At 42.4% G+C, this 279,430-nt stretch overlaps 4 protein-coding genes across 10 annotated transcripts; 3 read left to right on the top strand and 1 right to left on the bottom strand.

Moving 5' to 3' along the window:
• Window positions 1–61,716: 61,716 nt before the first annotated feature.
• On the bottom strand, window positions 61,717–103,808 carry LOC115165941 (GRIP1-associated protein 1). Of its 4 annotated transcripts, none has more exons than XM_029719476.1 (28): window positions 103,667–103,808; window positions 102,679–102,745; window positions 102,367–102,428; window positions 102,180–102,206; window positions 101,328–101,435; window positions 100,959–101,115; window positions 100,649–100,821; window positions 99,577–99,625; window positions 98,876–99,045; window positions 98,495–98,542; window positions 98,355–98,386; window positions 96,674–96,721; window positions 96,416–96,515; window positions 96,098–96,175; window positions 95,246–95,338; window positions 94,696–94,830; window positions 94,350–94,445; window positions 93,712–93,924; window positions 93,491–93,604; window positions 92,996–93,073; window positions 91,161–91,256; window positions 90,925–90,981; window positions 90,294–90,393; window positions 84,952–85,085; window positions 84,036–84,152; window positions 81,119–81,212; window positions 66,103–66,278; window positions 61,717–63,997 (listed from the first exon to the last, which is right to left on the bottom strand). In XM_029719476.1, exons 1-28 carry the CDS (start codon window positions 103,706–103,708, stop codon window positions 63,920–63,922), a joined length of 2,742 nt encoding a protein of 913 aa, XP_029575336.1. In that variant the 5' UTR covers window positions 103,709–103,808; the 3' UTR covers window positions 61,717–63,919. The 4 variants fall into 4 exon arrangements, with proteins under 4 accessions (XP_029575336.1, XP_029575337.1, XP_029575339.1 ...); XM_029719477.1 differs by having other exon boundaries at window positions 98,876–99,042; XM_029719479.1 differs by having other exon boundaries at window positions 98,876–98,946; window positions 103,667–103,806.
• A 5,158-nt stretch (window positions 103,809–108,966) lies between these two features.
• LOC115165939 (tyrosine-protein phosphatase non-receptor type 18-like) lies at window positions 108,967–121,846 on the top strand. 3 transcript variants are annotated; one of them, XM_029719473.1, is made up of 12 exons: window positions 108,967–109,385; window positions 112,766–112,874; window positions 112,989–113,065; window positions 113,778–113,873; window positions 114,047–114,085; window positions 114,229–114,297; window positions 117,677–117,739; window positions 120,290–120,432; window positions 120,799–120,865; window positions 121,026–121,103; window positions 121,227–121,316; window positions 121,808–121,846. In XM_029719473.1, exons 1-12 carry the CDS (start codon window positions 109,302–109,304, stop codon window positions 121,820–121,822), a joined length of 930 nt encoding a protein of 309 aa, XP_029575333.1. In that variant the 5' UTR covers window positions 108,967–109,301; the 3' UTR covers window positions 121,823–121,846. The 3 variants fall into 3 exon arrangements, with proteins under 3 accessions (XP_029575333.1, XP_029575332.1, XP_029575334.1); XM_029719472.1 differs by lacking the exon at window positions 121,808–121,846 and having other exon boundaries at window positions 121,227–121,467; XM_029719474.1 differs by lacking the exons at window positions 114,047–114,085; window positions 121,808–121,846 and having other exon boundaries at window positions 121,227–121,467.
• A 2,819-nt stretch (window positions 121,847–124,665) lies between these two features.
• LOC115165940 (tyrosine-protein phosphatase non-receptor type 18) lies at window positions 124,666–127,933 on the top strand. Its single transcript, XM_029719475.1, has 4 exons — window positions 124,666–124,889; window positions 126,593–126,915; window positions 127,123–127,212; window positions 127,422–127,933. The coding sequence occupies exons 2-4, from the start codon at window positions 126,639–126,641 to the stop codon at window positions 127,493–127,495; spliced, it is 441 nt and encodes a 146-aa protein (XP_029575335.1). The 5' UTR covers window positions 124,666–124,889; window positions 126,593–126,638; the 3' UTR covers window positions 127,496–127,933.
• Window positions 127,934–139,503: 11,570 nt separating this feature from the next.
• On the top strand, window positions 139,504–265,496 carry LOC115165938 (plexin A3). Of its 2 annotated transcripts, none has more exons than XM_029719471.1 (32): window positions 139,504–139,680; window positions 147,956–149,227; window positions 158,314–158,496; window positions 201,691–201,831; window positions 205,462–205,562; window positions 211,227–211,350; window positions 211,583–211,739; window positions 212,567–212,666; window positions 218,950–219,064; window positions 234,118–234,318; window positions 243,199–243,295; window positions 244,144–244,334; window positions 244,484–244,632; window positions 244,790–244,910; window positions 246,702–246,838; window positions 247,060–247,230; window positions 247,782–247,875; window positions 251,987–252,226; window positions 252,550–252,693; window positions 254,034–254,268; window positions 254,713–254,855; window positions 255,435–255,691; window positions 255,823–255,889; window positions 257,976–258,122; window positions 262,666–262,825; window positions 263,228–263,331; window positions 263,462–263,558; window positions 263,666–263,856; window positions 263,977–264,146; window positions 264,784–264,996; window positions 265,096–265,246; window positions 265,381–265,496. In XM_029719471.1, the coding sequence occupies exons 2-32, from the start codon at window positions 148,043–148,045 to the stop codon at window positions 265,474–265,476; spliced, it is 5,682 nt and encodes a 1,893-aa protein (XP_029575331.1). In that variant the 5' UTR covers window positions 139,504–139,680; window positions 147,956–148,042; the 3' UTR covers window positions 265,477–265,496. The 2 variants fall into 2 exon arrangements, with proteins under 2 accessions (XP_029575331.1, XP_029575330.1); XM_029719470.1 differs by having other exon boundaries at window positions 254,713–254,861.
• The last annotated feature ends 13,934 nt before the right edge of the window (window positions 265,497–279,430 follow it).

Here is a 279,430-nt window from a genome sequence, read left to right as displayed (position 1 = left end):
CCAGACTACTGTTTTTGCATGCACCATGGCTTAAATCTGACTAAGCAGTTTTACTGGGGGAATACACTTCACATTTTGTACTCAGTCTCAACCCGTTCATAGAGATTCTTTGCGTACCTGTTTTCCTACAGTTTTTATAGGGCAGCTTGATTAGGAAGTAGGGGTGGTATTTCAGGCAGTGTTTAAGCTTCAATTACCTAGCCAAAAAAGAAAACAACACAGGCCTGCTATTCCCAAAAGCACTTAATTAAGTAGTGTCACATTTGCCGTTCCACTTAGGATAACAAAATTAACGTTCAAATAGTTCTCAATACATCCTACCTGGATACCGTGCCTGGACTACATTTTTAAAAAGACAAATGAACGGCTGAGGAGAGAAGCTTGTGATGATGACAGACACAGCCTGAGGAGGAACATAGGATAAACAGCACCTCAAGAAGAGCATAAAGAAACAGTATACAAACACAAGCTGTGGTGAATCTATTCCCTCGCTTGAATTATTCATGTGGGCAAAAGCTGCATTCAGCACTCTGACGTTCATTCAACCTACCATTTATAACCAGCCAAATGGCCATTGACCGAAACAAACATACAGCACAAACCCACGTTTGTGAATGGGATAAACAGTTCATGCAACTGCACTGAAATACTGGTTCATTCTGTATGTATGGGTCTAGATTGTGTCGGCCTCCATAAAATAAATATACAGCATGATATACAGTATGATGCACATCGCATGGAAAATAATGTATTGTATCAAAGAAACCTAAACTGAAAAATCTTGTGAAAGAACTGCACTGAACTGTACAGCTATCAGATATTGATCTGTTTGCCTTTGAAACCTTCGATGCAAAGGATCTGGAGCTACATTCATCATTTTGTGGATCACGTGCTTTGTTTTTAATGCCCACTTGTTTATTTTCAATGAAACCATAGCCATCACAGTGCACATGTGACTCTCTGGCTCTAATTTCATGGTGAAAACCTGGAAATGTGTGCCTTGAGGCACTAAGTTATTGTGACTGATACTAAACAAATGGCCCTAAGACACACAACATGGATTCTTCACTGGCTTAAGCATTGATTTTTATATGGTGTTGGCATTCCTGCATTCAATAGTGAATAAAAACACAGCAGATACATTTAACTGCAGTGAAGGGGAAAGCAAGGCAGAGGCGCTTCGTCAAAGGAAGATGGCTGAATTGCATTGAGGGGAATGACTTGATAGTGATAGAGGCTGCATCAAGACTCACTGCTCAAACTAATGTTAATGGTAATCATGGGCATGGCAGTTACTTAAAGGTACAGTTTCTCTCTTCCAATTGGTGAAGTAGTGATATGGTATCCAATGGGAGGGCTTTTCGCCAATCAAAGTCAACTTTGATTGGCTGCTTCTGCAGTATGTATTATCTTATTAATAATTCACCAATCTCAGTGCGGTCATGTGCAGAGTGGAAGCAATGGGATGGAGAAACATTTCAAGAGTGAATGAATAAATACAATACGAGGAATGATGATGGGAAAATGAGAAGCTCAATGGTTAGTCTACTTGCCCCTGCAGCTGTCTGATGTGTGTGTTTGTGCTCCTCTTTAACAGTAACTGTATGACCTTTTTACTTATTCCATGACTTGCTCTGGTTCGATTCGCCTTGTATGGGAGAGTGGGGTAAATTGAGCAATTTTTTTTACATTCAAAGATATCTACATATATTTCAGGATGGTGTGTATCCCTGAAGAAAATATAAATATCTCACGTACACATTACAGTTTTGAAAACATAGCTCTTGGCACAACTTACCCCTGGTATTGGGTAGGTTGAGCCGCGGGACAGGGTAAGCTAAGCCGCCGACACATTTCTGTACTGAATGAAATATTACCAATACCTTTGAAAAACCATGTCTATGTTTATTTCCCAAACACAATTCATCACAATCACCTTTTTTTTAAATCAATTTATGCATCTTTCAACACAGGCTTAACACCTAACTCATATCCTAGCGATAATGCTTTACATTACGCCTGGGATGAAAACACTTACATTTGCTCAACTTGCTATTGGCTCAACTTACCCCAAGGCAAACATTTTGACTATATTATCCCACACAGCTACAAGGACGCACTTTCATGCTAGGTTTATGACCTCATATTGAAGGTTAAAGAGACCCTAACTGATGTATAGAACAATCTTACAATTATCTACTTTGGTTTAGATACAAGCATCATGAAACCTCTAACACAATACATTCTTTTGACACATTTCTTTGGACCTAAACTTGCTCACCACTTTTTCCATGTGTTTTTTTCCATAAAATTATGACCTCTTCCTAACTACGCTATTTTGTCAAATGATTAATTTTGTATGGTTTTGTAGAAACAAGGCTGGTTCAACTTACCCCTTTAGCTCAACTTACCCCACTCTCCCATATGGTTCACTGAGTTATTTTCACCTCCTGTTCTCCAGGTACATTTGGTGGCTTAACGTTCCTCTTAATTCAGTTAAGAGCCGTCAGCTCTTATCACATCCAACAACACAATTCCACAAAGCTGATTCGAGAGCTTTACAGTATGCTACACTAGACTTCAAGAGAACTGCTTTACGTTTACATTTTACATTTTAGTCATTTAGCAGACACTCTTATCCAGAGTGACTTACAGTAGTGAATGCATACATTTCATCCATTTTTTTTTTCTCCCCATATTGGTCCCCCGTGGGAATCGAACCCACAACCCTGGCGTTGCAAACACCACGTTCTACCAACTGCAAACATCATCACTGCCACGGTGTCACCATCAAACTTCACGTGATTAGTAACACATCTACTACAGTTAAAATAGCTACCTACCTCAAATGCACTGATGATATCATCTATACTGAACAAAAATATAAACAACAATTTCAAACATTTGACTGACTTAGAGTGCACATAAGCAAATCAGTCAATTGAAAAATTCATTAGGCCCTAATCTACGGATTTCACATTATTGGGAATACAGATACGCATCTGTTGGTCACAGATACCGAGAAAAAAAAGGTAGGGGCTTGGATCAGAAAACCAGTCAGTATCTGGTTTGACCACCATTTGCTTCATGCAGCGCAACACATCTCCTTTGCATAGAGTTGATCAGGCTGTTGATTGTGGCCTGTGGAATGTTGTCCCACTCCTCTTTAATTGCTGTGTGAAGTTGCTGGATATTGGCGGGACCTGGAACACGCTGTCGTATGCGTTGATCCAGAGCATGCCAAAACAGCTCAATGGGTGACATGTCTGGTGAGTATGCAGGCCATGGAAGAACTGGGACATTTTCAGCTTCCAGGAATTGTGTACAGATCCTTGTGACATGGGGCTGTGCATTATCCTGTTGAAACATGAGGTGAAGGCAGAGGATGAATGGCACCACAATGGGCCTCAGGATCTTGTTACGGTATCTCTGTGCATTCAAATTACCATCGATAAAATGCAATTATGTTCATTGTCCGTAGCTTATGCCTGCCCATACCATAACCCCAACACCATCATGGGGCATTCTGTTCACAACGTTGACATCAGTAAACCGCTCGCCCACACGACGCCATACACGTGGTCTGCGGTTGTGAGGACCGTTGGACGTACTGCCAAATTCTCTAAAACTACGTTGGATGCGGCTTATGGTAGAGAAATGACAATTCAATTCTCTGGCAACAGCTCTGGTGGACATTCCTGTAGTCAGCATGCCAAATGCATGCTTCCTCAAAACTTGAGATATCTGTGGCATTGTGCTGTGTGACAAAACTGCACATTTGAGAGTGGCCTTTTATTGTCCCCAGTACAAGGTGCACCTGTGTAATGATCATGCAGTTTAATCAGTTTATTGATATGCCACACCTGTCAGGTGGATGGATTATCTTGGCAAAGGAGAAAGGCTCACTAACAGGGATGTAAAATTTGTGCACAAAATTTGAGAGAAAGAAGCATTTTGTGCAGATAGAACATTTCTGGGAACTTTTATTTCAGCTCATGAAACATGGGCCCAACACTTTACATTTATATTTTTATATTTTTGTTCAGTGTAGATTACACTTCATTTATCAACACCCAAGTGGGCAATAACAAAAGCCACATAAATCAGAAATCATATATGGACATCAATTGGTGATTTAAACATTCCAAAGTTACCATAATAACTGTATTCCACATTTGGTGAGTTCCTTCCTTCCTACAAGCTTAGAAAATAATATGATATCTAGAACCTAAAAGGGTTCTTCGGCTGTCTCCAAAGGAGAACACTTTGAAGAACCCTGTTTGGTTCCAGGTAGAAACCTTTTGGTTCCATGTAGAACCCTTTCCACAGAGAGTTCTACATGGAACTCAAAAGGGTTCTACCTGGAACCAAAAAGGGTTTTCCTATGGGGACAGCCAAAGAACCCTTATGGAACCCTTTTTTGTAAGTGCACTCCTGATACTCTGAAATGTTAACACACTGGCTCACATGACCAGAGTCGGGAGAGCAACATCCTACAACCCATTACTGTAATGTGTAGCAACCTGGTTAGAAATATGAGACTTTACACTTTTACATTTTCCATCCAGTGAAACTTTATGTCCACAATTTGACCCTTAGAGCACTACTACGGTACATGAAGAAGAATCATAATACCTACTTGCCATCTGAGCTCCTTGCATGTTGGCCTGTACTATATCTGAGGGCAGTATTTGTTTTGTTTAAATTATCGCTACCTTTCTATGAATGATTACAGAGATGTGTAAAAAGCCATCCCGTGGCTAACACTTCATTCCAACACTTCAGACGCTCTCACAGTTTCATCTGACTGCAGGCCAATGCTTGACTTGTCATTTCTCATAGACCCCTTTCCAATACACGACACACTGACGTCACGCATAAATGCGTGCGACTCTTGGCAGCAGTAAGAAAGCCATCACCATCTGCACCCATTCAACATAGCCTGGATTTATGTTATTATTACTTCTAAACCAAATAACTTGTTGGGGTTCTCAATGACGTTTTGATTCTTGCTTGAACAGCCGTTAAGATTATATTTGGTTGTGATCTTTTTGAAATAACTATTTTGGATGTAGCAGCTCATTGATTTAGGCTGTAGCAAAAGCCAAAGAGCCATTTTACTGGTTGAAGTGTAAGTGTTTTTTTAAGTATAATGCAGTTGATATGCGATGATGATGCACATATTATATTGAGCCTTAAAATCCCAAAGTACTGTGAAATGCATTCATAAGCAACATGTAAATAGAGGCTTTTTTTGCTGGCGTTCTATAAGAACTCCCCCCTTGTTCTGCCACCAACTTGCACGCATTGCTCTCGTATGGCAAGGTTTGCAAATACAGAAAGGGGTCTATTGTGCTCATGCTAACCTCTACACCAGGGATGGGCAACTGGCGGCTCTCTGAACAATTCCCCCCAACACACACATTTATTTGTTATACTATTGTGAGTTGCAATAGTAGAATACACAAGGTGCAATTTTGAATTTTGGTTGTGCATCAGCAGTTCTTCTCTTGTATGTCAGTCACTCAATTAGCCCATGTCAGCTAACATTTTCAGATTGGTAAGTTAGTCTAGCAGCCAGCTACAGTTCCTTCAGAAAGTATTCATACCCCTTGACTAATTCCACATTTTGTTGTGTTACAGCCTGAATTCAAAATGGATTAAATATATTTCCTCTCTCACCCATCTACATGCAATACCCCATAATGACAGTGAAAACATGTTTTTAGAAATGTTTGCAAATTGATTGAAAATGAAATACAGAAATATCTAATTTACATAAGTATTCACACCCCTGAGTCAATACATGTTCGAATCACCTTTGGCAGTTATCACATCTGAGAGTCTTTCTGGATAAGTCTTTAAGAGCTTTGCACACCTGGATTGTATAATATTTTCAGCTCTGTCAAGTTGGTTGTTGATCATTGCTAGACAGCTATTTTTAAGTCTTTCCATAGATTTTCATGCCGATTTAAGTCAAAACTGTAACTAGGCCATTCAGGAATATTCAATGTCATCTTGGTAAGCAAATCCAGTGTATATTTGGCTTTGTGTTTTAGGTTTTTGTCCTGCTGAAAGGTGAATTTGTCTCCCAGTGCGTGTTGGAAAGCAGACTGAACCAGGTTTTCCTCTAGGTTTTCCTCCCGTGTTGCTCAGTCGGTAGAGCATGATGCTTGCAACACCAAGGTTGTGGGTTTGATTCCCACTGGGACCAATACAAAGAAAAGTTGTAAAAATGATGCACTCATTACTGTAAGTTGTTCTGGATAAGATCTTCTGCTAAATGACAAAAATGTTAAATGTGTTGTATTTCTTTTTATCTCCCACCACCATGCTTGAAAATAATGAAGAGTGGTATTCAGTGATGTGTTGTGTTGGATGTGTCCCAAACATAACACTTTGTATTCAGGACATCAAGTTAATTACTTTGCCATATTTTTTGTAGTATTACTTTAGTGCCTTATTGCAATCAGGATGAATGTTTTGGAATATTTTTATTATGTACAGGCTTCCTTCTTTTCACTTTGTCATTTATGTTAGTATTGTGGAGTAACTACAGTGTTGTTAATCCACCCTCAGTTTTCTCCTATCACAGCCATTAAACTCTGTAACTATTTTAAAGTCACCATTGGCCTCATGGTGAAATCCCTGAGTGGTTTCCTTCATCTCCGGCAACTGAGTTAGGAAGGACACCTGTATCTTTGTAGTGACTGGGTGTATTAAAACACTATCCAAAGAGTAATTAATAACTTCTCCATACTTAAAGAGATATTCAGTGTCTGTTTTTTTTTTTTTTTTTACCCATCTACCAATATCTGCCCTTCAAAGCGAGGCAATGAAAAACCTCTCTGGTCTTTGTGGTTGAATCTGTGTTTGAAATTCGCTGCTCAACTGAGGGACCTTACAGATAATTGTATGTTTGGGGCACAGAGATGAGGTAGTCATTCAAAAATCATGTTAAACACTATTACTGCACACAGAGTCCATGCAACTTATTATGTGACAGGTTAAACAAAGTTTAACTCCTGAACATATTTAGGCTTGCCATAACAAAAGGGTTGAATACTTATTGACTCAAGACATCCCAGCTTTTCATTTTTAATTCATTTGTAAAAATTCCACTTTGACATTATGTGTGTATAGGCCCAACTCTATTGCATTCTAAACTCAGCAAAAAAAGAAACGTCCCTTTATCAGGACCCTGTCTTTTAAAGTGACACATGTCAATTTAACCCATTAAAATTCAGGCTGTAACACAACAAAATGTGGAAAAGGTCAAGGGGTGTGAATACTTTCTGAAGGCATTGTATCTATAAATGTAGTAATCATGGTCAAATTACCGGCCCGGTGATCCCACATTGATTTTGTTAGTCAGTCTCACTCAGACATCATATTAAAAACTGCAAAAATGTGTAACGTGTACGCTGGGAGTCGGGAAGCAAGTACAGGGAGTGAATACTTTAATAAATAAACGAACATGGAACAAAACAAGTAACAGACATGAAACACGAACTGAGTCAATAACGCCTAAGAAAAGAACCAAAGGGAGTGACAGTTACAGGGAAGGAAATCAGGAAGGTGATGGAGTCCAGGTGAGTCTGATGAGGCACTGGTGCGTGTAACGATGGTGACAGGTGTACGTAATAATAAGCAGACTGGCGACCTCGAGCGCCGGAGAGTATACGTGACAAAATGTCTCTACATCCCATGGCAAAATGTGTAGAATTGCAGCAAACTTGCTTTTTATTTTTCTCACCCCATGGGGATTTTTTTGTGGGCCTCACCCCCATCAAAGTTGCCCATCCCTGCTCTACACATCCACATTACACTGTATGGCCCGCTATCCAAGAAAGACACAATACTGAAATATATGCACACTTGCTTTTCGACCATACAGTTAAATATCCTTCACTATCAATCATAGCATTTCCAATTGTTCATAAGTAGGTAGTACAATATGATTTACTATCAAATGAGATTGGCACTTTCCCTTTTATAGCCCCAACTCTATTGCATACTAAACTCAGCAAAAAAAGAAACGTCCCTTTATCAGGACCCTGTCTTTCAAAGATAATTCGTAACAATCCAAATAACTTCACAGATCTTCATTGTAAAGGGTTTAAACACTGTTTACCATAAACAATTAATGAACATGCACCAATGGAATTAAGACACTAACAGCTTACAGACGGTAGGCAATGAAGGTCACACTTATGAAAACTCAGGACAGTTAAGACACCTTTCTACTGACTATGAAAAACACCAAAAGAAAGATGCCCAGGGTCCCTGCTCATCTGCGTGAACGTGCCTTAGGCATGCTGCAAGGAGGCATGAGTACTGCAGATATGGCCAGGGCAATAAATTGCAATGTCCATACTGTGAGACGCCTAAGACAGCGCTACAGGGAGACAGGACGGACAGCTGATCGTCCTCGTAGTGGCAGACCATGTGTAACAACACCTGTACAGGATCGGTACAGTGAGGGAAAAAAGTATTTGATCCCCTGCTGATTTTGTACGTTTGCCCACTGACAAAGAAATTATCAGTCTACAATTTTAATGGTAGGTTTATTTGAACAGTGAGAGACAGAATAACAAAAAAGAAAAACGCATGTCAAAAATGTTATAAAATGATTTGCATTTTAATGAGGGTAATAAGTATTTGACCCCTCTGCAAAACATGACTTAGTACTTGGTGGCAAAACCATTATTGGCAATCACAGAGGTCAGACGTTTCTTGTAGTTGGCCACCAGGTTTGCACACACCTCAGGAGGGATTTTGTCACACTCCTCTTTGCAGATCTTCTCCAAGTCATTAAGGTTTCGAGGCTGACGTTTGGCAACTCGAACCTTCAGCTCCCTACACATATTTTCTATGGGATTAAAGTCTGGAGACTGGCTAGGCCACTCCAGGACCTTAATGTGCTTCTTCTTGAGCCACTCCTTTGTTGCCTTGGCTGTGTGTTTTGGGTCATTGTCATGCTGGAATACCCATCCACGACCCATTTTCAATGCCCTGGCTGAGGGAAGGAGGTTCTCACCCAAGATTTGACGGTACATGGCCCCATCCATCGTCCCTTTGATGTGGTGAAGTTGTTCGTTCCCCTTAGCAGAAAAACACCCCCAAAGCATGTTTCCACCTCCATGTTTGACGGTGGGGATGGTGTTCTTGGGGTCATAGGCAGCATTCCTCCTCCTCCAAACACTGCGAGTTGAGTTGATGCCAAAGAGCTCCATTTTGGTCTCATCTGACCACAACACTTTCACCCAGTTGTCCTCTGAATCATTCAGATGTTCATTGGCAAACTTCAGACGGGCATGTATATGTGCTTTCTTGAGCAGGGGGACCTTGCGGGCGCTGCAGGATTTCAGTCCTTCACGGCGTAGTGTGTTACCAATTGATTTCTTGGTGACTATGGTCCCAGCTGCCTTGAGATCATTGACAGGATCCTCCCGTGTAGTTCTGGGCTGATTCCTCACCGTTCTCATGATCATTGCAACTCCACGAGGTGAGATCTTGCATGGAGCCCCAGGCTGAGGGAGATTGATAGTTATTTTGTGTTTCTTCCATTTGCGAATAATCGCACCAACTGTTGTCACCTTCTCACGAAGCTGCTTGGCGATGGTCTTGTTGCCCATTCCAGCCTTGTGTAGGTCTACAATCTTGTCCCTGACATCCTTGGAGAGCTCTTTGGTCTTGGCCATGGTGGAGAGTTTGGAATCTGACTGATTGATTGCTTCTGTGGACAGATGTCTTTTATACAGGTAACAAACTGAGATTAGGAGCACTCCCTTTAAGAGTGTGCTCCTAATCTCAGCTCGTTACCTGTATAAAAGACACCTGGGAGCCAGAAATCTTTCTGATTGAGAGGGGGTCAAATACTTATTTCCCTCATTAAAATGCAAATCAATTTATAACATTTTTGACATGTTTTTCTTAATGTTTTTGTTGTTATTCTGTCTCTCACTGTTCAAATAAACCTACAATTAAAATTAAAGACTGATCATTTCTTTGTCAGTGGGCAAATGTACAAAATCAGCAGGGGATCAAATACTTTTTTCCCTCACTGTACATCCGAACATCACACCTGCGGGACAGGTACAGGATGGCAACAACAACTGCCCGAGTTACACCAGGAACGCACAATCCCTCCATCAGTGCTCAGACTGCCTGCAATATGCTGAGAGAGGCTGGACTGAGGGCTTGTAGGCCTGTTGTAAGGCAGGTCCTCACTAGACATCACCGGCAACAACATCGCCTATGGGCACAAACCCACCATCGCTGGGCCAGACAGGACTGGCAAAAAGTGCTCTTCTCTGACGAGTCGCAGTTTTGTCTCACCAGAGGTGATGGTCAGATTCGTGTTTATGATTGAATGAATGAGCATTACACCGAGGCCTGTACTCTGGAGAGGGATCGATTTGGAGGTGGAGGGTCCATCATGGTCTGTGGCGGTGTGTCACAACATCATCGAACTGAGCTTGTTGTCATTGCAGGCAATCTCAATGCTGTGTGTTACAGGGAAGACATCCTCCTCCCTCATGTGGTACCCTTCCTGCAGGCTCATCCTGTCATTTTTACATTTTACATTTTAGTCATTTAGCAGACGCTCTTATCCAGAGCGACTTACAGTAGTGAATGCATACATTCCATACATTTTTTTTTCTTCGTACTTGGCCCCCCGTGGGAATCGAACCCACAACCCTGGTGTTGCAAACACCATGCTCTACCAACTGAGCTACGGGGAACATACATGACCCTCCAGCATGACAATGCCACCAGCCATACTGCTCGTTCTGTGCGTGATTTCCTGCAGGACAGGAATGTCAGTGTTCTGCCATGGCCAGCGAAGAGCCAAGATCTCAATTCCATTGAGCACGTCTGGGACCTGTTGGATCGGAGGGTGAGGGCTAGGGCCTTTCCCCCCAGAAATGTCAGAGAACTTGCAGGTGCCTTGGTGGAGGAGTGGGGTAACATCTCACAGCAAGAACTGGCAAATCTGGTGCAGTCCATGAGGAGGAGATGCACTGCAGTACTTAATGCAGCTGGTGGCCATACCAGATACTGACTGTTACTTTTGATTTTGACCCCCCCTTTGTTCAGGGACACATTATTCCATTTATGTTAGTCACGTCTGTGGAACTTGTTCAGTTTATGTCTCAGTTGTTGAATCTTGTTATGTTCATACAAATATTTACACATGTTAAGTTTGCTGATAATAAACACAGTTATTTGACATTGAGAGGACGTTTCTTTTTTTGCTGAGTTTAGTTCAAATCACCCAGAATACACAAGGACTAATATTGCATTAGCCACCTGTAATACTAAAACAATGACAGGATGTGTGATGCATACAATGGCAAAGTCAAGGCCTTCGAGCATAACTGTTTTTCCCAGAACATGTTAGTCTAGGTGAAATAGGGACCCATTAATAAAATATGAGGAGGAACTCACATGGAATGGGTTTAATTCAGACACAAAGATTTGAGTTAAAAGCTATGGAATGGTAATGTGGCTGAAATTGCATTTGACAGCACTCTCCAAAATCCTGAGTGCGACCTCCCAAATTTACTCATCCCTTTTGAGGACATCCAGTGGAACAAAAACATACCATTATTCATACCGAATGGCAGCCTTCTTTTCCTCTGCATTACCTCAGCACAGATCATACCTTACAAAGCATACAGTATCCTCCAATACAATAACACTATTTTAATTTTGCCTCAGGATTGGTACCACAGAGGTACCAGAGCGACCAGAATAGATAGTGATTTGATCATCAAGATAAGTTAGTAATACAGTTATGCAGTGACTTCTCCATCAAGCCTAACATATCACTTTGATAAGACCAAATCAAATAAGAATGCCTATAATGCTTCCAGAGAAGGCAGGCATCTTAACCACACACAAACCATGGTGCAGTATTGTGTGCACTTTCCATATGAAAATAGTATTCTAATGGGACACTGTAGTATTCATTCGAGTTGAATGTTTACCTAACAGGTGGAAGAATTTTTATTAAACCTTTATTTAACCAGGCAAGTCTATTAATAACAAATTCTTATTTATAATGACGGACTGGCAAGAGGCAAAAGGCCTCCTGTGGGGACAGGGTCTGATAAAAAAGAAAAAGAAAACAATGTAAGACAAAACGGACGACACGGATATAAGACTTTGGCAACAGCACAAATACAACAGAAAACAAACAGTGGATGTGTGTCCCCGTTCTATAGAACGTTCTTCCAAGGTAGTAATTACCATGCATTTTGTTTTAGAGGAATTCAGAACAAACTTCAAATCATACAGATTCTGTTAAATGATGTTAAAAGCTTTTTCAAAAGCCAAAGTCAAACTGCTGCTGCCACTTGAATAGAGAACAGTGTCATCCGCATAAAAACGTACATCAGCTATCTTAATATGTCTCCCAACGTTGTTGATATAGATAATAAACAGCAGGGGACCTAAAATTGATCATTGAGGCAGAACTCAGCATAACTCTACGGTGTCCGACTTACAACCATCTGTCTTAACACTAGGGGTGGAACGGTTCACTAAACTCACAGTTCGGTACGTACTGCGGTTTTGGGGTCACGGTTCAGTTCGGTTTCGGTACAGCAGGAAAATTAAATGCCATTCACAATGTTCAGCATTCACAATGTTCCTAGCATTGTCTGTTGTGAGAGGATTGTTGGGGCTCTCAAGTTTCCACTCTGATGCTGCTTTTGTAACCATGTGGGAGGTGGGAATTTACCAGTCGTAAATACCAGTTGGATACATTCATGAGATTTGAACTTGTTTAGAAATGCTGATTGGGGGCCTCATGAGTGGCGCAGTGTTCTAAGGCACTTCATTGCAGTGCTTGAGGTGTCACTACAGACCTGGGTTCGATCCCAGGCTGTGTCACATCCGGCCATGACCGAGAGTCCCATATGACGGCGCAAAATTGGCCCAGCGTCATCCGGGTTAGGGGAGGGTTTAGCCTGGAGGGCTTTACTTTGCTCATCATGCTCTAGTGACTCCTTGTGGCGGGCCGGATGCCTGCAGGCTGACATAGGTCATCAGTTGAACAATGTTTCCTCTGACACATTGGTGCAGCTAGGTTCTGGGTTAAGCGGGCAGGTGTTAAGAAAAGCGGTTTGGCGGAGGATGCATGACTTGACCTTTGCCTCTCCCGAGCCCGTTGTGGAGTTGCAGCGATGAGACAAAATCGTAATTGAAATTGGGAGAAAAAAATCAAAAAATATAAAATATTGCTGATTGGCTAATGGCCAACAAGCTGCATCAACCATAAACTAAAAGTACAGCTATCATGCTTGTAAAAAAACTTATTGAGCTAAAAAAACACAATAATATATTGCTTTTTATAAATAATGCTGTAATAGAGGCCATTTCCTTAGTAGGTGACGTCAGAGGTCACCACGTGGGAGAAGTGGGTGCTCAGGATGATGGACGATTTTCCCACTAGTAATTACCAGTTGGAGGTCCACTCAAGGTGATTTTTCCCAGTCTTATGTGGTAAATTCCCGCATCCCATTTGGTTAGGAATGCAACATGACACTGCCTCCTTCAGTGCCAGACGCTCACTTGTGATTCTCATAAAGGGGGCTTGTCTGTAGCACGGTACATCTCCCACTCTGGGGTAATGTGATGGGCTGTCACTTAAGTAAACACAGAGTGTTGACCGATTAATAAAAAAACGTCTACTTTGACTTGGGGAGTTTACAATTAATTAAAAACTTCTGCTTTGACTGAGGTAGCGGGTACTACCTGTTTGCTGATATGGGTGCAAGAGGGACGTTGTAAACAATGATGGAGGATCCTCCAATTCTGGTTTATCGACCCCACCACCATGATCATACAGAACTAGTTCCCGGCTGCTCCTCACAAAAGGGCAGTTTGAAATGTGTCAGGCTCAAATTTACTAAGAGGCATTGGCCTACAACGCAGCGTAGGCAAAGCCTACAGATGTAGGATCTTCATATGATCTGTCTTTTGTTGATGTCAATTTAACTGCACAGCAGGAAATGCAAACTTGTAGTGTATTCAAGGTTTAAAACCTTTTACAGCATTGGACTAAATCAGGGTCACAGTGGAATTCTTGGTAGTCAAACAAATCGACTTTGAAACAAAAGTATACACGTCACAAACATGGTTATAGAAGACACCTGCACTATGTAAGACATACAGTGCCTTCGGAAAGTATTCAGACCCCTTGACTTTTTCGACATCAGCCCTTACAAACAATGTCCATTAATTATAATCCACATAATAATTAACATTTCCTGTTGCTTCAGGATTACTTTCCTGCTGTAGCAAACTGGCTCAAATTAAGATCATACATCTGTATAGGCCTAGTGCTTTTATTTTGTAAAAAAAAAATTGTATTCATTCGGGTTCACAGTGTGGACCAAACCGAGGTCCCTGTACCGAACGGTTCGGTATGAATACGTGTACCGTTACACCCCTTAACACAACGGTTTCGATTTGACAGGTAGTTCACAAACCACTCCAGAGCATGACCAGTAATCGCAATACACTTCAATCTCTGCACCAAGACAGTATGGTCCACAGTGTTTAACGTGTTTGCCAAGCCTATGAATACAGATACACAATGCAGCTTCTTATCCAGGGCACAGTGAATATAATTCAAAACCCTCAAAGTTGCTGTGAAACCTGAAACCTGATTGCATACAACTCAATATATTGTTTTCCTGGAGGTATGCCTTAAGCTGCTTATTGACTAGGGACTCCATTTTTTTTTGCCAGAACAGACCATTTAGATATGGGCTGATAGTTATTGAACTCCTTTCAAAAGAGGTAGTTTCTCTCACACCCTCCCTTAGCACCCAAGTCTTTGCAATCGCAAAAAATCTCTCCTCACATCTGCCCTCAGCACTTTGACGCGCGAGTCTGGATGTTTATATGCTGACCTCACGCCTCAACAAGCTTCTGATTGGTCATTGCCTATACTCCTGGCCACCATTGATTGGCAGACCTGTGAAGCAAATGCACGTGCCAACAGAACAGTTTTTAGAGGTCGAGGGAAGTTGTGAGAGAAACACCCGCTCGAGCTCAGCCATCCACATAAAGAGAGTGCAATTACTGAACTGGGAACATTTTCACGCTGGGAGAAATGTTACAGCATGACGTCACAATCAGAACTCAATCAGAACAATTGGGAGCTATTTCATGCTGGGAAAATATTTACATGACAGCCGGCAGTGGGAGAAGAGAGATGGATTTTGGCCAACATTCTGCACATTTCTCTTCAATTAAATATTTCATCTCAATACAATGTTCTGTTCCCAAAACTAGAATCCGTTATGAACAGAGTGGAAAAAGTTTTGTAGAGTTTACCCTTTGTAAAAGTACAAAAAATAGCGTTGTTTAGAAGGAGTGCAAAGGGAAATTGAATTATTGCATACGCGCACTTCACAGAGTAGGCGTTACCTAACGGGAATATGCAGATGCATGCTAGAACACGCCAATAGGATCTCGTTAACTCATGCTTGGCTCTGCCCACCACCTTTCTAGTTCTGCCCACTATGACTCATTTGTTCCCATTGGAAACGACAGGCTGTGGTCTATCTTGGTTTAGTTATAAAAATCTATGATCCTGTATTATTTCAAACAGCAACTATCAGAAAATAACACGGATCACATTTTACCACACATTTACAGTGTTAGTTTCATCAACTGTTGTACAAATATGATAGAAAACACAGAATTGTTTTTATTTTGAGTGCACAGGGCTTTTAAAAGTTGCTAAGGCAGAAACGTTCCATCAACTAATTGAATTGTTTCACATTTAACATTTAACATTTTAGTAATTTACCAGACGCTCTTATCCAGAGCGACTTACAGTTAGTGCGTTCATCTAAGTTCATACCCGCTGACACTAATGTCTTGTCTCATGCATGGTTTCATTGACTAAACATTGATGTAGCTTTGTTTAAGGGTCGGAACCAATATTATTTTACAATCATTTAGTTCTGAAAAAAAACAAGAATAATTTTTTCCATTCCACTGTTCTGACCAGCAAAAATAAAGTCCTGACCAAAACGAAGTAATGGATTATATCATTCCTTTCTGTTCTTTTTCAACGTCTGATAATTGAAACATTTTAACATTTAGCTCAACATTAAATTACTTCACCAAGCAGTGCAGATGGAGCAGCTTGCTATGGAGAGGGCAATACACATTTATAAAAAAATCTAAAACTGAAATATATCATTTACATAAGTATTCAGACCCTTTACTCAGTACTTTGTTGAAGCACCTTTGGCAGCGATTACAGCCTCAAGTCTTCGGTATGACGCTACAAGCTTGGCACACCTGTATTTGGGGAGTTTCTCCCATTCTTCTCTGCAGATCCTCTGTCAGGTCTGTCAGGTTGGATGGGGAGCATTGCTGTTCATCGCACAGACAGGAATAAGAATATAAAAATATATGGATGAGCAATGTCAGAGCAGCATAGAATAAGATACAGTAGAATAGTATAGGACACAGTATATACACACAGTTGAAGTCGGAAGTTTACATACACTTAGGTTGGAGTCATTAAAATTCGTTTTTCAACCACTCCACAAATTTCTTGTTAACAAACTATAGCTTTGGCAAGTCGGTTAGGACATCTACTTTGTGCATGACACAATAACTTTTTCCAACAATTGTTTACAGACAATTTATTTCACTTATAATTCACTGTATCACAATTCCAGTGGGTCAGAAGTTTACATACACTAAGTTGACTGTGCCTTTAAACAGCTTGCAAAATTCCAGAAAATGATATCATGGTTTTAGAAGCTTCTGATAGGCTAATTTACATCATTTGAGTCAATTGGAGGTGTACCTGTGGATGTATTTCAAGGCCTACCTTCAAACTCAGTGCCTCTTTGCTTGACATCATGGGAAAATCAAAATAAATAAAATAAATTGGTGATCCTAATTGACCTAAGACAGGGAATTTTTGATAAACACCATGTGCAGAGTGGCACCAGTTCCCTGAACCGGTTCCAACCCCTGGTAGTAGCTGATACACAGCCTCATGTCTCCTCTCTCTGATGAATGATTGATAGAGCGGTGAGACTGAACTCTAGGTACTCGTCACTCTGTCCTTAATCAGCTCTAGCACGGCAACAAAGTCTCCTGATGAAGAGGTCATTTCAGCGTTTTAGGAGGAGTATCAGAGGTGATGTCATCTGACTTGTCAATGATCCCCAGGAGCATGGTTAGACCCAGTATGCTCTCCCTTGGCTAAAGTGTGTAGAGAGCTAAGAGATAGTCTATGAGATTAATATGTGCACTGACAAGGCTATGCTTTAGCAGGATGAGCACCAACTGTGCTGAGGGGAAAGATTACATTAAACAGTGTCATGAGATGAGAACTTAATACTAGACCGCACTGACGTGACTTCACTTTTATCATTCATCTGAAGACTGTTATTTATCTAATCAACTAACTATGTTTAATTGTTACCCGATTAAATTAATCATGTAACAATTAACTCATTAGGATCTGGGGCACCACGAGAGCGTTTCCAAATTAAACTCTAAAGGTCTTTACCTATCACATCTATAAACATTCTACTTATTAATCATAACCTCGTATCATATCATCATTCTGAACAGTCGTAACCTCCATGCATCTGCAAAAACCCGGGCCGTACTTATGATTCAGTACTACACGAATTGGTTTAATTATTTATTTACTAGCTAACTAAATGGTAACACAGGATAAACATACACACTTAATACATTGAAAACAGTTCCCTAGTGGACTGACAACAATATGGCTGCTTGTTACAAAATTCATGGAGAGGGCAAGAGAGAGAGAGAGGGACAAGGGCACATAACGATTTGGGCCTTTTAGCGGCACACTTCTAAGGCTCTGATTGTCCGAAATGGTTCAGACAAGTCTTCTACTGTTGTCATTTTCTGTAGTTGTCCGGTATCTAGTGACTTGTCATGTAGTTCTGAACAGAGCTACAGAGTTGATTCTCCTTCCATTCGCTCTGGAAGATGCCTCTTTGAAGATAGTCTAGCCAGCCATGTCGATGGTTCCTAGTGGGGTGATGAGATGGTTTGAGCAGAGTAATAGAATGGTCCCACTTAAATTCACTTTTCTAGATACTTTACTTAGGACAGCTAATCAGCTGTACCTGTGATTGGTCGGGAGGTGAGTTAATCGTCTCAACCTCGTTTTGAGATTCAGAATTCAAACCACTTTAAATGTGAGCTGAAGCTCTACGTCTCTCTGGTCTGATATGTTCATTCTTAACCCATCATTTTATACAGTTTGTTAGGAAGGGGCGATTCCATCAGGCTGACACGCTCTCTGACCTCACTCAAGGGTGTGACTTGCCAGTTTTACAAATTTATGTAAAACTATTATCTCTTATGGCTCCTAAAATCATGTCCCTCTCTTAACAAAAACACTTTCCTAATGTTTCATATTTCATTCACCACGCATAGGATGGACACTTCACACACGTAGTGGGTATACTTTCCAAGTTACAGTATGTCCTTTATAACATTTTTAATGACAACCCGAAAATAACGCACAATATGACATTAGTGTTCTATAGATCGCCTCTGACCGTTCCCCACATTCTATGTTAGCAATATTGTTCCAGTATTCGCTTTAGAACGTGTTAAAGTTTCGGCGGGAAAAGTCTGTGAAACAAAGGCAACATTCCTCTGGTGAACATTGGAGAGGGAGACCTGAATCTTCTCTCCTTGATTTACAACAGGGTGTGAGGTGTTATCCCCCACCAGTTCCCTCATCCCCCCTCTGCAGGTGAGAGGGAGTCTGGTTGAAGTTATTTATTGCAAAGCTGATCTGGCCTATTTGGATCCTCACAGGACAGTCATGACAGCACATTGCAGATATTGTTTCAGGGAGTCAAAATAGCCTACATTACCTGTAACAATCCAGGTACCCAAATTTAGAAGAGGCCAAGGAAAATAAATCACTTCATTTTAAGGACTGCATTCCCCAGGTTGGGTCCGTAAAGTCGCAGCGATGAGATACATTAGACCCAGTGTGTCATAATGACACAGTAGGATATCAACACCACTGCAGGGATAACTGGTGCTGATAGGACAGGAAACAATTCTATACATTGAAAGTCACTTACTGACTCATGTAGCTTACTGAAAGCTCTACACTCTGAGGTCTTTCCACTGAGGTAGATTAGTGTTGTGAATGACGATCATCTCATAACAATCAGTGTGCTAAAGTTCTAAAGCTTCATATCTCCCTTCCATGCGGACTTGATAAATGATAGTGTGACATGCGTCCAGTTAGTGGGGCGGGTTTTGCATTTAAATGACCAGTGTTTCCTTGCGTCCAGCAGATCTCTTTTACGCGTGTACAGGTTGGCGTGCCCTGGGAGGACTAGAGCGGGGACAGTGCGGCATAGTCCAAATTCAGTGGAACCGAATCGTGTAAGTGTGCATGCAGTGTGAGTGCCCATCTCCCTCCAGATCAGCTCTCCTTCTCCCAGGGAACTCCCTCCTTGAATTCTTTGCACTTACTGTAGAAAAACTGCTCTAAACTATTTCAAAACTATTTCTATATATTTTTATGCATAGCCTGATGTATGCGCATTAGTGCTGAAGATGATGTTTGAGATGTGTGGAGCGCTCTGATTATTTATCGATGATTGAATGTGATCACATTGCTTTTTATTTACTGCAGCAACGAGAAGCAGCTATCTGTCTTATCATTTCAATGGTCCACCCCTGATGTTTAGAAACTGTATTTTGTTAATGTTTAGTTGTATTTAGTTATTTATCAGAGGACCTTAACTCTATAAAAGGTGGCGCATCGGTGACAACCTTCTCATCACAAAAGGAACTTGTGGGGGGCTATGGATGTAATGCGTCTGTGTGTAGCTGGTGTAGAAGAGTCAGGCGCAGGACAGCAGATAAAAGTAAAGTCGCAATTTTACTCAATATTAATACAATACACGTCAATAATACCAAGGTCACAAATACGGACCGCAATAAAATAAACAATCACTCACAAACAAACATGGGGGAACAGAGGGTTAAATAGTGAACAAGTAATTGGGGGAGTGAAACCAGGTGTGTAAGACAAGGACAAAACAAATGGAAAATGAAAAGTGGATCGGCGATGGCTAGAAGGCCGGTGACGTCGACCGCCGAATGCCGCCCGAACAAGGAGAGGGACCGACTTCGGCGGAAGTCGTGACAGTACCCCCCCTGACGCGCGGCTCCAGCAGTGCACCGACACCGACCTCGGGGACGACCCGGAGGACGAGGTGCAGGGGGATCAGGATGGAGACGGTGGAACTCCCGCAGCAACGAAGGGTCCAAGACGTCCTCCACCGGCACCCAGCATCTCTCCTCCGGACCGTACCCCTCCCACTCCACGAGGTACTGAAGGCCCCTCGCCCGACGCCTCGAGTCCAGGATGGCTCGAACAGCATACGCCAGGGAACCTCCCGCACCTCAGACTCCTGGAGTGGACCAGCCACCACCGGCCTGAGGGGAGACACATGGAACGAGGAATTAATACGGTAATCTGGGGGAAGCTGTAACCTGTAGCATACCTCGTTCGGTCTCCTCAGGACTTTGAATGGCCCCACAAACCACAGGCCCAGCTTCCGGCAGGGCAGGCGGAGGGGCAGGTTTCAGGTCGAGAGCCAGACCCGGTCCCCCGGTGCGAACACCGGGGCCTCGCTGCGGTGGCGGTCGGCGCTCGCCTTCTGCTGCCTCACGGCCTGTTGCAGGTGCACATGGGCGGTGTCCCAGGTCTCCTCCGAGCGCTTAAACCATTCGTCCACCGCAGGAGCCTCGATCTGGCTCTGATGCCAAGGTGTCAGAACCGGCTGATACACCAGTAAGCACTGGAAGGGGGAGAGGTTAGTAGCTGAGTGGCGGAGTGAGTTTTGGGCCATCTCTGCCCAGGGGATGAACGCCGCCCACTCCCCCGGCCGGTCCTGGCAATATGACCGCAGAAACCTACCCACATCCTGGTTTACTCTCTCCACCTGCCCTTTACTCTCGGGGTAAAAACCTGAGGTGAGGCTGACCGAGACCCCCAGACGTTCCATGAATGCCCTCCAGACCCTGGACGTGAACTGGGGATCCCAATCAGAGACTATGTTCTCAGGCACCCCGTAGTGCCGGAAGACGTGAGTGAACAGGGCCTCCGCAGTCTGTAGGGCCGTAGGGAGACCGGGCAAAGGGAGGAGACGGCAGGACTTAGAAAACCGATCCACAACAACCAGGATCGTGGTGTTGTCCTGTGAGGGAGGACGATCCATCAGGAAGTCCACCGACAGGTGCGACCACAGCCGTTGTGGAACGGGTAGGGGTTGTAACTTCCCTCTGGGCAGGTGCCTGGGAGCCTTTCACTGGGCGCACATCGAGCAGGAGGAAACATAAACCCTCACGTCCTTGGCCAAGGTGGACCACCAGTACTTCCCACTAAGGCAACGCACCGTCCGACCGTTGCCAGGGTGACCAGAGGAGGGTGACGTGTGGGCCCAAAAGATCAAACGGTCGCGGACAGCAAACGGAACGTACAGACGCCCAGCTGGACACTGGGGGGGAGTTGGCTCTGTGCGTAACGCCTGCTCAATGTCTGTGTCCAGCTCCCACACCACCGGTGCCACCAGGCAAGAAGCCGGAAGAATGGGAGTGTGATCATGGACCGCTCCTCTGTGTCATACATCCGGGACAGTGAGTCTGCCTTAGCGTTCTGGGAACCTGGTCTGTAGGTCAGAGTGAAAACAAAACGGGTAAAGAACATGGCCCACCTTCCCTGGCGAGGGTTCAGTCACCTCGCCGCCCGGATGAACTCCAGATTGCGGTGGTCAGTCCAGATGAGAAAAGGGTGTTTAGCCCCCTCAAGCAAATGTCTCCACACCTTCAGAGCCTTGACAACAGCCAACAGCTCCCGGTCCCCCACATCATAGTTTCGCTCCGCCGGGCTGTGCTTCTTCGAAAAGAAAGCACAGGGGCAGAGCTTTGGTGGTGTACCCGAGCGCTGAGAGAGCACGGCTCCTATCCCAGCCTCGGACGCGTCCACCTCCACTATGAACGCCAAAGAGGGATCCGGATGATCCAGCACGGGAGCCGAGGTAAACAGAGCCTTCAGGTGACCAAAAGACCTGTCCGCCTCAGCCGACCACTGCAGTCGCACCGGTCCCCCCTTCAGCAGTGAGGTAATGGGAGCCGCTACCTGACCAAAACCCAGGATAAACCTCCAGTAGTAGTTGGCAAACCCTAGAAACCGCTGCACTTCCTTTACCATGGTGGGAGTCGGCCAATTACGCACGGCTGAATGCAAATAGTCTGGGTAGCCATTTGACTAAACAAAAAAACACAATTGGCTGGGGGCACGTAAAACGTCTGCCTTCTTCTCCGGCGCCATCTTACAATATTAATCAATATCAATCCCTGCTAGAGCAACATGGGAAACATACAAAAACAAATATGTATTGCACTGTACATGCTCTTGTGAGATGTCTAAAACCATTTCAATCTACCTATTACAGAGACATTACACAGACTCATTTACCCATTACAATCTGTCATTCAATGTATTAAGTCTAAACTACAAATCACAATGAACTTCTAACATCTCATCATAATGTAATTACTGAAATATCACTTGGAGCGGATATTATGATAACATATGATTAACTGTCCCAGCCACAGTGATGACTTGAGAAACAGAGATTTCCGGAATGTTGTGGGAATCAGCGACAGTAATCTTAAAAGCCTGGAAAAATACTGCATTATCCATCAATCTTATCTTACTATCATTATAGTACATTCCAGATCTCTCTTGAAATACAGATTTTTACCTCAATGAGACTAACCTGGTTAAATAAAGTTGAAATAAATAACAATGCCTCTCCACTGCACTGTGTGTAAGCTTCTTAATGAAATAGGATGCAAGGACCCTTGGAAAGCAAAGCCAATAAAGAAATGTGACAAGTGTGTGTTTGGTTTTTAATGTGTGTCCTTCACACAGTTGTGGTGCTCTCAGTCAGAGTGCAAATCGTCATTTACCCAGTCTGCTCTTCTTCAAGAATCTCCCTCCCTCCAGCCATCCAGGATTACACGTCTCCCCAGCTTGCCTCATTGACTCCATTAGATTTCAATTAGGTCTCCCTTTTCCCCCCTTCTCTTGTAAATTCAGGGAAGTGGAAGAAGAGAAAATATGCTGTGTGGGGCATTAATAGAGGACGTGGTGAGAGAGAGTAATGTAAAAAGATTGGTGGAGATACAGGGGCAGAAGGAAAGAGGACACATTATTTATTCATGATGCCTCTGTAATGATTTCTATTACCAGATAGATTGCCTTCTGTTAATGGGCACTCTCTTTTATTTCTGTCTATATTTCTTTGGAGTCAGTTTTATGCTCTGGAGTGGAACATCAATGCAGGGCAATGGGGGATCCAAGGCTGTTCTATGTCCTCTGGAGTGGGATCAGCGTGTGAAAAAGGCTGGATTGTGAGTGTCATCTGTGGTTGTACTCTCCCTCACCTCCTGCTTCTAAAGCCAATCTCTTTGTCCCCTGGGTCACATTGTTAGTATTGATGATTGGTGTCCTCTCATAAGCTGTTTCTCTTGACAAAAATAAATAGTTTCACTCCTTCCCATTCATTTTTAATGATCAATGAAACTAGATCATGTGTCCCAATAGAGCTACAGGTAACTGGCAAAATAAAGGAAACACTTGAGTAAATGAGGGATACAAAGTATATTGAAAGCAGGTGCTTCCACACAGGTGTGGTTCCTGAGTTAATTAAGCAATTAACATCCCATGCTTAGGGTCATGTATAAAATGCCCAGTTACCCATTATTTGCCAGCATGTTCCACCACCATCAACAAAACACCAAATGATGGGATTTCTCATGGAAGAATGGTGTCGCACCCCTCCAATAGAGCTCCAGACACTTGTAGAATCTATGCCAAGGCACACCGAAGGTGTTCTGGTGGTTTGTGGTGGCCCAACGCCCTATTATATCGAATCAAATTGTATTTGTCAGATGTGCCGAATACAACAGGTACCTTACCGTGAAATGCTTACTTACAAGCCCTTAACCAACAATGCAGTTCAAGAAATAGTTACGAAAATATTTACTAAATAAATTAAAGTAAAAAATTAAAAGTAACACAATAAAATAACTATAATGAGAATATATACAGGGGCTGCCGGTACCGAGGTAATTTGTACATGTAGGTAGTTGGGGTAAAGTGACTATTCGTAGATAATAAACATCAAGTAATTGTTCAGCAGTCTTATGGCTTGGGGGTAGAAGCTGTTAAGCAGCCTTTTGGACCTAGACTTGGTGCTCCGGTACCGCTTGCCGTGCGGTAGCAGAGAGAACAATCTATGACTTGGGTGACTGGAGTCTTTGACAATTTTATGGGTATTCCTCTGACACCACCTAGTATATAGGTCCTGGATGGCAGGAAGCTTGGCCCCAGTGATGTACTGGGCTGTACGCACTACCTTCTGTAGCGCCTTACGGTCTGATGCCGAGCAGTTGCCATACCAGGCGGTGATGCAACCGGTCAGGACGCTCTCAATGGTGCAGCTGTAGAACTTTATAAGGATCTGGGGAACCATGCCAAATCTATTCAGTCTCCTGAGGGGGAAAAAGTGTTGTCGTACCATTTTCACGACTGTCTTGGTGTGTTTGGACCATGATAGTTTGTTGGTGATGTTGACACCAAGGAACTTGAAACTCTCGACCTGCTCCTCTACAGCCCCATCGATGTTAACGGGGGCCTGTTCAGCCCTCCTTTTCCTGTAATCTTGCTCACATTGAAGGAGAGGTTGTTGTCCTGGCACCACACTGCCAGGTCTCTGACCTCCTCCCTATAGGCTGTCTCATCGTTGTCGGGGATCAGGCCTACAACTGTTGTGTCATCGGCAAATTTAATGATGGTGTTGGAGTCGTGCCTGGCCGTGCAGTCATGAGTGAACAAGGAGTACAGGAGGGGCCTGAGCACGCACCCCTGAGGGGCCCCAGTGTTGAGGATCAGCGTGGCGGATGTGTTGTTACCTACCCTTACCACCTGGGGGTGGCCCGTCAGGAAGTCCAGGATCCAGTTGCAAAGGGAGGTGTTTAGTCCCAGGGTCCTTAGCTTATTGATGAGCTTTGAGGGCACTATGGTGTTGAACACTAAGCTGTAGTCAATGAATAGCATTCTCACATAGGTGTTCCTTTTGTCCAGGTGGGAAAGGGCAGCGTGGAGTGCAATAGAGATTGCATCATCTGCGGATCTGTTGGGGTGGTATGCGAATTGGAGTAGGTCTAGGGTTTCCGGGATGATGGTGAGTGCTACAGGCGGTAGTCATTTAGGCAGGTTACCTTTGCTTTCTTGGGCACAGGGACTGTGGTGGTCTGCTTGAAACATGTAGGTATTACAGACTCGGTCAGGGAGACAGCGAAGACACTTGCCAGTTGGTCCGCGCATGCTCTGAGTACACGTCCTGGTAATCCGTCTGGCCCCGCGGCCTTGTGAATGTTGACCTGTTTAATAGTCTTGCTCACATCGGCTACGGAGAGCGTGATCACACAGTCGTCCAGAACAGCTGGTGCTTTATGCATGCTACAGTGTTGCTTGCCTCAAAGGCAAGCATAGAAGTAGTTTAGCTCCTCTGGTAGGCTCGCGTCACTGAACAGCTCGCAGCTGGGTTTCCCTTTGTAGTCTGTAATAGTTTGCAAGCCCTGCCACATCTGACGAGCGTCAGAGCCGGTGTAGTAGGATTCAATCTTAGTCCTGTATTGACAGTTTGCCTGTTTGCCTGTCAATTAAGACACTATGTTGGGGTTTCCTTTATTTTGTAGTTACCTGTACTGCACATTCATTTATGGCATATACATTTGAGCATTTTGTCCTATTTATTTTAAGAACAGTTTTAATTTCTTACATTTCTTTGATTCAAACTCAATTCAGAGATCACCAAATTTAATTGAATAGATTGTTTTCCCCAGTTCATTTGTCAATAATAATAATGTATATTATACACTACATGACCAAAAGTATGTGGACACCTGCTCGTCAAATATCTCATTCCAAAATGAATGTGGAGTTGGTCACCCCTTTGCTGTTATAACAGCCTCCACTCTTATGGGAAGGCTTTCCACTAGATGTAGGAACAGTATTCCTCCTCCACCAAACTTTACAGTTGGCACTATGCAGTCGGGCAGGTAGCGTTCTCCTGGCATCCGCCAAACCAAGATTCGTCCGTCGGACTGCGAGACGGTGAAGCGTGATTCATCACTCCAGAGAACACGTTTCCACTGCTCCAGAGTCCAATGGCAACGAGCTATACACCACTTCAGCCGACATTTGGCATTGTGCATGGTGATCTAAGGCTTGTGCACGGCTGCTCCGCCATGGAAACACATTTCATGAAGCTCTCAACGAACAGTTATTGTGCTGATGTTGCGTCCAGAGGCAGTTTGGAACTCAGTAGTGAGTGCTGCAACCAAGGACAGACGATTTGTACGCTCTACGCGCTTCAGCACTCGGCGGTCCCATTCTATGAGCTTGTGTGGTCTACTACTTTGGAGCTGAGCCGTTGTTGCTCCTAGAAGTTTCCACTTCACAAAAACAGCAGTTATAGTTGACAGGGGCAGCTCTAGCAGGGCAGAAATTTGATGAACTGACTTGTTGAAAAGGTGGCATCCTATGACGGTGCCACGTTGAAAGTCACTGAGCTCTTCAGTAAGGCCATTCTACTGCCAATGTTTGTCTATGGAGATTCCATGACTGTGTGCTCTATTTTATACACCTTTCAGCAACAGGTGTGGCTGAAATAGCTGAATCCACTAATTTGAAGGGGTGCACACATACTTTTGTATACATGGTGTAGATTGTTTTGTGCAGGAGAGTAAGTATACTATTCTATCTCTCTAAATGCAAGACAGATAAGGGGCACCAGTCAGTAAAGGGGAAACCTACTTAGTTCATGTATCATTCGCCTATATCTGTGAGCTCTAGAACTCAGACCAATTGCCCTGCTTTAATTGGACCATACTGTATGACATCATGCAGCAGATACTTTTAGGGCCAACTGTGACAACTGTTTACAAAATGCCACAGTTGTTTACAAAACGTTCTGTTTAAACCTATAAATAGATTTGTGCAAGTTTCAAACAGGACAATCCACTTCAAGTTAGCATACCCTAGTTATCATTCTCCTTTTCTGTGTAGTTCTACAGTATTGTAGAGTAGTCAGGACATTACTAGAAGGCAATATGATCATGTGCCATTATGCTTCACTGAAATCAATTAGATCAAATTGCACCAATATTACAGTCAGTCAGGGACAAAGCTAGCTGTGTATCGTTTTCATGACCATGTCTGGCTGTGGCATGTCAATGTTCCTTAAGCATCAGGTAGTCTATGGATAATATATTGATCAGCGCACAGGAACCTGGCTGGCACTGAGGCTATGGAACCAAATCTGTTGGAACCAGCAGCTGATACAGCAGACAGGTCTGGTGTTCATTCAGTCCAAATGTCCCTGTTGTATTGTCACACAGGTGCACAGTCAGTCCAACCATTATCTCAACAAACAGTGTGTGACGCTGGAGGCCCAAGCCCACAAAGGTAGCCAGGCAGGTATTATAGGTTATCGTGATCTGTTAGCTTCAAACCATAGCTAATGGTGAGAAGCTTCTGATCGACTGCCAGATAAAGATATCATGACAAGGCAGAGTAAAACACCTCTCCTTTGGTGCTTAAACCACCAGAGAATGACATCCACCTTTCAATCTTCCTGTCCTCTATAACTGATTTATATCAATCACCCTGACTATTGGCAAGAGACCCTCCTATTATAGATATACTCCTGATGGTCAATTTAATGGACTGTTCCTACCAATATAATCCTGTCTCCAGTGCATCATAATGCCCCAGTTCACAAGTATGGCCGACTAATTAAATGGACAGTTTGGAAAAGCCATCAATGGACACAGACAGGGAATGTTGGCCCAGAGAAATTGACTATCCACATAATTAACTGTGCCTAGAGAATATAAAACAACGGGCATTACCAATAGCTCTTGCTAACTGGGTTCATCTTAAAAATCCATACACATCTTGAAAATCCATCCTCTTATTTGTCAATAAGGGCTATTGGATCCTAAGAGGTCAAGAACACAAGGGGAAACATTTGATGTAACATTTTGGTTGAGGATAGTCTAGTTTATTGTCCCATTTAGCATATGACTGTTCTGTATATGTTGTATATTCCTCACTGGCCAAGGAGTTCTGTATTTTGGTAAGTAAAGGAGGGTTAATTATTTTACTTGACTCTAGGCACAAATGAATCACATGAATCATGGGGACTGACACGGGCTGTTCGGTCAGGTCAGACGTGAGCTAAACAAAATATGAAAAATGCTTTACACTCATAGGCGTGGGACGTCGGGGTGCTGGAGGTGCTGCAGCACCCTCTGATAAATTGCAATACATTTGACAAAATGATATAATTATATAATAAACAGATTAAATGATTTAGTAAAAGAAATGTATGCAGGATGATACAGTGTTGAATTCCATTGCTCCATCGTTTGACCAAGCCTTTTCACATTTGAAGTCTGATATTCAAGTACTGCAGAGGTCACTATTGGATCTAAAGTTAGTGCTCAATGCAAACAAACCAAAATGCGTGCTTTTTCTCTAGGTCCCATAACCCAGATTTAAATGAGTTTGTAATTGCTAGTTTGAACGGTAGACAAATTGAGTGAGTTACTTCCTACAAAAATCTTGGTATTTGGCTTGATGACAAACTGTCATTTAACAAACACGTCACTGAGTTGGTGAAGATGTTAAAGTTTGAGGTTGATTTATTTTACAGAAACAAAGCATGTCTGACATTTGTTAATAGGAAGGAAATTGTCCAGGCCACTTTTATGTCTATTGTAGATTCTGGGAATATTATCTATATGCCTGCAGCAGCATCTACACTTAAACCACTAGATGTCGTTTTCCATTGCACCCTTAGGTTTATTACTGGTGATGGTTCTAGAACTCACCATTGTGTTCTGTATCAGTGGGTTGGGCCTCTTGTAGGTAAGGAGAGAGCAGCATTTTCTTGGGTTTATTTACAAAGCACTCATGTAGAAACTTCCTATGTATCATCATCATTAATTCAATTTAGACTTCCAAATGACCAAACCTGGTCTCAGGATTGGATAAAGCTTTGGTCTTCACAGAGTTGGGTAAAGCTGATTTTAGTTTTGTTGCGCCGTTTATGTGGAACAACTTCCAGAGCTCTCTGAAATGAGATGTTCATGTCAACCGTGGTCAGTTCAGAGTCATGATCGGAGACCTATATGTTGATAAATGGGTCTGTTTTTCTTAATATGTTTGGTAAATTGTATATTGTATGTTTAATGTATTTCTGCAGGCCTCATCTGTAAAAGAGACCCTAGCCTCAGCATGAATTCCCTGTCAAAATAAAGGTTATATACAATTCTAAATACTACACCAGAGAGACGCAATTTGGGCAGCACCCGCGCAAAATATAAAATAGCTTGTTGAGTTGTGGCCATAGAAATATAATCCATAGAAGGGTATTGGAACCTCTAACCTCGGCAATTTGACTGGTAAACTCATGGGTGCAATGGCTGCCAGGACTGACTTGAATGGGCATGTCCGTTCTATGGTTTGTATTTCTATGGTTGTGGCTGTCAGTGAAGATCAGCTACAACAGGCCTTTAGCAAATGTCTAAATACAATTGTGGGAAAAGCACAGTTTGGAAAGCAAATGCCTACTGCTAAAAAAATAAAACACATCTGTCTATAGAAGCTACCAAAATCTTTCTCAACAACTCCCAATATTGAGCCAACTTAACTGTTTCAAAGTAGCCTATCTTGAAAGGTTATTGGCACAAGTGCATTGGCCATCACTGGTCAGTAGCCTACACATATCTTTATCATTGGGTGAGTCAGTGCCACTGGAAAGTTGATTTAGTAGCCTATACTGTAGCCCATAATAGCCTATAATATACAGTATATACCTTGGTCAGGTCAGAGTAATGATCGGAAACAGGTTGGTGCCATTTAAGATGAAGGAGGATGATAAAGAAAAGAAATGATGAGCATAGCCTTGTTTCTATTACAGCATATTGGATGACTGTCACTCGTTTCCATTCACCCAGCAAAATGTAAATGCTCAAATAGGTTTAGGCTACTACATGATACTCAAATGTTCCCTGTACCCATCATGAGGTTGCTACAACCTAGCCTATGAATGAAAGTTTACAGCGTAGGTGCACAGGTCGAGAGAATTTTGAGTAATCAAGGTGACAGACAGTGACACATTCAATATCATCTTGTACACTCTTGCCTGCATCAAGCTGATCTAGTTTGTAATCATTAGTCCAACAGTTGCAAATTAGACTTTGTATTGGACAAATTCAGGTATGTTTATCCCCGTTTCGTTCCGTTTGCTTCCATTTAAGAACGTTTTCAACAGAATCGGTGCAATGAATACACCCCTGATCACACGCAAACACAGTTCACTTTCATAGCAGCCACATACAAACAGCTCGTTGTCTGTATATATAATTCCTTCTCGCATCTATCTCTCACCTTTTCCCTTCGCTTGTAGACTTCATGGCATAACGCATCAGCTGTCTGTGACCAGGAGAAAAAAAAACGTTCCAAGCCAAACCTTCATATCATGATCGCTAACCGCTACACACAGCCTACATCGTTGTCACAATATTATCTAACCTTATAGTCAACATAGCTTCTAGAACTAACGCATTAGTAAACCTGCTACAATCATGGAGTACAGTGTGTACAGTCAGTGGCAAGCAGTTTGGCAGATGCAGCGGCGGCCCCAGTGGAAATACATTTATAAAAACAAAAGCTTACCTTGACTTGGAAGAGTTCTAGTGTTGGATAGCAATAGTCAACTAGCATTCCTCTCTGTTTGAGCCAGGTGTTTGAGTAGGCTAAACTAGCTAGCAGCATTCGATGCTAGCTAAGCAAGTGAAAGAAATATAGCACGAAGTCTCTCTCTCTCCCTCAATTTTGGAAGACATTAATTTGTTCAAAACTGTTCAACTATTGTCTTTCTCTTTAAGTAAACTACTCACCACATTTTATGCACTGTCATGTTAGCTAGCTGTAGCTTATGCTTTCAGTACTAGATTCATTTTCTGATCCTTTGATTGGGTGGACAACATGTCAGTTCATGCTGCAAAAGCTCTGATAGGTTGTCATAAATACTCTATAAGTCTATGGAAGGGGGTGAGAACCTAAGCCTCCTAGGTCAATGTACCCAGAGGAGGACAGATGCGGACCTCCGGCTACACCAAGGTGCTACCCTACAGAGTGCTGCTGAAGCTACTGTAGACCTTCATTGCAAAACAGTGTGTTTTAATAAATTATTTAGTGACATGTGAATATATTTTGTATAGTTTTATCTAGAAAAGATAACTTTAATGTTAAATGAAATTCACTGAGGAGGATGGTCCTCCCCTTCCTCCTGTGAGGAGCCTCCACTGATACAGTAAATTTCCTCCTAATATTGTACAATGTGTGTGTCTACCCTCTTTTCATTGGCCTGGGCTATTCTTTGCATTCACAATGTTGTTTTTATTGTTTGACAGTGTCAGAGTACCCACTCATTTCAGTCATTTGAGTGGTATTAAAAAAGATTCTGCTAATGTCTCCAGTCATGTTAATGACATAAAATAACAGGAAATGCATTTATAAAAAGGCAAATCCTACAAACACCTATACTCAACTGTATGCAACTACATAAATGCAATGATAGAGGCATGCAATGCTTTATTATAAAGGGGATTTTTTTTTACCCACCACTCAAAACATCTTCCCTCTGCTATGTTTACACATGTTTTTGGTTTGTACAGCATGAAAAAGACATGTCCTACCTATATAGTTCTCAACCATGACCTTTAAGACATGAGTTATTTTAAGCCTTACATTTTTTTTAATACTCCTGATTATTCCATGGGCTTACTGTACAAAGTAGGGGGAAAACCTCCTTCATATCTATTGGGAATTGATAAAGCAATGGATAAAACTCCAGGGAGGGCATTTTTTATTATATCAAGGCAATTACTGGATGGATAAAACAGCAAAGAGATATTTGGCAAAGGATCATTTGACTCTTGTTTTCCCCCCGATGGTTTCTTCAAGATTTAAACCTGAAGCCTTTTTATTCTCAATTAGGAGACTCCCACAAACTCTCGGACAGCCTCCCACACTGCATGGCCCTGTGCGTGCACTGCCACAATGACACACTGCACACCCACTCTGGATGCAAAAAAAGCCCAGGCAGATTCCATTACACAGACACTTAGAACAAGAGAATCAATACAACCTTCGCAAAATGTTAGTTACAGTGCTTTTCAAAACATCTCACATTGAAGGGCAGGAGATTATCGTCTGCTGGTTGTAAAAGAGGGCCCTAATGGTTTCCCCTCACTGGCTGGTGTTGAAGGAAGCTGTGAGGTCTACAGGGATGATGGGAGAGGAACATGAAAGGAAATTAAAGAACTGAAAGAGGATTCCATTCAACATGGTATAGAATTATTATTACTAAATTAGTTGCAAGGTGTTCCTAATGTTTTGTACACTCAGTGTATATTACTAGTGATAGCCATGAAACCCTGGATTGCTGATGCTGTGTATTGGCCAATGAGAGGCTTTAAGGCCACCGGTTGGACATATCGGCACTCCTCAGAAGAAGCAGTCCTCCATAGGAATTCATGGAATTCTACATTATTTAAATTAAATGTTTCAAGGACAAAATGACATTAATAAATAAAAAAGAACACTCTTTAAAAATCAGGCTGATCTGTGAGAGTTCTGAAAGACGCAGGACTGACACACAGCACTGATGCACCAGAATGAACATGCAGTCCTTCTCACAGACATCATGAGAGGGAGGGAGGTTTTTTATTATTATTTTCATCTCATAAAAAAAGGAAGATCAAGTAATTCTGAACGTTTTTACAGTAGCCTTGAGAAGGCCTTGTTTGAGGTGAGGGATTTCGACTAGCAAGGAGAGATTATGAAGTAAGACAAAATAATATATGGTCAGGTGAGAATGGATAGATTGCAGGCAGAGACAGGGAGACAGACTGTGCTCTCGTCTTGGTGGCCCATGTTGTTAGGATAGTTTGCTTCTGCAAAGCTTAGAAAAGCTATTTATAGACAGCCGTGAAGAGGAAAATGAAAACTGCTACATTTTTTAACTCTGTAACTCAAGATTCCTTCCCCAAACCCTGTCTCTTTGCTGGCTGGCCAGGGAAATGCCCTAGTGACTTTACGGATTCCCAGGTTTAAAATAGAACAAGGTTATGTCATAGCCAGATGAAAAAGTAACATCACCCCCTTTAAAGTTGAGAAAAATGTTCTAATGTTATAGCAGACATTGTACCTTTTTTGTTGTTGGTCAAAATACTTCTATATGGATGCATTGGACTATATAATGTAATGTTACCAATGGGATAAACAGTATAGATATGAAAGTTTCAAAATATGTATTAACTTGCATTAAGGCACATCAATGACACAACCTGCCAGACAAACCAACTTCCAACATGCTCAGGTTGTCAGTTTGTTGTGACCTGACCTGAATGACTTGATAGGAAAAAACTAGCTAAGTGACCTGATATTCCAGAAGCGTCTGGGACAGAAACTCAACATCAATCAAAAGCTGCTGGTAACTGAGTAGTGTGTGTGTGTAACTGGATAAGTATATTAGAGTACAATCAACTTCACAAAGAAATATGTTTTTGTGTTACTAAGTAGTAGCTAGGCTATGCCTCTCAGTCTGCCAAGATTATGCCCTGGTCGGTTGGTTGGTTGCCATGCACAATTAAGGTTACATCTATAACTTACGAGTCGTACCCACTGTGTGGAAACATTTGATGTGATGCAACGGGACACACGAGAACACGGCAGTAATGTACCAGTGTGTTTCTTACCTCGGATACAGTTGCTGGCTCCTGGAACCCTAGAGTGTATACGGATGGGGCTGACAGGGGCACGCACAACAACACCGCTAACTTCTAATATTACAAGTTTGGGGGAATGTCAAGATAGGGCACATACAACAACACTGCTAAGGATGTTTAAATGGCCAAGCTTAGGCGATTGTTTGCACCACAGATCAGTTTCTCACAACACTGATACTAAGCCAAGAGGATCCACCAGTCTGTACGTAGCTAGCACATCAGCCGTATACAGTTGAAGTCGGAAGTTTACATACACCTTAGTCAAATACATTTAAACTCAGTTTTTCACAACTCCTGACATTTAATCCTAGTAAACATTCCCCGTCTTAAGTCAGTTAGGATCCCCACTTTATTTTAAGAATGTGAAATGTCAGAATAATAGTAGAGAGGGTGATTTATTTCAGCTTTTATTTCTTTCATCACATTCCCAGTGGGTCAGAAGTTTACATACACTCAATTAGTATTTGGTAGCATTGTCTTTAAATTGTTTAACTTGGGTCAAACATTTCAGGTAGCCTTCCACAAGCTTCCCACAATAAGTTGGGTGACTTTTGGCCCATTCCTCCTGACAGAGCTAGTGTAACTGAGTCAGGTTTGTAGGCCTCCTTGCTCACACACACTTTTTCAGTTCTGCCCACAAATGTTATATAGGATTGAGGTCAGGGCTTTGTGATGACCACTCCAATACCTTGACTTTGTTGTCCTTAAGCCATTTTGACACAACTTTGGAAGTATGTTTGGGGTCATTGTCCATTTGGAAGACACATTTGCGACCAAGCTTTAACTTCCTGACTGATGTCTTGAGATGTTGCATTGTCGGGTTCACCTAGCGGTCATGAAAAGGGCTGTACAAATGTTTGATGTATTAGAATAATTGATTATGCTTATGTTTTATTGAGAGAAGGGGAGGGGATAAGACCTCTCCCTCCTTACATTTATAGGGTCCTAGACTACAGATTAACAATATATATTAATTGTAGAGGTTTAGAATTCCACAATTGTTTTTTAGTTCTCTCTCTCTCTTTCTTATAAAAAGGCCTCTCTGAGAATGTGTGACTGAGACAGAACTCTGCAGGGGAGTGGACGAGATAAGACTAGTCAAACATTCCACAATAAATCAACTTTGGGGAGTGGACATTTACTGCTAAGTTTTAGATAACACTAAAAGTCATTGTTTATTTAGCTTGGTAGGCAGGGTTTGGTCTCAGGAGTAAAAAGGTAATGACGTAGGTAGTGACATAACCAGGATAGACTGAGGGTGTAACAAAACTACTTGAGACTTTTTGTTTGAGGCAGAACTTACTCGGAAACATGCGTGCTATGTTCCTGATTGTCAACTTCTGTCTGCAATTGCATTAATAAAGGTTTTTTAATTATTTAATTAAATATATTGTCATAATGCTAATTTCACCAATGAGCTAATGATGATTGACAAGGACGAAAGGAAAGAACCCTAACAGCTTCAATATATCCACATCATTTTCCTTCCTCATGAAGCCATCTATTTTGTGACGTGCACCAGTCCCTCCTGCAGCAAAGCACGCCCACGACATGATGCTGCCACCCCCGTGCTTCACGGTTGGGATGGTGTTCTTCAGCTTGCAAGCCTCCCCCTTTTTCCTCCAAACATAACGATATTCATTATGGCCAAACAGTTCAATTTTTGCTTCCTCAGACCAGAGGACATTTCTCCAAAAGGTACGATCTTTGTCCCCATGTGCAGTTGCAAACCGTAGCCTGGCTTTTTTAATGGCGGTTTTGGAGCAGTGGCTTCTTCCTTGCTGAGCGGCCTTTCAGGTTATGTCGAAATATAGCTCTCGTTTTACTAAGGATATATATACTTTTGGACCTGTTTCCTCCAGCATCTTCACAAGGTCCTTTGCTGTTGTTCCGAGATTGATTTGCACTTTTCGCACCAAAGTACATTCATTTCTAGGAGACAGAACGCATCTCCATCCTATGCGGAATGACGGCTGCGTGGACCCATGGTGTTTATACTTGCGTACTATTGTTTGTACAGATGAACGTGGTACCTTCAGGCATTTGGAAATTGCTCCCAATGATGAACCAGACTTGTGGAGGTCTACAATTTCTTTTCTGAGGTCTTGGCTGATTTCTTTTGATTTTCCCATGATGTCAAGCAAAGAGGCACTGAGTTTGAAGGTAGGCCTTGAAATACTTCCACAGGTACACCTCCAATTGACTCAAATGATGTCAATTATCCTATCAGAAGCTTCTAAAGCCATGACATAATTTTCTGGAATTGTTCCAAGCTGTTTAAAGGTCCAGACAACTTAGTGTATGTAAACTTCTGACCCACTGGAATAGTGATACAGTGAATTATAAGTGAAATAATCTGTCTGTAAACAATTGTTGGAAAAGTGACTTGTGTCATGCACAAAGTAGATGTCCTAACTGACTTGCCAAAACTATAGTTTGTTAACAAGAAATTTGTGGAGTGGTTGAAAAACTAGTTTTAATGTCTCCAACCTATGTGTATGTAAACTTCCGACTTCAACTGTAGGTGTAAGAGAGCCATGCTGTCACGTCACTAGTCCTCCCTCCAAAAAGGGGTATTCCTGGGTAACGTCAGGCATCATCTCAATGTCACGTTTATGATTTAATAATTCAGTCAACTATAATGTTTCCTAAAACTAAGGTTTAGTCTAAGTCCATGTCTTTTAGGAACTCCTTCCTCATGATCCCCAAGGGATGGACATCCATTTCATAGCTGCTTGATTTGGTCCATTTGGTCCACATACACATAAATTACAGCAATACATATTCAGTATGGAAGTAATCAATATAGAAATGACTGCCTCCCTGCTACAACCTGCATAAAATAATCTGACAAACATTACATATTAAGCAGTGAGTGGTAGCCACCACCAATGCAGAGCTCGACGGTTGCACTAAAGTGGATTCCTCATGACATATAGCAAGTACAGGGAGAGAGAGACATCACCTTACTCCCGTCCTGTCAGAGGATAAATGTTCATGGCAGCTTCAAAGACAAAGATGTGCAACCCGCTCAAGGTAGCACAGTCACTTCATTCTGTCTTCTGTCACCTGTCCTCACTTTCACTTTCAATTGTGTTGTCATATTGAAGATTTTTTTTTTAACCCCACCGTCCATTAACCAAACAATTGTCATTGGTTGCACTAATTGCACTGTTTGTCGACATAACCTGGTTCAGCATTCATCACATTACTCTGAAGGCATAGTAATGCAGAAACGTTGGTGTTTTTTTTACCCAATAAGTTACTGGGGGGTTATACATATGGAGTGTGCGACTCTTTGTTTTTATAGCTTACAGTTTATTCATCGTTAGTCAGCACCTCTACACTAAATCATTTTCTTTGAGTGTGTGCCAGCTCATGCTTTTTATTAACAGCATCCCGGATTCGCCTCTTCACTGTTGACGTTGAGACTGATGTTTTGCGGGTACTATTTAATGAAGCTGCCAGTTGAGGAGTTGTAATGTGTCTGTTTCTCAAACTAGACACTAATGTACTTGTCCTCTTGCTCAGTTGTGCACCGGGGCCACCCACTCCTCTTTCGATTCTGGTTAGAGCCACTTTGCGCTGTTCTGTGCAGGGAGTAGTACACAGCTCTGTATGAGATCTTCAGTTTCTTGGTAATTTCTCACATGGAATAGCCTTCATTTCTCAGAACAAGAATAGACTGAGTTTCAGAAGAAAGTTATTTGTTTCTGGACATTTTGAGCCTGTAATCGAACCCACAAATGCTGATGCTCCAGATACTCAACTAGTCTAAAGAAGGTCAGTTTTATTGCTTCTTTAATCAGTACAACAGTTTTCAGCTGTGCTAACATAATTGCAAAAGGGTTTTCTAATGATCCATTTTTTTAAATGATAAACTTGGATTAGCTAACACAACGTGCCATTGGAACACAGGAGTGATGGTTGCTGATAATGGGCCTCTGTACGCCTATGTAGATATTCCGTAAAAAATCTGCCATTAACAATGTCTACACTGTATTTCTGATCAATTTGATGTTACTTTAATGGACAAAAAATGCTTTTCTTTCAAAAACAAGGACATTTCTAAGTGACCCCAAACTTTTGAACGGGAGTGTACATACATTTCAACAAACATTAATGACATTTGCTCAGAACCACATGCTCCCACCGTATTCATACCCATCCGGTCCTTCCCACAATAATATCCCTTACTAATTATCATCTTGTGGATCTCTCCAGTGCTTGTAACACTTTATGCCATATGGGTTCAAATTGCACTATTTTGTTTCTCTCTGTTGCCCATGTTTTTTCAATACTTAAATAATAATGCATTTGATTCGTCCACTGTCACTAGAACCACAAACGGTCAATCTGTCCGTTTTCAATTTCTTAATTTCAATAAAAACCTTGAACCCACCTGTCCCTGACTTTTCCTGAATACAGTATGTGTATTTTACACTCTAGCAGTACTTTCAGACAAATATCATAAAAGACAAAAACTTACTGAGCATTATCCTCCTAAAAGCGCCATGACGGTCAAAATGACCGTATGCATATTCAACAGTAGAATAGCCAGGCCTCGAGGAGAACCAATAGTCAAAGGTGTAATAAATATACTGCTCAAAAAATAAAGGGAACACTTAAACAACACATCCTAGATCTGAATGAAAGAAATAATCTTATTAAATACTTTTTTCTTTACATAGTTGAATGTGCTGACAACAAAATCACACAAAAATAATCAACGGAAATCCAATTTATCAACCCATGGAGGTCTGGATTTGGAGTCACACTCAAAATGAAAGTGGAAAACCACACTACAGGCTGATCCAACTTTGATGTAATGTCCTTAAAACAAGTCAAAATGAGGCTCAGTAGTGTGTGTGGCCTCCACGTGCCTGTATGACCTCCCGACCATGCCTGGGCATGCTCCTGATGAGGTGGCGGATGGTCTCCTGAGGGATCTCCTCCCAGACCTGGACTAAAGCATCCGCCAACTCCTGGACAGTCTGTGGTGCAACGTGGCGTTGGTGGATGGAGCGAGACATGATGTCCCAGATGTGCTCAATTGGATTCAGGTCTGGGGAACGGGCGGGCCAGTCCATAGCATCAATGCCTTCCTCTTGCAGGAACTGCTGACACACTCCAGCCACATGAGGTCTAGCATTGTCTTGCATTAGGAGGAACCCAGGGCCAACCGCACCAGCATATGGTCTCACAAGGGGTCTGAGGATCTCATCTCGGTACCTAATGGCAGTCAGGCTACCTCTGGCGAGCACATGGAGGGCTGTGCGGCCCCCCAAAGAAATGCCACCCCACACCATGACTGACCCACCGCCAAACCGGTCATACTGGAGGATGTTGCAGGCAGCAGAACGTTCTCCACGGCGTCTCCAGACTCTGTCACGTCTGTCACGTGCTCAGTGTGAACCTGCTTTCATCTGTGAAGAGCACAGGGCGCCAGTGGCGAATTTGCCAATCTTGGTGTTCTCTGGCAAATGCCAAACGTCCTGCACGGTGTTGGGCTGTAAGCACAATCCCCACCTGTGGACGTCGGGCCCTCATACCACCCTCATGGAGTCTGTTTCTGACCGTTTGAGCAGACACATGCACATTTGTGGCCTGCTGGAGGTCATTTTGCAGGGCTCTGGCAGTGCTTCTCCTGCTCCTCCTTGCACAAAGGCGGAGGTAGCGGTCCTGCTGCTGGGTTGTTGCCCTCCTACGGCCTCCTCCACGTCTCCTGATGTACTGGCCTGTCTCCTGCTCTGGACACTACGCTGACAGACACAGCAAACCTTGCCACAGCTCGCATTGATGTGCCATCCTGGATGAGCTGCACTACCTGAGCCACTTGTGTGGGTTGTAGACTCCGTCTCATGCTACCACTAGAGTGAAAGCACCGCCAGCATTCAAAAGTGACCAAAAAAATAGCCAGGAAGCATAGGAACTGAGAAGTGGTCTGTGGTCCCCACCTGCAGAACCACTCCTTTATTGGGGGTGTCTTGCTAATTGCCTATAATTTCCACCTGTTGTCTATTCCATTTGCACAACAGCATGTGAAATTTATTGTCAATCAGTGTTGCTTCCTAAGTGGACAGTTTGATTTCACAGAAGTGTGATTGACTTGGAGTTACATTGTGTTGTTTAAGTGTTCCCTTTATTTGTTTGAGCAGTGTACATTTAACTAGAATGCCTGACCTCATTCTGCCCCCCGCCCCTTCATGCCAATGTTATGTGGTTGTACAGTGGGGGAAAAAACTATTTAGTCAGCCACCAATTGTGCAAGTTCTCCCACTTAAAAAGATGAGAGGCCTGTAATTTTCCTCATAGGTACACGTCAACAATGACAGACCAAATGAGAAAAAAAATCCAGAAAATCACATTGTAGGATTTTTTATGAATTTATTTGCAAATTATGGTGGAAAATAACAAAAGTTTCTCAATACTTTGTTATATACCCTTTGTTGGCAATGACACAGGTCAAATGTTTTCTGTAAGTCTTCACAAGGTTTTCACACACTGTTGCTGGTATTTTGGCCCATTCCTCCATGCAGATCTCCTCTAGAGCAGTGATGTTTTGGGGCTGTCGCTGGGCAACACGGACTTTCAACTCCCTCCATGGGGTTGAGATCTGGAGACTGGCTAGGCCACTCCAGGACCTTGAAATGCTTCTTACGAAGCCACTCCTTCGTTGCCCGGGCGGTATGTTTGGGATCATTGTCATGCGGAAAGACCCAGCCACGTTTCATCTTCAATGCCCTTGCTGATGGAAGGAGGTTTTCACTCAAAATCTTACGATACATGGCCCCATTCATTCTTTCCTTTACACGGATCAGTCGTCCTGGTCCCTTTGCAGAAAAACAGCCACAAAGCATGATGTTTCCACCCCCATGCTTCACAGTAGGTATGGTGTTCTTTGGATGCAACTCAGCATTCTTTGTCCTCCAAACACGACGAGTTGAGTTTTTACCAAAAAGTTATATTTTGGTTTCATCTGACCATATGACATTCTCCCAATCCTCTTCTGGATCATCCAAATGCTCTCTAGCAAACTTCAGACGGGCCTGGACATGTACTGGCTTAAGCAGGGGACACGTCTGGCACTGCAGGATTTGAGTCCCTGGCGGCGTAGTGTGTTACTGATGGTAGGCTTTGTTACTTTGGTCCCAGCTCTCTGCAGGTCATTCACTAGGTCCCCCCGTGTGGTTCTGGGATTTTTGCTCACCGTTCTTGTGATCATTTTGACCCCACGGGGTGAGATCTTGCGTGGAGCCCCAGATCGAGGGAGATAATCAGTGGTCTTGTATGTCTTCCATTTCCTAATAATTGCTCCCACAGTTGATTTCTTCAAACCAAGCTGCTTACCTATTGCAGATTCAGTCTTCCCAGCCTGCTGCAGGTCTACAATTTTGTTTCTGGTGTCCTTTGACAGCTCTTTGGTCTTGGCCATAGTGGAGTTTGGAGTGTGACTGTTTGAGGTTGTGGACAGGTGTCTTTTATACTGATAACAAGTTCAAACAGGTGCCATTAATACAGGTAATGAGTGGAGGACAGAGGAGCCTCTTAAAGAAGAAGTTACAGGTCTGTGAGAGCCAGAAATCTTGCTTGTTTGTAGGTAACCAAATACTTATTTTCCACCATAATTTGCAAATAAATTCATAAAAAATCCTACAATGTGATTTTCTGGAATTTGTCTGTCATTGTTGACGTGTACCTATGATGAAAATTACAGGCCTCTCTCATCTTTTTAAGTGGGAGAACTTGCACAATTGGTGGCTGACTAAATACTTTTCCCCCCACTGTATTTAAGGTGTTAGGTAACAGAATACAACATTTTTATATTTTAAAGAACTTAACATTTCCATTAGTTTGTTACTGTAGGCTATTATGTAAAAAAAAAAAAAAAAAAAAAAAAAAATTAAAGAATTTCTAATTTTAAATCTATTTTATTTGTGGATTGCCTTTGTTACAACTAGAAAACAAAAACATGCGTGTTGAAACACAGTAGAAGCTTATTTTTATAAGGGCAAAACAAATAAAAATACCCAAACTTCAAGACACCTGGTCAATTAAGAAAATAGAGAATCATTGTACCATCTAAACCACTGTGAAATAACATGGACGTGTACAAACAGACCAGCTACAAACTCCGTAAGGCAATCAAAAAGGGAAAATGATAGTATAGGGACAAAGTGGAGTCACAATTCAATGGTTCAGACATGAGACGGATTATAAGGGTAAGCCAGCCACGTCGCGGACACCAACGCCTCGTTCCTGGACGAGCGAAACACCTTCGACCACTTCGAGGAAAACAACATCAAGCCACCGATGCGGGCCCCCAACGGTTACGAGGACTGTGTGATCTCGTTCTCCGCACTCAATGTGAGTAAGTCATGTAAGCATGTTAACCCTCACAAGGCTGCCGGCCAAGACGTCACCCAAGCCGCATCCTCCGAGCATGTGCAGAATAGCTCCAGACAGCGTGGTGAAGAAGGCACAACAGCATCTTTCAACCTCAGGCTAAAGAAATGTGGCTTGGCCCCTAAGACCCTGACAAACTTCTACAGATGCACCATTGAGAGAATCCTGTCGGGCTGTATCATCGCCTCGTAAGACAATTGCACCGTCCACAACCGCAGGGTTCTCCAAAGGGTGGTGCAGTCAGCCCAACGCATCACTGGGGGAACACTGCCTGCCCTCCAGGACATTTACAGCACCCGGTGTCACAGGTAGGCCAAGAAGATCCTTAGCCACGGCCTGTTCAACCCACTACCATCAAGAAAGCAGAGACAGTACAGGTGCATCAACGCTGGGACAGAGAGACTGAGAAACAGATTCTATCTCCAGGCCATCAGACTGTTAAACAGTCACCATTAGCCTTAGTCACTGTTCTAGCCAGCTCCCACTACCATGCACCTTAAAGGCTGCTGCCCTATGTACATAGTCACTGAACACTGGTCACTTCAATAAATGTTACATAATAAACAACCCCTTATATGTATATATATATATATATATATTAAATACAGTGCCTTCAGGAAGTATTCAGACCTTATTCTAAAATGTATTAAATACATTTAAAAAAATCCTCAATCTACACACAATACCCCATAATGACAAAGTGAAAACAGGTTTTTAGACATTTTTGCAAATATACTCAAAATAAAAACAGAAATACCTTATTTACATAAGTATTCAGACCCTTTGCTATGAGAATCATAATTGAGCTCAGGTGTATCCTCTTTCCATTGATCATCCTTAAGATGTTTCTACAACTTGATTGGAGTCCAAGTGTGGTATATTCAATTGATTGGAGATAATGTAAAAAAACGCACAAACCTGTCTTTATAAGGCCCCACAGTTCACAGTGCATGTCAGAGCAAAACCCAAGCTATGAGGTTGAAGGAATTGTCCGTAGAGCTCCGAGACAGGATTGTGTTGAGGCACAGATCTGGAGAAGGGTACCAAAAAATGTCTGCAACATTGAAGGTCCCCAAGAACACAGCCGCCTCCATGATTCTTAAATGGAAGAAGTTTGGAACCACCAAGACACTTCCTAGAGCTGGCCGCCCGGCCAAACTGAGCAATCGGGTGAGACGGGCCTTGGTCAGGGAGGTGACCAAGAATCCGATGGTCACTCTGACAGAGCTCCAAAGTTCCTCTGTGGAAATGGGAGAACCACTAATCAGGCTTTTATGGTAGAGTGGCCAGATGAAAGCCACTCCTCAGTAAAAGGCACATGACAGCCCACTAGGAGTTTGCCAAAGGGAACCTAAAGACTCCCAGACCATGAGAAACAAGATTCCCTGGTCTGATGAAACCAAATTGAAATTATTTGGCCTGAATGCCAAGCTTCACGTCTGTAGGAAACCTGGCACCATCCCTATGGTGAAACATGGTGGTGGCAGCATCATGCTGTGGGAATGTTTTTCAGCGGCAGGGACTGGGAGACTAGTCAGGATCCAGGGAAAGATGAACGGAGCGAAGTACAAAGAGATCCTTGATGAAAACCTGCTCCAGAGCGCTCAGGACCTCAGACTGGGGCAAAGGTTCACCTTCCAACAGGACAACAACCCTAAGCACACAGCCAAGACAACGCAGGTGTGGCTTCCGAACAAGTCTCTGAATGTCCTTGAGTGGCCCAGAGCCCGGACTTGAACCTGATCAAACATCTCTGGAGAGACCTGAAAATAGTTGTGCAGCGACACTCCCCATCCAACCTGACATAGCTTGAGAGGATCTGCAGAGAACAATGGGAGAAACTCCCCAAATACAGGTGTGTGTAGCGTCATATGCAAGAAGACTCAAGGCTGTAATCGCTGCCAAAGGTGCTTCAACAAAGTACTGAGTAAACGGTCTGAGTACTTATATAAATGTGAGGTTAATGTATTTTAATTTTTATAAATTTGGCAGAATTTCTAAAAACCTGGTTTTGCTTTGTCATTATTGGGTAGTGTGTGTAGATTGATGAGTGGGGAAAAAAACGATTTAATCTATTTTAGAATAAGGCTGTAACGTAACAAAATGTGGAAAAAGTGAAGAGGTGATAGTAATTGATTTAGTTTAAGTAGCAACATGTGTTGCAATACTTACACGTGTGTGGCATGTCTTAATGCTTGCAATTTCTCAGATTTTGTTGATTAGCTGGAATAACCTGCTTTAATTTTTTATGGGTTGTGGGCTGGAGGGTAGGGTCAGCTGTTTCTGCTGAGAGGCTGTTCACAACATGACTGCTCATTTACAGTTGGCAACTACAGCACTCTCTCTTTTGCCAGTTAAATGTGCTTAGATGACAGGAGGACAGAGTCTGTCCAATTCATTTTTCTGATCTCCATCTTTTTTTTGCCATCTTGTTTTATATTACATATCTTTTCAAGAAGGAGACAGACTCTTGAGAGGCAGTGAGGAAGGGGGAGAAGTGAACAACTTACAAATAGTGTACTATCACACAAAACAACAATGTACGAGGCGTGTGTTAGCTGGCCCTACTTTAAATCTTAAACACATTGTTCGATCCACTGGGTGGAATAAAAAAATACAGTAGGTATCAAATTCAAAAACAGTAACACCAGTTGGTGCCATACAAAACCAGGACAAAAAAAGACCATTGGGAATTTTCACAATTTAATCGACAGAATGGTCCTTTGGTGGAAGGATTGTTGACATTTGTATCTGAAAGCATAATTGAGAAATAATTAATCAATTTTGGCATATTTATTACATTTTGCATTTATCCAGTCCTCCTTTTACTGTGCTTCATCTGTAGGTGTAACAAAGCAAAAATTGGTGTCATATGAAGCTTTACCACTTGCTCTCTAATATGAATTGTATTTTGATTTCCAAAAAACATTTATTACAGTCATTTAAACAAGAATATTGGGGAAAAAAGTGGCACATTTTCTATATTGTTGACGGAGCAGGATCTCTGCAAGTTTTAGAGTTATGATCCAATTTGTAAGCATTACTAACAGAATGTTAAAATTGATTCAAAATGGTCATCCTTTGCTGGTGGTTTGAAGGATGTGTAAAAGGAAGGTTGTCTACTGTGCCAATGTATCTGTATAAAATGGGCCATAACTTTAAAACTAGCAGAGATCTGGAACTTTGATATGTCCGTAGAGTATATTATGGAATCACTCTAAAGCGATCTACTCATTACCATTTCATGGAATTATTCACTATTGGGTGAATAGAGAACACATCTCAGAGACTGGTTCAGAAGCACCCCTGAGGTAAACATAAATGTATTAACTGAAAAATTCCAAACTCAGGAGGAACACTTAATTCTACTGTTGAACCACCACTGTATGCCCACATCATTCCAATTATGAGAGACGAGCGAGACACCTCAGTGAATTGTGTTTAATTAAAAACAGATTGGAAAGGTTGGTACCATGACACTACAATTAACCTTAAACCACCAAATTTGTCGATATCTTTTTCTAAATTAACGCAATAAAACTTGTCTTCACCTTTCGATACTTCATTTCCCAGTGGGAAAGGAAATACAAGAAAAGCAATTAGCGTAACAAAACATATGCACTTCAGAGAATATGACATCAATAAAACAATTTTAGAACGAATGTACACCTAGGCTATATTACACATTCTAAAAAAAATACATCTAGTTCCTACAAGCAGCAACACAACACATCAACTTTCAATGTGTTTATTCTCAGTCTCACTTCCCATTAAGTTGTCGCTCAGTTCGTAATCCCACATTGCAAGGTGGGAAAAGGTTGAGTTGCCCCACAAGCCCATCTGTCAATCATCACTAAATCCAGTGCACCTGCTTAACAAATCAGGCACACTGCTAACACAGACACACAATTTCTTCTAACTCATAAGGCTTAACGACTGAATGATTGAAGGGATGGAGGGCTACATGTGTGTTCACAGGCCAGATGTCTACTTTAGCTATAAGCGGTTCTATGATTTATCCATGGTCTAGAGATTTGTTTAGAGGTCAGTGAAGAACCCAAATCGCATGCACTTCCTGGTGCCATTTTGGATTAGCAGATGTTTTGGTGCAGTGCTTTAACCTGTTTTAAGTCCAAACAGCTCTCTTACAAGTACAACATCCATCATGTCACCTGGGTATGCAATGCCACTATTTTTATGAGATTGGTACAACTACCCATGTTTTTTTATTCTTCATGAATAATGCACTCTGTTCACCTCTATATGTTAATCTTTAATGGCCTGTCCTACTTTAGTGCTGCTATTGTTCTGTGTCCAATGTGCACACCATAAGATTGATCTCAACCTCAGACCCACAGAAGTGGCTTAAATTGCATGATGCACCCATGAGTACATTTGCCAAAAGTTAGCCTCTAAAGGTTGGTAATGGCTCACATCAACACCATTATCCCAGAAACCCTAGACCCACCCTAATTTGCATACCGCCAAAACAGATCCACAGATGATGCAATCTCTATTGCACTCCACACTGCCCTTTCCCACCTGGACAAAAGGAACACTTATGTGAGAATGCTATTCATTGACTACAGTTCAGCGTTCAACACCATAGTGCCCTCAAAGCTCATCACTAAGCTAAGGATCCTAGGACTAAACACCTCCCTCTGCAACTGGATACTGGACTTCCTGACGGGCCGCCCCCAGGTGGTGAGGGTAGGTAGCAACACATCTGCCACGCTGATCCTCAACACTGGAGCTCCCCAGGGGTGCGTGCTCAGTCCCCTCCTGTACTCCCTGTTCACCCACGACTGCATGGCCAGGCACGACTCCAACACAATCATTAAGTTTGCAGACGATACAACAGTGGTAGGCCTGATCACCAACGATGACTAGACAAACTACAGGGAGGAGGTCAGAGACCTGGCCGGGTGATGCCAGAATAACAATCTATCCCTCAACGTAACCAAGACTAAGGAGATGATTGTGGACTACAGGAAAAGGAGGACCGAGCACGCCCCCATTCTCATCGACGGGGCTGTAGTGGAGCAGGTTGAGAGCTTCAAGTTCCTTGGTGTCCACATCAACAACAAACTAGAATGGTCCAAACACACCAAGACAATGAAGAGGGCACGACAAAGCCTATTCCCCCTCAGGAAACTAAAAAGATTTGGCATGGGTCCTAAGATCCTCGAAAGGTTCTACAGCTGCAACATCGAGAGCATCCTGACTGGTTGCATCACTGCATGGTACGGCAATTGCTCGGCCTCTGACCGCAAGGCACTACAGAGGGTAGTGCGTACGGCCCAGTACATTACTGGGGTTAAGCTGCCTGCCATCCAGGACCTCTACATCAGGCGGTGTCAGAGGAAGGCCCTAAAAATTGTCAAAGACCCCAGTCATAGACTGTTCTCTCTACTACCGCATGGCAAGCGGTACAGGAGTGCCAAGTCTAGGACAAAAAGGCTGCTCAATAGTTTTTACCCCCAAGCCATAAGACTGAACAGGTAATCAAATGGCTACCTGGACTATTTGCATTGTATGCTCCCCCCAACCCCTCTTTTTACACTGCTGCTACTCTCTGTTTATCATATATGCATAGTCACTTTAACTATACATCCATGTACATACTACCTCAATTGGGCCGACCAAGCAGTGCTCCAGCACATTGGCTAACCGGGCTATCTGCATTGTGTCCCGCCACCCCCTCTTTTACGCTACTGCTACTCTCTGTTCATCATATATGCATAGTCACTTTAACCATCTCTACATGTACATACTACCTCAAATCAGCCTGACTAACCGGTGTGTGTATTTAGCCTCGCTACTTTTATAGCCTCGCTACTGTATATAGCCTGTCTTTTTACTGTTGTTTTATTTCTTTACTTACCTATTGTTCACCTAATACCTTTTTTGCACTATTGGTTAGAGCCTGTAAGTAAGCATTTCACTGTAAGGTCTACACCTGTTGTATTCAGCGCACGTGACAAACTTTGAATTGATTTGATTCTAATGAACTTATCCTCTGCAGCAGAGGTAACTCTGGGTCTTCCATTTCTGTGGTGGTCCTCATGAGAGCCAATTTCATATCGCTTGATGGTTTTTGCGACTGCACTTGAAGAAACTTTCAAAGTTCTTGAAATGTTTTGTATTGACTGACCTTCATGTCTTACAGTAATGATGGACTGTCATTTCTCTTTGCTTATTTGAGCTGTTCTTGCCATAATACGGACTTGGTCTTTTACCAAATACGGCTATCTTCTGTATACCCCCCCTACCTTGTCACAACACAACAGATTGGCTCAAACGCATTAAGAAGGAAAGAAATTCCACAAATTAACTTTTAAGAAGGCACACCTGTTAATTGAAATGCATTCCAGGTGACTACCTCATGAAGCTGGTTGAGAGAATGCCAAGAGTGTGCAAAGCTGTCATCAAGGCAAAGGGTTGTTATTTGATGAAAATAAATGTATTTTGATTTGTTTAACACTTTTTTGGTTACTACAGGATTCCATGTGTTATTTCATAGTTTTGATGTCTTCACTAATATTATACATTGTAGAAAATAGTAAAAATAAAGAAAAATCCTTGAATGAGTAGGTGTTCTAAAACTTTTGACGAGTAGTGTATATTGATAAAAATCACCTTGTCCTAGAGAGATTTAAACGGTTATCAAAATGTCATGCCAGGGTAAGCCTACACGAAACACAGCCCTTATTTTATGTGTTTCTAAAATCCCCTATGGGAAAAATGAATGGTGGAAAAACAATTGGAACCATTTCCCTGTTGACCACTAGGTTGTATGGGTAATATGACTCATACTGTGGTACTCTATCAGAATGTGACAAGTGTCGCTGGTCAAAACTACATTTAACTTACACTCTGGTGGAATGTCTGTAGACCGTCAGTTTTCTTGTTGCACAGACATGAAAAAAGTTAAATGTCTCTGCGACTGTCACAATGTCTGTTGTGGTTACTGGGCTGCTACAGCAACAAGACCAAACCATCTATGACAAGATAGAACTCCTGCACTAAAATTATCTTATAGAATTACCTACTTTTATTTCACAACCATCAGCTATTTTACCTTGTAAATAATTGTTATTGTGGTGGGTTTATTTTCCTGTAATAATGAATAAAAGTAGCTAAAGCTAAGCCATTGTCAGCTATAATCTAGCAACAAACCAAAACATTGTTTAGAAAGTTTTAGTTGCCTGGCTTGCTAGGTTGACATTTACAAAATGTGTTTTTAAACGTATGGGTTTACTGGTTTTAAAATACAGCAAATATGCCATTTGGAACACTGGGCTTATGTCATGCAGAGGCTGTCGTTTTGTGTTTATACTTTTTCATACAGTTTGATGTCAGACGACAATAGCATGTTTATGATGTCACCGTGACAGCTGTCTACAGACCAACTGTAAACCAGCCAGCCTTAAGGCTGCATTTACACAGGCAGCCCAATTAAGATCTTTTGCCATATATTTAGGCATATCTGATACCCATCTCATCTCCTCCCTAATGTGAAAACAGCAACAAAAAAACACATGGGATCACTTTTGGTCTGATTTAGATTACATCCCATATGTGGATCTCATTCCTGACACAATTCTGATGCTCCATTTGCAACCTGTCTGGACAATGAATACTAGAATGGACATGAACTATCTTGACAGTACAAAAGGTGAAAGTAGTAGCAAAAAGTAGTAGTAAAAATACACTTTATCTAGTCCATGGGCCTATATCCTAATCTGACTTTGGTGCAGGTCATGTTGTTCTTCACATTACCGTCTCTGGTAAACACACACTACAGTGCCTTCGGAAAGTATTCAGACCCCTTCACCTTTTAAACATTTTGTTATGTTACAGCCTTATTCTAAAATTGATTTTTCTCATCAATCTACACACAATACCCCATAATGACAAAGCAAAACCAGGTTCAGAATTTTTTGCTAATTTATTTTCAAATAAAAACTGAAATATAACATTTTTATAAGTATTCAGACCCTTTACTCAGTACTTTGTTGAAGCCCCTTTGGCAGTGATTACAGCCTTGATTCTTCTTGGGTATGACACTACAAGCTTGGCACACCTGTATTTGGGGAGTTTCTCCCATTCTCTGCAGATCCTCTCAAGTTCTGTCAGGTTGGATCGGGAGCGTTGCTGCACAGCTATTTACAGTTCTCTCCAGAGGTGTTCGATCGGGTTTAAGTCCGGGCTCTTGCTGGGCCACTCAAGGACATTCAGAGACTTGTCCCAAAGCCACTACTGCATTGTCTTGGCTGTGTGCTTAGGGTTGTTGTCCTGTTGGAAGGTGAACCTCCGCCCCAGTCTGAAGAGCTCATCTTCAAGTTTCTCTCTATGCTTTGCTCCGTTCATCTTTCCCTCAACCCTGACTAGTCTCCCAGTCTCTGCCGCTGAAAAACATCTCCACAGCATGATGCTGCCACAACCATGCTTCACCGTAGGGATGGTGCCAGGTTTCCTCCAGACGTGACGCTTAGCATTCAGGACAAAGAGTTTAATCTTGGATTTCATGAGACCAGAGAATCTTGTCTCTCATGGTCGGAGAGTCTTTTGGTGCATTTTGGCAAATTCCAAGCAGGCTGTCACGTGCCTTTTACTGAAGAATCGCTTCCGTCTGGCCACTTTACCATAAGGCCTGATTTGGTGGAGTGCTACAGAGATGGTTGTCCTTCTGGAAGGTTCTCCCATCTCCACATCTCCACAGAGAAACTCTGGAGCTCTGTCAGAGTGACCATCGAGTTCTTGGTCACCTCCCTGACCAAGGCCCTTCTCCCCCGATTGCTCAGTTTGGCTGGGCAGCTAGCTCTAGGAAGAGTCTTGGTGGTTCCAAACTTCTTCCATTTAAGAATGGAGGCCACTGTGTTCTTGGGGACCTTCAATGCTGCAGACATTTTTTGGTACCCTTCTCCAGATCTGTGCCTCGACACAATCCTGTCTCGGAGCTCTACGGACAATTCCTTCAACTTCATGGCTTGGTTTTTGCTCTGACATGCACTGTCAACTGTGGGACCATGTGTGCGTTTATAAATCATGTCCAATCAATTGAATTTACAGGTGGACTCCAATCAAGTTGTAGAAACATCTCAAGGATGATCAATGGAAACAGGATGCACCGGAACTCAACTTCGAGTCTCGTAACAAAGGGTCTGAATACTTATGTAAAGAACGTATCAGTTTTTGTATTTTTAATAAAGTTACGTTTCTAACAACTTGTTTTTGCTTTGTCATTATGTGGTAGTGTGTGTAGATTGCTGAGGATTTTGTTTTATTTCATCAATTTTAGAATGTAATGTAACAAAATGTGGAAAAGTCAAGGGGTCTGAATAATTTCAGAAGGCAATGTATATCAAATAAAATCAATGCATATTTGTCACATGCACAGTGTAAACGGTACAGTGAAGTGGCTACTTGCATAGTGGAGTCTTTAGACATGTGGTTAGCTAGCTAAACAATGAACCATAATCCCAACTCATATTACAATGCATGAATGCAGGTAGCTAAACTAACCAAAAAGGTTCAATGTTAGCTAGCCATCTAACATTAGGCTATAACTACCAATGCAAATGGGTTTCTGAGATACAAATAATATTACTACACAGATCATACACGTAAAGTTAGCGAGCCAGCCAGCTAACGTTAGCTTTCTAGCTAACAGTACGCTTTAACTTGCAATGAAAACGACTGACAAAATTAGAAACATATCATATCTGAAAATGTAGTAAGACTTAACCGTATACAGTGCATTCAGAAAGTATTCAGACCCCTGGACTTTTTCAACATTTTGTTACATTACAGCCTTATTCTAAAAACAAAATCCAATCAATCTACACACAATACCCCATAATGACAAATCGATAACAGGTTTAGAAATGTTTGCACATTTATAACAAATAAAAAACAGAAATACCTTATTTACCTAAGTATTCAGACTATTTGCTATGAGAATCGAAATTGAGCTCAGGTGCATCCTGTTTACAATGTTCATCCTCTAGGTCCCAAGAAACAAGAGATCTTCTGTCAGATCTGACAATGAATCTTGATAGTTGTACAGTCGTCTGCAATAATCTGTGAAGGACCTCTGTGTTACTCTGGACCCTGATCTCTTTTGACGAACAGATCAAAAAGATTAAGAGCAGCCTTTTTCCATCTTCGTAACATTGAAAAAAATCTGAAAATGTTTGTCCAAAAAGAATGCAGAAAAGCTAATCCATGCTTTTGTCACTTCAAGATTAGACTACAGCAATACTCTACTATCCGGCTACGGCTGCTAGAATCTTGACTAGAACCAAAAGATTTGATCATGTTACTCCAGTGCTGGCTTCCCGTTAAGGCTAGAGCTGATTTCAAGGTTTTACTGCTAACCTACAAAGCATTACATGGAGTTGCTCCTACCCATCTCAACAATTTGGTCCTGCCGTACACTACGCTACAGTCAAAAGACGCAGGCCTCACTGTTCCTAAAACAGCTGGAGGCAGGGCTTTCTCCTATAGAGCATTTTTATGGAATGGTCTGCCAATCTTTGTGAGAGAGACAGACTCGGTCTCAAGCTTTAAGTCATCACTGAAGACTCATCTCTTCAGTAGGTTCTACGATTGAGTGTAGTCTGGCCCAGGGGTGTGAAGGTGAATGGCAAGGCACTGGAGTGACGAACCACCCTTCCTGCCTCTGCCTTGCCGGCTCCCCTCTCTCCACTGGGATTCTCTGCCTCAGACCCAATTACGGGGGCTGAGTAACTGGCTTGCTCACACTCTCCCATGCCGTCCCTATGTGTGCATCACGTCGTGCCAGGCTTTTTCCGCTATACTCAACCTGAGTAGGTCGAGTCACTGACGTGATCTTCCTTCCTGTACTCGGGATTGTGCGGTGGGGGAGATCTTCGTGGGCTATGCTCGTCCTTGTCTCAGGGTAGGACGTTAGTCGTCTGTTGATATCCCTTTGGTGGTGTGGGGGCTGTGCTTTGGCAATGTGGGTGGGGTTATATCCTGCCTTATTGGCCCTGTCATGACGTTGGCCTGTGGGTAAGGTTTATGACCCCCCCCATAAATACCCTTCTCCCTTCCCTCTCTCTCTGACTCTACTGAAGGACTCTTGAATAGCCTTTGTTAAACATAGAGAGTCTGGGAACATCAAACAAGTGAGGGGAAGGAACCATATTTCGGTAATAGAACCAGTTGAAAATATGCGTTGGTACTTAGCGCCCTCAAGCCATAAGAAGTTAGTTTCACGTCCGGATGAAAAGTGTGCCCAAAGTATACTCCCTGCTATTCAGGCTCAGAAGGTAGGATATGCATATAATTAGTAGATTTGGATAGAAAACACTCTGAAGTTTCTAAAACTGTTTGAATGATGTCTGTGAGTATAACAGAACTTATTTGGCAGGCGAAACCCCGAGGACAAACCATCCAGGATTTTTATTTTTGAGGTCACTCTCTCTTCCATGGGATTTCATTGAGAATCTAGAATTCTAAGCGAGTTGCTTGCAGTTCCTATCGCTTCCACTGGATGTCAACAGTCTTTAGAAATTGGTTGATGTTTTCCCTTTGTGTAATGAAGAAGTAAAGCCGTTCAGAACGAGGTTCGAGCGAAGTGTACTTTTTGATAGAGGCGAGCGACCAGAAAGCACGTTCCACTTTGTTTTCCTCCGGTATTGAACGCAGTTTATCCCGTGTTAAAAATTTGAGCGATTATTTAGATTAAAAAAATACCTAAAGTTGTATTAGGAAAGTTGTTTGACAATTTTCAGCAAAGAGTACTGGTAACTTATGAGAGATTTTGTAGTCATGTTGCGCAAGTTGGAACTGGCGCCAAATAAATGGACATTTTGGATATATAACGACGGAATTAATCGAACAAAAGGACCATTTGTGATGTTTATGGGACATATCGGAGTGCCAACAGAAGAAGCTCGTCAAAGGTAAGGCATGAATTATATGTTATTTCAGAGTTTTGTGTCGCGCCTGGCGGGATGAAATATACTGCTCAAAAAAATAAAGGGAACACTTAAACAACACATCCTAGATCTGAATGAAAGAAATAATCTTACTAAATACTTTTTTCTTTACATAGTTGAATGTGCTGACAACAAAATCGCACAAAAATAATCAATGGAAATCCAATTTATCAACCCATGGAGGTCTGGATTTGGAGTCACACTCAAAATTAAAGTGGAAAACCACACTACAGGCTGATCCAACGTTGATGTAATGTCCTTAAAACAAGTCAAAATGAGGCTCAGTAGTATGTGTGGCCTTCACGTGCCTGTATGACCTCCCTACAACGCCTGGGCATGCTCCTGATGAGGTGGCGGATGGTCTCCTGAGGGATCTCCTTCCAGACCTGGACTAAAGCATCCGCCAACTCCTGGACAGTCTGTGGTGCAACGTGGCGTTGGTGGATGGAGTGAGACATGATGTCCCAGATGTGCTCAATTGGATTCAGGTCTGGGGAACGGGCGGGCCACTCCATAGCATCAATGCCTTCCTCTTGCAGGAACTGCTGACACACTCCAGCCACATGAGGTCTAGCATTGTCTTGCATTAGGAGGAACCCAGGGCCAACCGCACCAGCATATGGTCTCACAAGGGGTCTGAGGATCTCATCTCGGTACCTAATGGCAGTCAGGCTACCTCTGGCGAGCACACGGAGGGCTGTGCGGCCCCCCAAATAAATGCCACCCCACACCACGACTGACCCACCGCCAAACCGGTCATACTGGAGGATGTTGCAGGCAGCAGAACGTTCTCCACGGCGTCTCCAGACTCTGTCACATCTGTCACGTGCTCAGTGTGAACTTGCTTTCATCTGTGAAGAGCACAGGGCGCCAGTGGCGAATTTGCCAATCTTGGTGTTCTCTGGCAAATGCCAAACGTCCTGCACGTGTTGGGCTGTAAGCACAACCCCCACCTGTGGACGTCGGGCCCTCATACCACCCTCATGGAGTCTGTTTCTGACCGTTTGAGCAGACACATGCACATTTGTGGCCTGCTGGAGGTCATTTTGCAGGGCTCTGGCAGTGCTTCTCCTGCTCCTCCTTGCACAAAGGCCGAGGTAGCGGTCCTGCTGCTGGGTTGTTGCCCTCCTACGGCCTCCTCCACGTCTCCTGATGTACTGGCCTGTCTCCTGGTAGCGCCTCCATGCTCTGGACACTACGCTGACAGACACAGCAAACCTTCTTGCCACAGCTCGCATTGATGTGCCATATGTGTGGGTTGTAGACTCCGTCTCATGCTACCACTAGAGTGAAAGCACCGCCAGCATTCAAAAGTGACCAAAACATCAGGCAGGAAGCATAGGAACTGAGAAGTGGTCTGTGGTCCCCATCTGCAGAACCACACCTTTATTGGGGGTGTCTTGCTAATTGCCTATAATTTCCACCTGTTGTCTATTCCATTTGCACAACAGCATGTGAAATTTATTGTCAATCAGTGTTGCTTCCTAAGTGGACAGTTTGATTTCACAGAAGTGTGATTGACTTGGAGTTACATTGTGTTGTTTAAGTGTTCCCTTTATTTTTTTGAGCAGTGTATGATTGTCAGTGTTTGTTTGCTGGGGGACTATCCTCAGATTATAGTGTAATTTGTTTTCGCCGTAAAGCCTTGTTGAAAACTGACATGGTGGCTAGAAATACAAGAAGTTCAGCTTCAATTTGGTGTATTACACTTGTGAATGTATGAAAGTTAAATATTTGTAATAATTTTTGAATTTGGCTCTCTGCCATTAAACTGGATCCCGATCCCGTTAACGGGATTTCAGCCATAAGAAGTTAATGAATATGATGTCAGTTTGGTTGTCATCTGAGACATTATGACAGGACGACAAACTGTATCTGGGAAAGTCTACACATTCTAGTTATCAGATTCACATGGAATTGTTGTGCAATTTAAATGTTTGAATATGAAACTATTTTTGAAAAGATTAAATGTAATTTTAGCTTCCAAATTAGAGAATTGGGTTTTCATAAGGTTAGAGCCCTGCTCAAATCAGTGGCCCGCCCCTGTGAAGAGACATAGGTTATAACCTATGAACCACACCCTTCTCTCCCTCCACTATATAAGCCCTTGACGAAAATGTAACCTTCTGTTCCGAGGATGATAGGATGACGGTCCATACGTTAAAAAGGACGAACATGTCAACTACAGAACTAAGCAAACCTCAGCGTGAGCTTTGGTTGTGAATGGTATGAACTTTGAACTCTTATTCACTAAAGACGTGAGATATCCTAACCGTTGAGTTAGCAACAGCAGCTATAAATGTGGGCTAGGAAAGAACGGACGGCGTATCCAGTCTAACACACAACGAAGATACTACAACGTATCAATTTACCACCAGAGACAACAAGATCTCTGTTGGGCAACACGACCAGCATCTAGGACCTACCTACCGAAGCGCAGCTCAGAGAAAATATTTATTGCATTTCCCTTTTCCAAATGGGCGGTAATTTAGAATGCATAAGATACTGTATTTACGAAAGCTTAGCTTCTCCCTTTGTTCCTCAGTCTTCCCGCTCTTTCATTCAAGCCCAACCCCCTCTCTTTGTGTAACCAGCCGTCATACAGGTTCTGTCCACCACGGACAATTTCTGTATGACAGAATTTGCATTCTGTGTATATGTAATTCTGTGTGATTAGTTAGGTATTTAGTAAATAAATAATTAAACCCAATTTTGTATTGCTGATTCAACTTGTTAGCCAGGGTTTGTGAAGATAACCAAGAATTTACAACTTTCAGATGAGACTGAAATAAGGTGACGATTAATATTGACTGCTATTGACGTAAAATATTACTAGGTCTTTAAGAGTTTATTCGGAAGATAACAGCTCTATAAACATTATTTCGTGGTGCCCCGACTTTCAAGTTAATAACATTTACATGATTAGCTTAATCAGGTAATATTAATTAGAGAAAGGATTTTATAGAATAGCAAGTCATATCACTTAATCCGGCATAGCCAAAGACACGACAGCCCTGTCCGAGGGTTACTTTGGACAGGGCCACAGTGTCCCACAACCCCGTCTCAGTCTCCAGTATGTATGCTGCAATAGTCTTTGTGCCAGGGTCAGTCTGTCATATCTGGTGTAATACTCCTGTCTTATCTGGTGTCCTGTGTGATCTTAGGTATGCTCCCTCTAATTCTCCCATTTCCCTCCAGGAGGACCTGAGCCCTAGGATAATGCAAAGGACTACCTGGACTGATGACTCCTGGCTGTCCCCATTGCCAGTCCACTTGTTCATGCTGCGGATCCAGTTTCTGCTGATCTGCCTGCAGCTATGAAACCCTGACCTGTTCACCGGATGTGCTACCTTGTCGTGCTGCAGTCTCTCTCGTCTCTGAAAAGCCAACTGACATTTACTCCTGAGGTGTTGATCGGTTGCACCCGCTATAACCACTGATTATTATTTGACCCTGCTGGGCATCTATAAACATTTAAACATCTTACAGAACGATATGGCCATGTACTTTAATCTAAACCCGGCACACCCAGAAGAGGACTGGCCAGCCACCTCTCAAAGCCTGGTTCCTCTCTAGGTTTCTTCCTAGGTCCAGCCTTTTTAGGGAGTTTTTCCCTAGCCACCATGCTTCTACATCTGCATTGCTTGAACTCTTGAGGTTTTAGGCTCGGTTTCTGTAGAAGCACTTTGTGACAAGTGCTGTTGTAAAAAGAGCTTTACAAATATATTTGATTGATTGATTGGGTGTGTATTTTAATAAATCTATTGAATATACACCATCACAAAGAAATCAATTATGGATTTGTTTAGGCATGTCTTAAGAAACATTTTAAAACCATGTATTTTCAAAAAATAGCATATGAGTTTAAATTATGCTACTGGTCTGGGTAGCCTATAGGCTACATGGCTGTGCCATGCAACTTAAATTGTTATTTTGTTCATTAAAAGAGACATTCCCCTGCACTTATCACAGTCAACACACATACACAGTATTTTATAGTAAGAATATAATGGAATATAAATAAAACATTTCAGACAACTTGAGATCCTATATAAAAAAAAAAGGTTATATTTTGACAGAGCCCATGCCCTCACTTCTGAGAGTTTGTAGGTGCTTGTATGTTCTTTAGAAACATTAGAATCTTTCCGATCACGTAAACACATAAAACCTGGATGAACCCTACCCTCACTCCACTTTGTTAGATATCATGCACATTGATAGCGTTCCAGCAAGCATCCTTGCCAACTGATTTTATCATATTAGTAGCAAAATGTCATCTAAATAGAACTAATCACAGCAAAACACGCTCATCATAAATGTCCAACAACATATTGTACTCTACAGTATTGCTTTCTGACTCCAGGAGAAGAGGACTAGCGGAGCGGCTTTTGTAATGGCACATGGGCTCGCCTGGAAAAAGAGAGGCGATGTGTAGCTGTAGAAGCTAATTGACATTAACCCATCATTTGTTGGCTAAAATATTAGGCCTAATACTGCAGTAAATTTATTATCACCAGCCAATGTGATCACACCATCGCGCACTCTCTCATTTCAAAACTCCCCATTAATTATTTTGGCCGAAGAGAGAAACTACAAAATCGCTAGCAGGCCAAGTTAGAAACGTATGCATATTAACCCATCGTTTATTATCAAAATAAAAAATAACCTTTAATATTTACCTGTCAAATAAATACATGAAATGGAATGCACCGTGTGCGTTCCACCAGGCTAAATGACAAAGCATTTCTGAGACAACAGACAAGAACAGCTGAAGGAAAGAACTACATACAGTACATTTAAAATAGAGAGATGCATTAAAAGCATTTCTGTGAAGCTTTGCGATTGACAAGGACAAGTTTGATGTCAGACAACAATCGAACGTTCATGATTTAATGCATGCCAAAGCCAGTGAGATGAAAGGCGATGATTTATACTGAGGCGTTGGCGGGACTTCTAAAAATAATACCGCAATCATGACTACCTCGGTAGGCGGAAATAAAAGTACAGGCTTTGTTACCGGCAATACGTTTACAGATACAGTGCATTTGGAAAGTATTCAGACCACTTTACTTTTTCCACATTTTGTTACAGCCTTATTCTAAAATTGATTAAACTAATTTGATTCCTCAATCTACACACAATACCCCATAAAGACAAAGCAAAAACAGGTTTAGAATGACAATTTATTAAAAATAGAAAACAGAAATACTATAAGTATTCAGACCCTTTGCTATGAGACTCAAAATTGAGCTCAGGTGCATCCTGTTTCCATTGATCCTCCTTGAGCTGTTTCGACAACTTGATTGGAGTCCAACTGTGGTAAATTCAATTGATTGGACAGGATTTGGAAAGACACACGCCTCTCTATATAAAGATCCAACAGTTGACAGTGCATGTCAGAGCAAAAACCAAGCCATGAAGTTCAAGGAATTGGAATTGCCTGCAATTGTCCACAGGATCGTGTCAAGGCACAGATCTGGGGAAGGGTACCAAGAAATGTCTGCAGCATTGAAGTTCCCCAAGAACACAGTGGCCTCCATCATTCTTAAATGACAGAAGTTTGGAACCACCAAGACTCTTCCTAGAGCTGGCCGCCCAGCCAAACTGAGCAATCGGGGGAAAAGGGCCTTGGTCAGAGAGGGGACCAATAACTCGATGGTCACTCTGACAGAGCTCCAGAGTTCTTCTGCAGCACTCCACCAAATCAGGCCTTTATGGTAGTGGCCAGACGGAAGCCACTCCTCAGTAAAAGGCACATGATAGCCCGCTTGGAGTTTGCCAAAAGGCACCAAAAGACTCAGACCATGAGAAACAAGATTCTCTGGTCTGATGAAACCAAGATTGAATTATTTGGCCTGAATGCCAAGCGTCACGTTTGGAGGAAACCTGGCACCATCTCTACATTGAAGCATGGTTGGTAGAATCATACTGTGGTGATGTTTTTCAGTGGCGGAGACTAGTAAGTATCTAGGAAAAGATTAACAGAGCAAAGTACAGAGAGATCCTTAATGAAAACCTGCTTCAGAGTGCTCAGGACCTCAGACTGGGGCGAAGGTTCACCTTCCAACAGGACACGACCCTAAGCAGCACTGGTCTCTTAATGTCCTTGAGTGGCCCAGCCAGAGCCCGGACTTGAACCCGATTGAACATCTCTGGAGAAACCTAAAAATAGCTGTGCAGCTACGCTCCCCATTCAACCGAAGCGCTTGAGAGGATCTGCAGATAAGAAATGGGAGAAACTCCCCAAATACAGGTGTGCCAAGCTTGTAGTGCCATACCCAAGACTCGAGGCTGTAATCGCTGCCAAAGGTGCTTCAAGAAAGTACTGGTTAAAGGGTCTGAATACGTATGTAAATGTGACGTTTCATTTTAGAAATAAATTTGCAGACATTTCTAAAAAACAGTTTTTGCTTTGTCATTATGGAGTAGTGTGTGTAGATTGATGAAGGGGGAAAAAAAACATTTTAATCAATTTTAGAATAAGGCTGTAACGTAACAAAATGTGGAAAAAGTCAAGGCGTCTAAATACTTTCCGAAAGCACTGTACAAAGAAAAAGGTTGTAAAATGTTGTCAGCATGCTAAAGTTGGCGGGTTTTTTGACTAGGAATGAACGGGATATGAGTATGGACAATCAGAATAAAATCTGAACTGGGTTCTTAAGAGTGGCTGTGTAAACAGTACAAAAAAAATTGCATGAAATGAAATGTATGTATTCACTACTGTAAGTCGCTCTGGATAAGAGCGTCTGCTAAATGACTAAAATGTAAACAGCCTAAAGCAGTGGTTCTCCCCCGGCGGTGCTAGTACCCCTGGGGGTACTTGGCCAATCCACAGGGGGTACTTGAGATGACTCAGGAGACCATAGGGCTTACTGGTAAAATGCACAAGTAGTGTACTCCGTACAGAGCAAAAGGCACTTGGTGGTACAGAAAACAAAAAAGGTTGAGAATCACCGCTCTAAACAAGGACAGAATTATCAATGCTCAAAGAATACACAAATAATAGTTGCTGTTTTCTAACTGCAGGCATAGGAGAGAACATTTGGAGTGGTGCAGCAACCGGTCATCAACAACTATAAAGAACACAATCACACAAAATGTTTCAGCTAGTGAAACAGTCAAGTGGTTTGTCTCACATGTCCTTGTTTCAGCATATAAGTCTACACACAATATGAACTCAGCAGGTGTTAGAACAGAGACAACTGCAGAAACATGAGCGCAAATATAACTTCAGATCCACCTTCTATTCTCTACAAGTTAGGAAAACAAATTGCTCTTGCTTTCCGAAATGACAAATCACCAAAAGAGATTAGACGTGGAATACATTTTACAGCCATTTTTATTGACACTGCATGAATATCATTTAGCTGGAGAAACAGTTGACAAATACATACATCTGAAGGAAAGGAATAGTCCACTGGGGAAGCAGTCGAGTGCTGGGTTGTATATTTGACCTTTAAATAAAACCCTGAATGATTATATCTTTTAGTATTTATGAGGACTTTGCTGCAGCCGAGTTTGGCAATTCAAACATTTAAAGGCAAATAAAAGGGGACAGGATTATTTAAATAAAAGCACACCATCTTTAATGTATTGGAAAAAGTGCAGAGTGTACTTATCTACAGTATCACTTATTATACCCAATATACTCATCTGAATCAAAGTCCATTTTGTCTCAAATGGGTGTTCAAAGAACGTTCCGGAACACATCCGCCAAACATGCCTTTGGTAGGAGTACATTACTGTATAAACTTAGCATTACACAGATTACTGCTATAAAAAAAATTATCATAATTTTAAAATGTTAAAGATAAAAGTAATGTTAAATGACATTAACTAGTGACGTACATTTATATACTTCTTGATTTCAGGCAGATATGTAGACAGGAGATAAGACTCTGGGGGGGGGGGGGCTTCCAATGAACCAATCGGTTTGTTCCTAAAGTTTTCACTGTGGTCTGAAGTGAAAACATCCTCAAATAAGGGAAACGTGTCTCAAAGTGTGAAAGGCTAACAGCAGTACACACGTTCAAGTCCACTTAAACGATCACAGATTTAATCTGCCAAGCTACTGTTGATCAGTCACATTGAGAAATCATTTAAAATAATACATTTGCTAAATTAGTCAAAGGCAAACTAAGAGACCAACTTTACATGATCCAAGCTTCCCTCATCTGGACCGTCACTCCAGTGCACTGGGCCAGTTCTTCTTATAAAAACTGGTAATGGCCGGGTAACGACGCCAGATAATTATTTGTGATGAGTTCAGTCCATGTGAAACTCAGAGACCATTCTGATGAGCTGGGCCAGAGTGAATGGAAGAGTTTCACTCAGACTACCAACACTGCTGTTAGACCTTAGGCAGGGGGAGATTAGTTCTCAAACAAATTAATCCTCTCAAAGAGAATCCTCTGTTTCTTAGTGCATCTATAATCTAATATCTTAACAACATATCAAAGTGGAGTCAAGCCGGAATTACAATTACATCCACAAATCTAACCACGGGGGGGGTGGGAGGGGGGGTTAATTGGGGATAGAGAAAGCAGCCAAAGTGACATTTGAAAGCGGGGCACAAAGCAGGCATCAAGCCAGTTCCTGGACAGCCTATTCAAGTTGACAGCAGATGCTCAGCAGCTAAGGCCTCATCCGTGCCTCTGCTGCAGTCACAGCCCTGGTGCTGGGTGCAAACTAAAAGAGCACAGAGCTCTAACCCAGTGAGTCGAGACACCGGTGGTTTGGTCCAGTCCGCAATGCTAGTCAGATGATAGGCTATGCAATCTATTGAGGTTTTTGTCTAATTACTGTACTACTGGCTTTAGGATACCTGCTATTTTCCCCAGACATATTCAACTGGACACAGCATCTATAATCTATGCCGGATGTAATTTTGCTTCATATGCAATAGTTCTAACTCCGAGACCGATAAATTACTACAGTTGATTTTTCATTTTCATATATACAGGATTCATACAACAAAAAAAAAAACAAGAGTTGCAGAGTTTGAAGTTTAGCGAAATGAATACGAGTACAGGCAAAACAACAGCTTAAGCCTCTCTGTACGAGTAAGCAGAATGTCTCGTTATTCACAACATTAAACAATCTCTTGAAGATGTGAACCAGTAATGCACTGTCCTAGAGATTTCCTGGCATCCTGGTTCCTGCCAGCGTTGCATTCTTCAGAGCACACCAGAGTGTGTGTGTGTGTGTGTGTGTGTGTGTGTGTGTTGTGGGGTGGGGGGCAGAGAGAGCAGACAGAGCAGCCTGTCATAGAAGTCAGGCCCCAATATGCTATTTTTCTCAAGAGTTACAGAAAGAACCAAGATGTGTTACAATAAGTACATTCAGTTGTAAAGCAGTTGCAAAATCACTAACCCCCCCTTCCCCGCTCGCCATTTATCTGCGTTCCCGGCCAGAGGTTCAGTCAGTCAGCATGGATGAATGTGTAGTGTCCTCTTACTAGCCACAGAAACAGGTGATGAGAGAGTGAAGGAGAAGTGCTGGTCGGCGGGACTGGGTCCAGTCTTTTAGCCCGTGGCTGAGCCAGCTCCATAACTTGAGTCTTTACTTAAACGGACAATCTCCTGAGACAGAACTTCAAGATCCTAAAAAAAGACAAAAACATACATTGCTATTTTTAAACCACAAAGCTGGGTACAAAAAACAACCTCTGCTAATTTCTGGCAGCTTCATATCTAACTGCAAGACATCTCTTTCATCATGCATCCTCTTCCATTCTGATGTACTTCAGCTACGGACTACTGAACTTCAGAGAGTTGATTCAAGGTGTTGGGAAAGAACTGTAACAGTGACAATTATAGCGTGGAGGGTGCGGGGGAGCCATTAGACAGACGGACTCGGGTTCAGCTGCAATCTCCTCCCAGAAAAAGCCAACGTTCTATCCTCTGTGTGCTCACTATATTAACAGGCCTGTTTGTTTCTGGGCTGGCGGCCCCAACAGGCACTAAATATTCATGAGCTCGCTGCCCGCCGCTGCCCCTGGAATCCAGAGAGAAGATGGGAGTAACCAGGAGCCTGCCTGCCCATCTGCAGGTTCACCAGTAGCGAACACAACCGTCTTGCACTTTTGCCACGGCGCCCTGTCATTCTGCTCTGGTGGGCTGTGACACTGCTTCATCATGTTCTAGTGCATGATTAGGAGCCCATGCCTGAAGGGCTGCTTAGTAGCAGGAGGGAGGGAAGGGGGTGGGTGGAGAGGCATTAGCGGAGGAAGAGGACAGGGATGGGGGCAGTTACACATGGTTGCTCTCCCCTTCAGCACCCTCTTAAGTGTTTAATCAGATCAAGATTTTTCTCATTTAAATTGGGATAAAAGCGAACCGTTATGTTGCTGTTAACAAGTATGGTACAACTTGCCACCAGCATTGGGATGCTCATGTAAAAGCCTGCAGCCGCTTCTTCCAGCTGCCATGTAAAGGCTTTGTGACTGAATGACAATTCTCCATGTCTCATTCTTGGATGGGTAATTTTTAATATAGTCTATCCCTTGGCATATTTTTGGCCACTGTAATTGAGCTCCTATCTGCATAAAACCAATGCATGAAGTTCTCAGAAAATGTATCATGCATAAATGATTATATTTTACGATGACAACGTCAAAGAGGATCATCGGCTCGGCTGTCTATAAATAAAAAAAAAAAGGTGTATATTTCTTCATTTTGGATATCGAAGAGGACTACAACAGAATTTCAGGCTAGCTTTATTTTTTTACGCAGAGCCGGAGTGCCTGCAAGTCCTATCCTAGATTTCTCGGGTGTCTTCCAAGCCAAGGTTTAAGCCGGGTGTTTGTGTAACCTACAACTCCCCATGGGCACGCAGCACTCCTACACACCACACAGCCAAGGATCCAGACTGTCTCCAAGACCGACTACAGCACTACACCCCCTCACTGTAGCTAACTAGCTTACACACACACACACACACACACACACACACACACACACACACACAAAATATTAAACACAGACGTCTCACAGCATCACTGATGCAACACTAAACAGAGCAGGGTCAGTTACCACTCAGTATAGACAGTGGAAAGAGCCCTCCACCCCCATTACTTCACCACAGTTCATCAAAAGGCCAGGAGACATTTGATAGGTTCGTGTTCTGAGGTAAAAATCTGCATGAAGACAGAAACGCCACACTGTAATCCAATCAAACACACGAGACTGCGCCAACATGCTTTGCTTGGAGGAGACCCATTTCTATTTCTGCATAGAAAACCATTTGAACATTAAGGAGCGCCCACGCCTTGGCCTGTGATGAATACTCCCCCCATGGTGTGCTAGTCTCAGAGCTGGACAACAGCAGCACACAGGCAGGCATGTCACCCACACACACACAGTCACACTGACTACACACACACCACCCAGTCAGTGGTCATTGGTATGGATCCCCACACTTTAACTTCAGGCCCCAGGGATGTCCACAGGTTCTGAACCACTTAAAAACACATCCAATGTGTTTACGGAACACAAACCATTGAGTTCACCAGCATGACCACCACCCTCAACAGCAACGGTTTCCCCGCCTACCTTCCGTAGTGTACAGCAGCCTACAGGTGCCTACCTTCCCTAGTGTACAGCAGCCTACCTTCTTCTAATGTACAGCAGCCTACCTTCTCTAGTGTACAGCAGCCTACCTTCTCTAGTGTACAGCAGCCTACCTTCTCTAGTGTACAGCAGCCTACCTTCTGTAGATGCATGTTCTTTGTCAGCTGTTCCTCCAACATGTTCTGCAGCTTCTTGTTCATCTCCCGCAGGTTCTCGTCCCCAGGCTTCACCAGGTCCCGGAGCACAGAGCCCAGACCATGTCCGTGGCCCCCCACCTGGCCCCCGTGATTGGCCACCGCCACGGCACCATGTGCTGCAGGGGAGAGGGGGAACAAATCAATTAAAAGGATACCAATCTCCGGCATGCTTCATTGAACTAGAGTGTTTGACAAACCCAGGGAAAAACCTAGGGCCCTAGTTATAACTGGCCCATGAATTATATCTAATGAACATCGTTATTTGTAACAAGACACATGCAATTCTTTCAATGTGAATCATTGTTGTATCAATGTTCAATGGGTTACAGGAATTGAGCAGGACTTCTCTCTATTCCACGTTATTTTATGAAATGGTATGTCTTTAGTAAAAATATAATTGTTTGCTGTACAGTGCCTTCATAAAAAAGTATTCATACCCCGACTTTCTCCACATTTTGTTGTGTTACAGCCTGAATTCAAAACCGATTAAATATGTTGTTTTCTCACCCATCGACACACAATACCCCATAATGACAAAGTGAAAACATGATTTTTTATATTTTTTGTATTGAAAATGAAATACAGAAATATCTAATTTACGTAAGTATTAATTCCCCTCAGTCAATGCATGTTAGAATCACATTTGGCAGCGATTACAGCTGTGAGTATTTCTGGGCAAGTCTAAGAGCTTTGCACACCTGGATTGTACAATATTTCCCAATTATTCTTTTAACTATCCATGCTCTGTCAAATTGGTGTTGATCATTGCTAAACAACCATTTAAGTCTTGCCATAGATTTAAGCCGATTTAAGTCCAAACTAACGCGACCACTCAGGAACATTCACTGTCTTCTTGGTAAGCAACTCCAGTGTAGATTTGGCCTTGTGTTTTAGGTTATTGTCCTGCTGAAAGGTGAATTAATCTCCCAGTGTCTGGTGGAAAGCAGACTGAACTAGGTTTTCCTCTAGGATTTTGCCTGTGCTTAGCCCCATTCCGTTTCTTTTTATCCTGAAAAACTCCCAAGTCCATAACAATTACAAGCATACCCATAACATGATGCAACCACCCCTATGCTTGAAAATATGGGTGGTGGTAATCTGTAATGTGTTGTATTGGATTTGCTCCAAACATAACACTGTTGTATTCAGGACAAAAAGTTAACTACTTTGCCACATTTTTTTCAGTATTACTTCAGTGCCTTGTTGCAAACAGGATGCATGTGAATATTGCATTGGAATATTTTTTATTCTGTACAGGCTTCCTTTTCACCATGTCAACTAGGTTAGTATTGTGGACTAACTACAATGTTGATCCATCCTCAGTTTATTGGCTGTGGTGGGGGAGAACTAACTGTTTTAAATTCACTAACTGTTTTAAAGTCACTAAATTCCTGAGCGGTTTCCTTCCTCTCCGGCAACGGATCTAGGAAGGAAGCCTGTATCTTTGTAGTGACTGGGTGTATTGATACACCATCCAAAGTGTAATTAATAACTTCACCATGCTCAAAGGGATATTCAATGTCTGCTTTGTCTACCAATAGGTGCCCTTCTTTGCAAGGCATTGGAAAACCTCCTTGGTCTTTGTGGTTAAATCTGTGTTTGCAGTGAGGGACTGCTCGACTGAGGGGCCTTACAGATTATTGTATGTGTGGGGCACAGAGATGAGGCAGTCATTAAAGAAAATTATGTTAAACACTATTATTGCACACAGAGTGAGTCCATGCAACTTGAGGCATATTTTTACTCCTGAACTTATTTAGGCTCGTCATAAAGGGGTTGAATACTTTAACTCGACATTTTCTCTTTTAATTCTGTATTATTTGTCAAAAAAAAAAAACTTCCACTTTGACATGGGGTATATTGTGTCTGGGCCAGTGCCCAAAAATCTCAATGTAAAAAGAAATATAAAAAAAATAATAATATTTGGCCTATAACACAACAAAATGTGGATAAAGTCAAGGCTTTGGAATACTTTAAGTTTTTAAAATGTATTTAACTAGGCAAGGTACTGGATCTGTGTTGAGTTGTGGTGCATCCAAGACTCCGATGCCGGACCATACCGGTTAAAACAAAGGTGGTGGCAGTGCTACGCTTCTCTGCTCAATGCAGTACTTGTCCCACCTCTCGGGTGGTCTGCAAGCTCAATTACACTGGTTACAATGTTGTACATGTTCATGATCAATGTTTTAAACGCAGCAGTATCATCCATCTATTAGCCTACATCAATCACTTGAGAATCTCCTGCCTTGATAACATTATGTCAGCTGCTCCATTATATATGGATTGTAGTCAGTCTGTTCTGGGTGGGGTATAGCCAGCTGTAGATCCCTGGTTAGGGACCATCAAACCACTCAACAATTTACTAGAGGCCTTGGATCAATGATCTGTCTGACTGATGAGAAGCTGTTCCTCACGTCTGATAGCGTTTCAAACGACAACGCTGCAGTTGCTCTACAAGACAGGTAGCCAAACAATGACAGTCGAGATAAAATACTGAACCTCACGTGTGATAATGAGTTTAGGTCTTCTAGCGTACCCATAGTGCAGTTCAAGACTTAAAGCATTTATAACATTTTCAGGTTTATTATAAATAGGGCATACCCATTTCTAAAGTGTTGCAGGTTCAAACAAAGTGTTCCCATTACCAAAGCTTCTGGAAGTTTAAGTTAAAGGATTGAAATTGAGTTATGTAATGAAACATGAGAGTTGAGCAACAGTCACCCTAAACGCAGTTGGCTTTACCTAAAGATCATGGCAGCAGTCATTGGCGTGATATTGTAACTGTACAAGCTTATGGTATGATTAATTAAGAACATTTTCTATTGGGGGAGTTGGTGACATTGTCAGCTCCTTGTAGACACAAGGGCCACCTCTTGAAAGTTGCACAGTGCTCCTCTGGCCATGAATAGTCAGGTGGGTCCCTGCTGAACTGTCGCCCTGTTAAGTAGGGTTTTCCACAGGACGAGAGCAGTGATCGTCTGAACTGCCTCGGCTGCCAACGTTGTAAAGGACACTATTTGTCACTCAGTATACACTTTGTGGGGCAGGCACAGCCACTTTTCACAATGTGACACTAAAAATAAGCCCATATTGAGCAGACGTTAGACTAACTTTCTCTGAATCTCTGCGGCTTATGTACGGGCGCCCAATTCATACGGGACACTTCGGAAATGTGTCTTTACATTTTTTGGGTTTTCCGTGACAAATGAATATTGTGTTTTAGTACTGTAGCTGATAAAGGAACAGCGGTCTTATCAAGAAAAAGCTGCAAGCTCGGCAGAAGAAGTGACAACACATTGTCAATGTCACCATTAGTTTCAACCCTTAAGGATTAGCTGATCTTGTGGGCTTGCCTTGATTTTATTGTTCCATGCTATGCTTGGCATTTCACTCACCCGTGCAGACAGACAGTAAACACCACAAATTAGACAGCCTTTCTTTCATTGCTATAATACAGTACAGAAATGCTACGGTCCTGACTTTAAAAAAAAGGTCACCGTTATATTCATGTGATTCTTCTAAGAAATTAACTTAATTGACAAATTAAAAGAAAATAAACAAACCTCTAAAGCTATACATGAATATAGCCTAGATGTACTTGTTCTCCAAACCCATCTCTTCTTCTGGGACTAGCGCCGAGTGCACTGAGGGGAGACTCCATGGACTCAGAGCAGAATGACATAACCCAAACTGACATCTGCAACACCGGCTCGCTGATGCTGAAAGCCAGGCTGAGATCACAGATGGAAGATAGACATTCTCAACTCCCTTTAACCAATGATACCTCTAGTCAGGGGCGGCAGGTAGCCTAGCAGTTAAGAGGGTTGGACCAGTAACCGAAAGGAGATGACTAGGTGAAAAATCTGTGTGTCCTTGAGCAAGTCACTTAACCTTAATTACTCCTGTAAGTCGTTCTCGGGTTGAGAGCGTCTGCTAAATGACTAAAATGTAGTCAAACAGTTATACTACTTTGCCCTGGTATGGGAAGAATTCTACAGACATTGAAAAAAACACCAGTCTCCCTAATAGGTGACAATTGCTTTTCTCATCTTGAATCATGGAAACCTTCCAGGTCTTTCTTCCCCTAAGAGCAGTGTGATGCAGAAGTGCACTGATATGCCAACATGGCTGAACAGTAACGCTACTAGTCTAAGTGGTCCTGCTGCTACTGAACTGCTGAAGCAACACACACAGTGAGCCGTGGCTGGCTGCCACCACAGAGCTGCTACTACTGCAGCCCTGCCTGCTGCCACAGAGTCACTACAACTAACTGCAGCCCTGCCTGCTCTCAACTCCCACAGGATCACAGTGTGCTAAGTGGAAACACTGACAGGAAAAATACAGGCTAGATCTATAGAAATGTAGCCCTGCCTGTTTAAAGTGTATGCGTCATTTCTTGTAATCTACCCCCTCGTCCATTACAGGTGTCAAACCCAGTGATGAATCGTTCGTTTGCAAGAGAGTTGCAATGCTCACTTAAAACAACTTCATCATTATAAACGACTTTGTGCGGAGCTCTCCCAAGACAAGTTTTCCATTAACAGGTTCAGAAAATAGAATAACCATCAAGTAATTTCCCAAGTTGATGAAACACCTATTGTTATTAATTACAACCTATAAAACTTGTAGGCTGCTTTATAATGGACTCATATCCTAACATTCTGGAAGGTTGTGATGTTCCTGGAGTTCTCCATGCAGAACAAACCGTGTTGGATGAAAAGGTTAGAGGCTACGTCACAGTGGGAGCAGCCGCGTACAATACTAGGCGAGAGGCAGGGGTTACAGACTGCAGCACTAGGAAACTTACCCAAGCTGACTTCTCCAGCAGGGAAGAGCACTTAGCCAGGAGAGGAAGCTCATCTACAAATAAACTCCCTGTCCTACTCCACACATGACTGCGGCATTGTACCTGACTGCTCGATTAACCAACTCCCACAATCCCTACTACACTCTCCATCCCTCTCTCTCTATCACCAGACTGAAGTCTTACACATAACATCAAGACACTTCCTCCATCACACTAACTGATAGATAGAGATAGAGAAATGAAGTAGAACAGAGTGCCAGTGTGCTCCTCCACAGAAGCCCAATGAACTGATTCAGAGATGGTTCATCAAAATGCTGGTAACGTGTGGAGAGTTTGTGAATCATTATCCATCAAGCTCTTTCATAAGATGTGGAAGATCTCAGTGAACAAAATCCGCTGAGGAAAGCAGGTTGGAATCATTTGAAAAAGGATTAATCAAAGAACTGTCACTGTGTACACCACCAGTTTACAGCAGCACAAGTGTTTACAATACCATTAGCTACAAGAACATGATGTGGTGTCATTTAGTTGCTGGTGGGACTACGTTATGATGCAAGGTGCAGCAGAGCAGACAGACAGCAGTAGGCTGTGTTGACCAGGTAGGCAGTCTGGCAGGCACTGTAACATTACTGTGTGCGCCTCCCATCTCACCAGCAGGGCTGAGGTCTCAGTCGGCTGCTGCATTATTGAATATGTGCTGGGTTCACTCAGGCATGTCTGCACCCTGAATCATTTAAATCCTGCTAATGTCAGCTCTCATCTAGCACCAGGGCTTTCTGAAGGCTAGGCCCTTCTTCATTTTTCCACGGCCTACACAGCCTTCTCTGCGGATCTCTCGGATGCTGTTATTGGGGGGGGGGGGCTTATTTACCAAAGATATTTGCCACTGCTGTCCCACCCGGTCTCCTGTTGTTGAACCAACAAAAAGCTACACTACCATTACACCATATGTCTGGCTGTAAATATGGCCATTGTATGATCATTATAGGGATGCGAAGGCGCATAAAAATGGCGGCCCTCATGTACTTTACACAAATGCCTTGTTTGCTTAAGTTCGCCGTATGGTATACTGAACAAAAATAAAACGTAACAAGCAACAATTCTTTTTTTTTACTGAGTTACAGTTCATAAGGAAAATCAGTCAATTTAAATAAATTCATTAGGCCCTAATCTATGGATTTCACTTAACTGGGAATACAGTAATGCATCTGTTGGTCACAGATACCTTAAAAACCAGTCTGTATCTGGTGTGACCACCATTTGCCTTACACTGCACGACATCTCCTTAGCAGACTGTTGAATGTTGTCCCACTCCTCTTCAATGGCTGTGCGAAGTTGCTGGATATTGGCGGGAACTGGAACACATCGATCCTGAGCATCCCAAACATTGGTGTGGTGAGTATGCAGCACATGGAAGAACTGTGACATTTTCAGTTTCCAGGAATTGTGTACAGATCCTTGCGACATGGGGACGTGCATTATCATGCTGAGACGAGGTGACGGCTGCGGATGAATGGCACAACAATGGGCCTCAGGATCTTGTCATGGTATCTCTGTGCATTCAAACTGACATCGATAAAATACAATTGTGTTCGTTATCCATAGCTTATGCCTGCCCACAACATAACCATGGGACATTCTGTTTATAAAGTTCACGTCGGCAAACTGCTCGCCCGCACGTGGTTTGTGGTTGTGAGGCCGGTTGGAAGTACTGCCAAATTCTCTAAAATGACACTGGTGATGGCTTATGGTAGAGATGTTAACATTAAAATGATCTGTCAACAGCTCTGGTTGACATTCCTGCAGCATTCCAATTGCACACTACCTGAAAACTTGAGACATCTGTGGAATTGTGCTGTGGCAAAACTGCACATTTTAGAATGGCCTTTTATTGCCCCCAGCACAAGGTGTACCTGTGTAATGACAATGCAGTTTAATAAGCTTCCTGACGGGCCACACCTGTCAGGTGGATGGATTATCTTGGAAAAAAGGAGATATGCTCACTGACAGGGATGTAAACAAATTTGTGAACAAAATATGAAAGAAATAAGCTTTTGGTGAGTATGGAACATTTCTGGGATCTTTCATTTCAGCTCATGAAAACTTTACATGTTGCGTTTATATTTCTGTTCAGTGTACATTGCGCTCAGTTTTGTATTGGCATTAACACAGTATAAATTATCCCAGTTCTAGCTCCAAGACAACAGCAATTAGAAAAAATGATTGTGCTGATTTACTGGCCCATTGAACCATGTCGTGCGCCGTAGTTTAAAAATTCTGTCGATAGTTTTAGCACTAAGACGCCATATCTGAATTTCTCCATCTTGGTGCACCTTCGCCATAAACATCAGGTTGAGTGTCTGCTTTCACGTGCGCTCCTTTGACAGACGTGGACATGTTAATATCTAGCAACGCTACAAAGTGTTAATAAGTGTGACAAAACACCCTTATAAAATGCCTCAAAATATATCAAGTCATGTTCACTAGCAACCTTGTAAAATGTTTACACAATGCAGTATTTGAAGACTAAAATACTGCCATCACTCCAGCTAAATGAAAACATGCAACTAGCCAGTAGAAATATGTAAGCAAGAACCCCCTCCCCCCAAAAAACGAAAAAGTTGTGCTAGCTCTCATATCTCACACCTATTTTCCCTTTAAAAATATCAGATAAAGAAATGTTTTTTTCTTCACCCTGCTGTTTATGCAGTCTGACAAGCCCAGACAACTGGAGACCTTCAGCTTTTATAGCACAATATTTACAATTAGAAGAAACGGGCCATAATGGAATCTAGCCTGGCATTAAATGTTAAATCAGTCAGTCATGAAATTAAAACAGGAGGAGAGCACACAGACAGTGGTGGAAGGGAAAGCTCTTCTCTTATAAGCAGGGGATAAGAAGTCTAACCAACTTCCTCTAAATGGGGATGACTGTGTGAGACACAGTAATTACCATCATCTTGTGGTTCTAAACCAAGGTTGTTACAGGGCACAGGAGGTACTACGGATCCTACCTCCACCCCTCTGTAAACTGGCATCAGTAACGTGTGTGTGTGTGTGTGTGTGTGTGTGTGTGTGTGTGTGTGTCCGTCCGAAATAGTGTTGTCACAATACCAGAATTTTTACTTCGATACCAGGTTTAGTATGAAGATACCAAAACAATACCCTGGGGGGGGAGTCAATAGCCTGTCACAGAATGGCACTAGGTACAGACAGATATTGAGTTCAATATAATTACATTACATTTTTGAATGTATGCATTAATGAATCAAATTATACAATCAATTTGACATAGTTTTTTTAAACCAAACTACATTACCATTTATTTGAATGGTAAATCTCTAATGATAAACTGGGCAACTCAATATGTAGCCTATCCTGTTGGGGCCAGGGGGCAGGATCTTATCCCGGTATTGGGATTCATTGTCATGTGACCATGGCGGGGAATTCAAAACTGCAAGAGTCTAATCATTTCAAATACTCAAATAATCAACTATTTTCCTCCATTTGAAAGATACACATCTCCTAAATCTAACCACGTTGTCCGATTTTCAGAGGCTTTACGGAGAATGCATAAAGTTAGGTTATGTTAGGAGAGTACATTGACAATAGCTGTGTGTAATGTTTAGCCAATTCAAAGAAGGGCATCAACACAGACAGAAAACCAGCTAGAATTATGCACTTACCTTTGACAATCTGCATCAGATGACACTCATAGGACATTATGTTATACAAAACATGCATTTTTAGTTCCATCAAGTTCATATTTATATCCAAAAACAGCATTTACAGTCGCGGTGAAATTCAGATTTTTTTCCGGCTCGAATGCTCCCAATGAATCCAGTGTTACAAATCACGGAATTACTATTCGAAAACATTGGTAAATTATAATATTGTCATTCAAAGAATAATATATTATCATCTCGTAATTGCTACCGAATGGCCAGATCTCAAAATAACTTTACTGGGAAATCACATTTTGCAATAAACGGGGTACTATGCTAAGAACAATAGGCTAGGCTATACAGGTTAGCAGCATCTAATATCATAATAACATTGTAAATATCCCCTTACCTTTGATTATCTCCATCAGAAGGCACTGCCAGGAATCCCAGGTCCAGAACAAATGTGGTTTCTTTTGACAAAGTTCATAATTTATGTCCAAATAACACCAAGTAGTTAGCGTTCAGTAGGCTCCCACAAAACGTGGTGGGGGGGTGTAAAATCACGCCGAAAAGCTAAAAAAACCTAGTAAATAATCTATTTACGTTCGTTCAAACATGTCAAACGTTGTTTAGCATCAATCTTTTGGTCCATTTTTAACGTGAAACATCAGTAATATTTTTCACACAACCTATCCTGTGTCTAGAAAAACGATTATGACAAATGCACTCTTCTCAGATTTATGCGCAGGCGTGAAAAAATGAAGTGACGACATGTCAACTTCCCTGCATTCTAATTTGCTCTGTGTTAATCATAGACGCTTCAAACAACTTTATAAAGATCGTTGACATCTAGTGGAAGCCGTAGGAATTGCGAAATGAATCCTTTCTCACTGTGGTATCTATAAAACAATGACACTAAATAGTACAGTCACAAAATTCACATATTTTTTTTTATCTATTTTTCACAGGTTTTTGCTTGCAATGAGTTTTGTTATACTTACAGACACCATTTAAACTGTTTTAGAAAATTCAGAGTGTTTTAATAATATGCATATCCTAGCTTCTGAGTTGGTGTAGGAGGCAGTTAAAAATGGGCACATATTTTTTTCAAAATTTCTCAATACTGCCCCCTAGCCCCAACAGGCTATGCACAATACAGATGAATGTATATTCAATAAGAGTGTGTGCATGCATCAAGTTATTGAGCTTGTTTTGGCTGATTTCATGGGGCTACAGATGAAGAAAAAAAATATGTTTCCCTTCCATTTGAGACTTATTTTACTGTACTGATTAGCATAGAAGAAGCAATCTCTTACATGATAAAAGCGCTGTCAAAGACCCGTGACATTAACACACAGTTCGAGCAAAGACGGTGCAGTATGAAGATAGGCAGTTTCTGCCTCTCCAATAGAAATCCTGAGCACACTTGGAAGAGATGTGATGTCGACATTGGCTAGCTAAGCTCACGCACAGAAACACATTGGGTCTAACGGCTGTCTCGCGTCGAATTGAATCAAACGTTCCCGGAAGTCTTGCGATTTCACCTCTACCTTACACCCTAGACCCACTTCAATTTGCTTACCACCCCAATAGATCCACAGACGATGCAATTGCCATCGCACTGCACACTGGCCTATCCCATCTGGACAAGAGGAATACCCACGTAAGAATGCTGTTCATTGACTATACCTCAGCCTTCAACACCATGGTACCTTCCAAGCTCATCATTAAGCTCGGGACCCTGGGTCTGAACGCCGACTAAGTGAATGAATAAAGTTTTTGGTCACATTCAGCTTTGAAATCAGCAATATTTTGCATATCACAAACAAGGTACTTGGGGTAGTGAACTGATATCAGCTTCAGCAGTAAGCGAGCAAGGAAAGTTAGCCTACAAAGTTGGATGCTACCGGTATCTTCTTGCACTGTCAAGTGTTCTATCCTGTAATGGACATTGTTTTGCGAACAGTAATGAACAGTTTCAACATTTCTACATGCTGTGTTGCATTATTCAAGTGTGTTAACTTATGTGCAGCATAAGTGGTGATTCAGCCCAGACTCCCAGTGAGTGCAGTGGTTCCTCAGGACAGAATAGAGCTAGCAATGACTAAAGTGGAGCAGTCACGGTAAGCTCCAGACTTGATCCTCAAATCAGTAGATAACGTGAGACACATTTTACAGAAATACCAAAAGTAAAAAATAAATAAAAAAAAGTACCAAAGTTTCAGTAAACCATGCAACACTAGTCCAAAAATCTAATCTACTACATCCTAAAACATACTGTAATAACTGTACTACATACTATTTAGAATGTACTGTTTAGTAAAAATGAATGCAGTAAGCCACAAATATCAACATACTAGGCTCATTCATGCCGACAATGCCTTATAACGCCATTCGTTCATTTTTGGTGCAGCCCTTCCCCTTCTTTGAATATCAGCTGTTGTCAAACACACGTGGGTCTGGAAAGACAATTATCTTCCTCAAGTGCAGCAAATTTTACTAGATGAAAAGCCAAAATGGAGTATGACATCCTGGCATTTAAAGAATACTACATTTTTGAAATGTCATACCATAACACTACATTCTTTTACTTTTAGATTTGTGTATTGTTAGATTCTACTGCACTGTTGGAGCTAGGAAGCATTTCGCTACACCCGCAATAACATCTGAGAAATGGTGTGTGGGACCAATACATTTTGATGTTGTCATTTTCGCATACCCAAAATGCCTACTATTTAGAACCCAAGTACGGCTATTAGGACATAACCAGTGTCAAGGAGCGTGTGCCAAGCACTGTGGAAAGAGATTAGGTCCTTTGGAAGAGTATTTCTTTAATAAACCTCCACTCAGCGCTGAGACAGAAGGCACTACGGACCATGGAACTTCTATAGTAGGCCTAATGGAAGTAAACATAGATTGCATTATCTCCAATGAAAAATCTGCTATGACCTAAGCCTGTTCATATTCAAGGCATTCAATTTTATTTCTGCAGTCTTTCCTTTGGCAAAAAAATAAATATTAAAATCCCTATTGAAAGACAAGTTGCTTTGAGAAACTTTTATCTGCTGTGATTGAGCCTTTCTTTTTATGGAGTTTTGAAACACTAGACTACTGCAGTAGAACATCCCTCTCCATTGCCGCTGGTTTAGCTTACTTTTAAGGAATATGAAAGATGCAGTGGCCTCATGCATTCCAACAGCGCACCAGTTCCAAAACAACCAATTCCCCATTTCTCTCGCTCTCTCTGAGATTCCTTTAACTGGGTTATAGGAGGAGGCACGGAAAGGACTCATTAGACAAATAAAAAAATGTATTTCAATATGCGAGCTAAATGTTCAAAGTTATAAGCTTTAAACGTTGTAGTGTTTTAGAACAGTGTGGCGTAAACACATTCCTAGGTTCAGAAAGGCTTTCCCCTTCCAGCCCAAATCTGTATACTCTGTATGCCTTGGCCTATATGAAAGTCTTATTAATTCAATCATTGTAGTAGTTACAGCTAAGGGCACTGCATCGACAAAGAAAACGCTAATGAAAACATTAACGTAGCCTATCGGATAGGACCAATACGACATATGAGGGTTAACGAGCGTTTTATTCGAGAGTGAACTACTTGAAATATATTTTTTTTAATAGTGCTTTCCTAAAAAGGCATACACTTGAGGGTGCCCTTTGAGTGTAGTGCAGCCCTATCCCGAAAGCCTGATGATATCAGTGAGCTTGAGTGCCTGCATGCTCACGAGGAAGGCAGTCAGACAGACACAAGTCTGAGCACTGCAGACAAGTCCAGGTACTGAAACTGGGTCAGTCTCCATTCCAAAGTGTACGGTACATTTCATAGCCCATCTACATCGCTTTAACGTGAAATGTCACTATAGTTGACATTTTGGATCTGCAAAATCTGCTATTTTGATTTGAGTTTCTGAAACTTTGTCTTTACTCGTGTCTAAACACCACCGCTAGCATGCTTATCGTAAATGCATTACTCACAGTGCTAATCCTAAAAAGTAATCATATTTCATTGTAGCTTTTTTTGTAAACTCTGCCAGTTCCATATGGTAATGGTGTTCCAATTATCACCAAACTATAAAATCATGCCTCATGGATTAGCACAGAAGCAGGATAATATGGAAGGGACATTATGTGCTAATCTGGTTGAGGAGAGCAGCAGAACAGGGTGCAGAGGAATCTTAAAAACAAAGCAAGCCGAAACACCCCAATCTTTAAAGAGAAACTCATAAAATGTTAAGCAGAGCCCACAGCTCAGATCATAGAGTTATTAGATTGAACAAAGTGTATCTGAGCACTACAACAGCGGCAAACTTAAAATAGAATTTTTATAAATAGCACCGGTGAAACATTTACGAGTGGATTATAAAAGCAAGACAGTGAAACAGGTTCAAATGTAATAATAGAATAACTTCCCTACTGTAAAAGAGTGGGACAGTGTCTATTTATGCAAGTTGTTAGCATGGGATCTTTTCAGTAAAATACTGTTTCTATACTGAACAAAAATATTTCAACTCTGCAAAATCTGTGTTACAATTCATATAAGGAAATCAATCAAATTAAATAAATTCATTAGGGCCTAACCTATGGATTTCACATGACTGGGCAGGGGCACAGCCATTGGGAAGCCAGGCCCAGCCAATCAGAATTAGTTTTTCCCCCACAAAAGGGCTTTATTACAGACAGAAATACTCCTCACCAGCACCCCAACTCAGACAATTCCGCAGGTGAAGAAGCCGGATGTGGAGGTCCCAGGCTGGCGTGGTTACACGTTGTCTGCGGTTGTGAGGCTGGTTGGATGTACTGCCAAATTCTCAAAAACGACGTTGGAGGTGACTTATGGTGGGAAATTAACATTAAATTATCTGGCAACAGCTCTGGTGGACATCTCTGTAGTCAGCAATTACATGCTCCCTCAATTTGAGACATCTGGGGCCTCCCGAGTAGCGCGGTGGTCTAAGGCACTGCATCGCAGTGCTAGCTATGTCACTAGAGATTATGGGTTCGAGTCCAGGCTCTGTCGCAGCCGGCCGCAACCAGGAGACCCATGGGGCGGCGCACAATTGGCCCAGCGTCATCCGGGATAGGGGAGGGCCTGGCCGGCAGGGATGTCCATGTCCCATCACACAGTAGCGACTCCTGTGGCAGACCGGGCACAGTGCACACTGACACGGTCGCCAAATGTACGGTGTTTCCTCCGACACACTGGCTTCCGGGTTATAACATTTGAGATGTCTTTTACATTGTGTTATGTGACAAAACTGTACATTTTAGAGTGGCCTTTTATTGTCCCCAGCACAAGGTGCACCTGTGTAATGATCATGCTGTTTAATCAGCTTCTTGATGTGCCATATCTGTCAGGTGGATGGATTATCTTGGCAAAAGGAGATATGCTCACTAACAGGGAAGTAAACAAATGTGTGCACCGAACTTGAGAAATAAGCTTTTCGTGCATATGGAACATTTCTGGGATCTTTTATTTCAGCTCATGAAACATGGGACCAACACGTTACATGTTGTGTTTATATTTTTGTTCAGTATAGTTTTACCCTCAAGACATGAAACAAGATGTACTGGAATAATAGAGTCAACTCATCTTGAGCACTCTCTGGTTTTGGTTCAACAGTCAACCTTAAAACCTCTACAGGATTTGTGAGTCCCTCTCGGGACGGTTGAGCTAACGTAGGCTAATGCAATTAGCATGAGGCTGTAAGTAACAAGAACATTTCCCAGGACATAGACATATCTGATATTGGCAGAAAGCTTAAATTCTTGTTAATCTAACTGCACTGTCCAATTTACAGTAGCTATTAGTGAAATAATACCATGCTATTGTTTGAGGAGAGTGCATCATTTTGAACATGAAGTTATTAATAAACCAATTAGGCACATTTGGGCAGTCTTGATACAACATTTTGAACAGAAATGCAATGGTTCATTGGATCAGTTTAAAACTTTGCACATACACTGCTGCCATCTAGTGGCCAAAATCTAAATTGTGCCTGGGCTGGAATAATACATTAAGGCCTTTCTCTTGCATTTCAAAAGATGGTACAAAAAAAACGTTTTTTCTATGTATTATCTTTATCATTTCCACAAACTTCAAAGTGTTTCCTTTCAAATAGTACCAAGAATATGCATATCCTTGCTTCAGATCCTGAGCTACAGGCAGTTAGATTTGGGTATGTCATTTTTGGCGAAAATTGAAAAAAAGGGTCCGATCCTTAAGAGGTTTTAAACTCACGATTCAAAATAAATTGCGCGAACAGCGAAAGAACTCTGAACTCCCTAGGTGGGCTACATTTCAGCAGAGAAAATAATCCCATTTTCAAGTAAATCTTAGATGGCTTTACACTGTACATAACAGTTCAATAGACAAACTATAATGTAGGCATACATATTCCTGTAAGTGAAAAACAAGTATCACATCTAAAGGAGGGGAAACCCAGTTCAACAAGGCAAGGAGACAGATGGTTACCTGTCCTGCTGTCCATGACATAGGTCTCGATGATGGCACTCTTCTTACAGATGTCATCAGCCATGGAGGAGCAGCTGACCTCTAGGTGTTTAACCTGCAGCATATTAGACACACACATTAGATACACCTAAAGAGATCGCCACACAGCTGGTTTACGGAGAAAAGGGGCACCAAATCCAGGGGGCACCAAATGTCAACACAAAGGACCTGTCACAGCTACTAGCATGAACATCAATCATCTCTCACACATAGAGCAGGCAGGCAGCAAGTGTGAATAGATCATATGATCTGGGGAAGAACAGCAAGGCACGAAAACAAGTAATAGCAGCAGATCCCTGTCCAGTGTAGCCATATTTGTGAATTTTATATAAAGTCCCCAGTAAAAGATGGTTTCACAATTTAATTGGAAATCAAATCTATTCTAGTGGTCAAAAAAAGGATTCATTAATGCCACAGACTCATAAATTGCAGTGAAGAACATTAACTTTATCTCACAACTATCCGTCATGTCAGTTTCTCCCCAAATAATATTGACAGTTCAGGCTGATTTAAAAAAAAATAATAATAATGTTTTGTGTTTGGTTTTATTTGATCTTCCATTCATACTACTAACTGTAATTTAGTTGTACAACCATACACTCCCCACCATATTTATTACAATTGGTGAATTTGGCTCTACACTGCAGCATTTTTATTTGATTAAATGTTTCTTATGAAGCAACAGTATAGAAATGTCACCTTTTATTCCAGGGTTTTTTCACACATATCTGATTTACCATTTAGAATTTGCATTTGAAGACTTTTTCCATAAATATTGCCAAGATATTTCTGAACATTTCTACATTCATTTGGATGCTACCATGATTATGGATAATCATGAATAATGATGAGTGAGAAAGAATATCACCCCAAATACTGGACCAAATACTAAACTTTAAGTGGTTTTGTCCAAATACTTAGAGGGGAAAAAACTACTTACAAAAAAAAAATGGTGGGAAGCAGATACATAAAGTGCTTTCATTTCCAAACGGTAATACAAATACATATGAAAATACCCTCAAACTAAAATGGTGACATTCTATACTGTCGCCTCATATGAAATATGTGTTCTCAAATCCAAAATGCTGGAGTATAGAGACAAATGTACACATTTTAGCTTAACTGTGCAAATATATACAGAGGGGAGTGGGAAAGGAAAGGGAAAACCTAGTCAGTTGCACAACAATGCATTCAACATTTAACCCAATGTCGATTAAGCTAGGGGAGCAGTTGTTGTTCGGGGTTAACTGCAATTCTCAAGTGCAGAACGGCAGATTTTTTCCATCTTGCCGGCTCAGGGATTCGAACCAGCGACTTTTCGGTTACAGGCCTCTCTTGGGCAGGTGGGACGAGCGCCTAATTCAAATCAACAAAATGTCATAATTTAAAGTTCTCAAACATACGACTATTTTACACCATTTTAAAAGGTACACTTCTCCTTAACGTAACCACATTGTCCGATTTCAAAAAGGCTTTACGGCGAAAGCATAAAGTTAGATTATGTTAGGACAGGTACAACACAAGAAAAACCACACAGCCATTTTCCACGCAGAAGAGGGGTCACAAATACCAGAAATTCAGCTAAAATTAAGCACTAACCTTTGATGATCTTCATCAGATGACACTCCTAGGACTCAATGTTAGACAATACATGTATGTTTTGTTCGATAAAGTTCATATTTATATCCAAAAACAGCATTTTACATTGGCGCGTGATGTTCAGAAAATATTTTGCCTCCAATACTCCCGTTGAATCAGCACAACAATTTACAAAAATATTCATCATAAAACGTTGATAAAATATTAAACTGTTATTCAAAGAATTGTAGATAACCATCTCCTTTATGCAACCGCTGTGACACATTTCAAAAAAGCTTCACAGGGAAAGCACACTTTGCAATAATCTGAGTACGGCGCTCAGAAAAATACACTAGGCAATACAGATACCCGCCATTTTGGAGTCATCTAAAATCATAAATAGCATTATAAATATTCACTTACCTTTGATGACCTTCATCAGAAGGCACTTCCAGGAATCCCAGGTCCACAATAAATGTTGTTTTGTTCGATAAAGTCCATAATTTATGTCCAAATACCTCCTTGTTGTTTGCGCGTTCAGTAAGCTACTCCAAATGTAGGAAGCGCGCCCACAATTTCACGACGAAAAGTTTAAAAAAAGTTATATTTACGTTCGTTGAAACATGTCAAACGTTGTATAGAATCAATCTTTAGGGCCTTTTTAACATAGAACTTCAAAAATATTTCAACCGGACGATTCCGATGTCTTGAAAAACGTTTTGGAACACAGCTACCTCATCACGTGAATGCGCGCCAATGAACTCATGTCCTTCCCTGAGTCACCAACTTGCCGGCCTTCTTGTTCGCTCTCTGTTCACTGCAAAAGCCTGAAACTAGGTTCTAAAGACTGTTGACATCTAGTGGAAGCCTTAGGAAGTGCAAAATGAACCCTAAGTCACTGTGTGTTGGATAGGCAATGACTTGAAAAGACTACAAGCTCCAGATTTCCCACTTCCTGGTTAGATTTTTCTCAGGTTTTTGCCTGCCGTATGAGTTCTGTTAGACATCATTCAAACAATTTTAGAAACTTCAGAGTGTTTTCTATCCAAATCTACTAATAATATGGGCCCGAGTAGTAGGCCGTTTAATTTGGGTACGTTTTTCATCCGGCTGTGAAAATACCCAAGAGAGGTTAACCGCTAGGCTACCTGCCACCCATGTATAGAATATATATTACACAGTTTATAGTAAATGATAACCAAGTTGAAAACGTAGTAGAACGAAGCATAAGACACATTTCCATTGTTCGCTAGTAACATAGACAATAAAGTTGTATTGTAAGTATGAATTGCATGACTACCTTCTCCTCCAACATCCATTTCTCTTGCTGCACCTCAGCCAGCCTCAGGAAGAGTTCCCCAACCTCATCATCAGACAGGTCAGCAGGGCGCTGGGACTGGGGGCTGCCGCTGGCGGACTTAGAACACAGAGGACCAGACAACTGTTAAACGCCTGTTCCCTACATAACATTCACTCAAAGAGAAGCTATTTTGTGCACTCTGCGTAATATAATTCATTATCTCTGCATCACTGGCTCTGAGCTCGACAGCTCTAATGGTACAGGCTTATCTGTACATTGTACACAAGCTAGGCAAGACGTCTGTTCAGTACAGAACTGGAATACATTATGTTTTAAGTGGAAACAATTGGAGAATTCTAAATTGTATTCTTCAGAGAGTTCTCTGTCTTTCCCACTCCTTTTCCTCAACCATCCACCTCCCTTGCAAAGAAAAACATTCAGGACTTGTGTTTATTGAAAGGGTTATAATAATAGCATCCACGCTATTTATAGGCTATTAACAGCGGCACATAAAAGTGAAACGCATGTGAACTCCCTGTTGAGCTGCCTGTCATAACTGTGGTTGGTGAAAGTTCAGCCTCTCATCTCTGCCTCAGAATGTACAGTTTGTACTCTTGGCAGTTACAAATGCAATGTAAGAGGTGATGTGTTGATGCAGACGACCTCATTGGTTCCTTACATCAAATAATGTATTTTTTCTTCTATGTGGATTATGCTGTTCTGTTGACTACAAAATGTATATTCAACATTCACATTCTGATTCACTACTTTCCAACACCTATCTTGTCAACACTGCATACTATTGCTTTAACAACGATTGTATGTGCTTTGGCCGGTTTCTTGGTGTCCTGTCTTGACTCTAGCTGACTGGTGTAGTGTACCTTGTTGGTGCTCTGTGCTGACTGGTGTAGTGTACCTTGTTGGTGCTCTGTGCAGAGGCGCCCTCCTTCATGATCTCCCCATAGCTGAAGGAGGAGACACTGCTGCTATCTCCCCTCTGCTGCGAACGATTAGGAGAGCTGATCTCTGACAACACCAGCTCCTCCAGGCCTGGAAACACACACACACACACAAAATTGAGCATTCTTGCTAAGGAATTACATCAGAAGTAATTATTCTAAGTGGGGAAAAAAGTCGTTCTAACGTCAAACACCTTTTTGCATTTTCTTGACGTGGTTAATATTCCTTTTCAGGCCATATCAAAGCAAGAGCACACCTTCTCAAACCTCTTAAGTCTGGCAGTATTTCAAACGCAGCATTCCAATCATCCCAACGATAACTACAGAACATTGTCAACTAACAACATCCATTGTGTGTTTGATGGGGAAACACACACTAATTAAGTTAGGACCGATTGCATAGTGCATAGAGGGAAACCTCAGTCCATAAGCACTGATGGATTCCCTATAGTAAACTAAAGGCTAATGTAGGAAGAACTCCCGTCTTTGCAGGGATATAGGTATCTACCTAAGGCCCCCACTGATGTGCACTAACTTTGGACAAAGATAAAAGCTCCCTACTTTAAAATGTCTGATCCTCAACTTTCTGTAAAGCAACCATTAAACATTTAAGGACACCTAGTAAATTATACATGGCCCAAAAGAGGATTTCCCTGGCATCACCAACAACCTACAGCCAGGAAACAAGAGTATGCATTACTCTGTGGCACATTTTAAGAAGGGGCGGGGGGGCACCATAAAATATTAGAGGTCTGCATTTTGTTGACGGTTTGTTTGGGGTGGGGGGGTCCCCACAGGAGTAAATGTTTTCAAGATGCCATACACATTACTGAGAAACATACAGGTACAGCAGTAAGAGGGTTATTTCTCTGTTAGAATCTTTGGTTGCCACATCAAATTTTATTGGTCACATACACATGGTTAGCAGATGTTAATGCGAGTGTAGCGAAATGCTTGCGCTTCTAGTTCCGACCGTGCAGTAATATCTAACAATTTCACAACAGCTACCTTAAACACACACAAGTGTAGAGGAATGAATAAGAATATGTACATATAAATATATGGATGAGCGATGGCCGTGCAGCATAGGCAAGATGCAGTAGATGGTATAGAGCACAGTGTATACATATGAGATGAGTAATGTAGGGTATGTAAACATTATATAAAAGTGCCATTGTTTAAAGTGACTAGTGATACATTTATTACATCCAATTTTTTATTATTAAAGTAGCTAGAGATTTGAGTCAGTATGTTGGCAGTAGCCACTCAATGGCTGTTTAACAGTCTGATAGCCTTGAGATAGAAGCTGTTTTTCAGTCTCTCGGTCCCAGCTTTGATGCACCTGTACTGACCTCGCCTTCTGGATGACAGCGGGGTGAACAGGCAGTAGCTCGGGTGGTTGATGTCCTTGATGATCTGTTTGGCCTTCCTGTGACATCAAGTGAAGTAGGTGTCCTGGAGGGCAGGTAGTTTGCCCCTGGTGATGCTTTGTGCAGACGTCACTACCCTCTGCAGAGCCTTACGGTTGTGGGTGGAGCAGTTGCCGTAACAGGCGGTGATACAGCCCGACAGGATGCTCTCAATTGTGCATCTGTAAAAGTTTGAGTGTTTTCGGTGACAAGCTAAATTTCTTCAGCCTCCTGAGGTTGAAGAGGTGCTGTTGCGCCTTCATCACGCCGTTTGTGTGGGTGGACCATTTCAGTTTGTCCGTGATGTGTACGCCGAGGAACTTAAAACTTCCCACCTTCTCATCGATGTGGATTAGGGGGGTGCTCCCTCTGCTGTTTCCTGAAGTCCACGATCATCTCCTTTGTTTTGTTGAGTGAGAGGTTATTTTCCTGACACCACATTCCGAGGGCCCTCACCTCCTCCCTGTAGGCCGTCTCGTCGTTGTTGGTAATCAAGCCTACCACTGTAGTGTCGTCTGCAAACTTGATGATTGAGTTGGAGGCGTGCATGGCCACGCAGTCATGGGTGAACAGGGAGTACAGGAGAGGGCTGAGAACGCACCCTTGTGGGGCCTCAGTGTTGAGGATCAGCGGGGTAGAGATGTTGTTTCCTACCCTCACACCTGGGGGCGGCCCGTCAGAAAGTCCAGGACCCAGTTGCACAGGGCGGGGTCGAGACCCAGGGTCTCGAGCTTAATGACGAGTTTGGAGGGTACTATGGTGTAAATGCTAATCTTACTCAATGAACAGCATTCTTACATACAGCATTCCTCTTGTCCAGATGGGTTAAGGCAGTGTGATTGCGTCGGACCTATTGGGGCGGTAAGCAAATTGGAGTGGGTCTAGGGTGTCAGGTAGAGTGGAGGTAATATGATCCATGACTGGTCTCTCAAAGCACAAAATAATGACAGAAGTGAGTGCTACGGGGAGATAGTCGTTTAGCTCAGTTACCTTAGATTTCTTGGGAACAGGAACAATGGGATAGGGATTGATTGAATATGTCCGTAAACACACCAGCCAGCTGGTCTGCGCATGCTCTGAGGACGCAGCTAGAGATGCCATCTGGGCCGGCAGCCTTGCGAGGGTTATCATGTTTAAATGTTTTACTCACGTTGGCCGCGTTGAAGGAGAGCCCGCAGGTTTTTGTAGCGGGCCATGTCAGTGGCACTGTATTGTCCTCTAAGCGAGCAAAGAAGTTGTTTAAATTTGTCTGGGAGCAAGACGGTTTCCGCGATGGGGCTGGTTTTCTTTTTGTAATCCGTGATTGACTGTGGACCCTGCCACATACATCTCGTGTCTGAGCCGTTGAATTGCCACTCTACTTTCTCTATACTGACGCTTAGCTTGTTTGATTGCCATGCGGAGGGAATAGCTACACTGTTTGTATTCGGTCATGTTTCCGGTCGCCTTGCCATGATTAAAATACACGGCTGTGATTATAATCAAAGAGAATTCTCTAGGTAGATAATGCGGTCGGCATTTGATTGTAAGGAATTCTAGGTCAGGTGAACAAAAGGACTTGAGTTCCTGTATGTTGTTATGATCACACCACAACTCGTTAATCATAAGGCATACACCCCCGCCCTTCTTCTTACCAGAGAGATGTTTGTTTCTGTCGGCGCAATGCGTGAAGAAACCGGGTGGCTGTACCGACTCTGATAACATATCCCAAGTGAGCCATGTTTCCTTGAAACAGAGAATGTTACAATCTCTGATGTCTCTCTGGAAGGTAACCCTTGCTCGAATTTCATCTACCTTGTTGTCAAGAGACTGGACATTGGCGAGTAGTATACCGATCCATTGTCCTGGGTGGTGGTCCAAACAAAGGATCCGCTTCGGGAAAGTCGTATTCCTGGTCGTAATGTTGGTAAGTTGACGTTGCTCTTATATCCAATAGTTCTTCCCGGCTGTATGTAATAAGACTTAAGATTTCCTGGGGTAACAATGTAAGAAATAATACATAAAAAAAATAAAAAATTAAATACTGTATAGTTTCCTAAGAACGCGAAGCGAGGTGACCATCTCTGTCGGCGCCATCAGATATAGGGATTTGAAAGTAAAGAGCTAAATTCAGAGGACAGAAGCGTGTGGTTCCTAGCCTGGCACAGAGCAAATGAGAGCTGTGACACACTGGTCTGGACAGGAGTCTGTCGTAAATGCAGAAGTTGCGCAGAAATGGTCTGAGCTTTCAATCAATCAAATGTATTTATAAAGCCCTTCTTACATCAGCTGATGTCACAAAGTGCTGTAGAGAAACCCAGCCTAAAACCCCAAACAGCAAGCAATGCAGAAGCACAGTGGCTAGGAAAAACTCCCTAGAAAGGCCAGAACCTAGGAAGAAACCAGGCTATGAGGGGTGGCCAGTCCTCTTCTGTCTGTGCTGGGTGGAGATTATAACAGAACATGGCCAAGATGTTCAAATGTTAATAGATGACCAGCAGGGTCAAATAATAATCACAGCGGTTGTAGCTTTGATTGGTTCTCAAAAGTATTTTTCTTTCCTGGGGGATTGAGACCTCATGTGGTTTAGATTAGAAAATCCACAGTTGTATTGGAAGGGGGCAGCGCCTGAGGACTGTGTGTGGTTGTCCATGTAAGTGCTTGAGTGAGAAAGACACAGAGGAGGACCAATCCGTAAAAAAGCACTGCCCCTTCATTATCGACGCGCATCGTGCCGACAACATCAAGCAGCCTTTCCAGACAGAGCTTGGTGTTTGCCAGACTATGTGGTGCTATCATGGTAATGGGTAGGGTGTGGGATAAACACCTAGCCAGTTGGCAAGTAAATATTTGATCCTTACTAGCTTAGTAAATGAACCATCCTCTCCATATTGATATCACATTTAACTGGTTCAACAATGAGCTGTTCATCCATATACAGTGGGGTCTGAAATTATTGGCACCCCTGATAAAGATAAGCATTAATGACTGAAATAAAATAAATTACTTGTTTAACAAGTAATAATTTCTGTTTTACTCAAAAAGGTAGGGGTTAGTATTTGGTCCCATATTCCTAGCATGCAATGACAACATCAAGCTTGTGATTAAAATGACAAAAAAAAATATTGTAAATATATATAGCAAATAGTCTGAAACATTTTAGTAATTTAGCAGACCTACTTATCCAAAGCGACTTACAGGAGCAATTACAGTTGCATGCCTTGCTCAATGACAGACTTTTCACCTCGAACCAACAACCTTTTGGTTACTGTCCCAACGCTCTTAACCGCTAAGCTGCCTGCCGCACTAAACAAACTGCAAATGCATCCATCAAGTTTGTAGTGATTACCTATTTTTTTGTTGTTGCATAAAATATAGCTCAGTATTAGAATGATTTGTATTATACAGTCATTATTGCTCATCTTTGTCAAGGCTGTCAATCATTTTGGACCCCACTGTATGTATGCCCAGTACTAGAACATAATTGTCTCCAGAAAGCTAACGTACAATCACACCATTGGTCCCAAACAATTACCATAACTAAACATATTTCACTTCTTCAATGTATGATGTTGGTGTACAAAGCATCTCTTTACCTCATTATTTCCTGTCTGTGATGAGTAGAAGTATGTTTCAGATCACATGTAGCAAACCACACTGTGACATGGCAGTTTATCTGCTCTCTTGTTTATATATGTGATCTGCACATTCTGTGCTCAATGTTTCATGTCTGTGATGATGTAGGCTAAACAGACGTTACATCATGGTTCAGTGAACGAGAGGACGTCCTTCAAAACAGTCAACCATCTCCCTCCCTCAAATGCCAATATAGAACATGTACTGGTATATAGACTTTTGCCTGACTACATAAAATGTGTGGAGGTCAACCTGGCTTTCTGATGTCCTCTCACCTGTCCTGGTCTTGGTGTTGGTGAGGATCTCCTGTAGCCGCTCCTGTAGTTTATCAGCTCTCTTCCTCTCCAGCTGTAGCTGCCTCTTCAAGTCTTTCAGCTACAAACAACGTTACAAAGCCATGAGAGGAGAGTACACGACTTCATTTGAAAAATACTGCAGCATACAGGCGGTTTTCTATAGAGACAACAGCGCCAGTCTGACTCAGGGAGAGACAAAGGTAATCTTAGACAGGCATCAGATTAAGACAAAGAAAACAATCCAATAAGATGACCCATCCTCCCCAGAAAACAATTTAGATAGCTGGCTGGAACAAGGAGCTACAAAGCCCTCGCGACCCCTATGCCTCAGGCTAGCCCATATTCTTGCAATTATTTGCAGAGGCAGATTCTTATCATCAAGACAGGCAACGGATAATTGGTTACAAGGGGTCAAACTGGCATATTGAAAAGGCTGCCCCGATTCCACTTCTAAAGAGCAGATTGGGTGCGGCGTCGTGCACTGCCTGCCTACCTGCCACCTGTAAGTAATCATTCAATTTCCTCTCCATAGCAAATGGAAGGGGCCTGACTCAGTTTCCCCTCAGCTCAGCTGTTAGTGGTAAGACAGAAACAGAGGTGTTCCACTTACTGCTGAACTGCCTTTCTTCTCCAGGATCCTCTGGCCATCCACTGTATCTTTAATTTCCTGTATACCACAACGACAGGGAGAGTACATCATGAAAGTCATTAGATGACCACACAGGCTCATTATACTGCTTATACTGTTTTGTGTACATTTATGGAACATTAAACTGTACATTCCTCTGAAAATGTGATGGGGGGGGTTAATAGTAGTTTATGCTAATTGCAAGGGGGTTAGTTTACCTGCTTAAGTTTTCCAATGGTTTCATTGTGCACATCCCTCTCTTTCTCTACCTCTGTCAAATGCAGCTTCACACCATCTATATCAGATTCCTTTCCCTGAATGAGAAACACAAAGAATATGTATTCAGTTCTGTTATTTTCCTATATAAAATCTTAGAATCTGCTGGGTTTAAGAGGTTAGAAGGAAAACCCCATTTTAAATCAGTTTCAACATAATTAGGGTTCTATTTACACCATGCTAATGGCGTCACTTACAGTAATTACAAGATTAACATAACAGTTGGACAATGTTTAACAGTTTGAAATTAACTTCATGACATATGACACCCCTTTGCTGCTATAACAGCCTCCACTCTTCTGGGAAGGCTTTACACTAAATGTTGGAACACTGCTGCAGGGACTTGCTTCCATTCAGCCACAAGAGCAGTAGTGAGGTCGGGCACTGATGTTGGGCAGTTAGGCCTGGCTCGCATTCATCCCAAAGGTGTTTGATGGGGTTGAGGTCAGGGCTCTGTGCAAGCCAGTCAAGTTCTTCCCCACTCATCTCGATAAACAATTTCTTTATGGACCTCGCTTTGTGCACAGGGGCATTGTCAGGCTGAAACAGGAAAGGGCCTTCCCCAAACTGTTGCCACAAAGTTAGAAGCACAGAATCTTCTAGAATGTCATTTTTTTTCTATAGCGTTAAGATTTCCCTTCAGTTGAATTAAGGGGCGTAGCCCAAACCATGAAAAACTGCCCCAGACCATTATTTATCCTCCAAACTATTCTTTTGGCACAATGCATTGGGGCAGGTAGCGTTCTCCTGGCACCCGCCAGACCCAGACTCATCCGTCAGACTGCCAGATGGTGAAGTGTAATTCATCACTCCAGAGAATGTGTTTCAACTGCTCCAGAGTCCAATGGCGGCGAGCTTTACACCACTCCAGCCGAAGCTTGGCCTTGCGCATGGTGATCTTAGGTTCATGTGCAGCTAGCTGCTCAGCCATGGAAACCCATTACATGAAGCTCCCGACAAACAGTTCTTGTGCTGACGTTGCTTCCAGAGGCAGTTTGGAACACGGTAGTGAGTGTTGCAACCAAGGTCAGACGACTTTTACGCGCTTCACAGCACTCGGCGGTCCCGTTCTGTGTGCTTGTGTGGCCTACCACTTCACGGCTGAGCCTTTGTTGCTCCTAGACGTTTCCACTTCACAATACCAGCACTTACAGTTGACCGGGGCAGCTCTAGCAGGGCAGAAACTGACTTGTGGGAAAGACGGCATCCTATGACGATGCCACATTGAAAGTCACTAAGCTCTTCTGTAAGGCCATTCTACTGCCAATGTTTGTCTATGGAGATGTAATGGCTGTGTGCTCGATTTAATAAACCGGTCAGCAACGGGTCTAGCTGAAATAGCCGAATCCACTAATTTGAAGGGATGTCTTTTTGTATATATAGTGTACTTACATGATTTTTATTGAAACAGTGGGGGTTCAATTTGGGGTATGTCACCAAAAACACACACCAGACCACGTCAAACACTATCATATCATCAAACCTATGAGCCCTATTAGCAACCTAAGGGCCACCATATGCTGAGAAATCACAGTTAAATAGATGAAACACTTCATTACTGAAGATGTACAGTTAAACACACATCAGGTACTCAGGCGATGAGAATAGCAATTTGAGTCCTGTTTTCATCTCTCAGGCCATACTGCAGTGAACAAAGCCTAAATACACTAAACATAATACCAGTCAGTACTCCCCTGGGCCCGGATGAAAGTGTCAGAGTGTGTTGCTGTGTACAGCACTCTGCCATGTCTGTCTGGGAAGAGGAAAACGAGTTTACCTCCAGTTGGATAGAATGTTCCTTCTGTAGCTTCTCCATCTGCTCCTGGTGCTCTAGCCTGCTCTCCTCCATGCTCTCCTGAACACAGGAATACAACAGGGACAACGTTGGAACAAGCCATCACCTAATCATCAGCACACGTCTATTCTTAGCATTCTTTCTTATTTTCTTTAAAGGCTAAACTAAATATTTAAGGTCCTTAAATCACGCTACAAAACAATCTGAGCAGAATTAAGAAACAGACTAGTGACACCATGTGGTGAGTGTTAATGTGACAGGGGTTACTCCAGGCAGTGAAGAGCTCCACTCTCAACAAACAATATTGATCACCCATTAACCTTATCTTCAATAGCATCTATTCATGTTAATGTAAAATCTTTAAAGTGTATAGTGGTACAACCCAGCATTACTACAGGGCAGGCAGTATATATATATATATATATACCGTAATATCCCTGTGAATAAATCAACGTGAAACTGAAGTTGGTAATGTACCTCAGCCTCTTTGAGTCTGCGTTCGAACCAGCCCTTAGTTCCCTCCATAGACTGGACCTGGGCCTGCAGCTCCTCTACACTCTGCTGCAGACCCTCCAACTCCTTGTTGCGAGCCTAGGCGGTCATAGGGCAAAGGTCACATTAATACACAAGCAGTGTACCTTCTCATGTTCTCTTCCCTCTCATTGGCCCTTTGGCCCGGACTCGCGCCACCCTCCCACCTTCTCATCTCGGAGCTGTGAGCGGATCTCCTCCTCGGTGCGGTTCTTGTCCTCGTGGAGACCCCTCAACTCTTTCTCGTAGCGCGCCCGCACCCCCAGCACCTCCTTCTCATGCTGCAGACGCACGTCGCTCAGCTCTTCCTTGTGTCGTGACTTCTCTGTGATAATGTCGATGGCAAGCTCGTCCAGCATGGCCTTCCGCTTGTCTGCTGTCTGAAGGGGGAGGGACATGGGAATGGGAGATGATATCTCTGGATGTTACTACACATCTCTGACATTTACTGTGATGATACACGACCAATAACATTCAAATCTCACTTGGCACTTAAACAAACCGTAAGACAAATCAGACTCAAATATAACTCTGTGATATGCTAAGTCTAAGACAGGCACATAAGGTCATTGAAGCTGTGATGTCCATTAACAGTCTGTGATCCTGTGGGCATAACGAGCGGCGCTTTGAGAGGTCAACTCAGCATTCCCACCTTCCCTGGGAGAATGCCAGTAATGAGAGTGCCATGTGTATTACAGAACAATAGTCACTGTGCTCTAATAACCAGTGCTCTTGTGAGTGGGATGAAGCCTCCTGTGTGTGTCTCTGATCACTCCCTTCCCGCATGTGTGTGTGTGTCAGATACCTTTTTAGCCTCCTCCAGCTCTTGCTGTACCCCGTCTTTCTCCTGGCCAACTTCAGTCAGCTGCTCCAACAGTCTGCTGTTGGCACGGTTTGACTCCTACAGATACATTCATCAGAGGAGCACATGAGAAAGTGATGGGTATAAAAATACATTTGCAACGGGAGCTTTTTCCTCCCCGACCTACAAGATAAGCACTATATCATAGTAAAAAAAGTAAGGATTCTGACCTACCAATTAAGAGGACCTAGTCCTGCATTATTTGTCATAGACAGTACTCCACATTTGTTTAAGATAGATAGGTTCTCTAAGTATGCATGTACTAGGACAGTGTGAGGGCCACACAAACCTGTAGCTGAGAGTTAAGGTCATCTCTCTGTGCCAGAAAGCTCTCCTGCTCCGTCCGTTTCTGCTGCAGCTCCACATTCAGAGCCATGTTTTGGTCACGCAAAAGGTTCATCTCCTGAGTCTTCACTGTCTGAATCTAATGACACAACACCCACTAGTCAGGACACACTCACCATCACAATGGATCAACATCTGACGACTTTGTTTAATGAAACATGCTAGTGGATCAAATGGGTCAGTTAGGTAGAAGTTAAAAAAGTGAGAAAAGAAAAGCAGGTGAGCAGAAGTTTGACACACAATGATGATTTAGGATTAAGCTTTGTAGGGCAAAACAACAAACAGTTACTGTAAGTAGTAGCAATTCATGTCTGAACACCATTCGTCACTATGTGAAAAAAAAAATCTCTGTACCTCCCTGACTTTATTCGCATTAGCATGACTTGTCATATTGGTGATGCATCATGGTTAATGGCTGGTGAGTGGTGACGGCAACAGAATGAATATTGAGGAGGTTCCGCGGGGTAGTGGCAGGGCAGTAAGATGAGCTGTACCTGTTCTAGAGCTGCTAGGTTAGTCCTGAGAGCATCATTCTCAGTCAGGATACTCTCCACCTGCTCCTGACTCACAGCACTCTGACAAGCTACCTGGATCACAGACCCACACACAGGGTAACACAGGGGGCACCACCCAGGGAGGGAAGGAGGGGAGAGGGAGGAAAAAGACAATGTGCAAGGTGAAGAGAAGGATTCAAAACGGTGGCGATTGGCAGCTCAAGAATAGGGATAGGAAAGGGGGGGGATTTGATAGGGTGGATGGATCATCATTAAAAGAATGAAGGAAGAAGAGGCAGGGTGAAATGACCAGAAGGGGATCAGTGAGGCAAGAAAGTCAGATGGCAAAGAAATGTGAAAAATAAGTATAAATTAGGCAATGTAAAAGAAACAAAGAACGGTGACAGAAGCCAGATCAGAAACAGAACTTCTGCATGACTAGCCAAAACAGAAAGCTGGACTTGAAATAAAAATTGACTTCCATATTGAAAAGAGAAAATGAAGAGAAGGTAAGAGCAGGTTTCAATGCCTTATCTTGTTGTCGTCTACCCAAAGCGGAGTTCAAGTTAATTAAGACTTACGACATAAGTGCCAGTCGTGCTAGGAGGCCTAATTAAGTGGAAAACAGAATGGTCCCTAATGAAGTGCACTGTGCCCACTTAAGACTGTGGACCACTCTCTTCCAGACAACCTCTTCAGACACAGACTAATCTCCAATTATTTAGGGTGATCCGCACTTTGCCTTTTCATTAACCGTCAATTAAAATGTCTTGACTCTAAGATAATTTGAACATTTTGGAACTTCAGCAGGAAGGGAAGAGAGCATATAGTTCAAGAAAGTTTTGAGTTTACCTGATCTTTAAGTGCGTGTAGAACTAACTCGTGCTCCTTCTGCCGGCTCTGGAGCTGTTCCTTCATCTCACCAACACTCTAGAAAATAAATAAAAACAGGTAGCAAGAGTCAGCTTCAGCTTCCCACTAGATTCTGTCAATCATTTTAGGATATGGGTCCATGGCATACCTACTGCAACCCCGGTACAGATCAGGTTGTGAGGTTAAGAAGGCCTATGTATTGTCATAATACAACAATATGAGTACTCCAGGAACAAAACCAAATCATATATATTTTGGGGGATTGATCTCAGAACAGGCAACATCAGGATGTTTAACCTGGTTGGCTGACAGCAGATCTCCCTGTAGCTTCTGGATGCGGATGTTCATTGACTTCAGCTCCTCCTCCTTCCTCTGTTGAATCTCGTCGATTTTGGTCCTGGTGCAGAAAGAATGTATATTCATCTAATTGTCGTATTCTTCTCCAAATGGCGTCTGGCAGTTTTTTTTGTTACTTTTCTCTAAGTCATAAACAAGTAACACCACCTTCAGAAGCTTGGTTAAAGTGAAATATAAGTTGAATTTTTATACCCTTACCTGCTGTCATTGTAAAGGTCTTCTTTTTCACCTTGCAAATGCAGAAAGCTATAAAACAAATCGCAAAGAGCCAGTGAGAAAACTATTCAACCCTGAAATCACCCAGTAGAGGAGGTATAACAGACAGACTTCTCGAGCGGGAGGCCAGGGCTCTGCCGGTGTGAAATGAGCACATAAGGGGAGCTTTGGGCAGGCGACTTTGCAGACGCAGCAGATGACAGGTTTAGTCTCATTACTCTTGCCTGCCGACTGTACATGGGGCCAGAGCCTAGTGTCACAATGCAGTACTGAGCCAGCTGCCCAATATTGCCAGAGAAATACCACTATAATGGGACAGGGGATAATCATGACTGTCATACGCTCATGTAGTTCATCACAGCTGAGCCAAGATAACTTAAATAAGTTCATCCACAATTCTGCAAGGAAATACAATCAATTTATCATGGAATTGTCTTCCAATGGGAGGGGGGTTAATATATCTTGAAATTAATAGATTAAAGCATAATTTGCCATGTGTGTCACTTCAAAATGATACACATTTTAAGTACAGCAGCTTTGTTTACAAATTGCAGGTCAGATTTCTCTAGGTAAATATGAGGCACATGTTAGTTATAATTTCTCTTGCGCACGTTCCATCTGTTCCTCTGATCCATCCACGATTCACAGCAACATCACAAATATGAAGTGTGTATCCCTCTCATTATAAACAAGAGTTGAGTGATACAGAGTAAGTGTCATTTTTAGCTGACAGATGTGTGTGGTAACGGTTCATATTGGCTCCTGGCTGTCAGTCCCTCTGTCGGTCTGTGCGACAGCTGATCTGATGTACAGCAGCGCATATTTGAAAACACAGGCGGGTCATTTACAAAGTTGCTTTGATGTTGCTTGAGCTTCGGAATGAAACGGGAATTGTGGGCGATTTTGATTCAGCAAGGGAATATTTTCCTAGTGTAATACTTGCTAGTTGGACCGTGTTTTAGACTCCTCCACACAATTAGTGCCAAAATCAATAATCACGAAAGCATACATGTCTACTGGTAAATGAAGACATTTAAGAAGCTAGCTAGCTCACTCGCTAGCCAATTCAGCTGGCTAGCAAACAGCTAATATAGCCACACATGCATTGGTAGCATACCACTGGGTGATTATACAGCCAAATAAACATTTCTGCACTTACTTGCTTACTTTGCTGGAGTTGCTAGCTGGCTAAATGTTTTCCTCTTGGGTGTGGAGTTTACTATCGCAACCTTTTGATGGCTTATTTAATTTATAATTCAACCGTATATGACCGTTTACTTTTCCAGACAAGTATTTGCACTGCAATGGCTCAAGCAGAAAACTGTGCTAACATTGCACCGCAGCAGCCTATTAATGTTGTTCATGTACATTAGAATAACATTTTACTGCTGTAACTTTCATAGCTGACTCGACTTACAAATTGTCATTTTAATACAGTGGCCCGCTTGTTGTATAGGCTACAAGCAAATGAGAATACTACCATCTGTCTTATCAAGAGCGGCTGGTCCAGAGGCCGCTTGGGAACTCTCAGGTTGACCACATTACGACGTCTTCATAAACACAAACAACGTTACTGAAACTTACTGAGACTGGCTTTAAGGTTGACTTTATGTAGGACCAAAGAAATGCATTCGTAACATTTGCAAGCTAAATAGAATATTACCTGTCTTGTTTTTTCTTCAATTTCTCAGAGAGCTAGGGCACACATGAACAAAATCAGTGTTAGATTACATGCAGGGACCTAGATGCTAACATATACTACAGCCTAATTGATACATTGAAGAACACATCTGTTATAGTTACCTTCGCTAGCTCTTCTTGAAGTTTAGTGACGTCTGTCTGTTTGGATGACTGGAGGAGAGAAGAGAAAGATATAAGTACTTAAAATGAAGACTTCGAAATAGCCAAACCAAATTGTTGTCCTTTAATGTGACTTAGGGAAAGTCTGCCCACAGCTCATCATATTTATACATACCAACATGCCCTCAATTAGCATAGTAAATGAGGTAGCTTATTGCGTCACTTTGAGGCACTGGGGCAGGTAACATGAGAACTGACTACAACTTAACTCTTCTTTACCTAAAGTGCAATTATCACTTAGCAGCAAAAACAAATCTAAGACTGTCCATTACTCTCACCCTAGGATGTTGACACCTAGCCCAAGGTTGTGAGATTGGTCGTTACCTCTAGTGCTTGGAGCTGCTCCTTCAGTAGGCGCTTCTCCTCCACCTCAGTGTGCAGCTGCAGTTCCACCTCTGGCCCAAAGCATTGCGTTATTGGATTTGGACACAGTGCTGACCACCTAAGAGCATCCTGTTTCATAACTAGCCCAGTGCTCCTCACTGCAGGTCCTGCTGGGCACGCAGGTAGTCCATCTTAGTCTTAATTACAGTACGGTAAATGCTAAGAGGAATCTTTGGGACATCCAACTCTGACGCCACCCGATTGAAGTTGAAATTAACGGTTCTAGTAAGGGTTAAGGTTAGGTTTAAGCTAGGGTCGTCCCAAGGGTCCAACTTAGCATCTACAATTACAGTACCCCACTCACTGGCTTCAGTCACACGCTCCTGACCGAATTAGTCTGACATGCTGTTAAGAAAACCTAGACACCTGGACCCATGCCCCACAGAGCCTGCATTGAGGAACAGTGAACTGGACTATGTCCTATCAGATTGGAAGGAAACCAGCAGTTAAATTATTGACGCAACATTGGGTGCTGGAAGTCAACATTGTTAACAAAGACTTCAATTAATTAAGTTAATTAATCATGTAAAGTAGCACAACAACCAAATGGGAAAGTTTCCACTGAGATAAATGACTGCTGTACTGAGATTTCCAAACTATTTCTGAAGATATATTCTCCATAAGAAAAAGGCTCAACTCACCGATAAGCTCATTCACTCGCTGTTCCAGTTTGGCACACTTTGCCTCTGCCTGGGGGGAAAAAAATTCAAGTAATTTAAGGACAACTCAACACATTGCCATACACCATGCATAATTCAAAAGTTTTATCTAAATAGGGGTTGATTCATGTCTGCTGTAATATCTCAGTTGGTGTACCATACTGTAACGGTTCAATATGATGTAGAAACATACAGGCACATCATAATGGGCAGAATAAACAGAGCAACCCGAATTAGTGAATGCCTGAAACAGTGAAAGTGCATCTAAGATTTATTTAGAGTTATTACCACTACGCTCTGCTGTTCATTGATTATTGATTGCCATTAACATTTGTATTTCTCCTGCTACTGGTAACCATTACTCCTGTTTACATGTGCAGTGCATTCAGAAAGTATTCAGACCCCTTGTCTTAAAGTAATGAAGGACTGTCGTTTCTCTTTGCGTATTTGAGCAGTTCTTGCCATAATATGGACTTGGTCTTTTACCAAATAGGGATATCTTCTGTATACCATCCCTACCTTGTCACAACTACTGATGGTTACTACATGATTCCATATGTGTTATTTCATAGTGTTGATGTCTTCACTATTATTCTACAATGTAGAAAAGAGTAAAAATAAAGAAAAACCCTGGAATGATTAGGTGTCCAAACCTTTGACTGGTACTGTAGATATATATTTTTTATTATCATTAGTTCGCCTTTTGATATTAATTAGTGCACTGTTGGGTAGAGCTCGCAAGTTAAGCATTTCACTGTACTTGTGCATGTGACAAAACTTGAACTTCAGGATAGTCAAATTGCAGTTCCATAGAACATACTTGATCACGGTGTCACACTTGACATTTTAGTAATTTAGCAGACGCTCTTATCCAGAGCGACGTACAGTTAGTGCATTCATCTTAAGATAGCTAGGTGAGACAACCACATATCACAGTCGTAGTATGTACATTTGTCCTCAAATTAGTTATCCAGCAAAGTCAGTGCTAGTAGCAAAAGAAAAGTGCTAATGTTTTTGATTTTTTTGTCAGTGCCTTGTGTGTTTTTTTTGTCACCTGTTCCAGTCTGTCATTGGTTCCGGCGGCAGCATCCTCCATGTTCTCACTGACGTCAGCATGCAACTGGACACCATTAGTGTCAGCCGGCCCATCCATCTCTGAGGCGTTGGTGTCACTGACATCTACTCCCCTCTGGCTCTTTATCGCACTCTCAGAGCGCTCCTGGAGGGCTGAGGGAAAAACACAGGGATGGAAATAGAAGCCGGAACTTGAAAAACTGATGCGTTGCCATTACTTAGATACATCATATCTAAGAAATGTCTTTGAAAAAGTGGAATTCCTACAATGATAACCAACATAAACATACCCGTGATCTTTTTCTGAAGGGCAGCGTTCTCTGCCTGGAGACGGAGTAGCTCTCCATCCACAGAGCTGGGGGTGGGACTGGAGGATTCTGCCTGAAACACTTTTCCATCGTTTAGGTCTTTGTTTTCATGTTCTAGCTCCTCTATCTGGGTACATAACTAAAAACACAAAACAAGGGAATAATATAAATACATATTTCTGTAATATAATCATGAAACGGGATCAGAAAGGTGGGGCTTTCATCTTACATTAGCTAGACATGTCACATCTTCATTTACAAGAATATTCCCCTCTGCTGTAACAAGGCGCAACTACTCATAACCACAACCCATCACCAGTGGCATGAGTGGGAGCAGGGGAGATATAGTACCTTGGACAGCTCCTGCATCAGGGTGCTGTTTTGCAGTCTGAAGTCGTCCTCCTGGCTGTGCAGTTTCCCTTGCAGCATCTCATTCTCGCTGAGTAAGGCATCCACCTCCTGAGCGCGCGCGCACCCACACACAGTAAATCAACCCATGTGAACACAAATTACACACTCTCCTCACCTTGGGGTTTATGGCACTTTAATAGAAAACCCACTACTTGAAATATTTGATCTGTTGAACTGAAAGCATTTCTAACTAGCACAATAAAAAGGGTAATACAATATTTGAGAATATCCACTGAATAACAATCCAATAAGAAAAACACAGGCTAAGGACTTTATGATACCCCAGATTTCTAGTTTGAATAATCTCACAAAAAACATAACAATATTGTTTGCTGGTGAGACAGGATGGTGAAATTAACCAAAACAAAAAGTTGGAGAGGACTTTGCTGTACTTCCATCTCAAATGTCTATTTCATACTTTGATTCAGACTCAAAATCAGTTTGTCAAATTATCTAAAATACTTTAGGGAAAGGTGGAATATGCATATTGTAACAGCAGATGGCGCAGGTAACTACATTAATACATTATAAACCAGGCCAATATAACATTTGTGATCCTAATGAGTAAATGTATAAAATGAATTTACAGCAGTGTGTTCCTCCTTTCTTTACCTATGCTTGGGCATAAAAATCACCTTGTCTTCATTGAGGAAGTTTCAATCCATTATTGTAATAAACATACAGTATATAACATATATGACAAACTAATGTTCAGACTATCTTTTCAAGATCCTTTTATAGACCGCTTTGATGAGTTTGAGAAGATTAACAGAAATATGACAAGGAACTCACCTGAGCTTTCTTGCTCTTATTCAAAGCCTGCAAATGAAACAAAAAGATAATTAGAAACGAAGTCAAATCCCAAACAAAGTTACCTTTTATTCTTTCTCAAACATGATCATGCCTTTAGTTTCAGTGTATTGAAATCCACAACCCTATTATCAGTTTGTTTAATCAAATGTAGATTAGCTTGCAATACCTTCTGTGCTTTGATGTAATCCTTCTCCAAGGTCACAGACTTCTGACGAACAGCCACTAGCTCTGAAATAGAAACAACCACAAATCTTTATCACCAGTCACTAGTATTTTCTTTTCAGTCACTTGAACTAACCCATTTTGAAGTTGGAAACAATGCATCACACACACCCCCCCTTTAGGAGGGATACTAAATCTGAAGCCCATCCTGGAGTTGCATTGCAATGCTCATTTCATTTCAGCAGTAAATATTGATCCCTGTTCATGGTCACAAATTGGCTTACAGAATGTCTCTATTTTATTAGTTCCTGCTTACCAGCGGTGTTCTTCCGCAGGTCATCAGAAAGTTGGTAGTTCTGTGTCCTCAGCTCTAAAAGATGAGCCTGGAAAAAAGGTTATAGGTGGAGTGGATGACTTTATCGAGGTTCAACTTAAAACGTAAAATAGCTTATTAAACAACACTACTTTGAATGTTAGCTCAGTGTGTTGATGCCACTGCTTTTAGTGTGTTATTAACTGATGTGTCAAATCCACATCACTAACGTGATGACAGTAACACTGACATTTCACATTGTTTTCAACGCTTTGGATGTTAGCTAGATGTGTTGATGACCCCTTAGTAAATGAGAATTGTCTACTACACAAACAACAGTAAAGTTGTTGTGCAATATCTGGTTTGGAAAGCGGGACGCAACCATAATAATAACTTAAGTAACGTTAACTGGTATGCAGTCCTTACACAGGCTGAAAGCTAACACTAGGCTAACGTTATCTGACCAAACCCGTGACCCAGCAAACAACTATAAGACACAGCCATTTGAAATCATTATCTAACATGAATACAATAACAGATTCATTGTTATTAAGATAAAACGAAGACCAGTGTAATTTCAAGATATCTAGCCAGCTGGCTAACTAACTAGCTAGCCATCCACACCGACTAGACAACTCGCAAACCAGCTAGAACACGAAGCCACATTTCCATGTATTTGTATTGAATACTAAAATGACATAGCATAAATGACCAAATATGTTAACTAACGGTTATTGGATTCGAAGAGCAATGAATGCAGCCATTAGCTATTTAGCTAGCAGCTAGCTAGTTAGCCACATTCCTTGGTTGGAGTGTTGCTTTGGCCTAGCTAGGGGAAGCTAGCAAGCTAGCTAGCTAGGTTGTGATGCTTTTGCCATTCAGTAGTTTAGCGCTGGACAGATTGATGGCCAATCCAATTTTCAGGAAATACTCTGAAGATCGCAGCATATTTCAAACAACTGACATTGAAAATGGATAGGTTTCCGCCTACCTGCATTCGATGGAACTCCTCCTCTGATAGTGCCTGCGCCATCTTCACTGAAGAGCTAGGAAGGACTCCGCCGTTAGTAGAGGTTTGATAGGAGTCGGTGTGGAGAAATAGGCTACAATTTCAGGTTTGCGTTTTTCGTCACAAATGTTGTTCTGGAGGCAGCTCTGCAACGCACTAGATGGAACAGCTACAATGTCATACAATCTGATTTTAAACGGATCCACACCGCTAACACTAATGCCTAACCATAAATTAACACCAAAAAGCTAATTTCGTTTTCATATATTTTTACAATATATGCAATTTTAACTTTGCTGCTGGCCCATCAAGCGAAAATCGCAGAGTTCTGCCTCCGGGGCAAAATCCATGCCAATAAACGTCAACATGCACATTTTCATGTCATGCTGCATCCTATGGAAAACGCAGAGTAGTTGTATAGGGAAATGTAATTTTATGGGGTGACTTGGCTATTAAATAAGGGAGGGCCGAACTAACTATTTTCACTAGTCTAAACATTACACCATAGCCAGGTCTTTGCAATAATCACACCTGTCCAGTAGTTTGAGACTAGAACCATAATGCATGAATATGTAACAGCGTTGAGGTGTCTCTATCAGTGAATTACCACCTGATTGTGAACTACGAGCTTACTGGTCCATTTGAATTGATTGTTTGTTTGCTTCGATTGTTTGCAGATATGATGAATGCACCACCACCTGTTACCGACAATCAGAAACGGGAAGAGGAAGCAAGACGTCTCACTCGCTAGTTTTTTCTAGTTCATATAGAGTGCATTCGGAAAGTATTCAGACCCCTTAACTTTTTCCACATTTTGTTACATTACAGCCTTATTCTAAAATGTATTAAATGGGGGGTCTCATCAATCTACACACAGTACCCAATAATTACAAAGCACACACAGGTTTTTAGATTTTTTTGCAAATGTACCACAAATGCAAAAATTAAATATCACATTTACATAAGTGCTCAGACCTTTTACTCAGTACTTTGTTGAAGCACCTTTGGCAGCGATTACAGCCTTGAGTCTTCTTGGGTATGACACTACAAGCTTGGCACACTTTTATTTGGGGAGTTTCACCAATTCTTCTCTGCAGATCCTTTCAAGCTCTGTCAGGTTGGATGGGGAGCGTCGCTGCACAGCTATTTTCAGGTCTCTCCAGAGATGTTCGATTAGGTTCAAGTCCAGACACTGGCTGGCCCACTCAAGGACATTCAGAGACTTGTCCCGAAGCCACTTCTGCGTTGTCTTGGCTGTGTGCTTAGGGTCATTGTCCTGTTGGAAGGTGAACCTTCGCCCCAGTCTGAGGTCCTGAGCATTCTGGAGCAGGTTTTCATCAAGGATCTCTCTGTACGTTGCTCTGTTCATCTTTCCCTCGATCCTGACTAGTCTCCCAGTCCCTGCAACTGAAAAACATCTCCACAGCATGATGCTGTCACCACCATGCTTAATGGTAGGGATGGTGCCAGGTTTCCTCCAGATGTGACGCTTGGCATTCAGGCCAAAGAGTTCAATCTTGGTTTCATCAGACCAGAGAATCTTGTTTCTGGTCTGAGAATCCTTTAGGTGCCTTTTGGCAAACTCCAAGCGAGCTGTCATTTGCCTTTTACTGAGGAGTTACTTCCGTCTGGACACTACCATAAAGGCCTGATTTGTGGACTGCTGCAGAGATGGTTGTCCATCTGGAAGGTTCTCCCATCTCCACAGAGGAACTCTGGAGCTCTGTCAGAGCGGCCACCGGGTTCTTGGTCACCTCCCTGACCAAGGCCCTTCTCCCCTGATTGCTCAGTTTGGCCGGGCGGCCAGCTCTAGGAAAAGTCTCGTGGTTTAAGAATGATGGAGGTCCTTCAATGCTGCAGAAATGTTTTGGTACCCTTCCCCAGATCTGTGCCTCGATACAATCTTGTCTCAGAGCTCTACGGACAATTCCTTCGACCTCATGGCTTGGTTTTTCCTCTGACATGCACTGTCAACTGTGGGACCTTATATAGACAGGTTTGTGCCTTTCCAAATCATGTCATATCAATTGAATTTTCCACAGTTTGACTCAAATCAAGTTGTAGAAACATCTCAAGGATTATCCATGGGATCAGGATGCACCTGAGCTCAATTTTGAGTCTCGTAACAAAGGGTCTGAATACATATGTAAATATGGTATTTCTGTTTTTTATTTGTAATAAATTTGCTAAAATTTATAAAAACCAGTTTTTGCTTTGTCATTATGGGGTATTGTGTGTAGATTGATGAGGATTTTTTATATGCATTTTAGAATAAGACTGTAATGTAACAAAATGTGTAAAAAGTCAAGGGGTCTGAATACTTTCCGAAGGCACTGTAGGCTACAGCAATAGGTCCAGATGGCAAAGTGACGTTTTCCACAAAATTCCCGCAAGCTAGGACAAGTGGGGTACGGAAGCAATCATTCAGCATTGAAAGCAATGCAGCTAAGCCTAATTTCAAACAATAATGACACGCATATAAAAACTCAATTTGTTATAACTGGATAGCTCCTGACCAAATGTCATGAATTATATATTGAGTGCTATATTATAGTGCTATATACATAGAGAACATTCAACTGAACAAGGCTATGTCCATAACAACATTTTGACAAAATTGCAGATAGAACCTTATAGTCCCAAGCTCTCTAAATATGCATGCAATAGTCACCAGTCAACTCCACTACACTCAAAAGTTACTTCAACTTTAACCAGTGAATGCTAGCGATGGCTAGCTATGCTAGCTATTCTACCTGCTACCTGTCTTAATGAGTGTTAGCACGCTAATAGAACACCCTGCACATGAAAATAAATATTTTAAGCAGTAGGGGTAAGCAGTAGCTTGATAACAATATCAATAAAGTATGTTGTATCAGACATTTCAAACAACATTCCCAGCTAATAGCCTTCCCTGTAGCTCAGTTGGTAGAGCATGGTGTTTGTGGGTTCGATTCCCACGGGGGCCAGCACAGAAAAAAATAAGTATGAAACGTATGCATTCACTACTGTAAGTCGCTCTGGATAAGAGCGTCTGCTAAGTGACATAAATGTAATGAGAAAATAGTCATGGTATTTAATTTAGAGAATGAACAAGATTTAACAAGGCAACCTTTGGGCTAATTTGAATGGGCGCCAACAGCAGATTTGAAGGTATTTTTACATCCGTAACCCAGTAAGACCCACGTGATCGCAGTGGAGGACTCCGTGAAGGACTGCTATGAACTAAGCAGTTAAGACCCAACTGCTAATTGGTGCCTATGGGAGAGCCAACCCCTTAAGCAGACCAGGGACCATTTTTTCCAATGGTAAACGGCCTGAGTGGGACGTCTTAATTTATCCGCCATCTTTTCTACAATATGGTGTTGCGTTCCTTGCTATACGGGATCTTTGGGAAGTCCGTACCACCCAGTAGATCCCCACAGTGGAGGTGTCATAATACCCTTAAAACCTAGCGGTCAAACAGGGAAATGGTTCCAATCGTTTTTCCACCATTGATTTTTCCAATGGGGAATTTTAGAAAAAATGTAAATAAGAGCTGTGTTTTGTGTGGGTGACTTTTATCAATATATTATGGCTCATACTGTGGTACTATATTAAATTGACATTTTAAACGTTTAGGGTTAAGGCAGGGTTCACCAACTTCCAGAGGCAGTGGGAAAGGGACATGGCTAGATGGTATACAGTTTATGTCAAACTGACGTCAAAAGTTTTTAGCATTTTAGCTAACCCTAATCCTTTTCCTAACCTTAACCTAACTCTCCTAACCTGCTACGTTAATTATCCTAACCTGCTGCGTAAATTCTGCTACCCTGCTACGAAGTCAATTCAGACCATCTAGTCCCGCACCAGCTTTTGAACCAACATTTCAGTGTCATTCGCTAGGTTTCCATCCAATTGGTGATTTTCATGTGAATATTCTAGAATTCGCTTAATGAAAATATGCCAATTTTCCCGCCAGTGGTGTTTCCACCAAATGGACTTGTTGCAGATAAAAAATAGTGTGTGATGAGGTAGTGCACACAATATACTTTTTCGCTTATGTTTTCATGTACCTAATAAACATCTAAAGTTCAATGTGTTTCCATCGCATTTTCTACTCTCCCGATAGTTTTGTAAAAACAAAACAGTTGAGTTAAATATGTAGCAAATATGCCTACTGTGGTCTTGGCACTTGCTCTCAACAGTTTGCAGATACAGTGCAGATAGGCTATTCTACATGATGAGATTATTATGGATAAGAGCAAGAATATTTATTATTGTCAAATGGCAGTCAAGCATCCATCATCCTGTCACCAGAATCAGACCCTCAATATTTATTGGGAAAGAGCATCAAGATCACCATGCACTTTCACCACCCTGTGAAGTTCAACATGAGTTATTTCATCTGTAGCCTAATAAACTGCATGGTTTCCCTAGTCGTAGTGGGAGGACCACACACCATATCATCGCATGACTCCAAATTTACATCGATATGATGCTTATTACATCAATATTTATCGCATTAATGCGTTTCATCGCCATTTCTCGCATAATTAATTTTATCGACACTGCATTTATAAATTGGACCGAAACTTCCTGTTTCGATCACAGCTGTCACGATTTGTCTTTACTTCAACAGCATAAAAACTGTGGATGGAGACGAGGTTATTTGTGGGAAAATGCGGATTTTAGAATATTCGCATGAAAATCTTTCAACATTCCCAGTTAAGTTGACAATCCTTTTTCCAGTCTGTTAAAATATAAGCAGGCAAGTCAGGTCAATAAGGCCACCAGTTTTGAGTGTAACTGGTGTCTGTGTGAATCTTAAGACAGTTATAGATAGGCTAGCCATTTTTTGTATTATTGCGACGCAAAAAAAGGCATGTGCTGATGATGAGGCATCTTCTGATGCATTGAAGGTACAGTTACAGTAAACCATGCCTCGATATGCCTCCCCTAATAGGAATAGGCAGTAGAACACCCATCTATGCCAGGAATTGTACTATTCCTGTCAGAATACAAAGAGGCTTTGAGTTCATATGGGTTTACTAATCCTCTGTCCAAGGCAATAAACCGCATTTGATATATATTTTTTTAGAACGTGGAAGGATAATCAATCTTTCTGAAAATCTTATCAGGGTGCACGTTTTAGGGTTCCCTTATATTATAGGTCTAAATTAGATGAGTGTACTGATAGCCTGCTTGATAACGTTATGTAATAATAAAACATTCGCCTATATTTAACTGTATAACTAACTTCATGATAAAGCTTTGAAAAAGCTTAAAATAATTTTTACAGATGCTTTAAATATCCTTGTTTGCTAAAATAAATGCTATACATGTTTCCAGCTGTTGTAGTGTATTGGAGTTTATGTGAAAGTTCCTCACCTGTGTTTTGACGCCAATAATTAAGGCAAAGTAGCCTTCAATGCGGAAATTTACATGACTGCCCTATAGTGACAGTGACATGAGGAACGTTCCAAGAGGTAGGCTACACGCGGAACTTAAAGGCTAATCATCGCGGTAGAGACGGGAGCGGCAAGGCGCTCTGCGTTTGTCTCGAATTGTATTGATAGGCTATAGTGGTCAACCACTGCCTGGCATTTAAAAAGTGAAGTTGACATCCATAGTCGCGCAGATGGAGCACCTATCGAGGTTCGTAGGTCAGATGTCCTTGGCAGATGACAGCAGAACGCAGGGCAACATCTCATCTGAGTATATTGTAAGTGGGAATCCTTGGTGTGACCATCTACATAACTCTCTATTGTTAGTTTATAATTCATTCCCATAGATAGACAAATAATACCAGGCAATATTTTCAGTTGTAAAATATATGATTTATGGAATGTGTCTTCATGAATTGATTGCATTTAACTGGTTAAAATAGGTCTAATGATGTTGTGTGATGTGTAACATGTCTATCACTGGTCCAGATGGGGTAAACCTGCGAGGTAGGATAAAGGAAAAGTAGGCTGCTCAAATGTTTCCCCTGTAATAAAGCTGAAAATCATGTTGGCTCTTTGCTTTCTCTAAAGTATAAATAAATGCACAATCTATAATGTAGCCTAATTAACACAAACCTTCTTTCAAATCAGTGGATTATGTCTTTAAGGCACATTTAGAAAGAAGTGTACACAGAAGTAAACCACTTATTCAGTTTTATTTTGACATAACACTTAATAGTGGCATTTGCAGAAGTCAATTTACAGTTGAAGTCGGAAGTTTACATACCCTTAGCCAAATACATTTAAACTCAGTTTCACAATTCCTGACATTTAATCCTAGTAAAAATTCCTTGTCTTAGGTCAGTTAGGATCACCACTTTATTTTAAGAATGTGAAATGTCAGAATAATAGTAGAGAGAATTATTTATTTCAGCTTTTATTTATTTCATCACGTTCCTAGTGGGTCAGAAGTTTACATACACTCAATTAGTATTTGGTAACATTGCCTTTAAATTGTTTAACTTGGTTCAAATGTTTCGGGTAGCCTTCCACAAGCTTCCCACAATAAGTTGGGTGAATTTTGGCCCATTCCTTCTGACAGAGCTAGTGTAACTGAGTCAGGTTTGTAGACCTCCTTGCTCACACACACTTTTTCAGTTCTGCCCACAAATTTTCTGTAAGATTGAGGTCAGGGCTTTGTGATGGCCACTCCAATACCTTGACTTTGTTGTCCTTAAGCTATTTTGCCACAACTTTGAAAGTATGCTTGGGGTCATTGTCCATTTGGAAGACCCATTTGCAACCAAGCTTTAACTTCCTGACTGATGTCTTGAGATGTTGCTTCAATATATCCACATAATTTTCTTTCCTCATGATGCCATCTATTTTATGAAGTGCACCAGTCCCTCCTGCAGCAAAGCACACGCACAACATGATGCTGCCACCCCCGTGCTTCACGGTTGGGACGGTATTCTTTGGCTTGCAAGCCTCCCTCTGTTTCCTCCAAACTCCAGATGGTCATTATGGCCAAACACTTCTATTTTTGTTTCATCAGACCAGAGGACATTTCTCCAAAAAGTACGATCTTTGTCCCCATGTGCAGTTGCAAACAATAGTCTGGCTTTTTTATGGCGGTTTTGGAGCAGTGGCTTCTTCTTTGCTGAGCGGCCTTTCAGGTTATGTCGATATAGGACTCGTTTTACTGTGGATATAGATACTTTTCTACCTGTTTCCTCCAGCATCTTCACAAGGTCCTTTGCTGTTGTTCTGGGATTGATTTGCACTTTTCGCACCAAAGTACGTTCATCTCTAGAAGACAGAATGCTCCTCGTTCCTGAGCGGTATGACAGCTGCGTGGTCCCATGGTGTTAATACTTGCGTACTATTGTTTGTACAAATGAACGTGGTACCTTCAGGCTTTTGGAAATTGCTCCCAAGGATGAACCAGACTTGTGGAGGTCTACAATTATTTTTCTGAGATCTTGGCTGATTTCTTTTTGATTCTCCCATGATGTCAATCAAAGTGGCACTGAATTTGAAGGTAGTCCTTGAAATACATCCACAGGTACACCTCCAATTGACTCAAATGATGTCAATTAGCCTATCAGAAGCTTCTAAAGCCATGACATCATTTTCTGGAATTTTCAAAGCTGTTTAAAGGCACAGTCAACTTAGTGTATGTAAACTTCTGACCCACTGGAATTGTGATACAGTGAATTATAAGTGAAATAATCTGTCTGTAAACAATTGTTGGAAAAATTACTTGTGTCATACACAAAGTAGATGTCCTAACCGACTTGCCAAAACTATAGTTTGTTAACAAGACATTTGTGGAGTGGTTGACTCCAACCTAAGTATGTAAACTTCTGTAGGTTTTTGTTACATCTGAACCTCTGTTTCAAGATAGGTAGGCTAGTCATTTTGTTCCTCATTTAGGTTGCAAAGTGAGTTATCTATTAACACTGAGTCCACTAACATTTCCTTGTTACAGCACTGCCCTTTCAGCCCTACTGGTCCATTGTGAAAGATGTCAGTGTCTTTAGATGCCAGAGCCAGATTTTTTTCAATAAACTTGATTATGTTTGTATGTTGAATTAATGACAACAGTGACGAAAATAATAATACAGGTGAACTCTTTTCTATGTAGCCTAATTCAAGTGACAGAATGCGCAAAGTGAGAAATGGTGGTCATGTAATAATGTAATGATGTCTATTTTAGAAGAGACCTGTGTTATCACATAACTGGCCAGCCTTTCTTTACTGGTTCCACATTACAGTAGCTAAACACAGATATCTGTGGTGAAAAGCAGACACCACAGGTTTTTATGTGTTTATTCTGATATTTCACCACACCCACGAAAACATTTGCAAAATATGTGTAAGCAACCAATAATTTTTTTGTTGTTGACAAAGACAAGTCTATTTCCACTCAGGGGCCTTTCATTTCTCAGATACATGTAAAAAATAAATAGCAAGCCATACTGATACTGTTGCGTGTCATTGACTGACAGCTACATTAGCTCCTGCGTAAATTGGATTGTGAGTTCTTGCACTAAGCTAAGGGCTTCTTATATGTTTCATGTGTAACATCTTAGTTATCACTGTATGCAGTTGTGTAAAGTACTTAAGTAAAAATACTTTAAAGTACTACTTAAGTAGTTTTGATGTATCTGTACTTTACTTTACTCTTTATATTTTTGACAACTTTTACTTTTACTTGACTACATTCCTAAAGAAAATAATGTACTTTTTACTCCATATGTTTTTCCTGACACTCAAAAGTACTCATTACATTTAAAATTCTTAGTAGGACAGGAAAATGTTCCAATTCACACACTCATCAATAGAACATCCCTACTCATCCCTACTGCCTCTTATCTGGCGTACTCACTAAACACAAATGCTTCATAAAAAATAAAAACAATTGTGCCGTCTAGTTTGCCTAATATAAGGAATTTGAAATTATTTTTACTTTTACTTTTGATACTTAAAGATATTTTTGCAATTACATTTACTTTTGATACTTAAGTATAGTTAAAACCAAATACTTTTAGACTTTTACTCAAGTAGTATTTTACTGGGTGACTTTCACTTTTACAATGGACATTTCTCCCAAACTCAGCTTTCATGTGTTATGTTTGTCTCTATTTGTTTGTAGAATATTCGTGCTCAGACTCCTATCGTCAAGAAAGATTTTGGCCTTACGACGATAGCGGGGGCACTGATGGAGAATGTAAAGAAGAACCGTTACAGAGACATTTTACCATGTAAGCACCACAATAGAGGCTTAAAAACTGTTGTTGTTTTTTACTCTAATTGAAAATGAGATTTTTGCTTAATATTAAACCTATCTGAACAAAAACTCGTGTATTTTTATATAGATGACCAAACCCGTGTGCCCCTGACTCTACTGACAAATGAGAATGATTTTGACTATATCAACGCCAGCTTCATTAAGGTACAGTATTGCTCGCATTTAGTAACAGTCCTATTTTGTATCATCATTCAGCTCAATCTGGAAGAGTCACTGAACACACCGATTGGCACCTGTGTTTTTCTGTTGCTTATTAGAAAAATTTGATTTCAGTCTTGGAGGTGTGTTTCTTGACAGATTCCGCGTTTGGTTAATGATGTTTGTCCCCCATGAGACACTGTAGACAGGGAAGCCTATTTTTTTCATCAAAATCCCCAGAATGATTCAAGATTAATCAGTAATTAATTTGGACATTTTTGCCGAGGATGTTTTAGTTGCACAATTTCACATCTAATTAGGTGTTCGGTGCAGTATTTCTCATGTAGAAAAATGTGCGACGGGTTGTCTTATGTAAACAGTCGGAGATGCTGAGCAGGTCTGTCGCACTGCCTATGCTATTGGATAGAGAGCATTCACCTCAGCTGTTCACCCATATGTTTGTGGGCAAATGGACATCGTCAAATCAAAACCCAACCTTAATTTACCTGTTGTGACGCACGGATGTTCCAAACTCCATTTTAGACCAGACTGACTTTATGACCAAAATTATCCTATTTACACTTTGTAGTACATTTTGACACTAGAATAACTGTTTCTGACTCATATCGATGTCACACAGGCCATTTTCAAAGGGATTTGTTGTTTTTAAAAAGCAGTCGCTCTTTAAACTGATTGCTTTATTTAATCTCTCCTCTAGGGTGCAACAAAGACCAAAAAATACATAGCGACCCAAGGGCCTCTGAGACACACTTTGGTGGACTTCTGGCGAATGATTTGGCAGTATGATGTAAAGGTGTGGAAGATCATTTTCAGCTTTATATACATGTAGTGCAGCTTGTACAGTAGCTCTGTTTCCATATAATTTACTCTATTTCTAAATGTATAGGAAAAAATTACACTAAAAGATGAATAATGGGAGAATAGTCTCCATATCTTATGCTGCCATATTTTCTCTCCCTGTTTTAGGTCATAATCATGGCTTGCAGAGAAATTGAAATGGGAAAAGTAAATGCCCTTTTAGTCACCTCTTGTTGAAAGAGGCACAGTAGGAGTGTAAACCTATTAGTGTACTGTAAGATTTATGAACTGTATGATTTTGATGCTTGTGTCCATTTGACTCATACATTTTATTCATTGTCTTTTTGTAGAAAAAGTGTGAGCGCTACTGGACTACTTTCAAAGAAACAACCCATTTTGGTCCCTTTATTGTGTCAAACGTAAGTGTTCGTCAGTATATCTTCATTATATTGTATCTGAAGGATACGTAGATCACAGAGTTTTTAGCACCATTTATGCAACTTTCATTTGATGCAGATGTACACTACTGTTCAAAAGTTTGGGGTCACTTAGAAATGTCCTTGTTTTTGAAAGAAAAGCACATTTTTTGTCTGTTAAAATAACATCAAATTGATCAGAAATACAGTGTAGACATTGTTAATGTTGTAAATCACTATTGTAGCTGGAAACGGCAGATTTTTTATGGAATATCTACGTAGGCGTACAGAGGCCCATTATCAGCAACCATCACTCCTGTGTTCCAATGGCACATTCAAATCAAATCAAATTTATTTATATAGCCCTTCTTACATCAGCTGATATCTCAAAGTGCTGTACAGAAACCCAGCCTAAAACCCCAAACAGCAAGCAATGCAGGTGTAGAAGCACGGTGGCTAGGAAAAACTCCCTAGAAAGGCCAAAACCTAGGAAGAAACCTAGAGAGGAACCAGGCTATGAGGGGTGGCCAGTCCTCTTCTGGCTGTGCCGGGTGGAGATTATAACAGCACATGGCCTAGATGTTCAAATGTTCATAAATGACCAGCAGGGTCAAATAATAATAATCATAGTAGTTGTCGAGGGTGCAACAAGTCAGTAACACAAGAGTAAGTGTCAGTTGGCTTTTTCATAGCCGATCTTTGAGAGTATCTCTACCGCTCCTGCTGTCTCTAGAGTTGAAAACAGCAGGTCTGGGACAGGTAGCACGACCGGTGAATAGGTCAGGGTTCCAGCAGGTCTGGGACAACAGGTCCGGGACAGGTAGCACGTCCGGCGAACAGGTCAGGGTTCCATAGCTGCAGGCAGAACAGTTGGAACTGGAGCAGCAGCACGGCCAGGTGAACTGGGGACAGCAAGGAGTCATCAAGCCAGGTAGTCCTGAGGCATGGTCCTAGGGCTCAGGTCCTCTGAGAGAGAGAAAGAAAGAAAAAGAAAGAAAGAGAGAATTAGAGAGAGCATATTTAAATTCACACAGGACACCGGAAAAGACAAGAGAAATACTCCAGATGTGATAGACTGACCCTCGCCCCCCAACACATAAACTACTGCAGCATAAATACTGGAGGCTGAGACAGGAGGGGTCAGGAGACACTGTGGCCCCATCCGATGAAACCCCCGGACAGGGCTAATCAGGTAGGATTGAACCCCACCCACTTTGCCAAAGCACAGCCTCCAGACCACTGGAGGGATATCTCCAACCACCAACATACCATCCCGGGACAAGGCCGAGTAAAGCCCACAAAGATCTCCGCGTCTCTCACATGGGTAGGTAGACTATTCCATTAAAATGGAGCTCTATAGTAGAAAGCCCTGCCTCCAGCTGTTTGCTTAGAAATTCTAGGAACAATTAGGAGGCCCGCGTCTTGTGACCGTAGCGTACGTGTAGGTATGTACGGCAGGACCAAATCGGAAAGATAGGTAGGAGCAAGCCCATGTAATGCTTTGTAGGTTAGCAGTAAAACCTTGAAATCAGCCCTTGCCTTAACAGGAAGCCAGTGTAGGGAGGCTAGCACTGGAGTAATATGATCACATTTTTTGGTTCTAGTCAGGATTCTAGCAGCCGTATTTAGCACTAATTGAAGTTTATTTAGTGCTTTATCCAGGTAGCCGGAAAGTAGAGCATTGCAGTAGTCCAACCTAGAAGTAACAAAGGCATGGATTAATTTTTCTGCGTCATTTTTGGACAGAAAGTTTCTGATTTTTGCAATGTTACGTAGATGGAAAAAAGCTGTCCTTGAAACAGTCTTGATATGTTCTTCAAAAGAGAGATCAAGGTCCAGAGTAACGCCGAGGTCCTTCACAGTTTTATTTGAGACGACTGTACAATCCAGATTAATTGTCAGATTCAACAGAAGATCTCTTTGTTTCTTGGGACCTAGAACAAGCATCTCTGTTTTGTCCGAGTTTAAGAGTAGAAAGTTTGCAGCCATCCACTTCCTTATGTCTGAGACACAGGCTTCTAGCGAGGGCAATTTTGGGGCTTCACCATGTTTCATTGAAATGTACAGCTGTGTGTCATCCGCATAGCAGTGAAATTTAACATTGTGTTAGCTTTTTAAGTTTATCATTTTAAAAGGCTAATTGATCATTAGAAAACCCTTTTATGTTAGCACAGCTGAAAACTGTTGTACTGATTAAAGAAGCAATAAATCTGTCCTTCTTTAGACTAGTTGAGTATCTGGAGCATCAGCATTTGTGGGTTCGATTACAGGCTCAAAATGGCTAGAAACAAATAACTTTCTTCTGAAACTCGTCAGTCTATTCTTGTTCTGAAAAATGAAAGCTATTCTATTAGTGTCTAGTTTGAGAAACCGATGCCTCACAAGTCCTCAACTGGCAGCTTCATTAAATAGTACCCGCAAAACACCAGTCTCAACGTCAACAGTGAAGAGGTGACTCCGGGATGCTGGCCTCAGTTGTGCACCGGGGCCTCCAACTCCTCTTTCTATTCTGGTTAGAGCCAGTTTGTGCTGTTCTGTGGAGGAAATAATACACAGCGTTGTACGAAATCTTCAGTTTCTTGGCAATTTCTCGCATGGAATAGCCTTCATTTCTCAGAACTAGAATAGACTGACAAGTTCCAGAAAAAAGTTATTTGTTTCTGGCCATTTTGAGCCTGTAATTGAGCCCACAAATGGTGATCCTCCAGATACTCAGCGAGTCTAAAGAAGGCCAGTTTTATTGCTTCTATAATAAGTACAACAGTTTTCAGCTGTGCTAACATAATTGTAAAAGGGTTTTCTAATTATCAATTCGCCTTTTAAAATGATAAACGTGGATTAGCTAACACAACGTGTCATTGGAACATAGGAGTGATGGCTGCTGATAATGGGCCTCCGTACGCCTATGTAAATATACCATAAAAAACTGCCGTTTCCAACTGCAATAGTCATTTACAACATTAACAATGTCTTCACTGTATTTCTGATACATTTTATGTTATTTTAATGGACAAAAAAATGTACTTTTCTTTCAAAAACAAGAACATTTCTAAGTGACCACAAACTTTTGAACGGTAGTGTATGTGCTCAGTTGTATTACTATTCAAGAAATATAGTGTCTCTAGACAGACGGGTTGCCTCCCACACCAATGTTCCAGTGTGCACATAGTGCTGTTGCCCTATAGTCTTCTGCAACTATTCATGAAGAGTTCCATTTTTACCTAACAGCCTGCAGAGATGATTTGTCAGTTCCTGTGAACTAAGTGTACCCTGTTTTGTTATTTCATGGCACTGCACATTGACCCGTATGTTATTGTCTGCATGGAACACAGGGATCTGTTTCAGGAAACACTAGAAAATGTTTAGTGAAATGTCTTTGCAGTTTGAGGAATCCAGCCCAAATGAGGAAGTAGTTTTCCGCACTCTAACAGTGAGATATCATGAGGTAAGTGTCCAACTATGAAAAAGGGGAAATATTGTTTTATTTCTGTGCAGCACTAGTCACACAATTCTTCAGAATGGTTGAATTTAATCAGTTTTTTCCAACAACCGTTATTCACTTTGGATAATCTCACATTGTTTGTAAATTTGAATGAGGGAGCCAGTGAAGTAATCTGCCCGACCAAGCAAATTAGCAGTAATTGCTCATAGAGTGAAACTGAGAAAAATGACTTCAAAGTTGTTTTATTGTTACTATGTTTTATTGTTACTATGAGGTTATTTTTTATTAATATTGACCCTGACCTCTGACATGACCTTTGACCCTAGACGGCAGTTACTGCCTTCTTGCTTGGTACACCCACTGGAATATATATATATATTTTTTACACCAACTTGTGTTAATATATTTATTTGTATGTGGCTGTCAGTGTCATATAGTTTGTATCAGCAAAGAACAATAAATAATACCAAGGTAAACCGTGGACACCAGTCCAAAGCTCAGTGAAACCAAGGTAAAAGGTGTCACACCCTGACCATAGAGAGCCCTTTTATTTCTCTATTTTGGTTAGGTCAGGGTGTGATTTGGGTGGGCATTCTAGATTTTGTATTTCTATGTTCTATTCTATGTTTTCTATTTCTTTGGTTTTGGCCAGTATGGTTCCTAATCAGAGGCAGCTGTCTATCGTTGTCTCTGATTGGGAATCATACTTATGCAGCCCTTTTTCCAAACTTCAGTTGTGGGATCTTGTTTTTGTATAGCTGTTAGAAGCCTGCAAGGCTTTTCGTTCGTTGTGGTGTTTATTGTTTTTTTCTGGTTCACCTTAAATAAAATTATGATGAACCTAACTCAAGCTGCACCTTGGTCTCCTCTCTATGACGTTCGTTACAGAAGATCCCACCAACAATGGACCAAGCAGCGTGATCAGGAGTGGACATGGGAGGAAATACTGGACGGGAAAGGACCCTGGAGTCAGGCCGGGGAGTTTCGCCGTCCAAGGGAGGAGAATGAGGCAGCGAGAGCAGAGTGGTGATATTACGAGGCATTATACCCACCACGAGGCAAGCACGAGAGGCAGCCCCCACATTTTAGTTGGGGGAGGGCACACGGGGAGATTGGCTAAGTCAGGGTTCAGACCTGAGCCAACTCCCTGTGCTTACCGTGGGGAACATAGGACTGGTCAAGCACCGTGTTATGCGTTGATGCACACGGTGTCTCCAGTGCGCAGCCACAGCCCGGTGCAATCAGTGCAAGCTCCTCGCAGTTGCGGTGCTAGAGTTGGCATTCAGCCAGGAAGGATTGTGCCGGCTCAACGTTCCTGGTCTCCGGTGCGTCTCTTCGGCCCAGGTTATCCTGCGCCAGCTCTACGCACGGTAACCTCAGTTCGCCAGCACAACCCAGTGCGGCCTGTTCCAACTCCCCCCACTTGCCAGGCTACGGGGGGGATCCAGCCAGGATGAGTTGTGCCAGCACTGTGCTCTAGACCTCCGGTGTGCCTCCACGGTCCAGTGTGTTCCGCGCTGGCTCTACGCACTATGCCTCCAGTGTGCCTTCATAGCCCAGTGCGTCCCGTGCCAGCTCTCCACACTCACCGAGGTAAAGTGGGCATCCAGCCAGGGCGGGTTGTGTCAGCCCTATGCTCCAGACCTCCAGTGCGTCTCCCCAGTCTGGTGAGACCTGTTCCGGCTCCACATAAGAAGCCTCCAGTGATGATCCATGGTCCGACGCCTCCAGTGATGATCCATGGCACAAAGCCTGTAGTGATGATCCATGGCACGAAGCCTCCAGTGATAATCCATGGCCCGGAACCTCCAGTGATGATCCAGGGCACGAAGTCTCCAGTGACGATCCATGGCGCGGAGCCTGTAGTGATGATTCATGGCAAGGAGCCTCCAGTGACGGTCCCCAGTCCGGAGCCTCCAGCGACGGTCCGGAGCCTCCAGCGACGGTCCCCAGTCCGGAGCCTCCAGCGACGGCCTCCAGCGGCGGTCCGGAGCCTCCAGCAGCGGTCCGCAGTCCAGAACCTCCAGCAGGGGTTCCCAGTTCGGTGCTTCCGGCGACGATCCACGGTCCGGGTCCTCCGGCGACGATCCACGGTCCGGAGCTTTTGGCGACAACCCCCGAAAGAGTCGCCACTGAGGATGGCGGATCCGCGAGTAGAGTGGGGTCTATGTCCCGCACCGGAGCTGCCACCGAGTCTAGATACCCACCCGGACCCTCCCCTATTGAGTCAGGTTTAACGACCGGAGTCCGCACCTTTGGGGGGGTTACTGTAACGCCCTGACCATAGAGAGCCCTTTTATTTCTCTATTTTGGTTAGGTCAGGGTGTGATTTGGGTGGGCATTCTAGATTTTGTATTTCTATGTTCTATTCTATGTTTTCTATTTCTTTGTTTTTGGCCGAGTTTGGTTCCTAATCTGAGGCAGCTGTCTATCGTTGACTCTGATTGGGAATCATACTTAGGAGCCCTTTTTCCCACCTTCAGTTGTGGGATCTTGTTTTTGTATAGCTGTTAGAAGCCTGCAAGACTTAATGCAAACCATGTTTTGTGCTAGGAAACACGGAAAATCTCTCAATTCCAATACACAGCTTGGCCTGATCATGACGTTCCATACACAGTTTCTGGTATTTTAGGAATGATGGATATGGCTCGCAAAGACCAGGAAAACAACGCTAGCCCTGTTCTCATCCACTGCAGGTTTGTTTGTCTCCTACTCTACAGTACATTTCATACAGTACAGCCCAAAATGCCAAGCTGTTATTCCTGTCTGCCTGGTGGGCTTTGTTTTTGTGCTCTGAGATGTAATGATCATGCTCAGACAGATTATGATCCATATGCCCATTAAAATTCATCCATGCATATAATTTAATGTTGTTTATCACGAGGCCACATGTACTCCTTGAGCTCAATGCATTTTAATGACACAATTTAAATGAAGTGAGAAATGTTAAATATTCAGGACCTGATGTGGTCTGTCGACTCATATGACTTATGTCCATGTTGTGGCCTTCTGTGGTTATCAGAGGGATGAATGAAGCATGTATTTTTCTCTTGTATTTTCAGTGCTGGTTGTGGAAGAACAGGGGTGATTTGTGCCCTGGATTATGTTCATGATCTTCTTGTGACAAAGGTACTACTATTTATGTTCAGGACAGTACATTGATGGCATCCTTTAGGGATCTGATTTAACAAAACATTTGTATACTGCATCGATGAATAATAAAACAAGAACAATACAAACTGTAAAAATGATAAGTGAGTGTTTTGGTAAATCCATGTTTCCACACCAGCAAATTAAAGAAGATTTTAGTATCATGAAGATTGTAGTGGAACTAAGGAGACAGAGGCCATCAGCAGTTCAGACAAAGGTATTTTATGATCAGACAGAATTTAATATCAGATCAAAATTGTGTTTATTTACATCTATGTGTTATAGTACATACTGAAATACTCTACTGTGGAAATAATATTTTTCCCATCTCTCCACTCAGGAACAGTATCAGTTTGTGTTTTCTGCCGTGGCTTACATGTTTGAGAAGGCTTTACGGTCAGCTGAGAACAACTCCCAGAATCTCACCAAGGTAAGACAGAAACTGCTACTTTTGTTCAACCATAGTATAATGTTTTTGTAATTGCTATTTCCAACCCCCAGGTGTTAGCCTTTCTACAACACAGTATTCAGCACATGCCTGTCACGTCCTGACCAGTATAGGGTTTATTTGTGATTGTAGTTTGGTCAGGACGTGGCAGAGAGTATTTGTTCTATGTGGTTCGGGGTGGTGGTTTGTTTAGAAGGGTGTTTGATTTATTATTTTCGGGTTTTGGGTTATGTTCTATGTTTTTGTATTTCTATGTTCTTTCTAGTTTAGTATTTTCTATGTTAGGTATTGGGTGTTGGACTCTCAATTGAAGGCAGGTGTTTGTAGTTGCCTTTGATTGAGAGTCCTATATATAGGGATGTGTTTTGTTTGTTAATTGTGGGTAGTTGTCTTTAGCACTGCTGTTATGTGTATAGCCTGCTAAACTGTTTCCTGTCGTCGTTTCGTTGTTTATTGTTTTTCCGTGTTCACAGTCTTTATTTAAATAAATATAATGATGAGCACGCAACCCGCTGCGCCTTGGTCCTCTCTACCCGAAGACAGCCGTTACAGAACTACCCACCAAAAATGGACCAAGCAGCGGAGAAAGAAGCAAAGGGAATTACAGATGGACTATAGGGAGCAACACCTGGAGTGGAGGAAGCAACGCGCTCGGGAGGAGATGGCATCCTGGTCGCTGGAGGTGATGGAGTCAAGAATTGACTGGACATGGGAACAATTATTGGACCACTGTGATAACCTGCCTGGTAGGCAGGTAGAGCACGAGAGGCAGCCCCAATAATTGTTTTGGGGGGGGCCACACGGGTAGTTTGGCTGGGCGAGGATTAAGTCCCAAGCCAAATCCTCGTGTTTTTTCCAAACGACCATTGACTGGACAGGTCCCGTGCTTTGGGGTGATGGGTGTTGTGACGAGGCCGGGTATTTTCAGGCCAGTACACGCAGTACCAGCGCCCCGCATGTGCCAGGGGAAAGTGGGCATCCAGCCAGTAGGGGTGATGCCAATCCTGCGCTCGAGACCGCCAGTGCGCCTCTACGGTCCAGTGTTTCCCGCTACTCGCACTAGCCCTGAGGTGCGTGTCTCCAGGCTGGCAAGTCCAGTACCAGCACCACGCATCAGGCTTCCAGTGCGTCAGCCCACTCTAACTCGGCCGGTTCCTGCTCCCCGCATTAGCCCTGAGTTGCGTGTCTCCAGGCTGGCACGTCCAGTACCAGCACCACGCTTCAAGCTTCCAGTGCGTCAGCCCACTCTAACTCGGCCGGTTCCTGCTCCCCGCATTAGCCCTGAGTTGCGTGTCTCCAGGCTGGCACGTCCAGTACCAGCACCACGCTTCAAGCTTCCAGTGAGTCAGCCCAGTCCAACTCAGCCTGTTCCCGCTCCTCGCACTAGCCCTGAGGTGCGTGTCTCCAGGCTGGTACCTCCACTACCAGCCCCACGCATCAGGCTTCCAGTGCGCAAGACCAGGCCCGAGTATGCGGCAACAGTGCCTCGTCCAGAGTATCCGGCAACAGTGCCTCGTCCAGAGTATCCGGCAACAGTGCCTCGTCCAGAGTATCCGGCAACAGTGCCTCGTCCAGAGTATCCGGAACCAGAGGAGACGGCCCACTGTCCGGAACCAGGGGAGACGGCCCACTGTCCGGAACCAGGGGAGACGGCCCACTGTCCGGAACCAGTGGAGACGGCCCACTGTCCGGAACGGGGTGAGTCTGCCTGCGACCCGGAACTGGGTGAGTCTGCCACCAGTCCGGAGCCGCCAGAGCCGCCCGCCAGTCCAGAGCCGCCCGCCAGTCCAGAGCCGCCCGCCAGTCCGGAGCCGCCAGAGCCGCCCGCCAGTCCGGGGCCGCCCGCTAGTCTGGAGCCGCCAGGGTTGCCCGCCAGCCGGGCGCAGCCAGGGGAGCCACCTAAGGGGGCTAAGCCAAGGGTGGAGCCGGGTCCACGTCCCGCACCTGAGCCACCTCCAGTATAGGTGGGTTGGGGAGGGGGGGTGTAGCACAGGTGCCGTCGTTGACGGCTGCCACCCTCCCTTCCCTCCCTTTAGTTAGGAGTTTATTTAAAAAAATATATATATAGATTTTTTGAGGTGCATCCGGGGTCTGCACCTTTAGGGGGGGGTACTGTCACATCCTGACCAGTATAGGGGTTATTTGTGATTGTAGTTTGGTCAGGACGTGGCAGAGGGTATTTGTTTTATGTGGTTTGGGGTGGTGGTTTGTTTAGAAGGGTGTTTGATTTATAGTTTTCGGGTTTTGGGTTATGTTCTATGTTTTTGTATTTCTATGTTCTTTCTAGTTTAGTATTTTCTATGTTAGGTATTGGGTATTGGACTCTCAATTGAAGGCAGGTGTTTGTAGTTGCCTTTGATTGAGAGTCCTATATATAGGGATGTGTTTTGTTTGTTAATTGTGGGTAGTTGTCTTTAGCACTGCTGTTATGTGTATAGCCTGCTAAACTGTTTCCTGTCATCGTTTCGTTGTTTATTGTTTTTCCGTGTTCAGTCTTTATTTAAATAAATATAATGAGCACGCAACCCGCTGCGCCTTGGTCCTCTCTACCCGAAGACAGCCGTTACAATGCCATACTGGCATTCATGGACAAGCAAGCTTTACTAAAGCAATGACATGAGAGGGCATGCAGTATTATTGTTCGGGTTGGGTAGGTTAATCTAAATGTAATCCATTGCATTTACTAGTTACCTGTCCAAAATTATAATCAGTAATGTAACTTTTGGATTACCCAAACTCAGTAATGTAATCTGATTGCTTTCAGTTACATTTTGATTACTTTCCCCTTAAGAGGCATTAGAAGAAGACAAAAAGGATCCATCAAACTCATTTGCTGTGTTATAGTGGTCTCTGACTTGTGGTCAGACTCGCTCAGGTGGAACAAATTTAAACTTGCAGCTTTTAGCTGAATTGAATGTCATTTAAAAAAACGTGTCATGTTTTTTCACCCCACAAACATCCTTTCTGAATTTAAAAGTAATCCAATAAGTAATCATATAGTTTTTCAAAAGTATCTGTAATCTGATGACAATATTTTTGCCGGTTACGTAACCGACTACAGTTACCGGTTTTTGTAATCAGATTACATGTAATTAGTTACTCCCAAACCCTGATTATGGTAATTTTTGGCATGTCTGTGATTCAGTCAGAAAGCTGCATGAGGACAAAGCTGACACAATTTGAAAATAACTTCAGCTGCCAGTGTGAGTTTTTCTGTGACAAAAACCCATTGTGTCATCCATTTCATCAGATCATACTGTATTACAATTCTCTCTGAGATTTCAATGTGATGAGTTGAGTTCGGGAAAAAAAGAGAAATATTAAGCAGGAAACATCCAGCCTGCATGCTTCCTCTATATGTAGTGCTGGCGCATTGAAATCATTGTTCACCCATTTTCAGATAGTGCAGTGCCTGAACTTGAGGGAGTTCTATAACTCTCTGATGTACTGTTGATTTTGTTCTGAATAGAGTAACCGACCTTTATATGATTGTGTTGCATCTGTGAAGACATCTCCACCGACAACATCAGCCAGCGCTCAGACACTTGCAGAAAGGTAGGAGTTCATGGACACATGAACTTTGAAACAAATTAATTTCTCTTCAGTGGAGGACCATCCTACTCAGTGAATTTTTATTTTTATAGTGAAACAAAGTTGTAATTTTTAGATAAAACTATACTAAATACATCACCAAATATATGTCACCAAATAACTAATTAAAACACATTGTTTTGCAATGAAGGTCTACAGTAGCCTCAACAGCAATCTCTAGGGTAGCACTATTGTGTAGCACTGCAGTGTGGTGAGTAGTTGACTCAAATAGAGAGCAAGACATAGTTTGCAGTTTTAAACAAGGAGTAGAGACACACAAACAGAGAGAGAGAGAGAGAGAGAGACACACACACACACAGAGAGAGAGAGACACACACACAGAGAGAGAGAGACACACACACACAGAGAGAGACACACACACACAGAGAGAGACACACACACACAGAGAGAGAGAGAGAGAGAGAGCAGAGACACACAAACAGAGAGAGACACACACACAGAGAGAGACACACACACACAGAGAGAGACACACACACAGAGACAGAGAGAGAGAGAGAGAGATTTTTTCTTCTTAGTTTACCTTTCACTTACTTAGCTAATTTAGCCTACTCAACAACCTGACTCAAACAGATAGGAATGCTATTTATGTTAGGTAGCTGGCTAAGGCTATCCAACACTGCAGCTCTTCCAAGTAAAGGAAAGCATTTATAAATGTATTGCCACCGGGTCCGCCAGTGTAACTGATAAACTGCTTGCTGTACACTATACTGTATGATTGTATTACAACAACAGTTGTGACTTTAATAAGCAGCCTGAGTTAATGATACCACAGTAAGGTGCTCAATTACAATGGGGGAAGTTGACTGAGGTTGGTAGAGAGATCGAGAATTTCGAGACAAGGGAAGAAAGAATGCTTCCTGTTTTGTTCAAGTGAGTTCACGGTCTTCTATTTTAGTTGGCAGTACAACAGTTTTATGTTTGCGTACTTTACATGCTGGGTGTGTAGGGTATGACGTTTAAGTGTACATAGGCTTATCAACACCAAGTTATGTAGTACTATTTCATAGTAGTTGATTGTTACAATATATACACACCTACCTTGTCTTGACAGTTAAGCAAATTGTTGGCAATATTGAAATATGTACTGTATATTGAAATACTGTGTTGTGGTACACATTGATGATCTTGAATAAAACATGACTTTAATCCAGTTAGCTTTAGATTAACATTTAACAGAACTTTAGGACACAACGTCCTTATGATTAATGAAGCAGAAGGATTTCACCATGCTTGTACTACTAAACATTCATCATGTTGCAGAGGAAGTGACAAACTGGGCTGTTAAACTTCACTTTCACACCCTCTCTCCTCCCTCCCATATGTTAAACTGCTACTGAAAATCCCCAGCTCGCATCACAGGCTCAGAGAAAAATGATCTATTTCTCTGTAAACAATAATATAGTTAGTAGGAAATCATCATGGTAAAGCTGCAATTCCTTATCAATCTTAATTTCTACTATCCTACTAGTAAAGATCCGCTGTAGATGCTCCAAAAGAAAACAGACTTGGTAATGAAAATCCAGTCTCATATATATATATAATAGTCATGACCATCTGGTGTGTAGGGTAGAAACAACAAGTCTATATTTGTACCTTTTTGCTTTTCGCTGTTTGTGGAATTGATATTGATATCTACTCGTCTTTAGAAATTGTAATGTGCAGTACAGAGCGCCTCGGCCTCATCAGCAGAAGATGAATGACGTATATGCCGTGGTCAACAAGTCCAAACAGCTCCCGCCACCAGCCTCTTCCACCGCCCCTCTGGCCGCTCTCCATTACTATGACAACGAAGAGCTGGGTGTCCCAAAATGCCACGTCGGTGCTCTTTACAGCATGGTCAAGAGCAGGTGTCCACCAGCCAAACCGCCACCAGCTGTCGCACCCATTTATGACACAGCCGGACTAGCCAATCACAGGCTAGCTGAGGCCTCGGCAGTGGAGGACCAGAGTGGCTATGAGCTGGTCGCAGGTGAGAGAATTTCAGGGCAGTGTTTGGAGACTAATGTGAGGCCAGCTATGGTTTTGTTTGTCATTAGTGCCCTGCACAAAATATTGCGATCTATATCTAGTGACCAATACTTTCAGGTTTCTTGCCAGTAACAATTCCTTGACAGCCATATTGAACTGTTTATGTGGAAAATGTCTTACTGATTCTTATCGTTTGCTTTTTTTCTAGCTGAGCGTTATTCCTCGACAGAAGATGACTATGAATATGTCTCAAATCCCATCAAATGCATGACCAACAGCTGCACTCCTGGTAGCATGGGTGAATATCTGCTTGTCTTTCTAATAATGTTGTCCATTGTCATATACTGTATCTAAAGCCATTATAGCTACCCAATGTAATGTTCATTTCCTCAGAATCTCATGAGTAAAATGATTGCGACTGGATGTCGAAACAAGACTATGTCATTTGTTAGATGCACTTGCAGGTGTCTTCAAGTATTCCAACCACACTTCTCAACTTTCCCTCAGAGTTCAACTGTCGCATTAAAAAACCCAAAGGGCCTCGGGATCCCCCGGCAGAATGGAGTCGTGTGGAGAGATGACACGGCAGCCATATACCAGGCCTGGCCACATCTTTACTCATTCATGTTTGGCAAGCAATGGGAATGGGCTCTATTTATTTTTACTTGCTGTGAACATCTACTGTATGTGATCACTAAAATACAGTTATCTATCTTTTGTAACCTTTTTGAGTTCGTATATTTTTTAGATCTCGTGATTTATATTACTAATGAAAGAACTATATTAAACAACTTTCAATTCTGAGACAAGTATTGGTTTTGAATACCATTTACCGATTGAAGTGTAATTGTAGTAACCAACAGATGGCACTATAGTAACAGGAGAGAATTCGTTTTTTTCATTATTCACGTTTCAGGTATTGTAAAATGTGTTTTCGCAGGTAGACTCATGATTTATTGCTTTGATGTCTACTAATTGCTGGTAACAAGGACTTACAATAAAGACAACAATTTCTTCAAGTCTTTGTATTAGCCCTGTGTACCACACAATCATTGCAGTGTACGTGTAGATTTTTACATGTAGACATTTGAACATCTTGGTCACGTTCTGTTATAATCCCCACCCGGCACAGCCAGAAGAGGACTGGCCACCCCTCATAGCCTGGTTCCCCTCTAGGTTTCTTCCTAGGTTTTGGCCTTTCTAGGGAGTTTTTCCTAGCCACCGTGCTTCTACACCTGCATTACTTGCTGTTTGGGGTTTTAGGCTGGGTTTCTGTACGGCACTTTGAGATATCAGCTGATGTAAGAAGGGCTATATAAATACATTTGATTTGATAGATACAATAAATGTTCTTGTGATCACAGTAAACTGTGTACTGTACTCAAACAGTTTGTTGAACATTCTGTGCAGCTTTGAAGATTGACCTCTGAACTTTTGGCTGTGCTGCAATGATGTTTCAGTCACAGAAATCAATCGAAAGCCAGCTTCTTATACACTGAAATCAACATTTGTATCTTCCAGATACCAAGCTTATACTCGGTCTGCAGAAAAAAAAACTGGGAGCAGTCTCTAGAGATTAAGTCTGCAATACACTTCAATATCTAACCAATTATAGCCACTAGTTGAAATGTGTGGTCCTATGTCATATTCCTAAAGAAACTTGCCCACAATAACATCTTTTTTTCTACCCCATCCATGGAGACCCAATGCTGGGAGGAGCATCAGAAAGTGAGAGTGTATTGGATTTAGGCAGAAAAAAAAGAGACACTTGAGGGGGTGTTGCTAATGACCACTCCATTTTCTAGTTGGCAGAGCCTGTGGCATGTCAGGGGTTTAAACTCGGCTGGATGGCTAATCCCATTCAGCAGATGCTAATGTGAAATGAGAATCTAATGACCTTCTGCCATGGCTTCTCAACCCAAGCCTCCAGCTATCTCATAGCAACCCCTCACTCAGCTTCACATACACACACACACACACACACACACATTAAAATGCACTAAAGCGGAATGCATATTTAGACCTATTCTGATGTTTATTTGCTGGTGTGTCTGATGTATCGACGGCTGATATCAAATCTCCCCTTAGGGGATCAATAGAATCTCATCCTAACAGAAACTCATAAATAAATCAGAACAAAATGTGCCTCTACATAGTACAGTAACTGTCATACTGAGTGGGACATATTTGCTTTGTGTGCAAATACATCAGAGAAAGAAAAGTAGTTATCTGGATAACATTACGTTAAAATGCCACAAGTTCTATTTGTATCAGTTTATTACTCAGTATGGATGTGGCAGAAGTTGTTCTATTTCGTCTAAGTGGGTCATTCTGTAGTTGATCTCTTAGGATTCTTAATGTTTCCAGTGAGTAAAATGCAGATTAGGTGTAAAACTGCTCTCCTAAGACACGTTTTTCACGTTATTACCAAGCTAAATTTAAATAGTCAACCATAGCCTGTGGCCATTGTGTAAACTACAGACACAGAGAGTGTAGGGTAGGCACTTAGAAATTGATCCTGACTTGTTTAGGCTTTTTTACGTGGAAAAATATTGATTGGTCCATATCTTGCATCTGATCTCATTACCCATCTGTTTTCTTACTTCAATTACTATTTAATACATTCAGAGAAATCAATTTTACAGTAAGACCTTTCCTATCTTTTAGGTCAAATATCAATGAAAATAAATCCATATCCATATGAATGAAGAAAAATAACACGAATCCAATTGCACACAGTGTTGTTCGGTACGAAAATGAGTGTGAGGGAGAGGGAGGGTGAAGGGTGAAGATTACAACATCAACTCTGGCCTTTGTGAATATGTGTGTTGGCATAGAATGAATAGGGGTTTTGGATGTATGTTGCTCTGAGCTGCTGAGGGTTAGAGCCAGAAGGTAAGTAGAGAGATGAAGGGGTGAGAGGGAGTTGGGTTGGACCGGTGTCAAAGTGCTGTAAGACAGAAGGGAGAGAGGGGAAGAGGCTGGTTTCAATTAAATACCTGGCAGGATTGGACGCTCAGTAGTTTGACTCTGGTGAAAAGAGGCAAAAGTTCAATAGCTGTAATGAAATCCACATAATGACATTATGACACTTCCAGACCCACAGAAAGTCCACTGGATTACGTCGTAGCTACAGAATGTGTAGTGAGTGACAGTGCACCTTTAAAGGTCCAATGCAGCCGTTTTTATCTCAATATCAAATCATTTCTGAGTAACAATTAAGTACCTTACTGTGACTGATTTCAATTAAAATGATCCAAAAGAAACAAAAAAAATCTTCATAGCAAAGAGCAATTTCTCCAACAAGATTTTTGCCAGGACTGTCTGGGATTGGTCTGAGTTGGGAGGGGAAAACTGAAAACTATCTGTTATTGGCAGATAGATGTGGAACTAATTTTCTTATTGGTCTATTAACTAGGCAGGGCAAAACTCAATCCCACCAATACAGGCTGACATTTCCGACACTATTTTCGAACAGCTCTTACACTAAAAGGACATTATCAGCATTTTCTAAATATTATTCCAACCTCATAGTGTGAAAATATATATAAAATACAGGAAAATCACATTATTGACTGCACTGGGCCTTTAAGGATTGTCTCATACAGTGTCTGGGCAACATACAATGTTTTCCTGTCTTAGTGCCTTTGTCAGTTCCCCCCTAGACTTCAAACTGTAATGCAAATGTCACCATCACTGGATATGTTTATTGATTAATACATTGATATGGGATTAAGCTACAGGCTAGAGGCGAGCATCAAGCTAACTGAATTCTCTCCAGTTCAGTTTGAGAATGCATATGAGTTGGACTGTCTGGGGAAAAGAGCTGGGGTGTAGGAGGTTTGGGAGTGTACAATGATTACAGCAAAGGATGCTGGTAGTGCAGGCAGGAACTGTGGTTAAAATGAATTATACTACCCCTGAAACTTATACATACTGTGTTCTTTCTCCCTCCCTTTCTCTCTCACTTTCTCTCTCACTTCCTCTCTAACTTTCTCTCTCGCTCGCTTTATCTCTGTATCTCACTCACTCACTCATTCTCTCCAATCCCAAAGTACAGCTCTTTCTGAAATAGCAGAAGTGGGGGGATGGCACAGTGAGTGTGTTGCGTGGCAGTGGCTTTGCTGATGCAGCTCCAAGACTTGGGGTGTTGGCTCAAAGAGTGGAAAGGAGACCACAGGCATGCATGAACTGGAATTCAAGTGGAAAGGCCTGTGTATCAGTGAAAAACAGCTGCTTACCAAATTGCCACTCAACCCATCACTGATACCAGCCATTACCTACTGTCCATCTACTGTGATGCCCTGAGCATAGACCATCTTTATTGCTCATCATACATAAGTATGGCCATACATTTCATACTACTATTATCTCTATATGAACAAGAATTATTTTTTCTCTCTAGCCTATTAGTATTACCACCTACACTAGTATTCACAATATCGCTGTATACTGTAAAATACTGCTGTATTTACTGTAGATTATTTTTGGCATCTCATGTTATGAGTTTTACTCAATATATTGCCACAAGCAATTTCTTGTCAATCAGGTAGAAAAATGCATGGAGAACTTTCCCAGATATCTATGCAGCGTTTAATGCAAACCGAAAAGTTATTTCCCCCCTGGAATATCCCACCGACTGGAATAATGTGAATACTGCTGTTGGGGCACAGCACAAAAAAGTGTTGCTTAGCAACTGTTTCAGCTCCATCTTGAAGTTTACTTAATTTTTTTGCAATAAGATAAAAACAACACAATGGAAATTGTACACTATTGTAAACTGCAGTGATATAATGCACTATGAGAAGCAGCTATATAGTGCTTTTCTGTCTTTTTACTGTGTATCGCCACACTTGATAAGTGTTCTCTCATGTCACATTTTAAGAGTTTGAGATCAGTTGTTTTCCATTACGAACCCAAGCAATCACACATTTGAAAGAAAATTAGCACATAAACCACTGCATGAAAGGCCTAAAAATACATATTTACAATGAAACAGGACTACTGGCTTGATTTTAACGAGAACCTTCATGAGATACAGGCTCAAACAGTCAAATGTAGCAGTTTTCCTTTCCACCTCGCTGTGGTTAAGGGGAAGGAGGGGACTCTTTGTGGTCTGGATCCTCTAAACTACACACATGATTTCACAAACAGCTGCAGTGGCTTATAGGGGCCAGATGTGAGGCTCATGGGACTAAAGCTGCAGTGCTGTGGAAGAAGCAGCCTGGGGACAGGCCTAACCGCCCAGCAGTCAATAGAAAGGGGCATTGTCATGCATGCTGCAACCCTTTTTATGGTGACTTGAGCAAATTAACAGGGAGTAGGCATCAATTTACACGTACATTCCTTCTCCGTAGTAGTAACATTTTCTGTTTGCCAAGTCTCTCTCTCTCTCTCTCTGTAATTAGGTTTAGGGTTAGGGGTTAGGGAAAATAAGATTTTGAATGGGAATAGATTTTTTTGGTCCCCACATGGATAGTAAAACCAACGAGAGTGTGTGTGTGTCATGAACATTTCAAACTTTTACAACCTAAAGCCCCTGATGTGAAGGTGGTTATGCCTCACAACAATTAGAATTGCCTGCTTCTTTACACGGGGCTACTACTGTATTACAAAGATACACATCAGGGGAGCGCTATTTTCAGTTTGATCCTTGGAAATGCAAATGGCCATTAACTTTTTGGGGGGTGTGAAAATAAGATTCTATGATAGGTGAACTCGCAAAAGTAACTACAAGCATGGTTTTCTGGGAAATTAAGAAAGCTTCACATCTTGTGATTTTGACTGAAGACAAATAGTTTTGAAATTGTGATTACTGCGAAAACAGGACAACAACTATTGGGGACAAGAGGGTGTGTTGTGTTAAAATGGAAATATATACTGTAGGTAGTCTTCTGTACCAGCAAAATATTGTAGTACAGCTGAGCGTTTGGCAAAGACTGACTACAGCAGAGCTGGGGATGACATGTTGAGTTGTTTAATTTATTAAATCATCCAAACATATATTCTCTCAGTGCAATAAAATGTTGTTCTCTTACCCTGGAGACATTAGACAACTTGCTATGATTGAATAGAGCCCTATGTGTATCTGCCTACAAAAATAACTAATTTGTTTGATTGTTGCATTCCTGTAGCCACTGGGTGGCAGTGGTGGCTTCCAGGGGGTAGAGTGCACTTCAAGGCAGGCTCAGGCTGACTACAGCACAGAGTAATGTTAAAGCATGTGGAATTAACTTTGTCCGTTAGATGTTTCCAGCCTCTGAAATTGCCAACATCATTTCTTATTTCAAAGGCTGAGTTTAAAGTATTAATGGTTTCTTAAATAATTCATTCATATTGAGGTTAATGAAGTTTAACTGCAGAAATCATAGGTCCCTCAACATAACAATATATCTGTGTAACACTCAAGAAGTGTCTTTCTCTAATACACTCTGGCCCCGCTCCAACCCCACGAGAAGACAGGACCCATAGGGGACTAATGCTTCTGAACTGCACTCTTGCAAAAGTCTGATAATAATGTATGCAATCTAATTAATAAGGATACTTCCAGGGAGAACCTGACATCATCATAAAGGACAGACACCACCTAGACTATTTTATTCTATGAAATGGTAAATGAATGTTACAGAATTGGACTGAGATCATATACAGTACTAAAGAGACCATGTGCCATAGGCCTGTATGTAAAATGCCTCCCAATACCGTTCTGGTTTCCATTTTGTATCTGGCATGTTATCATTGTCCCATGATAACAGAGACCTGCTTTGTAGACTGATATCAGAATATTCTGTACATTTATGAATCAATGCTCATTGAATAAGAAAAATAACTGTAATTAGATTGATAGAATTAGTTACTGTGTGTCCTCAGTGGGAATCTGTTTGCAATGACATCTCCAGACATAACAACCTTTCTGGAGGAATCCATTGAACTTTGCTATGACTGCTGAATAATACTTTTCTTATATTTAGAAACTTCATTGGTGCAGTGTATTTTTGTAGTTCCCAAGACAAAATAAATGTAAACCTAACACATCTGGGAAGAACACCCCACACCAAATATGATTGGAGGGTGGCTCCAGTAAAGATGCTGGGGTTCCTGTGATGAGGGTTGTGTTTTTCAAAGGAAACCACATGGACATTTCATCTGCTCTGGAGGTTCATGGTCCTGCATTTCCCCTGCTCACATCTCCCGGCTTTCAGCAGGGCACCATCCTCCGAAAGCCCAGTGTGGTCGAGGAACTGAGGAGGAAGGGCTGTCTTCCTCAAGTGGCTTCAATTAGAGACAGTCACAATTACAGAGGGAGGGAGTACACGAGGCCAAACCTGCCATGCTCAAACTCCAACTGGATTACAGGGACAGGGAGGCTACCAATGCGAGCCAGGATACCGGTACTTGGTCATTCCTAACCCACCCAACCCAAACCAAGGGTTATTTTAGGAACTTTACGGTTTTTGTATCTGGACTGGTCCAATTCCAATCCAATCAACTCAATGAGTGTGATTCAACCTAGAAAACCAAACTACAGAATGAAATGTTTTGCATTATATGGTTCCACTTCCCAGGCCTCATGAAGGCCCACATACACTGAGTATACAAAGCATTAAGGACATCTGCTCTTTCCATGACATAGACTGACCAGGTGAATCCAGATGAAAGCTATGATCCTTTATTGATGTCACTAGTTAAATCCACTTCAATCAGTGTAGATGAAGGGGAGGAGACAGGTTAAAGAAGGAGACATGGATTGTGTATGTGTGCCATTCAGAGGGTGAATGGGCAAGAAAAAATATTTCAGTGCCTTTGAACGGTGTATGGTAGTAGCTGACACACTCTCTGGTTTGTGTCAAGAACTGCAACGCTACTGGGTTTTTCACGCTCAACAGTTTCCCATGTCTATCAGTAATGGTTCACCACTCAAAGGACATCCAGCCAACTTGACACAACTGTGGGAAGCATTGGAGTCAACATGAACCAGCATCCATCCCTGTGGAACGCTTTCGACACATTGTAGAGTCCATGCCCCGATTAATTGAGACTGTTCTGAGGGCAAAAAGTGGGGGGGGGCAACTCAATATTAGGAAGGTGTTCCTAATGTTTGGTATACTCGGTACATTGACAAATAGAAATGCATCCAATGCTATTAATTTAAACCACAACAAAGAAAAGTTGTTTGTGGAGATACCTAATGTACTTTAGCTGAATTTGTGTTTAGTGCAGTGGGGGATTGCAGGTGTCATTTCTCCTAAACAGGCTATTACTGGCCACATGATTTGAATAAGTGGATTGCTTTGTTGTTGACTGGTGGTTGACATCAAATCTCATCACTGGTGAATGACAGACGACATCATTGATAGGTTATGACTCCCACACATAAGGTGCATATTGCTGAATTAGAATAGCATTGCATTAATAATTTCTTATATATTTACGCTGTTCAGGGCAAATGGTACTCTAAAAGAATTGTACAGTGCATTCAGAAAGTATTCAGACCGCCTGACTTTTTTCACATTTTGCTACGTTACAGCCTTATTCTAAAATGGATTCAATTGTTTTTTTCCCCTCATCAATCTACACACAATACCCCATAATGACAAAGCAAAAACTTGTTGCACATTTATAAAAAAATCTAAAACTGAAATATATAATTTACATAAGTATTCAGACCCTTTACTCAGTACTTTGTTGAAGCACCTCTGGCAGCGATTACAGCCTTGAGTCTTCTTGGGATTGATGCTACAAGCTTGGCACACCTGTACTTGGGGAGTATCTCCTATTCTTCTCTGCAGATCCTCTCAAGCTCTGTCAGGTTGGATGGGGAGCGTTGCTGTTCATCGCACAGACAGGAATAAGAATATATAAATATATAGACGAGCAATGTCAGAGCAGCATAGAATAAGATACAGTAGAATAGTATAGGATACAGTATATACACACAGTTGAAGCTGGAAGTTACACTTAGGTTGGAGTCATTAAAACTCGTTTTTCAACCACTCCACAAACTTCTTGTTAACAAACTATAGTTTTGGCAAGTCGGTTAGGACATCTACTTTGTGTATGACACAATAACTTTTTCCAACAATTGTTTACAAACAGATTATTTCACTTATAATTCACTGTATCACAATTCCAGTGGGTCAGAAGTGTACATACACTAAGTTGACTGTGCCTTTAAACAGCTTGGAAAATTACAGAAAATGATGTCATGGCTTTAGAAGCTTCAGATAGGCTAATTGACATCATTTGAGTCAATTGGAGGTGTACCTGTGGATGTATTTCAAGGCCTACCTTCAAACTCAGTGCCTCTTTGCTTGACATCATGGGAAAATCAAAAGAAATCCGTCAAGACCTCAGAAAAAAAATTGTAGTCCTCCACAAGTCTGGTTCATCCTTGGGAGCAATTTCCAAACGCCTGAAGGTACCACGTTCATCTATACAAACAATAGTGCGCCAGTATAAACACCATGGGACCACACAGCCATCTTACCACTCAGGAAGGAGACGCGTTCTGTCTCCTAGAAATGAATGTACTTTGGTGCGAAAGGTGCAAATCAATCCCAGAACAACAGCAAAGGACCTTGTGAAGATGCTGGAAGGAACAGGTACAAAAGTATCTATATCTACAGTAAAACGAGTCCTATATCGACATAACCTGAAAGGCTGCTCAGCAAGGAAGAACCCACTGCTCCAAAACTGACATACAAAAAAAGCCAGACTACGGTTTGCAACTGCACATGGGGACAAAGTTCGTACTTTTTGGAGAAATGTCCTCTGGTCTGATGAAACAAAAATATACGTTTTTGGCCATAATGACCATCGTTATGTTTGGAGGAAAAAGGGGGAGGCTTGCAAGCCAAAGAACACCATCCCAACCGTGAAGCATGTGGGTGGCAGCATCATGTTGTGGGGGTGCTTTGCTGCAGGAGGGACTGGTGCACTTCACAAAATAGATGGCATCATGAGGCAGGACAATTATGTGAATATATTGAAGCAACATCTCAAGACATCAGTCAGGAAGTTAAAGCTTGGTCGCAAATGGGTCTTCCAAATGGACAATGACCCCAAGCATACTTCCAAAATGGTGGCAAAATCGCTTAAGGACAACAAAGTCAAGGTATTGGAGTGGCCATCACAAAGCCTTGACCTCAATCCCATAGAACATTTGTGGGCAGAACTGAAAAAGCCTGTGTGAGCAAGGAGGCCTACAAACCTGACTCGGTTACACCAGCTCTGTCAGGAGTTATGGGCCAAAATTCACTCAACCTATTGTGGGAAGCTTGTGGAAGGCTACCCGAAACGTTTGACCCAAGTTAAACAATTTAAAGGCAATGCTACCAAATACTAATTGAGTGTATGTAAACTTCTGACCCACTGGGAATGTGATGAAAGAAATAAAAGCTGAAATAAATCATTCTCTCTACTATTATTCTGATTTTTCACATTCTTAAAATAAGGTGGTGATCCTAACTGACCTAAAACAGGGAATTTGTCCTAGGATTAAACGTCAGGAATTGTGAAAAACAAAGTTTAAATGTAGTTGGCTAAGGTGTATGTAAACTTCTGACTTCAACTGTTTGAGATGGGTAATGCAAAATATGTAGACATTATTCACGTGGCTAGTGTTCCATTTATTTAAGTGGCCAATGATTTCAAGTCTGTAGGTAGGCAGCAGCCTCTCTGTGCTAGTGATGGCTGTTTACCAGTCTGATGGCCTTGAGATAGAAGCTGTTTTTCACTCTCTCGGTCCCAGGTTTGATGCACATGTACTGACATCACCTTCTGGATGGTAGCCGGGTGAACAGGCAGTGGCTCGGGTGGTTGTTGTCCTTGATGATCCTTTTGACCTTCCTGTGACATCGGGTGCTGTAGGTGTCCTGGAGGGCAGGTAGTTTGCCCCCGGTGATGCGTTGTGCAGACGTCACCACCCTATGGAGAGCCCTGAGGTTGTGGGCGGTGCAGTTGCCGTACCAGGCAGTGATACATCTCGACAAGATGCTCTCAATTGTGCATCTGTAAAAGTTTGTGAGAGTTTTATGTGACAAGCCACATTTCTTCAGCCTCCTGAGTTTGAAGAGGCTCTGCTGCACCTTCTTCACCACACTGCCTGTGTGGGTGGACCATTTCAGTTTGTCCGTGATGTGTACGCCGAGGAACTTAAAACGTTCCACCTTCTCCACTGCTGTCCACTCGATGTGGATGGGGGGGCTCCCTCTGCTGTTTCCTGAAGTCTATTATCATCTCCTTTGTTTTGTTGACGTTGAGTGAGAGGTTATTTTCCTGAAACCACACTCCGAGAGCCTCGTCGTTGTTGGCAATCAAGCTTACTACTGTTGTGTCGTCTGCAAACTTGATGATTGAGTTGGAGGCGTGCGCGGCCATGCAGTCATGGGTGAACAGGGAGTACAGGAGGGGGCTGAGCACACACCCTTGTGGGGCCCCAGTGTTGAGGATCAGCAAAGTGGAGATGTTGTTTCCTACCTTCACCACCTGGGGGCGGCCCGTCAGGAAGTCCAGGACCCAATTGCACAGGGCAGGGTTGAGACCCAGGGCCTCAAGCTTAATGATGAGCTTGTAGGGTACTATGGTGTTGAATTCTGAGCTGTAGTCAATGGACATCATTCTTACATAGGTATTCCTCTTGTCCAGGTGGGATAGGGCAGTGTGATGGCGATTGCATCACCTGTGGACCTATTGGGGCGGTAAGCAAATTTAAGTGGGTCTAGCGTGACAAGTAAGGTAGAGGTGATATGATCCTTGACTAGTCTAACAAAGCATTCATTGAAGGTTTTAGGTAAACTGTCTGGGAGGTATGAGTATCAGTAGATGAAAGTGCATAATTGGCATACATTAATGTCATAAATAGACAAGGTATTGAGTGTCTTAAACAAAGGTGCAGATGGAGCCAGGTACATAAACATTGGGTTTATGAAATTGTAACCTACTTTTTTCTTCTTCATCTGTAATTTAAACATTTAATATAACAGTTATACATGTTTATAAACAACACATTGTCCAGTTCCAAGAGATCTGTATAAAAATATTGATCGGTTCCTCTGCAGAGTTAAAATGACTGATAATATGAGTTACATTTTCCTTTAATTGAAGCACAGAAAGTCCCTTGAAGTCATAACCTGGAGATAGTCACAGAGCAGGCCTAACAATTATTTCCACCTGAGAGAGTTTAGACAAATTTATCTGCAACATATGTGTCATTCATTCATGTATCTCGTCGTCATATTGTAGCAAACATCTCCATCCGCCTTCGAAATCCAGCCTTCTCCCTAACATCTGGGACTGGGTTTGGTAGGAAAAAACTAAATTATGGGCGAGCCTGTTCCAAATAGGGTACTAGAGCAGATTTAAGCACATGCCAAATGTGATCATATATCATTCTAATACATAGAGACCAAAAGTGAAGAAAAACTGTGTATTGTAATTAAATAGATGTAATAGTTGATTCGTAACTCGGTGTAGCAAGCGAATTTGATCTCATTCTATGGTTTATTGAACAACAGTGAGTTTGAATCCCCTTGTTGAAAGTGGTACATTCCATAAAGGGATTGCTACCCAAGCCTTTCTCCTCCTGAAGAAAGCAAGACCGTTAATGGTTAGAGACTGTCATGCGATTCAAGCAGTGAATTCCCTGCTGGTTTATTTCGAGGATTTTGCATAGAATTAATGAACAAATAATTATAGGCCTATGTGATAACCGCGGGAAAGAGAACTGTACCTGGTTGTGGATGTAACTGTTGCACTTTAAATACAGGTAGGTCCATGAGCCTGTGTTTCATTGCCGATCTCATCTCACGATGCCGATGCTGGTGAGAAAGAGTAACGTTAGCGTTTGATTCCGAAGCATGTTTTTTTTAAAACCATGACGGGGCTTTATATGGCTTTTAGAACACCATGCCGTTTGTATCTTGAATGTGATTATAACATATTCATTAGCAATAGTCAGTAGGACTGCATGTTTTAGTTGCATCATGCCTTTTGAAAGGATGCGTGTGGGCTTTGCCTGGATGTGTACCATAGTGTGTGATACAAGGAGACGCCGCCGTTCCATTCAGAACAAAGGGGGCGTTAAAAACATTATTTATCTGATTGAAAAACAGATCGATTTGCCATATATTTCATTGAAATTAACATGGGAACACCCTGGTCTTCATACATAGTTCATTTTCTTATTTACAAAACGACACATGAATTATTATCCAACATCTGCAAATATCTGATAACATCATGGGTAGGTTATTTTCCTAGAGAGTTGATTAAGCCAAAACACAGTAGACTATTATATAGGTTGAATGTCAACATTAACGTTTAATTTGGCAGATTAATGTTATCAAATTGGGAATCTGCGCTTTTTATGTGACTACAATAGTCTTCCCGAGCAGGACCTGCAAATTGGATTACCTGGCTGCTACACGAACAGGGTGTATTCGTCTACGGGTTGTTTTCACACAGGTTACTACTGTCTGATACATCTGTAACAGTTCCTGTGAAATATTGTCACGTGGCTTCGCATTTGTTATCAGAAAATGTGGACGCGAATTAGAAACACATTCCCTTCTGTGAATAACTATAATCTAATAGGCTACCCATTGCCTCAAATGTCCTTCTCAATTAGTAAGACAATGGATTTCTTCATAATGCAATTTCAAATCACGTAGCCTCTTTCATCGCAATGAAATATTGACGGTTTTCATAAGGGAGGAAACTGCAGACGATACAATGTGTATTTTAACAATTCAAATTATAGCCATTGTTGACGAAAATTATGTTTAAACCATAGGTTATAGGGAGGTTGCAATTAACACAGGGCCAACACAAGGGCCGCCCTGTTCATGTGCCACAAAATATTTGCACAAACAGGCACTTGTCTGATGTCTGGTTGTCTTTTAATGTGAGCACAGCAGAATAATGCCAGTTTTTAGACTAATCCAGATAATATGAGATTATAAGGAAAGAAACTAATGGAGGGACCGGCCTTCACCCTTCTTTCACCTCACTTTACCCTCCCTGTATGAATGAGTTTGAATGAAACTGCTAGTGCTTTAGCCTATTCTTCTAAGCTACAGCTAACACAATTGGTGGTGAAATAAAGGCTATGGAACACCTAATACACTCATTTGCATACCTCAAAACCTATTGTCTATCTATATCAGAGAGCAGATATGGTCAGCCAGATCAGACATGGGATCTTGAAATCACCAAAGCAAGAGTCTATCCTGTATTTGTCATTGTATACAAGGGGCATTAGAGTTTCATTATATCATTGGCTGAGTAAGGTCTAGGCTTAGTTGGCAAGGAGCGTCAGACATTGGTTATAGCTTCTGTCTGCAAGCCGCTTTAAATGAAACACCCTATGTGGTTACAAATGATGGGCAACACGTAGCTCAGAAACACATTGAGCAACCTCCAATAGATTGACCTAATAGTTACCTAATGTGTTATAGCCACTCTCACAATGTGAACACCATGTGCTGAGGCTCATGCTCACAGTAAGCTTTATCTTTGAAATTCTAATGGATAAAGTAATGGTGCTGTCACGTTCTTGGAAATGAGCGGACCAAGGCGCAGCGTGAGTATAGTTCCACATATTTATTTAAGTGAAACTAACAAAATAACAAAACTTACAAAGACCGTGAGGACGTAGTGCCCAAACGCACTAACAATCAATCAATATTCCACAAAACACAGGTGGGGAAATAACTACCTAAATATGATCCCCAATCAGAGGCAACGATAAACAGCTGCCTCTAATTGGGAACCATATTAGCACCAACATAGAAATAAACATACTAGATCACCCCCTAGTCACGCCCTGACCTACTACACCATAGAGAACCAAGGGCTCTCTTTGGTCAGGGCGTGACAGTACCCCCCCAAAGGTGCGGACTCCGGGCTCAAAACCTGAAACCAAATGGGGAGGGTAGGGGGGGTGATTAGTGTCGGTGGCGGCTCCGGTGCAGGTCGTAGCCCCCGCCCACACCCCGGATCCGGCCATCGCGCCGGGCAGAACGCCGTGCCTGGACTGGGCATCGGCCATGGAGCTGGGTTGGACGCAGGGCCTGGATTGGGCACCGGCGCAGAAGAAGGCTCCCGCCATGGAGCGGGACTGGACACCGTCGCTGGACTGGCCACTGGCGCAGAGGAAGGCTCCCGCTCTGGAGCTGGACTGGACGCCGTGCCTGGACTGGGCACTGGCGCAGAAGAAGGCTCCGGCCTTGGAGCTGGACTGGACACCTTGCCTGGAAGCTCCGGATCGTTGACCGTCGCTGGAGGTTCCGGACTGTTGACCGTCGCTGGAGGTTCTAGACCGTTGACCGTCGCTGGAGGTTCCGGACCGTTGACCGTCGCTGGAGGTTCCGGACCGTTGACCGTCGCAGGAGGTTCCGGACCGTTGACCGTGGCAGGAGGTTCCGGACCGTTGACCTTCGCAGGAGGTTCCGGACCGTTGCAGGAGGTTCCGGACTGTGGAAACGTTGCCGGAAGCTCTGGACTGGGAATCGCCACCGGAAGCTCTGGACTGGGAACCGTCGCCGGAAGCTCTGGACTGGGAACCGTCGCCGGAAGCTCTGGACTGTGAATGTGCACTGGAGGCCTAGTGCGTGGAGCCAGTACAGGTGACACTGGACTGGTGACACGCACTTCAGGGCGAGTGCGAGGAGCAGGCACAGGACGTACCGAACTGGGGAGGCGCACTGGAGGACTGATGCGTGGGGCCGGCACAGGTTGCACCGGACTGGTGACACGCTCTTCAGGGCGAGTGCGAGGAGCAGGCACAGGACGAACCGGACTGGGGAGGCGCACTGGAGGCCAGATGCGTGGAGCCGACACAGGTTTCACCAGACTGCTAACCGGATCTTCTGGTCGAATGTTGAGCAGAACACACTTGCACAACATCTCTCTCATCTCTCTCTCTCCCAACTTCTCCATTGCCTCCCTGACAGTCTCTGGCTCTTCCCGCTGCTCAACCACCAGCTCCATGTGCCCCCCCCCCCCCCAAAAAAATCTTGGGGTTTCTGTGGCCGTGGTCTGACGACACGCTCCTCCAGAGTTTGCCATTCGGGCTCTGGCACTCTCCTCGGCTCGACCGGCCACCCCTTGTGCCCCCCCCCCCCCCCACAAATTTTTGTTTTTGTTTTTGGGGGTTGTCGTTGGGCTTTCTGTGGCCGCGAACCCTGGCCTCGTCGCTGTCCTCCATTATTACTTTCCGTTTGCCGCCAAGGAAGGGTTTCGCATCCACCCATCACTTCTTCCCATGTCCGAAAACCCCTTTACCTGGTGAACACGCTGCTTGTTCCTGGTTTGTTGGGATATTCTGTCACGTTCTTGGAAATGAGCGGACCAAGGCGCAGCGTGAGTATAGTTCCACATATTTATTTAAGTGAAACTAACAAAACAAAATAACAAAACCTACAAAGACCGTGAGGACGTAGTGCCCAAACACACTAACAATCAATCAATATTCCACAAAACACAGGTGGGGAAATAACTACCTAAGTATCATCCCCAATCAGAGGCAACGATAAACAGCTGCCTCTAATTGGGAACCATATTAGCACCAACATAGAAATAAACATACTAGATCACCCCCTAGTCATGCCCTGACCTACTACACCATAGAGAACCAATGGTCAGGGCGTGACAGATGCCCATTTCTTAATTGTCTGATGAAAGACCAAAGAGAACATCCTAATGGGAACACACACTGGTTTTCCAGACCACTATCTTGTATGGAATGGCTAATACACTGCATAGGCATGCAGTGTATTAGCCATTCCAAACCCTTGTTGTTCCTTAGTTTAGTTTATGGTACTGTGTAATAACCTGTGCAATAAGTTTGTTTCCTTTATGCAAGTGAGTGGTCTTTGGGGATTGGTTTGGGTTCATAATGAACAACATTGGGCCAGTGTCTCAGCCAGGATTCCTGTTCTCATTTCTGCTGTAATAGAGAGAGAACTACTGACCCTCCAGTCCTACAGGATGATAAACAATACTAAAATAACAGAAAGAGGAAACAATCAGATGACTCTTTGACTTCCTTCGTTTGTCCCCTATGAGCTCCTTTATCCACTGATGTAATGGACTTAAACTCAACAAAACAAGAAGCGTCCCTTTTTCAGGACCCTGTCTTTCAAAGATAATTCGTAAAAATCCAAATAACTTAACAGATCTTCATGGTAAAGGGTTTAAACACTGTTTCTCATGCTTGTTCAATGAACCATAAACAATTAATGAACATGCACCTGTGGAACGGTCGTTAAGACACTAACAGCTTACAGACGGTAGGCAATTAAGGTCACAGTTATGAATCTTAGGACACCAAAAGAAAGATGCCCAGGGTCCCTGCTCATCTGCATGAACGTGCCTTAGGCATGCTGCAAGGAGGCATGAGTACTGCAGATGTGGCCAGGGCAATAAATTGCAATGTCCGTACTGTGAGACGCCTAAGACAGTGCTACAGGGAGACAGGACGGACAGCTGATCGTCCTCGCAGTGGCAGACCACGTGTAACAACACCTACACAGGATCGGTACATCCGAACATCACACCTGCAGGACACGTACAGGATGGCAACAACAACTGCCAGAGTTACACCAGGAAAGCACAATCCCTTCATCAGTGCTCAGACTGTCCGCAGTAGGCTGAGAGAGGCTGGACTGAGTGCTTGCAGGCCTGTTGTAAGGCAGGTCCTCACCAGACATCATCGGCAACAACGTCGCCTATGGGCACAAACCCACCGTCGCTGGACCAGACAGGACTGGCAAAAAAGTGCTCTTCACTGATGAGTCGCGGTTTTGTCTCACCAGGGGTATGGTCGGATTCGCATTTATCGTCGAAGGAATGAGCGTTACACCGAGGCCTGTACTCTGGAGCGGGATCGATTTGGAGGTGGAGGGTCCGTTATGGTCTGGGGCGGTGTGTCACACCATCATCGGACTGAGCTTGTTGTCATTGCAGGCAATCTCAAAATAAATGTATGCTGTATTCATCCCAATACATATACATTTCTATGGCAAAAATATGACTTGATTATAAAAGGAAAGATCTTGGTGGTCCAACTTAATCCGTCATTTAAGTCCTTTAGCAGACACACTTATCCAGAGCAATTAGGGTTAAGCGCCTTGCTCAAGGGCATATTGACAGATTTTTAACCTAGTCGGTTTGGGGAACACTCTTAACCCCGAGGCTACCTGCCACCCTGCAGTAGTTTACTGTACGAAGTAAGAGGCCAACGGACCCATATGTGAACTTCTAAAAGTTGAGTAGGGGTGAGTGCTTTTGAAATGAACCTCTCAAATAGATTCTTGGTATTGGTCATTTGTAGCCATGAGTGTACAGCATCTTTAATTTAGCAAAGAGAGCAAATCTTTCTTTTATCAAGCTCTGTTGACCCTCATTAGAGAAGTACGAGTGAAGAGAGAGTGGTGTTTTCAGTCCTTGATTAAGTGAAATGGTGTTTGCACTGATTGCTTCTTTGAGTTCACGTTTCACAGACACTCGACAGACTCTTTCCATTCCTAACCATTCATCTAAAAACATTGCCCCCTCCAGTCTCCTCCTCTAAAGGATATTGAGTTTGATGGCAGGTAGCAGCAGCCAGTCAGTATTTAAGGATGATTCTGATGTTCTCATCCCCTCCATCCTTCATCTTCTCCAACTACACTAATGGATGGACGTTCAGGTAAATAATGCTATAATGGAGAAAGAGTGGAGTTGGGCTGTCTGAGCCTTGGAATTGCACTACACATAACCTGAACTTGCTTGTTAATTTTTATTGCGTATCAGAATAGTGCAATATTGGGAGCAATCTGTTCTTATAATGTCTTAGATGTCATGACCTGAACAAAGCCATTGGTAGGTATTGAGTAATAGCCTAGTGAATCTATAGCTTATTACATATCGCATCACAAACCCATAGGATATGTTCCACACTAGTAAGTCTTCAACTAAACCTAATCACTGTCAAATGAGCTTACTCTCGGGTGGTTAATAGTTACACACTCGCACACACACACACTCTATCTCTCTCTCTCTGTCTTTCTCTCTCTCTCTCTCTCTGGTCATATTTCCCGCTGAGGTTTCATATGTTATTTACAGTTGTTATTTAAGTCAATCATTGGAGTCTGCTTTTCAATTCAGCCGTAGCACCATCCCTGCTTTAGAATTCTGAGATTCCAGGTCCTGATTTTCTGCTAGGGCATTCAGCCTTAAATGGCACCAGTGTTCCTCTCTCTTCTGTGGTAATGAAATCATTGTGACTGCTGCTCAATAGTATTCCACAAGTCAGAAAATGTACTACAATACAGCATTGTATTACAATGGACAATGATTGGGGTTTTTGCGCTGAATTTAAAGGCAGCAAGTGGCCTCACCTATTCTGTTTCAGAACTTTGTGAGTGCTTTGTTGAGTCACAGACGTGTAAGGGAAGGGTGCATCCGCTATCTTCAGAATTGCTCTTTTCCTATCTATCCCTGAGCATTTTTGCAGCAGATAGATATTTTGTATTCATTGAAACATTCTACCATTTGTTATGAAACTTAAAACACTCTTGGGCAGATTTTTCAAATAGTGGCTGCTAATGAGAACATGTTGCACTGATCTTTGCAGGGGGAATGATTCTATCCATCCTCTGTATTCATGAAGCATGGTCATTGTCATGAGTGGTATGGGTGGATGAAAGAGAAAAAAACCATGGGAAAATCTCACTTTTCACACGAGACTATCACTAGGAGAGGTCTTGCAATGTCATTCTTATCCATGCGTATCCATTTAGACCTGTGAGCACAAATAAATCATTTCTCACAATGAAGGTAATCAGTTTTGATAGAAGTGCTATTTTGGCATGCATCTGTTTGCGAAACAAAGGATTTGATATCCCCAACTGTTGTCGAATGTGGCATAAAATGCATTAAAGGAGAGTAGGTAATGCAAGTAAGACACAATTATTTTCTGGAAAAACACTATTACATGGATGATTGGATTTGTGATGAGTTCCTGTTTTTTCATGCCCTCTCTGTAACTACTTCATGATGACTCATAATCAGTGAGGTCAGAGACATGTCTTCAAAGATGTTTACACTCACAGCAACCTAACAAAGCTACTGTTATCATTGTGAGTTAACGCCAGTACCAAAACTCACCAAACACTGTGGACACACTAAATGAGCTGACGACAGAGTACCGTGCACACCTCACCCGGAGAACAAAGTAACGGTTAGTAAGAGCTAGAGGTTGTCTGTGTGCTGCTAATAACTGAAACCCCAAACTGCTGAAATGTGTCAGATGGCTAAAGGCCCATTCTTCCTGTGTTCTTACTTCCTATCCCAGTCCAACCCCAGGCTGTTGAGCCTCTTTCATACCGGCAGCTCTGATCAATGGAGGGGGGGGGGGGGGGGGCTGAGCAGTGGAGTGATGTTTGAACCACTGAGCACTAGAGCATTATCCTGTGGTCGGCTACTAATATATCGCAGCACAGACATCTTGGTGTAATTTACCCCTGTACATTTGTGTATCTTCTGTTGTCGTCACGTTCTCTTTTCTTAGTAGCGATACTTTCTAATTAACAAATGTGTTCTGGATTAGTGTTGGTGATGGCTGTAAAAGTTTATTAGCAATCCATTGAGTGAAGGGAGCGGGAGTGACAATCCCTGGCACCAGCAGAAGCCCTACGATCAATACACTCCCCCAAACCTCCCACACACACACAGCTGTCTCAGTGGCTGACTCGCACATGTAGTCATTAATACCTCAAAATGGACTACAGTGAGGAGTTCACCAACTCCTTGAATGTGCTTTTTCTCCCACTAATTAATTTTTGGAGTGCATGAAACCCATTAAACTTTGAAGAGCGGACGCTACTTACTTGTGCATACAATCCATTGCCTGTTGTATGTGCTTGTTTTTTTTATTGTTCAGGCCTCATTTGTAAAAGAGACTTTCGTCTCAATATGACTTCCCTGTTGAAATAAAGGTAAATAAATATCCTATCTTATCCTATCCTATCCTAACCAACATCTCTTTTTCATTTCAGACATGAACCACTGAAGCTGAGACGGACAAAGGACTGCAATAAGCTCACGTGACGAGCTCTATTCCCCACCACCAAAAGATCTCAATCATGACACCCAAATGGCTTGTGATATTTTTCCTTTTTCTACAATCTGGGACCGAAAATGCATTCCCCATGGCCCCGACCAAGCTTCCCCCTGAGACAGGCACCTACAGGGTCACAGACACCAGCCTGACTCATCTCACAGTGCACAGCCGGACGGGAGAGGTCTATGTGGGAGCAGTGAACCGGGTCTATAAGCTGTCTGCCAACCTAACAGAGCTGCGATCACACATGACTGGCCCTGTGGATGACAACGCCAAATGTTACCCCCCTCCCAGCGTCCGAGCTTGTGCACATAAACTGGAGTCCTCTGACAACGTCAACAAGTTGCTGCTGGTTGATTACGCTGGCAACCGCCTGGTAGCATGTGGAAGCATCTGGCAGGGTGTGTGTCAGTTCCTGCGGCTGGAGGACCTCTTCAAGCTGGGAGAGCCCCATCACCGCAAGGAGCATTACCTCTCTGGAGCCAGGGAGGCCGACGGCATGGCAGGAGTGGTGGTTGACAGAACAGAAGGGAAGTGGAAGAATGAGAAGAAGGGGGGCAGCCGGCTGTTTATTGGGGCAGCCATCGATGGCAAGTCAGAGTATTTCCCTACCCTGTCGAGCCGTAAACTGGTCGCTGATGAAGAGAGTGTTAACATGTTCAGTCTGGTCTACCAGGACGAGTTTGTGTCCTCACAAATCAAGATACCCTCCGACACTCTGTCCCTCTACCCGGCGTTTGACATCTACTACGTGTATGGATTCTCCAGCCGTACTTACATCTATTTCCTGACGTTGCAGCTGGACACACAGCTCACCCAGATGGATGCCACCGGTGAAAAGTTCTTCACCTCCAAGATAGTGCGGATGTGTTCCAATGACACCGAGTTCTATTCTTATGTGGAGTTCCCCCTGGGCTGCACCAAGGATGGGGTGGAGTACCGGCTTGTCCAGTCTGCCTACAAGCACCGTCCAGGTCGGATGCTGGCCCAGGCCTTGGGGCTCTCTGAGGACGAGGATGTGCTGTTTGTGGTGTTCTCCCAGGGCCAGAAGAACCGGGCCAACCCGCCTCGGGAAACAGTCCTGTGTCTCTTTACCCTGCATCAGATCAACCTGGCCATGAGGGAGAGGATCAAGTCGTGCTACCGTGGGGAAGGCAAGCTGTCCCTGCCCTGGCTGCTCAACAAGGAGCTACCCTGCATCAACACGGTGAGTCATCACCATTTCTTTTTAGTAATTCCACTTCAAATGAAGTACTTCTATCCAGCCTCAGGCCCCAGCCCCGAAGGCAATATTCTGCTGGGTTTACTTGCATATTTCATCCATACCTCATTAACTTAAATAGCCCAAATGCCCTATAAAAATATTGAAACATTTAAAGCCAGGCACCAGAGATTTTTGCATCTACTTATACATTTTGAGATTTTTGGTTGTTTTGGTACTTTAAGATGAGTACTTTCAAAAAGTAAATGTCAAAATGTCAAAAACTTTGTGTAAATGTATATTTTATTTACTAGATCATACTACCGACATTAACATTTCATAAATTTTAAGCACTTTTAAATGGACATACATCCATCATTTCAAGAGCTCTCTACATGAATCACACATAATTGTAAAGGCCATTTAATAGAGAATGTTAGAAACTGGAGTATATACTAACTTACTTTTAAGAGATAGTGATTGGGTCAAAATAGGCGTTTGGCGATTGGTAGGCTAAATTCAGTGTACTTGCCTTTAACGGCCATTTCCCGAAAGTCAGACTCTTCCCGCACGCCAACACATTTTTCTCAGCTTCAGAAGCATCTACATTCACCAAAGTTTGTGTGGTTATCCTTACATATATTCTCCAGTCCTACTCAGAGGGAATTGATAACATTTTCTTGAAACAATTTGCCAAACATGCATTTTACATACATGTCTTTAGTATTTTACAGCTAGAAAGATTTAAAAAATATATATCAATAATTTGGGCTAAGTAAGTCCGGTCCTGGAGATGTCTTAACCAAAATATTAAGGCTGACTTTATCCCGTGTCCCCAAAAATGTATTTGTGTTATATGCAAATATGCTCAAATGTGATGAGATATCACCTCATTTGCAGATTTTATACAATATTTCACAATTGTAATCAGGGGTTGAAACAAAACAAAAAATCCAATCGTTTCATTCTGAACAGAACCATCTTTTCTTTTTTCTTTCCTTTCCAATGTTCCGAGCAACAAAATACATTTTTTAACCAGTTTCGAACCAAAAAAAAGTCACGGTTTGTATCGTTACTTTCTGTTCCTTTTTAAACCTCTGAAATATAAATGTTTTAAAACATTTAGCTCGACATTCAATTATTTCTAGGGATGCACGATATATCGGTGAACATATCGGAATCGGCCGATATCAGCTAAAAATGCCAACATCTAGTCTAGTTTAACGGCGATGTGAAAAACCGATGTCAAAGCTGACGTGCATACCTATATAACGTACATACCTGACTTAATGACGCCACTTACAATTTTGCGCTACACGTGTAACACAGCATTCCTAAGCTAGCCCACAATGTCTGCTGTGTGGCTCGAGCAGTCAACAAGTCGAGCAGTCATTTGAAAGAGTAAGAAAATTTCAGCGAGACATCTCAAAGGTGAAATCCATTAACGCCAAGATAATGGAATTCATTGCCCTTGACAATCAACCGTTCTCTGTCGTGGGTGATGTTGGCTTTCGCGACTGGTCGAGCACTGGTCCACACTAACGTTACCAAGTGCACTATTGTTCAGATGTTGCCCTACCGGAGTTACACAGGAGTGGCGTCACTGCTATTAGCTTTACGACATACTATGGAACGCCGTTTGGGTCTTTGCGTGTCAAAAAAGATACACGTCAAATAACACTATTTGACAATAACACTATTTGACGAGTTAAATAAGCTTTTACTTTGACACGTCAAATAACACAGTTCTATTGTAGAATGTTGTGTGTTCTGAATTTGCACGTGCAAGCCAAGCACCACCACTACTATCAGTAGCACTGTCAAAGCTGTACAAAAAAAGTCTGCAAACAAGCAAACACCGGCCATGAACGATGTGTTTACAATACCGCGTTGGTAATAAAGCATTATTTGATCGACCGCAACTTCTGGGGTAGCTAGCTAGCTTTAGCTTGGTACCTAGATAGCACCAATACAACCAGCCTGAAAACATTTTCACTATTCTTAGCAATGATTTAGGAATCCCTGTGAGTAAGTATTAGCTAGGTAGCCACTTGTTGTTTGCCTATTGAAATTGAACTTCAGTTCATGAAAATAAATAGCTAGCCAGCTACTTAACCCTGTTGCCCAAAGCTAACGTTATAAGCAGCTAGCTAGCTTCATCTGTCTAGTGAAGCTCGACCTGACTGGGTTATGTGTTGTGAAGCTAGCCACAATAAGGATTAGGCACAATAGTGGAATTTGCGGTTTGCCTTCAAAATAAAACTACCTCTTTGAAAGTGATGCAGAAGGTTACAATTGGTGGCATCATGCCATATTTAGACTAGATAATATTAAACAAGGTTGGAATGTGAAGCAATGAAATAGGGCATCAGTCTACTTGGTGACACCCACAGAACACAATTGTGAATAGTTCACGCAAATATGACTGTGAAATCACTTTGACTGTGAAATCACCTCCCCATTCAGCCTATTTTGTGTATTGACATTCATATTGCACTGTACAGCTTTACCTAAGGATTGTGGATCAATGAAATGGGGTAACAGTCTACTCAATACCCAATATATTTTTTCCCAACGTCCTCAGAGTTATCAGACTCCAAAACATCCACACAGTATTGTTTTTCCTCGGGAATAGTGTTGAATACACATAGGTTGACAATAAATGTGGCTCAATTCACAGTTGTTTCAGAGTCCCGCAATAAGAGCTATGATGCAAATTTTCTCAGGGGTCACTGAGTAGACTGATACCCCATGTCATTGATCCACAATCCATAGGTAAGGCTGTACAATGAAATAAGTATGCCCCCAATGCAATTCTAAAGTATAATACATCTAGTGTGATTTCAACAGATTTTTGTCAAATTAACGAATAATTGTCTTTTGTTGATTTTATATAACAACATTTCAACCTCGTTTATCATGATCTATTAAATTATAAATTAATTTATTATAAATTATAAATTATGGCATAATTCTACTATTTGTATTCATTTGCATCACTGTCAATGGCATACTTTTATTTTGAAGGCTAACCCGCAAAGTCCACTATTGTGGCTAATTCTTATTGTGGCTAGCTTCACATAGATGGGTCCGACCACCATTAATCACATAAGAACTATCTTATAAATTAGGGTTATTTTAGATTATTTCTGCTAAATGACTTAAATGTAAATGTAAATGTAGATGATGACACCTAGCTATATAGTTAGCTAGCTAACTATAGCTACTGAAACAGATTATGTAGTTTTGTTATGTTTTTGGGGAAGAACATTGTTTGCATCCATGAGCTAGCTAGATTTGTTTTATGAACAGCATTGTAGGTGAGCAAGGCAACTTTACCAGCATCATAGCATACGTATCGACGAATCATTGTGACATGAAGTACGAGTGATAGTGTAATCAATATGTAATAACTACGTAAAAAATGTATGAACGCATTAAATTATTATGTGACATTGTTAAAATGCCTCCTAGTAGGAGGGTGGGTGTAGGAATCAGGAGCAGAAGAACAAAGAAGTTTCAGTGGCACAAAACGTTTAATAAGGTGGTCCCAAACTCACAGTACAACAAGAGGGAAAAACACGCACCAAATGAAGTCGCCACCCACAAGGAAACTAATTGCACACACGGAGGAGAAACCTCGACTCCTAAACAAAGTCTCGAAAAAACACGGTAACGCTACCGAAACAAATCGAAAACCCCGTGGTGCAGGCACACACCCCTAACATGAAATACATACAAACAATCCTGCACAAAGCCTAGCATGCAGCGGGGTGTAGATAAACCCACCGAAATCAACTAACTGAACACAGGTGTGAAAAAACAGACAGACACAAACGAAAAGGAAAATTGGATCAGTGGCAGCTAGTAGGCCGGCGACGACGACCGCCGACCATCGCCCGAGCAGGGAGAGGAGCCACCTTCGGTGGAAATCGGGACAGACGTGCAGTCATATTCAGGTCCTGATTGGTTAACAAGTTTATTTGACACGTCAAATAGTGTTATTTGACGTGTATCTTTTTTGACACGCAAAGACCCAAACGGTGTTCCATAGAAATCCTGTTTGAGAATGAAACGACTGAACAAATGAACAATGAAACAGCACAGCAAGTAAGTGAACTAAATAAGTTTTGATGATGTTTTACTGGTAATGGGGACATACGTAAATGCCAACAAAATAACTTTTTGGTCAGTGTGGTGTGTGTGTTTGTGTAACCTTTATTTAACTAGGCAAGCCAGTTAAGGGCAAAATGTTATTTAAAATGGCGGGCCGGATGACGCTAGGCCAATTATGGGCAGGCCTATTGGACTCCCAATCATGGCCGGATGTGATACAGCCTGGATTCGAACCAGGGACTGTAGTGACGCCTCTTGCACTGAGATGCAGTGCCTTAGACCGCTGCGTCCATGTTTGTGTGTTAACTATTTAACTGTACTAGAATGCTTAAAAGGCTGCAATTTTTTTATATCGGTTATCAGTATCGTTTCTTTTGGCAAGGAAAATATTGGATATCGCTATCGGCCAAAAATGTCATATCGGTGCATCACTAATTATTTCACCAGTCAGCCTGGCTAGATCAGCTTGCTGTGGACCGGATATGCAATTCAATCTGTATAGGAAAGTCGTGAAAAGCAAATTGTATTTTGCCGTAACAGCATGGTTAATCAGAATGAAAGACAAACACACACCAGTCACAGTGTAGGGCGCAAGATGCAACTGACATTTTGAGGAAAAGGAGAGAGGATGGAGGAAGCTTGCCTTAAAATGCTGGGCATCTTGTTTTGACATGCATTATCTGAAATAGAGGTCGACCGATTATGATTTTTCAACGCCGATACCGATTATTGGGGGCCCGGGAAAAGCCGCTGCCGATTAATCGGGCGATTTTTTTTATTGTTTTATTTGTAATAATGACAATTACAACAATACTGAATGAACACTTATTTTAACTTAGTATAATACATCAATAAAATCTATTTAGCCTCAAATAAATAATGAAACATGTTCAATTTGGTTTAAATAATGCAAAAACAAAGTGTTGGAGAAGAAAGTAAAAGTGCATTATGTGCCATGTAAGAACGCTAACGTTTAAGTTCCTTACTCAGAACATGAGAACATATGAAAGCTGGTGGTTCCTTTTAACATGAGTCTTCAATATTCCCAGGTAAGAAGTTTTAGGTTGTAGTTATTATAGGAATTATAGGACTATTTCTCTCTATACGATTTGTATTTCATATACCTTTGACTATTGGATGTTCTTATAGGCACTTTAGTATTGCCAGTGTAACAGTATAGCTTCCGTCCCTCTCCTCGCTCCTACCTGGGCTCAACCAGGAACACATCGACAACAGCCACCCTCGAAGCATCGTACCCATGCAGAGCAAGGGGAACAACCACTCCCAAGTCTCAGAGCGAGTGACGTTTGAAACGCTATTAGCGCGCACCCGCTAACTAACTAGCCATTTCACATCGGTTACTCCAGCCTAATCTTGGGAGTTGACAGGCTTGAAGTCATAAACAGCGCAATGCATTGCGAAGAGCTGCTGGCAAAACGCACGAAAGTGCTGTTTGAATGAACGCTTACGAGCCTGCTGGTGCCTACCATCGCTCAGTCAGACTGCTCTATCAAATCATAGACTTAATTCTAACATAATAACACACAGAAACACGAGCCTTAGGTCATTAATATGGTCGAATCCAGAAACTATCACGTTTATTCATTCAGTGAAATACGGAACCGTTCTGTATTTTATCTAACGGGTGGCATCCATAAGTCTAAATATTCCTGTTACATTGCACAACCTTCAATGTTATGTCATAATTACGTAAAATTCTGGTAAATTAGTTCGCAACGAGCCAGGCGGCCCAAACTGTTGCATATACCATGACTCTGCGTGCAATGAACGGAAGAGAAGTGACACAATTTCACCTGGTTAATATTGCCTGCTAACCTGGATTTCTTTTAGCTAAATATGCAGGTTTAAAAATATATACTTCTGTGTATTGATTTTCAGAAAGGCATTGATGTTTATGGTTAGGTACAGTCGTGCAACGATTGTGCTTTTTTCGCAAATGCGCTTTTGTTAAATCATTCCCCGTTTGGCGAAGTTGGCTGTCTTTGTTAGGAAGAAATAGTATTCACACAGTTCGCAACGAGCCAGGCGGCCCAAACTGCTGCATATACCCTGACTCTTTTGCAGAGCTGACACATTTTCCCAAGTTAAAAGAAATTCATGTTAGCAGGCAATATTAACTAAATATGCAGGTTTAAAAATATATACTTGTGTATTGATTTTAAGAAGGACATTGATGTTTATGGTTAGGTACACGTTGGAGCAACGACAGTCCTTTTTCGCGAATGCGCACCGCATCGATTATATGCAACGCAGGACAGGCTAGATAAACTAGTAATATCATCAACCATGTGTAGTTAACTAGTGATTATGATTGATTGATTGAGAGTTTTTTATAAGATAAGTTTAATGTTAGCTAGCAACTTACCTTGGCTTCTTACTGCATTCGCGTAACAGGCAGGCTCCTCGTGGAGTGCAATGTAAAGCAGGTGGTTACAGCGTTGGACTAGTTAACCGTAAGGTTGCAAGATTGAATCCCCAAGCTGACAAGTTAAAAATGTCGTTCTGCCGCTGAACAAGGCAGTTAACCCACCGTTCCTAGGCCATCATCAAGTCAGTTGACTTGCCTAGTTAAAAAATATTTATAAAAAATAAAATAAAACAAAAAAATCGGCAAATCGGTGGCCAAAAATACCGATTACCGATTGTTATGAAAACTTGAAATCGGCCCTTATTAATCGGCCATTCCGATTAATTGGTCGACCTCTAATCTGAAATAGGCCTAAAGAATTATACCTACAGAGGAGCAGCTTCTATGGAGGAACTTTTATTGTCTTTAAACTTCCAAGTTGGTTTAACGTTGGACCAGAACATATGTTAGCTAACTAGCTAGCTAGCTAGCTAACAAGATTGTGTGTGTAGAGCAGCACTATAATAAAAAACACATTTTTTACCTTTATTTAACTAGGCAAGTCAGTTAAGAACAAATTCTTATTTTCAATGACGGCCTAGGAACAGTGGGTTAACTGCCTTGTTCAGGGGCAGGATAACAGATTTTTACCTTGTCAGCTCAGGGATTCAATCTTGCAACCTTTCGGTTACTAGTCCAACGCTCTAACCACTAGGCTACCTGCCACTAGGCTAACTTACCTTATTGTAGTTAATAAATCCAATGTAAAACGTGATAACTATAGTATCCTTAACTTACATTGAAAAAGTCAATCCCTTCTTCTCTAATTAAATACCTCCCTAATTTCTGAATTATGGTTGTGACATCATCAGTAGGCTACAGTAACCTATGCTTCAGAGGGGAGGGGAGGGGCAGGTAGCCTACGCACACCCACTGGCAAAGATTTCCAGCTGGAAGGCAGATGCTGGAATATGTTTCTGAGTGACAGAGTTGGGGCTTTGCATAGGCGCTTTGTTGCGATTTCTGTGGGACTGGAAAAAAAGGCCCGAAATGTAAAGGAATGTTATTAACCGGTTCCCATGCTTTTAGTATAACGGTTCTGTTCCGGAACAGTATAGATCACTTTTGTTTTCGGTTCGGGTTCTGTTACTAAAAAATGTTGTTCCCTGAAACAGTTCCAACCCTTGATTGTAATGCTATTTTTGTTGTGTGTGTCTACATTCAACTGGTAAAAGTTGATTGTGATATGATTAAGAGAAGAAAAAATCCCTATTAGGGTTTGGTTTCTGGCCTTAACAGGCTTGTGAACCCGTTCTAGGCCTATGATATCTTAACCACTCTCCACCTTTATGACGCTATGACGACTATTTTGGTATTTTTACCATCCAGATGCTTTTTTGCAGAATGAAAAATCCCTGCTGATCTATACATTGTTTTAAAAATTGAAAAATGTATGTTACAGCAACTTTATCCGGGATAAAAAATTCTGAAAGCGTTTCCTTTAGAAGGTTCTCATATGAAGCTGACTCCAGTCATAACACTGTATTACAGTATAATTTATTTGTCTCCCAGCTTCCTGAGGGATCTCATAAAACATACAGTTAAGTTGTGAACCATTTAAATACAACAGGGTATTTAAAAGAATGCATCTTATTAGGGTACCTGTCTCAGGGATTGAAATCAGGAACAGTTGAAGAGCTGCTCCCATAACTGTACTGTACATTTATAATGTCTGAGGGCACTCCACCCCCACCCAAACCCACCTCGTTAGTTTTTAGGGCAGAGTAAGGCAGATGGAGAGGAGAACAACAAGCATCAGTAGCTGACCTGGATCCCTTTAGGAAGGCGGGGGATGTTTTTATTAGGAGGAACAGGGCTCCCCATAGCTGATGCAAATGGGCTCTTTTTGATAAATTATGGCCTGCTTCATCTGCATTATCAGCCCCTTCTCATGCACAGCGATAGCCCTTGACCTCTTAATGAGAGTGTGCGTGCCAGACTCTGGCACAGGCCTTGTTTGATATACTTATCCTTCATAAAGGCTCATCAGCAACCGTTTGCTCCTCCCACACTGGCATGTTTCAGACTGACATGGTCAGCCTACCCACTGGGCAAAAAATGGTTGAATCAACATGTTTCCATGTTATTTCAACCAAAATATTCAATGTGATGATGTTGAATCAACGTGGAAAACTGATTGGATTTGAAAAAAGTGATTAACGTAAGGGAATTTCATATATTCTTCACCAAATGTTACATTTTTTGGTTGATTTCATGTTGAATTGTCGTTAGTTGACAACCAAATGTAAATCAAAACTAGACGTTGAACAAGTCTGTGCCCAGTGTGTAGTTTTCAGAACAAAATTAATATCTTTATTTAACATGCAGTTTCACCTGTGCTCAGAGGGGTATTTCTTATTACATTTCTTATCTTAATAATTAATTGCATTGTCATTTTCCTTTATGTACCCCTAGAGGTGTGTAGTGAAAGCTCCCAAAACCTATTACCGTTTTGTGTATTCCAGGTCCCAAATTAGTAAATAGGCTACATTTGATCCAATACCTTGATGCATTTTGAAAATTGTCCCCTTCTTGTTTTGTTTTGCAGCCAAAGCAGATTGGAGATGATTTCTGTGGGCTGGTGTTGAACCAGCCTCTGGGGGGTCTACGGGTGATAGAGGGGACCCCTCTGTATGACGACCGCGTAGATGGCATGGGAGCAGTAGCAGCCTACACCTATGGAGACCACTCAGTGGTGTTTGTGGGAACCCGCAGCGGACACCTCAAAAAGGTAAAGAGAGAAATTCTGATTCTTTCTGTTCAGTTGGGCCGATCAATTATTCCCCCGGTAGCTGTGTTAGAATTCTTTACATGAATGCTTAAAAGGTGAAGGCCTGGGGAAGCTCTGGTGTTGGAGGCAGAGATGGGATTTCACCGAACACCAACCGTTTTGTCTGATTTATTTTGGAATGTAATTAAATATTTGTAGCACATTGGTATTTTTTGGGGGTATTTTATTAGGATCTCCATTAGCTGTTGTGATAGCAGCAGTGTAACGATTGGCGTCGGGTGATGAGGAAGCGGACCAAAACGCAGCTGGGAGCGAACACATGTTTATTCTTACACTGAATTAAACACGTACACAAAACCAAGAAAATGCCTGATCATTAACTGCTCAAACAAAAGAGACAACAACCCACCTAGAGCCTACACAAGGCTAAAACGTAAACAAAACAAAAACCAAGGAAAAATACCTAACATGACACACCCTGACCCAACATCCCCGAGTTCACCTGGTCAGGGCGTGACAAGCAGCTACTCTTCCTGGGGTCCACACAAAACATGAAATATGACATAATACAGAACATTAATAGACAAGAACAGCTTAAGGACAGAACTGCATACATGTAAAACACAGAGAGAGAAGAAACGCAGAAAGACCTACTATTCTAGGCCTACATTTATCATGACCATTTATCATTAACATTTTCATATACTGTATTAGATTTACATTCTGTAGCATCTGTCAGTACATACACACAAAATATCTAGTTCAAATAGGGGTGAGGCGTTGTGCTGCGAGGTGTTGCTTTATCTATTTTTTAAAGCCAGGTTGCTGTTCACTTGAATAATATGAGATGGAAGGGAGTTCAATGCAATCATGGCTCTATAATACTGTACGTTTCCTTGAATTGGTTCTGGATTTGCAGACTGTGAAAAGACCCCTGGTGGCATGTTTGGTGGGATAAGTGTGTGTGTCAGTGCTGTGTGCAAGTTGACTATGCAAACAATTTGGAATTTTCAACACATGAATGTTTCTTATAAAAACAAGAAGCGATGCAGTCAGTCTCTCCACAAGAGAGACTGGCATACATAGTATTGATATTATCCCTCTGATTACAGTGAAGAGTAAGACGTTCCACTCTTTTCTTGACCAGCTGGTGTTTTTCTAGGTCCTTCTTTGCAGCACCTGACCATATGCCTGGGCATTGATCAAGATAATATACAACTAGAGCATGTAGGACTTGCTTTGTGGAGTGTGGTGTCAAAAAAGCAGAGCATCTCTTTATCACGGACAGACCTCTCCCCATTTTACATTCATTAAATCAATATGTTTTGACCATGACAGTTTACAATCCAAGGGAACACCAAGTAATGTAGTCTTCTCAACTTGCTCAACAGCCTGGTTATTCATTATAAGATTCAGCTGAGGTCTAGAACTTAAGAAATTATTTGTACCAAATATAATTATTTTAGATTTAGAGATGATCAGGACTAGTTTATTACTGGCCACCCATTCTTAATCTGACTGCAACTCTTTGTTTATGGTTGCAGTGATTTCACCAGCTGTGGCTGCTGACATGTATAATGTTGAATCGAGGACCAAGAGAGCTCCCCTGCGGTACACCACACTTTACATGTTTAACATTAGAGAAGTGTCCATTAAAGAAAACCTTCTCTGTTCTGTTAGATAGATAGCTCTTGAATACACTATATGGCAGAGGTAACACATAAGCCATAACACATACGTTTTTTCAATAACAGCTTATGGTCAATCATATCAAAGGCTGCACTGAAATCTAACAATTCAGCTCCCACAATCATCAGTCATCTTCTTGTTATCGATTTCTTTCAACCAATGATCATTAGTTTGTGTCAGTGCAGTACATGTTGATTGCCTTTCTCTATAAGCATGCTGAACGTCTGTTGTCAATTTGTTTACAGAGAAATAGCATTGTATCTGGTCAAACACAATTTTGTTGCTAAGAGAACCAGTAAAGGGTGCTTTACCATTCTTGGTAGTGGAATTACTTTGGCTTCCTTCCAGGTCTGAGGACAAACATTTTTCTCCAGACTCAGATTCAAGATATGACAAATAGGAGTGGCAATATAGTCCACTACATGCTCAGTAGCTTTCCATCTAATTTGTCAAAACCAGGTGGTTTGTCATTATTGATGGACAAGAATCCTTTTTCCACCTCACCCACACTAACTTTACAAAATTGTAAATTACAATGCTTTCCCTTCATTATTAGGTATTTTATGCATGAATATTATGGTTCACAGTTTGTTGTTGCTTGATGTAGAATGCTTGTTCTGTCAAAAACAGGATTGAATATTCCATTAGTTTAGTGGAAGCCATGGAGGTCTTTTCTCAGTTGACTCTATAAAAGCTTTATGAAAATCAATGATGTTTCTTTAGTTTGGGACTTTGTGTTGTATAGATATGGCCTTTCTGACTTGAGTTGGCGGTAGTATATGCCCAGCCTCCTTCTTCTGCATGGATTTATTTTGGGTTGACACAAGTTATCATCGCTGCTCTATCATTTAAAATAGATGAACATCATCAGCAGTGAGTCCCACTGGGTTTAAATGTAGTTTATATTCAACGCCACGTCAAAAAGTATTAATTTATTTTAGGAAACCTCTGCCTTAGTTGCACTTCATTTCTGAAAAAGAAAAACCTTAGTGGGTCTTAACTAATGACATCAACTCTATAGATAGATAATTATTATTAGTCTATTGAATTCATTGTAGTTCTATGTGTTATGCATTATAGCCTTTTTGATTGATATACACGTACGTATTGCAATTTTTGATCACATCCCCTCATGTGGATCTGTGGTTTGTTATCAGTATGTGAACCTCAGACTGGCAGGGAAACGGAGTGGTAGAAGAGTGCATGGTGATAGTGCTTATAAGCACTAACCAGTGACGTCTAGGATTAATAAAAACATTGGATTTTGTGCTTTCATAACTGTCTAACTGTAAAAATACTTATTGGAATACCATCTAGAATAGTGGTCACCAACCTTTTCTGAGTCAAGATCACTTTTGAAGTCAAAAGGCAAACCGAGATCTACTGCTCAGATGTTTTTTAAACAATACTTAAAAACTGTAACATTAACCTAATAAAAACAGTTCTGTAGAAATGAGGGACAGAATATATTGTTACAGCATGTTGGCTATATGCATGGCCTGCCAATATTGTTCTTCTCAGACTATATTATATTCCAAAACTCGAGCTTTGATAACAAAATAGATCAGTTGGTGTAGCACTTACAAGGCACAGCTGATTTGATAATAATTAGCTTTTTTATTTTACTGGACTGACGATACCTGCATCTGATGGTCATGGTGCTTTCAAGACAAATGGGACCTCGGAAAAAACGAGGTCAAGTCATGACGTCAGTGAACTTCAGGTCGGAGCTCTAGAAAGATGCCTGAGTTTTCAAGTTGGATGACCGTTGAAAATGATTTTCCCCAGTTGGATCTCGTTTTGAATCGTCATCCATCTTGAAAACTCGGGCATCTTTCTAGAGCTCTGACTTTCTGACTTGAAGTTCACTGACGTCATGACTTGACCTTGTTTTTTCCCAGTTGTCTTGAACGCACTAATGTCGGAGATTTCCGAGTTCCCAGTTGTTTTAAACACAGCATTAGTCTCAGCGGGTTGAGGTAGAGAGCAGCAGAGGGTCAGCCTCTCACAGTCCATGCTCTCTCCTTCCTTTCCTTCTGGTGAGACTGACCAGAGAGATGTGACACCATCTTCCACCTGATGGCGAAACTCGAGTTGCACCACATCTGCCTCAAGCACAAATTCATGTTGCTCCTAAAACCAGAGAAAGTGAAATACTTCTCGATATTAAAATAGACACGATGAGCTGCTAATAATAATTTAAAAAACGCAGGAATATCAATAGCATTGGCAGCTTCATTGCAGCTGCAGCGGAAGTAGAGAGAAGTGTGTTTTATGTTTTGTAATAGTGTTGAATAAAAAGTGTTGACAGTGCTGAATAAAACGTAGACTTGAACTTACGCATAAAAACAGCAGCTCTTTGCTGTATTCTTCGACAGTCTATCTCTGTTCATGGTTTTAAAAGTTATAAAATCTTATATAGGCTAGTATCAAACTTTGCTGTGGCCAGGGTCGTGGACGCTGTAGGTAGGCACAGTGATTTGAGCTATCTGATTGGCCAGCGCAGTAGGCATACTCATTTAGCCACAAATCTCCCGGTCCGCAGGGTAGGCGGAGTTTGTCAAATTAAATGGTTCAAAATGGTAACACTTTGCCTACCTGGTGCGTAGGGCTTCTGAATCAAGTGTACCTACCACTAACAAAGCAACATCAAAAAAAGGAGCGCAAGCCTTTATGCCTTCATAGTTGGCTTTTGTACAGAAACGATTGATCGACCGGGTTGGTGACCACTGATTTTGAATTAATTTTGGACTTAATGACATAATGATACCACCACTAAATGTGACAATAATTGGGAGAGTTCCTACTGTATGATGCTATTTCAGTCACCCTCCATTGTTTTTGTGGTCAGGAGAATGTAGTTTTGCACCCTACCAGAGAGAATCAGGGTCTACCCCCACAATGTTAACGTTAAAATAAAAACCACCCCATGACTCACTCTACCCTCTGTGCCCACTGCCTAGAACAATAACAGTATTCCAAATGGTGCTTCTGAGAAATGATCCCCTTACTTTCCTGTCCAGTCAACTCCAATATCTTTCACCCCTCCTCTAGTTTTCCTTTGGGTTAAAACTATCCTTCTATCTTTGAGCGTCAATTCATTTAGTCTGTGCTCTGCATTTGACATAATAGCTTGAGATTGGATGAGAAGAAATCTTTATAGTTCAAACGTAAGATCATGTTTTTTATTGGAATCAATAATCATTCTATTATAAATGCCACAGTCCGTCATCCTTGTTGTGTATGTTAAATGGGAGGTCTGTTGTGTTTATTTTTTACAGGATTCACTTGCAGTTGAGAGTGAGCATCTAATGTTAGACGAGATGTTGGGCAGGATGTAGAGGCTGACTTTGCTACTTTTCACTCGACACAGTAATTATAATGCTTCGTACGGAAAATTAATTACACCCCAGTTCTGTATTCTTGCCATCCTATTCCCAGATGAGAAATTAAACTGTGCTCACATACACACTGAAAAGCACGGGTTTAGTTAGAATCTGTTCTCCTTGGAGAGTAGTCTCGTGTTTTGTTTTCTATTCCAGTTATTTATGAGGTCTCCTGTTGATGCATGTCTCAATATATTCCCTACCTCCATCTGCTTGCTTGTTGCTAAAAGGACTGGGTCACAAGGCTATGCCTACAAACAGAGTTTGCAGTATTTAGCCCATACTGATGACAGTGTCTGTCAAGAGGATTCTGTACCTAATATGTTTATCTGCTTAATGATAATACAGCGAGACAATTATGATCATCTCTCTGCAGATTTTCCCATTTCGCCACTTTAATACACTTGTCTTAAATGCAGATAGATCATCATCATAAATTAATTCGGTGTATTAAAAAACTGTAACTCCATTATTTGCAAACACACAATTTTAGTGGGTCGAGGTTTGAATTTGTGAGTGAATCATGTTTTAGTGGTGCATGACAATGAATTATTGCGAAAGAAAAAGCAGGAGACTGCAGAGGCCAAGCCCGGGCAGGGAAGTAACATTTTCACACAATCTAAAAGGGCTTATTCCCACCAGCCACTGGCTGCTTTGGTGTTAAGCTCACTGTATATTCCTCAAAGAAACCAAATAGATAGGTTTCATCACAGTTCTACTTAAAGGGCAAATCTGCCACTTTTCAACCTCATATTCATTATCTCCAGGACCATACCAGTGTCGACAAATTTGAAAACGGGGCATTTCTATGATCTGTGGTTAAAAAGAGAAGAAGAAATGTCCTAAAAAATGCTTCTCTGTGACATCACAGGGTAGGATTAAAAGTATGAAAAACAGTGATTTCCAAACCTGCAAATAGTTTCTAGCCAGAGGGGAGGGTATTATCTTGCTCCCCAATACACTGCAAATCTCATAGTGTTTTAAAATCACTGTTTTTACGTTCCTTGCTCGCGGGGGAGCAAGAAACTTAACTTTTGATGATGTCATCTTTTAAATTATATATTTTTTCTTCTACAAAATGTAGAAATGCTCCATTTTCACATATGTAGACACTGGTATTGTGCTGGAGATTATGAAAATTATGTTGAAAAGTGGTGGAATTGCCCTGTAGCCCTTTCCTGCAGTCAATTGACCTAATGGCCTTATGGGTGGAATGTTATTAATATTTTTCATAATTAATCAACATTGTATTTTTTTTAAACGCAGAAAATCCAGTGTTTCTATGTTAAACAGTTTTGTTGTATTTCAGTCTTCTGTGATGTATATTAAGTGTAATATCGGGATGTGAACTGAAAATGTAATACATTTCAACTCTATCTGACATGGTACATGTGTCTTATTTTTTTAAGTCCATAACCATGTGTGTGAGGTGTATACTTTTGTTTCAAAGTAGATTTGTTTAAGACTACCAAGAAACACTCTGTGTGACCCTGATTTAGCCCACTGCAGTAAAAGGTTAACAGAAAGTGGATATTGTACGTTTCATCCTGTGGATGTTATGTTTTTTATGCCAGTGAAATGCTGCTTTGAGGGATAGCTTGTTGTACGTCAGTGTGAAGTGTTAGACTACCTGCCATAACCGGGAGCTAGAGAATGAAGGAGGAGGCTGTATAATTGCACCATATCTCCTCTCAGAATGGCTTGTTTGTTTTGGCAAAAGAATAGAGAACACAAGCTGCTTTCTGGAGCCATGTGGAAATCACCCATGAGCCCCAGTACTTCCTGTTCCCTGCTGCCTACCAATGGCTTTCACTGGGATACAATGACATCTGTAGGAATGAGGAACCAACATTAGATCTAGGGTAACTGAGAATAGGCTATTATGAAATATGAAATATTTTAAGTGGCGAGAACCAAACTGAGCACTGCTTTTAACGTATTTGTATTGATTTGTAAGATGATACTTTCAGGCAAGAATTACTGTAAAGTTATAATTAGGAATGAACGATGATTACATCCGATTGATTTGATTTTGCACCTGTACTCTTGTGTAGGTAATGAACAGCTGTGTATTTGTTTGGGATTCTGCTAATTCTATTATACACTATTGGATACTTACACTGTGACACTGAGCAAGATGCATTCAGCTGAAACAACTGTAATGTAATCAACAGTTTGAAAAAAGTATTGAAATGTAGACAGTAGAGTGTCATTAATGCAGCAGTGGTTGGTTGCATCATTTCCTCTCTTGGTCCAAGTACACCTCATATTCCCATCACCACTGTGGAGGAGGCTGCAGTGAGAAATATATTACTGCTGAAATAGGAAAAGGCCTTTCTGGATTACATAGTCTGTGAGTAAGCAACAGGCTGTGTATGAGACCCAGGTTGTCAGGTATATAATATTGCTTGTGTTGGTGTGGTGCCACTGCTGGTGTGTGTGCGTGTGTGAGCGTGTGTACGAGCGCATGCGATCGAGTGTGTGTGTGAATAAACTGGCCTATTTTTCCGAATGCTAGTCATCTTGTCTCGTCTTCCATAGGGAATTAATGCGTCAAGAATCAAGTTTCAACAACAGTTTTCAATATTGAGTACTTTGTTTTCATATTAGATGCCAAGCAATGGTTGTTTTGATGTTGGCGTTTTATGATACTGGAAATATTGAATAGCTGGGACTCAATAAGAAATACTGCCATAAGCTAAGACATTTACTACAGTATATTATAGAGCTTCAACATTTTTCAGCACTGGCAATCCATAGGACATTCAAGCAGAGCCCACCATCCTAAAGATTACTTATAACAGTTTATATCTACAGCAGTAGACGAGTAAAGCAGGTCAGGTGTTAATCTAAATGACATGGTCTGCATCCCAATGTCTCCTGTTCTATTCTCCCTGCATCTGGCGTCAGCCTCAAATTGGTATGGGAGCTAATTCTTCAGTATAAATCAGTGTTGTGTGAATGGGCTGTGGAGCAGGCCAGGGCCTAGATTTACGAGCCTTCCCGGCCCACGACAGGTTTGATCATGGGGAAATCTGTTTGCTGTAAATCCCCCGGTCCAGAACAAGGCTGAGTGATGTTGTGTCTGGAGAGCAGGGGTCCATTGTTCTCCATGTGTTGTTTTAAGGGGAGTGTTGCTGAAGTGTCCACTGCTGAAGTGTCCACTCATGTATCACATGAATGGGAGCGTTCTCAAGCGTTTTTCCTACCACATTTCTGCCTTGTCGTTCTTGTGTGGAAAGGCGTTGTTTTCTGCCAAGCTGTACATTTTCGGTTTTGACGCTTTTCATTCTGTTTGGAAAATGTTCTTATGGTTAAGAAATATTTCCTGCGCTTGTGCTGCTGTTCATTGACCTTGTCAAGGTTGTCGAGCAATTCAAGCATTGTCTCACAAACATATGGTTGGTGATTCATTGACATAGCTAAGCACTCAGCCTTTCCAAGGGATGAGGGATCAAGTGAATCTCTGACAGGTTGTAAGGCTTGCACACATCGCACCGAATATGGATCTAGCGTTTGTCTGCCGTTTGTTCAGAGTGCTGTGTTTTAGGGACCACCCACTCTGACTGCCGACATTTCACCCGATTCTACATGTGAAATCGTTGCGCACTCGGTTTGCAAATTCCGTTCAGAGTTGCTAAGTACTCTATTGGTTTGTCTGAGCCCTTAGATCCTCAGAATCTATTCATGAACTAGAGATTCATCAGATCCTCAGAATCTATTCATGAACTAGAGATTCATCAGATCCTCAGAATATATTCATGAACTAGAGATTCATCAGATCCTCAGCCTTTTTGTAGATGCCTCAGTCCCAGAGTCCATGTCTATACTACATACCTTCATTGTAGACAAGCTCTCTGTTGCCTAAGTGGACTGATTACCCAACACCCGAGTAGCAGACTAGTAGTAGATCACCACACAGCTGTTCCTATCGGCTTTGCCATGCCCAGAGTGAGCTGTTGTTCTGTTTGACGGGAGCATGGGGATAGGGAGAACCAGAGAGGGAGGTCGCTGCTACGGTGGTGAGAATGGGGAGGGGAGAGCTGTTAAACAGTAGAGAGTTTTAGACATGGTGGTGGAAATAGCTTCCAGATGTGTATCCCATTCTCTCTACCGATCTTTCCTTCCGTCTTTAAGACCAGATGTGCCGACAACTTGTTGTGATGAAGCGATGTTGCTGATGGAAGAACAAAGTGGGTGTCACAAAGTGGGCATTTTTTTACGCCATACTTGGAATATGGGAATGTATGCTATGACAAGAATCCATGTACTGTAATTGGAACATAAAAAGGTTAAAGAGTTGAGGACCCCGAACCCCCAAAAATTGTCATGGTGAAAAATAACAATGTCATTCGTTCACTGCCATGACATTGCTCACTACTGTGCGCAGGCTCCTACTACTGCTACTGTATGTGTTTATGGTTGTTGTTTTTATGTGCTTGTCAAGAATAATTGTTTTACCCCTCTGACCTATGTGACACAGGTACAGTAAGTGGTTGTGTGTTGGGATTACGCCCCTTTGGGCAGGCAGCCCGACTCTGTCCCTCTTGGATAAGCCCTCGTCTGGGCATTTTCTTTTTATAATTTAATGGCGTACCACTCATAACTTCATTTAAGGTCAGTGCTGCCACCGTCGTAAATGGAGGGTGTTTAGCACTTAAGCACCTGTGTCTGGCTGTCTGCTATAAAGGCCCAGTGCTCCTGCCTCCCTCCTGGTGATTCAGTAGCTGGCCTCTGTAGCAAGGAAACATTTCACTTCATCTTTACTACTGTGCAGGCTACTCCGTCGGGAACTGGAACAGTTTCTGAAATTTCGATAAGAAAATTCTGTGTCATTTTTCAGTTGGTCAGAATGCAACGTAGCTGCAAAGCCTGGCTTTGTCTGCCTGACACATTTTATCATTCCGCTGCTGTCCTGCTGTCTCTCGTTCTCTGACTGCAGGCTCTAACATCAGGCTGGAACTAACCTTGGGAGTCTGCTGGGAAAATGATCCAGCAGGTTTATCATTCTTCTTCCTCTATGGCCCCACATCAACTCCCTGCTGTTTCTGGACTCCCAAAAAACGATGAAAGGTCATGAGTGAAGATGTATTATGTATTATGTTGACAAAGGAGAAGGCATGCTGTTATTGCATGAATATTTTTGTAGAGGCCCAGACTCTCCTCCTATTATACTGTTTTAATATGTTCATGCTTTTGCAGATTCTCTGTAGTTATGTACAGTGTTTGAGACGGACACCATTATTCATTTGTCATTAACTATTAACAACTCTCCACTACCCATGTTGCTGTTTTCCTGTAAACAAGAATGGTGCCGTTTAAGTTGCAGCATGTGTGTGAAATTCCTTGGCAACCGAGAGTCCTGAATTAAGAGGACAGCACTTCAATGAAGGTACCTTCAATGAACACTGTTTTTATTTTTTGTTTTTATTGAGGGGTCTCTTGAAATTTCCCTGGAAATGTTACCCTCCTCACATGGGATGATTAGAGATGAGTTATTTAATAAAGAGGCCAACAAAGAAGAGCTCTGTGTCTGTGACCTGCATGATACTACTACACACAACAACCCGGTTTTCCCCGTGACCAACACTGACCCTATTCACTCTCACCAGTCCTCAATACAGACCCTATTGTGGATCGTGACAGGGTAGCTCAAACCTTCACATACAGCTCGGGAAAAATTCGGAGACTACTGCAAAATTATCAGTTTCTCTGGTTTTACAATGTATGTGTTTGTGTTTGGGTAAAATTATTATTTTTTGTTTTATTCTATGAACTACTGACAACATTTCTCCCAAATTCCAAATTATAATATTGTCATTTAAGCATTTATTTGCAGAAAATGACAACTGGTCAAAATAACAAAAAAGATGCAATGTTGTCAGCCCTCGACTAATGCAAAGAAAATAAGTTCATATTAATTTGTAAACAACACAATACTAATGTTTTAACTTAGGAAGAGTTCAGAAATCAATATTTGGTGGAATAACCCTGATTTTCATTCACAGCTTTCATGCATCTTGGCATGCCCTCCACCAGTCTTTCACATTGATGTTGGGCTTTGTTTGTTGGCTTGTGACCATCCATCTTCCTCTTGATCACATTCCAGAGTTTTTCAATGGGGTTCAGGTCTGGAGATTTGACTGGCCATGATAGGGTCTTGATCTGTTGGTCCTCCATCCACAACTTGATTGACCTGACTGTGTGGGATGGAGCATTGTCCTGCTGGAAAAACCAATCCTCATTGTCAGAGCAGAAGGAAGCAAGTTTTCTTCCAGGACAACCTTGTACGTGGCTTGATTCATGCGTCCTTCACAATGACAAATCTTCCCGATTCCAGCCTTGCTGAAGCACCCCCAGATCATCCCCGATCCTCCACCAAATGTCACAGTGGGTGTAGACCTGGAGAGGCCTACAAGCCACAGTGTCTCACACCCACTGTGAGACCTGGAGAGGCCTACAAGCCACAGTGTCTCGCACCCACTGGAATTTGGGAGAAATGTTGTCAGTAGTTTATAGAATAAAACAAAAATATTCATTTTACCCAAACACATACCTATAAATAGTAAAACCAAAGAAACTGATCATTTTGCAGTGGTCTCTTCATTTTTTCCAGAGCTGTTCCTGCTTATGCTGTAAATGCATGAACATTCCTCCAGTGAAATGTAGGAAAGGTTTTGAGGGTGAAACTGAATTTACCTTGAAGCCTCTTTGATTCTGTGGACGAGTCAACGTCGTACAGAATGACATGGGCCTGATTCTTGGCCTAGTTACATCTCTGCTGCTGTTGTGGAATGTCCTATTGGTCAGCCATTCCTTGTTGTGACGAGTTGGACATGGCTTCTACCAAGGACAGAATACAGAAAGAGGAGGAATCGTACATTACTAAACAAGCTATCTGTTACATAGTTGGGCCAAAGAGATAACTCTCTCTTTATCAAATCAAATCAAATGTTATTAGTCGCATACACATATTTAGCAGATCTTATTGTGGGTGTAGCGAAATGCTTCTGTTCCTAGCTCCAACAGTGCAGTAATATCTAACCTATTTTAATTTAATTAGGCCTAGCTCCCTATTTCAAGAGAGTGACCCAAGCCTATGGTTAGTCGTGGGTTTATATAATGGGCTCACCACCACATTTTGGCAAGAAACTATCACTGGACTATATATGTTTTGTTTCATGTAATTTCTGTCTTTTTTGCATTTCTAGTTTTTCCGTGAAGGAAGTAAACATAATATTTTGAGACTGACATGGTTTGTCCAAGGTAATTAGCGTTGGTTAACTTCTGGGATCCTGTTGGAGGCAACGAGCTAACTGGAAGAGACAGATGGGGAAAAGCCTCGTCACAAGACACTGGCCCATTTCAACAACAGCCACCTTCAATCCTGCTCTAAATGACCAAGCAGACAGTTCAATTTAAAGCTTATTTGAGCCTGTACACATTGGAGTTAAGTGTCTGTAACACCCCAAACACGTTTGACGGGATGAATATGTAGGCAATACCAGATTGTAGATAACAAATGTTTACATGAATGGATTTATACAGATCCTCCACTTGAATTGAACAGTAGGCTAGCCATTCCAGATTGTGTGTCTTCTCACCCATCCTCCCCTTCCTTTCCCCCGCACGACAAACACAAAACCTATAATGTGTTCTCTTCACGTACTGCTTGGCTGGCTGGTTGACTGGCCTCTCCTTATCTCATGGGAGGCTTGTTCTCCATTTCTCCCTCCATTTTGTTGTTGAGTCAGAATCCTGTTCTAGGTCAGTGTGTGGTGTGTCAGCCGTTTCAGATGTCTAATGTCATTGCTAGTGGATTGTAGGATATGTTTCCAGGGACCTCAGAGGGCAAGGGGTGAAAGTGGATTTTGCTCAGCGACTTTCTAAGCTCGGCACCTGGAACTAGGTCATTTTCCCAGAAGAAAAAAGAAACGAATTGAAGAATGAGGGAGGGAAAGGGAGGGGAGAGGGGTATTTCTCTAGAACACTGATTTGAGCAGTGAAGCGAATGCCACAAAAAGGGGGTGGGGGTGTATTGGAAATGGGGGTGGGGGTGTATTGGGCACCAGAAATTGCATTTAGATATTGTTTATTGACACATATTTATGGGTCTGAACATGGACATGACGACTAGGCCTACATAGGGTCATGTTTGGTGTATTAAACAGTAAATGGGCTAATGATTCTTTCTGCAATCACATCTACCTATTGATATTCTATTTAAAAGTATCAGCTTGAACACCTTTCATTTGTGTTGCGTTCTGAATCCCTGGTTCTCTGAGGAAAAGGACAACCAAAGACTGAATACAATCCTGATGGAATTATTTTTTTTTAAATAAATTGTCGCTAGAAGAATTGTAGGCTAGCTTTTGACGATCTTGAAAAGGGTAGGGATGAAATCTGTCAAATGAATCAGTCTTGTATTTCTGATAATTCTATGATTACTGTTCATTGTGCTCTCCATTGTCTCTGGGGTTGAAGGCAGGAAACGCTCCTCTATGGAGCACAATGACGAGGAAACAAAGGGCTGTCTGTCTGTCTGTCTGATGGGCTTTAATAGTGCCACATACAAAATCTGCTTAATTAAGTCTTCTGCTGCTTCACTGGTGATGTTCTTGATAAGACGCTTCTTACAGTTTGGCTGGATGCTCACATTTGCCTGACAAGGCGGTCTGTATTCTAGTCTCTAAAGGTCTAAATAAGACACATACTGCATGTAGACCAACGGTCAAATCTGATTTATGTTTTTGTTGTTACATAAAGAACAGGAAGGTCATGAGAACACACACATTAAAGGAAAGTTTTGTGCAAATTGCATCCCCCCCGGAAGACAGTGGTTTCAACAAGAAAGTACTCACATCACAATGCTGATCAGGTGCATACACTGTTATTGGCAAGTTTGTTTTGAGCTACATAGAGCCAAGTGACAATTATTTCCTTACAATAATAAGGCCTTCCTCAGCACTGCTTCCCCTGTTCGTTAGCTCGGCAGTGTTTAGTGTTTAGTATGCTGAGCAGCAGGATGTGACGGGTGCCCTCATCATTGTTGCCCGGGATGGATTTGTAAATGAATCATGCCATCTTGAATAGCGTTGCTTTATGGTAGTTTGCACAGTAAATTAGACAGACCCCAGTCCCCTGCGCCCAGATTAGATAGTGCTGCAGCGATTCGTCTCCCTCTGCTAAAGATGCAGCAGCGTTGACCGTGTTTAGATTCTGTAAATGAATTGTCCTGGCTGAGATTCAGTGCTAGGAACATCTGAGGATGGAACATTCTTAATTGTTAATTTACATTGGTTGGAAACAGCTGCTAGTGTACGTGCTCATGCTCTTACTGTTAATTACATTTCCGGCCTTTATACTTCATGCACGGCCGAGGCCTTCAGTCCAGCCCCGTGCTGATGCTTGTTTTCTTAATCAACACCCCAGACAGGGGGAGAGACTGAGGGTCACCGTTTCTCAGTGCAGTTACCAAAAACACCTTGACCTCTGTGTGCGCCTGATGATTTTTGGGCCGTGGTGCTGCTCAGTCTTGTTCTGTCTGGGTTTATCTATGCTGAGCAGATTTGCTATGTGTTCCGCTGTGGGGGAAATGCTTTTGCAGCCATGAGTGAGCCGGTGCCACTGGCCCGGCCCTGTGTTTGCACAGCTCTAATCGTCTATTTGCCCACATGGCCACTTTTAGCGTGTCGTCAACTCATCCACAGCACAGCCTCCAAGTTTTTACTGTTTAGTTTTAGAACCTGAGGTGAATGTGACCTTGGGCTTTTTTAAGTACCTTCGTAGTGATGTGAACATCCTTTTTGAAATGTGTTTTTGTCTTCCCCTCTAATGTTGTAAATCATGTGAAGATGGCAAATTAAGGCGTCTCCCTCCTTTCTATAAATCAATTATTATTTTCCATTTATTTGCTCGATAACTATTGATTACTTCCAGGCACACACAGAGAGGACATGGCAGATGCCGGTGTGAAAGATAGTGTGCCTCAGAAGATTTTTCCGCCTTCACATGAGGTGTAATCATACCCTGCTGGCAGTGTCATATTGGTTGTGTCCCCCTCAACCTCCATTCCCCACCCCCACCCTCCCCGTCAGCCCAGGACTTAATCAACCCTGACTGGCTCTTTCTTAAAGTGCATTGTGGGGTGCACATTCCCTGTGGGAGAGTTGACAGTCCCCCTAAGTAACTACAGTCTCCTCCAGCACCTCTATAGAGTAGCATGCTGCTACACGGCCGCTCCTGTCTACTCAGCCTCCTTTGTCTTTGTCTTCACAGCAACACCATGACAGAGTGCATTGATAAAAGAGACATACCGTCAGTGTGGTGTTATGGGCTGCTAACAGTATGTGTCCAATTCTGTCCCCGATATTGCGTTTAAGGCTCTCACTGCTAATGGCATTGTCAGGCTGAACAGTCGTTTGAACAGGGAGAGGACGTTGATGTCGGTGCAAATCTCACACACTCATGGCAGAGTGGGAAAAAAATCTTCTTAAAGCCCTTTATTTAGCAACCTATTTTCATAACCACCTCTGAAAATTGACAAGGATTAGCAGGAGTGGTGCGGTGAGGTTTATGACAATAGTTTTATTCGTTCAGTTGTGTGAAAACATTCAAAAAAAAAAATCTGTTTCAGATATGAGCTTTTGCCCTAGATTCAGCTTTCCTCGTTCTCTGTGTTTTGAAATGTTTATTTCACCGTACATGAAATACGTGTCTTGTGCTTGGTCTGCTTTGTGTCATTTAATGTTATGACCATTTCTCTGTCCAGATGAGAACTCACTGATGTACAGCAATAAGGGACACAAAGAGAGAGAGGGACGGGTTCTGTTTGCTGTCAGAGCAGAAACCCCTTGATACCATTTTCTTTCATGAGAATCTGAAACCTTTCGGTCTTGATTAAATCACCACTCATCAATAAGACGAGTTACTTGTTGAATTTGTTTCTCATTTAAGATTAGTAAATGACGTAATACTGTAAGTAACATAGCTAAATCATTTTTCCTTTTAAATACAAATGTAGTTTGCTCGAAAGCAGACGACATCTCATTTTATCTTCACAGAAGTTTTATATAATCTCTAGAAAGTGTTGTCTATGTCTTTAGACAATAGAAACCAGTAGCAGATCCAAACCAGGATTTGGAATGCAGCCTAGACATATTTATTTTGCTGCTGCCAGCACAGTATATATCAGTGCCACAGAATGAGAGCAAGAGATAGAGAAAACTCCAACTGATACATTTTGGTTTTGACACGAGATACCACCCAGTTCCCGGTGTTTATCATTAGGGATCCAGTAGGGAACCGGTCCAACACCCCCCTTGAGCCACCAGGCCAGCCAGGCCTCCCCTCACCAGGCTGGCTACCTCATGCTGGAAACATTTACAATCCTCCAGAGCCCCACTGCGCTGCACTTTCTCTTCTCTCTCTCCTCTCTTTGTCTTGATGAAGTCAGGGAAGGAGATGCTGGGTCTGGAATCCACATTGACCCCAACAAAAGGGTAGGGCACCCACATAAAGATGAAAGAAGCTAATGAAAATAAGACAGAAATGTCAAAGGAATATTAAACATGTAATGATTGAATCCGGGCTGCGAGGGAGACAGAGTGAAACGTAGGTAATGTCTCAGCTGAGTTTTTACGTACGTAGGTGGTGAAGTTAGGTCAGGTGACACCGTCCTGCCTTTGCGAGGAACTGTTTTTGGCTCGACCTTGGTCCGCTTCGGTAGGAAGGGGGGTGAATACTCAGAGAATCATAACAAAATGCTTTACAGTAGTACATTTAAGATTGAGACTTTAGAATTACCACTGGAGTGAGAGCACTTTACTTGACAAAGAGCTGAGTCAGCCCCAGTTCTGAGAGCCCTCTGCTCTCCTTCCAATTAGCCTCTGCCTATCTGCCTCGAAACAGAAGCAAGACAACTCAGCCTGCATCCAGACATGATTGAGTCCATTGTTAAATGAATCAAAATTAAGTGTACTGGAGTGAGTAAATGCCTGAATGTGACCATTTTAGACTTTAGCTTATGAATGTATAACGTATGGTATTGTACTATCATCATTGGCCAGATTATTAAAATGTAGATAAAGAGTTTGCTCATCAAATCTGGCTGATGCAGTAAGCCTTATAATAGCATGAATTGATTTAATTATATTTTTACATTTTTATATCTAGTTGTCTAATTAGTATTGTTTAGTGCTTCATCTGTCCCTGAGAGACAGTATGTCCTCATCCAATTATTAAAGAATGGCTTAAAGATATCTTAATCAATTCTATTGATTTGCCAGGGTTTATGACTCCTTTGAGCACCAAGGTGATGCTGTGTATGTCTGCAGCATAGGACAGTGGTGATAGACGAGTAACCATGAAACCAACCTCATCAATACTGGTGCTCAGTTGGTTTCAGCGGTGAGCGTTATGGGTGAAATGAGGTTAATTGTCCATTGTAATTGGTTGGAAAACTAAACATTAGGCAGCTGTTTGAGACATGACACAGATACAGACAAAGTCAAAGAATCTGATAAGGCCATAATTAAAGGTAAATTAATTACTATTTGCTTGCCAGGGAAATAGAGGAATACGCAAATCTGGCATTCCCCAATGATTCCCCTTGTTTTTATTCGTCTCTCTCCCTGCGTCCATATCTCTCTCCTCAAGATGTGATTAAAACTTTTGTGTTGTTGTCTGGGAGAAACCACTGGGATCACTTGAGAATGCTCCTTGGCACATAGCTGTGGATTAGGCCGTAAAGTCTGGGAGTGTACTGGGGTTTGCTGCTTGGATGGAGTGAGCCTGCTTAGGCCTGACCTTGGAAGTTGTCTCCGGGGGCACTGAAATACAATTGTGATAGAAGTACAGTGTGTGGTAACCTTCATGTTGAATTATTTAAGAGCCCTCTCTGAAGTAAATATACATTTTCCGTGTATAAAAAAATTGCATGAGCAACGGAAGTAGCCAGTGTGTTTGGATTTTTAAAATATTTACCAGAATTTCAACTTTAAGCCCATCCTCTGGTCTGTTTTCATTTGACCTCATCACTAACACATTCTTCACTGTCGCAGTATGATATAACACCATTTAAAACTCATCTGATTTTAAAAAAAAAAGGTCTTTCAGAGGATCCAGAAGAATAGTAGGATGCCAATCAGATAGCAAGCCTCAAACACTGACATCTCAGGTGTCAACACCTGACCTGACTAGACTATTGGCTTAAAGTTTACAATGAGCCTATTGTCAAATGGGGACAGGCTGTAGACCTGAAAAATGCTGAAAACAAAACACACAGGGTTTTCTGTTTTGCATAAAGCCATGTGAATAGATGTACAATGCTCCGTTATAAGACATACGTAATAAGTATATGTTATAAATAATACAGTTACGTTGGTTTTATTTTTGGAAGACAGTGCACACACAAAAAATCTACGGCAGTTGTATGTAACCAGATGAAGAAAGGAAAGGAATTGGCTGGTATCTCGTGTGTGTGCCCCCCCCCCCCCCCCCCCCCTTCTACGCTGCTGCTACTCTGTTTATTATCTATGCATAGTTACTTTAATAACTCTACCTACATGTACACATTACCTCAATTACCTCGACACATTGACTCTGTACCGGTACCCCCTGTATATATCCCCGCTATTGTTATTTACTGTTGCTCTTTATTTTTTTTTTATCTCTTACTCTTTTTTAGGTATTTTCTTAAAACTGCATTGTTGGTTAGGGGCTTGTAAGTAAGCATTTCATTGTTGTTTTCGGCGCATGTGACAAATAACATTTGATTTGATTTGACGGCAACCTCCAGTTTGGTTTGGTTGGGGGCCGGTAGAAACAGCTTCATCTGCCTGTGTCCCGTAGCTTTCACCTCTTCCCCACTTCTGCCTCTATCAATTTGGAACAATGAGCGGCAGCACAGGGGGGACCAGGGGGTGTCCAGACAGAGCATCTCTCTGGGAGAGGAGGGGGAAGGGAGGGACAGTTGTGTGGCTGCTTGCCTTGGGGGATAGCCGTGCTGGTTGGTGGTCCTGTGTTGTTTGTTCCCCTCTCTCTGTGGACTGATGTGTGTGTGTGTGTGTGTGTGTGTGTGTGTGTGTGTGTGTGTGTGTGTGTGTGTGTGTGTGTGTGTGTGTGTGTGTGTGTGTGTGTGTGTGTGTGTGTGTGTGTGTGTGTGTGTGACAAGGGGGACTGAAAGGCGATTAATGAGCTTAAACCTCCCCTTACCCCATTTTCTCCTCAAGGGTTAATGGTTCAGTGGGCAATGCTTGGGTGGTGTATCCAGGGGCTCCCTGGGTAGTTATTTGAGATAAGCAGACATGATGGTCAGCTCAGCTGCAGACAGAGGAGAGGAGACTTGCTGTCGTCCATCTTGTTAATCTATTGTGTACTGTTCACCCTTGGCCAATAAGGTTCATTACTCATGATACTGGATAGTCACGGATGTATTACACCAGTAATGTAATATCTAATACATAAGGCAGGCCGTCATCGCACACAAAAAGGCAGATGGACATTAACAATTAGCTCATAAAAAAAGTGGGTCAGACAAAATGATCACGTTTTAGATATAGTGTCAAACTAATTATGGAGATAATGCTCTCTTTGAATGCAACTACAGTGAGGTCCAAAAGTATTTGGACAGTGACAATTTTGTTTGTTTGCTTTGGCTCTGTACTCCAACACTTTGGATTTGAAATGATACAAGACTATGAGGTTAAAGTGCAGACTGACAGTTGTAATTTTAGGGGTATTTTCATCCAAATCGGGTGATCCGTTTAGAAGTTACAGCACTTTTTGTACATAGTCCCCCCCATTTTAGGGAACCAAATGTATCTGGACAAATTCACTTACAGTATATGTGTATTAAAGGAGTCAAACCTGTATTATTTGGTCATATATTCCTAGCATACAATGATTACATCAAGCTTGTGAATCTCAAACTTGTTGGATGCATTTGCAGTTCGTTTTGATTGTGTTTCAGATTATTTTGTGCCCAATAGAAATGAATGCTAAATAATGTATTGTGTCATTTTGGAGTAATGTTTTTGTAAATAAGAATTGAATATGTTTCTAAACACTTCTATATTACCGTTATTATGGATAATCATGAATAAATCGTGAATAATGATGAGTGAGAAAGTTACAGAACCATATAGTGCCTTCAGAAAGTATTCAAGTTTGCCTCCCGAGTGGCGCAGCGGTCTAAGGCACTGCATTGCAGTGCTAGAGGCGTCACTACAGACCCGGGTTCAATCCCAGGCTGTATCACAACCGGCTGTGATTGGGAGTCCCTTTTGACCCAGGTTTGTGGAGGGTTTGGCCGGGGGGGCTTTACTTGGCTCATCGCACTCTAGGAACTCCTTGTGGCGGACGGGCGCCTGCAGGCTGACTTCGATCGTCAGCCTGGTGTTTCCTCCGACACATTGGTGCGGCTAGCTTCCGGGTTAAACGAGTGGGTGTGAAGAAACGCGGTTTGGCGGGTCATGTTTTGGAGGACACATGACTCGACCTTCGCCTCCCAAGCCCGTTAGGGAGTTGCAGCGATGAGACAAGATCGAAATTGGGGAGAAAAGGGGGGTAACCCCCCCCCCCCCAAAAGCAGCAGTTTAAGTGAAGTGATGTTTATTACATGTTCAGTATTTATGTCTTCATTTGCCAAATGTTTCAATGCAAAGCAAATGTCTACATAGCCTTGCTGTATTCTTCATCATATTATATTTTTCCACATTGGCATATACAGTGTCTTCAGAAAGTATTCACACCCCTTGACTTTTTCCACATTTTGTTGTGTTACAGCCTGAATTTTTGTCACTGGCCTACACACAATACCCCATAATCTCAAAATGGAATTATATTTTATTTTTATTTTTACAAATGAATTAAAAATGAAAAGCTGAAATGTCAACAAGTATTCAACCCCTTTGTTATGGGAAAAATGTCTTAACAAGTCATATAATAAGTAGCACGGACTCACTCTGTGTGCAATAACAGTGTTTAACACATAGTACCCCACACGTACAACTATCTGTAAGGTCCCTCAGTCAAGCCGTGAATTTCAAACACAGATTCAAACACAAAGACCAGGGAGGTTTTTGAATGCCTCACAAAGAAGGGCACGTATTGATAGATAGGTAAAAATAAAAAAGCAGACTTTGAATATCCCTTTGAGCATGGTGAAGTTATTCATTACATTGTGGATGGTGTATCAATACTCCCAGTCACTACAAAGATCCTTCGTAACTTCGTAACTCAGTTGCCAGAGAGAAAGGAAACCACTCAGGGATTTTACCATGAGGCCAATGGTGACTTTAAAACAGTTACAGAGTTTAATGGCTGTGATAGGAGAAAACTTAGTATGGATCAACAACATTGTAGTTACTCCACAATACTAACCTAATTGACAGAATGAAAAGAAGGAATCCAGTACAGAATAAACATATTCCAAAACATGAATTCTGTTTGCAATAAGGCACTAAAGTAATACTGCAAAAAATGTGGCAAAGCAATTAACTTTTTGTCCTGAATACAGTGTTCTGTTTGGAGCAAATCCAATACAACACTTTACTGAGTACCACTCTCCATATTTTCAAGCATTGTGGTGGCTGCATCATGTTATGGGTATGCTTTTAATCGTTAAGGACTGGGGAGTTTTCAGGATAAAAAATAAACATAATGGAGCTAAGCACAGGGAAAATCCTAGAAGAAAACCAGATTCAGTCTGCTTTCCACCAGACACTGGGAAATTAATTCACCTTTCAGCAGGACAATAACCTAAAACACAAGGCCAAATCTACACTGGAGTTGCTTACCAAGAAGACAATGAATGTTCTTGAGTGGCCAAGTTACAGTTTTGACTTAAATCTGCTTGAAAATCTAAGGCAAGACTTGAAAATTGTGGTTTAGCAATGATCAACAACCAATTTGACAGAGCTTGAACATTTTTGAAGAGAATAATGGATAAATATTGTACAATTCTGGTGTGCTGGATTAGATAGAGACTTACCCAGAAAGACTTACAGTTTTGTTGATTCTATCATGCATTGACTCAGGGGTGTGAATACTTATATAAATGAGATCTTTCTGTGTTTCATTTTCAATACATTTTCAGAACATTTCTAAAAGCATGCTTTCACTTTGTCGTTATGTGGTATTGTGTGTAGATGGGTGAGATAAAAACATCTATTTAGTCCTTTCCTGCAGTCAAATTACCTAGTGACCTCATGGGTGGAATGTTCTTAATATTTTTCATAATTTAATAATCAACAAAGTTTTTTTTTTTCGTGCCGAAAATCTTGTGTTTCTATGTCAAACAGTTTTGTTATATTTCAGTCTTCTGTGATGTGTATTAAGTCGTATATTCGGATGCAAACTAAAAATTGAATACATTTCAACTCTATATCTGACATGGTACAGGTGTCTTCCTTTTTTTATAGTCCATAACCATGTGTGTGAGGTGTATACTTTGGTTTCAAAGTAGATTTGTTTAAGACTTCCAAGAAACACTTTGTGTGACCCTGATTTAGCCCACTGCAGTAAAAGGTTAATCCGTTTTGAATTCAGGCTGTAACACAAGAAAATGTGGAATAAGTCAAGGGTATGAATACTTTCTGAAGGCACTGTAAATATCATACCCCCAAAAAACGCTAACCTCCTCTCTTATTCGTGATGGTGAGAGGTTAGTATGTCTTGGGGTTAGGATCTTTGTGCCTCTGTAGCTTTTTCACTCATCATTATTCACTATTCATTCAGGATTATCTGTAATCATGTTAGGATCCACATTAATGTAGAAATTCAAGTTTGACTCTATCGTTTCAAATCCAAAGTGCTGAAGTATAGAGCCAAAACCACAAATAATGTGTCACTGTTCAAATACTTTTGGACCTCACTGTATTTCCTCCAATATCCACAACCACCTACTGTAATTGCCATCGCTATGACAATGACTTGTCTCTAGAAATTTGTTGCAACAATTGCTTGGAACAAAGGAGAGCTTTTGCCTTCCTTTACCCTTTGTTATTAACTGATGTCCACTGATTTTACACCACTGTTGATTTAATTGGTTTCTATAAGAATCAATCTGTTGCTTTTTTAAAATCCACTAAATACAATTAGAATATGATATGATACAAAAGAAAGATTAAGCCTCATCAACAATTTTTATTTACAAATGAAATAGTTCGTTTTTGTGGATTGAGGAATATGACACATAATCCTATCAGACATATACAGGTAATACGTCTACTTCACTTTTAAGGGCATTTCTCTGGCACTGGCTTGTGTTCATGTCAGGATGCTCTCTGGATTAATATTCTCTCCTCAGAATGGCTATTGGCAGGAACATTTGCAGGTTTATAGAGTAAGACCGGGATTTAAGGAAGTCGTACAAGAGCTAGAGAAGTAGGGAGTGCAAGTCAGGGCTTTAAATAGCTCTGAATGTTTTGAAACACCTGTTCACTGGAAATGCCAGCAAAGCGTGCCACGAGTCTACTTGGATCAGAATACGTCACCGAAACACAAATGAGCTGAAAGATATTAGCTATGATAATCAACAATGACATTAGTCATATAATTACAGTGATTTGTTATTGGGGGCCTTTAAGTGGGTATATGAGTATAGCTGGGATTTGCTTATGGCTCAGACCACTCTTGTAGTCCTATCATCATCGCCGTCATCACTAATATTGGAGATAGTATTTCATGTACCCCAGCTAACAACATAGCCCCCCCCATCCTCAGCTCATTCCAGCCCCTGATGAGAGGGAGGGAGGGGGAGGCATGCTGCTGTGGAGTAGTCGACAGTGGCTCCCTCCCCTGGTTCCCCACAGACACCCATAATTCCCTCCATGGTGGAGAGCAAAAGATCAGCAAAATGGCCTCCCTTTATCTACCTAATCAATCCTTTATTCAAGACCCTCTGGACAGTCCATGGTCAAAAGCACTCACAATGTTAAAAAGAGAGTTAAAATAGCTTTAAAAGGCCAAATGGGTCTGGCCTTCTTAATCTGTGGCCTGAAGAGGAGAGATAGAGAGAGGTCGAACAGGTAGGGACTGTAACTCGGTGTCCATATTCACACAGGAACTGCAGGCTTTCTTTACTAGAAGAATGTCAAAAAATGTCCTGCTTCCCACATTTGGCCACACATATTTTGAATCAGAGTCAATATATGATAATGTATGATCAGGCGGTCCCTTTTTTCAGGATAAATGTCCTGGGAGAGAGAAAGTCTGCCAACCTCAGTCAGCTCTGACAATTGTGTGAAGCTACAGCCTCTCTATATGCTCTGAAAGTGTCTAATTTAGGAGCAGCACACACCCTGTGGAAAGGAGCCATTATCGCCTCCTGTTAGCAAGTGCATACTAAAACGGGGCTGGGGGCCTGGGCAGAGCGAGGAGGTGTGGGGATGGGGGATGGGTGAAAGAATCACTTGGCCAGGTGCTGCTCCTCTATTGTGGAGGCTCTCCTCTCCTACAGACATACAGAGCTCTGTTGACACAGACTGTTTGTGTCTTAACACTAACTTATCAGATAACGAGTGGGTGGGGTTTTACGTGTTAGATGCCAGCAGCACACAAAAGCCCAGGATAGGGGTGTGTTTAAAGACTCTGTGTTGACTACGCTTCCATGCTGCTATTCAAGTTAGGGGCGTTCAGACACCCCCATTCCCATAGAGCAGAGAGAGACAGGTTCAAAGGGCCAACCCATGTCAGCCATTTACAGACGAGTACCAACACCCCCACCTTTTCCGACAGACAGATCTGTATTGAGAGATATACACATGCTCTGATTGATTCGGGAGTTCAGGCCAAGGTGGTGTGTGTGTGTGTTAAGAAGTAACTGGTCTATATCCCACCCGGAGATGACCAGGCAGTTTCAAGCTGCTCCGAGATATGGGAGACTTACTGACACATCACTCTAAAATGGTACTTTTTTCCCCTTCTCTCCTCCCTCTCTGCTTCCACAAAGGCATGAGTGGAAACGCTGTAAACTACAGCCAGCTAGCTCTTTGGAGATGGACGGAATTAGATCACAAGGCTTCCTTCCAGATGGTTCAAATGTAATTATTTAGTGCATAAAAACCAATTCGGGTCAGCCACAAATATATAGGATGACTTGAAATTGCTTATATAGAGGTTGAGTTTATTTATTTTTTTTGCAACTCAAAGGTCATAAATGGTGGCCAGGAACTTGTTGTAAAGGGTTAGCTGGTTGGAGTGTTGCAGGTCCACAGCCTTCCTGAGTCTGTGTTCTACAGTAGAGAACAACAGAGGGTTACTGTGACTCCCTGGCCTGTTCGCTCAACACATATAAACACTGGTGACAATATTCCTGGGTCGGTGTGATTGTTTAGTTGTCAGTGTTAATCATGGGGTCTGATTCATGTATGTGCAGTATATGTGTTGTGTATGCACACCAAATAATGGAATGTTATTGAGCGTAACGCACAGTGACGGAGAATAGTCACATTTCTGCCATAGATTTATTAGCAGCGACACCACTGTATGACAGCTTAAAAAAATACAATGCAATGAAGACCTATACATCAAACAAATGCCTCATACGCACACATAAATAACAATGTCTCCAGCACAGTGAACAGTACATTAAGTTGAGTAAGTGTGTGTTAAATTGCCCTAGAAGCCAGGAATGCTACCAGACATGTAGGTATTGTAAAGAGAGAATGCCAATGGGAAGTAGAGAGTAAAAAGTCTATGAAACAGAGCGGGATGAGGAATTTGGATATCTACAGTAACTGAGTCCCAGGAAGTCTCCACCACTGGCAGCTGGTCATTCCCCATTTAGGGTGAGAAGGGAGGGCGTTCATGGTCTAGCACCAGCCACAGACGTAGAGAGAGAGAGGGGGGGGGGAGGGGAGAGAGGGGAAATGGATGTCCCAAGTGTTCCATCCTGTCTGAGCCACAGAACCTGAGTGCATGGCATTCCTGTTCAGTAACTCAACACCTCTGGGTTGGCAGGCATAGGGGTGTGGAGAGTAGGACACCTGGATTCCTTCAATCTCTGTTTAATGGTTTTCTCAGGGCCTCACATTTTGGCCAAGCCAAACACAATCAACATGTTAAGTGAATTTTAATTGGCCAAATGTATGATTTAACATAACCCATGGTGTCTGTCTCTGATGCTTCGATAAGTCATTTAAAAAAAAAGTGAAACTAAGATAAACAGCAGAACTATTTCAGACATTATATATATAATTTATCTCTCTGTGCCCCTGTTGATCATACAATGAAGGCGGATGACAAAGACAGCCTCTGTTTGCAAATGAATTGAATTGTAGTCAACTTTCCGATATGCAAAACTATCAATAAAGATGATGGAGAAGGAGTACTGGTTGTGGCGACACTGTACTGTGCCAAAGCCCTGTATTCCTGACAGTCGGAGAGAGATTCAGCAACAGCATTGGAGTGTTTTGAACCAGGAGAGTGCCTCACACTAAGCTCCATTAACTCTGTTTGCCTTCAAACATCGGGACATGGCTGTTGTTTGTCCTTACAGACAGTGTACACAGTTTCTGCTCAAAATGACTCAAATTAATCTGACAGATTAGAACTGGCACTTGGAGGATAACAGTATAGCTCGTCATGCAGATATTGTGTACACTGCTGGCGATGATAATGTATTCTGTTGTATAGGCTACTGTAGTTCATTCACCAGGAAATCTTCAAACTTGTACTGCTTCAGGCATATAACTCAAGAAGATGCAGAACATGAGTTTATTACAATTATATGATTGTAATCATGTTTTTCTAACCTCTTAATACAATGGTTGTTCCATATAGAACAATTGACAGAAGTGTAAGTACCGACCTGTCCAATGATTAATATTGTTCTAGAAAGTACCCACATTCTTCACTGGAACAGGTAGTAGAAAGGTTTGCCAGTAATCATTTGTCATATCACGTGCCACGTTAAGAGCTCTGACATTTGTTTGCATTTCCTGTGTGAATTTCCTAGTTTCCTGCTTTTGTTGGTTCACACTTGCATTAGAAATATAATGGATCAGAAATTAGGCAGCCGCTCCATTTGAGTCTGTTTCTTCACAGAAATAGTCCCAGTTGTTTTCCCCTAGCTAACCGTCATAATCCGCCCTGTGGGCAACTAGGCCTATCTGCTTTTTATACTTCACACGGGTCATGTTGTAGACTGTAGGAAAGCTGTCAAACATTGCTAAAGATTTGATGGAAATAAAGTTCCCTGAACTGTGGATCAGCTAACACAAACACTGTCAGTCCACTCATGTGCCAGTTCACTTTTAGGGGTGGATTCCTCGCATGAGGATGTGCTAAACCAACAAGCAATTTCCTGCTTAATTAATTCCGAGATTAAGTGCAGTTTCATGTTCAGGGTGTTTGTGGCTGACCAGGAGGTGGAGGGTGGATTGGCTTATAGGAGTTTTAGGAGTCTCTTTGGGGTCATAGACAAAGTTTAGCTCCTTTTTACTAGAGCCCTGACAAAGACCTTCCTGATGCCTGAGTGTGTGTGTTTGTGTGAGTGTGTGTGTTGTGTGCGTTTGTGTATGCTTGCGCGTACACGTGTGTGCGTTTCATAGCCTTGCTATGAGATGACTGGGCAGTCTACTGACAGTCCCTTGGCTCCAGCCCAGTACCTGAGGAGTGGCTGCTGGCAACGGGTTCCGCTGTGATCACTGGTGCCTGACCAGACTCTGCTTCCTGACAGCACTTCTTGAAAGGGAACATCCTGGGTTACTACTTTTTCTCTGTGTGACTGGCTCAGAGGCCCGAGCAGAATTCACCACCGATTCTCTGGCAAGTCAAGTCGTGATTTTAGAACAAACAGGAAGAAAGATTTCACCACCACTGCTTTGATTCATCTGCAACCAATTGACACGTTGACTTCCTACAATAATAAAACAATGATAGGTTAACTAGCGAGGATAATAGATAGTGACTACTGATGACTTTTGGTGATATGTTAGATCATTTACGTAGTGCTTGTGATTAAAGGGAGAGACCTAGCAATGTGACCAAAGTGCAGCATTTGGTTGTCTAGTCAACCAGAACCATGTCACATGATCAGCCTACGTTATCTGCTGATGTCACCTCTGTGGGTCCAGTAAGCATGGCTGTAACGGAGAAGATAGGCCGTACTTTAACCTAATAAACCAACCTGTGTTGCACCTGCGTTGTCTTTTTCTGTAGGGGATTGACAGTAAGCATGAATAATCCTCAGTAATTGCTCATTTTAGATGAGACCTGATGGATGTCATAGTGGAGGACTGCAGTTATGGTTGTTGGTGAGATAGATGACAACTGTGGTGGAGGACTCTAGTTAGGCTAGTGAGAGCCGCTCTATGATGCTTGGCTGGTGGAGGACCTCCAAGTGTGGGCACACAGATTTCACCCTACTGGCCTAGAGATCAGAAAAGAGGACACCTGGGAGGCACATGATGATAACACACAAACCAAGTACTGCTTGGCCACCGAAACATGCTAGAAACAGGTCTGAGAGGAGGGAAAGCATGTATGCAACTCACATTTCGAAAAGATTCTCTAAAAGAGGCCATTTTTACGTAAGTGTATCTCTTGATGCTAGTGTAAGTGATGTGAAGAGTCTGAGAATTGTGTCATAGAAGGAAAATTAGTGTCAGCCATTTATTTATTTGACACCCTTGGACATCAAAATTCCTGATTGGATTTTTACTGTGAGCATACTTGTTAGAACCAATATTTACTGACTTTGTTCAAACAAGATTTCATTTCTAGTGTGCCGCACGGCATGCACACTCTTACAGCTTTCTGTAGCAAATTGGGGTCAGTATCATGTCTGTGTAGCTGATTTTCTACGTGAGGCAGCAATTTCAGAATCATGTTGACCTCTACACACAGCCTACAATTAGTTTTAATGAAGACTAATTGAAAAAAAAGACAGGTCGATTAATTGTTCATCACAGTTGTAAAACAGACATAACACAGATGCACCACAGATTCCTGTTGACAGAGGTCAGGTCAGGTCAGGGGTCACAGAGACACAGCCACAGGCCAACCATCGAGGTGTAAGAGAGGAATGGCCGTTTGTGTTGGAAACTTTGAGCTGGTCCTCAGGCTATGTGGCCGTGGAGCCATGGAGCAGAGCTGGAACAAAGCAGGTGTTGAGTGTGAGTGGAGACTGAGAGCCACCTCTGTTTGCTGGGTCCACCAGTGCTTTTAGCCTGATCTGACAGGCTGGCTGGGGGGAAACAGGATAAGGCTCTTAATTGAATCACAGGCCCGTTGTTCAGTTCCTGGGGTGCAGGGCTTTGTGTCCTCCCTTCTCTTAAGAGGATAAATGTGCAGCTTGAGGATTTTGACCTCATCTCACAGACCCAGAGCTTTCAGGTTTAATGTAGAATAAATTCCCTTCTAACACAAAAGGGTAGCCATTTTTTTTTTATGAAACTAACTGCAGGAGTGTATCTCTCACTTATAATCTGACAGGGAAACAGGGATGTTTTTCACCCATTCTGTTTTCAAATGTGTAGTAACAGCATTACCTCTTTCTTAACATTCACTGTACTGTGGGGTCTGTAAGGTGCAATATGAAATGAACGATTATAAAATTCTTCATTTTGTGTGTGAAAACGTTCAGTGTTATACATGTACCGTGCCTTCAGAAATGATTCATACCCTTTGATTTATTCCACATTTTGTTGTGTTACAGCCTGAATTCAATATAGATTATATTGATTTGTTTTCTCTCACCCATCTACACACAATACCCCATAATGACAAAGTGCAAACTTATTGAAAATGAATACAGAAATATCTAATTTACATAAGTATTCACACCCCTGAGTCAATACATGTTAGAGTCAGCTTTGGCAGCGATTACGGCTGTGAGTCTTTCTGGGTAAGTCTCTAAGAGCTTTGCACACCTGGATTGTACAATATTTGCATATTATTATTTTAAAAAATCTTCAAGCTCTGTCAAGTTGGTTGTTGATCATTGCTAGACAGCCATTTTCAAGTCTTGACATACATTTTAGTGGTTAGCTTAGTGGTTAGAGCATTGGACTAGAAACCGAAAGGTTGCAAGATCGAATCCCCGAGCTGACAAGGTACAAATCTGTCATTCTGCCCCTGAACAAGGTTGTGTTGAACACTGTGTGATGTTTAACAGTGAGAATGGCAGAATGGTGAACTTACTAAATGACTGAGTTTGACTGTGTGAAATTAGGTTGCTTCTTGTGTAAATATTTTCCGTCTGGATTTTAATGATTTGTATGTTCCTAGGCCGTCATTGAAAATAAGAATTTGTTCTTAACTGACTTGGCTAGTTAAATAAAGGTAAAATAAAAATAAATAAAAATTTTCAAGCAGAAGTCAAAACTGTAACTAGGTCACTCTTGGTAAGCAACTCCAGTGTATATTTGGCCTTGTCTTTTAGGTTATTGTCCTGCTGAAAGGTGAACTTTTGTCTCCCAGTGTCTGTTGGAAAGCAGACTAAACTAGGGTTTCCTCTAAGATTCTGCCAGTGCTTCGATGTATTCCATTTATTTTTATCCTACAAAAAACTCTCTAGTCCTTGCCGATGACAAGCATACCCATAACAACATACTTAAAAAAATATGAAGAGTGGTACTCAGTGATGTGTTGTGTTAGATTTGCCCCAAACATAACACTTTGTATTCAGGACATGAAGCAATTTTTTTGCCAAAGTTTTAGCAGTTTTACTTTAGTGCCTTATTGCAAACAGAATGCATGTTTTGGAATATTTTTATTCTCTACAGGCTTCCTTCTTTTCATGTGTTCCTTTAGGTTAGTGTTGTGGAGTAACTACAATGTTGTTGATCCAGCCTCAGTTTTCTATCACAGCCGTTAAACTCTGTAAACAAACTGTTTTAAAGTCTCCATTGGCCTTATGGTGAAATCCCTGATCAGTTTCCTTCCTCTCTGGCAACTGAGTTAGGAAGGACGCCTGTATCGTTGTAGTGACTGGGTGTATTAATACACCATCCAAAGTGTAATTAGTCATTTCACCATGCTCAAAGGGATATTCAATGTCTGCTATTTATTTTATTTTTACCCATCTACCTGTAGGTACCCTTCCATGCAAATTATTAGGTGATTTGTTAAGCCAATGTTTAATTCTGAACTTATTTAGGCTTGCAATAACAAAGGGGTTGAATAGTTATTATATTTACTCAAGTCATTTCAGCTATTCATTTTTAATTCATTTGTAAAAATGTCTAAAATCCCACTTTGACATAATGGGGTACTGTGTAGGCCAGTGACACAAAATCTCAATTTAGACAATTTGAAATTCAGGCTGTAACACAACATAATGCAGAAAAAGTCAATTAGTGTAAATACTTTCTGAAGGCACTATATATGCCAAGGTGAAATAATATCATATGATGAAGAATACAGCAAGGCTATGTAGACATTTGCTTTGCATTGAAACATATGGCACATAAAGACATAAATACTGAACATGCAGTAAATATCACTTCACTTAAACTGCTGCTGCTTCAATGTATTCCTTAACTCGAATACACTCGGCTGACCATGTATTTATATAAATATATATATTTTTTAATTTCACCTTTATTTAACCAGGTAAGCTAGTTTAGAACAAGTTCTCATTTGCAACTGCGACCTGGCCAAGATAAAGCATAGCAATTCGACACATACAACAACACAGAGTTACACATGGAATAAACAAAACATACAGTCAATAATACAGTATTCAAGTGATACTGTTACATTTCATATCTGTGTGATTTTGTGACAAAATCATTTTCTTTGATGACGTTTAACATACAATACAACACATGTCAAACGAAGAAAGAAAAGGAAATAGCATTCGTCTCTCATTCCTCCCTCATCTCTTGTGTCTTATTTCAAGCCCCAAGTCTGACAGTTATTGCAAAATACTCTCCAGCACCTTTGCACAGTCAGATCCCTTGAATCACTTAAAAACGTTAGTACTCTCTCCATCGAAGGAAACTCACCTTTGCCAAGGGAATGAGCCATCTGCTATTACCTTCCCCAGTCACACTTATACCTTTAGAGCCAGGAACGGCCACATCTGGCCCAGGTAACCAGATTTTATTAAACGCTTTGAAGAAAAGGTTAGATATTTAGGATCAGCGTGGCAGTGCTTAGGGCATGTCCGAAGGCAGTGCTTTTAAGTGCCAGTGTCTGTTTTACATTTATTACATAATGTTGAAGCTGCTTGGAGTTTTTTCTTTTGCGAGGTTGACCTGAGTGTAAGACAGGCTATATCCAACTTTGACAGAAACCAGAGGATCAAATATATGTTGCAGTTATTGAACAAAAAGCATATTCTCTGGTCCTCCCACGTACCCTAACTATAGTCACATTGTGGCAGCAGGAATTTGTTTTGGCTGGATTCAGAGGGTACAGACCATGGTTATTGTGTTCAAGTTAGAGGATGACCGATTAATCGGAATGGCCGATTAATTAGGGCCGATTTCAAGTTTTCATAAGAATCGGTAATCGGTATTTTTGGCCACCGATTTGCCGATTTTATTTATTTTAAAAAATATATATTTTCTAACTAGGCAAGTCAGTTAAGAACACATTCTTATTTTCAATGATGGCCTAGGAACGCTGGGTTAACTGCCTTGTTCAGGGGCAGAACGACAGATTTTTACCTTGTCAGCTTGGGGATTCAATCTTGCAACCTTACGGTTAACTAGTCCAACGCTCTAACCACCTGCTTTACATTGCACTCCACGAGGAGCCTGCCTGTTACGCGAATGCAGTAAGAAGCCAAGGTAAGTTGCTAGCTAGCATTAAACTTATCTTATAAAAATCAATCAATCATAATCACTATTTAACTACACATGGTTGATGATATTACTAGTTTATCTAGCCTGTCCTGCGTTGCATATAATCGATGCGGTGCGCATTCGCGAAAAAGGACTGTCGTTGCTCCAACGTGTACCTAACCATAAACATCAATGTCTTTCTTAAAATCAATACACAACTATATATTTTTAAACCTGCATATTTAGTTAATATTGCCTGCTAACATGAATTTCTTTTAACTTGGGAAAATGTGTCACTTCTCTTGCAAACAGAGTCAGGGTATATGCAGCAGTTTGGGCCACCTGGCTCGTTGCGAACTGTGTGAATACTATATCTTCCTAACAAAGACAGCCAACTTCGCCAAACGGGGGATGATTTAACAAAAGCGCATTTGCGAAAAAAGCACAATCGTTGCACGACTGTACCTAACCATAAACATCAATGCCTTTCTTAAAATCAATACACAGAAGTATATATTTTTAAACCTGCATATTTAGCTAAAAGAATTACAGGTTAGCAGGCAATGTTAACCAGGTGAAATTGTGTCAGTTCTCTTGCGTTCATTGCACGCAGAGTCAGGGTATATGCAACAGTTTGGGCCGCCTGGCTCTTCGCGAACTAATTTGCCAGAATTTTACGTAATTATGGCATAACATTGAAGGTTGTGCAATGTAACAGGAATATTTAGACTTATGGATGCCACTGAAAAAATAAACGTTTTGTTTTCGAGATGATAGTTTCCGGATTCGACCATATTAATGACCTAAGGCTCGTATTTCTCTGTGTTTATTATATTATAATTAAGTCTATGATTTGATAGAGCAGTCTGACTGAGCGGTGGTAGGCACCAGCAGGCTCGTAAGCATTCATTCAAACAGCACTTTTGTGCGTTTTGCCAGCAGCTCTTCGCAATTCTTCAAGCATTGCGCTGTTTATGACTTCAAGCCTATCAACTCCCAAGATTAGGCTGGTGTAACCGATGTGAAATGGCTAGCTAGTTAGCCGGGTGCGCGCTAATAGCGTTTCAAACGTCACTCTCTCTGAGACTTGGAGTAGTTGTTCCCCTTGCTCTGCATGGGTAACGCTGCTTCGAGGGTGGCTGTTGTCGATGTGTTCCTGGTTTGAGCCCAGGTAGGAGCGAGGAGAGGGACGGAAGCTATACTGTTACACTGGCAATACTAAAGTGCCTATAAGAACATCCAATAGTCAAAGGTATATGAAATACAAATCGTATAGAGAGAAATAGTCCTATAATAACTACAACCTAAAACTTCTTACCTGGGAATATTGAAGACTCATGTTAAAAGGAACCACCAGCTTTCATATGTTCTCATGTTCTGAGCAAGGAACTTAAACGTTTGCTTTTTTACATGGCACATATTACACTTTTACTTTCTTCTCCAACACTTTGTTTTTGCATTATTTAAACCAAATTGAACATGTTTCATTATTTATTTGAGGCTAAATTGATAGTATTTATGTATTATATTAAGTTAAAATAAGTGTTCATTCAGTATTGTTGTAATTGTCATTTTTACAAATAAATAAAAAATCGGCCGATTAATCGGTATCAGCTTTTTTTGGTCCTCCAATAATCAGTATCGGTATCGGCGTTGAAAAATCATAATCGGTCGACCTCTAGTTCAAGTCCTTTGTAATGTATTTCCTTATATGGATAACACTGAGCATTGCAATTGCAGTTTTAGGATGCATACGTTATACTGACTGAAACATGGGTAGAACATAAGATATAAATAGTTGAACAGTTCAGTTCAGCTGTGTTCAGTGCTTACTGTATGTCTGTGGTAAGAATTCTGGATAAAGGGAAACTAAATAAAGAAGTTGGTCTAAGATTGAAAAATGTTGCGCATCCCCTGTGTGGAAAAACACACTATATTAGGTTCCACTCTCTCTTCACCATCAAAGGATGATTTTCAATCCATTTCTGAAAATGACCACATTTAGTGTCATTTGCAACAAGGAGAAATGTGAGCCTCTTAGATATTTAGGTAGAGATTTGACAAATTAACTATATAGCTCATTAACAGTTCCACAGAGTGCTCACAGTAAATGTCTTCCTGTCTATAGAAGGGGGAGGAGGTATTGTACCTTCCTTCTTTGAAGTACTTGCCTCCAAACTCCATTTTCCTTTTACAATGAAAGCCTAAGATGGTGTCATTTCTCTCATTCTTCATCCTCCTTCCATCTCTCTCTTTCTGTTTTTCACCCTCCTTCATTCTGTCTGATGAATGGCCGCCTTCCGGAGACAGACAATCCATCCGGCTGTGATTGGCAGTAAAGTCAACAACCCCTGCTCGACCTCTGATTCACAATGCTCCTTCCCCTCTCCACCTTTATTAATTCATGTGTTTGTTGCCCTTTTTTTTAATGTAATCTCTTTCCCACAATTACCTTGTATGGCTGGGGCACAGGGCCAGCGGCCTGTGTATTCTCACAGCCCTGGAACACAGACAGAGGTCAGAGCTCTCACAACGCCCTGCTCTCTTTGACATGTGTTTATATTCTGGTGCATGGAGGACCTTATACATCGCTACATTCATTTACTGTAACGCTTCGGAGGATATGCAGACATTTAAATAAAAGGATTATGGGATACAGTCATGTTTATTTTATTATCTCAAATTTAATCAAACATGAAGATGATCTCTTTTATCAAGTACAATTTTACAGAACATTCAGTGCAGTTACGGAAATAGTAACTATAATCAATTGATATTCATATTTGCAGAAAACATGCAAGAATGCCTATGTAATATAAAGTATCTCTCACCATTCCATGATACAGTGCAAAATCATGGGAAACTGAAATAAGATAAATTACAGATTCACAGAGAGAAGGTACAAATCAGCCTAAACTACACATGATTGGCCCTTATAAAGAAGGCCTGATGAGTGCTTGCAATTGCAGGCAAGCAACCAAACAAGCAGATAGAGGGGAAATGGGCTTATGATGAAACCCATCAGTCAGGCGGTGTTGCAGTCAGAGCACCTGGGCCCAGTCTCTCTCTCTCCCACCAGCCAGCCAGGGCCCAATTTCCCAAAAGCATCTTAAGGCTAAGCTCATTGTTAGAACCTTCGTAGGAGCATCGTTAAATCTCAGAGCTGTTTCGCAAAAACATCATTACTAAAGTTGCACTTAAAAACATTTGTCATTTACCGCTTGCCTCAGACCACTCATAGAACAGCTAAGTGTGTCATTAGATGCGTTTTTCCCTACCACGTCACTTTATACACAGAAGATCTCCACTAAACATAGAATCAACATGTTTATCTGTCTCTCTGTGACATCCCGTAACTTCACAATGAAGTTGACTACAAATACAAAGTTGCCAATGTCTTTGCAAATGTCACAAACAAGCGAAAGATAAAAATATGCTTCAAATGAAAACCCGAGATGACTGCATGCATTAAAATATAAATAGCCTACAGTATAGGATATAAGCCTATATTTCATTAATATTTTAATCAATTACATGTCATTCAATTGAATTATATTTTGCTTATTGTAGGCTACCATTTTTGCCTCAATATATTTCATGGTGTGTAGCAGCATGCGTGCATTGATGTGCCATATTCTTGATTTAGGATATTATTATAGGGTAAGCATTCAAATAAGCCACCTCAATATTTGCAGCCATAGGAGATAATATATTTCTAGGAGCTGATCCTTCATCAGTATTCTAATGTTAAGGTAAGATTTGAATGGAGATAGCTGATCCGAGAGCAGCACTGCCATTCTGTCGATCCTATCAGTCTTGACACATGCCTCAACGACGCACTTAGTGAACGTTTTCTCCAGGTGGTATTTTGGGAAACGCATGTTACATCTTCGGCCGTTATAGGAAAGATGCGTTGTTAAAATGCTCGTAAGCCTAAGTTCCATCGCTGTCGGGAAACCGGGCCCAGGCATGTTCATTAATGGATGAATCGGAGCCCTGTGCCACCATGACATCATTTGACAGGAGAGTGTAATATTTATCTAAATTCCAATTACATTCATCTGAGCTGTTTGATGTCAAGAGGTCAGCTCTCAGCAGGCTGTAGCAAGCTCTCTGCATTTCAAACACTCCAATGACACTGAGGAGGACATTACCTTCCCAGAGACTCACATGTAGTTGCAATATCCCAGACTTCATTATGTCCTGATATATTGAGGCTTGTGTGGAGGGCAGTGGCAGTATACTGACTGCAGACAGAATCACCTAGATTCACCAAGCACATTTACTCATACTCAGAATGTTACTTGGTGATATGGTGCTGCTGGTGATAGACAACATCTATAAACATTTAGACCAGTGGAGGCTCCTCAGAGGAGGAAGGGGAGGACCATCCTCCTCAGTAAATTTCATAAAAAGTTATAATTTTTAGATAAAACTATACTAAATATAATCGCATGTCACCAAATAATTGATTAAACACACAATTTTGCAAATAATATCTACAGTAGCCTCAACAGCACTCTGTAGGGTAGCACCATGGTGTAGCTAGCTAGCTTCCATAATCCTCTGGGTACACTGACTTCAATACAAAACCTAGGAGGCTCATGGTTCTTACCTCCTTCCACAGACTTCCACAGTAATTATGACAACTTCCGGAAGACATCCTCCAACCTATCAGAGATCTTGCAGCATGAACTGACATGTTGTCCACCCAATCAAAGGGTCAGAAAATGAATTTAGTACTAAAAGAATAAGCTACAGCTAGCACTGCTGTGCATAAAATGTGGTGAGTAGTTGACTCAAAGAGAGAGAAAGACAGTAGTTAGGGTTAACAAATTAATTTCTTACAAAACGATGGAGATGCAAGAGAGAAATAGGAAGAGATTGTTTTTTTTTCACTTTTAGTTTCACTTATTTAGCTAGCAAATGCAGCTAGCTAGTTTAACCTACTGAAACACCCTGCTCAAACAGAGGGATGTTATTTTAGCTAGCTGGCTATGACTTTCCAACACAGCTCTGCATCTCTTTCAAGTCAATTTAAGCTTTTGGTTTTAATTTATTGCCACCAGGTGTAACGTTCGTCGTTATAGAGGGACCAAGGCGCAGCGGAGGTTTGGTTCATCATCATTTTTATTAGAACGGTGAACCAGCAAAACAATAAACGATACCACGAACGAACAGCTTCACAGGCTACGAATAGCAATGCAAATACAATTCCCCACGAACAGCGTGGGGGAAAATGAACTTAAATGAGATCCCAATCAGAGACAACTAGCGACAGCTGTCTCTGATTGGGAAGACAGAAACCAACATAGAAATACTCCCCAATAGAGCCAACACAAGGCTCCAACGCAAAACAGAAAACAAACACAGGAAAACCACCCAACATAAACCACCCTGACCCAAAACACCTGAGTTCACCCGGTCAGGGCGTGACAGTACCCCCCCCTCAACGGTGCGTACTCCCGGCGCACCAAACTTAAGTCTATTAGGGGGGGGAATCCGGGTGGGCGCCTCACCCTCGGTGGAGGCTCTGGCCCCGGGCGTGTTCTCCCCCCCGCCTCCACCTTAGCCCTACCCCTCTGGCCCGGACTGGACCACTGTGGAGCGGCATGCCCAGGCTCTGGAGCGGAGCCGTCGCCCGGAACAGGATTGGGCACCGGTGGACCGGACCCGGGCCGTGCCGGACTGGGAACACGCACCACTGGTTTGGTGCGGGCAGCAGGGACGGGCCGGACAGGACTGGGGACACGCACCACTGACTTGGTGCGGGGAGCAGGGACGGGCCGGACAGGACTGGGGACACGCACCACTAACCTGGTGCGGGGAGCAGGAACGGGCCGGACAGGACTGGGAACACGCACCTCTGACTTGGTGCGGGGAGCAGGAACGGGCCGGACAGGACTGGGGACACGCACCACTAACCTGGTGCGGGGAGCAGGAACGGGCCGGACAGGACTGGGGACACGCACCACTAACCTGGTGCGGGGAGCAGGGACGGGCCGGACAGGACTGGGGACACGCACCACTGACTTGGTGGGGGGAGCAGGGACGGGCCGGACAGGACTGGGGACACGCACCACTAACCTGGTGCGGGGAGCAGGAACGGGCCGGACAGGACTGGGGACACGCACCACTAACCTGGTGCGGGGAGCAGGGACGGGCTGGACAGGACTGGGGACACGCACCACTGACTTGGTGCGGGGAGCAGGGACGGGCCGGACAGGACTGGGGACACGCACCACTGACTTGGTGCGGGGAGCAGGAACGGGCCGGACAGGACTGGGGACACGCACCACTAACCTGGTGCGGGGAGCAGGGACGGGCCAGACAGGACTGTGAACACGTACTGGTGCCCTGAAGCGTGGAGCCGGTTTAGCCACTCGTCCTGGCTGGATGCCCATCCTAGCACGGCATGTGCTGGGCATGTCCACCGGACGTACCGGGCTGTGCGGGCGCATTGGCGACACACCGCGCAACTCCGCTTCCCGTGGCCTGGAGCGGGGAGCAGGGACGGGCCGGACAGGACTGTGGACACGCACCGTGGGCTTGGTGCGGGGAGCAGGGACGGGCCAGACAGGACTGTGAACACGTATAGGTGACCTGTAGCGTGGAGCTGGTTTAGCCACTCGTCCCGGCTGGATTCCCATCTTAGCACGGCATGTGCTGGGTCTGTCCACCGGACGCACTGGGCTGTGCGGGCGCACTGGCGACACAGCGCGCAACTCCGCATACCAGGGCTCCTCCTCCAGATCTTCCCTCTGCAGGTCCTCAATCAACTGCCTCATCCTCGTCTCTTCCTCCGCCGTCATCCCCCACGAGAGCAGTGGTCTGGGCTCTTCCTCTGCCCTACCGGACCACCCCATTAGCCCCCCCAAAAAATTTTCTTGGGGCTGTTTTCCGGGCCTCCTCGACCGCCGCCTGCGACTCCGTCTACCGGCTGGCTTTTCCTCCTCGACCTGGGAGTCCGTCCGCCAGGGTCCTTTCCCCGACATGATCTCCTCCCAGGTCCAGAACTCCTTTCCCTCGCGAGCCCATCTCTCGCGCTCCTTTTCCTCCCGCTGCTTGGTCCTGGTTCGGTGGGGAATTCTGTAACGTTCGTCGTTATAGAGGGACCAAGGCGCAGCGGAGGTTTGGTTCATCATCATTTTTATTAGAACGGTGAACCAGCAAAACAATAAACGATACCATGAACGAACAGCTTCACAGGCTACGAATAGCAATGCAAATACAATTCCCCACGAACAGCGTGGGGGAAAATGAACTTAAATGAGATCCCAATCAGAGACAACTAGCGACAGCTGTCTCTGATTGGGAAGACAGAAACCAACATAGAAATACTCCCCAATAGAGCCAACACAAGGCTCCAACGCAAAACAGAAAACAAACACAGGAAAACCACCCAACATAAACCACCCTGACCCAAAACACCTGAGTTCACCCGGTCAGGGCGTGACACCAGGGCCTGCCAGTGTAACTGCTTATTGACTGTAATGACTGTACCGTTACTGCATGATTGTAGCGGGTTTACTAACGCGTTAGTTCTATTAGCTATGCTGACTATGACATTACTTTAGCTAATATGGTGACAACGATGTAGGCTGTGTGTAGCGGTTTGGCTTGGAAAGGTTTTTTCACCTGGTCACATACAGCTGATGTGTTGTGCAATGAAGTCCACAAGCGAAGGGACAAGGTGAGAGGAGGAGAGCGCATAGATGCGAGAAGGAATAAAACGTTGCTGCTATGAAAGTTAACTGTGTTAATCAGGGGTGTATTCATTCCGCTGATTCTGTTGAAAAAACGTTTTTTAAACGGAAGCAAACGGAACAAAATGGGCATAAACATACCTGAATTTGTCCAATAGAAATTCTCGTTTGCAATTGTTGGATTAATGATTATACCCTATACCAGCTAGACGCAGGCAAGAGTGTGCAAGGCGGTATTGAATGACACTGTCTGTCCATGTGTCAATTTGTCTCTCGACTTGTGTGCACCTACGTTGTAAACTTTCATTCATAGGCTAGGTTGTAGCAGCCTCATGATGGGTATGGGGAAAATTTGCATATCATGTAGTAGCCTAAACCTATCGCTGTTACATTGAATTGGGTGAATGAAATATAAATGATAGTCAATGATGCCTTAATAGAAATAAAATACAAATGTTTTCCCTCATCTTAAACGGCACTGACCTCCACTGATTTAGACACATGCAGTCTCTAAATGTTGTCTATCACTAGCAGCACCATATCTCTGGATCATAGCAGTGTTCATTTCATGAAGAATTGCTACAGGACTGCCAGCGTAATTCTAAAATGGCTTGAGGACTGCTCACAAATAAGAACCAATTATGAATTAGTATTTTTTCAAATGTTTGTTCCATTAAAACTTTAATTCAGTCAGATGAACCAGCATTTTCCTCAGCATCTTTTTAGCATCAGTGATATTGTTCTGGTTTAGCATGTCATATTCCCACAGGGCTCGCCAGCTGTACTGTACCATCAGGCCTGATTAACTGTATGCCACATGGTTTTACAGCATCAACAAGGGCAAGGAGTTCACTCTGCTGTGTTTACATATTTTTCAGTCTTAAACAGGCACAATAAAAGGTAAACTGTTAGACAGTGGTTTATTTTGGACCCGGCAGGTCCTGCATCATGTCAGGTTGGCAGGGTGTTTTCCTTTAGCTGTTTGCATGTGAGCGATTTGTTTAAGTGTGAACTTGCTGTATTCTGGCTGCCTGTTTGCTTAGTTGCTTGATAATGCAACAATTGTTACAGTCAGTGTTTCAGTTATTGCCAGTGAAGTAGCCCACCTTTAGTTACATTTCCTTTTTTTTATGCTATTTTTGATTTGCCAAGAAAAAATAGTTGGATGTAGTTTAAAACATATATAAAATAAATTCCAACTCACTACATTGAGAGGATGAGTCCATGACATGGGATTCTGAAACTATTGATCACAACGTCAACTAATTATGAGTAAGATTTTCTTACTTACTTACTTCTTTTCAGTTTGATCTGAGGGCATTTTACATCATAGCTTTGAATGTTTGTATGTAAAGTATTGCGTAACAGCCATGCAAAGTGGTTTAACATCTCATATTTGATCATGTGTAATCAGGTATAAGCCCCAGGATCCATTTTCGGAATTATCTGATGGCCCTAGATAAATAAAAAAGAGAGAACTGGCTAGAGGAACATGCTAATGGTGTCTGCATTTGGAAGTTGTGAAAATGAAGAACATGGCAGCAGATAGCTGGGTGTGAGATGACTGCAGCTGGTATCACTTGAACTGACAAAGCGCTGACAATAAACGTCATATTTTTCCATCCCTGCTGTCCCACTGCTTTGGGGGGACATGGTCTCAGTCAGTCTTCATCTTGGCCAGAAACTTGTGACATCCAATATGGCAGCCTTCGACTAATTGATGCCACCTTGTCAACACTAATTACTAAGACTGCAGCAATGAGGTGGCAGCTAATTAACAGACTAACGATGTTTGTCACTTCAGGCTGACCCAGATATTTAGGAGAAAGCCGAGCTTGTCACCTTGACATCTGCTCCACTTTATCTGTCCTTAGATTTCTACGTTTCTATTTCATGTTCTTTCAAAATGGATTCCTCTGCATTCATTTGGTTTGTTTACCGTTCCATTCCTCCCCCTGTCACATTTCCATCAAAATTGATTAGGACAGAAAAGCAAGCTGCCACCTTTTTTCACTCCTGAATAAAGGATGTGAATATAGGTGAGCTTTGCAGCTGTAACTGCAGTTGTCAGAGCTCACAGCATTTATTCCCAATCACATCAAAGATTATGCGAATTTGACATTTTTAGAACTCCTTTACCAAGCCCGCTCAGAGTTCTAATTATCAGTGTAAGGAAACAGAGAAGGTGGTAATGATGAAACAGTGGGGTGTGTGTGTGTGTGTGTGTGTGTGTGTGTGTGTGTGTGTGTGTGTGTGTGTGTGTGTGTGTGTGTGTGTGTGTGTGTGTGTGTGTGTGTGTGTGTGTGTGTGTGTGTTACTGTTTGTGTATAGTAAGCATCATTAAAGTTTGATTAGTCTTTTTTACTGATCTTACATATTGAGGATATTCCTCCTCATCAGCCCCCCTCTGCCATCCATATTCAGAATTCCTCTGAATTTGTTTTCTAGGTCATTGAAAGAGCTGAGGATTTGCGGGAGATTTGTGGAATGTTATTTGTGTCTGAAGCAAAGCAAAATAAAAAATATACATGTTTGTAAACCTTAAAAATGTTCCCCACATGCAGTTTGGTGTATAAAAAATCTCCACATGATATTACGTCGTCATGATTCATGAAATAGTCATTCGGAAAATTATGAAATTATTTTGGAATTTGTTGTCTCTTTCTTCCTCAGATCCGAGTGGATGGCATACCTCCCCCATCCCAGAGTGCTTTGCTGTATGAGACCGTTACAGTGGTTGAAGGGAAACCTATTCTGCGTGACATGGTATTCAGCCCTGACTACCAATACATTTACCTGCTGAGTGACAAACAGGTGAGAGAAGCACGCACACACAAACACACACACAGCATAAAGAAAGCACTGACCACCAAAGAGCATCCATAGTTTTATTTCAGGATGTGAGAAAGGAAAAGTATGAACTCGTCTACAGTAGATTGTTCCAGCATTAACCACCACAGAGTTTAATGCAGTGTTGTCTTACTTTCAGAGATTCTCAGACCTTTATGTAATCTCTAACTGATTTACTTCTCGAGAGATTTACTTTTGTTTCGTGGTTCCAATCATAATGAGTGTGAAAATATTTGTTATGCGCTATGATGACCTATCTTGGCCATATAAAGATACATTTGTCAAAAGGAATCGAATTAGACTCAGGCACTGTCAACAGTCTGCTTTGTTTTAAAACCTAACCGGAATTTCAGTTATGTTGTTTTAGCATCTGCGCGACAGGAAGACGGAATATGAAACACCAGTTCTATGTCTTTGAATTCTGCCTCAGCTGGTTCCCTAATAGGAAACCTCGGGGAAGTGTCTCCATGGAGAGGCTTGCAGAATAGCTCTATTCTAAGAGGTCTTATTGTACAGCTGAGGATCGGATAGGAAGGTTAACACACCAAGTTCCTCTGCAGCTGACTAGAAGAGAGCCACATACATACAGTGCATGCAGCTGCACACAATAATGACGCTGGTTCCCTGCATAATACATCTTTCAGAGGTTATTTGTTTTGTTCAGAATTGAGCGATTCATTGAAAGAAAGGATGAATTGCTGTCGTTGTGCAGTTCTCACAAAGATTTGATCTTTAGCCGTTCACTTTTTGCCGCCAGAATACATGTCTCAGAGAAAAGAAAGAAAGAAAGAGCCCTCAAATGTGAAGACTTGGCAGGCTGTCTTGTGATTTAGAAAAGGTCTGCGTAGTCAAAATGAGGAGATATGATTTTGGCGCAGTGTTATATAAGTAGATATACGCCACGCAGCTTGTAGAGCTCTTGTTAAACCTCAGTACTACAGTTTAGTGGACAGCAAAACATTTTTGCTTTTCTCTAAACTCCCAGCTATAATCCAGAGTTGTCGTGGAAGAGTTGTTAGATAGAGACCGATGTTAGAGAGAAGTGGTGCATGATCAAAGGAATAGAGCAGCCCCTCCTGAAGCATGGGGGTTGGGGTGGCTACGAGGACAGGAATCACAGAGGAGAGGAGGATCCCCTATGGCCAGAATGAAAGAATGGAATCTGATAGAGGGAGAATGGCACCGCTCTGTGCGGCCTAGCTCATTCACTCAAACAATGGGCTTCCTCATGCATGATGGAGTAAAACCACATGGGTCTCCTCCAGATATTGATATTTCCCCATAATGATTAAATGTGAGGCACTCCGATGCTTAAGCGTGTGTCAAATGATTCCCAATTGATTTGTTTTGTATGCAGAATGTGTATTAAGAGCTGTTATTCTGGAACTGATTAAGGAAAAGCATGTGGAGTAGACCCCTTTTCTCATCTTCTCTAGAACCACTCCTGCACTGGGATTTTTGCCTACTGTACCGTACATGCGTCTTCAGAGCCTGCCTCCTGCTTAGGTTTTTAGTATTTATGAAATGTGAGTGAATTGCGGTAGGTAAATAATTAATAGGCAACACTGACCGGCAGAGCGTTGCAGGGAGATTTGAATATTTCATTAAAGGCAGGTGCACAGGTTGGCGTGAGTGCACCTCAGCCCCATAATGACCCTCTTGTTGTAGGTCATCACAGGAAGGTAAATACATTGGATCAAAGATGAACTCCTATAGTGCTCTGCCTTTCACACAGGCCACTTTAAACACAGATTAATGTGTGGCAGTTGATGATGCTATTTTCATACACTAACTTTAACAGTACTGTGCATATATAATATATAACCATCATACATAAAAAGGATAAAAGATAAGTCCTCAGTGGACAGCCTGCTTTTATTATCGATTTAAAGCTGCACTATGCAAAAATCGCTCCGCCATTTCCTGGTTATTAAAATTCGAATAGATCACCTAATTTCAGTTCATGTGACAAAATAAGCATGTATAGTGTAGAGAATCATTGTACCTTCTAAACCACTGTGATATATATTTTCCATAAGCAAAAATATTGTATTTTCATCTGTTTTTAGCTGGTGTACAAAACTGAAAGTAAAAGATGCAAAAACTGAACTTAAGAACAGCAAGCATAGCGTACAGAGACCAGATATACCGCTTCTTAGACTTGCTTTCAATGAGAATGACAGATCTATAACTCACATTTCTTTGTGAATTTGGTCAGGTCGCCCAAAAAGTTACATATTGCAGCTTCAATAAAATGGACTTGTTTAATTCCATCCCTTTGTGAGTTGTCTGTCTGCAAGGTGCTTGTGGGATGCTGAAAGCCGAGCATCATGTCACAAACGGAGACTTAGGGCAGAGGATTATAAAACATGTCGGTGGTGGTGGTGTGTTTACATGCTGGCGCTTTGCTGCATAAATTAGCATGGGACAGGAAGCATGGAACTCGGCATAACACCTCGCCCACCCACCGCCTGACTCCCTGACACTAGAGGCAGAGAGGCAGGCCTGCGCTCCACAGGGCCTGCCAGGCTTAACGCTTAGCGTTAATGCTAGTAGCCCTCTCCACTGCAGCAGTACTAGGAACCAGAAGCTCAGCAACTTGAAAGGCAACGCCACATCCCTTTGGGCGGGATTGTGTTTTTCTCTGTTTCAAAATGTAAAAAAATTAAGGCGATCAAAGGAGATTAGGTACCCTCAGCGTAAGCATTTCAGCACTTTAGGAGAGATGAAAGTGGCAAGGAAGTCTTTGTTAAAGTCCTTTCCGGGCACATGATTGACATGCAGAGAACGGCATTGTGCATACAGTGTACGTGGCATATTACCCTGTGACATCTGGAAATGTAAAAGGATGGTCTCACTTGATGCCAAAGGGAGGGGGATGATCACTAAAATATATATATTTTTATATTTAAATCAATCATTCAAGGCAACCCATTAGACTGTGCGTGTTTACGACAAGGGAACAACGGCAAATGACTCTTTCCACTGACTCTGCACTGTGTCACTCTTAGTTAGCCATGGGTGGTATGTTGAATAAGTCGTCTAGCATTTAAAGGCTTGAAATGTTTACTAACACTGTTGAATTGACCCACTCTATCACTGCAGAGGCTGGAGGCTTAGCTGGTGTCACTGAACCAAATACAGTGTCGTGTGAAGTAGTATAGTCTAGTGTAGTCTAGTGTGGTGTAGTGCTTACAGTCTTTTGGTCTGATGCATCCACATCATCTCTTACACTAAAAAAAGATTTTCAGCATCCGAGACGTCTGTGTCGAAAGCCACAGTTTAATAAATTGATTCAGACCTCGTGTCGGGGAATTGTTTAGTCTGTGAAGCTTGGATGTGCCCCAAAACCCATGAAAATTGTGAGCATAACATTTTCACTCTGTTTTATTTCATAGCAGAAAATCTTACGTAAACTTAATGCTATCATGACAAATTCACAGTTATGGCTTGGATTTAGATTTGTTTGACACTCTTCGCGTTTAAAAAAAACTGTATGTGTGAAAAGCACAGTGCTAGTGTGCTAGCGTGAGCCTGTGAGGGTGTGTGTGGGTTGAATCAGATGCTAAGCTGAAGCTCTGTTGTGCTCTGCAGGTGAGCAGGCTACCTGTGGAGAGCTGTGGCCAGTACACCGCCTGCAAGACCTGTCTGGGCTCTGGAGACCCCCACTGTGGATGGTGTGTACTTCACAACAAGTAAGTGGATCACTTTACATTCATATCTTGTAAGTGTAGATGAATGTATTGGGGGGGGGGAAATAATGGTTGGTTGGTTTGTGTGATCAAGTTGCCTCAGTTGATGCCAACTTTAACAGAATTAATCGATTCCAGAACTGCTGCACAGATTTCCAAGGTGACATTTGATACCAATCAAAGTGAGAATAATGGAGGCTCTGTTAAACATCAGGGTGGCCAGATGCTGTTGGAATGTAACAGTCTAGCAGCAATACAGCCAGTTTATTATGGACTTTTAATGGCACCACTAAGAGATCCGGGGTTCAGCCCAACTAGTGGGAAGCTGCCTGCTGTCACCCAGTCCACCTGGCCCGCTCTAGTCCGCTCCACACAGGAAGTGACAGGTGACAGCTGCTCCAGATGTGCTCCTTCCTGTTGACCCCTGGGATGACCCCTGGGCAGCAGCTAGTAGGAGCTCAGGAAATGTCTAAATATTGCTAGCCCTCTGCCACTCCTCTCTCACTCCCTCACTTGTCATCAGGCAAATTTTTCCTCCAGTCCCACTATAGATTAATTGACTGGGTACGTCATGACAGAGTGGTGTGTTCAGTTACGGGGAGAAGGGTATTCCTGCGAAGGGAGACGCATGTGTGTCTGCTGCATAGTGTACACTTTCATTTATTGAGTGTAATGGCCACAATATGGAGGGGGTTTCTCTGACATATGATTAACGGAAAAACAAAGTAACACTAATAAAGTAAAGCAGAAATCCCCTGAGTGGATTTCAATGGAAGGTCCAGAAATGTAAGCACGTCTTTTAAATAGCAAGCCATGGGAAAGTCCTGAAACTGTTTCATTATGTTACATTTCTCACACTAAGGCCTGGTTTTGTCACAGTGTTACATATCTAGATAAAGTCCAGAGGTAGATGAAAATCTTTTTTTCTGAGCCTAAGACCTCAATGACGACCAATTAAAAAAAATTAAAAATACAATTAATTCTGTCCTTTTATATTTCTCCCTGCCATCCATACTTTAATCAAGATAACAATCTTCGGACTGATGATGTAATAATTAGCATAGATTTTGCCAAACTAGTTTGAAAGTGACATTTGTTTGCATGTGAATGCGATATCCCCAACATTTTTTACATGACCTTGTGACAAACACTGTACAGCGCAATTAGTGTGAGATCAAGCAAAGTGATGAATAGATTGAATGGCTGAATTGGGCCTGATTCATACGTCCAACCTCTGTTCCTCTCTGGTGAAGCGTCATCCCAGTGTGACACAATCCACTTCTATTCCCATCCACTCGCGTTCTGCTCCTTTAGGTGGCTTCAATGTGCTGTCTGTCAGGCTGGCTGTCTGCTTGAACCCCTATGATGCTCTAACAGAGAAACAAAGGGAAGTTGATTGGGTCAGATTGAGATGGGGGACAGGCACATTCAGTCTGTGGGACAGCAGACACACTCAGGTCATATGCTCGGTGGAGTCTGAGTTGTGTCGTCTCACAGTGTTGGGGCCCATGAGAAACAGAGAGCAGGGCTTTGTTCCTCCTAGCAGGGTACATGCCAAGCCAGGCCAGGCAACCTCAGACTGCTCATTCATGTGCAGGAGGTAACTCAAATTACTGGGATGACTCGCTTCCATGGACCACAATGGGCATCTCCTATTCAAGTCCAGTCATTGAGCCACGTTTTCAGACAGCACACACTTTACTTGGTGCTCAACTTTAGATTGTCTTTAATTTTTAGAATTTCTGGCCAGACTACTAAAACTTATTGTGGTTTCTTCGATATCTTCGATATTACTTTTTGTAGGCCAATCGATGCGGTCACAAGTCCTAAAATGAAACTAATAATATACTGAACTTTCTAAAGCAGTTTTTTTTTTGGTCTTGAGGTTTTTTATTTTGAGTCCTTTGTGGGATATTGCTTTTCTGATCATGAGGTAGCTATTTCAGCTGTATATTTCAGTGTTTAACACAGATGTCTGCAATGGCCCCATTCAACCCTTGCTCTCATTTCACGGATAGAGAGCTTTATTTTGGTACGTCTGTGTGACAACTCTCAAGACCTCATTTAAGGCACTTATCAATCTGAATGCACTGCTTGAAGCTTTTGAAGGTGGTATGATGAGTTTTCATATGAAAACTGTGGTGGGGGTTGTCATGTGCTCCTCTGATCTGTAATATCTACACATTTATCAAGGCACTTATCACTTGTCTTGCTAATGCTTTGACACGTATTGGAGTGATGCTCCGAAAAACGATGCAGTGAAATTTTGGGGTTGTTAAAACGTAATTCTTAAACGGTGTATCCAGAGCCCCCCTTCCCTTGGTTAGATGGGTTGCCATGGGAGATGGCTGTTCAAAAACACCCCCTGCCAAAAATACTCTTGTTTGGGAGACTAGCTTTGACCTGCTTCCCTTTCTTTTACTTGTTGTCTCTGCTTTGTCTGCTATTCCTCCAGGGCTCTTTAGCCTCGAGCCATCATGTTAGTCGAGCCAGGGTAGAGGAGAAAAAAAAATGCACCCTGGGAAATGGTCTGTGTCCATGGCAACAACAGGAAACTGGAAGATGGATTTGCAGTGTGATTCAAATCAGGCTTATTTAGTGATTTCTCTGCTACTCTATCTGTTGAGGGGGGCATTGGTTAGGATGTCTCATGTGGCATTTATCTTGTGGAAACTTCCCCTACTCAAGAGACTTCATTAATGTTCTATAAATGATGAAAGCACACCGTGAAATGACAGCACGCCATCATATGTCAGTATCTGTTCAGTTATTAATGTAAAGTGCTCACTGAATGGTGAAGGTACCTCTGCGTTAGTTTAAATAAGACTGGGATTGTCAGCGTATTATTATAATTAGAGGACAATTGAGAGCAACTACTATTACATGAAAATATCATCTGCTTTTGCTTTGAATGTAATATGGAACATCTGCAATGTTTACTGTTTGAAGATAGCCTTTCTTTTATCCAACATTTTGCAGAGCGGCAAATGCACATTCTGAAAATGTTGTCCGATGTCTTTGAGAGAAAGTGTTTCAGATTAACATGGTTCAAGGTTATAGTAAAAAGTACAGTGGGAAAAGCCTGTGATAAGTGACTGCCCTTTCAATAGTTTCGCCCCCTCAGCAGGCGTGATTGTCTCTTGTGTCGTCTTTCTCTCTAATCAAAGTCAAATAGATAATTAACCCAGACCCGTAGTGTCCGTTACGGCCCCCACCCTCCCCATATCAATTAATGGGCTCAATTGATCCTGTTTCTGTGTCCAAATGCTTCCCAGTTAACCCCAACACTGCCATTTTAGTTATGTAATGACATTATTAGTAGATGATTTCCATGTGTTATGAAAGGCTTTTTTTCATCTCCTCTGTCCAATTAATAATTTGAACAAGGTGAAACATTTAGAGTCAGAATGAACAGAGAGGTCATAATGTGGTTTGATTGTGGCCTTGGATTAATTTGACTTTGAGGGCAGGGTAATAGAATTCACGTAACCTGAAGTGGTGAATTGGGCATGTAGGGAGGGAGCCTATCTGCCAAAATAAATGACAGAATTTGAACTAAATCAGTTACTCCACTCTCCCGGGCTTATTCCTTAGAAAAAGCCTGTTCTCAAGTTTAAATGGAGCCATGCGCTCAACACGTGGCTTTCTCTTAGGGTTAATGTGAGCCCCCAATCTCCCGTTTCTCACCCATGTCCCTCTAGTGCCTTTAGTGCCTCGCTACATTCTCCTCTTACAGTTTCTAGCCCCATTTCACTTGATCATATATTTTAGAGGACTCCTCACCTGCTAATTGAAGATGTGTTGAGTCCATTTTGTCCCCACAAAGAATAGTCACTAATGCAGGTCCCTGATCCCCTGGATTTCTCATGGCGTCATTGCAGGGCTGTTAGAGAGAGAGAGAGAAAGAAAGCAGCTGAAGGGACATCCACCCCAGGGGGACAACGTTTCACCATAAATCACATATCTGCCATTCCACTAGGAAGAGGTCTGCACTGTAATTGAATTAAATCTCATTCCTGGAAACTGAATGAGAAGAAATGACAAAGCAACAGAAGAATCGCAGTGATATGAATTGTTTGTTGTTGGCTGGCGAGGAGACGCACCACAGTTCCACTTCCTTTACAGAGAGCAGTCATGTCTGGTGCTAGGCCCTGCATTTTTTATTAAGCCTACCCCCATTCTTTCCCCAGACATATGGCTTTAATTAGAAGTAAACAAATCATTTATGGGGTGTTGCGTCTTGGGTAAAAAAAACAGCCCTGGAACTGTAGCGGCTTCTTAATTCTTTAAGAAGATGTTCCTCTAAAGGAAAATAAAATACATTTCCTTCCGGAGACATGCTGATCACGCGCTTAAGTTGAATGCTAACCTTCAAATCAAGTTTGTGCTTCACTGCTTCTGCTTTCTCGCATTGATGAGCCTGTGAAATACAAGTAGGCATGTGACACATTTCAAGTTTATTTTATTGACAGAACAAAACAGTTTATATTTTAATTCATTTCATTTTTATGTTTATTTTTCCTGATATTTAATTTTCATCACATTACAATATTTTATTTTATGGTTTCTGGACATGGTGTTAATGAAGATTGTAGTGAGATAGTGTTGTGTGTTGTCATGCTCTGCTCTGTCTGTCCCAATGTGAAATAATCCCTAATCGCCTGCAGTAAAATCCAGTGGCATATTGGACATGGTAAAAAGGACAGGGCTGGTTGGTGCTTAAGGAGGAGTTTTTATTGGGGATAATCCTCAGCCACTTTCAGTGCAGCTGTCAAGCTTAAACATGTGAAACTTTTAACTGCACTTACAGTAACGCCACGTCTAACAAATGTGCTGCTGTTATAAATGTTTTAATATCCGGCTGCTCCTTAGAATCTGTAAGGAGAAAAATAGGACATTCACTTCCACAGCAGAAAATAACAGGCTTAAAACAAAACTGCAACGAGAGAGAGAACGGCTGCTCATATTTTTGTCACAAAAAACATTTGGTTTAATTGTCATTGTTCTGGCTTCAATAGGGATTTATGAAAAAATTGGTTCCAATCATCAAGACCAGGTAAATTAGGTCAATTAGCAGTATAAAAGTTTCTGCTATGCAACATTAACCTGACAATGGGGAAATTGGTGACAAAAACATATTTGAAGTTTGTTGCGATGTGATGCTTGGCTCAGAATATTTCAAAATGTGTAATTTTGGGGTATTTCCATGTATTTTCCTAAATGTGTGTTCATGATTAGAGTAGATTAGATGTTTATTTAGTCACATGCACTGGGTTGAAGATGTAGTTGTAGTACACAGTAAAATACTTCAACTCCGAGCTCCAACAGAGCAGGTGTGAAGAAAAAGTAGGAAAATGCCATGTTTTGTAGGTTGGTGCCATCTTAGCCCTACCCTAGCCCATACACTGGTCTAATTTCTATGCTGCTCATACCTGACCTGCCCACTTAAACCGCCTCAGTCATTTATTACACCTAAATCTTATTCCAGAGGTTACAAGTTTGTGCCAGACTCCCGGTGCTCTGTTGGACAATGGAGTGGATGGATTTTTACCCAGTAATATGGCTGCGGGCTGTGTACTGCATTGAGCCGAGTGTCATTTTAGGAGTAGTACAGCATGTAATGTTGTGATCATTATTGACCCCTAACCTCATTGGGTTTTCTCCCAGGTGTTCCAGACAGGAGGCCTGTGAGAAGTGGGCCGAGCCGCAGCATTTCAACACAGAGCTGGACCAGTGTGTGGACATTAGTGTCACACCTAACAACATATCTGTGACCTCTACTTCCACCCAGGTAATTACAGGCTGTAAAAAAAAATACCAAAAATAAAAAATGTTCACACCAGAGAAAAGCACGACGCTAGCTAATCACAACATGACCAATGTGGAGTTGCCTCATTAAGCTGTCGTTAAAGATTTCTGGTGTTAGTCTAACCTTCACTGAGATGTAAGGATACGCGCAGGGACGACTCCGCCTGTCACCTGATATGCTTCTCTCCCGTCTCTCCCCCCCCTCCTCCCTCCAGCTGAGTGTGAAAGTGGTAAACGTGCCCAGCCTGTCAGCCGGGGTGACGTGTGTGTTTGAGGAGTTGACAGAGAGCCCAGGGGAGGTGCTGGCCAAGGGGCAGATCCTCTGTATGTCCCCCTCCCTCAGAGATGTCCCCTCCCTCGCACAGGGATACGGTAAAGCTTCTATCAGATACCACTATAAATCTATAGTAATAATATTAATAATATAAACCATTTAGCAGATGCTTTTATCCAATGCGACTTACATTGTCCATACATTTTACATATGGGTGGTCACGGGAATCAAACCCACTATGCGGGCATTGCAAGCGCCATGCTCTATCAACTGAGTTACAGAGGACCACGTTCAAAGGTTGTCCATTGAATAATAATGTTGTTATTTTCTGATGATCATATTTATCACTATAGCCATACTTTTTGTGTATGATATTATCTATACATTTTCATACACTTCAGTGGGTTGTATCATATCTGCTTTTTGTGCAGACTGCTGTAATGTGTCTGACGTACACAGTGTTTTGGTTTTTCTGAGCCTTGTGGACATGGGCCTTAATGTGTTTTTCGAAAACATTTGAAAAACAACTGAATGCTATTGCTGGATGGGCTGATGGGAACCTGAAAAGTGCAGTAGCTCGTGTTTTGTTCCATTAGCGGCAATTATTTAAAGTCCACTAGAAATGCTTTGCCAATTATCTTGAAGTCAGGCCTACAGGTATAATTGGACTAGTTGAGATGCGGCCTTTACTTCAAATGAAATAGTACATCTGTTCATGGGTTCCTGTTTTGGACCATAAGTGCACTTCTCTTGGTAATGGAAATGCTAGATAAAAGGCAGGAGCAATTAGACATTTTTATACAAATCTACATTATTTAATTTGCTTAGAAGATTATTTTCCTGGGGTATGGGATCTCAGACGGACGGGTAATTGTTTCCGAGCTTCTAGGCTGTTTGGCTTACTGTGGGTGTTTTGTCATTTCAGGTGACAAGCGAGTGGTCAAGTTCTTCCTGAAGTCCAAGGAGACAGGGCACAAGTTCATCACCACGGACTTCATCTTCTACAACTGCAGCGTGCTCCAGTCGTAAGTATCTATCTGTTATGATCTCTCATCTCGCTCTCTGAGGAGAGGAAAGACAGAGGAGCTTTCAGTGAAGTAACATATTGATTGGGTCAGTCCGTCACTTGAAGTTACTTGATGATTTCTATGGGACTGTGTAGCCACGTCAGGCTGAGAAACTGCCTTGACAAGTAACAGGTGACTTGTTTTTTCATTCTTTTATCTCCTGGTTAAGTTGTTTTTAGAATGGTATAAAAATATTGTAGGTCAGTGGTCACCAACTGGTCGATCGCATTTCTAGTCGATTACCAAACATTTCTGTAGAAAAGCCGACGATAAAGGCTTGCGTTCTTTTTTTGTGTTATTCGTGTTGCGCTGTTGGCTGTAGGTACACTTGATTCAGAAGCCCTGCATACCGGGTAGGCAAAGTTTGTAACCATTTCATTTGTCTGAAAAGACAAACTCTGCCTACCTGGCTACTGTGGCTAAATCGAGTGTGCCTACTGCACTGGCCGATTGGATAGCTCAAATCACCATGCCTAGAAGTTTGATACTGATTTCATAACTTTTAAAACAATGACCAGAGAGACTGTCAAAGAATACAGCAAAGAGCTGCTGTTGTTATGAGTGAGCTCAGGTTTAATTTTTTATTCAGCACTGTCACTGTTCTTATTCAACACTAATTACAAAACATAAAACACCTTCTCCCTACTGCCATTTGCGCTGCAGCTGCAATGAATGAGTAGCCCTGATTTGTATTATTATTAGCAGCTCGTTATGTCAGTTTCTCTGGTCGTATGAACAACATGAATTTGTGCTTGAGGCAGATGCGGATGTGGTGCCACTCGAGTTTCACAATCAGGTGGACAACGGTGTCCCCTCTCTCTGAAATAAAGGAGAGAGCAGGGACCGTGAGAGGCTGACCCTCTGCTGCTCTCTCCCTCCCTCCGCTGAGACTAATGCCGTGTTCAAAACAACTGGGAACTCGTAACTCCAACATCTCCGACTTCAGTGTGTTCAAGACATTTGGAAACTAGGGAAAAAACTAAATTAGACTGGGAAAAATTGCTTTGAATGGTCATCCAACTCAAAATTCCAAGTCGAAAACTTTGGCGTATTTCTAGAGCCCCGACATTTTCCGACCTGAACGTCGCTGACGTCATGATTTTATCTAGTTTTTTCCATGTTTCCAGTTTCCTTGAAAGCACCATCACCATCAAATGCAGGTGCCATCAGTCCAGTAAAATAAAAAAGCAAATGATTTCAATTTATATTCAGCTGTACCTCGCAGGTGCTACACCAACTGTTCTATTTTGTCATCAAAGCTCAAGTTTTGAAATATAATATGGTCTGAGAAGAACAATATTGACATCTAGCCAATATGCTGTGATAATGTATTAGGCCTGCCTACTGCACAAACCTAATTCCAACATAACTGTTTTTATTAGGTTAATGTTAAAAAAATGCAAGACATGTTTTAAAACAAATCTGAGTGGTAGATCTCGGCTTTGCTTTTTGACTGCGAAAGTGATCTTTACTCAGAAAAGGTTGGTTACCACTGCTGTAGATGGTATACAGTTATGTTTATTGTCATTATTTTCAACAAGGACTTTCAGAAACTCGTCATGTTGGAAAGCAAAAATACAAGGAAAGACACATAAATACAATGACAAAGCCAATGAGAACTGGCAGTCATGCCATACACATAGAGTGATGTGCCACTGCTACGTCCATACTCCTTGTCGCTGTTATCCATCATACGACCACAGGACACATGACCAGATAACGTCCTGGACAGGCTGGCCAGATGCTGCTGGCTAATATGATTTCAGATGGTCCTGGTCTGGAACGGCAGCAGAAGCCTCACGCAGGGCAGGGCCAGGCAGGCTTCCAGACCACATCTGTGCTGAGGCAGAACAATGGGACTGTGCATCTCTCCTAGGATCAGTGGGAGCCCCTCGCTCAGAGCCTCTCGCTGGCTGCAGCTTCTGTGAAGTGCTGAGCTCCATGCCCGAGGTCTCGTCTTTCTTCTGCTTCGTTTGTGGGGCAGCACCATTTTACTGCCATATGTGCGCATTTGCACTTCAGCTGCAGAAGACTCTCGGTTAGCACTGGGTCAATGGTGTGGGTGTCAGTGTTCTTTTTTTTTACATGGAGGAGTGTATGACACTCAGTATCATACTGAATATTGTGTATATTGCCATTGTTTTTGAATTTACATGATGCCTCACAGCTTAAGATTAACACGTTAACATAGAAAGAGTGGTTATCTGGCAAACTCAGTCTTCATCACATCCAAACATGCTTACTATAATTTGTTTTTGCGGCTAAGGAAATGCCAAGTCAGAACCCACCACGATCACCTGTGGTGTCACTCAAGGCTCCGTCTTAGACCCCATTCTATTAATCATCTGCATGCTCCCCCTTAGTCTCCTAATCAGGAAACACACCATCCACTTCCACTGCTATGCTGTGATCTACATGTGATCTACATAAAAACAACTCCAGACTCCCTCTCTTTCATACACACCCTCACCAACAGTCTGGATGACATCAAAGCCTGGACGTCAAACAGCCACCTACAACTCAACAATACTAAAACAGAAGCAATCCTCATCGGCACTCCCCATCACACCAAAACCAATCCCATCACCTTGGGCGGCCACTCCATCCAACTGTCCTCCTCCGGCTCCAACCTTGGAGTGTAACTGGACCCCTCCCTCACTTTCTCCGACCCCATAAAATCCGTCTGCAAAAAACTATAATTTTACCTGAGAAACATCACCCGGCTCTGAAAAAGCTGGTCAACTGTCTCGTCACCTACCGACTCGATTATTGCAATGCCTTCCTTGGTGGTCTCCCTTCAAAAGGCATCCACAGGCTGCAGCTTGTGCAGAACAGAACTGCCAGGGTCCTCACAAGAACCCATATCACACCCCCATTCTAGCCTCTCTGCACTGGCTACCCATCCAATTCAAAATCAACTTCAAAATCTTCCTGTTATTCCTCAAAAATGCCTCTGGTCCCCGATACCTCAGGGAACTTCTCAGCCCTTAGCAGTCCTCACGTTCACTCCGGTCAAATTGTCAAAGACTCCTTGCAGTCCCAAAGACACGCCTAAAAACAATGGGTGACCGAGCATTCTGCTCTCTCTGGAACGAGCTCCCTCCCACCCTCCGCATGCCCCAGATCACCACTGCCTTTAAGTTTGAGATTAAGAAACACTTTTTCAAACTGGCTTTCACTTAATGTGATCTCTGTTGGGGTGTCTGTCGTTGGTCTTGTACGTTAGTGTCGGGTTCTATTGTTTTGACCTTGTTGCCTCCTTTACTGTGTCTTGTATAGTACTAGACCGCTAGCTATCTGTTAATTTCTCGCTTAATGTTTTTTAGCCCTTTTAATTTTTATTTTAATGGTTGCTCTCAATGTAAAGAGTTTAGTTATTCACGTCTGTAAATGAAAAGCGCTCTACTTATTATTATTATTATTAAATAAATGCGTTTTTTGTCAGAGAATAAAATTGCCTTGTCGGCTGGCAGAATACATACACAACGATCAATTCTCTAGTGTAAGGAAGCAGGGTAACATAATCCATGCAGGGCTCGCCAGTTGCCATGGCAACCTCGGCAGAGGCCTACCTTGCCAGAGCAGTCTGCCTGAAGCCAAGCCAGATTTCCTGTTTTCACAAAAACCCTGTGGGAACATTTAGCCCTTGAATTGTTTCCCCCTCTGGTGTTGCTGGTGGACAGCACTCACTCACCCCAGCCCTGCCACGTTGGCTCCCATTTTCTTCTCCCGCAATTTTGTAAGAGCTCCTTCCCTTCTTGCATCCTCAGGGATAATGACCACCTGTGAAAGGGAAGTTAGCTAGCTCTGAAGCTCTGACTGATTATATACTTTCACCGTATCTCCCCCTGCCATTTTAGGCATTTAAGCACAAAAGCTTCTTATTGTAAGACTGGAAGGTAAGAAATTATTACATCTCTGGGATACCTTTTAAGGCTCTCTCTCTTGTCTCCCCTGTAACACCTCTCAGTTCTCCCCTTCCTATCTCCATTATTTACCTGTCAATCATATTTTCCACAGGCATTCCAATAATAATAATAATAACAACTTTATTTGTATAGCGCTTTTCAATACAAGTAACAAAGTGCTTCACATCATAAAATGATGAAATAAAATAAAAGTACTAACAAAGAAACATAGACAGAAGGAGAAAGAAACATGATAGCTAATTCAAATCTTACAGTGAAATCAAGTATTTTTATAATAGTGTGTCTTCAGCAGGGATTTAAAATAGGCACTGAATCTGCAAGCCTGATCTCCTCTGGCAGACCATTCCAAGGTCTAGGGGCCCTAATGGCGAATGCCCGGTCTCCTTTAGTTTTCAAACTAGACTTTGGAATGGTCTGCCAGAGGATCTCAGGCTGCGTCCTGGCTCATATGGAGATAAAAGATCAGAGATATACAGTACCTGTCAAAAGTTTGGACACACCTACTCATTCAAGTTTTTTTTAATTAATTTTTTTACTATTTTCTACATTGTAGAATAATAGTGAAGACATCAAAACTATAAAATAACACATTTGGGATCATGTAGTAACTTAAAAAATTGTTAAACAAATCAAAATATATTTTATATTTGAGATTCTTCAAAGTAGCCACCCTTTGCCTTGATGACAGTTTTGCACACTCTTGGCGTTCTCTCAATCATCTTCATTCTCTCGACTATTATTCTGACATGTCACATTCTTAAAATAAAGTGGTGATCCTAACTGACATAAAACAGGGAATTTTTACTAGGATTAAATGTCAGGAATTGCGAAAAACTGAGTTTAAATGTATTTAGCTAAGGTGTATGTAAACTTCCGACTTCAACTGTACTATAGTCCTAGTTATATGTACATATCTACCTCAATTACCTCGTACCCCTGCACATCGACTTGGTACTGGTACTCCGTGTATATAGCCAAGTTATCATTACTCATTGTGTATTTATTATTACTTTTATTATTAAGTGTTATTACTTTTCTATTATTTATCTATTTTCTTTCTCTTTGCATTGTTGGGAAGGGCCCGTAAGTAAGCATTTCACTGTTAGTCTATACCTGTTGTTTACGACGCATGTGATTAATAACATTTGATTTGACCAGTTTCCAGAAACACCACTCCGATAGGCTACTGAATCCACTTCCAAGCAATGATGTTAGGAAGAAAACTCACTTCATCAGTGTGTCAAGTTTTGGCTGTGCTGTGTTTCTCAGGCTTCACTGAAATTAGACCAAAGTGAATTGATGGAGTTTATACCCCTGACGCAGCATATTGCATATTTCAGTCAAGACATGCTGATCTGCACACAGTATTTACAACAGATCCCCTCCCTCTGCAGTGGAAGGCAGCACTGCACCAGCCTACAGCCAGTGGCACTCATTGTTCTCATATTAAAGCAGGCATTTTCATTCCCTTTACAAGAGTCAGGGCTGTCGAGGTATACTATATGTGTGGAGCAGGCATTGTAAATCTCTATGAATACACTGACTCAAATGCTATATTAACATGGTCGACAAGTAGCCAGTCCGCCGTATTGAAAATGTTTTGGTATTATTTCCAGGTGTATATGAAATGTGGCTTGCCTGCAAAATGATTTCCGATATCCCCCACACCGACAGGGAGGCAGCAGTCAGCCTGGAGATTATACAGTGCAGTGTAGCTAAGGAGTCAGTGTGAGCAGACTGCTGAGTACCCTCCAAAGGGGATTTGAGCCGTGCCTCCAGAGGAAGGCTATGATTAGTATGGGACAAAGTGGATGTTCCTCTCCTCATGCAGACCTTTTTGTGCTCAGAATGCAATAGGCTTCAGTGCGGAGGAGGGGCGGAGGGGAACGCAGAAAGGGTTAGAGTAAGAGTGGAACGAGCATGGAAGGAAACCACTTGAGTTTTTATTCTGTCCTCCTACAATGCGTTGAGAGACTGACGTTTACCTGTGTTGCCTATCGTTGATGGTGGGACTGTCAGTGGTCCACAGGTATTTCATAGTCCTTAGATGCATTATTTAATTGGAATTATAATTTTGATTGCAGATGAAACCGCTTTTCAGGCTGTAATTCATTTCTAATTTGTAATTGAAAGGCAGCTAGAATATGATGCTAGCCTAGCCCATTGGCCCTGCAGGCTTACCAGAGAGGGTGATGACATATTGACCAGGAGATCTGTAGGCAGCCCTTCTCATCCACACAGACAGTAGATCTCTTTAGTCAAAGTCAGGCTGTTAAATCTGAGAGTTCACCCTCTCCCCCTTCTCTCCCCAGGTGCACCTCCTGTGTGAGCAGCCCCTTCCCCTGCAACTGGTGTAAATACCGCCACATCTGCACCAACAACCTGGCTGAGTGCTCCTTCCAGGAGGGACGCGTCAGCAGCGTGGAGGTAAGAGACTATACTGCCCAAACAGACACTAATGAATGGCATCTTACAGCAGACTGAACACAGGATGAGGCCCCCGGGGTGACAGGAAGGCTGTCCATGGAGCTGCCTGTCTGCTTTTATTATTCATATGACCTCAGTGCTGTGGCCCTTTACAGCCCGTGGAGAATCCAACCTGGTCATGGTCCTGTGAACCTAGGTCTGGCTGACCCCATAGTCTAACACACTGGTCCCAATGTTGTGTGTGTGATCCACACAATCGGAGCATTCACTACAACCGGGACACATTGTCGGCACTGTTTGGGAACTAACTTGTTGGAGTGGTCCCATTCAGTCGTAAACTTGGCATTCTTTGTCATATTGAACCATAGAAGTTTTGTTCGCCCATCTTTTCAAAGCAAATGTAATTTCCTTCGTTTACATGCAGGCACTTTAAGATGGGTTGTAGTATTCCCCCCCAAAAAAATTGCAGGAAAGAAGAGCATGAGCTGACTAGCGAACTGACCAAAAAGGTCACTAGCTTCTTGGTTAACATTAAACTAATGTGCTATGATGTGGTATAACAATACATTTTTTTATTTCCATTGAACGTCATAATATCTGGTACAATGTGTGTTTATTTGATGTTATATATAAAAACCTACATCGTTTATATGCCTCTGCTCATTCCCCCAATGCCCCTGAGAGTGTCAAACCATCAAACTATGCCAAATTATGGTTTACTGTGACAGAGTGACACCAGAGTAATTGCGCCAAAAAAAAGGCTGGATCTCATAATGGCTTTGCATCAATCCTTACCCCCTCGCTCTCTTTCTCAGTGTCTCAGAACACATTGATTACACACTTGACTGGGCCACAGACCAGCTGAGAATCCCAGGGCAGCAGTATATAAGGAGGGTATTGAGAGGCTCAGACTGTAGCTTTATTGCAGTGGTTGTTTTTCAGCAAGAGATGCCATACAGAACCTTAACACCCTGTATATGACTGGGTTGCAGACAGGCCTCAATCTGCTGTTGTCGTCTTCTCACAGAAGATTCTACCAGCTTGTTCGAACATGATTGATAACACAAAAAGTTGATCGATTAGCAATGAACGTCGAAACAAACAGAATAAAGCAAATTGCCATCATTATTTTCTATTCTTAGCAGGAGAATCATAATGGATGAGTAGTAATGAATTGGAGACAGAAGATGAAACAGTAATTTGACGGACGTTGGAGACTAATACAAGCATTATATAAGAATACATCCCCTAATTAACAACCACCTTACTTTACAAGAAGAGCCATCTCTGTTCAGAATAAGGATTAGGGGTGACTGGGGGTAGGGGAGAGAAGTTAAGAGAAAAGAGGAGCAGCGTCCCTTTGTAACAGGGGGGTGGAAACACGCTCCCTTCGGCTTTTGGCACATTTTAATTTGACACTTAACTGAACATCAAAGCGATGCCTTATCTAGGCTTATCAGACAGAGGCAGCCAGCAGCAGGGCGGCAGGGATGTGCCAGCCCGCCCGTTACTGCCTCCCCCAGCCTCCTTGCCCCCAGCACCACGATTGACAATCTCCTTATCTCCCTCGAAAAAAAAAGGAATTACTCAGCGAAAAAGAGTGACTCATGCACTGTTGATACTGGAGGGGGAATATGGTGGAGAAGCAGGTCAGTATTGTCTCCTCTTCCTCCACACCCACAGAGAAAGAGAGGGTGATTCACAAACGAGCACACATATCATAAGAGGATTTTAGAAGTAGGCTTGGACTGGTATGCTGTGATTAAACAAGTTCACTGTCATTTGCTGTAAAGTAAAGCAGAGGGGAAAAATCTATTTTGACGTAGGCCAGCTGCCAGAGTGCGTTTTTTGTACTTAGCTCAGTGGTCTATTATTCAACTGATGGTATTTCTGTCCAGTGGTCAGTGTCAGTTGTTCAGGTTTTAAGGTTTTAGATTGTTAATGTGTGGATCTGTGTCTGTGTCTGTGTCTGTCTCTGTGTGCGTGTCTGTGTCTGTGTCTGTCTCTGTGTGCGTGTCTGTGTCTGTCTCTGTGTGCATATGTGTGTGTGTTAGAGGTCTGTGTGGGACTGACTTATTCAACCCGCTCCCACCCGCAGCTTTTCATACCACACCTGCCCACACCCGCTGACTTTCTGTCTGACTCCCACTCGCTACCGCAAGAACTGGTTCCGGAACCAACCGCAGTCCCACGTTATTTCCCACGTTATATATCCAATGTTATTTTAGGTGAATGTGACGCAGCTCACTTGCCAGCCATGGTCGCAGCAATTGGGCAGCCTATTGGCAATATCAAAATGTGCATAAATAACCAAATAAATGTTTTAATTACCAGAGATTCTCACATGGCCCATTATATAGGCTATCTGTATTACTGGGCAATATCAGCCAATAGGCTAGACATAGTTTCAAGAGAGAAGAGTTGGAGAGACTTGCACTTTCTCTTGAGCTACGTTTTATAGCCTACCTTTTAGGGGAGGGACGATTTTCAGACGGAGACAAATATGGTTGACCAATATTTATTTCTAGACAATATAGTAAACTAGAGGCTAATCATATTTGTGAAGTACATTTCCTTGGATAGCTAACTGCCCCGTTCTTCTCCGTCCATGCGTAGGCTATAGCCTACTCTATTGAATTGAGACCACACGCGCACCACGTATGGCTACTGAACCTGTAGACTACACATATAGTAGGCACACTTGATCTCGCACGCCCAACTAGGAGAGGAGAGGGAGGCTACTGAACTTGAAGCAGCGAATTCTGAGTGTGTGAATAATGCGACAATGATGTGTTTTTAATACAGTAGGTATGCCAGGGATGGGTAACTCCAGTCCTCGGGGGGCTGGAGTGGTGTCACACGTTTCCCCCATCCCTTGCAAACACAGCTGATTAAACTAATCACACTCTAAAGTGAAGATCATGATTAGTTGATTATTGGAGTCAGGTGTGTTAGCTGGGGCTGGGGCAAAAGTGTGACACCAATCAGATCCAGAGGACTGGAGTTGCCCATCCCTGGCCTAGGCTAGCGCATACAAAGCAGAAAGACAACCGGTTCCAAATAATTTGCGGGACAACACAAATATTTTAATCCCAAAGCTGTCTGTCAAAAAATACAGACCATGAAGCAGTGATCTTTGTCGGGACATGCGGGTCCCGCAGGAATGCAGCCCTCTAGTGTGTCTATCTCTCTGGTTGCATATGCGTGTATGTGTGTGATTGTGTCAGTGGAGCGTGTCTCATCTGCAGCCCTGTTCTCCAGTGTGCAGTGTGCTACCAGGGCTTTGTTGGCCTTGGGTTGGAGAGGTGCTTCAGAGAAACAGCGGGGGCACTCCAAACAGACAAACAGAAAGAGAGAGGGCTATGGGCTGGTGGGAGGAGATGTACTACTCTGTTATGAACAGGTTTCTCCCCCATGTCTCTCCAAGGACACGCCAGCCCGCCAGATCCTACTGTATAATCCACAGCACAGTGGCTTACTTCATTCCAGGAGTGTGCAGAGAGAGATAGGACTGGATCAGAACTGAGCTCCGTCCAAACTCACTGTCCTCCACAAGGATGCATGGCTCACAGGAAATTAGAAATAAAAAACAAACCCCTTCCCCCCCTGAATAAAAGTTTCATTCTGTATGTATCTATGGGCACATTTTAAATGTTCTTGCTCTTAGTCATGTGTTGTCATTTAGATTAGGTAGCATCATTAGTTGGTGTATTCAGTGATGTGATAATGACTACTATTGACATGAGATATATAGCTCATTACTGGTCCTTCACCAGGTTCATTAGGGTGGGAAAAGTCATCCCTGTGGGGACCAACAGCCGTAAACGGTTTGGTTTCTGAGAGGGGAATGTTTTCAATGACTGAAACCTGATATGGGTTTAAAAAGTTGCTGTGCTGCAAATGTAAGGGTAGAGTCCAAATCTTGCATACAGAGTTTGGAAACAGGCTTGATGAGAAAGGTTCCTTATTTACTACGTTAATTGGTTGGTTAAACCGAGAGATAGCAGAGTTGTTCACGGCCAAGGATGCTCTTTTATTCTCAGCCTCAGCTCCTCAGTTGAGAGTATCAGAGTAGGAATCGATTTTCCATCTGAAGAAAATCTTCTGGCCCCAACAGCCAGCCACAGAGCCCAACAGACAGGCTGGCAGATAGATACTGTGCTGCCTGCTCTGTCCCACATTTCCCCCCACATTAATCATTACACTAAAGTTAATTACACCATGCAGATCTTTAACCTTAAAGGGAGCTCCTCGCCAGCTCAGGGGGAGCTTCTCACTGGGACTCCTAATATTTAGTGAGAGCTCAAAGACACATTTTCATATTGGCCTTTCCCAGAGGGCCCCTGAGATCAAACAGCGCTCTGCTGGGCTCTCGAAAACAAACCTCTGTTCCCCTCGGTGCTGTGTCTCAGTGGGACGGTCCTTTATTAACGAGTGATGGCCCAGTAATTAATTGTGGGATGAGTGACCGAGGAGCCATTAGCCCGGCAGGAAGCATGGCAGTGGTCCTGGCACTCAGCGGTGGGGACGGCAAAAGAAGTTCAGTGCCTCAGCAAGACAGGAAGTGACACTGTGTGCATCTGTCACCAGCAGCCCATTACCGAGCCCCCTCCACGGCCACAGAAATCAAGTTGGCCCATTACTCACTGTGTAACCAGAGGCCACTGTACAACCCACTGAGGAGAAGCATAAGAACCCCCCCTCCCTGTCTTCTCTTCTCATGCCAAACAAGAGAGATAAGCTACAAAACACATTGCAAGTAAAACATCAAGATCAGATTGGTCCCTGCATGCTTTGTTATTGGTAACAGCCTAAATGTGAGAACTTTCTATTGCCTCAGTCTACCGGCCTTTGTGGCACAAAGTGGCTTGAATCCTTCTCTGTCATCATGGGTTATTTCCATGTCAGCTATGATATCATAACAGTTCATTTAAAAAATAAATGTTTTAAAGATGGTTGCTTTTCTATTAGTAATAAAAATTAAAAATAAATCTATCCATAAATTGTAGAAGATGCTGAAGTCCAGAATAGCAAACTGACAGTGTTCAATCCATATATTTCCCACGTTGAGTTTAGAAGCTACTAGTTTGAGTTTGATTAGGAAGAATGAGGAGCCTGCCGTGTAGCTAGCGTTTAATTGGAGCAGCTCTCAGATGATTTGGAGGGTTGTGTTTTTTCTACCACGCGTAGGGAGCCCATTTCAAGGATTACAGCGAATGGAGACTGTAAATGGGATCAAGAGAGGAGAAATAGAAAAGGGAAAGAACAGTGGCTAAGCAATGGTGAAGGAGAAATACACGTATATGTAAGCAGCAACAGCCCCTTTTTGCTAGTCACTGCTTTCAGAGAGTGAGCGAGCGAGAGAGAGAGAGAGAGAGAGAGAGAGAGAGAGAGGGAGAAAGCGAGTGAAAAATAATACCTCACTACCGTCTCTGGCTTTTAATGTTTCAACAGAGAAAAGTGCTTAGCTGTGTGATAACTGGGACATACACAATAAGGTTAATGGAAACACTGTCAACAGGCTGTAAACTGCCTGGGCTTTCTTAATGGGGTGCTAATCAGCATTAGGGAACGGCCCTGCTGGGGGAGAATATACAGCTGCCTCAGAGACTATACTGTTACTGTACCGTAGGCCTACCACCGAGGAGGGACTGCTCCTCTATTACATGGCTTATTGCATTAGCCTCACATGTATTACATGTCTTATAGCATAGCCAGCAGCGGCAGTCGTGAGGTTTAAGATGAGGGAGGACAAATCTTTTGTTATGAGCATAGCTATTACAGCATATTGGATGACTGTCATTCATATTCCATTCACCCAGCTCAATGTAACATTGATAGGTTTAAGCTACTACAAGTTTTCCCTTTACCCATCATGAGGTTGCTACAACCAAGCCGATGACTGAACGTTTACAACGTTCAAGGTCGAGAGGGGAAATTAAAGTAATCATGGTGACAGACAGTGACAGATTCTATACCGCCTTGTACACTCTTGCCTACATCTAGCTGATCTAGGGTGTAATCATTAGTCCAACAGTTACAAACAAGTTTTTCAAATTCAGGTATGCTTATCCCCGTTTCATTCCGTTAACTTGCGTTTAAGAAACGATTTTCAACACAATCGGCAGAATGAATCACATACAAACAGTATGATATTTTTGCTTGTATAATTCCTTCTCGCATCTACATACTCTCCTCCTCTCACGTTTTCACTTCGCTTGTGGACTTCAGTGCAAAACACATCAGCTGTCACTGACCAGGTAAAAAAACTTTCCAAGCCAAACTTTCATATCATATCCGCTAACCGCTACACACAGCTTACATCGTTGTCACCATATTATCTAACGCCATAGTCAACATAGCTACTAGAATGAACTTGTTAGTAAACCCGCTACAATCATGGAGTACAGTGTACAGTCAGCAAGAAGTTTAGCAGTTACATCGGCTGGTCCCAGTGGCAATACATTTATAGAACCAAAATCTTACCTTGACTTGGAAGAGTTCCAGTGTTGGATAGCCATAGCCAGCTAGCTAACATAGCATCCCTCTCTGTTTGAGCTGGGTGTTTGAGTAGGCTAAACTAGCTAGCTGCATTCGCAACAAAATATACAGTGGCAAGAAAAAGTATGTGAACCCTTTGGAAATATCTGGATTTCTGCATAAATTGGTCATAAAATTTCATCTGATCTTCAACTAGGTCCTAACAATAGACAAACACAGTTTGCATAAACTAATAACACACAAACAATTATACGTTTTCATGTCTTAATTGAACACACTGTGTAAATATTCACAGTGCAGGATGCAAAAAGTATGTGAACCCTTGGATGTAATAACTGGTTGACCCTCCTTTGGCAGCAATAACCTCAACCAAACGTTTTCTGTAGTTGCGGATCAGACCTGCATAACACTCAGGAGGAATTTTGGACCATTCCTTTTTACAAAGCTGTTTCAGTTCAGCAATATTCTTGGGATGTCTGGTGTGAACTGCTCTCTTGAGGTCATGCCACAGTATCTCAATTGGGTTGAGGTTAGGACTGACTGGGCCATTCCAGAAGGTGTATTTTCTTCTGTTGAAGCCATTCTGCTATTGATTTACTTCTGTGTTTTGGGTCATTGTCCTGTTGCATCACCCAACTTCTGTTGAGCTTCAATTGGCGGACAGATTACCTAACATTCTCCTGCAAAATGTCTTGATAAACAGCGAGCTGTCCAGGCCCTGAGGCAGCAAAGCAGCCCCAAATCATGATGCTCCCTCCACCATACTTTACAGTTGGGATGAGGTTTTGTTGTTGGTGTGCTGTGCCTTTTTTTCTCCACACATAGTGTTGTGTGTTCCTTCCAAACAACTCAACTGTAGTTTCACCTGTCCACAGAATATTTTGCCAGTAGCGCTGTGGAACATCCAGGTGCAATTTTTCAAACTTCAGACGTGCAGCAATGTATTTGTTGGACAGCAGTGGCTTCTTCTGTGGTGTCTTCCCATTAATACCATTCTTTTTTAGTGTTTTATGTATCGTAGACTCGTCAACAGAGATGTTAGCATGTTCCAAAGATTTCTGTAAGTCTTTAGCTGACACTCTAGGCTTCTTCTTAACCTCATTGAGCATTTTCACTGTGCTCTTGCAGTCATCTTTGCAGGATGGCCACTCCTAGGAAGAGTAGCAACAGTGCTGAACTTTCTCCATTTATAGACAATTTGCCTTACCGTGGACTGATGAACATCAAGGCTTTTAGAGATACTTTTGTCAACAATTCTTAATCTTAGGTCTTCAAGGCATGGTTCACATCAGGAAATGCTTCTTGTGAATAGCACAGTCAAATTTTGTGAGTGTTTTTTATAGGGCAAGGCAGCTCTAACCAACATCTCCAATCTCGTCTCATTGATTGGACGCCAGGTTAGCTGACTTCTGACTCCAATTAGCTAGGGGTTCTTTTTCCAACCTACACTGTGAATGTTTAAATGATGTATTCAATATAGGGATGCACCGATATGACATTTTTGGCCTATACCGATATCCAATATTTTCCTTGCCAAAAAAAACGATACCGATAACCGATATTTAAACATTTTAGCGGCCTTTTAAGCATACTAGTACAGTTAAATAGTTAACACACACACATGGACGCAGCGGTCTAAGGCACTGCATCTCGGTGCAAGAGGCATCACTACCTACAGTCCCTGGTTCGAATCCAGGCTGTATCACATCCGGCCGTGATTGGGAGTCCCATAGGGCTGCCCACAATTGGCCCAGCGTCATCCGGACCATCATTGTAAATAACAATTTGCTCTTAACTGGCTTGCCTAGTTAAATAAAAGTTACACACACACCACACTGACCAAAAATGTATTTTGTTGGCATTTACGTATGTCCCCTTTACCAGTAAAACATCATCAAAACCTATTTCTTTCAATTACTTCCTGTGCTGTTTTGTTGTTCATTTGTTCAGTCGTTTCATTCTCAACCAGGATTTCTATGGAATGCCGTTTGGGTCTTTGCGTGTCAAAAAAGATACACGTCAAATAACACTATTTGACGTGTCAGATAAACTTGTTGACCAATCAGGATCTGAATATGACTGCACGTCACATAATAATTTAACGCGTCCATACATTTTTTACGTAATTATTACACATTGATTACACTATCACTCGTATTTTATATGTCACAACAATTCATCAATACGTATGCAATGATGCTGGTAAAGTTGCTTCGCTCACCTACATTGATGTTCATAAAAAATGCTAGCTAGCTCATGGATGCAAACACTGTTCTTCCGCAAAAACATAGCAAAATGACATAATCTGTTTCAGAAGCTAGGTGTCATCATCTAAAATAACCCTAATTTATAAGACAGTTTTTATTTGATTAATGGTGGTCGGACCCATCTATGTGAAGCTAGCCACAATAAGAATTAGCCACAATAGTGAACTTTGCGGTTAGCCTTCAAAATCAAAGTATGACATAAGTGGCAACCTAGCTAATACTTACTCACAAGGATTCCTAAATCATTGCTAAGAATAATGAAAATGACTGCAGTTTCTACAGGTCATTGTTTTCAGGCTGGTTGTATTGGTGCTAGCTAGGTGCCAAGCTAAAGCTAGCTACCCCAGAAGTTGCGGTTGAAAAAATTATGCTTTATTACCAACGCGGTATTGTAAATACATCGTTCATGGCCCCTGTTTGCTTGTTTTCAGACTTTTTTCTACAGCTTTGACAGTGCTACTGTATCTTTTTTGACACGCAAAGACCCAAACGGCGTTCTATAGTATGTATGTCGTGAAGCTAATAGCAGTGGCGCTATTACTGTGTAACTCCGGTAGAGCAACATCTGAAAAATAGTGCATTTGGTAGTGTGTACCGTTGCTCGACCAGTCGGCGAAATCCAACATCACCCACGACAGAGAACGGATGATTGTCAAGGGCAATGAATTCCATTATCTTGGCTTTAATGGATTTCGCCTTTGAGTTGTCTCGCTGAAATGTTCTTACTCTTTAAAATGACTGCTTGACTTGTTGACTGCTCGATCCACACAGCAGACATTGTGGGCTAGGTTAGGAATGCTGGGTTGCACGTGTTGCGCAAAATTTTACGTGGCGTCATTAAGTCATGTACCTACGTTATATAGGTATGCACGTCAGCTTTGACATCGGTTTTGTACATCGGCGTTAAACTAGACTTCGGGCCGATACCAATGTTGGCATTTTTAGCTAATATCGGCCGATTCCGATATGTTCACCGATATATCGTGCATCCCTAATTCAATATAGACAAGAAAAATTATATAATTTGTGTGTTATTAGTTTAAGCACACTATGTTTGTCTATTGTTGTGACAGATGAAGATCATATCAAATTTGATGACCAATTTATGCAGAAATCCAGGTAATTCCAAAGGGTTCACATACTTTTTCTTGCCACTGTAACTAGCTCTCTCTCTCTCTTTCTCTCTCTTGCTTCTCTTTCATTTTTAAATACTTTTATTTGTTTAAAACTGTTCAACTATTGTCTTTCTCTCTCTTTGAGTCAACTACTCACCACAGTTTGTGCACCGCAGTGCTAGCTAGCTGTAGCTTATGCTTTCAGTACTAGATTCATTCTCTGATCATTTGATTGGGTGGACAACATGTCAGTTCATGCTGCAAGAGCTCTGATAGGTTGGAGGACGCCCCCAAAGTTGTCATAATTACTGTGTAAGTATATGGAAGGGGGCGAGAACCATGAGCTGTAACCAGAGGACGGAAACTAGCTACCCTACAGAGTGCTGTTGAGGCAACTGTAGACCTTCATTGCAAAACAGTGTGTTCTAATCAATTATTTGGTGATGTGAATATATTCAGTATAGTTTTATCTAAAAAGGATAACTTTTTTAATGTTTCACTATGTCACATCCTGACCAGTAAAAGGGGTTATTTGCCATTGTAGTTTGGTCAGGGTGTGGCAGGGGGTGTTTGTTTTGTGTGTTTCGGTGTTTTTGGTTTATGTTCTATTGTTATCTATTTCTATGTGTTTATCTAGTTTTCTATTTCTATGTTGGGTTTTTGGCAATGACCTCCAAGAGGCAGCTGGTTGTCATTGTCTCTAATTGGAGGCCATATTTAGTTGGGGTTGTTTTCTCTTGTGTTTTGTGGGTGGTTGTTTTCTGTATAGCCTGGGAGCCTTATGGAACTGTTATCGTCATTTGTTTATTTTGTTTTGAGTGTTCTTTAAATAAATTAAGAAGATGAGCACTTTACCCGCTGCGCCTTGGTCCAATCCTCACGACGCCCATGACAGAACCACCCACCAAAAGAGGACCAAGCAGCGGAAGAAGGAGCAGCAAGAATGGACATGGGAGCAAATATTGGACGGCAAGGGATCCTGGACATGGGAGGGGAAAGGCAAGGGAAAGCCGTCCATGGGAAGAAGTGGAGGCAGCAAGGGCAGAACGACGTTTCGGGGAGTGGAAAGTAAGGGAGCAACATGAGGCCGAGAGGCATCCCCCCTCAAAGTTGGGGGGGGGGCACACGGGGACTTGGGCAGAGTCAGAGTGGAGACCTGAGCCAACTCCCCGTGCTTATTATGGAGAGCGACGGATCAAGCAAGCACCTTGTTACGCAGAAATGTGCACGGTGTCGCCCATACGCACGCACAGTCCGGTACGGCCAATAAGGGCTCCGCAGCATTGCCGGGCGAGAGTTGGCCGGCAGCCAGGAAGAAGTGTGCCGGCACAAGGGATCTGGTCTCCAGTGCGTCTCCTCGGTCCAGTTTACCTTGCGCCTGCTCTACGCACGGCAGCCCTCATTCCCCAGCACAGCCCAGTTCGCCCTGTGCCAGCGCTCCGCCTGTGCCGGGCTACAGTGACTATCCAGCCAGGACGGGTTGTGCAGGCCGTGCGCTCCAGACCTCCAGTGCGTCTCCAAGACCCAGTGTACCCTGTGCCTGTTCCTGCTCCTCGCACTAGCCCTGAGGTGCATGTTACTAGGCTGGCGCCTCCAAAGCCAGCCCCACGCATCAGGCCTCTTGTGCTCCTGCCCAGTCCAGTATGTCCTGTTCCTGCTCTCCGCACTAGCCCTGAGGTGCGTGTCACTAGTCTGGCGCCTCCAAAGCCAGCCCCACGCATCAGACCTCCAGTGCGCCTGCCCAGCACAGTACGTCCTGTTCCTGCTCCCCGCACGAGCCCTGAGGTGCGTGTTACTAGTCTGGTGCTTCCAAAGCCAGTCCCACGCATCAGACCTCCAGTGCGCCTGTCCAGTCCAGTACGTCCTGTTCCTGCTCCCCGCACGAGCCCTGAGGTGCGTGTTACTAGTCTGGCGCTTCCAAAGCCAGTCCCACGCATCAGACCTTCAGTGCGCCTGCCCAGTTCAGTACGTCCTGTTCCTGCTCCCTGCACGAGCCCTGAGGTGCATGTTACTAGTCTGGCACCTATGCCAGTCCCACGCATCAGGCCTCCAGCGACGCTCCTCAGCCCTGAGCCTTCAGCAACGCTCCACAGCCCTGAGCCTCCAGCGACACTCCTCAGCCCTGAGCCTCCAGCGACGCTCCTCAACCCTGAGCCTCCAGCGACGCCCCTCAGCCCTGAGCCTCCAGCGACGCCCCTCAGCCCTGAGCCTCCAGCGACGCCCCTCAGCCCTGAGCCTCCAGCGATGCCCCTCAGCCCTGAGCCTCCAGCGACGCCCCTGAGCCTCCAGCGACGCCCCTCAGCCCTGAGTCTCCAGCGACGCCCCTCAGCCCTGAGTCTCCAGTGACGCCCCTCAGCCCTGAGTCTCCAGCGATGCCGCACATGCCAGAGTTTTCTGAACGGGAGCTACGCCCAGAGCCAGAGTCACATCCGTAGTGGGAGGATTGGGAAGGGGGGGTGTAGCATAGGGACCGTCGTTGACGGTAGCCATCCTCCCTTCCCTCCCTTTAAGTTTGGGGTTGTTTTTGTGGGTTTTTGTTTTTGAGGTGCATTCGGGGTCTGCACCTTTGGGGGGGGGGGGGGGGGGGGGGCTACTGTCACGTCCTGACCAGTAAAAGGGGTTATTTGTCATTGTAGTTCGGTCAGGGCGTGGCAAGGGGTGTTTGTTTTGTGGCAATGACCTCCAATTAGAGGCAGCTGGTTGTCGTTGTCTCTACTTGGAGGCCATATTTAGTTGGGGTTGTTTTCTCATGTGTTTTGTGGGTGGTTATTTTCTGTATAGCCTGGGAGCCTTATGGAACTGTTATCGTCGTTTGTTTATTTTGTTTTGAGTGTTCTTTAAATAAATTAAGAAGATGAGCACTTTACCCGCTGCGCCTTGGTCCAATCCTCACGACGCCCATGACACACTATTTTATTTGTATGAAATTCACTGAGGAGGATGGGTCTCCCCTTCTTTGTCTTCCAGTCAGCCTATGAAAAGAGTCCCAATTCATCATGACAAACCTCACTTACCTGCCCTGGGCTTTTTAGAATGTCACACAAACGTTTCTGATAAACAAACCACTTATCCTGTGCTTGCTTCAACCCTAATATGCAGCCGATTAAAGCTTGTTAATGCAATTTAGTAGATGGGAATGAAGGGGAAATAGTGGTGGCGTCTTGGGGTTACGCTTATATTCAATTCCACTGAAACACAGACAAGAGGAATTCATAAACATTCAAACTCCACTGAGGTAAACCAGTAGAAATGCCTTATACATGACAGTGTTGCAGATACAGAGAACACTGTGTAGCGACTTACGTTTATTTTGAATGGCCAATAGAATGATACATTTTGGATTAAACACACTCTCACTTTTCTGATAAAAGTAGCAGAAATAAGTACTTCCAAAGCAATGTAATAGTAGTTTTGGCTTTTATAATGTGTCCACTCATATAATTGAAAAAAATAAAACATTAAGTTCCATCATGAGTCCTCGCCTAAAATATGTCACTGCTGTGGCTGTACTACTCTGTCAAATCAATCATGTGTTTCTGTTGTGCCAACCTCTCAAAGTATCTTTGTGATGCTACTTTTACGCTGATGTAGGTAGCCATGAAATCCAATAAGCAGGATCTAAGTAACCAGATCCACTGTACCTACTGTATATGTCAGCCATTGAATAGAGCTCTCTACAAAGATAGTAGCTCTTAGGCCATCAGAGATGTGCTACTGTACACCATCGCCTGGTTGCTAGAATGTTGCTAGTCTCATCTCATTTTTCACCATGGCAGAACTCTCTTGAAACCAGTCAAAATTGACAAATGAATTTGGCTGTTACCAGGGAAAGTTTTGCTATTCAGAAATGTTTTCACTCACATTACTTTTGATGTATACATTTGTCATACTGGACATGATTTAGCATTTTCTGGCAAACCAGGTGTAGAGGCTAGGTCCCTGATGACTCAGTGTGGCATATGTGATATCAGTGGATCAATTTGGTGTATTGAACGTCAATTTGCCAATTGACAAAGCAGCGTTGAGAAGCGATCTGAGCCATTCGTCATTTCCAAAAGGCTAACCATCTCCAGTCTGAAGCCTTCTGTCCTCACTATGGAGATGGAGGTTATTCAATGGCACTGCTGATAAATCGGATTCATATTGCAGGCAGAACCCTGCTAACACCACCACCTGTGCCCGCCACCACCACCACCACCTCCCTGCAGGAAGTAAATCTTTCTCTTCGTCCACAGAATATGAAAATTAGATATATTGATGCACCAATATACAAACCTTTACAAACCGCTTGCCAGACGCACGATTTATGGCTGTGTGAGCTGTGGAGTTACATCATTGTTACCATGGTGTTGGCTGGTGCTCGGTGTATCTGTCCTGCAGACAGAGGCTTCTCTCCCTCCCCTCCGCCCCACCGCCTTCCTCGTCGCTTGCCGCCTCCACCTGCCCAGACAAGGCCTCTGATTTATCACCTCCAGTCTGGCAAATTGCTTTTACAGCCTCCTTGATTATTGTTCAGCGCTAAATGGATAACAGATTATTTCTAAAGATCCTTTAATACACAGGGGGTCTGAAGGGACATTAGCCTGCTGGGGCATCTCGGGTGGGGATGGGCACATCAGCAATTTTCTCGGATTGTAATCATTGCATCAATAGTGACTTTCCTGTGACTTCCGAGATCCTTTATGTGTTCTTTCCCGCAATGTCACTAGTAATCCCTTTGATAAATGCCTGGACCCTAACTGGGCTCTGGAGCTGTGCTCACCTCACTAGCACATGCAGACATGCAGGACTAAGGAAGATATTAATTTCCCGCTTCATCAGTATGATTTGTGGCTCATAAAATCAGAGATGGATCCAACAGCTGTGTAATAGGGATTTTAACCTCCGTTTGCTTTGGTTTCAAACTATTCCACTTTTAATGGCCTCTGTGCAGATCTTTCACATCTGGTTGTCTGTACCTCTGCTCTGTTGGGAAAGTAGAGCTGCTAATGGACATAACTCACTGCTGCTCTCCACTCAATAAACTGGAATCAATATATTTTCTTTAGCTATGGAGACCAAGTTTTAATGAATGATTATGTTTATTATTCAGTTCTGGCATCCCGTATTCGGATGAGTTTACAAAGAAAATGAGCTGTGTTCATTTGTAACTTTGTTTGTTGATTTTCAGGGCTGTCCCCAGATCCTGCCCACCAGTGACATCCTGGTACCTGCAGGGATCATTCGTCCAATCACGCTGCGAGCCCGGAACCTCCCTCAGCCTCAGTCTGGACAGAAGAACTATGAGTGTGTGTTCAACATCCAGGGCAAGATGCAACGCATCCCAGCTGTGCGCTTCAACAGCTCATGTATCCAGTGCCAGAACACCTCAGTGAGTACATGGCCTATAATTATGACTTATCCGCACTGACAGCCTTATTTCCAGGCCTGCAGAATGTTGTTATTTATACAGTATTTACTGTAAAAGATTATGTGAATTTGAATTCTTGGTCCAGTGTAAAAACTAACGGTCTTTTGAACTAGTTTCCCACAGGTCCTTTACTAATGCTTGTATAAAGAAAGAGTATGCATCTCCTCTCCCTCTCTTCCTCTCTGTCTCATGGAAATAATAGGCAGAAAAATCAAGGTGACTTTCCATTGAGTCACTGATCACAAAAAAAAATGTTATCCGCAAAATCAGCAAAGACATCAATTCAGAGCATTAAACTTGTTTTCTCAATCCCAGTGAAAAATGTGGCATGTCAAAGAGCTGACATTGAGAGTATCTTCTCTATCCCTCTCTCTCTCTCTCTCTTTCTCTCTCGCTCCGTAGCACCCTCTCTCTCTATCTCCCCCTCTCTCTCCCTTTCTCTCCTACTCCCTCTGTCTCGTAGTAATGTTACAGACGGCTGCCTTCTGTGACCCATCTGGTTGTCACAGTAACCCCAGGGAATCTTGTAAAATAATTAGCCAGTCACAGGATGTGGGTCTTAATTTGGTTGGACAATGTGACCTAGGGAAAGGGAATGTGGTGTGGGTGGAGGTGCTGGAGCGTTCCTTGGGTAGGGGTTGACTAGCCCTCTGCCACGGAGTGTCTCCCCTCTAACCCCCTTAACCCCTGGAGGTCAAAGGTCAGGCTGTGGGCCACTGTCCTTTGACAGGACAATTGATGCCCCGTGGCAATTTAATAATGAGGATCACGTATCCAGCACACACGCCCTTCCCCAGCGGGTCGGGTTAGGATTGATTGTTGTCCTTTCCCTGGCTGACACATGCTGTCTGGCGCACTACATTGTGAAGGCCTTCGGAAGGACCCTGCCGCGAAGAGCAACTGTTGTCCTTCCATCTGTTTCCACTCATTTCCTCCCCCTCATCGTTATGTCTTTCTCTGACCCCCGCCCCGCGCGCTGCGGCTATGCATTTAAAATGAAATTGAAATGTAGTTTTGTGGTAGACAATTATTAAGTGAGTGCACAAAGGTTAGAGGATTGGGCATTGGGGTTTGGATTGTTCAAAGCATAAAGCTGCAGATGCTGTGTGAACAATGCAACAGCTCTATGAATATAGTGAGGAAATCAGCATTAAATAGATGGGCTCTAGTGTGTTAATCCCTTCACCTGTGTAGGCCGTCATTGTAAATAAGAATTTGTTTTTAACTGACTTGCCTAGTTAAATAAAGGTTCAATAAAAAAACCTAAAGGTAAACATTTGATGCTGTTTACCACACACAAGGACAGGCTGAAACATTGAGTATACAGCATTGAACTGTAAATGTTAGGCCTCCCTCACACTCCCCTGCTTCATCTCAATCTGACAGAAAGAGAAACCACACTTTGAGATTGATATTCAGGCCCTGACGTTTTTTTTACTACTCCCCTCCCCCATTCTGACTGGTAGCGACTACCCGCTGTCTCTGTCTCTATCTCTTTCTTTCTCCCTCCCCCTCTCCCCCTCTCTCTGTTTGGAGGGGATTTTTTAGATGAATTGATAGTGTGATTACCTGTGACACAGTGGGCTAGGGCCACATCATCCCTTCTTCTCTGTCTCTGCCCCTATCTGATGGATCTCTCCTGAATAGTAATCTAGCCATAGTGAAGACATGCTGCAGATTACACTCAGTTCCTGGGGTGTGTGCTGTCCTCCCTCCCCTCACACTCAACGGCTATCAATCAGTATGGCCGTCAAGACGATTGGCTGTCAAGACTGCTGCAGCCAGGTGACTTTGAGGCCACGGGGTCCATGCTAATGCAATTGTGAGTGGCCTCAGATGGGCAATGCTGAATCAATAAATTTCATCTGCTGTTTAGTCTCCCCCTCACTGAGAACTTTCAGGTATCAGTCAGCACTTTTGCTCTAATGGGAGGCCACTGAGGTGGGGGTTAGTAAGGTTAAACATGCTGCTGGACATGTTCACCAGCTGTGACAGTATGTTTTACCAGAAAGGGAAACTTCAACTTCTAGTGTAGTTGAATGTTGCAGTTGGATGTGATTTCACTGTCAGGTTTTGCTTTCAAACTGTTACTGTAGGTAGAGTAATGCAGAGATTGAGTGATCGTTCTGTGACTCAGCTGTAGCCTTGGACCTAGCCTGGGTGCCAGTCTGCTTAGTTAACATTTCACTCCTTGTATTCCATGTCATTGTTTGGCATGACAATTCCATAAGGAGTTGACAGGAGAGCAGAAACAGACTGGCGCCCAGGCTACTTTGGCCCTGCTTACATTTACATTTTAGTCATTTAGCAGACGCTCTTATCCAGAGCGACTTACAGTAGTGAATGCATACATTTCATACATTTCATTTCATGCATTTGTTTGTACTGGCCCCCCGTGGGAATCAAACCCACAACCCTGGCGCTGCACACACCATGCTGGCGTTGCAAACACCATGCTCTACCAACACCATGCTCTTCCACAGGGAAGGGTGGTTATGTAAATGTTCGCAGGGTGGAACTAACAGAGATATAACTCAGATTTGATTTGATTTGATTCATCCTATGGGAACTAAACACACAGCCAGACCCCTCATATTACCCCATCACTGCCTCATAATTGTCCTCTTATCAGCACTCTTATCCCTGTGACGATCTTCTCTTCTAATGAGAGCCCCTTCCTGGCCCTCCCTGGGAGAGAGGGGCCGTTCTAGTGGACCAACAAGCCTCCCTCCTGTCTCCCTCACTTCTCTGCTGTCTCCCGCCGCCTGGCCTTTCTCACTCTCACAATGCTCTCTCTGTATGTACACCCTTATCTACATTTAGAGCCAGTTGGTTTGTCCTGGTAAATACATTTTAAAAGTCCACTATACAGTACATAGAGCTGTCATTCACCAGAGAAACTAGCCCTGAGGCTTGTGTGTCCATGTTGGTGCGTGTGTGTTTCCAGGACTGTTGTATGTGAATTTGACCCGTGATGTGCAGTTCAGCATGTGAAATATGTCTCTGCCACAGATCTCGAGTAGCCCTGTGTAAGTGATGCAGACAGATAACAACAGTTTGGCCTCAGACAGACAGACCAGTGAACAGACCAGAACAACACATATGTCTGACAGCACATCCTGCATAAACACAACACAAGGTTGTGCCCTTGCCTCTGCCCACATACAACTTGAAGTCAAATACACGCCATCCTCTTTCCATGCTCCACCTCTTCCGTCTCTCTGCATCTACTTTGGCATTTCCATTCATTCATTTTCTCCAGCTAAGTAGAATAGATACTGTTACGCTGTTATACTGGCTTCCTGCTGGCGTTGCTGGATACATGTCATTTAAATTCTACTGCAGCAGGTGCATCCTGCATGACCCACATCCCACCTGCACCCAAAGAGAAATACAGTACCTTTTTTGTAAGGTACATATGCATAAAGATTAGACAACACTGTATGATAAAGCATGCTGATCCACATCAATCCATCAATCACATTCCCCAACTGTAGGATATCCTTCAGAAATGTGATTTGGTATCACGTCAAAAGGCGTAGATGTACTGTAATTCAGCTCAAACGCATGCCTGCTTGTTTCTTTCTTTTATCTGTCTCCCCGCTTGATTTGTACTGCAGACAATGTGCTGCCATAGCCGGAATAAATCAGTACGATACACCCCCCACACATATACACACTGCCTTTCAAATAAATGATAAGTAGGGTCTTTGCCGATGAAACTCAATAAGCATTTGCTTTGATAATTTAAAGGGTTTTTGTGCATTTTTGTTTGACAGCATGCTTTACGTTGCAGATTACACATGGCACACATGTAAACCTTTGATAGGCTGAATCGGCATACATGGGACTTTTCATCTTTTGTATCAAGATGAGAGGAAATCCAAATGAATCCATGCACGTAAGTGTTGCTAAGCGATGCTGACCCCTTAGCGACAGGCATTGGCGGTGTTACCCAGGAAACGTACAGTAAAGCCTTTTGCACAATGACCAAGTTCTGAACTACCCTATTGATGGAAAGTGCTCTCACAAAGAACGCCATTAATCCCGAACGACGGTGGCAAAGCTTTTTGAATAAAAACACTTACATGTTCTTTTTTCAGGCTTTCTGAACCAGCACGCCCTCATTATTCTATTATTCTCATCAAGTGTCCAATCAGGCTATCAACGTCTTTGGTGCTTCTAAGTGGAAGGTATGGAAATGACCTGCCCTTCTCTTGACACCAAAGGCCCCACTAATGGAAAAAATGGAGCATGAAACAATCTACATGTTAGTGATACTGTGGATTTGTCACCTCATGGTCAATGTAAACATGCTTCCATGCCCACTAAGTAGTAGGATATGATATATTGTACACTACATACATATATTTTCATGTAGGTTTATCTTACATGTTGTATTTACCATAGAAAATGGCAGTCTAATGCTATGGTATTTATCCTTTCTGTTTTGATTGTTGCATATTGCATCCCTGTCAGTCTCTGAGGTTAGATATACTGGATTGTGCCTGTGAGGCTCTGTAGCAGGTGGGTTCTGGTGGAATAAATTGTCCACTAAACGAGGTGATCAATCAATAGCATGAATTATGAGCCTGTTTCATCATGTCTGTGTTTCATCCTGTTTGTTTAAGGCACTAGCAATGGAAGGGGAGAGAGCCTCAGCTGTATTCCCCTAACTGAGAAATCGGCGCATTAGTTACCCCTGCTCTGACATTTTTTTTTTTGGATTCCCAAAGCCATCTACAAAGAATGCTTTGGTGTCATCATGTGAAAAGTATGCTTTGGTTTTCTTGTGTTAAAGCACTTACCTCAAATATGATGACACAAGTTCAAACATGGCCTCAATGTGCAAGTCATATATTCTGTGTTTATGGAGTGAGCTCTGAACCAGGCACAATTCTTCACGGGCAATAAGATCATTCCATATTACCCTGTCTGTTTCTTTAACCAAAACCTTGTGACCTTAAATCTGTCACCATGGCGAAGTACACATTTTTTCCTAGTGCAGTAATCAGAATGATGAAAGTTTGGTTTGCAGAAAATATAATTTATGTTCACTAATATGGACTCCCTATTAATTACTGTGTATGTTTAAGAAGGCAAAAGGCCCTTTTTCAAAGGTAATTTTGCTGAAGTCGGTCGAATTTTGAAACTTAATTAAATGAAACAGGAAAGCCTCCATCATTAAGGTAAATAGATTTTCACTCTGTCACTACAAGGAGCTAGCATCGACGGCACAGTTGCAGCCAATTCTACTACTCACAGTATTTGTCCTCTTCATTTAGACTGACGGTTAAGCCGCTGCAGATAACTACATGGCTTAATTGAAATCTTAATTACTTTATTCTGAATAAACACAAATAATAAATGTGTATTTGAACGTATCGTGTATGGTCTTTGATATATAGTATAAAAAATGTAGAGCAGAGAAATGTCTTGTTTTTGGGGTCAGCCATAGTAGTACGGCACCCCTGGAGAAAATTAGGTTTAAGTGCCTTGCTCAAGGGCACATCAACATATTTTCACCTTGTCAGCCCGGGTATTCAAACAAGCGACCTTGTTTGGCCCAACGCACTAACCACTAGGCTACCTGCCATCCAATTCCTACAGTAAAATGAACTTGCTTACAATGTGTACCTCTCACATTAGTCCCTTCATTAGACCCAATTTTCATTGATCAAAAGGAATATCAAAAGGAATATCTTCCATTGTTGTTGTCTGCAACCCATTAAAACCGAAGGATAAGTAGAAAATAAATCATGAAAATAGTGTCTCTGTCTCAAAGGTAGCGCACGTTTGTATCTGTATCCAGTGATGGATTTGTTTTTTTAAAGGTAAGATTACCTCAGTGACTCGCCCCGTTGTCATCCCAGAGACATGTCTGACAGAACCAGGCCAATTTGTCTCCACTCGCTAGTCTCAGATCCAGTGGAACCAAGGCCGGAGGAAAATCAATTCACGACTGGCAGAGATAAGCTGCATTGTATGGCCCAACACAAAAGCGTCCCCCCATTTACACATATCCGCTAATCTCCTCAAAGCTGCCTGCCTTTCACTTGAAAAAGAGGGAGAAGGCTAGGAAATGCATATTATATTAATTCCAGAAATACATTGTATGGCTCTCCTGTGGCTTTCATTATCAGGCCCTTGGGAAGACTGCATGACAACAACCTAGATATTTACAAATGAATATCTGTTTCTGAACCTGCCAAGGCTTTAATGCTGCCGTCAACTCACCCACCTAATTTGGTTTACCTACTGAACAAATGTAACGCCTCATTGGACTGTGAAGAATATTGTTGGCCTTATCAACCATTTCACAAAATGCTGTTATTGAATGAGGCATTGCCGATAGACTTTCCCTTTTTCGGCTGAAAAACGGAGACCACAAAGGTTAACTGTAGTTTATATGTCTGTTTGATGGATAGGAGTGAGGATGGTCTCAAGTTGAGTTTAGTTTTTGTTGTGTGACACTGTGAAGCGATATGATTGGGGGAAGTTAATTCAGTGACCCCACCCAGGGAGCTGCAATTACCTCAATTATGGACTGGTGCCTGCAGAACCAACTGGACCCTATAGAGATGTAAGAACATTTGGAGCCACGTGTCAACAGGTTCAGTGGGCTTTAGTTCAGCCTTTCAGCACCCACACTGTTGCATTCCCTGCTTGACTTGCTCCCAGATATTTTGCAGAACAGCTGCGCAAAGATTCAAGCCTTCACACACATGCACACGCGTGCACACACATACACAGGCATGTGAGCATACACACACACGTTTTGTTCTTATTTCCTCGTGGGGACCCAAAATGTATTTCCATTCTAAAATCAGTCAAACATACCACAGCGTGTTCAAAGGCACTTGCATCGCAGTGCTAAAGGCGTCACTACATTCCCGGGTTCGATCCCAGGCTGTGTCGCAGCCGACCGCGACTGGGAGACCCATGAGGCGGCACAATTGGCCCAGCGTCGTCCGAATTAGGGAAGAGTTTGGCCGGCCCGGATCTCATCGCACTCTAGCGACTCCTTGTGGCGGGCTGGTGCGGCTGGCTTCCGGGGTTAAGCGAGCAATGTGTCAAGAAGCAGGGCGCCTCTCCCGAGTCCGTACGCGAGTTGCAGTGATGTTACAAGACTGTAACTACCAATTGGATATCACGAAATTCTGGAGAAAAAAGCGGTGAAAAATACATTTGAATTAAAAATGAAAACAACATACCACACTGGATTTTCCAGTTAACATGCCCCTGGACTGATGAGGAATTCAGAGACATACACATCATCCGCACCAGGGGAACAGTGGTTTAACTGCCTTGCTCAGGGGCAGAACGACAGATTTTTGCCTTGTCAGCTCGGGGAATCGATCCAGCAACCTTTCGGTTACTGGCCCAATGCTCCTACCCGCTCGGCAACGTGGATGGATAAAGGTTAGGTATGGATGGATAAAGGTGAGCTGTGGATGGATAAAGGTTAGGTATGGATGGATAAAGGGGAGCTGTGGATGGATAAAGGTTAGGAATGGATGGATAAAGCTGAACTGTGGATGGATAATGGTTAGGTATAGATGGATAAAGGTGAGCTGTGGATGGATAAAGGTTCGGTATGGATGGATAAAGATGAGCTGTGGATGGATAAAGGTTAGGTATGGATGGATAAAGATGAGCTGTGGATGGATAAAGGTTCGGTATGGATGGATAAAGATGAGCTGTGGATGGATAAAGGTTAGGTATGGATGGATAAAGATGAGCTGTGGATGGATAAAGGTTAGGTATGGATGGATAAAGATGAGCTGTGGATGGATAAAGGTTCGGTATGGATGGATAAAGATGAGCTGTGGATGGATAAAGGTTAGGTATGGATGGATAAAGATGAGCTGTGGATGGATAAAGGTTCGGTATGGATGGATAAAGATGAGCTGTGGATGGATAAAGGTTCGGTATGGATAGATAAAGATGAGCTGTGGATGGATAAAGGTTAGGTATGGATGGATAAAGATGAGCTGTGGATGGATAAAGGTTAGGTATGGATGGATAAACGTGTCACATCTGATACTTCCATAAAGACTTAACGGTTGAACAGGAACCTTCAGGTTCTACTGTATCTCCGTCTTGGTGGTCATACTGCAGCTGACCTATCAAACTGGAGCTGCTCTCTCTCTCTTTGAATCTGCTGAGAGGCATCTTAATGTGGTTTGAAATAAGTTCTCTTTTTAATGCTGAATTCAGGGCCCTCGCTTGCTTTTAGTCTGCCCTCATTCCTCCATCGCCTCCTTATGAACACCCATAAGTGTTCTGGCCGTGGATCAATGTGACTGATCAGCGATATTCTCTCAGGGTTGCTGCTGGCTTAGTGCTCTGAGTGTTGCTGCTAATTAAAACACAGGCAGTAAAACCACACCCCCTCCTTCACTTGACAGACACACAGCAGCAGCAACTCTCTCTCTCTCTCTCTCTCTCTGCAAAAAGCCAGATTAACTCAAAGCCTAGTTTGTCAAAAAAGCCACTATGTTTCCCTGACTCCCTCACATCTATGGAATGTAGTGGCTAGTGGCTAGGCTGGTGGCTAATGGGTTGTTACACAGAGCAGATTAAAGGTTTTTCCTTGTACATTATAGTGTATAGTATAGCATTATGGTTTCCACTGCACTGTGCCAGCCAGCCATGCCAGCCATGAACTCAGTTTATACTGATGAGCCAAGTCATAAACCACAATAAGTGGAATGAGTGCCACTGTCTTTATTAATAGGGCCCTGTGAAGTCTTGTCATGCTCTGTATGATATTGGGCTTTATGCACCATCAGTACAGTATGATGATTGACTCATGGTTTATACGTGTGCTTCCTGCAGTACTGGTATGATGGGGACGAGACAGGAGACCTGCCTGTTGACTTCTCTATCGTCTGGGATGGAGACTTCTTCATCGACAAGCCTCCCACCATGAAAGGTATGTTGTTTTATCATTTTCGGGAATTAAACATTCTTAATAATAGTGTTGCAGATAAATAGTGTAAAGGACAAGTCGAAGACGTAACTGGCACACAACAGGGAAACAGCAGACACACTGGTCAAGTATGTGGTCATCCCATGCTGAGCCCTCTAGTGGCACTTGAGTGTTGAATCCACTCTATGTGGATTGGGGCTATGGCTACCACAGGAAATCATATTCAGTGGGATAATTCAGTCGGAAATGTGGATTAAGCCTTGGCAGTTTTTTTTCTTATTGTCTTCAAAACTGTTAAATTGACAAACATTTTTGTAGATGAGTAAGAGATAAAAAATACAGAATTAAATGTGCAGTCCCATGTTTTGTATGAACACACCTTGTATAACTGCAAGTCGGGGACACATAGTGGTTGTCAATACTTCCCTCAAAGGAGCTTTATCTCACTGGTTTCATCGGGCCACTCTGAAAGAGACTCGTATCTCTCCACAATCAGACTGCAGATACCATCTCTCCACTGGGCGATTGGCCCTGCACGAAGATGAGCTGAGTGGAGAGAGCTAGTCATATAGCTAGCTGCACAGTATTTGATTATGTTCTCCTCCTGAACTGGTCAATAACTCTGTGTACCATCTTCACCTTCAAACCTGTTTTATCGAGGCGGCTGCGTAGGAGCGAGGCTGAGCAAGGGGATAAAGGGAGATTAGCAGCTCAGGACGTGTGCTGTCACAAACAGACAGCACAGTGCAGTGCACCTCACCACTCACCTTTCTGTCTCAGACTCCATCTTAGACGAGTGTTAACCCTCCCTGTCTGTCTGTCTCTGTGTCTGTCTGTCTGTCTGTGCTCAGCCCTGCTGTATAAGTGTGAGGCCCAGAGGGACAGCTGTGGCTTGTGTCTGAAGGCCAGCACAGCGTTTGAGTGTGGCTGGTGCCAGGACAACAAGAAGTGTCTCCTGAAGCAGCACTGCCAGACCCCGGAGCAGAACTGGATGCACCCCGGCAGGCACAACGTCCGCTGCAGCCACCCCCGCATCACCATGGTAAGACTCGTTCACAGAGATATACTGTGTATAATACTGTATGGCTGTGTTTAATTCTGTGAGCCTCAGAACCCAGGCCTTCTGCTGTGTGCGAGCATGCTGACAGGGAGATTGCTTCTCCGTGACCTTGACCCTGTTTCCATGGACAGATCCGCCCGTTGACGGGGCCCAAAGAGGGGGGCACGCGAGTGACGATCGAGGGGGAGAACCTCGGGCTGCAGGTGCGGGAGATCGCCCATGTCCAGGTGGCTGGGGTTCGCTGTAACCCTGTGCCCTCCGAGTACATCAGCGCTGAGAGGTGAGTGTGGTGACTTTGTCAATAGGGTTTCACTTGAATGGTATGCAAGTAAATTAGTGATACTTGGTCATATGTCTGCTAACTCTATTTCCTTTTAACATTAGGCAACATAAGCAGTGGGCCTTTGACTGACAGCTGAGTGTATTCTGTCCCTCAGGATCGTGTGTGACATGGCCGAGGCGCTGCTGCCCCACTCTCCAGGTGGCCCAGTGGAGCTGTGTATCGGGGTGTGCAGTGCAGAGTACCGCACTCAGTCATCCCAGACCTACTCCTTTGTGGTGCGTATGACCCCACATGACCCCATCTCTTCCCAGAAAGATGACTGTGAAGAAAGTGTCTGGCCGTTTCCGGAGGCGAAGGAAGGATACCGATCAATTGCAGTGGTTCTTCCCCGGCAACTAACTAGTCTTATGCTGCAATACAGAGATGGTGAACGTGTTGTGAAAGAAAGTGTGGCCGATGTTACATGTCAGGGATTACAAAAAAACGGTAACTGTAATCCGTTATGTTACCAGCAAAAACATTGTAATCAGATTACAGATACTTTTGAAAAACTAGACGAATACTTTGATGATTACTTTTAAATTCAGAAAGGATGTTTGCGAGAAAAAAAAATGTCTCAATCAAATTCAAATCAGCATTGAAAAAAGGGACAAGTTTAAGTTTGTTCCACCTTAGCGTGTCTGACCTCAAGTCAGAGACCACTATGATGACACACCAAACGTGTTTGATGGATCGCGGGAATAGAGCAGGAATAGGCTTTTGTAGGCTACAGTCCAAGCTATGTCTTCCAATAGTGTGACTGCTGTCGGCGTCTAAAGATTATCCAACTTGAATAAACGCTTGGAGGTAAGAATGACAGCAGTGGTGTAGTCTACAGCGATACGGATATCACTTATTATTGATATCTACATAGCGCATTGATGTGAATCACGCTGCTGCTCTCTCATTTAGCTATTTGTGCCTTATGGATTCTGGTTGTTGTGGATGGCTGTTCAGAAAACTAAATGTGTATTTGAACCCAATAATGGTTGAATTGAAGAAGTTTAAGCTGCCAATCAATCATTGTTTTTGAAACCAGTGGACAGCCAGTGAAAAATGTGCTCTTGCAACAGCTGTATAGTGCGGATCCCAGCCTATGGAATAAAAGTGGGGCTTTTATTGCTCAATCTAATTTGTGCTGATAATTTTTTTTCTCCATAGGCCTAACGGACACATGTACAAAGACTTAAAGGGGCAATCTGTAGTTGCTACATCCATTTTTGGACTTAGAAATTATATATATTGATGTAAAGATATAATTTAATCATATTATTATTATGTAGTAGAAAGCGATGGGTTAGAAGAAGCCAACATAAGCAACGCAACAAAGTAAAATGTAACATCCATATATGGCCAGCTATGTAAACTTTAACATTGATTTATCCTGCAATAGATGTTGTTCAATTGGTAACATATTCTTCTTCTTATGCATCTTAAGGGGAAAGTAATCTAAAAGTAACTGAATGTAATCAGATTACATTACTGAGTTTGGGTAATCCAAAAGTTACGTTACTCTGATGACAATTTTGAACAGGTAACTAGTAACTGTAACGGATTACATTTAGAAAGTAACCTACCCAACCCTGCCAATGTGACATACAGTAATTACCCAGCTATCCCAACAGAGCATTAAGCAGCGGTGAAACAGGAATGTGGCGTTAGTTTATAATCTCCTCAGCCTGCAAGGCGAGCAGCTGACTGAAATGAATGGGCTTGACTGCTGCCCTTAAACAAGCAATCAATAGCAGTCCTGCAGTTCTATTCCAGCAGAACCCAAATGCAGCTCCCAGCCAAATGAATACATGTGAATGGAGCAATTACGTATGTAGCTAATTACAGAAAAAAGTTACATTCTCACTCATGTCACTGTCACTGTGCTGTTGAAAACACTTAAACTGCAGTGCAGTGTGTTGCAGCAATTACCAGAAATATAATGGGAATCGGTTTGTTGTACTGTAGCTTTTCACAGAAACTGTATAATTGTTTTGTGTGCTGGGTGTTAACAGTGAGTTTCCTTCCTCTCTCAGACCCCCAGCTTCAACCGTGTGCGCCCGGAGAAGGGCCCCGTGTCTGGGGGGACCAGGCTGACAATATCAGGCCGTCATCTGGACGCTGGGAGCACTGTCACTGTATTCATCGCCCAGGAGGAGTGTCTGTTTGTTAAGTGAGTAGTCAGTCAGCTTGACCCCACCTCAGGGGAATGGACTGTGGTAGTATAGCAGTGCAGTGTTGTCTGTGCAGTACACTCAGAACTGAACATACTGGACACACTCTGTCTGTGACAGTGACAGTGTGACAGCATGACATTGTCTTGAGTGTCATTTCAGACAGTGAATTAATTCTATGAGATACTACTATATGACATTCTCTGCCTAACCCACACAGGAGGACCAAAAGGGACATTGTGTGTGTGACACCGTCGTCACTGTCTGGCTCAGGGCCCGCGTCAATCAAGCTGTTCATTGACAAAGCTGAAGTCACCAGCAGTGACACACGCTACATCTACACAGAGGACCCGACCATCTCCAGCATCGAGCCCAGCTGGAGTATAGTGAAGTGAGTGGTGGTAATCTCAGCCTGGCTCCTCTCCTCTCTTTTCCTCTCCTCTCCTACCCCCTCCTCCCCCAGCCAACGGGCTGGAGCCTCTCAGAGCATAACCAGGGTCCTGGGAGAGTCCTGAAGAGAAACTCAGCCCAGCCATCTATTACTGCCAGTAATGACCCAGGAACACACAGAGATTACAACATGATCCCCGAAGCCACACACAGACGCCCACACAGTCCCATTGTAGCCATTTCGCCATGACACTTAAAGCACAATAGACAGTGTGGGGGATGATGTATCGAATGTATATAAAATCCTAATTCATGGGACCTTTGAGGGGACTGTAGAACTTGCCTTTCCTCTGAATCCCAACAGTACTGTAAGATAAATCATACAAACAACATGCTGTAGCAAAATAGCACCTCTGCTCCACGGAAGTTCTTATTTCATTCCTTCTTCTCTCTCTGCCCATATCACCAGTGTGCAATAACTATCTGACACGAAAGCAGGTTTTTAGCATAGCTTGATAGCTCTTAACCACCATGCTTCTGTTTGTGTTTCAGTGGTAGCACCTTGATCACCGTCACAGGTACCAACCTGCTCACCATCCAGGAACCCAAAGTCCGTGCCAAGTATGGAGGAATAGAGACTACTAATGCAAGTGTTCCAAATATAATACAGTCCATGTTTGCACAGCACCGCTTTGATTATTACAGTTGGTTAACGTGTATAATAGCTACAGAAATTGAAAAAACTTTTGGTGTTTACATGTGTATTTGTTTGATTTACAACTGCACAGGACCAAGAAGAAATGAATCAAAACTAAAATGGAGATTTTTAACTTTGAAGTAAAAAGAATGGCCTGGACTAAATTATTCAACATTTAAATTAATTTGGTTGGAGACAATTATTCTTGTTTACTGTGTAATTTATCTCAACTGTGGTAAGTTACAGGTGTCTACAGGATAAAAATAGCTATACAACCAGTTTTGAAATGAAAATTCTTAACATTCTGCTCCGTTGCACTCCATTGTAAAGTGCAAGGGTGTCAATATATTTCACCACATCTGTAGCAGCAAGGAGTTATACAATAAGCTTTTGCTACTGTGCCCATGGAATTCTAGTGAAACATCAGTGTTGTGGTTTTACACAGTAATCTATTTTCGTCTGGCGCTAAAGCTGCGCAAATGTCAACACACTTTAGTTGGAAATTTCCGTATGTAAAAAGTACCCCTTGTGCCAGGTTCTGCAATTTACCTGTCTAACATCAGCTTACTTGCTGGTAAGCTCATGTGGGAGGATGGCAATATTTGAGGTCCTTAAAAACAAGTGGAAAATGATAATTTCATTCAGTGCAAATACGGAAATTTAAAGGCCCGAAGCAGCTGTTTTTATCTCAATATCAAATCATTTCTGGGTAACAATTAAGTACCTTACTGTGATTGTTTTCAATCAAAATGGTAAAAAAAAAAATTAAATAGCTTCTTAGCAAGAGCAATTTCTCAAACAAGAATTTTGATGGACTGTCTGGGAGTGGTCTAAGTGGGGAGGGGAAAACTGAAAACTAGCTGGCAGAGAGGTTTGGAATTCTCCTTCTTATTGGTCTATTAACACCAGGCAGGCCAAAACTCACCAAAACAGGCTGAAATTTCAGGCGGTCTTTTCAAACAGCTCTTACACTAAAAGGGCTTTCTCATCATTTTCACAATTTCACAGTATTATTCCAACCTCATAATCAAATGTATTTATATAAATCAAATGTATTTATAAAGCCCTTCTTACATCAACTGATGTCACAAAGTGCTGTACAGAAACCCAGCCTAAAACCCCAAGCAGCAAGCAATGTAGGTGTAGAAGCACGGTGGCTAGGAAAACTCCCTAGACAGGCCGGAACCTTGGAAGAAACCTATTGAGAAACCAGGCTATGAGGGGTGGCCAGTCCTCTTCTGGCTGTGCCGGGTGGAGATTATAACAGAACATGGCCAAGATGTTCAAATGTTCATAGATGACCAGCAGGGTCAAATAATAATAAGCACAGTGGTTGTAGAGGGTGCAACAGGTCAGCACCTCAGCAGTAAATGTCAGTTGGCTTTTCATAGACGATCATTCAGAGTATCTCTACCGCTCCTGCTGTCTCTAGAGAGTTGAAAACAGCAGGTCTGGGGCAAGGTAGCACGTCAGGTGAACAGGTCAGGGTTCCATAGCCACAGGCAGAACAGTTGAAACAGGAGCAGCAGCATGACCAGGTGGACTGGGGACAGCAAGGAGTCATCAGGCCAGGTAGTCCTGAGGCATGGTCTTAGGGCTCAGGTCCTCCGAGGGAGAGAGAGAGAGAGAGAGAGAGAGAGCATACTTAAATTCGCACAGGACACTGGATAAGACTGGAGAAATACTCCAGATTTAACAGACTGACCCTAGCTCCCAACACATAAACTATTGCAGCATAAATACTGGAGGCTGAGACAGGAGGAGTCGGGAGACACTGTGGCCCCATCCGACGATACCCCCGGACAGGGCCAAACAAGCAGTATGTAACCACACCCACTTTGCCAAAGCACAGCCCCCACACCACTAGAGGGATATCTTCAACCACCAACTTACTATACTGAGACAAGGCCGAGTATAGCCCACAAAGATCTCCGCCACGGCACAACCCAAGGGGGGGCGCCAACCCAGACAGGAGGACCACGTCAGTGACTTAACCCACTCAAGTGGCACACCCCTTTTAGGGACGGCATGAAAGAGCACCAGTAAGCCAGTGACTCAGCCCCCGTAATAGGGTTTGAGGCAGAGAATCCCAGTGGAGAGAGGGGAACCGTCCAGGCAGAGACAGCAAGGGCGGGTTCATTGCTCCAGTGCCTTTCCGTTCACCTTCACACTCCTGGGCTACACTCAATCATAGGACCTACTGAAGAGATGAGTCTTCAATAAAGACTTAAAGGTCGAGACCGAGTCTGCGTCTGCAGACCATTCCATAAGAATGGAGCTCTATAGGAGAAAGCCCTCCTCCATCTGTTTGCTTAGAAATTCTAGGGACAGTAAGGAGGCCTGCGACCGTAGCATACGTGTAGGTATGTACGGCAGGACCAAATCGGAAAGATAGGTAGGAGCAAGCCCATGTAATGCTTTGTAGGTTAGCAGTAAAACCTTGAAATCAGCCTTAGCCTTAACAGGAAGCCAACGTAGAGAGGCTAGCACTGGAGTAATATGATCACGTTTTTTTGTCAAGGTTCTAGCAGCCGTGTTTAGCACTAACTGAAGTTTATTTAGTGCTTTATCCGGGTAGCCAGAAAGTAGAGCATTGCAGTAGTCCAATCTAGAAGTGACAAAAGCATGGATTAATTTTTTTGCATCATTTTTGGACAGAACGTTTCTGATTTTTGCAATGTTACGTAGATGGAAAAAAGCTGTCCTTGAAACAGTCTTGATCGTCAAAAGAGAGATCAGGGATCATAGTGTGTAAATATATATAAAATGCAGGAAAATCACATTTTTGACTCCAATGGGTCTTTAAGACTCACCAAAAGCAGGTCTTAGCAGTAACGTTGTTGGTTATGGCATGGATTTGGACAGTGGAACCGCAGCCTATCCAGCCGTGACGCACAGTCCCCATATGCACATGGAACAGAGAGATGTGCTTTTTGTGCCTGTGAACCTCGTATCTAGAAACACTTTGTTTAATTTAATAAAAACCCAAGAATAGCCTCCCCTCCCCTCAATGAAGGCTGTTTTTTTTTGTCCTGCCCAATGCATTCACAAAGTAGCCAAGTCTATCAAGAAAGGGTTTGGCTCGTGAGACCGCTTTTAAATAAATCTTAATCACCAAAGCTTTATTAAAAGATTACGTTTGGGAGCCGCAAACATCTAGCTGACAACCCCTTTTCATCTATGTATTGTAGGCCTACATTGTTTCAGCCAGCTACTGTTATTATTTTTGATGTGCGTAAAACCCCCTCCAGTTAGGTTACATGTCCATATGCCCATCATGGAACGAGAGATGCGATGATGTCGGTGACCCTCGTATTTAGAAACGTTTATGTTATTTCCTGTAAAAATAGCTTGTTTCCGTTTCATTTTATTGAAAAACAAGCCCTCAGGAGCAGGGTTGAGGTCAATTCCATTTCAATTTCAGTCAATTCAGGTAGTACACTGGAATTCCAATTCTCTTCCATGCTTTTCAATGAGGGAAATTTGGAATCGGAATTGGAATTTGGTTTACTTTCTGAATTGATTGGAATTTAAATGGTAATGAACCCAACCCTGCTCAGTGAGCTACCCTTAAAGCTGGTTCCACAGCAATGCGTCGCGTGTCTTTCTTGTCCTGGCCATGCATTAGCAAAGTAGCCTATCCATAAAAGGTTTCCAAATGGTCTAATTGTACGGCTTTTACAGTCATGCTTTTGCATTATTCCCAATTCACATAGGCCTACCTGCATACTCCATTTCGCTTGTATCCATCCCCATTTCCAAAGTGCTCCTCTTGTCCGGTTACCAAAGACACGCTCCTCCAAAGATATTGAAATTATTCAGTCTTATAACGCCATATCTACGGTGCATAGGCCTATATCTTGCTTATTGCGAATGTGACTCACACATGCAATAGGCTACATAACATTTTAAGGGGAGCCTAGTATTTTTTTATCTCAGGAGAATTGCGATACATCAAGACATGTATGGCCTATACTCATTGAAGCAATTACATCAATGTTGACTGCCAACTCTTAAAACATATTTAGCAATTTTCCTTCATCTTCCTCTTCCTGTCTAGGTGTGCACTGTGGTTAATGATTCTGTGATGACCTGTCTGGCCCCGGGCATCATTTACACCAAGCACCAGGCACCAGAGTCAGGCCTGCACCCCGACGAGTACGGTTTCATCCTGGATCACGTGGCCGCACTGCTCGTCCTCAACGGGACACCTTTCACCTACTACCCCAACCCCACCTTCGAAACACTAGGGAACTCTGGGATACTGGAGGTCAAGCCTGGCTCTCCCATTATACTCAAAGTAAGTAGATTGTGTTCGTTTGGTTTCATTTTCTGTTACTTTTGTCAGTTGAGAGAAATGAGAAAAAATCTCTAGAGATGAAGCGTCTTGGGTATTGGCCCAAAGCAAGAGAGGTCCTGTGAGACAGAACCAGTACAAAGACAACTTCCCTACATGTCTACTTACAAATCCCTGAGCTGAGGATGGACTTACAAGTCAGGATTGATAATACTCTGAAGACCCATAAAAACACTTTACTGTGTGTGTGCTTTAGTCTGATAAAGGTATTATTGTCCCCAAAAAATGAATTTTGAAAACTAACAACATGCTTCTTTTTAAAACAGGGAAAGAATCTGATTCCCCCTGCTCCGGGCAACACACGCCTGAACTATAGCGTGATGATTGGTGAAACGCCCTGTCTGTTAACCGTCTCGGAGTCTCAGCTGCTCTGTGATTCGCCAGACCTGACCGGGGAGCAGAGAGTCCTGGTAAGACCAGATGTCCCGCCCACCGTTTACTGTAGTTTGAGTATTTTATGTCAACAATAGCTTTTTGTGAAGTATCCTTTATTGACATTGTCAAAACTGCTCTGGCCATAACCCAGTGCTGTTATTTCCCTAAATGTATTTGCCATGTAGTTAATGCACTTTTATCTGTGCTATTTGGGAACATGTCTGACTCTGAGGGCTTTGTACATCCATAATCAATTCTATAATAGCTCTGGCTGTCTGGATGTTTTTTAACTTGAATGCAAATCCAACCAATGTGAAGGTCAAATGGGAAAGGGTCATCCTGCATTAAGCACTTATGATGATTACGGAGGCCTGCTGATACAAGCAATTTCCCATTTAATCTAACTATCTGTTGACTCCGCAGCTCGGAGCATTATCATCAATGCCAGACAGGACTACCTCTCTTTATTACAGGCACGCTTCAGCGCACAATGATTTCAGCTGTGGGCTTAAGCAGTAAAGGTGAAAAATAATCATCTTGGATTGATGAAATGCAATTCTTTTTTAAACAGTTTTATGGACAGACAACCATTGTCGGAGCAGGTGATTTAATCGGCAGAGGGCAGTCTGGTCAATTTGATAACTGCAAGTGTCATAAGCAGTTATCTATGTATTCTTATACAGTGCCAGCTGCCAAGACAGTCACGGCACAGAATGATTAGAAGCAGGTAGATTTAGTCTGGAGTGTGGCAGCTTGTTTACTTTTTGTATCAAAGGCATCGTCCTGATCCTATGGTATTGACTTGACATTAACACGCCTGGACGAGGTAACTGGCTGTTGATTCAGTGAAACGCTCAGACTCAATTTCATCAGATCAATAGAGTCAGCTGTGGAGAGAAGGGTACGTTTACAAATCAAAGCTGAGATCAAAGAGAGGGGGAGAGAGGGAAGATAGAGAGAGGAGAGAGCGGTAGCGGTGATGGGTGAGGTGGAGTGATCTCCCTCCCAGGGGGAGGGAAGGATGGAGATGCATGGCATAGCGAGAAGGCTGGGCCAGCTGTGTTAATGACCTGACACACAGCACAGCAACAGACAGACACACAGACAGCAGAGTGGCGTTCTCCCTGTCCCCTTCCATCCACTCCACTCAATAATTAAAGCACACAGCAAGAGTGGAATGGGCGGGTAAAGGTGAAACTCGTTAGCCAAACCTGTTGGAGGCCATCAGTAATTGGCCTGAAGTTTAAAAAGGAGATGTTAGAAGGGGCTCCAATGAACCTGGGTCACGTATCTCTGAGTCTCTGCTACATACTGTACTTATGAAACCCTTCGTATCACAGAGACACATTTTTCCATCTCTGCGTTTCTCCTCCAGATTGTGGTGGGTGGTCTGGAGTACTTCCCAGGCACCCTGCACATCTACTCCGACAGCACCCTCACCCTGCCGGCCATCATCGGGATCGGGGCGGGAGGAGGGGTGCTTCTCATCGCCATCATCGCCGTACTCATCGCCTACAAGAGGAAGACCCGGGATGCTGACCGCACCCTGAAACGCCTGCAGCTGCAGATGGACAACCTGGAGTCCAGAGTGGCCCTGGAGTGTAAAGAAGGTAGGAGCACTGGTCTTATGACCTTCTTCCTTCTCCTATTTCTCTCCTGTCCTTTTCACCATGACCACTTAAAAACAGGTTTATGTGTATGCGTTCCACACGCATGGCCGTCACTGAAATGACACCAGTGCTCGCAGGTTATTTTGATGTTCTCTTATCAGAGAGCTGTGTGTACTTTTGTAAGAGTAGTGACAAGGGTGCTATCAGAATTTGCCTGCTCTGAACAGTTTCTGTTACTGTGATGCTCTTGTAGTAGATATGTGACAATATGATACAGCACAAGTTAATCACTCCACATTCTTTACCATATGTTTTCTCAGATGTTGACTCTGTACGAGGTAAAATAAGTATTCCTCATGTCACACAGCTGACTGTGTACAGTATGAGGATTATCAAAGCATCCAGTGACTCAGAGGTTTGTCTCCTCTGCTTCTGTCAACATAGCATTCGCTGAGCTGCAGACAGACATCCAGGAGCTGACCAATGACATGGACGGAGTGAAGATCCCCTTCCTGGAGTACCGCACCTACACCATGAGAGTCATGTTCCCCGGCATCGAGGAGCACCCCGTCCTCAAGGAGCTGGATGTAAGTGTAAGAGAAGTACAGCGCCAGCTCCCTTCACTTCACTGCCTTGTGTTTCTATCTTCACTTGTCTTGGTAACTGAGAAGAGCATGCTTCCATGAGGTTCATTTTTCTTGTACTGTAACTCACTGCCCAAAAAATAAAGGAATATAAAAAGCGCTAGATCCTGTTTAAAAATCCCCCAAGATCAGTAGCCAGCAGTACTCCTCTCTTAGTGCTGAACTTCAGAGCAACCTCTTTTCTTCTCCTCTCAACCTCTTTTCTTTTTAATTAAAACCTGAGGCAGAATCAAACCAGGAGCCCCACCAGGCCTCCGTAGACTACTCGTCTAGAGACTGCCTCAGAAATGTTTGGAAAATAGTCAAGTTTTTATCTGGTACTCCATGTAATACTCATGCTACAAAAGACAAACAATTTTCTCTCCCCCTTTTTCTCTTACACTTTCCCCCTCTCTCTCCCTCTATCCCTCTCCCCTCTTAACCCTTTGGACCTCCTTTTGTCTATTCCCACCTCTGTGTACACCACCCCCTTTGAAATGTGATTTGTGTACACCCCCCATCCTCCTGTGTCCTGTCCTTCAGTCCCCGGCCAATGTGGAGAAAGCCCTGCGTCTGTTCAGCCAGCTGCTGCACAATAAGATGTTTCTGCTGACCTTCATCCACACCCTGGAGGCCCAGAGGTCCTTCTCCATGCGGGATCGCGGCAACGTGGCCTCTCTGCTCATGGCCGCGCTGCAGGGCCGCATGGAGTATGCCACCATGGTGCTCAAACAGCTGCTGGCAGACCTCATCGAGAAGAACCTTGAGAATCGCAACCATCCCAAACTGCTGCTCCGACGGTGAGGCTACTTACCTGTAGAGAAACGGGCTGGGTGTTCTCTTCTCGCTCCCTCACTAACACCTCTACTCATGCTGTATGTGTACAGGACACGTGTTGTTGAAACTGACCGGTGTCTCATCTCTCCTGTAGGACAGAGTCTGTGGCAGAGAAGATGCTCACCAACTGGTTTACGTTTCTGCTGCATCGATTCCTCAAGGTAATTCTAATGGTGTTCCGATTTATTTCTAACTGAGGGTTAATGTAGGTTCAGAGAAGAGAGATTTAGGTACATAGCAGAAGATTTATGTTTGTGATTTATTCCAAAAAAATGTCTGTTTGGCTGAAACACAAGTAGGCCTAAAGCAACACTGTGGACTGTATTCTTTCTGTACACGTTTTCATTTTTGAACCTGAAATTCTGTGAAATGATCTTTAATGACTATTATTAGTGTAATCTGTGACTTGTAATTATATTGGTGGAGTGGAGGTGGAGTTCTTTGACTAATCATGGTCCTGGTGCTGTTCATTCTCACTCTGTGTGACCGCAGCACAGTTGAGTGCACACACAGCACGACCACAGCATAAACCATATCGGGGAATCACTCCAGGGCCAGTTGTGGTCATTTTGTCTAACCACATCCACCAACCAAAATGGTCTTTCTGTGTTTTTCCTGCCCATATGCTGCTCCTGCTTTACTCTGGGGTTGGATGGAAATGGCCATTCACGTTAAGGACAAGAACATCAGGCCCATTGAGCGTTCAGGCCTGAAATGACTCTTGGAATGTAGCTATGGATGGCAGCCAAGTAAATTTAAGTTACATCAGTGCAGATGTTAAAGTGTTTTGGCCATCTCCCCAGTCTCCCCAAGTAATTACCCTGAAATGTTTCCACAAGCCTTACTTAAACCTCTATTCAGAATTAACTTTCACATTTTCATATTCAGCTTGCATAGCAATATTCAGCTTTCTTAGCAAGGCTTATCACTGCAAAACATTTTTTTTTTAACACAAATATATATCTTAACTGGGGGAGTTCAGTACCTTAGGGTAGATGGGGGTGGCAGGTAGCCTAGTGGTTAGAGTGTTGGGCCAGTAATCAAAGGGTTGCAAGATCGAATCCCTGAGCTGAAAAGGTATGAATCTGTCATTCTGCCCCTGAACAAGGCAGTTAACCCACTGTTCCTAGGCCGTCATTGTAAATAAGAATTTGTTCTTAACTGACTTGCCTAGTTAAAAAATGTTTTTAAATATTCGGGAAGGTAAATGTTCTAGAGTTGTTTAAAATAACAAATGTAATGCCATGTTAAGATTTATAAAGTTCTGAAAACAAACAAAAAACGTACTTAGCATTTTCAGCATCTCCCCCATTTAGTGAAGAATAAATGATCTGAGGATTTAATCTCATCGGACATGGTCTGGAAAAATATAGAAGTTTGACTGGTTTTCAACTGAGAAGAAATTCTGGATAGTAACTTGAAATCTGTAGTTGTGATGTTATTAAATATGACGTCAACTCAACTTTACAGATTAAGACCACAGAAGAGCATGTCCTTGAACACAGTTCAGTAATACAGAAAATCACTGACACATCCCAGCATGACCAATCAGTTTTACTGAATGCTGCTCATACTCTCATTGCCCTACTTCAATTTGACAATTTGGGGTCGTTTGTGTGTTTAGGGTTTCCTTTGTTTGAGTATGGATTTGAATATTGCTCCATTTGCTCATTGGCAGCAGGATTTGGAAGCCTGGTAGATTGTCCATTGTCCTCTGTTTGTCTGGGCTGGAAGGCCACTCTGTGCGAGCAGCTTGAGACTCAGGATGTCACGTTGTAATTAATGATGTCAAATTAATCAGCCTTAAGAACTAAATAATAGTGTTCTCAGTATCACTGGTTAGTAATCAAAAGCCTGTAAGTGGGTAATTGGTAACTTCCCCACTCTTCACTACGCTGTCTGAAAGGGATGTGATTGCCGATCCCTCTCCCCTTCTCCCAATCACTCCCTCTCTTCCGCTTTTACTCTTTCCCCCTCTGCCCCCTCCGCCCCTCTCCCCACTCCCTCTCCCCACTCCCTCTCCCCACTCCCTCTCCCCACTCCCTCTCCCCACTCCCTCTCCCCACTCCCTCTCCCCACTCCCTCTCCACTCCCTCTCCCTCTCCCTCTCCCTCTCCCTCTCCCTCTCCCTCTCCCTCTCCCTCTCCCTCTCCCTCTCCCTCTCCCTCTCCCTCTCTCTCTCTCTCTCTCTCCTCTCCCTCTCCCTCTCCCTCTCCCTCTCTCTCTCTCTCTCTCTCTCTCTCTCAGGAGTGTGCGGGCGAGCCTCTGTTCATGCTGTACTGTGCCATCAAGCAGCAGATGGAGAAGGGGCCTATAGACTCCATCACCGGAGAGGCACGCTACTCCCTCAGTGAGGACAAGCTCATCAGACAGCAGATTGACTACAAACAGCTGGTAAGGAAGGACCCTCCTCCACACACACACACACAGCTCTCACACACCAGTTTCATGTTTCATTTGAGTGTGGCCCAACGGAGCCAACCCCCTCAGTCCCAGGACAGCAAGATGAATCCATGTACTGATTCTCTCTTAATGTGGTTGCAGAAGCAAAACAAACAGGAGGATGTTTAGCATGCTTTGCCATGGAAATCACCTGTCATGTTACTGAGGAAGTGATGTGGGCTGTGGCTCCCCCATTGGCTGTGGGATCCCAGTGTAGGCAGTGGTAGGAGAGCTGGGGCTGTATGGGTGAGGGAGGTCTCTTGGAACGAACCCACTCATCACTCAATCACACAATGACCTGCTGCGGGCCAGTAATGATTCAAACAAATCAAGCATTTATTGTCTGCCCATAAAACAAACCTTCCCACCACATCGCTCTCTCCCCAACGAGACGGCCAAGCAGCACTGCCAGGAAATACTACACTTAAACAATTATTGATTTACTCACCGTCAGCAACCCATTGACTTCCACATAAAAGCGTCACACCCCACATTTGCGAATAAAAAATAGAAACAGCACAGGAATTCTCTAAATATTACCTCATATTAGTTATTTATACGGAAAAATAACAATAGGATACACTGGTAGCCCGTCCCACACCCACCCTTCCACTTCTCTATGAATCTGCATCGGAGGCCTTCACTCGCGAGCACACTGCCTGATAAACACTGCAGCATCAACTCAGGACAGGTTCATCTCTACCTCCTTCAGAGGGATCGATAGAAGGAATGGCAGATGTCAGAGGAATTAGCCCTAAAGAGACAGATGCTCCCCGAGGAGCTGTCTGGCCCTGGGGAACCCCAGTAAAGGTCAACCCTATAGGACGGCTTTATGCCCCCTGCTTCCATATACCCTTAAATCACTCATAATCTGTACCACCTATGGATGATGGAGGCTCTGTTATTGATAAATCTAGGGCCATCTGTACACTCTATCGATAACTATCATTCATGGTTATCTCTTGTATCCCTTTAAATGGCATTAACCAAGACTGGCAACTTTACTGGGAAGTACTTCAGTATTTGATACTCTGATACTGTGAAGTTATCCTATGGACCATAGATACACAGAAAGTATTCACACCCCTTGACTTTTTCCACTTTTTGTTGTGTCACAGCCTGAATTTAATATTGATTAAATTGAGATGTATTGTCATTGGTCTACACACAATACCCCATAATGTCAAAGTGGAATTGTTATTTTTTGTATTTATTTTTTACAAATTAATAAATAATTAAAAGCTGAAATGTCTTGAGTCAATAAGTAAAAGAAGGGCAAAGAAGGGCACCTATTGGTACAAAATTAAAAAGCAGACATTGGATATCCCTTTGAGCATGGTGACATGGTTATTCATTACACTTTGGATGGTGTATCAATACACCCAGTCACTACAAAGATACAGGCGTCCATCCTAACTCAGTTGCCAGAAAGGAAGGAAAATACTCAAGGATTTCACCATGAGGCCAATGATGGCATGGCTGTGATAGGAGAAAACAGACATTGTAGTTACTCCACAATACTAACCTAATTAACAGAGGGAACTGGAAGCCTGTACAGAATATAAATATTCCAAAACATGCAACAAGGCACTAAAGTAATACTGCAAAAAATGTGGCAAAGCAATTCACTTTTTGTCCTGAATTCAGGATGTGTTATGTTTGGGGCAAATCCAATACAACACATTACTGAGTACCACTCTCCATATTTTCAAGCATAGTGGTGGCTGCATTATGTTATGGGTATGCTTGTAATCGTTAAGAACTGGAGAGTTTTTCAGGATAAAAAAAGAAACGGAGTGGAGCTAAGCACAAATCCTGGTTCAGTCTGTTTCCACCAGACACTGGAAGATGAATTCACCTTTCAGCAGGACAATAACCTAAAACACAAGGCCAAATCTGCACTGGAGTTGCTTACCAAGAAGACAGTGAATGTTCCTGAGTGGCCGAGTTACAGTTTTGACTGAAATCTACTTGGAAAATCAATGGCAAGACCTGAAAATGGTTCTCTAGCAATGATCAACATCCAATATGACAGAGGTTGAAGAATTTTAAAAATAATAATGGGTAAATGTTGCACAATCCAGGTGTGAAAAGCTCTTATACCCTTTTCAGACACATGGAATGTGCTGCCTTGACAGCGTCTCCGCTACGGCATGTTTGTTTGTGTGTAAGGGTACACTACAGCTTTTTAAATGCCAAAACTAAACCTTCTCTGGAGATAGTTTCGAAGCGCCACTGAACAGGCATTTTACTTGTCTGTAAAGGAATGCCGCTTTTGAAGCGAGACTAATGTCCATCACTAGGCAACCAGAACTGTCGATCAAATAATCTCAAGCTGCCTGCACACAGATCACTCTCTCCTTAAAAAAAAGTATTTTAAAGTTCATTAAATAACATGACATACCAAGACATTTAGTAGAAAGAAAACACATCTAGCTACCCTACCATAAAAAAACGGCATGAAAACAACACAACAGCACATCAATCAGCAACGTTTGTTGTTGTCAGGGAAACAATACAGAATATTCTATGCCGGAGCAGAATTCTACTGTATGAAAATACATTTTTTTAATTGTCTGAAAGGTTATCAATTGTCGCTATTAGCACGTTACTGTAGCAGTGTTCTGTGTCTGTAAAGGGTATTAGAAACTTAGCCAGAAAGACTCACAGCTGTAATTGCGGCCAAAGGTGCTTCTACAAACTGTAGATGGTGATATTTTTTAAATATTGCATTGATTTTGAATTCAGGCTGTAACACAACAAAATGTGGTATAAGTATAAGGGGTATGAATACTTTCTGAAGGCACTGTACCATCTTTTACCACCAAGGTGCCACAAATCTTCCCTTGTCAGAACTTGCTTGGCCTTGGACCTCCTCAAATGATGAGGATTCTCCCATTCCTTGAGAATTCCTATAATTTGCTTTATAATTGGTTTTTAATCACAAATGCCCCACTTGTTAACTATTTCCAGTGCATGGCAAAGAGGAAATTGACTTTGCTAATGATCAGTGAGTGGCAGTGGTACAGATGTCTGTGGTACCCTGTGCCAGCTGCACACTGTGCTAATCACCTGATTAACGCACCCAGCCCACACCAAAGGTCTCCTCGTGAATTTATATGGACTGGCAGCATGGCGTGTACATGCCCAGTAGACCCCTCTACTCTCTGGTCACTATCATAGACCTTTTCGGATGGATACTTCACCTTTGTTATTCCAAGAGCCATCGTAGGTCATTTGATGGCGTTTTAGTTAGTAGATTGTGTGAAAACAAGAATCAATGTTTTTCCAATAGTCAGGATTCCTCTAGCGAAATAGTGTTGAGCACAGAAAACCTGTCAGGCCTACAGCATCATTTTTTATCGTCCGTCAATATTAACTTAGCAACATGGCACACTAGTTTACAGAAAAACATTAGCCAGTAGACAATAGAGAATCTATTATTTATGTCCACTATACAGTGACATGATAATCCCTGCATAGAGTTTGTATATGAACTCAGAGGATGGCCTCGTTGTGACACCACTCCTTTATGCTAGTTAATCTGTCAATGCAAGTTGCAAATTAGGCTGAATGCATCTTCATTTGTTATAATGACAGTTTCCCAAATAGAGCCTGACTTCTCTATATTGTGACTGAGTGAGCTGTGAAGGGGTGCCAGATCTGTTAAAAATATGTTATGTGGTTGCTTTCTATCCTCAATCTCCTCCTTTTAACTATGGTACATTGTGTCATATAAATCCTTGTTGGTAGTTAAATCAATGTCCTCTGTCAATTTTATATTGACCTAAGGATGGCTCATAAATGTGTCCTCCAGATCGCTTTTATTCTTCGGTGATTGTCTTCAAACAGATGAAATCTTCATTGTCGACAATGCAGTTAATATATCTGGGGGGACTATTGATAAAATTACATATTAAATGATTCCTAAAAAACAAACATCTGAGGAAATTGCAGTCAAAATCTCTCTCTTTCTTTAAAGAGATCGAACGGTACTATAACGCCTAGTAAGTCTTTTTTTAAACCTCCCGCTTTGGGATGGATGTGTCAATGTGTAGTTCATACACGCATAATCTATCAGCAGAATTACTGTTTTACCTCAATTAGCCACAAAATCCCTAGTTTGAAAGCGACTGTTTTCTGGAAGCTGTGCAGCGCCATTTTTGCTCCATTTTACCCCACGTGCGCCAGCCCCCTGGTAATTTGAGTTTTAGCCAATGAGCTTGCCCCTCGCCATTTGAGTGACAGCTAGCAAAAGGCCTGCCCAGCATTATCCAATGTGGTTGCAGGGCGCGCCCAAGTGGACACAGCAGAGAGAGATTGAGAAAGCAATAACGTGGTGCACATATCTGCTCATATGTGACGTAGTATACAATTTTCGGGGACCACTTTCGGCTCGTGAGCTCTACTTTCAAAATGATTGTCTGAAGTTATACAAAAGTTTGACAGTGCATCATCCCTAGTACTGACGGCCCTGTGGTTTCTCCCTCCCCAGACTCTGATGTGTATCCCTCCGGAGGGCGAGGCAGGCACGGAGATCCCGGTGAAGGTGCTGAACTGTGACACGGTCACTCAGGTGAAGGACAAGCTGCTGGACGCTGTGTACAAGGGCATCCCCTACTCCCAGAGACCCCAGGCTGACGACATGGACCTGGGTAAGAACCTATATACAGTGCATTCGGAAAGTATTCAGACCCCTAAACTTTTTCCACATTTTCTTACATTACAGTCTTATTCTAAAATGGATTAAATTACATTTTTATCCTCATAAATCTACACACAATACCCCATAATGACAAAACGAAAACAGGTTTTTAGACATTTTTGCACAAAAAAGAAAAAGAAAACTGAAATACCTTAATTGCATAAGTATTCAGACCCTTTACTTTGGCAGCGATTACAGCCTTGAGTCTTCTTGGGTATGAAGGATTTATTGTGAAGGATTTATTGTAACTAATTGCAACATTGGCTAATAGTGATTCCCTGTTGAAACTAAAGATACAGATTAAACTAATCAGATCTAACACATTTTCTGTTGTTTTTTTATGTCCTCACAGAGTGGCGACAAGGTAGACTGACCAGAATTATCCTTCAAGATGAGGACGTCACAACAAAGATCGAGAGTGACTGGAAGAGGCTCAACACCTTGGCCCACTACCAGGTCAGACAGCAACAGCAGCTGGACACATCCACATAATACTCATCCACATTATTCACACACAAAGACAAATACTATCATATTGATGGTCAATCATTTGATGATACAACATTAAAGATCTCTCCTCCTCCAGGTGACCGATGGTTCTCTGGTAGCCTTGGTCCAGAAGCAGGTCTCAGCCTACAACATTGCTAACTCATTTACCTTCACCCGCTCTCTGAGCCGCTATGGTACGTATCAATGACCCTTTCAGGTTTTCCATACCTACAGTGCTGTTTGAAAGCCTGGCCCCACCCAGCCTCCTACAGTATCTGACTGTGTGTCGTTGTGTTTCCAGAGAGCCTCCTGAGGACGTCCAGCAGCCCAGACAGCCTGCGCTCCCGGGCCCCCATGATCACCCCTGACCAGGAGACTGGCACCAAGCTCTGGCACCTGGTCAAGAACCACGAGCACGCTGACCAACGGGAGGGCGACCGCGGCAGCAAGATGGTGTCTGAGATCTATCTCACCCGCCTACTGGCAACCAAGGTCTCTTTTCGTTGTATTTTTGTGAATTGTCTCATAATGTGTCATGATAATGTATCGTTGCCAGGCACACGTTCCTTTCTTGGACACTGTGTTAACACCACTTGTCTGATCACCCTACAGGGAACTCTGCAGAAGTTTGTAGATGATTTGTTTGAGACGGTGTTCAGCACGGCCCATCGCGGCAGTGCCCTCCCTCTGGCCATTAAGTATATGTTTGACTTCCTGGACGAGCAGGCCGACAGGAGGCAGATCACTGACCCGGACGTCCGCCACACCTGGAAGAGCAACTGGTGAGCACAGAGTTACCTCTCTATCTGCCCCTGTTTCTTATAGCTGCCCCTTAAATAAGCCTATGGAACCCAAGCTGTATCTGTGCACTTGGTAAAAGAGTTTGGGACCTCTGTCTCAATCTGTCTCAGTCTTCTTGGCTGTTTTAAATGGCCACTAATGAGTCAGAGCTACTAGCCTCCCAGGAATGGCACAGGCATACTCACAAGCCCACTCCATAATCAACTTTTCAAAGGAGGGAGTAATGACAAGAATGATGTGCAATTTCCGGTTCTTCCTCAGCCAAAGGGAGTTTTCCCTCACCACTGTTGCTTTTGACTTTCGTTTTATAAAGGTATAGAACTGAGTCTTTTTAGTCAAGTGTTTATGACAAATGACTAAAATGGGACACTTGGAATATAGATTTAATGAATTAAAATTCATAAGATTGTACCATACAGTACCATGACTGTGACTGCTTTTATTGTCTCATAGCTTAATTTGAGTGGTCCACAATGTGGCTTTTAAAATCTGTATTTTGTATTGCCAACTATTGTATCATTGTGGAGTGACACTTTAATACATGTTTCTAACTCTAAGATTACCTTATAATGGTCCCAACCCTTTAATCCTACTGTTTCTCTGCTTTCTCTCTGACAGTCTGCCCCTGCGTTTCTGGGTGAACGTGATCAAGAACCCCCAGTTTGTGTTTGACATCCACAAGAGCAGCATCACGGACGCCTGTCTGTCTGTGGTGGCCCAGACCTTCATGGACTCCTGCTCTACCTCAGAGCACCGCCTGGGCAAGGACTCGCCCTCCAACAAGCTGCTGTACGCTAAAGACATCCCCAACTACAAGAGCTGGGTGGAGAGGTACGATTTCAGTTAACATCCATTTTATTTGCTGTCATATCGACTTTTCTCTCAAAGAGTCAAACACTGAGCGCTCTTGTGTCTCTTTGCTTGTGTCAGGTACTACAGAGATATCAGTAAGATGCCTACCATCAGTGACCAGGACATGGATGCCTATCTGGTGGAGCAGTCTCGTCTCCATGGCACCGAGTTCAACACTCTCAGTGCTCTCAGTGAGCTCTACTTCTACATTAACAAGTACAAAGAGGAGGTAAGAGGCATGGGCCAATCCTGTGCTCTATTAATCCTCATATTGCAAAGGTGAATTTATTTTATACCTAAATGTAATGTAAATGAACGTTCTTATTAATGTTGAGGAATTCTTTCTCTTACTCTTCTGTTCAGATTTTGACAGCACTGGACAGGGATGGGTACTGCCGCAAACACAAGTTGCGACACAAACTGGAACAAGCCATTAACCTGATGTCGGGCAGCAGCTGAGAGCGGAGGATGGAACGGGGGGTCAGGGGTCGGGTGGAAGGGGGGGGGGGGGGGGGTTGGTTGAACTGGGGAATGGACCTGTGTTGGAACATCCACAGCGTGTGCTAGTAAAAATGAGGACATAAGACACTGGACAATCAACACAACGAACCACAGCACAGCACATTAAGCCCAATGTCTACTGACCAGATTCTGTGCCCAATATCCTCACTCCCTCAAACCTCTACCTGCCATTGCCAGTGAAACATTCTAAGTCGTTTTTTTCTCCACACTGGCCTTTTCAATGACAGACTCTTTAGTAACTGTCTAATCTAATGGAAGAGGACTACTGTGGATACTATGAGATACATTCCAATAGAGGCATAGAGTAAGTTGCTTTGGAAACTGTTCTGAATTGCCAAGCTAGTGCCATGGGAAGAGTAGCTTTTGGTCTGGGATAATAATTGTACAAAGTGCTGAAAAGTAACATTTAGGTGTGGACTGGATTTTATCTAGAAACGTATGGGCTTTACTACAAGTATTGTAAGATACAAGTAGTAAACCATAACCTATTGGCCCCAAAGGAAAGCTTTGAGGCTCTGTTTTGTTGTGTTAGGATTGGAGGTTCAATGCCAGTGGGTGATGGAGGCAGTGTATGGACAAAAGAGACCAAATTCTGGAAGCACCAGAGGCCTAATTAAGTGACAAATTGAGGGGCGTGTTGGGGCTGAGGCTGGGCCATCCCCCTCGTCTCTCAAATGCCATAGCGACAAAGCGCCTTTTTCTTTTTCTTAATTTTTTTGTTCTTGAAATTTGGGGCCAAATGGACCTTTGCTGATGGTGAGGCTCAGCTCAGAGTCCAGAGTTTTAAAGCTTGCCTTTGTGTTGCAGGAAGTGAAGCCCTCTCCTCGTAGACGTTCCACCCCTACTGTAACTGTCCAACTAATTATACTTAGATCCCCGTGTCAGTCTGCACCACTGTGAATCTGATCTGTCAGGATCTGAGGAATTCCCATCCAGAGCCCAGGGCCACTGCTGTCGTGGAAACAACCATTTTTACCCATATCAAGCATCCTAAATCTAATCGATCCGTCACGAGCAATAAGTCTACTTCTAAAACAGCAAGCCATGTTTCATTAGATTACACTAAACCAATAGTTATGTTAGAGGATCTCTATGTTGCGATAATCATTCTGTGTAGTAATCTTTCTGTTCCAGATTTTTTCCGTATTGCAAATGACAGCTTGATCAAAATGTATAACGCAACGCCAAGCACAACAGACAGGGGACACCAGTATTCATTGTTTTTTTAATTCTAGAAACAGAATGCTGTCTAAATACAACTTGTGTGGTTGTGAGTTCACTTCTGTAGGTCATTCGCAGAAGTTAATGGAGAAAATGCCTCTATGCTGCCCCTGTTTCCATTACCATACTAGAGGTTGTTGAATTCTGATTCCCAACTCAGGAGACCTTCATTCTGTTTACCCCACGGTCCCAGAGAGCCAGCAGCAGTAGGCTGTTTTGTAGGTTCTGATCAGCTGGTAAATGCCATTGCTCTGTGTTGACTCCCTCCATGACAGACAGTAGAAGCTCTGTGTGTTTCAGTGGTGGTACAGCGGCTTACCGTACACACTCCCATGTTCCCTCTCCATACTTCTCTACTAGGAGGAAATCCAGTCTGGGGGTCTTATACCTGAATATGATTTGAGTGCATTTACATGTGGTTCTGAGTTCGGCCCTATCCAATGATGAAGTATTTATTGTTTTGTCTTTATTTATTTAATATTTATTTACGTTTTACACAAGAATGTGAACTCTTGTTTTGTACAGTTTTAGTGACTGAACACCTGAACACAGTTGGTGTGCTCTGTACTGTACTATAGGCCGAGTCTGCAACACGGCTGCAGGAGTCTTTTTGATGCCAATTCCCGCACAGGGCCGGGTTCATTTAGGATACATCAGAGGTTCAGTAAATAACAGAATTCCTTCACATCCATAACTGAAAAGTAAACCTTTGATTGCCACATCAAGTGTTTGGTGACAACAGTGAGGAATGCAGAATGACCAAAGGAGGCACAGAGAACAGTCAGATGATCACGTTCTTGTCTTTGGGTTGAATAATGCCGTAAGGCTTGACCCACATATTACAATATATGTTAACCATAGATTATATCACGTCTAAAAATTCAGCTACAAACATATCTTTACAAGAGTTTTAGTTTAATAGGATAAAGCCTCAAATTCCAATGTTCCCCATAACTAATGTTAGACAAATATGTATTTGTACTACTAAAGCCAGAGGTTTGTGGTAGTCCTGGTCCTGAATATAAATATTTCAGTATAACTAACAGTTATTTTATCCATCAATTCCTCAACGATGAAATACAATTTATTGTTAATAAATGAAACCAATACTTTGGTCTATCAGTGTACAGGTGTTAGTCCTCTAGACGCTGGCTGTGTGTTGTTTTTCATAGGGACCTTTAACACGGTTATGTTCTGTTTAGATCTAACCGAAATGGATCTGAAACAAACTCATTACTGTAGACTAATTAGGCTTGCTTATCAGCCCAGGAACAAAAGAGCCATTATTATATATTTTCATAACCCTGCACACATTTCATTAAATCCACACCAAGTGAGAGAGAGAGAGAGACAGAGAGAGAGAGACCCATTTTTCTACATGGAAGATGCACATTGTAGATAAGCACCAAATCAATTTAGAATTTGGTCTTGGAACTCTGAGGGAAATACATTTTCAAATAAAACTGGAGCTCATTAGCATGTCAAGAGCTGCAGGAGGATAATTAAGGAGAATGGGTTTCAACATCCTGGTGTTATTTTGGGGCAGAGAAATTGGGTCAGTGTATCTGGATCTAGGTCTGGGGGTGGATATCACCTTCCACCATATGTGAAAATTACTCAGTCAGAAATGACTGCCAACTTGCCAGAGCTGCCCTGTCAGCATTGCAGGTGTATTACAGATATCAAAGCTCTGCTTGAGCCACTTTACAAAATTAAAGTTTATCATAAATCTGGAAGAGAATGTCTTGAATTTTGACTTAGTACCTCTTGGTTAACGCCATCTCATAGGGTTTGAATCGGGTTGCAATCTACCCACATAAGTAAACAATTAAAATAGTAACTGCAATAAGGTATCCATTGTTTGGGGGTGAAATCTGTAATCATATCCAAAGTAGTTTGGCTGCCTGCCATATGTAACCGGTGTGAAATGGCTAGCTAGTTAGCGGTGCGCGCTAGTAGCGTTTCAATCGGTGACGTCACTCTCTCTGAGACCTTGACGTGGCTCTTGTGGAGCGATAGGTAACAATATTTCTCGAGGAGGCAGTTGCCAATGTGTTCAGAGGGTCCCTGGTTCGAGCCCAGATTGAGGCAAAGAGCGGGACTGAAGCAACACTGTTACACGTACATCATATGTAAACTGGTGAAGGGCCAGGTGACTGGGCTGTAGAACTCAGAGCCGCGGCCGTGCGTCGGGCTCTGTAATGTTGTATAAACAGCAACAGAAAAAGCACCTGTAACATGTAAGGAAGAAAAGAGGGAGTGCAAACTTGTGATGTTTCTAAGTAGATACTGTAGAAGCTATGTCAGTTTTAGATCCATAACTACATTTCAGTCAGTGTTCTAGTAAAAAAGTTAAACATTTGTCTCAGATAAATTAATTATAATTTATTTGTTGATTTTGTCTGTTTATCCCAAATGTTTTAATCGATTTAACGTAACAAATTTCTTTACTGCTTCAAAGATATATGGAATTTATTAACTTTGTCTGGAGAGAAAGTAGCTTTGTGACTGACTGACGAATGGATGATTGCTCTGCCTAGTCCTTAATTCTATATAAATATATAAATATATTTTGTATAATTATTTGTTTAAAATGTTTCCTTTTAAATTATTGTTTTTTCTTTTTATATTTTATTTTGTTAGTTTGAAGGAGTTGTAGTAATGAGTCCTTTAAACGCTGGCTGCAATGAAGTGTTTTGTATATATTTGCACTTTTTTTTACTCAGTCAGAGGTTTTTAAAAGATTGGATTCTAACTTAATGTTGAAATGACAAGCATGATGTTTTGTTTTGCTAATTAAAATATGTGGATGATGCTGTATGTTCTTGAATGTTTTATTCGTGTATGATCCTCAAGGATTATTTTCTCTGAACAACTCAATGTTTGAATTCAAATAAAGGCAAGTGTTTTAGTAAAAATTCCACAAAGATTATCCAAAGTGGACCACGTATATGAAATTCAGTGTCCTTACTTTGCTCCTTCAGTACTCAAAATACTGTTACAAAACTAACAGAGGAGATCAAATCACAGTCTAAGAAGTATACACTTGAAATGACCAGTGGTGCTGTGAGCATGTTCATGATAAAAACAGAATATGTATCACATCTTTTTAAAAGATTGCAAATCTATCCCACCTTTCAGATTATCATCTCTCTATCATGAAAGGGGGAGATTGTGCTTTCTTCTCTGCCTTCCTGGATTAAAAGCAGGGCAGAGGATTTGGTAAACAGATCAGAGAGAAAAATGGGATTGCAGACCGTTTTATGTACAGGGATTTCCATATTCACATTTCATCAAAAACAGATGAATTAATATGGGCCTGAAACATAAAGATGGGCACTTGTGGTACAAGTATGCATGGAAACAGTATCTAGGTGTGGAATATTTAGAAAAAATAGTACCAGAATCCTCAACTTCATTAATTAGGACAGCAGATCAAAGATGTAGAACATCAAGCAGGATTGTAAACAAAGCTGGAAAACAGATCATTACAACCATATCCCCCCTTAGAAGATGAATCAAATTGTCAAGATGGGATGTTATTCATATTAGTGGTTGTGAATTGATACACGTTTTCTATTTGTGTTATAACAACCTTTAATAGTCTTTATTAGGGATTTGTATAAGGATGATGTTTGATGACATTGACTATCTTGGATTGACAGACCAATCGTAGCATATTTCCTAGAACAATCTACAGTTTATATGGCAATTTCATATTTTTTTTCTCCAAATCATGGCATGCACAGTCAGTTATATATATGCACATTCCTCTACAAATCAATGGTGACTCGCCCTTTCACTGGCTGATATTTTTGAGAAAGGAAGTAACACGGTCATGAATATTTATGTGTGTGAAGGTGCAACTTCTGAGGAGGGATAAATCGAGTGAGAGCGGAGGAGCTGCTCCTCCAGACAAAAAGGGAAGGATTACAGAGAAAGAGGAAAACAGACGGCAAAAGGCAGGCTGCCTCTGGGGGTGTGGGGTTTATAAATAAGTAATGCATGCTGGGGGGTGCTCATTAGCAGAGCACTCTCAATACTAAGGGGAACAGAAATGTGTGGCTGCAAAAACACAAAATAACTGCACACACAAGCGCAGCTTCTACCCCCATCTCCACAACATACACCTAAAGCGCTGCTGCTACCCCATCACAATCACACTCCTAGCTGGGTGACTCCAGTACACTCTTCACCTCTTCTATAGTCTATCAAGCCACTGTGTAACTTCTTCAGTTAAAAGGAGACCAGCAGAGTGAGGAGGATATTGCTGTCTTATGCCACGGGCCACAAGCGCCGCCTCACAGAAGGTGGATGTTTTTATAATGATGATGTGTTTTAGCAGGTCTGTGTACACACTTTATAAATGTCAATTGTGTTTTCGTCTTGAAATCAACTGAGGGGGAACATCGCCACATTCTTGACCTTTGGATATCATAATATGATCCAGATGTTGTATCCACAAAAATTACTTTTCTTAGGTATATTGAAATCATTGTGAGGCACTATTGTTAAATGGAGAGAGAGCTATCTCCAGGGGTCCACAGTAGGATGGGAAAAGACAAGGTACCACTCTCCCAGTAGGCAGTGTATGGACAGAAATATGCCTTGGATATCCAGGGATTACAAAGTCAAAAACACACAGCCCCTCATAGGTATTATTAAAGGTAGTTACTCTTACTATAGCAATAGATTCCCCCAGGACAGGCCCAAACCCTGCAGATACAGTCCTGGCCAGGAAGAGCAGGCATCACAGTTTAGCCAAGCCCAGCCAAAAGCTGTTTTCCAAAACACTGATTTATAAAGACAGTGGGAGAAAATAACTGAGGTGCAGTTTATAAAAAAAAATTATAATCTGTGAATGAAGTAAATGTGGAAGAATATGAAAGACAGGTAATAACTGTGCTGAAAAGGAAGTAGAATGAAACAAGAGGTCTTGAAGTAGTCTTGTATGCAGAATTCAGACCTCACTTTCAGCCTCTTACTGTCGGACAGCAGTCACATTCAAAAATCATAAACCTGGGTGTTTTATGAATAATTCAGAGGAATGGCTCTGCACAATTACAGAGGCCAAATCATTTATATCTCCTGTATAATCTCTGGATAGTTAAGAATACTTTCTATCTATCCATCCAACTCAATTCATTCTCTGTGGAGCAGAGCTACTTTGTCCATGCAACCCATGGGGTTCTCGGGGGTTAGTTTTCTGGGAGCACATTTTTCTAAATGGCCCTATGCTCTTGTGTCCGTTCCATTTATCCAGGAGCGAGTCTGAAGCCCCAGTTAGCTGTCAGGATGGATGGAGCCAGGGATTCTGGATGCATCTTTCTGTCATTGCTAGCCTAATTTAATCCCAATCCACAGGCGTGAGACTGCTTTAGAACCACTCTGGAAAATTAAAAAGTTGCCTTCTGCCTCCAATCACATTGTTTGACAGTCAGCCCCCAACATACCCACATACACTCAGAATATGTTGCATTTTATTGATCGGTGTTTCACTTTTTCCCTCTGCATTCCGCTCTATTGATTGCCTGATTAATGAGCATGGAGTCGTATGACTGACATACAAAAAAAGGGAAAAGACTTAAAACAGCAATGAGACTGGGTGTCTCATTTACTTAAAGTAGAGAAGAGACGTGTAAACAGCTTTGCCGAATCATGTTGCTGTTATGAATGAGGTTGCATCCAATTAGGTAATGGCCTTTTAAAAGACACATTAGTATTCTCAATCAATTTGGATAAAGGATGAGAATTGAATCGAATACTTTTACAATTTCTTCTAAGCAGGTCTTCCATTTTACTTTATGATACACTACTCTACCATATATCACAGAATGGTGTTGGATGTAGAAGTGCAATATCATGCCAGTTGACTACCTCTTGCATAATTTACTGATATAGGGGTATAAACACAGCAAAAGCAAGGCCCTGCCAGAATATGAACTCAGGAGTACAGATGTAGGATCTTAATTTGATCAGCCTGTTGCAGGAGAGCTTTCCTACAATGCAGGAAATGTTCAACTTGTAGTGTATTTGAGGTTTAATGGCTTATGAAGTTTGTAATTTCCACTTTGAAATTTCAGACTTGATTTTCCGTTCCGAAAAATGTATCAACCCCTACAAAAATTGCCAATAATTATAATCCATTTCCTGTATTTTCCTGCTGTATCAAACTGGCTCACATGAATATCATACACCTGTAAGATAGACTGAATGGCCCAACCTCAAAACATTGGCAGAGAGAGTCTCCATAGGGAGAGCTTTCTATGGTTGGACTGAGATGAAGGAACACTTTTTTCAGGCATTGTGCTTTAAGGAATTCTGCTTCTTTTGGGAATCCTTATCATTCTCAAAGTTCTGGTTGGTGGAATCAATGAACCAGAGCTTGAAGGAGTAAATTAGCAAATTCATCACTGAAGGGCTTTTGAACTGAGTATCAATGCAAATACAGGTGCTGCTAAATTCAAGGTCCAGGAGAATCCCTACAGCTGGCTCTCAGCCACTAACTTAATGATTTCACTAACCAGAGAGTTTAGGAAATCTGGACCAATCCAGACTTGGGCCCATAGACCTACACTTTAATTGCTTTCACTCTCTAAGGACTGACAGAAGTTGGGAGATACATGTGTTTGGAGATATGCGTGTTCACAGTGTGACGTGATCTGGTGCGACATCCAAGGATGAGCAGGAAGGATGGGTTGCAGAGGGATTATATACCCATATTTTGTTATCACACAAAGCATTGACTTGACCCAGCCTGAAAGCCCATGTTATGTCTAGACTCAGAGAAGGTATACAAGGAGAATGGTACACAGGCCCCGTTGTTGTGTCTGTATGAGGTGGGATAAAGAGGTCATGACCGATCATCAGCTCCAGATCCTGATTGTGTAGTGATCATCAGCTCCAGATCACTACCTTGTGTCAACACATGGGAGGTGAGAGGACACAATAAGAGATATCATCTCTTATAGATACAGAAGCTGGTGAAACGTCCTTCAAGGCTTTGCTGAAGAGGATTTTAGAGCAGTTGCATGTGCTCGTATTTACACATTGCCACTGTGGACCTGTGTGTCCACTGCCAAGGTTATTTCACTCTTCTGATAGCTACAACAATGAGGTGATATTTCACACAAGAGTGAACAAAAACACAGCAATCATGTATTACAGAATAATTCAACAATGACTACCAGGCAGCTATGTGATCATAGCTGGTTTTACTCATTGTGGAAGTGATGATAAAATAATTATGAGTAAATTATATAAATTTGATGAGCATTGATTACTGAGATTACCATATTGTTATCTAGTTAAAAAAAATGGACTGGCAACCAGTCATGACTCATATGCCATCACTCATATCATTTTCAAAAGGCACTCAAAGCTATATTTCTGGCCAATGATGTAGCCTACATATTCTACCATTAAAAACTACATGGCACCAGTGAAGAAAGTCTTTGAATCATTTATTGAAATGACTGGAAGTCGCCAATTCTGCCCATATTTAATTCATAAATATATGACATCATATTTGTAAAGATGTGAAATGAGATACGAATAATGAATTGAAGGCAGCCGTGTTTAGTTTCCTCGTCAATATGCCAGACTAGCTGCCTTTGTCCTCTACCTCCTTGTCTGACTGGACCAACCATTACAGCACATTACTCAAGGAAATGTCCACTTTCCTTATGTCCTTACCTTCACCCTTCACCAGATCCCAGCCTGATAGATTCTATGCCAGAATAAACAACAAACCGAGCACATCCTCGGTCAAAGTACACTTATGCCCTTGATCCTCCAATACTTGTCAAACTGTAAACTCCAAGAAGCATTGTTCAAAATACAAGGAAATATGGGGCTCAATGATAAACTCTTTGGCATTTTAATGCTGAATGATAAATAACACAGAGCCTTTTAATGCTCTGCTAACGTCTGTCTCAGAGCCACAGAATTGGTATTGAGATAACACTCATTCATCAATTAGGCTCTTTTCATAGAGCAGAGCAGAATAAATCATTAATCCCATCCCCTGACTTCATATACATACCCACAAGGCCCATTATCTCACGTATTCCGCTATATTGACATGATTAGCAGCTCAATGCAGGTGACCTACAGCTAGTTCTAAAGCCTTTTATCAACAGGAGCAATAGAAAAATGCTGTCAATATTCCTCAACAACTTAACCAAATCCTCCAGAACAATGAACGAATCAGAGAACATGGGGATTGTGACACGTCAACAGCCTCTCTCTCTCCCACTGCGGCTTGTGCCAACTGCATTGCGTTATTGAGTAACATCCCGGCTAACCGTCCTCCAGATGGAGGCTGCAGCAGAGCCAGACCTCCTGACTTGGGGAAGTGAGGGGAGAGGTGAGTCGGTGTTTGATGCTTGGCCTCTGTGATTTCCCTTCCTAGAGGACAGGACTAAAGTTACCCAGGCAAATTAACCAACAGGCTCAGCCCTCACATGCCCAGATTGGGATTCAAGAGCCAACAAGATGTTTGGTGTCACCTTTAAGATTAGCCTGCGCCCGCCTCAGAGTTAGCAGTGAGTTAATCGCCTGCACTCTTTGATGTCCCTCCCCTTTTCCTTCACAAACTTTCAGTAATAATTGAATCCATCAAAGGCTTCCCCTCATCTAATCCCTGGCTATGGCAAATCCCCTGTTCACTCCTCTGCCTCTTTTTTAAACCACACAGAAAAAATGAGGGGGTCTTAAATGAATGTGCTTAGCATTTCCATCAAGACATGACAGATCTTTGCAAATTATCCATTTGAATAGGTCATGGTTTCACATTTCTTCCAAGCAGGCTGCACGTTGCAGTTAGTAGCGCCCTCTTTCTCTCTTCTCATATTCTATGTGGTTAATTTGTCATCTACACACTGATTTGAAAATGCAATTCATTCTGGTTCTCTTGAAAGCCCTAATACTCACTCTATTTGCCTGAATAGGGAAAATGTAAGTACAGTATGCATGACTATAGATTCTTGATTGTGTGTTGTTGCTCAGGCAGGATACACTGGTTCTGAGTTTTCTAAGGGATTTAGGGGAAGAATATCCAAATGTACGCTACCGTTCAAAAGTTTGGGGTCACATAGAAATGGCCTTGTTTTTGAAAGAAAAGCAAATTTTTTGGCCATTGAAATACCATCAAATTGATCAGAAATACAGTGTAGACATTATTAATGTTGTAAATGACTATTGTAGCTGGAAACAGCTGTTTTTTTAATGGAATATCTACATAGGCATACAGAGGCCCATTATCAGCAACCATCACTCCTGTGTTCCAATGGCACATTGTGTTAGCTAATCCAGGTTTATCATTTTAAAAGGCTAATTGATCATTAGAAAACCCTTTTGCAATTATGTTAGCACAGCTGAAAACTGTTGTTCTGATTAAAGAAGCAATAAAACTGGCCTTCTTTAGACTAGTTGAGTATCTGGAGCATCAGCATTTGTGGGTTCGATTACAGGCTGTGGGTTCGATTACAGAAACTCGTCAGTCTATTCTTGTTCTGAGAAATGAAGGCTATTCCATGCGAGAAATTCCCAAGGAACTGAAGATCTCGTACAACGCTGTGTACTACTCCCTTCACAGAACACCACAAACTGGCTCTAACCAGAATAGAAAGAGGAGTGGGAGGTCCCGGTGCACAACTGAGCAAGAGGACAAGTACATTAGAGTGTCTTGCAAAAGGGTGATAAAATGATAAACTTGGATTAGCTAACACAACGTGCCATTGGAACACAGGAGTGATGGTTGCTGATAATGGGCCTCTGTACGCCTATGTAGATATTCCATAAAAATAATCAGCCGTTTCCAGCTACAATAGTAATTTACAACATTAACAATGTCTACACTATATTTCTGATTAATTTGATGTTATTTTAATGGACCAAAAATGAGCTTTTCTTTCAAAAACAAGGACATTTCTAAGTGACCCCAAACTTTTGAACGGTAGCGTATGTGAACACCAATAGCTACTGTTCTATGAAGTCTTGTAATGGTGACCTTGGGGAACACACAAAGAGCATACAGACAGTACCGTCAGTAGTGTGGGGAACAAAACATCATTCAAAGTGCAAAGTTAGGCAAATTGTTACACCTTGGTCAACTTATGCATTATAGCTCAAAGATGTCTAACATGGTCATAGAACTACATTTTAAATCCAAATAAAAACCACAAAATAGCACATCACATAATATGTCCCTATGAATAAACTGAAAAATGACCCAATGCAACCATGCCTTAACAGAGAAATCTATCCACCCAATTTAAATCTACAAACTTATAAACAGATCAGAAAAAGCCATGTTTAAATCTGTAAAACAGTTTATGAGATGTATTGCATTTCGCATAGCCCATGATGGAAGCTTTAAACATATGGCATAACTACAATTATGAAATATTAGTGGCATTACTGGCATAGCTTTGACATAATAAGGGCATCAGTTGTTAAAACTGCTTATAAGTGCTTATAACCTCACTCTTAAATCCTTATTACACGTATGAGAGTGAAATCAACGCCCCGAACAGTACCTTTGAGTAATGTCTCTATAATAAGTCTAGAGGGCATTCATACAGCACACCACCCACCAAAGTCCTATTTATCTCCTCACTACACCAGTGTCATGCCCAGACACACTGGCTTGCTCTCTGAAATTACATTCCTAATCTCTCCCACTGCCGTGCCATGGCCCAAAACCCTGACTAATTGGGATAAAATTGAATTCATCATCACCCTTGCCTGTCTGAAATCTGAGTCTGAAATATTAGATAATGATGTAGATTGCTCATGAATACCGGTTTAGCTAAATCAAACTTAATTTTAATACACTTTATCAATAATGGTCGTCGTTCCTGAGATAATGATGAACCACCTGTCTTTATCAGAGGCGTATTCTGTCTAATGTCTGGGGACTTGAGGGAACCTGGCCAAAATGTTGGCCAACATGTTATGTACCCTGGTTCATCAAGAACAATCCGTTTTTGCTGATGAACGTGAAATCCAGAGAAGGTGACAGATCAATATCAATACTGGCAGACTGTCTGTCTACAAAAAAACTTGTATCATTATGGAACAGCCCAGCGTTTCCAATAAAATACTCCACACTCCCCAGCCCCTTCCTTCTCTCTTGACTCAATGTCAACTGCCTTCCCTGGTCCCTTAAAGCTGATTTTTACACCACGGCAGGATTTCCATAATCGCTTTATCCATGTGATGTGATCGGCCTCTCACACAAAGAGGAAGACATTAACCCCAATTTGAACTGCCACGGATTTGCCAAACAGAGGGTTCTGTTTGCCACTGATAAGGGAGGAAAGGTTTGGCAGGACTCTGACTGAAGGGTTGGGAAGAGTGGTGAAATGCCAAGCAAGACAACCAACTTGCGTTTTCTATTGGCAATCAATAGTTCTTCTGAAGGATCAGTCTGTTTTGATAAATTCTTTTGAGAGTTTGGATATTTCCTCATGGAAAAATCTGTCTATGAAATTCAGTAATTGGATCTGGAATTCCAACAGGATCCAATAGGCTGTGTGTGCAATAAAACACACACAGACAAGTTTAGACAACCTAATGAGATGCATGTGTGAGTGCAAGCAGACATATTGGATGTGAATTCAAACACATGTTCTAAAACACTGAGCTACTGTAAATAACCAATGTGTCCTTCCAGTAGGCTGATAAAGAAACAGATCCTGTCGACTCACTGTTACTGTACCAGAACTCACAGGAAACCACCTGGACGAGATATCTGTAGAAAAACAACATGGTGTCAGTCTTGATTTTTTTGTGGGACAATTACACACATACAGAGTACTGTTTTCACATGGTAAAAAAGCAATAATGGATGCTTCTGCTGTCTCTGTAACGTCCCAAACATCTGGCCACAGAAGTGGGCAGTGAAGCGCTGGAGAGAAAGAGGAGGGGCTGCATGTCTGAAAAGGCTGCCTGGCTGTCGGCTGCAGCAGTGTGGAGAGGAGAGGAGGCTGGGAGGTGGAACCAGCCCGGGAGACGGACGTCTGACAGGTGTTTGGGCTCTTACCTGACCCAAGCCGCATTGGGCATTGTCATCAAACGTCAAGAACAAACAAAAACGTGGACATTTTAATGATTAGGCCCCTGCATTTTGGGGGAGGGAATTACCCGTCTTAATTAAAATGAGTTTTACCAGATGGGAGGCAGATTGCATTATGGAAATGAGCCAAATTAGCTGTAAACACAGTTCTGGTAACAGTGTGGAACTTACAATAGCTAACATGTATCCATGTGTGTGTGCCAGAGAGGACATCTCCATCCCGAGGTATCTATGACACCATTAGGGTCATTTGCATATTTTAAAATGATTACACAGTAGGCTTTTGAACACTATGCTTTCTATTAAAAAACACATATGGGTGTTAGTATGTTAGTAGGAACATGGACTTGTGTTGGGTCTCAAATAGTGCAGCCTACTGTACGTGTGGGCACACACACACACACACGTACACACACGTACACACACGTACACACACGCGCACACACGCACGCACGCACGCACGCACACACGCACACACGCACACACGCACACACACACACACACACACACACACACACACACACACACACACACACACACACACACACAGGCATGACCTCACACCTATTCCATGCAGGCTGGATGATG

Source organism: Salmo trutta, chromosome 28 (assembly GCF_901001165.1).
Source record: "Salmo trutta chromosome 28, fSalTru1.1, whole genome shotgun sequence".
NCBI lineage: Eukaryota > Metazoa > Chordata > Actinopteri > Salmoniformes > Salmonidae > Salmo > Salmo trutta.
The sequence above is the reverse complement of the archived record's forward strand: the minus strand, read 5'-3'. Positions and strand labels throughout refer to the sequence as shown.

Excerpts from the sequence above, each read along its gene's own strand:
- LOC115165941 (XM_029719476.1), bottom strand. The coding sequence starts at position 103,708 with ATGGCGCAGGCACTATCAGAGGAGGAGTTCCATCGAATGCAG. Across the intron at positions 93,605-93,711 it reads CACAGCTCCGAGATGAGAAG|GCTCGCAACAAGGAGTTGGA; the intron begins GTGGGAGGGTGG and ends ATGACCGCCTAG. Across the intron at positions 91,257-92,995 it reads AACATTCTATCCAACTGGAG|GGAAAGGAATCTGATATAGA; the intron begins GTAAACTCGTTT and ends TTTCTCATTCAG.
- LOC115165939 (XM_029719472.1), top strand. The coding sequence starts at position 109,302 with ATGGAGCACCTATCGAGGTTCGTAGGTCAGATGTCCTTGGCAGATGAC. Across the intron at positions 112,875-112,988 it reads TTACAGAGACATTTTACCAT|ATGACCAAACCCGTGTGCCC; the intron begins GTAAGCACCACA and ends ATTTTTATATAG. Across the intron at positions 114,086-114,228 it reads GAGAAATTGAAATGGGAAAA|AAAAAGTGTGAGCGCTACTG; the intron begins GTAAATGCCCTT and ends GTCTTTTTGTAG.
- LOC115165940 (XM_029719475.1), top strand. The coding sequence starts at position 126,639 with ATGAATGACGTATATGCCGTGGTCAACAAGTCCAAACAGCTCCCGCCA. Across the intron at positions 126,916-127,122 it reads TGGCTATGAGCTGGTCGCAG|CTGAGCGTTATTCCTCGACA; the intron begins GTGAGAGAATTT and ends CTTTTTTTCTAG. Across the intron at positions 127,213-127,421 it reads CTGCACTCCTGGTAGCATGG|AGTTCAACTGTCGCATTAAA; the intron begins GTGAATATCTGC and ends ACTTTCCCTCAG.
- LOC115165938 (XM_029719470.1), top strand. The coding sequence starts at position 148,043 with ATGACACCCAAATGGCTTGTGATATTTTTCCTTTTTCTACAATCTGGG. Across the intron at positions 247,231-247,781 it reads CCCAGCTGGAGTATAGTGAA|TGGTAGCACCTTGATCACCG; the intron begins GTGAGTGGTGGT and ends TTTGTGTTTCAG. Across the intron at positions 264,147-264,783 it reads CACACCTGGAAGAGCAACTG|TCTGCCCCTGCGTTTCTGGG; the intron begins GTGAGCACAGAG and ends TCTCTCTGACAG.